General features: G+C 39.9%; 4 protein-coding genes, 5 long non-coding RNA genes, 1 other non-coding gene and 2 pseudogenes across 37 annotated transcripts in view; 8 read left to right on the top strand and 4 right to left on the bottom strand.

Moving 5' to 3' along the window:
- Nucleotides 1-20,387: 20,387 nt before the first annotated feature.
- Nucleotides 20,388-73,886, bottom strand: LOC106145390 (uncharacterized). Of its 5 annotated transcripts, XR_013431173.1 has the most exons (9): nt 72,933-73,886; nt 72,348-72,427; nt 68,541-68,626; nt 65,552-65,619; nt 62,709-62,769; nt 59,353-59,442; nt 52,447-52,531; nt 42,472-42,551; nt 20,388-20,604 (listed from the first exon to the last, which is right to left on the bottom strand). It is a non-coding gene; the product is annotated as an uncharacterized LOC106145390 (long non-coding RNA). The 5 variants fall into 5 exon arrangements; XR_013431174.1 differs by lacking the exon at nt 42,472-42,551; XR_013431176.1 differs by lacking the exon at nt 52,447-52,531.
- LOC120887938 (uncharacterized) lies at nt 23,286-30,441 on the top strand. Its single transcript, XM_021720320.3, is given in 2 exon segments — nt 23,286-23,307; nt 23,310-30,441. Coding segments are annotated over 2 exon segments (2,853 nt in total). The 3' UTR covers nt 26,141-30,441.
- Nucleotides 30,515-36,514, top strand: LOC144371025 (large ribosomal subunit protein eL30 pseudogene; annotated as a pseudogene).
- LOC144371023 (cAMP-regulated phosphoprotein 19 pseudogene) lies at nt 52,077-66,087 on the top strand (annotated as a pseudogene).
- A 426-nt stretch (nt 73,887-74,312) lies between the features above and the next one.
- Nucleotides 74,313-84,688, top strand: LOC120887939 (uncharacterized). 2 transcript variants are annotated; one of them, XR_013431183.1, is made up of 6 exons: nt 74,313-74,448; nt 77,575-77,634; nt 78,175-78,296; nt 78,534-78,569; nt 78,843-81,272; nt 83,277-84,688. It is a non-coding gene; the product is annotated as an uncharacterized LOC120887939 (long non-coding RNA). The 2 variants fall into 2 exon arrangements; XR_013431184.1 differs by lacking the exon at nt 83,277-84,688 and having other exon boundaries at nt 78,843-82,996.
- A 1,512-nt stretch (nt 84,689-86,200) lies between these two features.
- On the top strand, nt 86,201-123,687 carry Znf540 (zinc finger protein 540). Of its 5 annotated transcripts, none has more exons than XM_078033124.1 (7): nt 89,135-89,273; nt 89,879-89,932; nt 97,736-97,860; nt 107,488-107,565; nt 109,509-109,635; nt 111,224-111,319; nt 117,355-123,687. In XM_078033124.1, the coding sequence occupies exons 4-7, from the start codon at nt 107,557-107,559 to the stop codon at nt 119,130-119,132; spliced, it is 2,010 nt and encodes a 669-aa protein (XP_077889250.1). In that variant the 5' UTR covers nt 89,135-89,273; nt 89,879-89,932; nt 97,736-97,860; nt 107,488-107,556; the 3' UTR covers nt 119,133-123,687. The 5 variants fall into 5 exon arrangements, with proteins under 5 accessions (XP_040135377.1, XP_077889250.1, XP_005340538.1 ...); XM_078033125.1 differs by having other exon boundaries at nt 89,136-89,273; nt 89,876-89,932; XM_005340481.5 differs by lacking the exon at nt 97,736-97,860.
- LOC120887942 (uncharacterized) lies at nt 88,378-99,358 on the bottom strand. 3 transcript variants are annotated; one of them, XR_013431182.1, is made up of 4 exons: nt 98,818-99,358; nt 91,822-91,954; nt 90,715-90,847; nt 88,378-89,914 (listed from the first exon to the last, which is right to left on the bottom strand). It is a non-coding gene; the product is annotated as an uncharacterized LOC120887942 (long non-coding RNA). The 3 variants fall into 3 exon arrangements; XR_013431181.1 differs by having other exon boundaries at nt 98,853-99,355; XR_013431180.1 differs by having other exon boundaries at nt 98,849-99,353.
- An 11,659-nt stretch (nt 123,688-135,346) lies between the features above and the next one.
- Zfp30 (ZFP30 zinc finger protein) lies at nt 135,347-153,281 on the bottom strand. Of its 8 annotated transcripts, none has more exons than XM_021720354.3 (5): nt 152,912-153,281; nt 147,463-147,548; nt 145,196-145,322; nt 143,558-143,656; nt 135,347-138,694 (listed from the first exon to the last, which is right to left on the bottom strand). In XM_021720354.3, exons 2-5 carry the CDS (start codon nt 147,469-147,471, stop codon nt 137,328-137,330), a joined length of 1,602 nt encoding a protein of 533 aa, XP_021576029.2. In that variant the 5' UTR covers nt 147,472-147,548; nt 152,912-153,281; the 3' UTR covers nt 135,347-137,327. The 8 variants fall into 8 exon arrangements, with proteins under 8 accessions (XP_021576029.2, XP_077889281.1, XP_021576031.2 ...); XM_078033155.1 differs by having other exon boundaries at nt 143,558-143,653; XM_021720356.3 differs by having other exon boundaries at nt 152,928-153,281.
- Nucleotides 136,931-140,719, top strand: LOC120887951 (uncharacterized). The gene is made up of 2 exons (XR_005731369.2): nt 136,931-137,071; nt 139,948-140,719. It is a non-coding gene; the product is annotated as an uncharacterized LOC120887951 (long non-coding RNA).
- Nucleotides 153,282-161,824: 8,543 nt separating the features above from the next.
- Nucleotides 161,825-208,575, top strand: LOC144371016 (uncharacterized). Of its 10 annotated transcripts, none has more exons than XM_078033203.1 (6): nt 161,825-162,069; nt 196,403-196,618; nt 205,356-205,544; nt 206,894-207,042; nt 207,410-207,539; nt 207,661-208,575. In XM_078033203.1, exons 1-6 carry the CDS (start codon nt 161,976-161,978, stop codon nt 207,675-207,677), a joined length of 795 nt encoding a protein of 264 aa, XP_077889329.1. In that variant the 5' UTR covers nt 161,825-161,975; the 3' UTR covers nt 207,678-208,575. The 10 variants fall into 10 exon arrangements, 8 of the variants coding, with proteins under 8 accessions (XP_077889329.1, XP_077889331.1, XP_077889327.1 ...); XM_078033205.1 differs by lacking the exon at nt 207,410-207,539 and adding an exon at nt 190,290-190,377 and having other exon boundaries at nt 161,830-162,069; XM_078033201.1 differs by lacking the exon at nt 207,410-207,539 and having other exon boundaries at nt 161,831-162,069; nt 205,365-205,544.
- On the bottom strand, nt 194,405-194,511 carry LOC120888172 (U6 spliceosomal RNA). The gene has a single exon (XR_005731678.2). It is a non-coding gene; the product is annotated as a U6 spliceosomal RNA (small nuclear RNA).
- Nucleotides 208,576-243,199: 34,624 nt separating the features above from the next.
- The window catches only part of LOC144371031 (uncharacterized), a 25,482-nt gene continuing 15,479 nt past the window's right edge, over nt 243,200-253,202 (top strand). The window contains exons 1-2 of the long non-coding RNA XR_013431186.1: nt 243,200-243,669; nt 246,343-246,390. This is a non-coding gene — a long non-coding RNA (uncharacterized LOC144371031). The remainder of the gene's footprint in view (nt 243,670-246,342; nt 246,391-253,202) is intronic.

Below are 253,202 nucleotides of genomic sequence, written 5' to 3'. Positions count from 1 at the left end.
TGAACCCAGTTCCTCCCCCATGCTAGGCAAGAGCTCTACCACTGAGCTAGAACCCCATCCCAAGTAGAGATATTAATACCCTACATGTCAGTATAGTATTCAGCTTGGCTTCTTGAGATACTAACAGTGCCTGACTTATTTGTTTGGGTGGAGTTATACTGCATTTACACCTTTAATGAACCTTTTCCAAATATTTTTTATTTCACAACAAAAATTTTTTAAAGAAAGAAAGACTTGATTATTTGGTGAATCTGCAAATACAGAAAGAAATTTATCCTCTGTCCAACAGTTTAGATATAAATCCAAATGTAATGCAGCAAAGGAAGCAGTGAGCAAAGCTGGCATGTATTAACTTAAGCAAAAAGAATAGCATGAACAATGCTTATAAAATAAAAGTTATCACGAACATCAACTTGAAACAACTTAAGGCAATTAGATGATGGGGCTAAGTTAAATATTTGTTTGAGGATGGCAGGGATACTACAGTGAAAGGTTAAGAATGTAAAGGTTAAGTTTTGTTTTCTTGGTTGAAGTTCTGTTTTCCTGAAACCTGAAATTTATGTAGGTGTCAAAACAATTCCCGGAAAAACCGTTAAATGTATGTTGAGAAATGCCTCCTGACCATCTGGTTGCTCTGCATAAACAACCCCTCCCGCATTCCCTGATCTCCGCATGAACTCCCCAGTTCAAACAAGGTATATAAGCTCTGCTTAAGTTGTTCTCGGGCTCTCTGCTCCTCTCAAGTGAGCTCTGAGCCCCAGCATGCTGGACCCCCAATAAACCCTCTGCTGTTGCATGAGACAGTCTCTTGGTGGTCTCTTCCTCTGACGCTTGCCCGACCTTAACAACAGGAAAGGAGTTCTCTAGGATTCTCAGGCAGGGGATCCCCTTGGGGCAATGCACCCATCCCAATAGCCCTCTTTCTTCTTCATCGTGTGCCAGACTCTGGGCTGGTGCGGTAAGGTATTCACACTGCGGGGCCGAGACCGGACGGACTCCGCGCCAAGTGACTCCGTCTTCCAGGACCTTCCAGTCACACCACATTTGTCAGTGACCCACGGATCCGGAGGCGTTTCTGTGGCTTGCCCGGCTCTGGACTACGTTTCCCAGCAGTTAAATCCAATTCTGCTTCCAGGGCGAAGAGGCCTTGCGTAATCGTCCTCGTTCCGGGGCTGGGCGCAGGTTTGCAGAGCAGCGGTGGCACGGAGAGCTCAGTTAAAGCCTTCTAATGGACGTCCGGAACTCTTTGAAGCTCTTACCCAAACACCTAGACGGTGCTGGGCGTCGGTCTTTCCGAGAGAAGGGAAGGGACTCAAAGCCAAGGCCGGCGAACTGAGGCCCTCTCGGGACTACACTTCCTAGCGTGCACCGCGGCCACGCAACCGCCAGTGCACGCTCCGCACCTTTAGGGACCGCAGACGGATCGCATGAGAGTCCGCGCGGAACGTTCCAGGATTCCAGGGGGCTTCGCGTTCGGGTAGGTGAGTCCGACACCCGGAAGCGGAATGACACCGGCGGAGTCCGAGGATTTGGGGAGTGAGGGGCTTTGCCAGCGAGGGCGCCTGGAGGAAACTGGGCTTGTGTGCGCCTGCCCGAGGGAGCACTGCGGGAGGGAGCCTGGGCAGGGGGTGTCAGATTGGTACCGGAGCCAGACGTGGGAGTGACGCCCCCGAGCCATCGGGGAGTGATTCCGTGCCCTCGATGGTGACCGGAACTGTGGGACATTTATGGACAATTTAAATGTGACTGTATGTACAGGGTTCTGAGTTTATGAGGGATCAGGTGTGTAAACGTGGTGGCAGCAGCCTCGGCCGGTTTAGTAAAAGACAGGCATTCCTGAAAGCGTGGACTGCTTTTTCTGTGCTGGAAGGTAACTGGATTGTAGAGGGCTGGCAAAGTAGGAGGAGGCAAGAGGAATCAGAGACAGTATAGACAACATATTCCAGGAGTTTCACTGTATTTAAGAGCAGAGAAATGGAGCAGCAACTGCGGAAGGTGGGAGAACAACTTGTCAGTATGCTTTTGGGAATGAGCCACAAGAGGGAAGTACGGGCCGGCGTGAGCAAACCAGGCTCCTTTGGGGGACCACCCCAAAATTTCAAGAATGTAAAAAAGTCTAAAAGTGTAGCACAAAGTGAACCTTAAGTCCAAAATCTCAGAAAATAAAGGGAAAGAGCCTGTGTTTCATACATGTGAGCCACCGTCAGGTGTGACTAGTTAACATATAATCTCCTGGCGTGAAATTCAAAACTAGAGATTTTGGGAAAGGTGAAAGAAGAAGGGTCCAAAAGTCATAAAGAACAACTAGGCCATCTGCCCCATTTCTAGTTTTGGAGAGGTAATATTGGAGTAGTGAGGGTTGGTTTCTTTAGTATTCCCAACATTGGAAGTCTGAGGATGGAAGCCTTAAGAGTCATTGGGGTAGAATTATGGCCCTGAATATATCCACTTCCTAATCCGTATAAGCTGTGAATGTTACCTCATATAGCAAAAGGAACTTTGTAGAATGGATTAGGTTAAGAACCTTGAGATTATCCTATATTGTCTAATTGATTGCAGTATAATTGCATGTGTCCTTGTGCTTGCTTTTCATCACTGTCAAAATACCTGAGGAGTAAAAACTTAAAGGAGGGAAGATTTGTTTCATGGTTGAGGGTTTCAGTTCACTGTCATCTGGATCCATTGATTCTGGGCCTGTGTGGGATACAGCACATAATAGTGGAGAAGGTGTGGATGAGCAAAGCTGCTTACCTTTTGGCAGCATTAAAGAATGTGACAGAAAAGGAGCCAAGGACAATATACAGTTCCCACGTCCTTTCACTAGATCCCACCTCCTAGTTTCTGTCATCTCCCTATAGTTCATTCAGCTATGAATCCATCACTGGGTTAATCCATTGATGAGGTTGAGAATCTCATGATCCAATCACTTCTCTAAAGCACCAGCTCTGAACACTGCTGCATTTTGGGGACACATTCCAAATCCAAGCCATTATAGCCCTTAAAATTAATGCATCTTTCAAGGTTGAGTTTAGGGACAGAAGGAGATGGTTACCACAGAAGAATGGTCAGAGAGATGTATGTAACTACTGGAGATTTAATTTTGCTCGCCAGAAGGAGGAAGGGGGCCATGATGATGATGATGGCCCCTGGAGGTGGAAAGTCCATTACAAGGAAATAAGTTCACTTGTAGAGTCTCCAGAAAGGAACACAACACTCCCCACTGAACCTTGATTTCATCCTAGAAAGACCCATCTCAGCATTTTTTATTATAATGTAGTGTTTAATTTTAAGGCACCACACTTGTAGTAATTTGTTAGAGTAATAGTAATAACTGATACATTGATGTAGTATCTTAGCCTCAGTACTGGGGAGTCTTGATCCCTGTGACATAAGGTAAGCTCAATCTCTGTTGATAATGTTGAAGACTTCAGGAAAAGGACATGCACAAAATCCTTTTATTTTAGGATAATTTATAAAATTTTTATTTTTAATACATTGAGTTATCTAATAGTGGGATTCATTTTGACATATCCCTAAATACATGTAACATAATTTTCTCAATCTCCAGTACTATCCTCTTCTCTTTCCCCTTCCTATACTCTATTGGTCTTCTCTCTCTCTCTCTCTCTCTCTCTCTCTCTATATATATATATATATATATATATATATATATATAATATAAAATATTTTTCTTTTTCAATTGCAGTTGGGCACAATACCTTTTATTTATTTATTTTTATGTGGTGCTGTGGATTGAACCTAGGGCCTCACACATGTTAGACGACCTCTATATCACTGAGCACCAGCCCCAGTCCTGTTTTTTAATTGGTGAGTTACAATTACATATAAAATTAGAATGAACTGTGATACATTCATGTATACATATAGCATAATTTGGTCAGTATTATTCCCCAGTTCTTCCCCTTTGCCTTCCTTTCTCCCTTACTTGGTCTCCTACTAATTCTCCACTGCTTTCCCTTCTATTCCCCACACGTTTTAAAAATTCCTTTTTTCCCCACTAGCTTCCGCATGAGAGAAAACATTCAACACTTGACTTTCTAAGTCTGACATATGTCACTTAGCATGATATTTTCCAATTCCATTGATTTACTAGCAAAGGACGTAATTTCACTCTTTTATTTAAATTTTTATTTTTTTAGTTGTAGTTGGACACAATACCTTTATTTTATTTATTTTTATTTATTTTTATGTGGTGTTAAGGATCGAACCCAGAGCCTCCCATGTGCTAGGAGAGCGCTCTACTGCTGAGCCACAACCCCAGCCCCCACCTCCCCATTTCACTCTTCTTTATGGCTAAGTAGAATGCCATTGTTTATATAGGCCACATTTTCTTTATCTATTCATCTATTGATGGGCACTTAGGTTGGTTTCATAACTTGTCTATTGTGGATTGTGCTGCTATACACATTGCTTTGTAGGTATCTCTATACCTACAAAGATTTTAGATCTTTTAGATAAATACCAAGGAATGGGGAAGCTGTGTCATATGGTGATTCTATTCCTAGTCATTCCTAGTCAGTTTATTCCTAGTCTATACTGTTTTCCAAATTGGTTGAACTGATTTTAGTCCCACCAACAATGTATAAGTTTAGCTTGTCCCCTACATTCCTGTATGCAATTACTGTTGTTTGTATTCTTGATGATTGCCATTCTGACTAGGGTGAAATGAAATCTCAGTGTAGTTTTGATATACATCTCCTTGATTGCTAAGGATGTTGAACATATTTTCCTATATGTGTTGGCCATTTGTATTTCTGTTGAGTTCTCTTTAGATATATCACCCATTTATCCATTTAGTATTCTTAGTGGTAAGTATTTTGAGTTCTGTATGTATTCTGGTTATTAATCCCATCAGATGACTACCTGACAATGATTTTCCTCCATTCTGTAAGCTCTCTTCACATTCTTAATTGTTTCCTTCATTTTGCAGAAGCTTTTTAATGTAATACTATTCCACTGATAACTTCTTGAGCTTTAGGGATCTGAGGAAGTCAGTGCCTATGCCAGTATGTTGGAATGTTGTTCATATATTTTCTTCCAGGAGTTTCACTGTTTCAGGTTTCTGATCTTCTTTGGGTTGATTTTTCATGATAGAATCTAGTTTCATGCTTCTACATATGGCTATCCAATTTTTACAGTACCATTTGTGAAACAGGCTATCTTTTTCTGCAGTTTATGCTTTTGGCACCTGGCAAGGATCTGCTGACTATGTTTATGTGCATTTGTCTTTATGTCTTCTAGTTTATTATGTTGGTATTCATATATAGTTTTATGTCAATACCATGCTGATTTTATGACTATAGGCATGTAGTACATTTTGAGATCAGGTGTTGTGATACCTGTATCCTCACTTGCTTAAAAAATATTTTTTAGTTGTTGATGTACCTTTATTTTTTATTTATTTATATGGGGTGCTGAGGATCGAACCCAGTGTCTCACACATGCTAGGCAAGTGCTCTGCCATTGAGCCACAACCCTAGATCCTGTATCCTCACTCTTGTTGGTCATAATGGCTTTGGTTTGTCTTGCTCTTTTATTTTTCCATATTATATTTTTAATATAATCAAAATGGCATTATTACCAAAAGCAATTTATGGATTCAATGCAATTTCTATCAAAATACCAATGGTATTTTTCACAAAACTAGTAAAACTAGTAAAAATAGTTTTTCACTAGGTTTTTTTTACTTATTATATTTTTAATATAATCAAAATGGCATTATTACCAAAAGCAATTTATGGATTCATTGCAATTTCTATCAAAATACCAATGGTATTTTTCACAAAACTAGTAAAAAAAAACTAGTAAAAATAGTAAAAATAGTTTTTTACTAGTTTTTTTTTTACTAGTTTTGGGAAAAATACCATTTTGATTATATTAATTCTGCCTGTTTATGAATGGTAGTCTTTCCATACTCTAAGTCTTTTTCAATTTCTATCTTCACTGTTTTATAATTTTCATTCTAGAGGTCTTTACAACCTCAGTTGGATTTATTCCAAAGGTTTTAAAAATTCTGTTGTGAATGGAATAGTTTTCTTTATTTCTTTCTAATTATTGGACTATGGGAGAACTAATTTTTGGGTGTTGATCTTATATCTTGCAACTGTGTTTAAATTGATTATTAGCTCTAGAAGTCTTCTGGGATTTTTTTGGTCTTCTAAATAGTATCAGCAAAGAGGAGTAGTTTGGCTTCTTTTCTTGTTTTTGTCCCTTTTATTTCCTTCTCTTGCCTGGTTGTTCTGGCTAAAGTTTCAAGAAATATTTTGAATAGGAGTGGTGAGAACAGACATCCTCATCGTGGTCCTGATTTTGGAGGAAATGCTGTCAGGATTTTTAAAATATTATTCTTAGTTGTAGATAGATAAAATAAAGTTTTATTTATTTTTATGTGGTGCTGAGGATCGAACCTAGTGCCTCATGCATGCTAGGCAAGCCTTCTACCACTGATCCACAACCCCAATCCTACTTTCAGTTTTTCTCTGTTCAAAATGATGTTTGTTGACTATGGGTTTGTCTGTGTACATAGCCTTTGGGCTGTTTATGTACATTCCTTCTACACCTTGTTTCTTCAGTATTTTTTCTTAAAAATTCAGTGTTTTTTCTGTATTTTTTACTTCTATTATTATTATTATTATTATTTTGGTGGTACTGGGGATTGAACCCAGGGCCTTGTGCATGCAAAGTAAGGTAAGCACTCTACTAACTGAGCTATATCCCCAGTCCCTCTTCAGTGTTTTTAATATGAATGGGTGCTGGACTTTTTCAAAGGCTTTTTATTCATCGATTCAATAATCATAACTTTATTCTTAATTCTATTTGAGTGATGAATTACTTGTATTCATTTACATACATTAAACCTTGAATCCGTGGAACGAAACCAACTTGACCATGGTATATAACCTTCTTAATGTGTTTTTGGACATGCTAATGTTTTATTAAGGACTTTTGCTTCTATGTTCATCAGGGATATTGGTCTTGTTTTTTTTAATGTTTTTTTTTAGTTGTCAATGAACCTTTATTTTATTTATATGCAGTGCTGAGGATTGAACCCAGTACTTCACACATGCTAGTCAAGCACTCTACCACTGATCCACAACCCAGGCCTGTCTTAGTTTTCTTTCTTTATTGTGTCTTTATCTAGTTTTGTTGTTAGGATGTTATTAGCTTCATTGAATGACTTTGGGTCTGTTCACCCACTTTTTATTTCATGGGACAATTTCAAGAGGATTGATATCAGTTCTCCTTAAAAGATCTGGTAGGGGGCTGGGTATGTGGCTCAAGCAGTAGCTCCCCTAGCATGGGTGTGGCACGGGTTCGATCCTCAGCACCATATATAAATAAAGATGTTGTGTCTGCCTAAAACTAAAATGTAAATAAAATATTAAAAAAAAATCTGGTAGAATTCAGGTGAGAATCTTCCTGGTCCTTGACTTTCTTTTGTTGGAAGAATTTTTTTTAATAACTTTAAAAAATATATTTAGTTGTATACAATACCTTTGTTTTTATTTATTTATTTTTTATGTGGTGCTGAGGATCAAACTCAGTGCCTCATACCTGTGAGGCAAGTGCTCTAGCACTAAGACCCAGCCCCAACTGTTTTGGGAGACTTTTTATTACTACTATAATCCTGTTGATTTGATATTGATCTGTGCCGCAGTGCGGCTGCAGCATACTAACCCCAGGGTAACAAACAACTTGTGTACCTTGATACATCAGGAGTAGGAGCCATTTTATTGTAGGACAGGAGCAGTATTTATACATTCCACACAGCTTATCTTAAACTAGATACAACAGTCAACCAATAAGAAATCTCCACACTTAATGGCTCGCTGGCACCACCTCACAAACCACTCCCCCTGGCAAAATACCAGGCGCCATCCAGACTTGTTTACAGACCCTAACATTTGCCAGGCGCCATCCTGACTTGTTTACAGACTCTAACAGATCTGTATAGGTTTTCTATATCCTTGGGTTCACTTTGGTTACATCATAATTTTTATAAATTTATCAATATCTAGATTTTCCAGTTTATTGAAATATGAGCTTTCAAAATAGTTTCTTATGATTTTCTGGATTTCAGCAATATCTGTGGTAATATCTCCTTTTTCATCTCTAATTTTGTTGATTTGGGTCTTCTCTCTTTTGCCTAGTTTGGCTAAGGGCTTGTTAATCTTCTTTTTTTTTAAGAAAGAGAGAATTTTAATATTTATTTTTTAGTTTTTCGGCAGACACAACATGTTTGTTTGTATGTGGTGCTGAGGATTGAACCTGGGCCACATGCATGCTAGGCCAGTACGCTACTGCTTGAGCCATATCCCCAGCCCTGTTAATCTTTATTTTTTCAAAGAACCAACTTTTTTGTTTCATTGATTTCCCCTCCCACTGACAATTTCATTAATTTTAACTCAGATCTTAATTGTTTTCTGTCTTACTACTAGTTTTGGAATTAGTTTTTTCCTGCTTTTCTTAGGGCTTGAGATGTGACATTAGATTATTTGGGAATCTTTCTTTTTAATATAGGCATTTACTACTGTAAGCTTTCCCCTTAGAACTGCCTTCTAGTACCCCAGAGATTTTGGCATGTTGTATCACTATTCTCATTTGGTTCTAGGAATTTTAAAATTTTCCTGAACATTTTTCTATGGTCCATTTCTGATTTAAAAGAGCATTATTCAATCTCTGTGTGTTTATGTGGTTTCTATAATTCTTGTTGTTGATTTCTAATTCATTCCATTATGATCTGTTGAAATGCATTATATCAGTTTGTTTATTGTATCTGCTAAGACTTACATTGTGATCTAGAACATGGTCTATGTTGGAAAAGATCTCATGCTTAGAAGATTGTGAATTCAGCTGTTTTTGGATGAAATATTTTATAGATGTCTGCTAGGCTCATTTTATTTTAGTATTATTTATGTCAGAATTATCTTTATTAATTTTATGTCTGGAGGACCTGTCTATTGGTGAGAGGGGTATGTTGAAATCACTCAGTATTACTGTATCAGGTTCTTTCTGGAATTTAGTGTCAATGAGTGTTTCATGTCATCAGGTGCACCAACATTTGAGGCATAAATATTTACTATCATTATATCTTCTTGTTGGATTGTTCTCTTTCTCAGTATTAATGACCTCCTTTGTCTGTTCTGATTAATTTTTGCTTAAAAATCTGTGTTTTTTTTCAGATATAATAGGTATTCCTGCTTGTTTTCAAACTGTATTTGCATGACATTTCTTTTTTCATTCTTTTACTTTAAGCCTATGGATGTTTTTGCCAATGAGTCTAAACAGCATATAGTTGGATCTTGTTTTTTAATCCATTCCATTTATCTATGTCTTTTAAAAATTGATTTTATTATTTTTAAAAAAATACACAACAACAGTGGAATGCATTACAATACACATATAGAGCACAATTTTTCATATCTGTTTATATATAAGGAATGTTTAATCTATGTATTTTAATTAGAGAGTTGAGAAATTTACATTCAGTGTTGGTGTTATTTTGGTACTAGGGATGGAACCCAAAGGTGCATTATCACTGAACCACATCTGTATTCCTTTTTATTTTTTATTTTGAGGCAGAATCTAAGTTGCTGACGCTGGCCTTGAACTTGTGATTCTCCTATCTCAGCTTCCCACGTCACTGGGATTACAGGAATGTGCCACTTGTGCCCATCTCAATCAGTGTTATTATGGATAAGTGTTTGTTATGTTGTATCATTTTGTTTGTCTTTTATGTTTAATTTGGTCTTAATTTCATTTATTTAATTGCTCTTCTAGAGAACATTCATTTGGGAGCTTTGGGCATGTTTTGAGTTCTTCTGTGTGTAGTATACCTTTAACTACTTTTTTTAGTGCTCTTTTAGTGGTTGTGAATTCTTTTTTTTTTTTTAATTTTTTAGTTAGAGATGGACATGATACCTTAATTTTAAGTGGTGCTGAGGATTGAACCCAGTGTCCCATGCATGTGAGGCAAGTGCTATACCACTGAGCCACACCCCAACCTTCTTTTGGTTTACTTTATCGTGAAAAGTTTTTATTTCTTCTTCACTTTTGAAAGATGGCTTTGCTGGATATAGCAGTCTTTGCTGGCAATTGTTTTCTTTCAGAACTTTGAATATCTCATTCCAAGCCATCCTTTATTTTACAGTCTGAGTTGAGAAGTCAAAAGTAAGCCTTAATAGAAGAAGAGGAATTCATGCCTACAGATGCACAAATTTACCTCTAAATGTGAACTGATGTTTTTTACTTACAGCTTTTAATATTCTTTTCCTATTCTCTGTGTTAGGCATTTTGATTGTGATGTGTCTTGGGGAAGTTCTTTTTTGATCTTGTGTATCCAGGGTTCTATGTAGATGTCCATCTCATTTTTATAGTTTGGAAAAAAAATGTGTTTCACAAAGATTATTTTTTAAAAAAATTTAAATTGTTTTAATTAGTTATACATAATAGTAGAGTGCATTTATGCACTTTGTTATATCATACATAGATGGGATATAATTTCTCATTTTTCTGAGTGTACATGTTGCAGAATCATATTGATCATGTAGTCACATATATACATACAGTAATAATGTTTGTTTCATTCTACTATCTTTCCTATGCCCACATTCCATCACTTCTCTCTGCCTATCTAAGGTAATATTATTCTTCCCTAGTGCCCCCTGCCTTATTGTGAGTTAACATCTGCATAGTAGAGAAAACATTCAGCCTTTGGTTTTGTGGGATTGGCTATTTTCCTTAACATGATATTCTCTAACTCCAACCATTTACTGGAAAATGCCATAATTTTACTCTAGAGAAGATTCTTAATGCCATTAAATAGTATCTTTATCCTCTCTTCTATCCCAATTACATGTATTATCTCTTGATGTTTTTCCCAGAGTTCTTTGTGTATTCTAATAGTGATTTTTATTTTTCTCCTTTATTCAATATCAAGTGTTCAAATTCATATACTGTTTTCAATGTCTGAAGTTCTGTTTTATACATAGTACAGTTTGTTGGTGATACTTTCAAATGAATTTTTTGTTTTATCACTGTGTCTTATTTCCAGGAATTCTGATTGTTTTCTTTTTATTAATTCTGTACCAACCTGGTCTTTCACACCAAAGGGAGATCACTAAGTAGAGGTAAGAAGCAAGGGAAGAGAGGCAGGAAGGGAATGAAGAAATACTGGTGAATGCTACCAGCAAATCATATTTTTACATTGTGTACACATATAATATGTAACAATGAATCCTACCATTATGTACAGTTATAAAATGTACCAATAAAAATATGGAAAAAAGATAAAAAAGGTTTTTCATCTCATTTGCTCTCTTAAATCATTCCTTAGATCTTCTTTTAGCTCATCGAACATTTTAACAATCAATTTTTATAGTGTCTTTTGAATTTCATCTACTTCGTTTCTGCAGGTTCCTTTGTTAGAGGATTTTAAACTTTGGGGGGCATACTTATTTGCCTGTGGTCTTATGTTTTCAGAGGTCTTCAACTTGCTGTAGATAAGAATTCCTGCATCCTTTGATGTGTATTTGTCTTTTTTGGTAATAAGACTTGTGTTTTTGGTATATTTTAACTTCAGCACCTAAGCTTCTTATAATCTGAGTGTTGATTTCAACCTCCAAAGTTGGTCAGTTTGCTGCTGTAGAACCGCTGCAATTCTCTGGGTTCCTCTTAGCTATTATCTTGGGAATTCTGTTTTGTTGTATGAGTAGTTGTCTAGGAGTGGGACTTGAGGTCCCCCTCTAGCTCTTCCTCCATGGGGGCTTGGTCATTAAGTGGGGTTTTTGTCTCCTTTATCTTAAGTGTTAATGTATTATTGGAGCTTAAATGAGGCTATTTCGTACATGGAGTAAGATTCATTGTCACTTGGCTGAGATGTGGGTGTAGCTCAGCAGCAGGGTCTCTACCCTATGAACTTGTAATGTCCCAATTACTTCCAGCCCTCTTAGCACAAAGGGAAGCAAGCAATAGCAGTAACAGAGTAATCGTTATCCAGTTAAAATAAATGTTGGGTGTCTACTATAATATCTCTAAAACTAACTGCCAAACCAAAGGTTATGGTAGAGGTTAGCATTTAGGATTGTCCACAACAGTAAGCAGCCACAACTAGATGTGGCATTAAATAGCAGGTGTGAACTATGCCATCCACAGTATTAATACAACAACACCATGAGGGGTGGGAGGCCGGAATTATATATACTAAATAGTTCTAAAACATAGTAAAATTATGGTTCCTTAAGTGAAAAGAAAATGAAATAGGGAAACAAGAGAAAGTTTGAAATATTTAAAAAAGTGAACAGAGGGTAATTCAGAGAATAGCTGATAGCTAAAACAGAAAAAGAGGAAACAATACAATTTGACTATTAGGGAAGAAAAGGAAAAAGTAACAAGAGAAATAAAAACAAAGGTAGGAACACTTAAAAGCAAATCAAAACAAACCCACTAAAAAAAAACCCCTATCATTCCAAAGTCAAAATAACAATTGAAAAATGATAAAATAAAATTATATGAAAACCAATCAGTACAGCAAGAACACACACAGAATTTTAAAAAAGAAAAAACTGGAATATAATTCTTTTTTGTTTCTTTTTAGTTGTAGATGGACACAATACCTTTATTGAGGATTGAACCCAGTGCCTCACACATGCTAGGCAAGCGCTCTACAACTAAGCTCCTAGCCCAGATATAATTCTTTTTTTTTAAAATTTAATATATTTATTTATTTGTGGTGCTGAGGATGAAACCCAGGGTTTCACCATGCTAGGTGAGTGCTCTACCGCTGAGCCACAATCCCAGCCCCCAGAATATAATTCTTAATGAAAAATGAAGGACTTGTTTCTGCTGTGGTCAAAACTTTGACAAGGACAGATGTTCACTGTGTATGCTGTTGTGCCCTTCTTGCTGTTTCTTTTTGGGGTCTGTAACCCTATTTCAAGGACTGGGTGTTATTAATTCTGACTTGTTGTGTTTCTCACCAAACTTCCAGCTGGTGTAGCCTGGACCAAAGCTGGTTGTAGTAGCTCTCAGCTTCTTGTCTCACAGCATAAGATGGGACAGACTAGGAGTACTGACAATTGGAGTTTTTTCTGGACTGTGTCAGTGTGCTCCCAGAGCAGGGCTAATGCAGATTTCTAAATGAAAAATTCCAGCTGCTGGGATTTAGTTTGGAACATCCTTTGGAACTTTGTAGGGTGGTATTTACTCCAGAGATTAGATCCCACCCCCTGTTACTGGGAAGATGCCAATGTCTGGGTCTCAGGGACCTTCTGAGGTACATAGTGAGGGATCTAAACCCTAATCCACTGTCATGGATGTGAACTTCCCAGGAACAGACCTGGAGGGTAAACATGGCCTGCCTGACCAATTTCTGACCTTACCCCATTCTGAATGAGTGGGAAACACCAGACTCTCTTCCCTCAGTAATCCCAGTCTGGATTCCCCTGGGCACAGTCCTTTCTGTGCCTGTATCAATCACACTGGGCACACTCTGGACTCCATGGCAGACGTTTGCTGGGATAGGCTGGCAACATTATTATGAACTGCCCCCCTGCCGCTGCCAAGAGTTGCCACGAGGTGTCTTCAGAATGACTCACACCTCAGTTCTGCTTGCCAGCCAAGAGATTCAGAGTACTTTTCAATCAGCCTGCATACTGTCTTGGATCAATTAAGATCAGCCTCCCTGTCTGTTCCACAGGAGCTTTCATGCCAGATATATTCAGAGTGCTTTTTTCTTTTTCTGCTGCGTTACCCCTCTTTTCTGCAGTGAATAGACATAGTTGCCAAAGCTAGCACATCTCTAACACTTCATTTTTTTTTTAAATTTTTAATATTTATTTTTTAGTTCTTGGTGGACACAACATCTTTGTTGGTATGTGGTGCTGAGGATCGAACCCGGGCCGCACGCATGCCAGGCGAGCTCGCTACCGCTTGAGCCACATCCCCAGCCCACTAACACTTCATTTTCTGTGTTCAATGATTCTGAATTTCTGAGTTGCTATGATAATTTTACTGTCCACTGTTGAAATCCAGTGAATTCTGTCTATCACCCACCTTGCTGAGAAGCAGTACTCCCAATATTTAAATCTCAAGCCACAGAGAGACTGTAAAGTGCGACCTTCTTCTAATTCACCATCTTCCAAGTACTTCTATGCAATAAATTTGCTGTGTTGTGATTTTTGAAATTTGGCATTTAATGATGTTTCTTGTCGTGATCTAATATATACTCAGTCTGTAATTACTTAATAGTTTTGCACTTGTTTGTAATGGATTGAGATGTGTATTAAAATCCTGTATGATTGACGAAACTTACCTGTAAACTTATGCTTTAGGAAAGTTTGGGTTTTTTTTTTTTTTTTTTGGCTTGCTTGCTTGATTTTGTAACGCTGAGTATCCAGCTTAGGGTGCTGTGCATGGGAGAAAAGCAATCAGCTACAACTTCAGTGTGAAATGTGTAGCTTTGTTAATTGATATATAGACATTATGTTTATTATATATTTTTTGTGAATTGGAGGCTACAGATTTAGCATCTTTAAGATCATATCTCCTGCTTATGCTATATATATATTTCTCCCCCCCCAAATTTTATTAGAGTTTATCATGTGTATAGACAAGTCTATACATGATAATGCAATCAAACAACCAATACAATCACAACTGTATGGCTTAAATGAAGGACCACAAGGGAAAGTACCCAGGTCCAGTAATAAAAACATTACCTGAAACCTAAGCCCCTTTGGAGCTTCTATGCAACCTATAGTTCCCTCAGTGTAACCACCATACATCAGTTGTCTCTGTTTGAACTGGAATCATGAAATATGTGTACCCTGTTGTGTTGGTTCTTTTGCTCAACTTTATGTTTGTGGAACCATCCAGATTACTGTTTGTAGAAACATTTCAGGTTATCCTCATTGCTAAATAGTATTTCAGTACATGAATATATCACTTGTGTGTGTCCATTTTACTATGAGCCTTCTTGAACTTGCTGCTTTGTTTTCATATGGTTGTTTGGTAATATATTAGGGGAGCAGTTGGTGTGACAGAGAATGTGAGTCTACATAAGCAGTTACTGTTGAGTTTTCCACAATGGCTGAAAAAGTTATGAGACTCATTAACAATTTATACAAGTTCCAGCTGCTCCACCGTCTTCTTAATACATGGTGTCGTCAGACAGTAAAATATGGTGGGGTAATGGTAAGGCATTGTGGTTTTCCTGATGACTAGTGAAGTGGAATGTCTTTATTTTGATGTCTGTTGGCCATTTGGACATCTTCCTTTGGGCAAGGCCAGGCCAAATCCTTAGCCCAATTTTGAGAAGTTTGTCTTTTTATTGTTGTTTCTTAGGCTTTTTTAATGTAATCTGAATGTGAGTCCCTTGTCACTTCTGTGTATGCAGATACACTTACCCTGTTCTTACCCTGTTCTCATGAATGGAAACTGCTTTTAAAAATATCATTATTTTTCCCTTCTGGGTGTGATGGCACATCCCTGTGACTTGGGAGGCTGAGGCAGGAGGATCCAAGTTCAAAACCAGCTTCAGCAACTTAGCAAGGCCCTAAGAAACTTAAGGAGATAATGTCTCAAAATAAAGGACTAGGGATAGGGCTCAGTGTAAAGCATATCTGGGTTCAATTCCTGTTTAAGAAAAAAGAAAAAGGAAAGAAATCAATCCTGCTAATATATACTCAGTCTGTAATTACTTAATAGCTTTGTACTTGTTTGTAATGGATTGAGATGTGTATTAAAATCCTGTTTTTTGTGTGTCTTTTTTGTGCCTTTTGTGTGTGTGTTCTGTGCCTGGGAATCAAACTCCCATCTAGGCAAGCACCTTACCACTGAACTATACCCCAGCCCTGCCTTGTATGGTATAACCTAGCCACCTGAACATTATTTTTATTATGATATATCTTACCTATCCTCAACTACTATGTTTAGAGGAAACTCTCATCTATGAATGTGATAAATTTGTCTTCATTTGACTTTCATGATATTATTTGTAGTAGTTATTGTAGATATTGGTAGTATGTTAAAAAAGAATATTAGATATTGCCTCTTAATTTCTTTGTTCCTTTTTAAAAAAAATCTGTGTGTGTGTGTGTGTGTGTGTGTGTGTGTTAGGGATGGAAACCAGGAACCCTCTACCACTGAACTACATCCCCAGACCTTTGTATTTTTTGAATCAGGATCTCACTAAGTTGCCTAGGCTGGCCTCAAACTTATGATTCTCCTACCTCAGCCTTCAGAATAGCTGGGATTATAGGTTTATGCTTGGTACCTTAATTTTGATTTCATCTTTATAGTGTGTCTGCTTATTTATTTGTACATTGGATGTGCTCTGATTTTGCTTTTTTAAAAAAAATTCCTTTTCTTGTTAGATTTTGCTCCATTCACTACCTATATGTCTATGATATTTTTCAACCTTTGAACTCCTTGTAGTGTATTATTTGCAGAAAGGAATGAAAGAAGAATATTTTGCCTATTTTCTCTTTTATTTTTGAATTCACTCTTGCCAGCTGCCCATGCTGACAAGATGATCTGGGTTCAAAAGAGTCTGAGTCAACATTAGTCTAAGAAAATGGCAAAGAGATCACGCAACACATGGACATGAGTTTCTCAGGTCAAGGGTAGGACTGCTCTGTGACCTCAAGGGTCCTCTTCCATGCTGGAAGGCAAGAGAGTGTGCACCGGGAATCTATTTTATAGGGGGGCACACAAAGGAGCTTCAATGGAATGTTCCTCACCAAATAAGGCAGGAGATAGGGTTTCAAATGGGGGATGTCCGATCCCATTGGGTAATGCCCAAGTCCAGGGCTAGAGCAAACTTCTTTGCCAAGTTTAAGTGGAGACCACTTGTTTCGCACAGTGTGTGGCTTGCGATGCCAGATCAAACATCCCCATTACTCAAGGCTGAGAAAGGATGCTTAATCCATGGGTAGGATAGCTCCCACATTCTACTAACTCCCACCTATAGTCTAGCCATGGCTTTGTCACCTTTTCTGGGATTATGTATTTGATTATGTAGTCCAGCTTTAGATCTGTGAGATCATCATTTATTATTTATTCATGTTGGAATGGTGGCTGATAATTTTGATCTACTGTTTTTTGTGAGAATGTTAACACATTTTCATACTTTTGAATATCTTTAGAAACAGTACTTCTAATTGTATATAATTGTTATTTTTTTTAATGTAAAAATTTTTCCTGTAGCCAGGCACGGTGGCACACACCTGAAATCCCAGCAGCTCAGGAGGCTGAGACAGAAAGATCATGAATTCAGTGAGGCATTAAGCAACAAAGTGAGTCTGTCTTCATAAAATACAAAATAGGGCTGGGGATGTGGCTTAGTAGTCCAATACCTCTGAGTTCAATTCCCAGTATGAAAAAAATATGTATCTTGCAATAATGTTACTAATACATTCTCTGAAAGAGTGAACTGGGCAATGATAGATTTTTTTTTTTTTTTAGGTTTTTCTGCCCAAATTTAGAAGACAGTTTCATTGTAGTCTGGCCCTTTAAAATTGCCAGCTCTTATTTGCCATTCAGAACCTAAGTGGATTCAGGAGGACTTCTGCTACTGCCTCTGAGTTCATCTAGTATCTTCTCTGTTGTTATTGAAGAATATAGTCAAGCTCCCTGCTTATTTTAGGGGCCAGTACTACCTAAATATCAAAATGAGTCAAAGTATAACTCTTAAGAATAAGGGTGCAGAAGTCTTTAAATGTACTAGCAAACCAAATCCAGTAACAAAATGAATTATACAACATGACATTGTCAGATATATCCCAGGAATGGAAGGTTGGTTTAACCTCAAATCAATTAATGTAATGCATCTTATTAATATAATAATAATAATAAAATCACACAAACTTAATAGACAGAAAAAATGCATTTAACAAAAGCCAATACCCTTTCATAATAAAAACATTCTATAAACTAGGAATAAAAGGGAATTTCCTGAACATGACACAAAACATCTAGGTATATGCTTGACATCATAATGCTGCAAGCCTAGTGTTTTCCCCCTAAGATCAGGGAGACAAGGCAAGGATATCCACTTTTGCTACTTCTATTCAACATTATGGAGGTTTCAGCCAGAGCATGTAGACAAGAAAAAGAAAGAAAGGAATCAAGGTTGGAATACACATAAAAATCATCTCCATTTCCAGATGACATTACATAGAAAATCCTAAAAAATCAAGACACATATACAAGAGAAAAAAAATAGGGGCTGGGGTTGTGGCTCAGAGGTAGAGTGCTTGCCTAGCACATGCAAGGTTCTGGGTTCAATCCTCAGCATCACATAAAAATAAATAAAATAAAGGTATAAAAATATTATTTAAAATAAATAGAACTGAGTTTCAGCTAAGCTTGAGGATATAGGATTAATTGTGTCTTTGTACATGTGCAGCAAACAATCCACAAATGAAATTGACCCAGTAATATACTCCAAAAAAGTACTTTAGAATAAATTTAACAAAAGAACTTAATTTACATTGTGAAAATTCCAAAATAGGTACACAGTGATTTGTCTATGAAAGCGCATAGCCACATTTTTCATAATAGTCAAAGGTTAGAAATGGCTCAAATGTCCATTACTGGAGCAATGGGTAAACAATATGGTCTATCTGTGCAGGAATATTATTAGTAGAAAGTTATATTTAGATGTGCTACAACTTGGATGAACCTTGAAAACATGATAAATCAAAGAAACCACTCATGGGGCTGGGGATGTGGCTCAAGCAGTAGCATGCTCGCCTGGCATGCATGCAGCCCGGGTTTGATCCTCAGCACCACATACAAAAAAAAAAGATGTTGTGTCCGCTGAAAACTAAAAAATAAATATTAAAAAATTCTCTCTCTCTCTCTCTAAAAAAGAAAAGAAAAGAAAGAAACCACTCATGAGTCCATTGTATTGATTCCATTTGTGTTAAAAGCTATGGGGTGGTTATCAATAGAGAAAAAAAGCTAGATAATTCATTATTTAAGTTTAGGTGGGTAACAGGAGGAATAATAGCTAAAAAAGGTATAGGTTTTCTTTTTGCATTGATGACAATATTCTGAAATTGACTTAAGATGGTTGCACATATATAAAAATACACTAAGAACCATTGAATTGTTCACTCTAAATTGGCTAATTATGTAGTATGGAATTGTAACCCAATAAAGCTGTTAAAAATATAGTAGCCAGCTGTTTTACTAGCTGAATTGCCGTTATTTCTATATGTCTCCTTTTAGTACCTCTTTTTTATATCAGTTTTGCTCACAGAAACTTCCATTCAGGGTCTGGCCTTCTCCTCATGGCAATGAATATTTCTTGATTTTCTTTATAGTATGACTGTGGCATCTAAAACGTTCTCCTTGTTTTTTTCCACACTCTTTCCAGGAGGACTGGCAGAAACAGAATTAGTTACTCCTTTAAAGTATATCATACGTCTCTCATATCCCATCTGCTTTCCTTTGATGAGTCTGAGGGAACAGACATGGAGACTTGTAAAGCTATTCTATTTAATTTTATATAGGTTCGATTATTCCATATTTTTAAGTAAACACATATATACACATACACACACAAATTGCCCAAACATAATATTGTTTATTTGGTATTTTTTTTGTTTTCATTTTAGAGTGGGAATGAATATCAGAATCATGTTCTCATTTTCTCTAAGACATATGTTGTCTTAAAAGGTTGCAAGGATGTGGGCAGAAAGCAGAGAAAGAAGAGAGTGTAAGGACTTGGAGGTTAATGAGAATTGACAGTCCAGTTGAGCCAAGACTTGTACACATGTCTGTTTGTGCCCCAGGAAAGACTACTTGGGCTGTGCATATCAGTCATGTCTCTAAATGTCATTCATCCTGGTAAAGTTTATTGTGGCCTATCTTACCTTTAGATTTATGGCCCCTCTTGGATGCTTTGGATGAAAATCAGTTGGTAGGTGCAATAAACTTCGTTGGACATGGAGGAAATAAAAGTTACTGTCATGGAAGTATGTAGGACTGCTGTGGGCAGGTACAGTGCACTCCCAATTGGAAAATTCCATTGCCCTTGAGATGATCTTGGGTTTGTATAATTGTAGAGAACACTTGCAAAAAATTAAAATGATGTTATCTCATACCTAGATTCATGTAATGATTTTGACAATTTTAATTAGACTGAAACTCCATAGTGCTTAAGTAAAATCTCTCTAGTTGGAATAGGGCCAAGATTTTCCCAGACTTCCTCTAACCTTCCTGCAAGGAAGAAAATGGCCTTTCTTATTTCTCCATTCTTTTCCTCTAGCTCTGTTCTCATGGCTGCTTTACCAAGAGAATAATCCAGAGGAGGACTGGTCAACTCTTGGAATTTGAAGTCATAACCCATTTGACTCAAATTGTTTCCAAAATGTAATCATTTATTTCAAAGCATATGAATATTTTTATCACATGTCCTTAAACTAATTACCTGATTCATTCCAAGGTGGTAAATGATGGTTGTCAGACAGTCCCATGCCTTCCCTAGATGTCCCTCTTTTTTTTTTCCAACCAGTATTCCCAAATTGCCTGACAGGGCATTCAGTATCTCCTGGATCCTAATTTTCTGACAGAGCACTGAAAGAGAAGAAATTAATTTTTTAAAAGAGAATAGAAGACACCTTTATCATAAAACTGCAGCTTTACAAGGAGGAACCAAGTGGTTACAGTGAAGGCACATGAAATTTTTAATTTACTCCATAAATGGGATATTTCAATTAGTTAAAATGGAATTCAGCATTAGTTGGTATTCATTTCAACATATGGCTTTTAGTCAGAAGTATGACAAGACAGAGAATTCGTAGAGATCTGGGATCTTGCCAGGAAATCTGAGAGAGACTAGCAGTATTAACAAAACCTGTGCCGATTGTTAGCTATTTAGCAAAGAGCCTGAGACCTTACACATTGTCCAAAGGAAATAGTATTCTGTTAGGAAGCATACCTGTAAAGCGTTCTTCCTATTTAAACCAATGGAATTCAACTAAAAGTAGTTTACATAAAACACAAGGAAAATGAACAGCCCACAAAACCCCCAGCTTTCTTCATATTAAAAATCTGGAGGTAGTGATTGCAGCCTGATGCAGTCTCTCAGTGACATCACAAAGAACTCCTATGACATATAATACTCTAGGCTACCATCCTAGTGCCTTGTATTATATGAAGGTCACTGGATGTTGTGACTGAGCAATAGGAGTTTTGACAGCATGAAAGCTCTTGGCTTCAGTCACACTAATATATAATTTTCTCCCATACCACAGGCTGCTAACTCTACTTTTTTGTTCCTTGTATGTCCAGTTCCCTACAGTGCACTTTTCTACCTTTTCCCTTTCCATCAAAAATATTTCATCAGATTTCACCATTAATATTTTTGTTTGTGCTTTTAGCAGTTGTGATGTTCAGGAATGTGGCTGTGGATTTCTCTTAGGGTAATGGATGGGCCTGAAAAACAGGGATATTTACAGACATGTGATGTTGGAGAACTAGAGCCACCTCATCTCACTGGGGAAGATTCAGAATTTGAACTTAGAAATTCTTGCTATCGGGCTGGGGAAACAGCTCAGTTGGTAGAGTGGTTGCTTTGCATGTACAAGGCCCTGGGTTTAATACACAGCACCAAAAATTTTTAAAAAGAAAGAAGAAAGAAAAAAAGATATTCCTGCTATTACTGTGGATTGTTTTTAAATATTTACAGGGCTTTTTTGACCTTTTTTCTTGGGAAATGGTTTGTTTTGTAAAGCAAGCAGTTGCCAAGGTTCAGAAATCCTCTATCATTTTTGTTAGAATTGTGATTAACCAAAGTACCAGCTGGAGATTTGGAACTTTTAGCTATGTGGTCTTTTTTTTTTTTTTTTTTTTTTTTAAATTGCTGGTTTGGACTGTGCTTTATCAGCCAGACATGTTATATTTACTCAGGAAAGAACAAGAACTCAGGATTGTTTGAGGAATAAATTAAGAGGGTCTTAACCAGGTGAGTGTGGGTAAGCATCATCAGGCAGCCATCATAGATAATAGCTCAGCTACTTAATGAGGCACCAGCACCCCTAGAATATCCAGCTTGAGTATTATGTCCTGACAGAATATCTCTGATAAAAACTTGAAATCCATACACAAACCCTTTTTCAAGAGAACTTTCTCTTTACTTCAGATACCTCTCCATTTCTATACTTTTGTTTTCCCCTATTATTACAGAAAGGTTAGATGGTTGCTATACTTTTCCTCCAGTGATGTCATATTGTGGATTATTGGGATCAAGTTCCTTCCTATCTTTTTAAAAATTTATTTACAAATTTCTTTGCCCTTTAGTTTTGTGGCCTTAGTTCTAATTTTACCTACTATCTCTTGAATTTTTCTTATTTTATGTTCTTTACTTGCTTGTACATTTTCTTCATCAATTAATTTATTCTTTGAACTAACATTCATTGATTTTCTAATTTTATTATTTTAGGTTTAGAAGAATTAACAGGGTATATAATACATTGGCCCATTGTCCCAGATGTTGCACATGCATACAAACCTAAAATATAGTATATAATATTTAATGCAGTTACATAATATTTAATAAAATTATCCTGTCTGTGTTTCCTGGCCCCTAGATTTTTTAATACCTTTCATCTATCCTAACTGTGCTGTTTTTCTTGTAAGTTTATTTGTTCCACAATTTTTAATGCCTAATGGTTCCTAAAGTTTGATTATATCACACTGAATTAACCACAATTTTAAATCTTTAACTTATTTTTCTGTTATTGATGTGGTAGCTGGACATTGTTTTTTCATTTTTTTGGGACGGTTGAGGAGGTACTAAGGATTGAATTACCACAGAGCTACATTCTAAGACCTTTAATTTTTTTTTTAAATTTTCGCATTAAGTTGCTGAGAGCCTCACTAAATTGCTGGGAGGGTAGCCTCAAACTTGTAATCCTTATGACTTAGCCTCCTGAGTCACTGAGATTACAGACATGTGCCACCATACCCAGCTGTATGATCATTTTTTATTGAACTCCTCAGATGAATATAAACAAAACTTCCTGTCTCATCAAATGCTTCCAGTTTTATTTCTTCTTTTACATTTTATTATTTACCTTTTTTCAGATGGTTCAAAATTTGGGAATTCTTTGTGCTTTAATTTCAGTTTTTATTTCTATGTCTACTTTGGAATATTAATCTCTTTTGTAGAGTAAAACTATTTACCTTCTTATCTTGCAGACATACATTCCAGGAATCAAACCAAGAAGTTAATTTAAAAAAAAAAAACAATGGAAATGTGTTGATCTGCAACCTTGGATGATTATGTTATAGTTGTGATACGGAAGGCAAAAGTCAGTTTCAAACAAAACAGAAAAATCAGGAGGAAAAAATGCTTACTGTGAACCCACACATGGCTTTTACTCGACATCAGAGACTCAATACAGGAGAGAGACTGAATGAACTTAAAGGATGTGAGAAAGCCTTCATTTCTGCCTCAGACCACACTCAACATCAGACGGTTCACATTGATGAGAAATTCTGTGAAGATAAGGATCTTGGGAAGACATTTATTCCTGATTCAGAATTTCAGACAGTTCATACTGGTAAGAAAACATATGAATGTGAAGAATGTGGCCAGGCTTTTAGTTTGCAATCAAGCCTTACTGGTCATAAGAGAATTCATACTGGGGAAAAAACTTTTAAATGTAAAGAATGTGAAAAGGCATTTAGATGTCATTCACATCTTAGTTTTCATAAGCGAATTCATACTGGTGAAAAGTCTTATGGATGTAAGGAATGTGGGAAGGCATTTAGTTGTGGCTCAGGACTTATTCGACATCAGAGAATTCATACTGGTGAAAAGCCCTATGAATGTAATGATTGTAGTAAGGCCTTTACTTGTGGCTCAGACCTCACTCGACATCAGAGGATTCATACTGGTGAAAAACCCTACAAATGTAATGAGTGCAGAAAGGCCTTTAGCCAGCCATCCCATCTTATTAAACATCATAGAATTCACACTGGCGAAAAACCTTATGAATGTAAGGAATGTGGGAAAACTTTTACTTGTGGCTCACACCTAAGTCAACATCAGAAAGTTCATACTGGTGAGAAATCACTTCAGTGTAAGGAATGTGGGAAATCCTTTAGTTCTCGCTCAAATCATCGTCAACATCAGTTAATTCACACTAGTGAGAAACTATGTGAGGACAAGGAATGTGGGAAGTTCTCGCTTTCTGTTTCAGCTGTTACTCAATATCAGACTATTCACAATGATAAGAAAAAATATGAATGTAAAGAATGTGGCAAAACTTTTAGTTTACGTTCCAGTCTCAGTGGTCACAAGAGAATTCATAGTGGGGAGAAGCCATTAAAATGTAAGGAATGTGGGAAGGCCTTTAGGTTTCACTCACAACTTAGTATCCATAAACGAATTCATACTGGTGAGAAATCATATAAATGTAAAGAATGTGGGAAGGCCTTTAGTTGTGGCTCAGACCTTACTCGACACTGGAGAATTCATACTGGTGAAAAGCCCTATGAATGTCATGAATGCAGAAAGGCTTTTAATCAGCGATCGCATCTTATTAGCCATCAGATAATTCACATGAGTGGAAAACCTTTTGAATGTAAAGAATGTGGGAAAAATTTTGCTCGTATTTCACACTTAATTCAACATCAGAACATTCATAAATGTGAGAAATCCCATGAATGTAAAGACTTTCATAAAAAAGCCATTAGTTCTGATACAAAACATAGTCAACATCAGTTAATTCACACTGGTGAGAAATTCTGTGATGATAAGGAATCTCAGAAGATGTTTGTTCCTGACTTGGAACTTACTCAATCTCAGATACATCATGATAGGAAAACGTATACATGTAAAGAATGTGGCAAGTGTTTTAGGTCATGTGCAAGTCTTAGTAGTCACAACAAAATTCATACTGTGGAGAAAGATTTAAAGTGTAAGGATTGTGGGAAGGCCTTTGGTTATATGTCAGACCTTACTAGACATCAGAGGATTCATACTGGTGAAAAACCTTATGAGTGTAAAGACTGTAGAAAGGCCTTCACGTGTGGCTCAGACCTTACTCGCCATCAAAGAATTCATACTGGTGAAAAGCCCTATCAATGTAAAGAATGCAGAAAGTCCTTTAGTCAGCATTCACATCTTATTAACCATCAGAGAATTCACACTGGTGAAAAACCTTATGAATGTAAGGAGTGTGGGAAAGACTTTACTCGTCGTGCATACCTAACTCGACATCAGAAAATTCATACTAATGAGAAATTGTGTCAATGGAAGGAATGTAGAAAGGTCTTCAGTTCTGCCTCAGACCATAATCAGCATCAGGTCGTTCACAGTGGTAAAATGTTACATGAAGAAAACGAATGCAGGAAAACCTTTCTTCCTGACTTGGAACTTACTCAATGTCAAACTTTCCACACTGGTAAGAAAACATATGAGTGTAAAGAATGTGGCAAGACTTTTAGTTTGAGATCAGGTCTGTCTTGTCACAGGAGAATTCATAGTGGGGAGAAACCATTAAAATGTAAGGAATGTGGCAAAGCCTTTAGATTTCATTCACAACTTAGTGTCCACAAGCGAGTTCATACTGGTGAGAAATCCTATGAATGTAAAGAATGTGGGAAGGCCTTTAGCTCTGGCTCAGATCTTATTCGTCATCACAGAATTCATACAGGTGAAAAGCCCTATGAATGTACTCACTGTGGAAAAGCCTTTAGTCAAAGATCACATCTCATTAAACATCAAAGAATTCACAATGGTGCAAAACCATATGAATGTAAGGACTGTAGGAAAGCATTTACTCTTGAGTCACACCTAACTCAACATCAGAAAATTCATATTGGTGCTTTGTGGCACCTCTACTCTAGGGACATTCCCTCAGCTGATGAGAGAACTATGTGGCTCAACCTCTGTCAGTCTATTTCCTCCACTACCTGGAGGAACTGTAGAGAGGAGGCTGAGGGACCCTGGAATCCAGATATGAAATCAGTTACCTTTGAGGATGTCGCTCTGAGCTTTTCTGTAGAGGAGTGGGCTTTGCTGGATCCTTTCCAAAAGAAGCTCTACAGAGATGTAATGTGGGAAACCTTCAGGAACCTGGCCTCTATAGAAATCAAATGAAACACAGACTCTGAACATAAATAGGTAATCAAAACGTAGAAAAATATTCAGTAGTACTATAGATCCTATGGTAAACAAGAAAACTTCCTTGAGTAAAAAGCTGGTCAAAGTAATTTGTTTGGAGAAGTCCTCATTGGTCATTCACGTGTTAATGTTCCTTTCAGAGCTCATACCAGATACAAATGATATGAATGTCAGGAATATGGAGAGCAGCTATACAAAGGCAAGGAATATGGAGAGCAGCTATACAAAGGCAAGGAATATGGGAGTCCCTTAGTTGTTACCAGATAACATTCAGAGGAATGAAAGGACACTTTAGAATAAACATCAAGAATGGATACAAGGTGATAAAATGCTCAGATATTCCATTTTTAATGAAATTACTTACTACAGAAGACCCCTACATATGTGATCAATGTGGGAAAGACATCTGAGATCACAGTTCCGTCACAAAACACAGACAACACAAACTCTCAGTGTAGAGTATTCCTACATAAGTAAACAATGTAGGAAAGCCTTCAGTCATTGCAATACCTTTCACAAGTATGAAAAAATTCACACTAGACAACAACTCAAAATATAGAATGTGTAAATGCTTCATTACCACACAAAGTTTCTAGAAAATTTGAGATTGAATGGTGGAAAAAACTCATGTCAATGAAAGATGTGTGGAATGTCTCTAGTCATCTTGGTTTTGTTCATATATGTGAAAGAACAAAATATAGTCAGGGACCATGACTAGAAAAAGGTGCAAAACTCCTGATTTGGCCCATATATAACAATGCACAAAGCCCTGTAAATGTGAAAAACACAAGAAAGTTTTCAGGTTTTACAGATTCCAAGCCCTGTAAAAATTCCCCATGTAGGGGAAATATATGTAAATACTATTAAAAGCTTGATTCAATTGAAGTGGTGTAGAATACTGCAAAAAATGCAAAACCTAAAAAGAATGTAAAAAAGTTAAATATATATTGTGTGTATCAGTGACTTAATAAAAATTTTTACTCTTGGGAATAAATACTGAAGTTGGCTGTGTAGGTGTGTGCCTGTAATATCAGTGACTTGGGAGGCTAAAGCAAGAGGACCCTAAGTTAGAGAACAGCCTCAGCAACTTAGTGAGACCCTTTCTTAAAATACATAAGATGCAGATGTGCAGATGTATCTTAGTGGTTAAGAAAGCAACACCCACACAAAAATTCAATACCTGCTACCAAAACAAACAACAACAACCAAAAAAAAAAAAAGGAAAAGAAACTAAAGTTTGAGGTGATACAATTCTATAAGTTGTGTTTAAACAGTAGTGTATGGTTTTAATCAGTATGGACTGTTTAAGTTGAATCAGGGTTTTAAGTTACATACAGAGTTTGTTTTTTTTCTCCTTTCATTTTGAACTATATTGAATCCTTGGGAGAAATGAAATGTGTTCTTCATATGCCAGCTTGAGAGACAGGCCATTAAAAATGAGTTTAGGTTAGGCCTGCACAGTGGTGCATGGCTATAATCCCAGGGGCTCAGGAGACCAAAGCAGGATAATGAATTCAAAGCCAGTCTCAGCAACTTAGTGAGGCACTTAACAACTCAGCAAGACCCTGTCTCTAATAAAATATAGAAAGAGGGCTGGGGATGTGGTTAAGTACTCCTGGGTTCAACCCCCAGCTCCCTGCCCCAATGAGTTTATGTTAATAGTTGGAATTTTCCTACTGACTTTGTATGCAAGTTTGTTACATTTTATATGACTATAATCCACCTGTCATTTCTCTGAACTAAGGATACTGTTTATGTAAATTTTATATTTTTTATACTTTTTGACGTGATTCAAACAAGATTTCTATGACATCTTAGAGTATACTGTTTCCAAACAACTTGTATAGATTTAGCAAATGTTACAATTTTAATTTCTGAGCAGACATGCACATATCCCAACATAATCATAAATTAGATAAAGTATGCTTTTCCATTGAATTTCATAGTACTTATCATGAGCATAACTTTACATGTTTTTTTCTCTCATGAATTTTTCCTTCTCATTCTTATATTCTCTTCCTTAACAATACCGAAATATGCTGGTGTGAGTGCCCTCTGCAAGAGATCATCAGTACAATAACTTTTCCCACATAGGATACATTGACTTGTAACCCATCTAGGCACAACACATTTTTGGGGGGTAGTATCAGAGATTGAACTCAAGCGCAATCAAACACTGAGCCACATGCCCAGCCCTATTTTGTATTTTATTTAGAGACAGGGTCTCACTGAGTTGCTTACAGTCTTGCTCTTGCTGAGGCTGGCTTTGAACTCATCCTCCTGCCTCAGGCTCCTGAGTTGATGGGATTACAGACATGCACCACCATGCCCAGCTGGGAAGATTTTTATTTGGGCTTTGTATTTTGCTCAACATGAGAAAATTTAAGAAAATTTACTCCATAAATGTAAGGAATGTAGAAAGACCTTTTTTTTATGGCTCAAATTTTCATCATCACCAAGAAACTCATACTGGTAAGAAAATCTATGAATGCAAGGAATGTGAAAAGAGCTTTTTTTTCATGACTCAGAACTTAATTAACATCATTTCCTATACCAGAAAGAGACCCACATGAATGTGAAGAGTATGGGAAATCTGTATCTAGGACTCCACCATTTCTGTGACAGAAAAAATCCATACTGATGCATAACCCTATGAAGAGAAGAAAAGTAACCACATCTTTAGTTACACTTCATATTTTACTAAGCAGAAAATTCACCATGGTGAGAACCACTATGAATGGACACTTTGGGAACACCTTTAATCATGACTCAATGTTTGCTCAACAGCATAATATTTACACTATTGAAAAGTATAATGAATATGAAGATTTAGAGAATGTTTTCTTTAATTTTATCTATTATCATACAAAAACTTAGGAATAGTTTTATTTATAACAATATAACATTAATTATTAATTCATTAATTATTAATTCATTAATTCATCCTTTTGAGAATCACCAAAGTATAATATGGAAGGCATTCTGATATGGTATAGAATTCACCTATCTACAGAAAATTCACAATGCAATCTATATTTATTTAGGAAAGGATTTACTGATTCATCATCATTATGGAATATCAGGGTTAAGTTTTTTTAAAAACTTTTAATAAGCTGTTTCATCTTGCTCATAAGGAAAATGCAAGACATCCCCAAAATGCAAGAAATAAAACTAAGAATCAATAAAAAGGATGTCATCAAACCAAAACGCTTTTGCACAGCAAAGGAAATGATTAAAAGCATGAAGAGAGAGCCTACAGAATGGGAGAAAATCTTGACCAGCTACATCCAATAGGGGATAAATATCCAGAATATTTGAGAAATAACTCAAAAAGCTTAAAATCAAAAAACAAAAACCTATAACCCAATCAATAAGTGGGCAAGAGAACTAAACAAACTTCTCAAAAGAAGAAACACAAATAGATAACAAATATATGAAAAAATGGTCAATATATCTAGCAATTAGAGACATGTAGATCAAAACTACACTAAGATTTCATTTCCCTCTAGTATGAGCGGCCATGATTAAGAATACGAATAATAATAAATGCTGGCAAGGTCATAGGGGAAAGGTATATTTGTACTTTATTTGTGGGGCTGCAGATTAGTACAACCACTCTTGAAAGCAGTATGGAGATTGCTCATAAAACTAGGAATGGAACCATTATTTGACTCAGCTGTCCCACTCCCTTGAATTTTCCCAAAAGATCTAAAATCAGCATAATAAATCCACATCAGTGCTTACAGCAGTGCAGTTCACAATAGCTAAATTATGTAATCAACCCAGATGCCCATCAATAAATGAACAGATTAAGAAATTGTTGTATATGTGTATACAATGGAGTTCTACTCAGGCATGAAAAAGAATGAAATCATGTCATTTACCAGTAAGTTAGAAATGGACGATATCATGATAAGTGGAATTAGTCAAACTCAAAGACTCAAAGGTTGATTGTTTTCTCTCATAAGCTAGAGTGAAATAAAGAAAAGGGGAAGGGAAGGCTAGATAACATAAAGAACCAAATACAGAAGTTCACTGAATTAGATAAAGGGAAATGAAGGGAGGGAGGGGGAATGGGAATAGGAAAGACTGGAATGAGTCGGACATAATTTTCATATGTACATGTATGAACACATGACCAGTGTAAGTAACTTCCCATCATGTACAATCACAAGAATGGTTAGTTATACTCCATGAAAGTATAATATGTCACAATACACTCTACTGTCATGTATAACTAAAAAGAACAAATTAAAAAAAAATTAAAAAGAACCAAATATAGCTTTCCAGCTCTCCAGCTATCTTGACAGCTACTCTTGGTTGGGGGTAGTCCACATCTAAGGTAGGAAGATGGTGGCCCCAAAGAAGACAAAACATGTCTCTGGAGTTAATAAAGCTCCAACTTGTTTTGGAAAGTGGAAAGTATGTGCTGGGTTACAGCAGACTCCAAAGATGATCACATAGGGCAAAGTGAAATTGCCCTCCTTGCCAATAACTATCCAGCTTTGAGGAAATCTGAAATAGAGTACTGTGCCATATTGGCCAAAACTGGTGACCATCACTACAGTGGCTATAATGTTGAATTGGGCACAACATGCGGAAAATACTACAGAGTGTGCATGCTGTCTATCATTGGTCCACATGAGTCTGATATCATTAGAAGCATGCCAGAACAGACTGGTGAAAGGTAAAACATGCAAAATTTTTCTTTAATAAAACTTGGCAGAGCTTGTTTAAAAAAAAGAACCAAATATACATTAATAGACTAGTGAAAAGAAATCTAATAGAGTAGAGGAATGGGAGAGGGATAGAAGACAGGAGGGAAAAAGAGAAGATCATGAACTAAAATTGATTTCCATGCATGTCTAAAGTTGTTAGGATGAACCTAACTACTGTGTAAAATTATAAAGCTATACTTTGAAAAAAAAAAAAAGCAAAACTACACTGAGATACCACTTCATACCAGTCAAATGGGCTAACATCCAAAAATGTATTAAAGTACTCCATAGTAGGAGCAAAGAAAAGATTCACACATATTCCCTATATTAAGCTAGCATCTCAAAATTATTTTCCCTCCTCCTCCTCTTTGTTAAAGGATTTATTATGAAATTTTAGTGAGACAAACTGAAAGAATATTACAGTGAACAACCATATGCCTCCTACCTACTCTACCACTGATATTTCATGGTACTTTCAGCTGGAATATTTACCAGTTAGGTTTGCATAAACTTGCATTACCAAAGAGTCTGAATTATTCACTTTGCCACTCTGAGGTGCTGTATGCATCCATTAATGTTTATTAGTGGACATGGAAATGGCAGAAGCATCCCAAAGTATGCCTGTATGTTCCTAACATATTCCTGCTTCCTTTTTGAGAATTAAGTTGACATTCTGTAGGTGTCACACATACTTGACATCTTTCCTTTGCCTGAAGGACAGATTCTATAACAAGATCATTGGAATCATCCTATCCCTTAGTGGAAGAAACTAAGATGTCAAAAATAGCAAAGTTCAAATGTATGGGAATGAAAAGCAAACATTACTGGCTGGCAAAGAGGACCTGCCTGATGAGATGTAACAATAAGACCTATTCCCTCCTTTGTTTCTCAAACCCACCTATTTTTGAAGAAACAACAGCATACTATACTGTAGTTTAAACCATCTGTTTTCTTTTTTTTTTAAGAGAGAATTTTTTAATATTTATTTTTTAGTTTTCGGCGGACACAACATCTTTGTGTGTGGTGTTGAGTATGGAACTCGGGCCACACGCATGCCAGGCGAGTGCGCTACCACTTGAGCCACATCCCCAGCCCAAAACCATCTGTTTTCTGATGGCACTATAAGTCTACAATTAAACTAGCTATTTTTGGTTACTGGAATGCATGGTGAGATAAGTACATGTTATTGAAATGGATCCATTCTTGTGTTTATGTTGCTTTAAAATAATTTCCATAGGGGCTGGCATTGTGGCTCGGCAATAGAGTGCTTGCCTAGCACGGGCAGGACCCAGATTCGATCCTCACACCACATAAAAATAAAGGCATTGTGTTGTGTCCATCTACACCTAAAAAAAAATAAATATTAAAAAAAATAATTTCCATAGAAACACCAATGTGGTGATGCACACCTGTAATCCCAGTGGCTCTGGAGGCTGAGGCAGGAGGATTACAAGTTCAAAGCCAGCCTCAGCCAAAGTAAGGTGCTAAGTGTGGGCAGCCAGTCTGAATGATTTCGCATTCTCCTTCCCTGAGTGGAAAGGCTCTGACCGTCACTACATCTCATAGTAACCTGGACATTGCCTCGGTCTCCGAAGTTTGAGGACATGTCTTCAGATACAGGCGTGTCATCCCTTGGATTGAGTATCCTCACCTGTTCCTTTGTGATATTACCCCTTTGCCCTGTTTGGGATAAAATGTTCCATGGAATTGCCCTTTGTGAATCCCCTGCTCTTGCTTTGCCTTTGTGCATGGCCTTCCTAGATGTCAGTCAACCTTCTGACAGCAGACATAACGAAGTTAGACTCAACCTCCTGAAACTTGATCCCTTGCTTCATTTGGGTGGCTTCTCAATAAAAGGGTTCAGCACGCTCACTCTCTTTCTGTAGACCCTTAAGGTCAAAGGAATCATCACAGGACCCCAAGGAAAAAGGTGTCTTTGTCTCATGTATGATTATTTCATGCAATCCAGTTTCTTGGAGTGACCCTGAGTGTTTTTGTTGCAAGATTGCAACAGCTAAGCAATTCAGTGAGACCCTGTCTCTGATTAAAAATACAAAAATGGGGCTGGGGATGTGTGGCTCAAGCGGTAGCGCACTCGCCTGGCGTGCGGCCTGGGTTTGATCCTCAGCACCACATACAACAAAGATATTGTGTCCGCCAAAAACTAAAAAATAAATATTAAAAAATTCTCTCTCTTTAAAAAAAAAAAATAGAGTTGGGGATATGGCTCAGTGTTAGTGTGCCACTGAGTTCAATCCCTGGTATCTCCCTCCTTGAAAAAGTTCAAATTGATCAGCAACTAATTGAGGGCCTAAGCAATTTAGGAAGACCCTTTCTCAAAAAGGGGGGGGCAGGGATGTAACTCAGTGGTAAAGGGCCCCTGGGCTTAATCCCCAGTACCAAAAGAAAAAAAAAAAAAAAGAGAAAAAACAATGACTAAGACCAGGCACAGGGATGCTGCATGCCATAATTCCAAGAACTTGGGAGGCTGAGGCAGGAGGATTACAACTCAAGAGACCAGTCTTGGCAACTTAGCTACAACTTGTCTCAAAATGAAAAGGGTTGTGGACGTAGATCAGTGGTGAAGCACCCTGGCTCAATCCCCAGTACTGAAAAACGTTAAAAGGCAGAAAAAAAAAAGGGGGGGGGGTGGACAGCCAGTAAGTTCCTCAATGATGGATAGTAATGGCAACATCACTAACATCACTCTTCTGTTTAGCTTTTGCTGGTTGGGCATTCAGCAGCAGTAGTATCCACATTAGCTTGTTTGAAGGAAATTCATGTTAGTCCTAGAAATAACATCCATGTCTACCATTCTTTTGAACTGGAAGCTGAAACAGAGGTGTGCTCAGTAGGCCCACACCCATAGGAGGGTATGACAGAAGGACTGCTTGACCCAGGAGTTCAGGGATACCCTGAACAACATATCAAGATGGAGGAGGGGCAAGTGGGGAGATAGAATATTTATTCACAGGCTGAGTGTGGCTCAGTAATAGAGTGCTTACCTAGCACAATAAAGGTCCTGGGCTACCCTCACAATGCATCCATTAAATAATAAATATGAAAATTAAAGACACTTAAGAGAACTAAGAAAAGAAACAAATTCAGAGAGGGATACTTTATTCAGAAATATCTCTGCACTATGTACAGCCAGAAGTTTTAGAAGTTGTGCTCCATGGTAAATACAGAAATGATAAATACACATCAACACAAATTACCCATTCTAGATGTGAAAAATAAATTGAAAAAAAATTTAAATGAAGCCTTTGCACTTTAGGACAATTACAAGCTCTAACATCCATATCAGAGTCCCAGAAGGTCTGAGAAAAAAAAATAGTTGAAAATATATTTGAAGAAAGAATGTTGCTTACCTCAAATATAAATTTCCTAATGTGAAACTGGGACATTTGGTTGGAACCCAGAAGAAACGGACACTATTGAAAACCCTAGACACTGAGGCTTCCCTTGGCTTGCAGAGGGGCACTTTCTTTCTGCATGCTCATACAGTCTTTCCTCTGAATGTGAGTATCCCTGGTGAATTTCTGTGTGTCCAAATTTCCTCTTATAAGGGTACCAGTCAGGCTGGATAAAGGTTCACACCAATGGCCTCATTTTAACATCACCATCTCTTTAACATAACCACCCTGTTTTCCAAATACAGTCACACTCTGAAGTACTGGGGTTTAATCCTTCAACATATGAATTTTGGGAGACACAATTCTCCCCATAACACACACCAAAATAAAGGTTTGGGAGCATAGTAATATTGCTTTTTGTGTAGTTTCAACTTTTAAGAACCATGTTAATGATTTACGAACTTACGCCATCAAATGAATAATAATGAAGGAATAAAAATAGTCAAACGTAAACTAATATTATAACTTCCTTGGGAAAAAATTATCGAAGTAAATTCACATGTATCTTAGCTAGGCACCTTGTCTAAAAATAGAGAAGCATAAATAAATAGTGAGATTTACTCAGTATTTTGGGTTTTACTATAGTACAGATTAGCACTCTAAAACTACATTCTTGTATATTATAGAATTGAACAAATTGGTAAAGATAATGATAACAGGAGCCAGGTTTTTTATCTACTGGTGAAGGAAGATATAAAGATGGAACAGGTAAAGATTAAAATGAAAGCTATAGTGCTATTAGCCATATCTTGGTTTCTAAATATACTTCATTATAAGGAAACTGCTTTCTAGGGACACAGATTATTCCAAGTTAGAGCAAAGAGATTAGTACTTTGAACTGAACATATTGGCATGCTAGGAGGTAAGGCTGTTCAAATAATAGAAATTAAAGGACACAGGAGCCTTAATAGGCTCTCACTTGCCAAATCTAGGGATATCAGAGTATGAAAATAAAAATAATAGATTATAACCCAGTGAATAAGAATCTGTGAATTCATACTGATATTAGTAAATGAACAAATAAATAGGGAAGAAGGGAAAGCTCTTCTTTGTATTATAACGCCAACTAGTTAATATTGACAATATAATGGAGGTTTAAAAAAAAAAGAAACTTCTACTTTGAAAACATCATACTAATGTAGATCTTTCAATATAAATGGATGTCAAAACTAGTGGATGAAAGTTTAGTGAGAAATTATTTCTATTTTCAAACCATCTCCTCACAAAATATCTATCAATTACATAGAATTACTAATTTTATAGTGATGAAATATGACAGACATCACCTTAATCAATTATGAAAGTTAACATCTCCAAATAATGGGACAAAGTCAATGTCATGTCTCTTCTGATGGAAAGCACTGAGGACACACTATCACTTTTGTAGTAGTCCTGCCACAGAATTCATAACCTGAAAGTAAGCATAGGAATCAAAAAACAAATCCAAATGAAGAGACATTTTACAAAATGTCAGTTTATCCTCTTCAAAAATGTAAAAGTGATCAAAGATAAGAAAAGAGAGATGCCTTCAGTGTCTTCTATTTTATTGAAGAGCCTACATCCTGGGAGCTAATTTTTATCCCTCACACATCAGATAGAGCACTAATCTCTAGGATATAAAGAACTAAAAAAGCTAAGCACCAAAAAAACCCAAATAACCCAATCAATAAATGGGCCAGGGACCTGAACAGACACTTCTCAGAAAAGGATATACAATCAACCAACAAATATATGAAAAAATGTTCATCATCTCTAGCAATTAGAGAAATGCAAATCAAAACTAAGATATCATCTCACTCCAGTCAGAATGGCAGCTATTATGAAGACAAACAACAATAAGTGTTGACGAGGATGTGGGGGAAAACATACACTCATACATTGCTGGTAGGACTGCAAACTGGTGTAGCTATTATAGAAAGCAGTATGGAGATTCCTTGGAAATCTGGGAATGGAACCACCATTTGACCCAGTCTATACCCAAAGGAGTTAAAATCAGGATACAGCTACATCAATGTTTATAGCAGTACAATTCACAACAGCTACACTGTGGAGCCAACCTAGATACCATTCAGTAGGTAAATGGATTAAAAAAAATGTGGCATATATACACAATGGAATTTTACACAGCAATAAAAAAGAATAAAATCATGGCATTTCCAGGTAAATGGATGGTGATGGAGAAGATAATGCTAAGTGAAGTTAACCAATCCCCCCCCCCCAAAAAAAAACAAATGCCAAATGTTTTCTTTGTTAAAGTTTCTTATATTAATAACCTACCATGGTCACGTGTACACTTATTCTTAGAAAATAACACACTGAGGTGGTAAAGGGGACAAAATATATACATAAAAAGAAAAAGAAGAGATGCAGGCAGCAGTGATAAGGCCATTTGGTGAAAATACAACAATGGATAATATGAGTAAGAGGTATACTGTTAAGTATTCTTAACAGTCTACTTAAAACTCATGCAAGTTTAAAGTTAAAAATGTTAAGTATCCAAAATAAAACATTGTTGGCATGACTACAGCCATCTTCCTTTCCCCACCCCAACTTTATGAATACTATTGTTATTCTCCTTGAAAGATAAAGACTTGCCCATCTCTGTTCCCAAGAAATAGAAACTTGCCTTCTGTGAAGTCAGGTGATGCTTGCTATGCCAGTCACAAGGACTAAACCCAGTCATGATCCTGGCCTATAAAAAGTAATGCTCAAGGGGACTGCTGCTGCTCTTTCCAGCTGGCTGCTCTCTCTGGGCAGACCAGCCTGTCGGGTGCCTGACAATACATCTGCTTTCTGCCTCAGTCCTTGGTGTGCCTGTGTGATCAGTTCTATGCCAGTTTTTTTCAAACATATTTCTAAATGATTCTCACATTAAATATAAAATATAAAAGAAATGCAAATCACCCAGAAATGGAGTAAAAAGAAACCAACATATCAAAGACTGAACCTAGGGAAACTGCCAAATAAAAAAATAATTAACAGAATTAAATGCCTAAAAAGGAGAAAAAGAAAACCCACTTAAACTCAGTTTCTCAATAAAAGAATATCAAATAAAAATTCAGATTAAAAAAATGCAAGGTTTACAAAGCCCAAAGATAGTTTTGAAAAGAAAAAAAAAGACTGATTAAATATGGTGTGTATGTACCATATCCTTTAGTTTTCTTTCTTCCAAAGCCACTAAAATGATATTTTCATAATGTTAATTGCTAGCAAGAACACAAGTGTGTCAGATATTGTTGATTACCTCTCCCAAACTACACCTTTTGTTACTTCCTTGTTACAAAACTATTGATTTTCTTTCACAGCTATTATGTTCAGCTCAAGAAAACGAATCATGATTTGTCTAAGCCAGTGATTTTCATTCCTGATTGCACATTAGAATCAATAGCCTTTAAAACTCTAAATGTTGAAACCATGCCAAACCTTAATGTTTCTCTTATCACCTCACATAAGCTCAAGTCATTAGTTCTCACACATAACAGCATATTAGAATCATATGGTGACTCATCTCTAATATATAGGGTTATAAAGGACTATTGGTTTTTCCTTATATTTCTCTATGTTTTCCAAAATATTTATAATAGAGATATTTTGTTGGGCTGGGGATGTGGCTCAAGCGGTAGCGTGCTTGCCTGGCATGTGTGCGGCCCGGGTTCAATCCTCAGCACCACATACAAACAAAGATGTTGTGTCCGCGGAAAACTAAAAAATAAATAAATAAACAAACAAACAAAAAGAGATATTTTGTTATAATGAAAGAAACAAAGACTACAGCACTCTTCAGAAAAGAAGTGCCATTTGATCTGTTATTGAAAGAGTTTAAAAACAAAACACCTAAACATAGTATTAGGTAGAAGCAACAAGACATAAATCAAAGAACTGCAAAAAATTCAAATGTTTAATGCAAATTATTTTAATGATATATCATGTAGAAGGCAGTGCCAAGTAAGGGAAAAGAAAATAAGTCATTTTGAGTATATTATATTAGAATCATAGTAGGTAAATGAGAATTAGATTCCTAGTAAATAGGAAAACTTTGTAAATGGATTGTAAAACTATGTATAATATAACTGAAAGACATCATCCTGGTTTTACTGTAAGATACTTTAGGGAAAACAAAATGCATCTAGTTAAATGCTATATACTTTAAGTGCTATAGCAGTCTCACAAAGAGGCAGTAATGAAGAAAGGGAGATAGTAGTTATCAAATACCTGGTATGCATCAAGTGTTCTATACACACATGTTATTTCAATATCAGCAACACTGAGAAAAAAGTATTATCTCATTCACAGGTTAAAAAGTTCTCAGGTGTATAGGTGAGATCAGAAGAAACTTTTTTCTGATAATAGAGCCCAAGGTCTTTATACCATATTTCAAACTATTTAAACTACAATGATTAAATAATCTGATTTGTATATTTTTACAGTGAATTCAAAATTTGAATTAAAATGTTATTAGGAATACATGGCAAATCTGTATAGGCAGAAAGTAATAGAACATGGTGGGGGTAAGGGGTGGAAGGGGAGAAAAGAGTATAAAAAAAGTGTAATAAGGGAGAATGGGAAAAGATACCACACAGAATGGACTAGACCAGATGTTATTAAAACAAAAAATATCAGACAACAAATATCTACATCTGTATCTAAATCTATAATAATTTGTTCACATCTTCCACTTTCCAAAGTGTATTTGAGGAGTCTAAGAACATGAGAAAATTTTCAAAATCATACATAAAGATGTGGAAAAGATAGAAGTAGAAGGAGGCAATATTCAAAGAACTATTCACCCACATTTTTGTGTTTACCCAGGTATTTTCACCAGCAACCTGTTGCCTCAAAAGTCCAACACTTAGGACTGAACTGAGAAAAACTGTATGCTACGTTTCTGCTCAATTCCAAACGGAACTTCAGCATTCTGGGGAAAGAACATGGTGCATGAAAATGAAACTCACACTTTGTGAGGACATCAGCAGGTGAATTTTCAAGACTTTTTTCTTACAACTTTGCTGAGTTCAAGTTAACATAGTCATTTTAGTTTATTAAGTCTGCTTTTCTTGAAGGAGGAAAAAGAGGAAGAGAAGGAGCAAAAGAAGGGAAAATTAGCATAGTTATTTATTATCAAATACTCAGGTTAAAATTATGATGTTAACTGATAACTATCTGAAGGAAAACAAAATAGCTAAGACATTGTTGAGGAACAAGAGGTAAAAAGAGCTGGGCTTGGGGGGCACATGCCTGTAATCCCAGCAGTTTGGGAGGCTGAGGTAGGAGGACTGCAAGTTCAAAGCCAGCCTCAGCAACCTAGCAAGGCCCTAAACAACTCAGTGGAACCTTGTTGCTAAATAAAATACAAAAAATGGCTGGGGATGTGGTTCAGTGGTTGAGTGTAATCCCTGGTTAAAAACAAACAAACAACAACATCAAAAAAAAAAAAAAAGGTGAAAGAACTTTCTCCAAATATAAATTGACAGTGAAAAAGATAGTATGCTTTACTACTGAAGGAGAGATAAATAATGAATGGCACAGAATATAAAATTGAAAACAAACTTTGAAACAATGATCACTTGATTCTTTGCTAAAGTGGTAATGCATACAAGTGAAGAAAAGATATACTTTCTGATAAATGATGCTGAAACAACTGAATTGCCATGTGAGGAAAAGAATAAAACAGAATCCTCCCCTAAAAAAATTAATTCAGATAGTATAATGACCTAAATATTAATAACTAGAAGACTTTTAGAAGAGAATACAGAAGAAAATCTCAGTATCTCAAGGTACAAGGACATTTCTTAAGAATTAATCATAGGAAAAGACTTTATTACATCCAAATCCAGAATTTCAACAAAATGATATAAAGAATAAAAACTGAGCTGAGTGCAGTGGCACATACCTGAAAAATCCCAGCTACATGGAAAATCCCACGTTCAAGTACTGTGTGGACAATGTAAGAAGACCCTGTCGTCTCAATATAAAATAACAAAAATAGAACTGGAGATATAGCTCATGGTAGTAATAAACATGCAGTAGGCCTTGGGTTCAATGGGAAGGAAGGAAGGAAGGAAGGAAGGGAGGGAGGGAGGGAGGAAGGAAGGAAGGAAGGGAGGGAGGGAGGGAGGGAGGGAGGGAGGGAGGAAGGAAGGAAGGAAGGAAGGAAGGAAGGAAGGAAGGAAGGAAGGAACAAAAAGTGAAAAACTGAGCCAGAGCGGGAAAATATTTGTCATATATATAACTATCAAATGACTAATATACAGAAGTTATACACGTATATATGTATCTACATATATGTATATTAACTACTGCATATTAGAGAAAAACAACCCACCTAAAATCTGGCAAAATATTTCCACAAGCATTTTAGAAAAGAGGACTTTCTAATATCCAAGAACTGGTATTCAACTGCACTAATAATAAAGGAAATTTAAGTTAAATATGAAGATACTAGACACAAAATTGGCAAAAAATAGAAAAGTATAACAAGGCCAAGAACTAGCATATATATGGAGCAAAAGGACTCCCTGTAAACTGTTGATACAAGTAGAAACTTACACAATATTTTAAGAGAAGTGTTTAGCATTGCCTGGTAAAATCAAAGGCCTACAAACCCTATCAATAATTTAATCCTAGTTATATCCTAAGTATGTAAATGTACACACTGGTGTATCCAAATATGTGCCAAAAGGTTCATAATCACATGACTTGTTAATAGCTAAAAAGGGGAAGTCACATATTCAGTAAAAGGAGAAAAGAAAAGTAAATTACACTATAGTTTATTTTAAATATATAGGATAGCACATATAAGGCAATGGAAAAAATGAAGTATAATTTTAATGTGTTATAAACAAAGACACAAAGAATATATACTTGTACAATAGACATGTCTACTTGTAGAATAGACGAAAAATAAATCTGTATGGTTTGGGGCTTCATGTATTGATAAGTACCAAAGCTCTAATAAAAGGCTAAGAAACTAGATGTGATGCAGTTCTGTTATCCCAGAGACTCAGAAGGCTATGGCAGGAAGATTACAAGTTTGGGGCCAGCCTTAACAACTTAGCAAAATCCTAAGCAACTTAGTGAGACCCTGTCTCAAAATTTTTAAATACATTAAATAAAAAAGACTACAGATGTGGCTCAGAGGTTAAGTGCCCTGGGTTCAATCCCTGGTAACCAAAAAAAAAAAAAAAAGAAAAAAGAAAAAAGAAAAAAAAGAAAAAAACCAAAGAAATGGTCATATGATTATCATTAATTTAACCTTATTGTTTGTGGTTCTGTAGGAGAGTAAATTAGGGGCATTTTCAGCTCTATTTCTTGAACACTATAGCCCTTACATGTGTGTTTTATAATTATTTGTTAAACTATATACACCAATGGTTGTTTTAAGCCATTTCTAGATCTAATTTTGAAGAAAATAAACCAAAGGTATCCAAATAAATATTATGCCTCTCTAAAAGTATTTCTGAAATTAGGCTAAGTGGAAAAATAATTGAATATGATTCTATGTGAAAAGGTAGAATGTGCTACATGTAAAATGCTATATGAATTCAAGTTTTAAAAATTATATATTAGAACTGGTGTTTAGCTTAGCATTAAAGCACTTGCCAAGCATGAATGAAAATATGGGCTTCGTATCAAGCCTCCCAAAAGAAAAAGATTAAAATATTATAATTTATGTATGCACATAAAATATACTGGGAAGGAAATGTCAAAAAATTAGCACTGGTCTCAATAGGGAATTCAGGTTATCTTCACTGGGGATGTGTGTACTTTTGAAATTACTTAGTCATATTAATTTTAATTTTTTAACAAGACAGAAAATACTTTTTAAATAAAAAGACAGCTCAAAGAAAAATTAAAACTAGCTGATAGGGCTGGGGTTGTAGCTCAATGGTAAAGAACTTGACTAGTACATAAGAAGCCCTGGGTTCGATCCTCAGCACCACATAAAGATAAATAAATAAAATATTGTGCCCATCTACAACTAATTTATAAAACTAGTTGAGAAATTAATAAGGGAAAATCAAGTGGTGGGAATCAAGGATTGGGGTCTGTTGCCATCATAGTTTCTCAAAAAGGAAACTGGAGGAATCAGGTCACTGGATGTGGAACAACTTTCAAGAGAAGGAAAGGAAGTCATGTAAGTGACTTCAGGAAACAAGAGGAAATGACAAGCTACCTTGCAGATGCTTTGTGGATATTCAACAGCCATGATTCCTCTCTATCCAAGAAGGAGGCTTCTATCCAAGCAGGGCAGAGCTGCAGAAGGAAACAATAGGTTCTTTTGTGGGGCCACCATACCATTTCAGAGGTCATCCTGGCTCAGTTCCGACAGCCCCGCACAGATAAAAGCAGAGACATTGACAGATTCTGTCCAGAACTCTCCCTGAGCTGACAGATCTATTGCTGGAGTGACCAAGGTGCCCCACTTCTACAGTCAGTTGCAATAAGGACAAAAAGTTAGAAACTCACTCACACAAAGGAGACACAAACATTGCAGGCACCCCAAACCTAAACACAACAGGACACACACACATAACCTCACAACCAGTCACAACTGCAGAGTCCACAGGCACCTCTCATTAAGCCTCCTATGACCGAATCAGCTCCACTCCATTCAGCCCAAACGAGTCAAACCTGGTCTCACAAAGTCCTGAAGTTGTTCCCCAATTTCTTTGGAAAAGACCATCCAGTCCTCAGAAGAGGCTCAAGGAGGGGGAATTGGGCCTAGAGGCCTCTGAGAAGTAGAGTCCAGTAAGTACAGCCTGACCACAGTCCAATGGTACAGACAACTGACCAAACCAAAACTGCTTCAGTGAAACTGCTCATCAGAGCTTTCCATGATTCTCAATTGACAAGGACTCCCTAAACCAAACTCTAATCAGGCTCCTCTGAGCCTTCTTTATTAGCTAGGTTTCTTCCTTAGCCTGTCAACTTCACTTCAATAAGAATCTTACTAAGCCACTTTAGCAAGAATCTTCTCCATCCATGAAAAACATAAGGTTACCTGACTCCTTACTCTACCTATTGGCTATAACAGCTCCCCAAACCCAAAGACTATTGTACTGAAATAGACAGTTGCTGTACTCCTTAACCTTGCCCTTCTTGCCTTTTTAACATGTCTGGTGCAAGTTTTCTGTGATGAGCCCAGCCTCAGAGCTGGCAGAATTATGGCCCTGCCAAAGATGTCCCCTTTTTAATTCCTAATATGTTACCTCATATAGCAAAAGGACTTTGCAGATGGAATAGGAGCCTTGAATGGGGAAATATCCTAGATTATCAAATTGGGCCCAATATGATTGTATAGGTCAATGAATCTTTCCTGGATGACTTTATAATCAGAGGAAGGTATGACCACAGAAAAATAGTCATAGAGATGTAACTCTGCTGGCTTCACAGAGGAACTGGGCCATAGACCTCCAAAAAGTTGGCAAACATAAGGAAACAAATTCTTCCTAGAGCATTGAGGAACATGGTCCTGCCAAGACCACCTTGCTTTTAGCCTAAGGCACCACCACATTTATCGACACCTGTTGCAGTAGCAGTTGAAAACTAATATACTGGTATAGTACCTTTGCCTCAGTACTGGAAAGGAGTCTTGACCCTGTGACAGGAGGGGAACTCAATGACCACTTCAGATAAAGGACGCAGGCAACATGATTCTGCCGCACTGTGACATTTTTTTACTTTTGGAATTGACTTTTTCGTTGTGATATAATATAAAGCCAGTCTGTAGTTACTTATTATTTTGTACCTGATTTATATTAGATTGTTTAATTAAAATTCTCTGATTAATGAAATTGTTTCTTTTTATGTAGGGGACAGTACTGGAGATTGAATCCAAGGGCACTCTACTGCTGAGCTACATTGTTAGTACTTAGGAGTTCTTTGGGAGTTTTCTGTTTTATGAGGCAGGGTCTTGCTTGCTAAGTTGCCCAAGCTAGCACCAAACTTAAAATCCTCCTGTCTCATCCTCCAGAATCGCTGGGGATATAAGTGTGCTATATTTTTTGCCTATTTTTTTCTCTGATTCTCGAATTCTATTTTTTTTCTCTGATTCTCCCATCTATAGTCTATCACTTTCTTCCATTTCTGCTCCAGCCTGAAAATTTTATTTCTTATATAACCTGCAATTTTTGCTTTAGGAGAAGTGCAGCTTTTTAAATTTGTATTTGTTGTTCTTTGTTTTTGTGGTGTTGATGTCTCTATCTACCTTAGGGCCTTGTGCAAGCCAGGCAAGGTATCTACCACTGAACTACAGCCTCGGAGGGAAAGTTGTAGCTTTGTTAATAGGCATATACTTATAATTGCTATATGTTATTGTGAACTGTAGGCTATGGTATTTAGCATCTTCAAGATTATAACCCCTGCTTACCTTTGTTTATTTTCCTATTATATATTTCTTCCCAAGTAAATTTTATTAGAGTTTACCTTGTTTATAGGCAAGTCTGTACATGATAATGCAATCAAACAACCACTAGAATTAGAACTGTATGACTTAAGTGAAAGAACACAAAGGGAACAGCAATATAAGTACCCAGGTCCAGTAATACCTGCAACCTAGAAGTCCCTTTGGAGTTTTTGTTCAACCAGTAGCTCCACCAAAGTAACCACCATACATCAGCTTTGTCTCTTTTTGAACTGATCTGTATAAGGAATCATACACTGTGAGTACCCTACTGGGTTGGTTCTTTTGTTCAATATCATGTTTTTAAGAGCCATCCATATTGTTGTATGCAGAAAGTTCATTTGTATTAAATAGTGTTCCAGTGCATGAATACACCACTTGTATGTGTCCATTTTACTTTTTTCGGTGGGGGGCGGGTGGTATACCAGGGACACTTGACTACTAACCAAATCCCCAAGCCTATTTTATATTTTATTTAGAGACAGAGTCTCACTGAGTTGCTTAGCAACTTGCTTTTGCTGAGGCTGGCTTTGAACTCAAGATCCTCCTGCCTCAACCTCTCAAGCGGCTGGGAGTACAAGTGTGCACCACTGTGCCTGGTCATTTTACTCTGATAGACATTGTTTCCTTCTCTAGGCTCTCATAAATAGTGATGTTACAAGGCTTCTTGCATTTCTGCTGGGTATATTCTTAGGAGAGCAACTGATGGGTCATACAGTATATGAATCTTCATAAGCAGTTACTGTTAGTTTTCCACAAAGGCTGAGCCAGTTAATAAGACTACCTACATACCAGAACTTTATGTGATGCTGAGGATAAGCACACAATGACTCAGTTCTATAATTTTCCTGTAAGTATATCTTGTAAGAATAAGGGTGCAAAAATTCTCAACAAAATACTCAAGCAAACCAAACCCCATAACATATGAAATGACTTATCCAACATGATACAGTGTCAGATATATCCCAGGAACACAAGTTTGCCTCAACATCCTCAAATCAATTAATGTAATGAATCATGTAAATAAAATAAAAAGGAGAAATCAGGGCTGTGGTTGTGGCTCAGTGGTAGAGCGCTTGCCTAGCATGCATGAAATTGACTTGAATGTTTGCATATTTTTATAAATACACTGATAATCATTGGATTGTTCACTATTTCTTTAATCACCTTGACTTGCCCTCATGTCTCCATGTCTCCTTTTACTACCTATTTTTTAAAATATTTTTTTTAGTTGTTGATAGCACCACATATAAATAAATAAAATAAAGGTCTAAGAGTCAAACCCAGTACCTCACACATGCCAGGCAAGTGCGCTACTGCTGAGCCCCAGCCCCAGCCCTTACTACCTCTTTTTATACCATTCCTCTTTACAGAAATGACAACTCTTTATGGCAATAAATATTTCTTGTTTTCTCTGTAACCTTACTATGGCATCCACACAGGTTCTTTCTCAAGTCCTCTCTGCTTCTGAAATACAAGTATATTTCGGACCAGTTTGTTGTCCAGCTCCTCGCTTTTCTTGCAAAGTACATGAAGTTCTATTATGACACTGAAATTTTCCTTGGCCCAGCTCATACTACATGCTTTACAAATGAAATTTTGACAAACCCCTCAAACTGAGTATAGTTTTTCCTCTTACACCAATTTTATCTCTTTGGAAACATTATTAACCTGACTTTAAAAATGCAGAATGATTTCTCATTACTTCTGAGAAGAAGCCCAAACTTGAGAGCCTATTTTTGTGACTTTTCATTATCTGATCCCTGTTTAATATATCCACCATCTATTTTTCTCCCACTTTATATTCCTTAAATATACAGAGCTATATTTATTATTATTATCACCATCATCATCATAAACATTAACTCATTATAATGGTTCAAATTAATAGGTTTCCGTGACATTTCTATGCACATATATATTGTGTTTTCATTGGATATACCCTCCACACTACCTTCTCTTGTGTTTATTCGTTCCCCTGTGCTAATAGTCCCCCTTCTATTTTCAGTTCATGTTTTTTTTTAATCTTTTAGTTACCACATATGAAAGAAAACATGATACACTTCATTTCTACATCTGACATTTTGCTTACTTGATTACCTTCAGTTCTATAGTTTTCCTGTAAATATATGTGTATATATATGTTGTGTGTATATATGCATGTATGCATGTATGTGTGGGTGTATATATGCATGTATGCATGTATGTGTGGGTGTGTATATATATATATATACACACACATATACATATACATACACACACCATAATTTCTTTATTCATTCATCTGTAAACAGGCACCTAAGCTGATTCCATAACTTGGCTACTGTGAATATTGCCACAGTAAAAACAGGTATGCAGGTATCTCTTTTGTAGGCTGACTTTATTTCCTTTAAGTTTATACCTAATTCTGTTGGTTCATGATCATGGGACTTTTCCATCTTCTAGTGTCTTTGATTTTTTCTTCAGTGTTTTATCAGTTTTTTAAAAGTTTTTTTAGTTGTAGATGGGCACAGCACCTTATTTATTTTTATGTGATGCTGAGGATAAGCACACAATGACTCACACATGCTAGGCAAGTGCTCTACCACTGAGCCACAACCCCAACCCCAACCCCACATTATCTAAAGCATTGGATGGCATTCATTTCAGTATAAGACACTTTCTGATACTTTTAGTTAGAGAATTCAAAGAAATCTGACATGTTGCCAGGAAATCAGAGAGACATAAATATCAAGAAAACATGTACCGATTGTTAGCTGTTTAACCACCAAAGTCCCTACACATTTTCCATAGAAAAGAGCAGTGAAGGAGCATACCTATAAAGCATTCTTTCAATTTAAAAGGATGGAAAATTCAACTAAAAGCTTACACAGCACAAGGAAATGAACAGCCCACAAAAGCCCCAACTTTCTTCATGTTATAAATCTGGAGGTAATGATTGCAGCCACGCTGCAGCCTCTCAGTGACATCAAAGGGACTCCTATGATGCATGTGTGCTACTCTGGGCTGCCATTCTAGTGCCTTGTGTTTTACATGAAGGTCACAGGAACTTGTGACTGACCAATAGGAGTTTTGAGAGCCTGAAAGCACTCTGCTGCAGTCACACTAATATATCATTTCCTCCCATACCACAGGCTGTCAACTCCACTTTTTTGTTCCTAGTATGTCCAGTTGCCTGGAGTGCCCTTTTCCACTTTCCATCTAAAATATTTCATCAGATTTCGCCATTACTATGTCTGTTTGTGCTTTTAGCATTTGATGATATTCAAGAATGTGAATGAATTTTTTTCAGGAGTGGGAGTGCCTAGTGTCTAGGACAGAGGGATTTGTATAGACATGTAACATTGGAGAACTATGCCACCTCATCTCACTGGGTAAGATTCAGAATTTGAACCTAGAAATTCCTGCTTTCAATTACTCTCATTTTTTTTGATTATATTTAAATATCTAGGGGCACTTCTGACTTCTGTTTCTGGGAATATGGTTTTTTTAAAAAATATTTTTAGTTATTGAAGGAATTTTATTTATTTATATGTAGTGCTGAGAATCAAACCCAGTGCCTCACATCATGTATGCTAGGCAAGCGCTCTACCACTGAGCCACAAGCCCAGCTCTGGTTTGTATTTTATTAGCAGTCCTCATCATTCTTGGTGACCCATCTTCCTCATCCTTCGTGCCTTTTTTCTTGTCCTGTCATTATCTTTCTTTTGTAATAACCAAGGTTCCAGATGGAAATTTTATTCATGTGGTCATTTTTTAATATTTTATCTTCTGGGCAGGACTATACATTTATCAGCCAGATGTGTTCTTATTAGGAAAAGGCCAAGATTCCTGGATGTTTTTGAAGAATGAAGTAAGAGGACCTTGCCCAGGTGAGTGTGGGCTGAAGAGGCATCAGACAGCCATCACTGTAGATAACAGCTCAGCTGCTTGGTGAGGCAGCAACACCTCTGAAATATCCAGCTTGAATATCACTTCACTGGCCAAAAATCTCTGATAAAGGCCTGAAATCTACACACAAAGCCTTTTGCAAGAGAATTTTCTCTTTACTCCAGATACCTCTCTATTTCTGTGCTCTAGATTTTCCCTTGTGTTACAAAAAGGTAAATGTTCCTCTTTTTTCTAGTGGTAATTATTTTATGAATGGTTTGGGTCAAGTTTCTCTTTTTCATTTATATTTTTGTTAATTTCTTCATTCTCAAACAAATTGTGGTTTTGTTTTTATTGTATCTACTACCTCTTGAAGTTTTCCTATATTACCTACTTTTTCCTTCCTATGTATTTCCTGCATTCATTAATTCATGCTTTTAGCTGACATTCTTCTAGCTGATTTTTAAATTTCATTTTAGTTTAGAAGGGTTAACAAAGAGTATATAATATTAAGAAAATTTTATTCTTTCCTATGACAAGTGCATGGCCACAAATCTGCATAATAGGTTCTACAGTAAGAAAAGACCCAATAGACTGCATGGTTGAAATCAGAATAATAGGTGTTAACAATTTCTGGCCAGTAAGGAGGAAGGAAGAGGCAGAAGAGAGGTTAAAGCTAACAGAAGACAACCAGGGTGATGCAGCCTCAGAAGAGACAAGCTCTGGTTTTTCCAGTTCCCTAGATTCTCCATTTACTTCTCTAATGATGATGATGATTGCTTATTAGCTGTTCAGTGCAGTGACCCAGCCATGAATTACTTGAGGGTCTTCTCTTGGTATGGAGCCATGGAGACTTAGGTTTATCCTTGGTAACTATCTGATGGCCCAAGGCACATGACCTATATCGCGGGTCTTCTGGGAAGACCCTTCTTGTAGCTCCAGAGTTGGGCATAACCCATTGGGAACTGGACAGCCCACCTCCTACTTTATTAGGCAAAGATCATTCCATGGAAAACCTTTGGTATTCCCTGTTATAAATCAAGTGCGGGCTCCATTTTGCTCTTTTTAGTTTGGAAGCTCGATTCCTAAGATCAGCTAGCCTGTCCCATTCTTGCTTTTTACTTTCTGCTACTCTTTCTTAGCTTTTCCCCTGCAGCCAGCCCATTACACCAAGAGGAACTCCATTCCCACCTCACACATGGGATGTGGGTTAGAGTCAGCACTTATTCTGTCCCAGGTGCTTCATAGAAATAGTGTATTATTCCCAATTTCCTCAACAAACCTCTGATAATCATATAGAAAATAAACAAAAGGGGCCAGAGTTGTGGCTCAGTGGTAGAGTGCTTGTCTAGCATGCATGAGGCACTGGGTTCAATCCCCAGCACGACATAAAAATAAACAAAGGTATTACAACTAAAAAATTATTTTTAAAAAATAAGAAAATAAACAAAAGTTCTGTCAAGGTCACTAATTTCCCCATCACCAAAAGGTGACATCAGTAAACTAAAATAGTCTCTCTGCTGTGGTTAATTTATACTGCTCATATCTTGTGACTGAACTGCCTTTTAACTCATCTGGTTTTTGCTTGAATCCTTGCTCAGTTCCTAAGAAATTCTGTTTCCAGGAAAAATTCCCAAGTTCTGAAGAAAAAAATTATAGCACAACCAAATGATGCTTTTACTGAATCCTAAATACATAATCCTCAAAATAGTAAGACTTCTACTTAATTTCTAGCTCCTGCCAGATTCATACTGCTTTGGCAGATTTCTCAAGTTATTTTCCTATCTGAAATATCACCCAAAACCAACTCAATCAATGTAAATATAACCTACCCCGTGTGTCATGGAGTTCCTGGTAGAGTGGTGATTCTGGACTATATGCTTTCCGTATATTAAACCAATGATGTTATTTCCCAACCTTCCCATTTTTAAACTTAGAATTATATAAAATGTTCATCATAGTGTCTCACACATTACTTGTGTATTTGTAGCTATTTTCTGAAATACTTTCCTTGGCCTTGACTAGAAGGGAAATAGAAGATCTCAGAAGAGGGTTGAAAGCATAAAACAACCAAAGCTACTATAAAACGGATAAGTAATACCATGGTATAAAGAATAAATAAAGCACTTTGGTTGGGATTATATGACAAAAAATGATTTGGCTATACAGAGTAGAAGAAATGAGCAAGGTTAAATATTTACATGTAGAATGGCAAATGGAGAATAAGAAGATCTAATCACATTCCTTCCTTCATATCTTTCTTTGACTGCTTAAGTACCTGGAAATGCTATTATCTTGTGGAAGCACTATGCATAATAATTTACATAGGGATGAAGGGATTAAACTGTAAGATAGATCATATGATTAGATTATTCCATTTGTGCTACTTTGTCCCTAGCATCCCCTACTCCATCCTATGTACCATTCATTCTCTTTTTGTTTTATAATGTGTTTATTCTATAATTATTTTCCAACAACTAACATATGCTAAGAATTCATTATACCATACTAAAAGTCTTTAGTTTGTTATTCTGTTATTGAAGAGGTATGCAGATAATCATTTTTTTAAAAAAAATTTAATATTTATTTTTTAGTTGTTAATACATTATTTATTTATTTATTTATTTATTTATATGTGGTGCTCAGCTCTACTCCTGAGCCATAATCTCAGCCCCAGAGAATCATTTATCAAACTCCTCAGATGAACATGGCCCAAACAAAACTTTGTCTCTCATCACCTGACTAAACTTTTTTTAAAACTTTTATTAGCACTTTAAAAGTTTGACTTATTTCTTGCCTTTTTTTTTTTTCATATTGCACAGAATCTGTGAACTTTAAAATCATTTTCTTCTTGTGAAACTTAGGATTTACTTTCTATATTTATACTGGACATCTAATTTTCTTTTGGACAGTAAAATAGTGTGTGTTTACCTTCTTGTCTTCCAGCCACACAGACCAGGTGTCAGACCAAGAAGTTATTATCAAAAACTAACTTTTTTGAAAGAGAATTATCCCATGGGAGATAATGCAGATTTATAGAAACCACAGCATTGAAGGTTTGTGTTCTAGGTGATGGGAAGGCAACGGTCAATTTCAAATACAAAAGGAAAATCAGGAAGAGTATTTCCAGCAGGTGATACTGACTTATGAAAAAATGCCAACTATGAACCAGCACACAGGTTTTACTTAACACCAGAGACTCAATATAGGAGAGAATGAATTTAAAGACTGTGAAAAAAACCTTCCGTTCTGCCTCTCACCATGCTCAACATCAGTTAATTTATACTGGTAAAAAATTCTGTGAAGAGGAGATAAGCTGGTTTTCTGGGATGGCGGCTGTGGTGAAAGGACCATGCCCTCAACCTTCATCTGTGACAACCATTTTCATTTCAACATTAACTTGGAATCTCTTACAGAAACGGGATTCCTTTTTTTTAATTTTAATTTATATATGACAGTGGGATTCCTTTTACTTACAGTACAGTGTTCAGTGGCCAGAGTATTTCATCGTTGCAGAGGCACCTGGTGGAGAATTAATGGGTTACATTATGGGTAAAGCAGAAGGCTCAGTAGCCAGGGCAGAATGGCATGGGCATGTCACAGCTCTGTCTGATGCCCCTGAATTTTAACACCTTGATTTGGCTGCTAAACTTAGAGTTATTAGAGGATATTTCAGAAAGAAGAAGTGGATTTTTTTTTGGTTGATCTCTTTGTAAGAGTATAACCAAGTTGCAGTCAACATGTACAAGCAGTTGGCCTACAGTGTGTACAGGACAGTTGTTAGAGTACTATTCAGCCAGCAATGGGGAGCCCGATGAGGATGCTTATGATATGAGTAAGGCACTTTCCAGGGATACCAAACAGAAATCCCATTACCTCATTCTGTGAGGCCTGAAGACAGTAGGTTCTTAGGCAGTTGTTCCAAATAGTTTGTGGACAATATTATTTTCACTGAATGATCCTAGTTTAGGAGAAAAGTAATCATTTATATCTTAAAGACTTTAAGAAAATACAGGTTATAAACATTTTCAATCTCATTGTTTCCATTTAGCAGTATCACATGTCTTAAAGCTGTTTGCTCTAATAAAATTCAATCAAGAAAGCAGCTAGATCAGAAGAAAACTATCCACTATCATGGTTAATGTCCATTATATGCCAGGAAAAGACTTGCTCCAATATCCTAAGTTCTGTGCCTGAAAACCACTGAACTGTTAAGTGAAGCTTTAAAAGCATATATGAAATGTATAAAACTAAGATGTACAATAAAATCCTTTTGTGTGTGTGTGTGTGTGTGTGTGTGTGTGTGTGGTGCTGGGGATTGAATCCTGGGCCTTGTGCGTGTGAGGCAAGCACTCTACCAACTGAGCTACATCCCTATCCCCTGGGAAGACACTTCTTTCTGATTCAGAACTTAACAGCAGATACTACACACTGGTGAGAAAATGAATGTACTCAAATTTTACTGGTCATAACAGAATTCATACTGGGGAGAGATCTTTTAAATGTAAAGAATGTGGGAAGGCCTTCAGTTGTGGTTCAGACTTTACCCGACATCACAGAATTCATATAGGTGAAAAGCCCTATGAATGTACTCACTGCAGAAAGACAATTAGTCAAAGATCACATCTCATTAAACATCCCAGGATTCACACTGGTGAAAAACTTTATGAATGTAGGGAGTACAGGAAACCTTTTACTTGTGGCTCACACCTAACTCAACATCAGACAATTCATACTGATGAGAAATTACATAAATGTAAAGAATGGGAAAAGCCTTTATTCATAGTGCAAATCTAGCCCAACACCAGTATGTGCATGTTGGGAGGAAGCCCTACATTTGGAGCTCACACCTTCCTCAATATCAGTGAATTCATACTGGTAGGAAACCTTATGAATGTAAGCGACATGGGAAGACTTTTATTTGGGCTACACATCTTGCTCACCATGAGAAAAGTCATGTTGAGAAGAAACTCCATGAATGTTAAGAATGTGAAAGACCTTTCTTCATGGCTCAAGTTTAATGGACATCAGAAAACATACAGGTAAGAGAAATTATGAATGCAAGGAATGTAAAAAGACCTTTTTTTCATGACTCAGAACTGACATCAGAAAATCCTTACTGGAAAGAGACCATATGAATGTGAAGAATGTGAGAAAGCCTTTCTCGGGCTCACAACTTATTCAACATCAGAGAATGCATCCTGGTGAGAAACCTTATAAAAGTGAAAAATGTGGGAAATCCTTTTGTCTGGGGCTCACAGCTCACTCAACATAGGAAAATACATACTAATGCAGAACCTTATGAATGTAAGAAAACTGACCAGGCCTTTGGTCACCATTCATTCTTTATAGAGCTGAAAATTCACAATTGTGAGAATCATTGTAAATGGACAGACTATTAAATTTTGCTCTACACCAGAATATTTACACCTTTAAGAAATCCTATGAATATGAAGATTTAGAGACAAGATTTTCCCAGATTAAAACATAAAAAAGACTTTATTCATAAAAAATTAATTCAGTCTGTTAGTTCCTTCTTTAGAGATAAACGCTAGAAGTATAATATTGACCTTTTGACAGGTTACACAGTGCACCCATCAAAGAATACACCATGCAATCTATGATAATTTAGAAAAAAAATCTGCTCATCATCAATTATGGAACATCATGGTTAAATGCTATGAATGACATCAGAGTATGGATTCCTTTTTTTCCCTTTTTTGTTGTACTGGGGATTGAATAGGGGTACTTTGCCATTGAGCTATCTTTAGTCCTTTTTTTTTTTTTAATTTTGAGATAGGATTTTACTAAGTTGCTAAGACTTACTTCAAACTTGCCTTCTGCCTCAGCCTCCTGAATCACTGGGAGAGAATTGATTTTGATCATTTTCTTTTTTTAAAGTATTTTTTAGTTTTACACAATACCTTTATTTTGTTTATTTTTATGTGGTGCTGAGGATCAAACCCAGGGCCTCGAACATGCTAGAAGAGCACTCTATGGCTGAGCCACAACCCTGATTTTGGATCATTTTCTAAAGAGATAATTTTATATCTTTTATAAAGAACTTATGTTTAATTCATGTGGGAAATATTCCATCACTACCAGAATCTTATTGCATTTCCAAAAATCTCATACAGAGGCTGTTTATATAATCAGTTTGGAAAAGCCTTAAACTATGTCATTTAACTTACTTTGCATGTCTTGGTTTCAATACATCCTGCCTCTATATTTGTTGGAAAGTAACTTCAATTGATCTGTTTATTTAGTCATTAGATTACAAGGGTTGGATGATTTTGAGACTTGATAACTTAATGACCATCCTTAGTGTTAGAATTGCCATTTCTACCGAGTGCAGGACTATAAGGGCATAATGATGACAAATACGCTATCTGTATGTCTTATCATAATGTTAATTCTGAATGGAAACCAGTAGATTATAATGAAAGTTAGAAAGCCTTGACCACTGTTAATTTCATATGCTGTTTCAAAGGATCTGGACTATAAAAAAAAATTCTTACCTACTGGTTTAAGTGTGTGTGGAATTGTTGAGTGTTCCATAGTTGTTTTAAAAAGCACTTGGGCCAGGCGTGGTGGTGTGTGCCTATAATCCCAGCGACTTGGGAGGCCAAAGCAGGACTGTGAATTGAAAGCCAGCCCCAGCAACTCGGCAATGCGCTTTGCAACTCAGTTAAGACCCTGTCTCTAAATACAATACAAAAAAAGGGTTGGAGATGTGGCCCCGTGGTTAACTACCACTGGGTTCAATCCCAGTACTGCCCCCGCCAAAAAAAAAGCATTTGGTAGCCAGGTTTGTTGGCACACACGTGTAATCCCAGTGACTCAAAAGGCTGATTATAAATTCAAGGGCACCTCAGCAAATTAGTGAGACCCCTGAGCAACTTAGTGAGAACCTGTCTCAAAACAAAATAAAAAAATAAAAAAGGGCTGGGGATGTAGCTCAGTGGTAAAGTTCCCCTGACTTCAATCCTCAGTACCAAAGGTGGAGTAACAAAGGCATTTGGATGTAATTTGTCCCAATAGTTTCTAAAACCAAATGTCATATCATTTTTTTCATCATAGTTAAATTCAGCAAATGGATAGCCAAATGAATTCTGACCTCTTGGAAATTTAGTATTACTTATATAAACAATTCTTAGATTAAAGAACAAAATGTGAAATTGCTGACTATTTAAATGTGAATGTTAATTAGACCTCTGTATTTCAATTTTTATGAATGAGACCAAAACAGTTCTTAGTAGAAATTGTTCCGTGTAAGCAACCAGGAAGACAGATGGCAGTCTGTGTCTTGTCACCACTCTTGCAGTTTCAATAATGCCTACAATATTGTAAGATCTCAAAGGATTTGTTGAATAATGATTACTCAGCAAGCTTGAAGAAGAAAAAAGTATCTGTGCTGGAGATGTTACTCAGTGACAGAGCACAGGCTTACCATGTGTAAAGTTTGGGAATGAATTCCCAGCACCACAAATCAAATGCCCCAAATGAGTGGATGAATATGGTTTTTTTAAAAAAAATAAAGACCAAATCATGGAATGAGGAACAATAAAGGTTTATCCAAAGCATTTCTCTGAAGGCTGGGATATAGCTGGGTAGGATGCTTACCTAGCATGCACAAAGTCCTAGGTTGAATCGCCAGTACCAGGTTAAACAAAAAACAAACACACAAAAAAACCTGTTTCTCTGAAGAAAACTATTACCAGATTTGGTAATGCCTCTGTCTTTATCATTATGATAAAGAAAGGGATGTACCTATACTCTTAAGGGTATTTTTAAAATATATAAAGTGTGATTTTTGTAGGAAGAGGACTTATTTTCTAGGAAATATTATTAAATGATTTTTTTTAAAACAGCCCCCAAAGGCAAAAAACAAAAACAAAAACAAGGACCTTTGAAGGAAAGAGGAAGTGTTCGGTTGTCACGGAGCCAGAGGAGCGCAGCTGGGCAGAGGGAGCACTATGTCCACCGAAGTCCCAGAGGTGACCCCGGCGGAGGAGCAGAAGGAAATGGAAGAAGATAAAGTGACTAATCCAGATAAAGCTGAAGAAGCAAAATTTAAAAGCAAGGTATCCTCACCTGGGACAAAAGCCTGAACGTTTAGATTTTTTAAGGAAACGATTGCAGAAAGGGCAAAAATATTTTGATTCTGGGGATTGCAACATGCAAAAGCAAAGACGAACAACAAGCAACTTCCCCTGCAGGCCCGGATAAGAAAGAGGTCACTGGTGACCATATTCCCACTCCCTAGGACCTTCCTCAACGGAAACCATCCCTTGTTGCTAGCAAGCTGGCTGGCTGATTAAAAGAGCTGACCTGCATGAATTTTCTAATTCCCATTATTTCTCCTCATATGTTACTTATCCACCTTTTATTCCTTTCATTCACTAAGCCATTTAAATGAGACTGGCGGCTTTGCAGGTAGCCATAGTATGTGCTGGAATATACATGTGTAGAGGTTTTGATTAGTTTTAACAGTGCATTGATGAAAAGGACACGTTAGAGCAACATAAGTAATCTACTTGAAAGTATTTGTATATATTACTTAACTCTAATAAAGGTTCCCACAAGTAATAAGCAAATTTTACAATTTTAATGTTTTGCCTTCCTCGATTATCTTAATTATAGCTGTGTATGTTACTCTTATTTAATGTAACCTCTGTATTGATTTCTTCTGTATTTTCCTTCTGGATTTTGTCAAACAGAAGTTTAAGACCACAAGTTTGAAGAAAGATCACAAATTCAAATGAAAAAATAAGAGGGGCTTTGAAAGATTTGTATTAACTGTGCTTGAACTTGAATGGCCTTAAACCTGTTTCAGCTTTAACAATAGAATTTTATTTGGGCAATATTTGCCCATTCTGGTGTAACTTACGTGACTCCAGTGCTTAACAGCTGCCATTGAAGCTAGTATTCTTATTTAGTTTTGTAGTGTTAAATACCTTTCATTGTTGAAGATGTGAATGAAGTATGCATGTGCATTGACTGTTGAATTCTCTTTTGTGCCATTTTTATAAATACAGTAGTTTTGCACAACCTTTCAACACAAAACAAGAACCTCAAAAAAATATAATTAAAAATCATGTGAGACTAGATAATTGTATAGTTACACCCTCAAGGAACAAAAAAATTCTACAGCAAATTTGCCAGTTTATGTTGATGTAATTCTTATAATTAGATGACAATAGCTTCTGAACAACAAATTCAAAAATTTCATTCAGGAAGATACATGAATAAAACAATAGCTGAACCCAGTAGTTAATGAAAAAATAATATATGATTAAAATATATTATGCTTATAATATGCTTACAAATCTTTTATCTGGATGGATGAGAATCCTGAATGAAAATGTACTTTTAGTTTTTACTTACTCAGTTTCTTCTAAGTGCAGATTTTTTAAAAATATTTTTGGTTGTATATGGACACAATACCTTTATTTTATTCATTTTATTTTTATATGGTGCTGAGAGGATTGAACTCAGTGCCTCACACATGCTGTAGAGCTCTACCACTGAGTCACAGCCCCAGTCCCTAAGTGCAGTTCTTCTCCCTTTTAGAATTACCATCCTCATTCTGCCCTAACCACCTTTCTTTGCAAGAGTCACTGTTCTAGAAAAAGAAGGAACTAAATAACCTTTGGGGGAAAAAAAGTAAAATAATTTATTTATTTTTATGTGGTGCTGAGGGTTGAACCCAGGACCTCGCATATGCTAGGCAATCGCTCAGTGCACACGTTTAGTACTTTAATAACTCCTATCTTTAACAGGTGGAATTTTACAACTGTCGGGAAAGTAATTTATTGTTATATAACTTTATTATGATAAACTGGCCATTTTCATTAATGCTGTGTGCTTGTCATTCTGGGGATTGAACCCAGGAGCATTTTACCTCTGAGATACATCTTCATTTCTTTTTTCAATTTTATTTTGAGGTAGGATCTTGCTTAGTGCCCAGTTCAAGTTGGTCTTGAACTTGTGATTCTTCTGCCTCAGCGTCTCAACTGAAATTACAGGTGTATGTCTTCATGCCTGGCTACATTTCTTTTCTTTTTTTTTTTCCCAATAATTTTTTAATTGTAACACAGACACAATAACTTTATTTTATTTTTTATTTTTTTAAATATTTTTTTTAGTTGTAGATGGACATAATATCTTCATTTTTATTTATTTTTATGTGGTGCTCAGGATTAAATCCAGTGCCTCACACATTTAAGAAAAGTGCCCTATTTCTGAGCTGCAACCCCAGCCCCTAGATTTCTTTTCCAAAGTGATATGTACACTGAGAAAAATATCATTTAGAGGTTATCTGATGAATCGATGACCCCATCACTGGTTTGGGTCACACATTTATAGAAAAGTATAATTCATTCCTTTTTCCTTAGGCCCAAACTGCCTTCTCAAGTTTAGGGTAATTGTTAATTACCAGTGTTTAATTCTCACAGTGAATTTCTGGATACCCTTTAACGCATCATTTGGGCTTCTCCATTATCCTCTATGTATTCTGAACACTGATAATTTTCTAGTATACCTCACAGATGACAAACTACCCTCATTCTGCCCTAACCACCTTTCTTTGCAAGAGTCACTGTATTGGAACCATTTTGAAAAAGAAGGACTAAATAACCTTTGGGGGGAGAAAAAGTAAAATTAAATTTATTCCTGGTAGTGTAAATCAGACTAAATTTCTGACAAATCAAGAGACTTAATATAACAATAAAAATACAAAAAAGAAACTTCACAAGTATGACAAGAAAACATGGCTGGTACCTTTTATAACCGTAGAATGGGGATACCAATAACTATTGACTTGAAGATAGGCAGGGTGGTGCACACCTGTAATCCCAGCAACTGGAAAGGCTGAGGAAGAAAGATTGTAAGTTAAAGGTCATCCTGGGCAACTTGGAGACATCTTGTCTCAAATTTTCAAAAAACAAACAAACCAACAACAACAAATGAAAAAAAAAAAAAAAAGGAAGAGGAATGAAACGGAAGAGGGAATAGGAAAGAAAGAGGGTTGGGGATGGAGTTCATTTATATAGCATTTGCCTAGCATGGACAAAGCACTGAGTTCAATCTCCAGTATCACAAAAACAAAAATAACTATGACTCAGAAAACCCTGCAGAAACAAGGAAGTCAAATTTTTGTAGGTCTTAAACAATATAAAATGGGAAAATGATAAATTGAGATATGAAAGACCCCTAGTATGATATAGAATTAGGCAAAAAGCATAAATAGATATTTCATAGGAAAAGAAAGAAATGGCCAGGTGTGGTAGTACATGTCTGAAATCCCAACAACTGGAAAAAGAAGGGTCTTTCCTTAATGTTCAGGTAAGTAGTCACCAATACATGCACATGGAGAAACCATCCTAAGCCAGGGGAAATCACTACCTTACTTATCTTTTTGGAATGTTCTTCTTCCATATATCTGTATTTCTTTTTTTAAAAATCTTTATTTGCTTATTCATTTTTTTAATCAAATGGGGTATAATTTCTTATTTTTCTGATTGTACAGGTTGCAGAATCACATTGGTCATACAGTCACCCATATACGTACAGCAATAATAATGTCTATTTTATTCTGCTGCCCTTTCTATCCCCCCTTCCCCCTCCCCTCCTCTCCCATCATGCTTATTCATTTTTTTTTTAAAGATAGAGAGAGGATAGAGAGAGAGAGAGAATTTTTAATATTTATTTTTTAGTTCTTGGCGGACACAACATCTTTGTTGGTATGTGGTGCTGAGGATCGAACCCGGGACGCACGTATGCCAGGCGAGCGCGCTACCGCTTGAGCCACATCCCCAGCCCGCTTATTCATTTTTATATGTTGCTGAGGATCAAACCCAGTGCCTCACCTGTCTGTACAAGGCAAGTGCTCTTCAATAAAGCTACAACCTCAACCCCCAAATATCTATATTTCTTTTTTTAATATTTCTTTTTTTTTGTACACAATACATTTATTTTGTTTATTTATTTTTATGTGGTGCTGAGGGTTGAACCCAGGACCTCACACATGCTAGGCGATCACTCTACCGCTGAGCCACAACCCAGTCCCTATCTATATTTGTTATCCCCTCATTTCAGTTGTCTGCTCAAAAGTCACGTTATGAAAATGTCCAATACGTAATTGCAGCTCTACTGTATTTTCCACTAATAGACTATTTTTAAAGTTGGTCTACTGTCTTTTCTCTCCAATGCTTAATTAAAGCAAGGACTTTGGTTCATCCATTGCTTTGTCTCTAGTGCTTAGTACCATTTTTTTGAATGTTGTTGATATTTAATACTTATTAACAACTGAAAAATGCAAATGTACCTGTATTCATTAATCTCCTCAGATGCTTCTGATATAAAACAAAATTTGAGAGTACTACTCATAATGTTTCAAATGATTTATACATTAACTTAGAATAAAATCCAAACTCCTATTCAAGTCTTAAAGGTTGGGGCTGGGGTTGTGGCTCAGTAGTAGAGCACTTGTCTAGCATGTGTGAAGCTCTGGGTTCAATCCTCAACACCATATAAAGATAAATACATAAAATAAAGGTATAAAAAATAAAGGTATTACAAAATTAAGGTATTATGTCTACCTATAACTACAAATATATACTTTTTAAAAGTCTTAAAGGTTGCTGCATGATCCAGTTCTTGAATACATTTTACTTCATTCTGAGCCACTACTGTATTCAAGAATAATGCTCTATCCTTTTGGCCTGATGTAAGATCCTGGAATATATCAAATTCTTTCTTCTTTCCCAGCTAGAATTTCCACATGCTACTCCAGCTGCCATGAATGCCTTCTTTCCTTCTCTTTTTATTTTTTTGTACTGGGGATTGAACCCAGGGGCACTTAGACACTGAGACAATCCCTAGACCTTTTTATTTTGAGACAAGGTCTAGCTAAGTTGCTTAGGACCTTGCTAAATTGCTGAGGCTGGACTTGAACTTGCAATCCTCCTGCCTCGGCCTCTCAAGTCACTGGGATTACAGGTGTGCATCACTATGCCCAGTTATTCTATATTCTTTTAAAGCAATACTAATCCCATCCGGAAATAATTATCAGGGTATAATGATTCCTAACAATTATCTTAACAATTTTATTATTATTATTATTATTATCAGTAAATAATAATTTCCTGACGTGGAAACTAAACAGAACAATTAAATGCAGGGTTTTATTTTCTGTTCTCTATATTGACTGGCTTTAAAGAAAAAAAAACCCTTGTTTTTATTTATTTATTTTTATGTTGTGCTGAAGATGGAACCCAGTGCCTCACATGTGCTAGGCAAGTGAGCTACCACTGAGTCATAACCCCAGCCCTTGACTGGCCGCCCACTCCTGCACTGCTCCAGGCCTCCCCCTGCGCCTAAGGGGCTTTCTGGCCGAAGCGGAGCAGGGCGCGGGCTCATCAATATTATTTTATCTTGCAAATTCAAACTATGAATAAATCTACAGCCAAACTATACTATTAGCTTGAAGACTAGATGTTATTTCCTTTAATAGCAAAGCAAGTATTGGAAAGCCTAACTAACTTATCCTTACTACCAACTATTTACCTAAGTGGAGAATTATAGTATTATTTTCATGATTTAACTTTTATTTTTTTGGGTGGTCTAATACAGATTGAAGGAAGGGCCGTGCACATGCTAGGCAAGTGTTCTGCCACTGAGCTACACCTCCAGCACTTATGTTCTAATTTTACCACTATTCTAAGAGGACTTAATATACAATTATAGCCCTGAATTCCTTGTATATATGAGCCACAACACAATGAGGATTTCACAAGTCACAGTAATAATAACAAACATCATTCACACAAGAAAATGCTCTTGTATTTCTACATCTCCTGCCACTATTACATCTATCACTTAACCCCAAAATTATTCTAGAACCTATATACTGTAAATAGAGTTTAAATAAAACACTAGAAATGTGAATTTAGGGATGGGGTGTAATTCAGTGGTTACTCAGTGGTGTAATTCACACATGCCTGGCAAGTGTGAGGCCCTGGGTTCAAACCTCAGCACCGCAATTAAATAGATAGATTTTAAAAAAAAAGTAAAATAAAGGTCCTTTGACAACTAAAAATATATTTAAAACAACAACAACAAAAAGCTCTACTTACCAAGAAAGTATGCAAGAACTGCCATATCATTCCTTCACATAGAACAACACGGCTTTCTCACCTTTCAAAAGATAAAAGTAATCAATTGGCTTTAGAAGTGAAAAGCATGATGCAACTCCAAATAAAAGTAATAAATTTATTCTTTCCCCCATCATAATTTCATTTGCCACCTTATTTTAACCAATTACCCTAACAATCACTAACATTTATAAAAACACCTCTTCCCCATACCATGTGAAGACTTCTATTTCACATGCTTTTGCCACAAGCTTTACTCTAACCCTAATGTTTATTCATTTCAAACTGACACTGAATGTCTATTCAAACTTTATAATTGAGGGCTGGGGTTGTGGCTCAGTGGTAGAGCATTTGCCTAGCATGTGTGAGGCACTAGGTTCAATCCACATAAAAATAAATAAAGGTATTGTGCCTGTCTACAACTAAAAAATAAATACATAATAAATACTTTATGATTGACGCTCAATTCAAGTTAGACTGCTTCTCAATAACATCCATACTAGTACCACTTTTTGTCACATGATCTACTATGGAAGTTTCAATATGATATATATTTGAACATAGATATTAATCTTTGGGTGTGTTACTGGGGATCGAACCCAGGGGTGCCCTACCACTGAACTACACCCCAAGTCCTTTTTATTTTTTGAGACACTCTGGTTGAGTTGCCAAGGCTGGCCTTGACCTTGTGATCCTCCTGCCTCAGCCTCCTGATTAACCTGGATTATAGGTGTGTGCCACCATATCTGGCAATTCTAAAACATTTTTAAACTCTATTTGTATCTTTGAGAGCACCTCAATAACTCCTTAACACTGCCTAGTGAGCTAATTCACTGTCCCAGTGTTGGCTCATTTCTTCTCTCTTTTTAATCCTCTATAACCAGGTTTTTGTTCCTCTCATTTCCAAACCTACTTGTGAGGCTCACCAATATCCTTTTGTCTTGCCAAATCCAATAGCTAATTCTTAGCCTTCATCTTACTTGACCAATGGGCAGAATCTCTCATTAACCAAATTCCCCACCCCCTTTTTTCTGTACCAGAGACTAAACCCTGGGTACTTAATCACAGCCACATCTCTAGCCTTTTTCTTTTTTTGAGACAGGGCCTCACTAAGTTGCTGAGGCTGGTCTCAAACTTGCAATCCTCCTGCCTTAGCCTTCTGAATCCATGAGATTACAGGAATGCACCACCACACCCAACTCAAATCCCTCCTTTTGTTTGTCACTGGTTCCTGGTACACTACATTCCTTGATAACAAGCTATTCAGTCTCCTTTGCTAGACTAGTCTCCTTTTCTTGACTGAATGCCGAAATGCCTATGGTTTATCCTTGCACTTTGCCTTGCCTTCTGTCTAAATCAAGTCCTCCATACTCACATCCCGTTCCATGATACAAGACTAATCCCGTATTTCTTATTGGTCCTGACTATCCCCACCACCTGAAGGCTTCCAAATGCTTATCTAACTTCTCCACATGGATATCTAATGAGCATCTCAAATACATAACTTGACTTTCTTCTGCCAGGTTCTTAACCCTGATGACTCTATTTCCAACCTTCAAAGTACTTGACTTCAAAAGTATTTATTCTATTTTTAAAATATCACCAATTCTCATCTATTAAACCCCATTCCAAGCCACTACCGCCAACGTGAAATTCTGAACTAGTCCTCTAATGGTCTTCTTGCTATTATTATTATTATTTAGTTTTTTAGATGGATACAATACTTTTATTTATCTCTTTATTTTTATGTGGTGCTGAGGATCAAACCCAGTGCCTCACACATGCGAGGCAAGCGCCCTGACACTGAGCCACAATCCCAGTCCTGCTTTCATTATTTTTTTAAAATATATATTTTTAGTTGTAGATGGACACAATACCTTTGTTTATTTCATGTAGTGCAAGGCAGGCACTCCACCACTGAGCTACAAACCCAGCCACCCGCCCCCCCACCCCTGCTTCCATTTAAAAAAAAAAATTTTTAGTAGTAGATGAACATAATACCTTTATTTTTTATTTATTTTTATATGGTGCTGAGGATTGAATCCAGTGCCTCACATGTGCTAGGCAAGTGCTCTATCACTAAGCTACAACCCCAGTACCTCAGGACTTTTAAACAAAGATCCCTTATTCATCTGCACAAAACCAGTCAGGAGCTGGTTTCCATATACAGAATAAAATTTCATTACTTGCAGTGGCCTAAAAGGTCCTATAAGATCAAATCTATTTTGGTTACCTCACCTCTCCTTTCTATTCTCACTGTCTCTGCTCTAATTGCCCTGTCTTTCTTACTAATCCTCAAATAAGTAAAGCTCAATATATCTCTAGGACTTTGTACTTCTGCTTCCTCTGCCGAATCTATTTCCTTGATTTTTTTTCAGGGCTAACTTTATTTTGGTTTCAGTTCAAAGATTACCTCCCCTGACAGATTATCCTGACTATCCTAATCTAAGAACACAGGAATTCTCAACAGACATTTCCTAGTTGGAGATACTTGTCCAAGTTTAAATATAAAAGAATATCTAGGAGAAAAAATAATTCAAAAAATAAATAGAATGATTTCCCCTGAGAGAGATCAAAGGTAGTTTTCCTTTTTAAAACAAAAGGGGAAATAGGAGAGAAGAGTGTTATACATACCCACACTGATATAATGCACCTGCTCTCCCCAGGTGTCAGGCCTTCTTTCCTTGGGCCTTTCATGAGAGTTTCACACAAACATCTCAAAGAGCTGCTACTTCACAGACCAACCATAAAACTACCAGCAACAGATGCTTTGCGGTGACCAACCCTCATTTCCCTGATCACTGTCTTCCTGTTTTGGTTCTTACCACCATTTAAGGCTCCTTTCCTTGCTCCAATAAGGAAGGCACATTTGGCTTAGGGATGATACATCCAGCTTAAAAGAAAAGAAATGGAACATGGTGATTCTTCAGGAGTTCTAGAATCAAATCACATTCAGTGGCCGACAATGAAGAGACAGTGACAGAGGAAGGTATCATGATCCAAAGGATGATAAACACAGAAGTACACAATGAAGTACTCCATTTCTAGCTCTACAAACTGAAACCTTTCCTTGGGAATGGAAATTAGAAATTCACAATGAAGGAGGCAGAAATTATATGGGGACAAATTCTGATTATTATATAAGAAGAGCTTACTGAGTGAGGTTAGATTGCTATAGTTCTCTAATGTCCTATCCCTATCCCTGTGGGCAAGGTCCAGGCATCCCCATTCCTCCCCAGAGAAGTTGACAGACATATTACTGAAAGTCACTGGCCACTAGAACAAAAAATTCATTTTTTATTTGTGAAAATATGGTAACAATTTTGAGGTGAAATGAGAAAGGATGGAAGAGGTCATGAAAGGAGGTGGTAAGACATAATAGACAATAGGCTATGGCTGATAATATTAATATTATTGGTCATTGAAGGAATATGTGTGCCTAAACTGTAGTAGCAACATGATTCTCAAGTACTTGTATTGCTACAGACAAACCTGTGTATAATAGGACAATTCAATTAATCAGAAAGGTCTGGAAGTAAAAAAGGGGAAATGAGAACATGAAATACTGAATGCAATCAGAACATTAAACTGTCTAATTCTAATAAACAATAATAAAATCTTTTTTGTTTTAATTATAGATGGACACAATACTTTTATTTTATTTATTTACTTTTATATAGTAATGAAGATTGAACCCAGTGCTTTACACGTGCTAGGCAAGTGCTCTAGCACTGAGCCACAACTGCAGCCCAACAATTAATTCTTATGAAAATAAGTCTTCCCTTCTCTTCTCCTTTTAAACAAAAAGATAAACAAGATTGATAGACTCTTTCCAAACAATTTTTGCCAGGTCTCCAGACTAATAGAATTTGAAAATAACTTAAGAAATTCTGGTCCATGAAGAGCAAGCTTTAGAAAACATTCTAATATTTCATGCATGTAATTTTAACATCTGAAAATAGGTTTTTGTATATTTATGGTGGGAAGTATTTAGTAACTTTCAACAAAGTGGGATGTTAATTTTTGTACAGTCTATGGGCATTTACATATATTTTTAATGTATTAAGATTTGGTAATTATTTGCACATGAAATTAATAAAATAGTTACTTCCTGTTATGATTTGTGAATTCCTTAAGACCTTGGTTTTTTAAAATAACTCTATATGAGAAATAATACTACATCTTTATATTTTAAAAATTGTATTGCTGCTCAAGAAAGGTACCCTGTTGCCAAAAAGACATACATTCATAATTGTACATTCAGCATTGTAAATAACCTTATGAAATCCTTTTTTTAATTGAAGCTATTCAAAATAAAAATTTAAATTTAAAAGCTCTGGACTGGCACATTCTGGCCATCTCCAAGGCAAACCTCACTGAAAACCATCTTCACTCATTGGTTCCTGGGTGAGATTGATATGATGATAAATAGAATAATACCCCCCACCCCTGCAATGTCCATATCCTGTTCCCTTGAACCTGTAACTACATTACCTTACATGACAAAAGGGACTTGTCAGGTGTGATTAAGGATCCAGAGATATGGGAAATTATCCTAGATTACTTGGCTGGGCCTAATGTAATCACAAGGGTATTTAAAATTATTGAAAAAACAGGGAAGTCAGAGGAGGAGACCTTATTATAAACATACAAGTCAAAATGATATGATTCTTGACTTTGAGAATGCAAGGAAGCCACAAGCCAAAGACTGTGGGCATTCTCTAGATCCTAGAAAACATAAGGAAACAGATTCACCTCTAGAATATCCAGAAAGAACACAGCTTGGCTGATACCCTGATTGAAGCCCTATCCGACCCATGACAGACTTCTGACCTCCAGAAGTATAAGAATAAACTTCTTGTTTTTCTTTTTTTGGTACTGGGGATTGAACCCAGGGGTGCTTTACCACTGAGCTATATCCCTAGCTCTTTTTATTTTTCTGAATCCGGATCTTACTGAGTTATAGAGGATGGTCTTGAACTTGTGATCCTCCTGCCTCTAGAGTAGCTTGAATTATAGGTGTGAGCCACTGGGTCCAGTAATTTCTTTCTTTCTTTTTTTTTTTTAGACAAATTTATTTCTGTTACAGTAACAACATGAATACAAGGGTCAAGATCTCTTTCCTCACAGGACTCCGTCCCACCCAATTTTAAAAGTTTCACAGAAAATCTTGTCACACACTGAGAGAACATCCAAAGAGAAATGCTGTCATTTCCAACTAGAAAAACTATGTAGAGAAGATCAAGGTTTACTACATGTCCCTATTAACAATTCATCTCTAACTCATCAAACCATGGTACTAAGACTGCTCTTAAGAGGAGGTATTTCAGCCGGGCTTGGTGACACACACCTATAATCCCAGCAACTTGGGAGGCTGAGACAGCCTCAGCAACGGGGGTGATGCACTAAGTAACTCAGAGAGACCCTGGCTCTAATAAAAAATACAAAAATTGGGCTGGGGATGTGACTCAGTAGTTGAGCCCCCTGAGTTCAATCCCTGTCCACCACCCCGTTAAAAAAAAAAAAAAAAAGAGGACTTATTTCTGCTCCCTCAGGGCTCCTAGTAAGGGACTATGCATGTGAAAAATGTAAAAGGATCCCATGAATGAACATCTAAACAATGGACAGAGGGAAAATGTTTAGAGAAGTCAGTGTTTTTTTCCTAGTATCACTTATTGGAATAGGAAATGTTTGGGACCAGTTCTCTTAGGGAACCAAAAAAAGGCAGAAAATTTTGGGATACAAAAGTCGAATATTCACATCACACAATGAAATGATTGTCCTTCAAGAAGGAAAGAAGGAATAATGACTCACATGTGGCATAGTTTTTAAAATTGACAGTACACATCTTTTCTCCGAGGTTCTCTCCTGGAAATGTGCAGAATCCAAAGATGCCAATGCTGGAGAAATAAAAGAAGCCATGAGATCAGACTTGCCTCAGAGCTCACAAAATGAGTGACTCTGAACTACTTAAACTTTCCCTCTTTGAGGGAATTTGGAAAAATCTTAGCCCTCCCACAAATCCAATGAAAACCAGCTAGAGCAGAAGAGATTCAGGATAGAATTTTCCTTAATTCCATGATGTCAAACAGGACGCTAAAGGTGCTACTTTCCTAGGGTACCTTCACTCTACAGTAGCATAGGAAAGAACATGCCCAGGAAATTCCACATCCAGAGTCTTGTGCATAATAGGCAAATACCCTACCACTGATTGACATCCCCAAACACAGAGCTTAGTTTTATAGATAAGGGATGTAAAAAGTGGAAACAAAGCACGTCAAACAGATTTGTCATTTCAAAGTCCTTGTAAAGTGGGAACAGGAAGAAAGAACAATAGAAAAGTTACTGATTAACATCAGATTACTTCAGGCCACTTTTTTTTTAATTGTAGATGGACATAATAGCATTATTTATTTGTATGTGGTATTGGGAATTGAACCCAGTGTGCCTCACACATGTAAGGCAAGCACTCTACCACTGAGTTACAACTCCAGCCCACTTTAGGTTACTTTTTTACAAGGATTAAATGATTTAAGGATTAAAGTAGAGGAAAATCCGTTATTATACCAACTGAACCTGGCCTGTTTCAGAAACTGGGTTGTCTCTCCTGATTTCTCTGAAGATTAGATGACAACTTGTTTTTGATTTGGTGGCAAGGAACCTCAGCATGATTGATTCCATTTTGATAATATATGCTAAGGTCTAGTGAAGGAGGCTAGTCCAATATTACGGCCTCCTACAATTTTATTTAGCATCAGGAAGGTACTTTACTTATGTTTACCTGCAACTCAGGAACTACCAAATGGAAAAGATGCATAAGCAAGGTATGAGGTGGAAGTATTTTACCCAGCTTTCATGCCCTTCCCAGAAAAGCAACCCTCTTAGGACCTCAATGTTTTCTTCAGCCCCTCAGCATGGTAATAACCCCCTGAACAGCGACTCAAGCCCAAATGACTGCCGACAACATCTCCAACTCCACTGTCTACACCCTTCCCACTGCCTATATCAGTTCTTTTTTGCCTGTTTGCTCTTTCTCATAAAAGAAAATTTCTTCTGCCTGAACCTTGAGATGGTTGCACATCTTATGGTTGTAGTATGCTCCCAATTATACCAGTTTCCTTCCCTTATAACAATGATCCTTTGCATAAAGTCTTTCCTTTCAGAATTTTTTATTCAACAGGTTGAATAACTTTTATGAAATAATAAAACTATTTTTATTTACTTCTCCAAGCTCAGGTTACAAAAGCAATGAGGGTTAATTCACAAGATAGTGAAAGTACATACAGCAGGCCACCTTTAGAAGTTTGACTTCGAGGGCTGAGGATATAGGTCAGTTGGTAGAGTGCTAACCTTGTATGCACAAAGCTCTGGGTTCAATCCCCAGCACCATACACACACAAAAAAAAATTAATTGAAAAAAACAGAAGTATGAATTCAAGAGTGAACAAGTGGGCTGGGGCTGTAGCTCAGTGGCAGAGCATTTGCCCAGCATGTGTGAGGGTTTGATCCTTGCACTGCCTAAAAATAAGCAAATGATATAAAGACATATTGTCCATCTACAACTACCAAGAAACAACAAAAAAATACTGAACAAGTGAAAATCCTCAAATTATAGTCACCTTTTTTTGCCATAGTTTTGTAGGACTGATTTTTTTTTTAAATATTGATCTTGCATTTGCATCTTTCTTGAATTCAATGTTGCTTGAGTGATACCCAAGAAAAGCTAATGAGAAAGTAAATAATAAGGAACAAGATTTTCTTGGGTAGAATGTAGTTTGAAGAGTGAGAAGCCATTATAGTAAGATTTTGACTCCCATGACCAATTTTCACCCATTGGAGGTAATAACATCCTCACTGAGAATACATGGGCTAAAATTAATATAAAGATATAAATTCCCTACAAGTGGATAAGATATTTGATATATGATAGAGATGCAAATAAAGCATCAAAAAGTATGGACCCAGAAACATTAAATTTAAATTCAATGAGCAAGAAAATTTAAAAAGTAAGAATAGCCAGAAAATACCTGGAAAAAAAAATGAGAACAGAGATTTTTAAAAAAATTATAAAATCCATGTCATTGAAATGCTAGATCTTGGCATATAAATAGATATACAGGATAATGGAATATAATAAAAATCTCTTATCTCTGCGCAAGATGGACTATTTAATAAATGTTAGTAAAAAAGGTAAAATCAGATCTATGTTTTATACCACATACTAAGATTAGCTGCAAATAAATAAGAGCTCTAAATACTATAAAACAAAATCATAAAAGTGCTAGAAGGAAAAACTTGCTGTGTTCTTCTTAACTCCAGAAGGGAAAAAAACCTTTCTATGACTTAAAATTATATGGATAAATTTTACTACATTTAAAAATTGCATGAGATACAAAAACATACAGACACATGACAAATTGGGGGGGATTCGAAACTTATATTGAAAAGGGTAACTTTCAAGATCAAATGAGCTTCATTTTACAAATCAAAAGAAAAAAGTTGAGGAAAAGATGAAAATCATGATTTAAAATGTACATAAGAGGGCTGGGGATACAGCTCAGTTGGTAGAGTGCTTGCCTCAAATGTACAAAGCCCTGGGTTCAATCCCCAGCACCACCAAAAAACCAAAACAAATATATAGAAGACCTGAGTGTGGTGGTGCAAATCTCTTAATTCCAGCTACTCCTGGAGGCTCATGTAGGACAACTTAACCAGGCCCTTCATGGGCAATACTCACTTTTTTCTTCCTTTGAGAATGCATGTTTTAGGAGAAAGAGGAGAGGGAATTTTATAATAGGGAACATTATACAGATAACATGTAAACACTAATGGGTATAACATCACCACAAGTGGGACACCACACTTTTCAGAACCTCATGATGTGATGCAACAGGTACCAACCATGAACTATTTTTGCCTAAAAAGGTGATTTAGGTAAAATCTTATCTGAATCTAGATCTAGCTACACTTTTGCAGAAATATAGGGGATGTCGTTACAAATTTATACACTACAAGGAAACTATTATCCAAAAGTAAGATGTGGAATAGTCTACAGGTCAAATGATACAGGTTTTATACAAATCAGTAGCACCAATTATATGAAGACAAAAGAAAAAAAATAGGAAACTGACATGGATTAAACAAGGTTTAAAGTTTGGCACCAAAATGCAATGTGTGTAATTTACCTGGATCAACTGTAAAAATCTATCTATGAAACTAGGGGAATTTGAATATGGACTGGTTATATGATAGTATTTTCATACTATCATAGGAAGAAAATGGGTAAAGATTGATAGAAGATATGTTCTTAATTATAGCTATACTGTATAGCTATACTGTTAGAAACATTAAGATTTATACTTTCTATTCTGCTTGAAATTTTAATAAAGTTAAAATTAAAAGGTCTTCAAAGTTCCTTCCAGAAGTGTAATTATTTTTATCAAACTCTTGGCTCAGAAAGGATTGATATGTAACTGGGTAGAAAGGAGAAGTCTAGTGTAGCTAGAAAGCATAACTATAGTATCACTGGCTGGCTGGTTCCTCCTCAGGAAGATGTTGTAGGACACAGAAAATGCCTTGAAAAGAATGAAATCTGAGGGAAGAAAGAAAATGTTAACTTACTTTATGCAAGACTTTCAGGGCTGGGGTTGCAGCTCAATGGTAGAGCACTTGTCAAGCACATGTGAGGAAATGGTTTAGATCTTCAGCACCATATAAAAATAAATAAAAATAAAGGTATTATGTCTATCTACAACTAAACAATATTTTTAAAAAGATTTTTAAAAATAACGGCTTTCAAATGTGGAAGTCCTCCCTGTGTACCTCTCTTAGAAAAAGCAGAAGAAAAAACAACCAAAGGACACTAAATCTTCCTCAAAGTCCACAAAATTATTTGGGACCACCTCTACCCAACCTCAGGCAAGAAAGCCGTCCTCCCCACCCCAAAGGGCTCTCAAGGTGGAATGGGACATCTACTAATGTTATAGTTAAAGCTTCATCCTAGGGTTTCATAAACTGACTTCCAGACGTCTCGTCCTGCCCCCAGACAGATGAGGCCTCTCAGGGAGGCCTCCAGTGGGCCCCAGATACAGACAGATGAGGTCACACAGGGAGATCTCTAGGGAGACAATGACAACGTCCAGTCCCGGGAAGGTGTAAGCGACTGCGTCCAATCTGACCATTTCCCCCACAGAAGAGTCAACTCACCAGAACTGACAGGCTGGCAGGAGGCTTTTCAGAGCCTCCTAGGACAGACTGGAGTCGTCCTCAGAGTGAGGCTGAGGAATGTCTCTCAGGAGCTCCCCTCTACTCCTGGCGGAGGTCCAAAGGCCCGTCACTGGAGGCAAATTTGGGGTGAGGGTAGGGAAGAAACGGATCCCCGAGCCCCCAGATGTTATAGTTAAAGCTTCCTCCCAGGGTTTCATAAACTGACTTCCAGACCACTCACGTATAATCTAATCAAGCCTTTATTGAAGCACACCGGTGGCGGCTGACCAGAACATAAAGCTGTTCCCCTGGATCAGCCCCGAACAATTACAAGGGCGCTCCTTATAAGCCTGAAAACCGCAAAAGAGAGGTTAAGTTACAGGAGCGGGACAGTACAGCCAAGCGGAGGGAAGCCTAACCAGTCACAGTTAGCCCAATCACCCCAGTTACAGAAACAGAGCCCCGTTACCCTAGTTACAGAAACAATGCCCCATTAGGTAGTTCCATGTTCTTAAAAGTTTCTTTAGCAGAAGGAAAAGAACATCTTGCCCCAGTCATGACTCTTCTACTTGGCATGGTTGTTTTTTATAGGATGAAGTCATAAAACAAAATGGAGTCACATTTGCTCCTACTACCACACTAGCATCTTCCTTTGATGCTTTCAGGGGTTAAATCCACATTAAAAGACATTCTTCAAAAGAGCCTCGTTGTCTGTAAAGTGAAAGAACGGTGGCAGCTGTAATGAAGCAATTCTCAGCTAGCAGAACTCCTCCCTTTTACACAAAGGAACATTAGAGAGGTGGAGAGGAAACCAGCGGCCACGAACATTAGCCTCCCATGCGGTCCTACAAGCGCGCGCACACATGCATCCAGAGTTAAAACACTACAAGTTATACCCTTCCCTCCTCGGACTGACTCCCGTTTGCCAAGATAACGGTGCGGATCGTGCCCGAGGACTCTCCAGCGGCCACACCCATCAATTTCGAGCGGTGGAACACACCTAGTACCAAGAGGCCCTCGCTGATCTCGGAACTAAAGTGACGGTGTCTGTTTCCTGGCGGAGGGAGACACCACTATCCCACCCCGGCAAAGCCGACTTCCTGGAAATAGTCTGGAGCACTCAGATCTAGAAGAAATGTCCTCCAGAGCCAGCGCTCTCCCTTTTACTGTCAGCATGGAGCCCCTGATAGGACTCCGCTTCCCCCCCCCCCCTGCATTCTACGGGAGCTGTCTCGAGCTCCAACCCTAAAACAGGGGGCGGGTCTTAGGGAGGGTTCCGGTTCCCAAGACCGCGGCACACCGGATCTTTGCGTCAAGACGAAAGGGCATTTGTGTATGGAATGTCGCAGCGACGCAAAGGCCTTCGGGAAACGTGGTCTACAGCGGGATACAAGCAGGGTCAGAGTGATTCCAGGCCTGATGGTGAGGTCCAGAATGGACACCGGGCTGGAATCCCATCTGAGCGGTCTTACTCAGCTGGCTCCCCAGAACTTCTAGAAAATCTCACGCAAAAAAGGTTACATCTTATTACAATGCCTTCAAGGAAATGTAGTCCATAACTGGAAAAACTGCAAAAGGCTGCGAGGCAGGGTCTGGATTTCTTTTCAGATAGATCTACGACTAGGATGCGGTCGCCACAGTAACCAGGTTGCTGAACGCTTCCTGGGCCGGGGCGGGGGATGATACCTGCTTCACAGCCGTGTGTGTGTGTGTGTGTGTGTGTGTGTGTGTGTGTGTGTGTGTGTGTCTGCCTATCTGTCCCAATGTCCCCTGTGGGGGGGAAAAAGTGGGGAAAGGCTGTGGCTGTCCTTGTGAATGTAGTGCATATTAGCTTGAGTTTGAGACTGAGGTGGGATATTGGTCCATTTGGGATTGTGCATGAGAGGGTCTTTGGGAAGGACAGATGAGGCTGGGGAATTTTCAGGAAGTAGGCTTATTTAAGCTGCAGCGGTCCAGAGGGGCTAATGCCTAAAAATCTTTGGACTCCGAGTCTGGAAATTCTTTTAGATTTATACTTAGTGGGGATTGGGGGTTCACATAACAGTTACTCTCTGTCCTGTATTCTTAGGCTAGACCATAATTTCACATGTTTTGTCTGCAAACCTGGCATTACAAGAAAGAGAAAGCTTCAGACCACACTGAGCTTTCTGCAGTACTCATGTGAAATCCTGTTGACACTCCAAAAATCTTTCTGACCAGAAGAGAATCTTAATTATGGCAAGGGTCTTTGGGGTGAGGGTACCTGGTCTACTTCTGTATGACTAGCTTTGAGGATGTTATCAGACTTAGAAAGAAAGACAATGATATTTGGGTTCTTACAGAATTTTATAAATTACGTTGAGAATTGACCTTTGGTAGTGATTGTGGGAAAAGAAGTATGTGAACACAGTATTGTGAGAATGAGAGAAATTGTTAAGAGTTATCATTAAAACTCTAAGCATCTATTTCCTCACCTTTAAAATAAGAACAACAGTCGTGTGAGGCTTTAGAACATTGCTGTCCAGTAGAACAAAACTGGATCCCATTTTTTAATATCAGTACTATTCAGTACTGTAGCTACTAGTGATATCTGGCTATTGAGAACCTGAAATGTGGCTAGTTTGACTAAGGAACTGGACTTTTAATTTCATTTAATTCTATTTATTTATTTTTATTTTTTTTTTTTTTTTAATATTTATTTTTTAGTTCTCGGCGGACACAACATCTTTGTTGGTATGTGGTGCTGAGGATCGAACCCAGGCTGCACGCATGCCAGGCGAGCGCGCTACCGCTGAGCCACATCCCCAGCCCTCATTTAATTCTAATAAACCTAGGGTTAAACAGCTATATGTGACTTGCATTGTTACTATTGGACAGTGCAACCTGAAACATCAATTTGCCTTAAAAATTTGAAGGAGGTGAAAGTTAAAGTAATTCATGTATCAAATATTTGAAAATTGAAATGGGAAAGAGATGAAAGGAAATTCAAACTGAGCTTTAGTCTTTCTTTTTTTTTAAATTGAGGAATTGAGGAATAATTTATATAAAATCCATAAATATTGCATATTCACCTCAATGATCCTTTACATACACAGGCAATTGCCACACACTGATCAAGAATGTTTCTTTGTGCTGGATATGATCGTATATGTCTATAATACTAGCTGATCAGGAGGCCGAGGCAGGAGGATCACAAGTTCAAATCCAGCCTTAGCAACTTATCAAGATCCTAAGCAACTTAGTGAGACCCTGTCTCTAAATACCAAAAAAAAAAAAAAAAAAATCTTCCTTTTGCCCCAGATTCCACCCAGAAATGACCAATATTTGGACTTCTAAAACCGTAGGTTAGTGTTGGGGTATTCTTTTTCTTTCGCTCTGTTTTGTTTTTTCTGTGGTACTGGGTATTGAATCTGGGGTACTCTGTCTCTGAGCTGTACCCCCAGCCATTTTGATTTTTTATTTTGATACAGGATCTTTCTGAGTTGCGTAGGCTAGCCTTGCGGTCCTCTTGCCTCAATCTTCCAAGTAGCTGAGATTATAGGCATGCACCAGAGAGCCCAGCAGTTTGGGGGTATTCTTGAACTTCATGTGAATGCAGTCAGATAAATGATATGTCTGTCTTGTTGCCATCCACAATGACTCTGAATTGTCTTTTTTTATTGGGTGTGGCAATAATTCCTTTAACCAGCTAGTAAATATTTTAGGTTTGGTAGATCTAATGGTCTCTGTAACATCTGTTCAACCCCTTTAAGTGGCATGAAAGCAGTCACAGATGACATATAAACATGACTGTGTTCACAAAACATTATGGGGAGCTATTGGTTGCACACATCTGTAATTCTAGTTACTTGGGAGGCTGAAGCAAGAGGATCAAAAGTTTGAGACCAGCATTGATGACTAAGCAAGGCCTTATCTCAAATAAAATTTTTAAAAGAACTGAGGATGTAGTTCAGTGGTAAAGTACCTCTCTAGCATGCATGATGTACTGGGTTTAATGCCTGGTACTGAAGAAAAAATAAAACAAAAAACTTGATGGACATGGAAATTTGAATTTCACATAATTTTGATATATCAGAAAATGCTATTTTTTAACCACTTAAAACTATTGTTAGGTTAATAACCATGCAAAACTCCAATGATGGGCTGGCTTTAGTCTACAGACTGTAGTTTTTCAATCCTTATCATAATTTAATCTATTTTGTATTGGTAGACACTTGTGTGTCTTCTGGTATTTTTGCTATTATGACATTTAACATTCTTGAAATATCTTTTGGTAGACTTAGCGTTCATTTCTGTGGGGAATCTAATAGTGTAATAGCTGGGTCATAAGTAGGCATATATTCTCTAATATGTGTGTATATACATATTTGTAGATACTGCCAAAGTATCTATATACCTTCACGTACCTTTCCAAAGTGGTTGTGCCAGTTTACACCTCTATCAACAAAGTAAAAGATTTCAGCTGCTCTTCTTGGCCTTCTTAAATTTTGTAATATTAATAGGTGAGTAGTGGTAACTCAGTGTGATTTTAATTTGTGTTTCTCTGATGAACGTTCAGGTTAGCCATTTGATGGCCATTTGAATATCCTCTATGTCAAACTGCTTCTTCAGCTCTTGACCATTTTACTAAAATCAATTTGTTCTTTTTTCTGTTTATTTATAGGTACTTGCATATCCTGGAAATGAGGCCCTTGTAGGATATATGTATTGATACATGTTACAGGTATTTTCCCCCAGGTTATCAATTGCCTTTTCACTCTGATAATGAAATCTTTTTGAAGAACATATGCTCTTCATTTGAATGAAATCAGTTTATTAGTCTTTTATTTGTAGTTCATGGCTCATTCTGTTTAAAACTTTTCCCTACCATTGCAGACAAAGTGCTATGTTTGGCAGTTTTTGTCCTCTTCAAAATTCATGTTGAAACTTAATCCCTAAGTTTGGGGAGGTGGGACCTAATTGGAGGTATTTAAATTATCAGGGCCCAGACCTCATGAACAGATTAATGATACTATATAAAGGGCTTTGGGGGCACACCCATAATCCCAGCGGCTGGAGAGGCTGAGACAGTAGGATCACAAGTTCAAAGCCTCAGCAAAAACAAGGTGCTAAGCATCAAGACCCTATCTCTAAATAAAAACCAAAACAGGGCTAGGGATGTGTCTCAGTAGCCGAGTATCCCTGAGTTCACTCTCCGGTACTAAGAAAAAAGGGCTTGCTGTACTGGATTTTCATTCTCTCTTTTGCTCTTCTGCCATATGAGGACACAACATTTGTCTCCACCTGCCCTTCCTTCTGCCTTCCCCTGTAGCAGGAAGGCCCTCACCAGAAACAGGATGCCAGTGCCTTGATCTTGGACTTCCCATCCTCCGGAACTGTAAGGAAGTAAATATCTGTTCTTTATAAAATACTCAGTCTCAGGTACTCTGTTATACTAGCACAAAATAGACCAAAAATAAGGGTATTCTATTTTCCTCCTAGAAACATTATTGTTTTACCTTTCATATTTAGGGCTGTAATCCATCTCAAATTAAGTTTTTTATTTGTTTTTATGTAGAGGTCAAGATATATTTTTTCTCACATATATATAAGTTGTTGCTGACACTGTTTATTGAATTTCAGTACTGCCTCTTTAACAGATCATGTGACCTTATGTGTGTGAGTATATTTCTATATTCTACTTTGTTTTATTGCTATATGTACATAATTTTTATAAGATTAAGTATTGAAATTTTATGCTATAAATTGTAAACTGTAATTTTTTTATATTATGCTTACATCTTTTTAAATACCTTTATTTTATTTTATTTATTTTTATGTGATGCTGAGGATTGAACCCAGGGCCTTGCACGTGCTAAGCGAGTGCTCTACCGCTGAGCCATAGCCCCAACCCCTAAACTGTAATCTTCTTGATTTTTTTTTTTTTTTTAGTTGTACATGGACACAAACCTTTATTTCATTTATTTAAATCTACATGGGGCTGAGGATCCAACCCAGTGCTCACACATGCCAGGTGAGCACTCTGCCACTGAGCCACAACCCCAGCCCCATGTAATTTTTTTTTCATTGTAGATGGACACAATACCTTTTATTTATTTTGACGTGGTGCTAAGGATCAAATCTTGTGCCTCACAAGTGCTAGGCAAGGGCTCTACCACTAAGCTACAACCCCAGCCCTCAAATGTATTCTTTTATTTTTTTTCCTCTTAATTTTAAAATTTATTTTTAGCTGTAGATGGACATAATACCTTTATTTTATCTGTTTATTTTTATATGATGCCAGGGATCAAACCCAGTGCCTCAAGCATGGTAGGCAAGCAGTCTACCACTGAGCCACAGCCCCATCCCCTAAACTATATTCCTTAGCAACCTTAACATGGCAACTCTTGGTCCTGGGCATTTCCATATGTATTTCAAGAACCAATTGGTTGATTTACCCAAATAAAACTGAATTTCCCTGGATTTTCTTTGAGTCTATAAATATAGGGTGAATTAACAAATACCAGACTTATAAAAAACTGCTATAACTCAACAATTAAAAAATAAATAAATAAATAAATAATGGGCAAAAGATTCAAATAGCCATTTTTCCAGATAGAAAAATGACTGATAAGCCTATGAAAAGATGATCAATTATATTAGTCAGTAGGCAAATGTGATATTACTTCATATCTACTAGAATGGCTAGAATCAAAAAGACAAATAATAACAAGTATTGTTGAAGATATGAAGAAATTAGAACCCTCAAACATTGCTGGTAGAATTTAAAATGTTTAACCACTATAGAAAACAGTTTGGCTGTCTTCAAAAAGCTAAGCATGGAGTTACCACATGAGTTAACAATTCTACTCCTAGGTATGTAAGAGAATTGAAAACTTGTGTTCACATAGGAAATTCTATAGAGATAGATGATTAATAATTGCTTGGGTGTGGAGGGTGTGAGATAAGAATTGGGAAAGATTGCTAATGGGTTTAGAGTTTCTTTTTTAGGTGATTAAAATGTTCTAAAATTAGATTATAGGAACGTTTGCACACCTGTGAATATTTTAAAAACTAGTGAATATTTTAAATGGGAGCATTTTACATTAATTATATTTCTGTAAAACTTTTTTGACACGGTAAAAAGCCTTTCCAATAAAATTTACATAACAGTAGTGAGAGTAACTTAATAAAGACCTAAAGAAATGCAGAGACATGGGTCTGGAGTTGTGGCTCAGTGATAGAGTGCTTGCCTCACCCATGGGTTCAATCCTCAGTACCACATAAAAATATATAAATAAAATAAAGGTATTGTGGCCATCTACAGCTAAAATTATTTAAAAAAAAAAAAAAGAAAGTAGAAGCAATGCAGGGAGGTGCATGTGTTTGTAAATTGGAAATCTTGGTATAAGATGTCCTTTATATTTTCATACGAATTTTAGGATCAGTTCATCTATCTCTGCCAGAAAGCTAGCTTGAATTTTCATTGGGATGATGTTCAATCTGCAGATCAATTTTTGGGAGAATCACTATCTTTTTTTACTTAATATTTTCTTAGTTGTCAGTGGACTTTATTTATTTTTAAGTGGTACTGAGAATCGAACCCAGTGCCTCACACATGCTAGGCAAGTGCTCTACCACTGAGCCACAACTCCAACCCCGAGAATCACTATCCTGAGTCTGTTTTCTGTTGGTATAAGAGAATAACATTAGGTCTTAAGGCCTGAGCCCTCATGAGTGCAATTAGCACCCTTACCAAAGAAACCCAAGAGAAACCCTTCACGCCTCCACTACTCTAGGACACACCAAGAAGGCATCACCTGTGAGGAAGCAGGCCCTCATCAGACATGAATCTGCCAACACCTTGATTTTGGACCTTCCAGTCTCCAGAACTGTGAGAAATGAATTACTGTTGTTCATACCCCAAAGAGTTTGTAGTATTTTGTTACAATAGCCCAAACGGACTAAGACAATGCCCTTTATTAGGTTGAGGACCTTCTTCTTCATTCCAACTTTGTTGAGTATTTTTATCATGAAGAGGATGTTGGATATTGTTAAATGTGTGTTCTGTCTTTGAGTTAATCAAATTGATTTTCTCTTTATTCTGTTCATGTGGTGTGTTACATTGATTTTTGCATATTAATCCAAATTTGCATTCTTGGGTCTCCACTTATTATTCATCGTATATAGTCTGTTTTGTGTTGCTATAAGAAATACTAGAGGCTAGGGACTTTTATATAAAGAGGTTTATCTGAGTTTGGTAAATCTGGTGGCTGGAGTGTCTAAACAGTATGGTGCTGGCATCCTGGCAAGGGCCTTCTGGCTGTCTCATACAGTGGTGGAGAAACAGCAAGAAATGGAAGGAAGTGATGACACTATGAGGTAGGAAACTAGAGGGATTCAGGGATCAGGCTTGCTGTTTTTAAAACAATGTATTTTCCTCTTGGGTCCCTTGAGAACTACATTAATCTCTTCTGACTTTAGCACCCCCAGTGACCTAACCACCTTCCACAGGTCCTAGCTCTCCCAACTCAACCACCACATTAGGGACCAAGCTTCCCAGCACATGAAAATGACACAAACTATGTCCAAATCATAATACATAGTATATAAACTTTATTTGTTGTTTGATTCAGTTTTGTGAGGATTTTGTGCCTCTTATTTTTTGTGTTTTTCTTGCTATAAGTACTTTTATTTTAAATTTTTACTCTTTTCCTTTCATTTATCAGAGATTGAACCCAGGGGTGCTTAAACACTAAGCCACATCCCCAGCTCTTTTTTATGTTTTTATTTAGAGACAGGGTCTTGCTTAAGTTGTTTAGGGTCTCAGTAAGTTGCTGAGGGCTGGCTTTGATCTTCAATCCTCCTGCCTCAGTCAGGGATTACAGGCATTACAGGCATGCGCCACTGCACTCAGCTTAAATTTTACTTTTTAATTACTTGCTATTAATACATAGAAATATAATTTATATTTTATATTTGCATCCAGTGATCATGCTAAATTTATTCAAATAATTTTAGAATTCTTTTGGTTTTTCTGCATATACAAACCATGTCATCTGCAAATATTTCTATACATCATCTTTTTCAACCTCTGCATTTTTCCTTTCTCCTGCACTGGTTTGGGCCTCCAGTATGATCTCGAGTATAAGTAGTTATTAGAAGATACCCTTGTTTCATTCCCTTGAGTAACCCATCAAGTATGTTACCTGAAGGTTATTTTAAAATGCTCTTTATTAGGTTGAGTCAGTTTGCTTCTACACTACTTTTATTGAGAGTTTTTATAAATACTGGATTTTTCAAATGTACTGCTGTCAAGTACGACATGATCATACTTTCCTCCTTTATTTTGTTAAAGTGGTAAATTACATTGGTTTTTGAATATTAAACAATTTTATATTCCTGGAATAAAATCCACTTGGTCAGCACTTATTTTATTACTTGCTGAATTTGGTTAGCTCTATTGTTTAAGATTTTACATCTATGAGAGATATTAGCCTGAAATGTCCAAGGTTAGTTTAAAGACATTTTTGGCATCATAAAGTTGGTATTTCTGTTTGTAAAAAATTGTATTTGGTATTTTTAATTCCCTCAAACATTTGGAAGAATTAATGAATGAAAATATGTAGGCCTGCTTGAATCAGGTTAATTTTTTAATTTTTTTAAAATTTTTTTTAGAGGTTAATTTTTTTAAAGTAATTTTCTTTGTAGTAAAGTGATATGCTGTGTGTGTGTGTGTGTGTGTGTGTGTGTGTGTGTTGCTAGAGATCAAACCTAAGGATCTTGCACATGCTGGGTAAGTGCTCTGCCACTGGGCCTCATTTCCAGCCCTGGTCGTCTGTTTTTAAGCCTATCTTACTTTCCTGCAGTCACATTCTTTATGTGTGTTGGAGGGTAGGGACGGGCAGCCTGGAGATTTAACCCAGAGGCACTTCACCACTGAGCTACATCCTCAGCACTTTTTATTTTTTCATTTGAGACAGGGTGTCACTATGTTGTTTATGACCTATCTGAGTTACTGAAGCTGGCCTTGAACTTGTCACCCTCCTGTCTCAGCCTCCCAGGCTGTGGGGATTACACATGTGTGCCACTCTGCTAGCTCGAAATCACCTTCTGCTCAGAGAGATGAGAAATGAACTCACCTTTCTATGCCTCCTTAATAACAAAGTTGTATTAAGTAACATTGTCACTGATCATCCTTCCAGAAGTTGTTTTAAACCTTGCTTCTATCCAGTGATCTCTACCCTCAGTTTAAGTAATATGGATTTAAAAATAATACTAAAGTTTGTTCTCATTCATACATATAAGTAAATAAATTTTCAATTAATTTCCTACAAGAGATTAAAGAGACATATCTTAGCCCATATCTTTGTGCTCCTTTAACAGAATACCACAGACTGGATAATTTGTCAAGATTAGAAACTTACTGGCTAACTGTTCAAGAGTCCGGGAAGACTACTGTCAAGACGCTGGCAGGTTTGGTAATTCTGATTCCAAGAGAGAGCCTGTATTATGTACTGAGATGGCCTCAGATAAAATTGCAAAGAGACAAAAAAGGGGGGGGGCTAAATTCACTCTTTTATGAAAGCGTTAATCCTACCTGTGAGGGCAGAGCCTTTAAGGCCTAATCATCTCTCAAATGTCTGACTTATAAATACTGTTAAAATGGCAATTAAATTTGAATTTGAGTTTTAGTGGGGACAGACATTGAAATGGTAGCAAGAAAGAAAGCCTGGCAGAAGTTAAAATGATTTTCTAGTACTATTTTATTTGAATCTCTGCAGAATTTTATGGTAGGAAGATAGGAAGATAGAGTTATGATGGGAATGGGTCTTTCCCCAATGTAATTATTGCTCACTTTCCAGACAGAGCACAGCCCACTATTTCCTCTACAACCTGTAGCCCAATATCAGAGCCACCAATGCCCTCTGCTTCCATCTAAAAACTGCAAAAATATTGGCTCAGAGAGAAAAGCACACTATTTTTAGAGTGGAAATCTGAATCCCTTCAGCTGCAGGGCAGAGCAGAAGGCTAGCTGGGGCACAAAGCCAGGAAACTAGACTGACTGGTCTGTCCCAGAGGAAGCTTACATCACATTCATTTAGAAGTTGCTTTGCTTTGCTTTTCCAACCTGTACTGTCCCCATGGTTTCATTTTCATTTTTTCCAGCTATGTTCATATACCATGAAATTACTGTGAAATTTATATGTGACATTTAAAAAAGTAAATTATTAGTAATAGTCTGTATATGAATATATGGATTTTAATACTTGGACTGTGGATTTTAATTGAATTGTTAATGTAAGTGTATTTATAGAAATTTTATATATAGAAGCTGGCACTGCAGATATTGGAAAATCAATTTATTATGAATATCTATAAACTTTCAGTAATGTTATCAGAATATCATAAAGTTAACATAATGTTCAGATAATTTGTTATCATATGGGAAATACAATAGATTCTTCACATTATTTGAAAAAAATTTAATATGGCTTAAGTACAGTAATATAAAAGAAAATTATTAAACTCTTTGTAACAGAGTATCTTTACAACCTTATACTAAGGAAGAGTTTCTTAAACAGAATTTCTGATATTTAAAGGAATGATAAATAGTCCTATTGGTCAAAAAGACACCATAAAGAAGGTAAAAACCAAGTCATGAACTAGAATACCACTGCAAAACTACAAGCCAAATGTACATATCCAGAAGAGAGCAGAGACTCCAAAAGTAAATCCTACTTGTAGGAATTATACTCTAGAGTTATCTTAACACATATAAACCTTTTTTCAAAATATTTTTTTAGTTGTCAATGGACCTTTATTTTATTTATTTATATGCAGTGCTGAGAATCAATTCCAGTTCCTCACACATGCTAGGGCAAGTGCTCTGCCACTGAAGCACAACCCCAGCCCATACATATACACTTTTAAAGCACACAGAACTGTTCAAAGCAGCACCATTAGTATGGAGAGTGGGGAGGGGGTATCTGTCAAGAGTAGAATATTAAATAAAAATTAGCATGTGCACACAACCAGTAGAATACCACCCAGCAGCAAGAAAATGATCTAAACAGATTTATGAAAAAATATCCAAAATATAATCTTGGGTTTAAAAAATAGTGATAGACTGGGTTCAGTTGTGTACAACTGTAATCCCAGTGATTTAAGAGGCCAAGGCAGGAGGATCATAAGTTCAAGGCCAGCCTTAGCAAATTAGGAAGGCCCTGTCTCAAAATTTAAAAAAAAAAAAAAAAAGTGCTGGGCACAGTGATCCATGCCTGTGATCCCAGCAGCTCAGGTGGCTGAGGTAGGAGGATCACAAGTCCAAAGCCAGCCTTAGCAACATAGCCAGGCCCTTAGCATGTGAGCGAGACCCTGTCTCAAAATAAAATATAAAAAGGGCTGGGGATGTGGCTCAGTGGTTCAATGACCCTGAGTTCAATCCCAGGTACCAAAAATAAAAAGGGTTAGGTATACAGCTCAGTAGTGAAGTGCCCTTGGGTTCAATCCCCAGTACCAAAAAAAAATGAAATAAAACAGAAGTGACAGAATACACAGAATGTCACTTCACAAAATTTCAAACACATGTAAATGTAAACTATTTGGAGAGCTATGGGAAGGTAAGTATAAGTATAAAATCAGAATGAGTATCACTAAGTTCAAATTATAGTTATCTTTGTGAAAAAAAGAATAGGACTGATTGGGAAAGAACATAAACAGGCTTCAATGGAATTGAATTTCTTAACCTGGTTATCAACCAGGTACAGATCTGTACAGTATAATAATTTTATCCACTAAACTCCACTTATGATTATATGTATATTTGTGTGTAGAATTTTAAGGTACTGTGTTCAAAATGAAATGGGGAGAAAATAATGTCAGAGCTGAAGAATTATTTTAGTGAGTTCAAGCCAAAAAATACTGTTAAAACACAAGAGTTACAAGAGTACAGAAGAATAAGAAACCCATAGAATACATTTAAAAGAACTTGAAGATAAAACTAGAAAATAATTAAACAAAATTTAAAAGGACAAATAAGACACACAACCAGTTATAAATAAGTGACCATTCTTGTCATAGAAAATACTAAAAGAAAACTTGTGTTTACAGAGTAAGTGAAGCACACATTTATTTCTCATTACACTACAAAAGGTGAAAAAACAGCAATGAGAACAAAAGCAAATGAGACAGAGATACTACAATGATTTTGAAAATTTGAGGCAACTCAGGAGCCTGAGACAGGAGGATCCCAATTTCAAAGCCAGCCTCATCAAGGCCCTCAGGAACTGAGATCCAGTCTCAAAACTAAAAAAAAAAAAAAAAAAAAAAAAAGGAATGGGGGTGTGGCTGAGTGGTAAAGCACTCCTGGGTTAAAATCCCAGTATCAAAAAAACAAAAAAACCCAAGACCCAGAATCCACAGAAAGGGCAGTTGGTGACATGTGCCTCTGGTTGAAAGTATATACACGAACTTGTACTCCAGCCTTTCCCAATTTATTTTGCCTGCTTGTTTTGATCTCTGGATAAACTGATCTTAACAGGATATGGAGAATACACAAAGAAGGGCCAATTAAGGCACAGTTAGACAACAAACCACACTAGAAGCCTTCTGGGGCTTCTTTCCCCAGATACCAGCAACTCAAAACTTAGCCCACACAGGTGGAAGTCCTCTAAAGAAAAATTAAATGGCAAAGGGATTTGACCTCAGTGGATCTTGCAAAGAAAAGGCTAGAGCAGGACTCTTGTCAATTGACAAGCACTAACCAATGATTAGAAGGAAAGACTACCTTGTATTTGAGAAAAAATCCAATATGAAAGGAACAGAGTAAGTCAAATAGGGACACGGAATTTGGTCATAAGAGAGAATACATGGAGCCATGAGAACTCCAAATAAATAATAATGAATGTAATTACAAATCAGTAATTCATATGGTTATGAATCAGACAGTAAACATACTACATAATATTTTAAAATACATAATTATATAAGGGAAAATACTGTATCCAAACAGAACAGATTGCTATGAAGATGAAAAAAAAAAAACAGGAAAGAGTTCTAGGAAATTAACAATATAAATAATTTAAAATTTAAATACTATTGGAAGATAAAGTTAACAAAATTTCAAAAAAAAAAATTCTTGAGTTAAAAAAAAGAGATAAAAGAGAAAATAGGAGAGGGGCTGGGGTTGTGGCTCAGTGGTAGAGTGCTGCCAAGGCATGCATGAGGCACTAGTTTCAATCCTCATCACCACATTAAAAAAAACCAAAATAATGTGTCCACCTAAAACTAAAGATACATAAATAAATAAATATTTTTTAAAAAGAGAGAAGATAGGAGAAAAACATTTAAAGGCTCAACCCACGAAAAATTTCTATCAAATAATATACATTTCAGCAAGAAAGAGGAAGGAAGGAGGAAGGAAAATTCACAGAAAATTTAACAGCTCATAAATACAATAGTTTCTAGACTAAAAGTGCTTGCCTGGTATTCACATGAAAAACTTGAAAAACATCCACACTCAGACACAAAATTATGAAATTTCAGTACACTGGGAATATAATTTAACATTTCCAGTAGGGTTGGGAACACAAGATTACACACAAATAGGGAACAGATGACAAATCTTTTTATAAACATCAGCGACAAGATTATGAAGTAATAACTTTAAATTCTGATTTGTAGAATTCTCACTCCAGCAAAAACTACCAGTGCAATAAAGATATTTTCAGACAACTTTCAACTTAAAATATTTACATCAAATCCCTGCATTTTAGGAGAGCTGTTGTAGAGAGGCAGTCAGTAGTAATGAGAAATATGTCAAATTAGCAAGTTAGGACACAGAAATCCAAATCAGGGAAAGGGACGAATGAAGCCTTAAAGCAATTCTACAATCCAGATAGGCTATGATAAGGACTGTGAAAGAGATTCTGCAAGAACAAAAAAGTTATGGGATAAGATTTGAGCTTTCAGAAAAATTATCGCTGAGTCTTACATATTTGTTGTAATACCTGGAAAGGGACAGTAAGAGGAACACACACACACACAAAACCCACCATATACATACAAGCCAATTAAATCCAGGTCAAGCGAAAATTTGTGAAAATATAATTGGCCCTGAGGCCAAAAAAATATGTACTCCGTTTATAAACATAAACTATTGCTTTAACCAAACCACTGTAACATAGCTGTATTTCAAAGTGGGTCTGGCAAAGAGGAGAAAGTTCAAATTTCTTGTTTTAAATGAAGCTTGAAGTTTTCTCATCATTAAACATGACGTCTTTGATTTTAACCACCAAAATGACTTATCTTAACTAAGGAGTTAAGATTTCTTATTATCTACTAGTGACTTAGGAACTTGTCGGATTCATCTAAGATTTCATATTTAAGGAAAAAACAGTAAAACACTTGTTTCTACAGAATCCTGCTTATTTCAACATTTTGGTATCCTAACACCTTGACAGTGATGACAGACCTTACTTCCTCCTTTCCAATTTTGCTTCAAATTATTTTCTTTCTCTAACTGCCAGAGTCCTGAAGGCAACCTAACCAACATGGAGTTCATCAGAACGCCACACCCAGCTTCTTATAGTTACACAGTAATCCACAAGCACAGTCCCCCTGGAAAACAACCAAAAGTGCAGGCTATCAAAACCATCCCCAGGCATTCACAGATAAATATAGCCTCAGGTATGCGTCAAACTAAGCCATAACCGCAGACTCTACATCTGCGTCAGAATTGAGCTTAACTGCGCAACATTCTCTGCGCAGTCATTGCAGTGCATCATTCAAACAATCGTACGCAAGAAGAGCCCCACGCACGCGGGGGCGGGGGAGGGGGGACACGGACGGACACACACAAAAAAGCTACGCAGTCCAGTCTATGCATTCGGTTTGGTACACTATTTAACACCCTGTCTCACTAAATAATCTTGGCACCCCACAACCCTGGGGTTGGCCTCACCACGAGGATTGAGGCAGAGAACCCTCAGTCCCTGGGGAAGCGTGGGAGGCGCGGGAAGGGCGAGCATTCGCTATTGCGCGTGTGCGGTCCACGTTGCACCAACATTCCCGGCAGCCTCTGCGGCACGGCCCTGGAGAACCTGGATGCGGAGCCTATGACTGAAGAATAGCCTTGGTCTATGACTTTTCTCGGCCTTGAACTACATTTCCCAGAGGCTTCGGGCCCCTATTATATTCTGCAGCATCAGTCACGAGTTGATCTTGCAGGTCTGAGTCAGCCTGCCTGCGTCTTCGGTCGTCAGCCGCCCTCTCGCTGCGCTGAGGAGGCTCTGAAAAGGCTTCGGTCTTGGACCTGAACTGAGACTCGCACGTTGCGGACCTCCGGAACCGCTATCCTGGAGTCCTCCACTGTTTACCATGGTGAGCCCCGCATCTCTGCGGCCGTGGATTTTCTGAGAGGAATGAGTGCGGGCAGGGGCAGGTCGAGTCTGTTGACTGGGAACGAGGAGGGGAGGGCTCTGGGCTTGGCTTGGCTTGTGTGGATGGAGCCTGTGGCCACTTTACGTTTCTATTGGTTTCTAACGGATTGGCGCGGATTGGCGCGGGTTGGCGCGGGTTGGCGCTGGGTTGAGCTCCTGTGGCAGTAATTTGATGCAAGGGCCCTTTTGTGGCGCAGCTCACATCCAAATGCGAGATTGATTCCTATCCTTTGCTCTGAAATCAGCTGCAGAAAAAATTCCTAAAGGGAAAGTTGAAGGTGGAACCCCAGAATGAAGGTCCTCAACGAAATGTTGGGGCTTGGACTCAGGGCGGGCGGCTGGGGCACGTAGGGACAGTTCCATGGAAAAGGTTAAGGGCGGTTTTCAGCATGGCTAACCTCCGGAAAAGCAAACAGGCTAGTGTTCCTCTGCGCATGCGTGTGGGAGTCGTGACGGGATGGCGGCAGAGACTGGGTTCAAAAAAGGTCAGATAGCTCACGCATCCATTTTTTCCCCACCCGCTGGGCCTGCCATTTTCAAAAGAAGGCTGGTGAGGAGGAGAGGAGAATCATTGCTGCGTATCTGAAAATTAAATTCAAGGTGAGGTTTTGGTTACTTTTTGTTCCATTAAATCGCTTTTTGTTTTTCAGAACATGGAAACGTCTGGAATCCTTCTGAAATGTAATATATCCCTTAATCCTAAGTTTTCCTTCCACAGTGAAATCAGACGTTGGAGGGGTAGATCCCGCTCTTTCTTGGAACCACCATGACTTTCAGATTAATTGTGTACATATCCATTTTGCAAATCTTTCAGTTTTTCCTGTTAACTCTGTTATTAAGCATTCATATGTTATAGAAATACAACTCTAGAAAATAATATTAGACCATTATTTTAGACGGTGATTCATTAAAGAAGAAAAAATACTCTTAAATATATTCTTAATTTTCTGCACAGGCTTGAATTAGAAAGCAATGTAAGGGGAAGATTTGATAAATTTTAACAGTGACAAAGACTTTGCTTTTGAGACTTTTTGATTTAAGAATTTGGTGGTTTGGGCAGAGGTCTGTTTAAACAAAGGTAGACATCCAACCTACTCTAGCAGCAATCCATAGTGAGGTTTTTGGTTTTTTTTTTTTTTCTTTTCTTTTCTTTTTTTTTACTACTACTAATCAGGCAGTACGAGTTTGTTTTAGAATACACTTATGTGTGGTATATGTAAGCATCAGTATGGTATAATGGCTAAGAGTATGGATGGAATACTTTGGGTAACTCCTGGGCAAGAATGCTGGCTAGATAGGTGAGCTTGAGTGGTAGTTTATTCAACCTTTCTTTGCTATAGTTTCTTAACTGTGAAAATGCTAATAATAATAATCGCACCTACCTCATAGAATTATGAGGGTTAGATGAGTTAATAGTGGAAAGTCCTTCAGACTATGTCCGATACATTCTGAATCCTCAGAAAACACTACCTGTTATTCTGATGTAATGATTCTGGGTCTTTCACCCTCAGCTTTCTGTACATCAAGGAAAAAAAAAACAATGTGAAATTATTTTTGTTGGCACTCTTGGGTAAGAAAATGAAGCAAATGTTGAAGTCCTGTAGAAGAGCATTTTTTTAAATTTATGTTTCTAGAAAACAACAACCCCTTGAAATTGTACAGATTGTTGAATGTATCTGTTGTGTGTGTGTGTGTATATATATATATATTTTATCTGTAAAATTTGTTCTTAATATGGAAAATGTTAAGTTAATCAAAGTGTTATACAATAGTATGCAGCTAATAAAAATTTTTAAAGATACAGTAATAGGAAAAGATTTGTATATAATGTTAAACCATATTAATAATATGAACTGTTTCTCAGGAAATTGTTAAATTACATGAGTCACATTATTCATATTGTAATTTGAAGGATTTTTTTCAAGAATTATAACTAAGCTGGTTGTTTAATGGAGAAAAGATAAAGTAAAGCCATTTTGATTGATTTGGTACCAAACACATTAATGTTTGTTTTGCATACATTCACTTAACTGTGACTGAAATTTTTGCCTACCTAAATTTTGAACATTCACAGATAATATTGATACAAGAAGTGTCTCATTACATTAATGTGATATAGCAAAAATGTTCAAGAACAGTGAGATGCTTATTTCAGTTCCTTGATTTCCTGGTTATTTGCACCCATATTGTGGACCTGTTTACTCTAGTTGTCTTAATGAGCAAAAAGCATATAGAAAGAATCACATTAATTAATTCAAAGGAGACAGAGGACTGCAAGTTAGTTGTAAGTTTTATTTTACCTTTGTGCATATGAAAAGGAAACACCAATAATCCTAATTTGATTTGAAAAGTCTTCCAAATATCTAAAACCTTTTTAGATGTTAGAGATGTCAATGCCAAGATAGCAATTAATAGAATGGCCTTTCAAAATTACTTCATGTTTTTGAGATTTCCAATTATTCTCACAAGTTAAGTGTGGTGGCACACACCTGTAATTCCAGTGACTTGGCTGAGGCAGGAGGATCACAAATTCAAGGCCAACCTGGACAGCTTATGAGACCCTGTCTCAAAATAAAAGGACTGCAGATGTAGCTCAGTGATAAAGCACTCCAGGTTCAGTCCCTAGGATAAAAGAAAAAAACAAATACTCTCAGATTTTAGCAATATAATCTCTGAAATCCAAGTATCTTACAAAAACTCTCTAATAAAAACAACTCAAAAGGGCTTGGGGTTGTGGCTTAGAGATATAGAACACTCACCTAGCATAATAAAGATAATAGTGTCCACTTTTGACTAAAAAATAAATTTGTTTGTTTTAGAGAGAGAGAGAATTTTAATATTTATTTTTTAGTTTTCGGCAGACACATCATCTTTGTTTGTGGTGCTGAGGATTGAACCCAGACCGCATGAATGCCAGGCAAGCACGCTACCACTTGAGCCACATCCCTGACCCAATAAGTATTTCTTTAAAAAGACAATTCAAATAACAGAGTTTTAATAATAGAAATAAAAAGAATAAGGAGCTGGGGTTGTGACTCAGTGGCAGAGCACTTGCTTTGCACATGTGAGGCCCTGGGTTCGATCCTCAGCACTACATAAAAATAAACAAAATAAAGATATCAAAAAATATTTTAAAAAAGAATAAGATAGTAATAGCTATAATTATTCACATACCCTGTTTCAGACAGGGTAATAAGATTAAGCCTTTATGTTGGGCACTGTGGTACCCCTGGACAAGGAGACTGAGACAGAAGGATTGCAAGCCTTCATTAACTCCTTCTGTGCCATTTTATCACATCAGAATTTTTTTTTCCCTGATGCTTGTCTTGCTATGTTGCCCAGGCTGGCCTTGAACTCCTAACCTCAAGCATACCTCCTGCCTTAGCCTCCTAAGTAGCTGAAACTACAAGAACTCACCACCATGTTGGGAATCACATCAGAATTTTTTTTTTTTTCCTGGTACCAGGAATTGAACTCAGAGATATTCAACCACTGAGCCACATCCCCAGCCCTATTTTGTATTTTACTTAGAGACAGGGTCTCACTGAGTTGCTTAGCGCCTTGCTTTTGCTGAGGCTGGCTCTGAACTCACAATCCTTCTGTCTTAGCCTCTAAGTTATCTTTTTTCCTAAGAGAACTACATTCTCAGGTTGGATTTGTGGCTCAGAGGTATAGCACTTGCCTAGCACATTTGAGGGTTTGATCCTCAGCACCACATAAAAAAATAAAATAAAACTATTGTATCCAACTAAAAAATAAATATAAAAAAGAACTATATTTTTCCAAACTTAGCTCTAAAATTCATATATTAGTATTATTAGTCATGATTGTAAATATAGAAAACCTCAAGTACCAAAAGAACTCTTAGGATTAATAAGTGGGTTTAGCAGGAGCACAGGCTACAAGCTCATATATAAAGGTTATCATTTTTCTATATACCAGTAATGAACATTTAAAAGTTATTTTTTAAATGTACCATTTTCAGCCGGGCACCATGGCCCGTGCTTATAATCCCAGCAGCTTGGGAGGCTGAGGCAGGAGAAATGTGAGTTCAAAGCCAGCCTCAGCAACTTAGTGAGGCCCTAAGCAACTCAGCAAGACCTTAACTTTACATAAAAAATAATAATAATAATAAAAAAAAGGATGGGGCTGAGGTTGTGGCTCACAGAGTGCTTGCCTAGAAAGTATGGGGCACTGGGTTCAATTCTCAGCACACATAAGTGAGAAAATAAGTAAAATAAAAGCCATCAAAAACTAAAAAAAAAAAAAAAAAATTTTTTTTTTTGGTTTGTTTTTTTTGTTTTTAAGGGCTGGGGATGTGGCTCAGTTGTTAAGTGCCCTGTGTTCAATCCCTGGTACCAAAAAAAAAAAAGGTACCATTTTTATTAACAATCCAAAAAGTGAAGTATTCAGAGATAAATCTAACAAAATTAGAAAACGACAAACACTGATGAAAGAAATAAATGTACTCATGTATCCATACATAGATTTTTGTACATGAATTAGAAAATTAATACTAATACAATATCTATTTGATCTATACATTCAGGTCAGTCCCATCCAAAATGACAGCTTTTTCATAGATATCGACAAGCTGATTCTAAAATTTTATGGAAAGGAAAAAGAACCAAAATAGCTAATTTAATTCTAAAAGGATTCTGGGGGCTTCACTTTACTCTATAACAAGACAATATAAAACCACAATAATCAAGTGCTGTAGTTTTGATCTGGTTTGTCCCTCAAGGGCCCCTGTGTTAAAGGCTAGGCCAAAGCTTGTCACTATTGGGAAATAGTGGAAACTTAAAAGGTGGGGCCTAATGGGAGGTTTTATGTCATTGGGACTGTGTCCTCAAAGGGGACTGCTGAATCCCCAAACCCTTCCTCCTCTTTTTGCATCCTCCTCATGAGGGAGCAGCTTTGCTCTACCACATGCCCCACCATAATATGCCTCACCAGAGGCCCCCAAACAATGAGCCCAACTGACCATGGACTGAAACCTCCCAAACTTCGAGCCAAAATAAGCATTTTATAAGTCAATTATCTCAGGTATTTGTTATCATAACAGAAAGCTAAAACATCAACGCAGTGTAGTACAGGTGAGAGAATAATTCCAGATTAAAAGAATAGGCTGGAGCCAGGTGCAGTGGCACATGCCTGTCATCTCAGCAGCTGGGGAAGCTGAGCAGGAGGATGGTAACTTCTAAGCCAGCCTCAGCTCCGCAAAAGCAAAGTACTAAGCAACTCAGTGAGACCCTGTCTCTAAATAAAATACAAAAATAAAGCTGGGGATGTGGCTCAGTGTTTGGGTACCCCTGAGTTCAATCCCCAATCCCAGGTACCAAAAAAAAAAAAAAAGGTCTGGAGAACCCAGAAATAGACTCACATGTAATTTTTAACACTGATAAAAAGGTAATTCAGTGGGAAAAGGACAGTCTTTTCAACAAACAGTGCTACAATAATCGAACATCCATATGCAAAAAGAAAACAAAAATCTTGGCATACTCTTCACCCTTTATCAAAATAATAATAGCAACAATAATAATCTCAAAATGGATTATAGACTTTAATGTTAAAACATAAAACTCTGAAACTTCTAGAAGACAGAAAAAAATTATGTATAAATTTTATTTGGCATTGTCAGGTATTTTGTACAATATTCATTAGTTTAGATTTATCTAATATTTTCTCATGCCTAGATGCCCTGCCTGTACCAATTATTACTGGGATGCATTCATCATGATTTTCTATCTTCCTCATTCCTTCTGCATACATCAATTGGAATTCATCTGAAAGGAACTTTTGTTTGTTCCTTCTCCCCCAATTCTTGCTTTATTCAATCATATCTTTAAAAAAGAATTTAAAAGGTATGATGATTAAAAGGAAAAATTTACTAGAGGGTCTCAACAGAAGATTTAAATTTGTAGAGGAAAAAAACCAATAAACTTGAGAATGGACCAATACAGCCTACACTCGAGCCTATAAAAAAAAAAAAAAGACTCTTAAGAAGTCTCAGAGAAATGTATATGTGGAATGCTATTAAGTGTGTGTGTGTGTATACATATATATATAAAATGACCATACCATAAAGAGAGGAGAGAGGAAAAAGGCTGAAAAAAAATGAATAATGGCTAAAAACATAATTTTGATGAAAAACTCATCCCCTGTCAGAGAAGCAGTGAAATTAAACCTGTCCTCCTTTTTGAATCAGGATCTTGCTGCATTGCCCAGACTGCCTCTGGCTCCAGAGTAGCTCAGATTATACATGTTTTCCCTTCACCTGGCTAAGGAAGGCAGTGGGATGACCTGTTAAAAGTGCTAAAGAGAAAACTCAATAAGGAGTTTTTAAAGGAAAACCATCTTTCAAAACTTTTTGGAGATGGACAAAGGCTGAGTGAATTACTAGCAGAACTGCCTAACAAGAAATTCTAAAGGAAGTTCTTCAGACTTAAAGGAAGTTAAAACAAGACGGATGAAAAAAATACCTTACCCCAAGGAATGTCTACTCTTGGAACATGTGAATGTTTATCTTAAGTGATAAACAGGTTGTGGAAAGAAAAAGACACAGTAAGGTAGTAAGAACAAAAGAGAAAGGCAAACAGATGATACTAGAAGCAGAGGAGAACTGAAGTTGTGATGTGAGACCATTAGCCAAGGAATGAGATGGTATCTAGAAGCCAAAAAAGGTGGTGAAACAATATCACCTGGTGAGACCCATCTAAGAGCAGGTCTGTATGAGAGTATATTTCTGTTATTTTAATTTGTTATTATTAGCAATAGGAAATCAGTACAAAGTAATTACAGGAATACAGACAAGATATGCCTGTAAAGATAATTATGTCGATAAATATAAAAAATACTTTTTACTCTTTTCCTTCAACTGAGGTTGTTTTTATCTGGGGTCGAGGAAGCAGGTACTGGGATTGAACTCAGGGGCACTCAACCACTTAGCCACATCCCCAGCCCTATTTTTTTTTTTTTTTTTTTTTGAGACACGGTCTCATTGAGTTTCTTAGTGCCTCCCTTTTGCTGAGGCTGGCTTTGAATTCCTGCCTTGGCCTCCCCAGGCACTGGATTATGGGTGTGCACCACAGTGTCCTGCTTCAACTGAGTTTTTAAAAGTATATTGCACCAAACAATTACAAAATTATATTTTGGTGCTTATAACACAAAGATATAATAACACGAACACTAGCACAAAGAGCAAAATAAAGTGGAAACAAATGATTGAAGCAAAAGTGACACAAAGAGTAGAAGAAAACCAATTAAAGCAAAACTTAAGTTTCTTGAATAATCAACAGAATGGACAAATGTTTAGCTCAACATAACTTCCTAAAAATGTTGAGGATTTTTGTGTCTATATTTATAAGGGATATTAGGATATTAGCTAGACTGACCAAGAAAAACAAGCAAAGTACTAAAGACAGGAATAAAAAAGGGAACATTTCTCATCTCTAAATATCTTATAAAATAAAAAGTATAGATTATAATGGTATATTATAATGACTGCAACTAGGCACTGGGGTATAGCTTAGTGGTAGAACATTTGCCTTGCATGTATGAGACACTGGGTTCCATCCTAAGCACCACATAAAAATAAATAAAATAAAATAAAGTATTTTGTCCATGTACAACTATTATAAAATAAAATACTTAAAAATAAGTATGCAAATCATACAAGAAATAAATGAGTGCAAATAGATTAGAGAACTATTAGATGATGCAAGTAAATTTCTAGAAGGATACAAATTACCAAAAAGAAGAAGAAATTATTAAAAAAATACAAAATCTGAATGGACTTTTTTAAGAAATGGATTTTTAATTTAAAACTTTCTTGCTAAGTTAACTTCAGACTTATATAGCTGCACTGTGGAATCTTACCAAACATTTAAGAAATAATTCTCATCTTTCACAGACTTTTATACAAAATAGGGGAGTAAATACTTCCAAACCATCTGTGAATCCATTATTACACAGCTACAAAAGCCTGATAAAGACAGTAGAAGAAAAGAATACCATAGACCAATATCCCTTGTGAATATAAGACAAACATCCTCCATATTTTTAGGAAGTTACATTGAGCGGCACAAAAAAAAAAAAATGACCAATGGGATTTATCCCTGCAATATAGGATTGGTTTAACACCCTAAAAATCAATTCTGTCAACAGAAAAAGCAAAACCACATTATCATCTCAGTAACTACCAAAAAAGTGGGTGTGTGTCACAGTGTCCGGCTTCAACTGAGTTTTATTTCTTTGTTATTTCTTGTCTGATTTGCATCTTCTTTTTAAAAATATCTTATTTTATAAAAAAGTATTTGGCGTAAGGTTAACATTTATTCATGGGGGGAAAATCTCAGGTCTGAATAAAAGGGAATTTCCTTTAACATTATGCTTTACCTTTAGGTTCAGGAATGAGAATGTTTGCTCCTACCAAGTTTCTTCAGACTTTTGGGGGAAAAAAAAAATTAAATCATCCAGACTGGGAAGAAAGAACTGAAATTGTCTATATTATATGGACTCATAATCATGTATGTAGAAAATATTTAACTAATATAAGACATACTAGAAGAAGTCAAAAAGGTCACATACAAGATCTATATATAAATACTAATTGTATTTCTGTGTATTAGCAAGGAACAATGTAAAAATGAAATTAAAATAATTTTCATGTGCATATCTAAAGGAAAAAATTAAATGCAAGATATATAAACCAAACTACCATAAAAAATTTCTAGAATTAAATTAAAGAGCTAAATAAATGTTTAGACATCCCCCATTCTCTATTGAAAGAGTGAATAACAATATCATTAAGATGGCAGTACTTGAATTCTTAGTGGCTTGGGAGGCTAAGGCAGGAGGATCGCAAGTTCAAAGCCAGCCGCAGCAAAAGCAAGGTACTAAGCAACTAAGTGAGACCCTGTCTCTAAATAAAATACAAAATACAGGGGCTGGGGTTGTGGCTCAGGGGTAGAGCGCTTGCCTAGCTTGCGCGAAGCCCTGGGTTGGATCCTGACACCACATAAAAATAAATAAACAAAATAAAGGTATTGTGTGCAACTAAAAAACTAAACATTAAAAAATAATAATAATACAAAATAGAGCTGGGGATGTGGTTCTGTGGTAGAATTCCCCGGTCAATCCCCAGGCCCTCGCCATATATATATATATATGTGTGTGTGTGTGTGTGTGTGTGTAATATATATATATATGTATTTTTTTTTAAAGATGGCTATACTATCTAAAATGATTTCAGGATTAAGCGCCATCCCATCAAACTCCCAGTTTTTTTTTCCTTCAGAAAACAGTAAACTAACCCTAAAATCATATGGTTATGCAAAAGACCGAGAGTAGGCAAAGCTGTTTTTTTAAAAAAGAGGAAGAGAGCTGCCTAGCATGCAAGGGGCCCTGAATTTGATTCCCAGCACCCCACGCACCCACCCATCCACACACCCACACACACACACAGAACAAAAGAGGAGTCATACCTCGATTTCAAAGCTTAATAGACTTAAATACCTACGACGTTCCGGCCTAAGGCAGCTCCCGCGGCGCACAGGGTCCTGCGGCAATTCGCGTGGCCATGGTTGCTGAAGCTAAGAAGGAGCTGCCCACGGAGTCCTCCTACCCAGCACATGTAGAAAATTACCTTTTAAGACAGTTTAGGGTGACAATAGATGCTATCTCTAAGGATCTCGGCATAGGGAATGTGGCTAGTGGGAGACACGCAGATTTAAAGGATTCTGCTACGTAGAATTCGATGTCGCGAGTCCGTGTCCTCACGTACCGCAGCGCACTGGTGGGTGCTCCGTCACTTCATGTGGGCAATGCAGAAAGCAGAAACAAGGTAAAGATGGCTTTGGATTTAGGAAAGGTGGATCAGATGGCAGAGGAATGGGTGGCTCTCCGTAATCTGGAGATGGCTGGGATTCCCGGGATGACATCAATTCCGGTTTCAGGGATGACGTGAAGGCCCGTGTGACCCGTGAGCGGGCCCTCCAATGGGGAGCCGCTTCAGAGATGACCCTCTTCAAATTCCAACGTGGATTTCAGAGAACCAACGGAAGAGGAAAGCTCGCAGATACCGCGATACTCCTCAATCTAAGCGTCCAGTCCCAACTCCGCCATCCTCAGGGTAGCCAAGCCCAGAGAGGGAGGTGGTCAGGAGGAAAGGGGGCTGTGGGGGTGGTTAGAGTAGGACCACAGCCTGGTGGCCTGGACCGGCCACCCCGCAGTCACCATTCCCGCACCTGAGGTGGTGGTTCTTAAAACGGAAACCTGGAGCTGGTGACGCCTATGGGCTGTGAACATCTTGGCTTCGCTCTCTCTGGTGTCTGTTAGGTGCCCCTCCCCACCCCATTCTTACCATCCCCCTCCTGGCCTTTCTCCCTGCGCCTTGTTTTCATTGGTTTTATATATATATATGTTACATTTCTTTAGTTGTAGATGGACCTAATGCCTTTATTTTGTTTATTAGGTTTTGTTTTTTTTTTTACTATGGTGCTGGGGATCGAACCCAGTGCTTCACGCGTGCTAGCCAAGTGCTCTACCACTGAGCCCCAGCCCGCCTGGTTTTCCTCCCAGCACACGGGGATCTGCAGGAGGACGGCCGCGCCATGTTGGAGTGTCCACCAAGCGGCCGGTTCACAGTTTTCCTTCGCTTCTTCTTTTTACTTTAGACACACTGGCCAGACTCCGGGCACTCCCTTTGATTTGTCTCGGTGATACTCTTCCGACCTGCGCGCTGAGTTCCGTGTTGCCTCAGTGCTTCTCTTCCGACCTGCGCGCTGAGTTCCGTGTTGCTATGGCTTCCGGAATAGAGCGGAAGTAGTTGGCAGATTTACCAGCATCCAAAACAAAAATTGGCACCTTGTTTTAAAACAAGGGAAAAAAATTGCTGAACCCTGCAGATTCCTTCCTGTTCCTATTTAAAAGTCTCACCATCACCCTTCCCAGATGGACTGTCCAGTCCAAAGAGGCTCATCACAGCGGAAGCCCAAAGAGGAGTAGTGGGAAGGCTGGTGGGCGCCGAGGTGATAGCGCTCTGTGTGTTCACGCAGTTTTGCTACCGCTCCTTCAAGACCATGGCAGAGTAGTCCTTCCTGGCCCTGGTGGAGCTGGCAGCCAACTAACACGTTTCCTCCAGGTGGAGGCACTAAGCTGAGCTAGTGTCACAATGTGCTGACTTTTCCCCGCCTCCGCGTGGTGTTTCCCCTTCTGCTATGTGTCCATCTGTTCCCTAGTAGAAATAACATGTTGAGGGGCTCTGCTTCCCACCTTCCTGTGAATTCAGAGTGAAAATGGGCCTAGAATCCAGTACTTCATTTGCATAACTGTCAAAACCTGTAATAACTGTAGGTAATTATAAATGTCTAGGTTTGCTGTTGAGTCTTTGGGACAGTATTGTTCCATGTTCAATGTTTAGCACTCTCCTGGGGGTAAGGTGTTAGACAACAGCATTTGAGATTGAACATCGGCGTATGAACAGAGGGAATATTTTTTAGCTTCTCTGGGGAGGAGAGAGGCCAGGAAGGCTGGGGCCCGAGGGCTGCCTGGCCTTCACTGTAGCATTGTTAGGTGGTGGTTCCCAGATAGTTGTAGTCCTGGGTTACCTCAGCAATATACTGAACTCTCTCTCCTTCCTTCTGCCTGTTATTTTCTCTGCTTCTGAGATAGCATTTTTGTCACACTAATACTTAAACCCTAAATATGAAAAGGTAAAGAATAAAACAGATTCATTAAATATAAGAAAAGAATGGAATTCAGAACACTTAACACATTCAGCTATATGACAAAAAGTAAATGGATATGGTATTTTGTGAATGATCTTTTAAATAAAGAAAACCTTACATAATGAAAAACAATACAGGGCTGGGGATGTGGCTCAAGCGGAAACGCGCTCGCTTGGCATGCTCGGGTCGCTGGGTTCGGTCCTCAGCACCATATAAAAATAAAAGAAATAAAGATGTTGTGTCCACCGAAAACTAAAAAAGTATTTTAAAAATTCCCTCTCTAAAAAGGAAAACAATATAAAGTCTCAGTAATCTAAAAATATACTATTAACATAAGGAAAAACATAGACTAATGGAACAGAATTGAGAGTTCAGAAATAAACTTTGCAATTATGGTAATAATTTATTTTCATAATAATTTCCTTTTTTAGAGGGGGTGTGGGCAATTGATTTTCAACAAATGTGCCAGGACAATTCAATAGGAAGGGGATAATCCTTTTTAAGTGATTAACTGGTCATAAAGATTAAAATATTTGAAAAAAATCATATATAATATATAGTTTGTGTCTAGAACATAGAAAGAAGACTTATAACTCAATAGGAAGATTGGTAACTCAGTTTTAAAATGTGTAAATACTTTTTAAATTTTTCTTTATTTATTTAGTGTATCAGGGACAGAGTCTCACGCCTCACTGTTTGTTGCTGAGGCTGGCTTTGAACTTGTGATCCTCCTGTCTTAGCCTCCAGAGCTACTGGAATTCTAGGTGTATGCCACCCCACTGGACAATGATTTATTTAAAAATATATATTTTTTTTACTTGTAGATGGACACACTCCTTTTTTTGGGGGGGGGGGTACTTAACCACTGAGTCACATCCCGAGACTTTTGAAAAATATTTTACTTAGAGACAGGGTCTTACTGAATTGCCTAGGGCCTCACTAAGTGCTGGGGCTGGCCTTGAACTTGAAATCTTCCTGCCCTAGCCTCCCAAGCCACTGGAATTATGGAATGTGCCACCTTGCCCAACACAATACCTTTATTTTACTTATTTTTATATAGTGCTGAGGATCAAACCCAGTGCCTCACATGTGCAAGGCAAGCACTCCACCACTGAGCTACAATCCCAGCCTATAAAGTGTGTAAATGATTTAAATAGACATTTCACAAGAATGAAGTACTAATACATGCAACAGCATCAACAGACCTCAAAACCATTACACCAAGTAACAGATTAAAGACACAAGGCTATATATTGTACAGTTGTATTTATATGGACTATCCAGAAGAAACTAAGATAGAAAGTAAATTGGTAATTGCTAGAAAGTGGAATTGGAAACAGGAAGTAACTACAAATGTTATGAGGTTTATTTTGTGGTAGTGAAATGTTTTTATAATTTTATTATTTTAGTTGTTGATAGACCTTTATTTTATTTATGTGTTGTGCTGAGAATTGAACCCAGAGCCTCACACATGGCAGGCAAGTGTCTGACCTCCAGCCTCAATGAAATGTTTTAAAGTCAGATCATGATAATGATTGTTTGACTCTGAAAATTTACTAGAAATCATTAATAGAGCATTTAAGTGGGTATTATATAAGTCATATCTCCAATAAAGCTTATTGTTGTTGTTGTTTTGGGGGGTACCAGGGATTGAACTCAGAGGCACTCAACCACTAAGCCACATCCCTGGCCCTGTTTTGTATTTTATCTAGAGACTGGGTCTCACTGAGTTGCTTAGTGCCTCACTTTTTGATGAGGCTGGCTTTGAACTCACAATCCTCCTGCTTCAGCCTCCAGAGCTGCTGGGATTCAGGCGTGTGCTACCATGCCTGGCAAAGCTGTATTTTAAAAGACTTTTTTAGAAATAAACCCATATACCAGGAAGATACAAAAAGGAACCTGCAGGGAGACTTTTATCAAGTGTACGGTGTCTTTTGGAAATTTTGGCCATGTCTAGGTATGAAAAATATGCCTAGAAAATCAAATGGAGGAATAATAGAATTGGTTTACATTTTGGGAGCTAAAGGAAAGTATGAAAAGCAATTCATTTAAAATACAAGCATGAGGGGCTGGGGATGTGGCTCAAACGGTAGCGCGCTCGCCTAGTATGCGTGCAACCCGGGTTCGATCCTCAGCACCACATACCAACAAAGATGTTGTGTCCGCCGAGAACTGAAAAATAAATATTAAAAATTCTCTGTCTCTCTCTCTCTCTCTCTCTCTCTCTCTCTCTCTCTCTCTCTCTCTCTTCTCTCACTCTCTCTCTTCTCTCACTCTCGCTTTAAAAAAAAAAAAAAACGTGGGCTGGGGATGTGGCTCAAGCGGTAGCGCGCTCGCCTAGCATGCGTGCGGCCCGGGTTCGATCCTCAGCAGCACCACATACCAACAAAGATGTTGTGTCCACCGAGAACTAAGAAAAAATAAATAAATGTTAAAATTCTCTCTCTCTCTCTCTCTCTCTCTGTCCCCCCCTCTCTCTCACTCTCTCTTTAAAAAAAAAAAAAACAAAACAAAAAAAACGTCAGGACAGGGGTTACCTATGAAGAGGTAAGAGAAATTTAAAAAAAAAATACAAGCATGAAACAGGGTGAGATGGCACATGCATGTAATCCCAAACACTTGGAAAGCTAAATCAGAAAGATCAAAATTTCAAGGCCAGCCTTAGTAATTTAGCCTAAGCAACTTAGTGAGACTCTGTCTCAAAAAATAAAAGAGTTGGGAATATGGCTCAGTGGTAGAGCACAAGGCTCTTTGTTCAGTCCCCAGTATTGAAACACACACACACACCCCTACACACACCTACAGGCATGGTAATGGATGAGTGCATAACTTTCTATTCATTTTGCTACCTATTGATGTCTCTTTGACTATTTTATTGTGTGTCATGTTTTATAAACTGATTTTATCCCTGACAGTATATACTATTATTTTTCAAACCAGTTCTGCAATTTAGCATTTAATAACTATGATCCATTATGTGGATTTATTATAATATATTTAACTAGCCAGCCATTCTTAGTCCTGTGAAGCTGAATTACTCCCAATTTCTATACCGGGAATTTGTTTTTTTCTCTTTCAAAGTAGGAGCACTTAGGAATGTGGCATTAACTTCTACCAAGTAAAATACAAGTAACTATACCCGCCCAATTTTGATATTAGAAGTAGCTAATTTTTAAACCAGTTAGCTGGATTTTACTGATAAGAGAATATTTCCCATACCATAATTCACAGTCTGCCCTCTGGGACACAGTATTTTCTTTACCGTGGTTCTGTAAAGTGCTCAGCCAGGTTTCTAAAGGATTGATTTGATATTTGGAAGTATGAAAATGGACAAAAAGAACAAAGAGTCAATATATGCTACAACTTAGAAGAACCTCATAAATATGTGAAGGCCAGACACAAAAGGACATTGAATATTATTGAGTTTACAGATGTGTGCTACCACACCTGGCTGCATAATCCATTTTATAAAACATATACAGTAGACAAATTTATAGATACCAAGAGTAGATTACCAGAAAATGGGGGAGGGAGGAATGGATAGTAATTATTTCATGGACAGTATTTATTTTTAGGGGGCAATGATAAAGTTTGGAAACTAGAGAGAGGTTGTAATTATACAATGTTGTGAACACACCACTTAATTCTACACTTTAAAATAATTTATTCTAAGTTACATGAATTTCACATTAGTTAAAAAGGGCAATGATATTGTCATAAGAATAGATAGGTAGATCATTGTAGTAGAATTGGGAGTCCAGAAATTAGCCCGTACTATTCAATTTGGGAAGAATCATCCTTTCAATAAGTAGTGCTGGGAAAACTGGATAGTTAACATGCAAAATAATAAAGTTGGTCCCCTGCCTTATACCCTATGTAAAAGTTAGGTGGATGTGGTGGTGCTTGGCTATAATTCCTAGCTATTCAGGAGACTGGGACAGGAGGATTACGAATTCAAGGCCAATCTCAGTAATTTAGCAAGACCATGTCTCAAATAAAAAGTGTTAGGCGTGTGGCTTAGTGGTTGACTGCCACACTGTGCCATTTGAAAAAAAAAAAAACTAAATGTAAGAACTAAAATTATAAAACCTTTAAAAGAAAATAAAAGGATAAGTCTTTGTTTAGCAAGGAATTCTTAAATATTGTATCAATGGCTCAGGCAACAACAACAAAAACAGGCAATTTTTTTTTTTTTTTTAGTTTTAGAGGGACACAGTATTTTTTATTTATTTTTATGTGTGCTGAGGATCGAACCCAGTGCCTCATGCATGCTAGGTGTGCACTCTACCACTGAGCCACATCCCTACCCCCCAAAAATAGACAAATTGGACTTCATCAGAATTAAACATTTTGAGTAACTCAAAAAGCCCAAAATATCTTTTGAAATTTTTAAACTTATTTTTAATTATAAATGAACATAATACCTTTATTTTATTTTTTGAGATTTTTAAATATTTATTCCTTAGTTTTCTATGGACACAACATCTTTATTTTATTTTTATGTGGTCCTAAGGATCAAACCCACTGCCACACGCATGCCAGGCGAGTGCACTACCACTTGAGCCACATCCCCAGCCCTATTTGTTTGTTTTATGTAGTGCTGAGGATCGAACCCAGTGTCTCACACATGCTAGGGAAGCACTCTATCACTGAGCCACAACCCAAGCCCCAAATATTTGTTATCTCATCCTTTGCAGGAATGTTTGCTTACCCCCAATCTATATCATTTTTGTGACTTATTGTTTTCTGGTATGTGTATTCAATAGAATTTATTTAACCTATTCTTTATTGAAGACTATTATTTCCCAGTCTTTTCCTTTTTAAAATTACTTTATTTGCCCATGTTTGCATATATCTTTTTGCCCACATATAAATTATTTTCTCTAGGGAACTAGAAATAGGATTGTTAAACACCAGGCTTGTATTGGTTTTTGTAGTTTTGTTTTGTTTTGGAACCAGGGAATAAACCCAGGAATGCTTAACCACTGAGCCACATACCCAGCCTTTTTTTTTGTGTGTGTGTGTGTGTGTGTGTGTGTGTGGTGCATAGGCATGTGCCACCATGCTCAGCTTGTAGAGAAATTCTTGTAACTGAAAAAAATAAATTACTACTAGTTCCGGAATATTTGTTTTATTTTACCAATACCTGAGATCCTCCCCTGTTTGTTTTTATATCACATCAACATGAATTAGAAAATTTACCCTCTTGTGATACCATTGTATGACATTGTGTGTCTATTTTCTTCCAACCTTGCTAACATGTAATCAGTCTTTTAAATCCATCTGTGAACTAAACATAAAATGTTACTTGTCCCTTTAACATATCTTCTTAATTAGCAACATTTAATACTTCCTGGTAAGTTAATTCTATTATTATTCATGCTCAGGTTTCCCAAGGTGTCATAAGAAATTCTGCATATCCATAGCAAGAGCAGAGTTGAAAACAAACTGGCTTTGTAGTTGGACAATTCTGGAATCAGAACTCATATGTGCCATTAATTAACTAGATTTAGGTTTCTGTTTCTAGTGTTTGAAATGGAGATAACAACAGTGTTTTAGGGCTATTCTGAGATTTATATGATTGATACATGCCATATAAGTTGACTTTCTTTTTTAACCGATGTAGGGATGATAAAGTCACTTTTCACAAAGTTTGGGTATGAAGAAAGAGTAAGAAGGATGTCAAGCAGAAAAATCCTGTGGATGATTCTGACTGGGGGAAATGGGGAGCTGCAAGCCCTGAGAATTCTGGTAGTTCTAGTTCAGGTGAGGGTAGGAATCCCAGTAGGCAGGTACAGTTTTGCAGTGATAAAGGCTGTCATGCATTGTCCATGCTGGAGGTCAGCAAATGTCACATCAATAAAGGAACAAATACTAAGTATTTTAGGCTTTATAGGCCATATAACTCTGTTAAATGGCTATTGGAATTTTCTGAAAGTAGCCATAGACAAGAATAAACTGATGGTCCAGATTTAGTTCATGGGCCATAGTTTGCAGACTCTCAGTCTGTTATGCCTTTTGTCTTCAAGTCCAGGGAGGCCAGGAAAGGCTTAAAGCAAGGAAAACTGCCGTCTGTTTTAGTTGTGTGGCCACTTTTTAGAATTGAGAATCAAGAAGGAGAATCTAGTCAGGGTGGTTCTGAACATCCCAGCCTTGGGCCAAGATCAGCATCTTCATAGTGGGGATTGCCCAGAACTCCCCTGCTGAAGATACTGATCATGTGTTCTAATACAGGTGAGCCTCTGCTCTTTACAGTAGCCCAGCTTCCTTGACAGGGAGAATATGAGGGAGGAGCATGTGAGGGAAGTATAGGTGCCAGTGTTTACAAGCAAGAATACAGAAGAAAAGATTATTTGCATCCTTTTGTTACTTTTGAAACAGCCTCTTGTCATTGGTTCATTTTTTTTTTTTTCTCATCCAATTCAGGTTTCTCAGAACTTTGCTTCTCTAGAAGAACCCTGAGGAAGACTGGCCAGTTCTTGTAAACCTAAAACCATGGCTCACGTAAGCAGCTGTCTCTTTCTTTCTTGAGATTCCCCAACTCCCTTTTAGGGTCACGTGAAAGAATTTTCATTCTTTATACTGAACCTTCTTATTTAACTGAAGTTTTCTTTCATCTCTAATTGTCCCAGTGGCTCTTATATGCCCCTGTTTTCTTTAACAAATGTTCATCTGAACCTGACTAAACCATGCAGCATCTGCTGTACATGCATTCTCTGTCTGCAGCACAAATGGGGCAAAAACGAAGTCTCCGGAGGGAAGTATTTTACCTCATCAGAGCTGAAGTGTAATCAAACAAAGGATGAGCTTATCTGATGACACACAGGAAAACTAAAGTTTTCCAGGGAATTGTGTCTGTAGGCAAAATGCAGTTTAGTGTTGATTGGCTTCATTCTCACTATATGGTTGGGTTCTGTGTATGGAGCAATCGAGATCTTTTCTGGGAATCTCCAAGAGGTAAAAATCCACAATAGGAGCCATTTTGAGTTTGAATGGAATAAGCTGGTCTTGACATCTGTGTGATTTGGCTTATTCTACATCAAGATTCTTTGTTCCAGGAACAAAGAAAGTGTACAGTATTTATAAGAAAATCACCCAGAGGCATAAATATTAGATCTTTGTATTCTCCCATGATTAGAGAAACCTTAAGAGAGATTATCTAACATAAATGTCTTACTTTCTGGATTCTATAATTAAGTTTGGTATATCCATAAGATTGTATTATTATTATTATTAATTATTATTATCATTATTACTATTATTATTATTTTGCAGAGCTAGAGATGGAATCCAGGGTCTTGTGCTGCAGGCTAGGCAAGTGCTCTATCACTGAGCTACACTCCTAGCCTGCTTGACTATTACTTAGCTGATTAAAATAATTTATATCCCAGCAGCTCAGAGACTGAGATATAGATATAGGATCAAGAGTTCAAAGCCAGCCTCAGCAAAAGTGAGGTGTTTAAGCAACTCAGTGAGATCCCGTCTCCAAATAAAATACAAAATAGGGCTGGGGATGTGGCTCAGTGGTCAAGTGCCCCTGAGTTCAATCCCTGGTAATAGTAGTGGTAGTAATAATAATAATAATAATAATTATTATTATTATTATATTTATTTTTTGTAGTTGTAGTTGGACACAATAACTTTATTTATTTTTATGTGGTGCTGAGAATCAAACCCAGGGCCTTGCACATGCAAGGCAAGCTCTTTACCGCTGATCCATAATCCCATCCCCTATTATTATTATTATTATTATTTATAAGATGGGCTAATCCCAGCTGCTCAGAAGACATAGGTGATTAGAATCACCTGAAGCCACGAAGTTCAGATGAGCCTAGACTCTTGTTTCACATGAATAAATGAATAACATTTATAATAGAATTGCCCAAATAAGGAAAAATTAAGACATAATGACATAAAGATTAAGCTGAATATTTTAAAAATTCTTTAATTTTATACAAACCCATTATTCTAGGAGAGATTTTATATAGTATTTTTTTTAATCTTTATTTATTTTTATGTGGTGCTGAGGCTCAAGCCCAGGGCCTTGCAAGTGCTAAGCAAGTGCTCTTCTGCTGAGCCCCAGCCCTTATATAGTATTTTTTTTTAAATCTGTATGATTTTAAGTAAAGGAAAAGATGAATTTGCTTATATCCACTGTTTAATTTAATTGAGCAACATTTAATTTATTCTCAGAAATGTTTGAGTAATCAAAGAATCCCATAATATATAGGAAATTTTGCATGTAGCAACTAGATTCTTCAAGAAAATAAGGCCATTCTATTCAAACACCAGTGTCATTCCTGTCTCTTACCTTTGTGATAAGCTTTCAGCCCTAGCCTTTGTTTTGTATAGTCTCCCACTTGTTGCAATGAAATATTTTATCTCTTATTTTTCCTTAAGTATGCATTTTATAATTTCATCAGTAATGTGTTTGTTTCTCATTTCAGAAACTAGTGAAGTTCAGTGATGTGTCTGTAGTCTTCTCTCAAAGGGAATGGAAGTGCCTGAACCCTGTTCAGAGGGAATTGTACAGAGATGTGATGCTGGAGAATTATAGCAACTTGGTCTCACTGGGTAAGGTCATTTACCTCAAATAATTTAAACACTGCTCTCTGAAATAATAGCTTTTTCTTACATGAATTCAGAACATTTGTTTATTTTGTGGTACTGGGGATTAAAACTGAAGGCCTCATCCTGCTAAACACATCATTTACCACTAGCCCTTTAGGACTGTTTTTTAAGAAAGTAACTGAACTTCTTCCCTGTTACTCAAGGAATTAATTGAACTTCACTGGTATGTAAATACCATTTCACCACACTATAGTGATCTTCATGAACCATTTCCTTAATCCATTGCTATAGTTGCATCTTTTTTGATGACTAAGGGACTAGATTTGAATTATGGGATATTTATTCCAAAGTCAATTTCAAAGAAATAACGTTTCACATTGAAGTTGAGCTTATAATTGCTTATGGGGGGCTGGGGATGTGGCTCAAGTGGTAGCGTGCTCACCTGGCATGCGTGTGGCCCGAGTTCAATCCTCAGCACCACATATAAACAAAGATGTTGTGTCCACCGAAAACCAAAAAATAAATATTAAAAAAAATTCTCTCTCTCTCTCTCTTTAAAAAATAAAATAAAATATATAGAATTGCTTATGGTTGTTCTATTTGGCAGAATAACAGTCCTACCCAGTGTCACGACTTATGTCATAATTTAAATTAGTAATGTATTTAAAAATAAAATGAATGCATTCTGTTTCTCACAACAAACACCTTGTGATTGAAAATTAAAATCCATTAACTTAGCTCTTGCTTCAAACTAGAGCTGGGGTTGTGGACTCATAAAGGTGTATTAAAAAAAAAATCTCAGGCTGGGGTTGTGGCTCAATGGTAGAACGCTTGCCTAGCATGTGTGAGGCACTGGGTTTGATTCTCAGCACCATATATAAATGAACAAAATAAAGGTCCAAATAAAATAACACCAACTTTGTTTAAAAAAAAAACTCAAAAAGAGAGAACTTTGGGGCTGGGATTGTGGCTCAGTAGTAGAGCGCTCACCTAGCACAGGTGGGACCCGGGTTCGATCCTCAGCACCACATAAAAATAAAAGCATTGTGTTGTTTCCATCTACACCTAAAAAAAAAGAAAAAGAAGAAGAAGAACAACAAAAACAACTTCAAACTATCTTAGGAAGCTTCTTTTGCTCCAAATAAATTAGTATCAATAAAATACTAATAGCTAATAGAGTGCTTACCATATACCAAGAATTGTTCTAAATATTAGCCATGAAATAGGTATTACTTTTATTTTCATTCTACAAGTGAGAAAACTAAGGCCCAGAGAATTTAAGTGGTTTGCTTACAATCATTGGTATGTAGATGGAAGAGCAGAATCTGAACCCTTATAGTCTGGCTCCAGAGTCGGTGCTCTCAGTTACTACTGTCTCTCAACAGAGTGAGTCTGCAGGAGTTTTAATTATAAAATGGGACCTTTTCCCTGCATATCAAGTTTCTTTATGCTCTAGGATTGTGCGGTTACCCTAATTTGAGTATTCTTTAATCTTAATTTTCTCTGAAGTATATATCAAGTCTTAAAATGTTTTTGAACTTGGCATATCATATCACTTTTATATCTTGTTGTATTTCTTTCTTGTAATCAGGATATTCTGCCTCAAAGCCAGAAGTGATTACCTTATTGGAGCAAGGCAAAGAGCCGTTCATTGTGATTGGAGATGTGCAAGGAAGACGGTGTGCAGGTAAGTGAGGGCTCACCAGGTAAATGCCAACAAAGGCCAGATGGTCAAGGTGGGGGTCACAGGTTTGCATGTTGTTATGGCCTAAGAGAGGGAAGAAAACAGATTTTTCTTAGTGTAAAGTACCAAAAGAACTTTTATGTGCTTTCTCAGTTATCACTGTCTGTTTTTTCTCCTTCTCATATTACCCTCTAATTTCAATTAGAGATTGTCAGGAGGGAAGAAGGGAGGGAAAGAGGAAGATCTGGGAACTGAAATGGAGCAAACGCTTACATGAATTTATGAATATGTCAAAATGAACCCAAATATTAAATATAACTATAATGCACTAATTTAAAAAATTCAAAAGAAAATGCTCTCTTTCCCAGTGCAACCAATTGATTTCTATATTTTTTTCCTGCAGTGATTCTTAAGCTTGTCTCCAATTCCTGAAAGTTCATTCATTTACCTATTCAGCATATATTTACTTACTGATTGCCTTCTCTGAGCCAGGCAGTGTGCCAACTATAACATATATTTTGGCAAATAGGCAAATGGGAGACACTAAGTAAACTGTAAACCAATGAGTAGATAATATAATATGAAATCATGATGCATGCTATAAAGGAAAAGTATGAATGGTGAGGAGGTGGAGTTGGGCTCGATGCTCAGCAAAGCCTTTTGTAAGGAGGGCATATTTGTGCAGAGACAGGAAATATGGGCTTATATCCTGTGAATAACTGGAAAGAAATCATCTCATGAAGAGGGCAATGAGATTTGTATGTTTGCAGAACAGCAAAAAGCTCAGAGTATATTTAGAGGGGGGGAAGAATACTAAATAAGAGTTAAAGTTGAGCAGGAGCCAAATCTTAGTTTTTTTTCCCACAGTGGGAAATTTGGATTTTTCTTTTCAAAGAAAGATTGAAAGCCATAATCTCATATGTTTTTAAATGATCATAATTTATACTATGTGGAGAATATACTAAATGGGAGCAAGATTGGAAGTAGAAAGGTCAGTGAACAAACTACTTCAGAGGTCTATACTAGTCATAGCAATGATAGTAACTTGGATTAGGATGGTAGTGAAAGGGTGGTGTATTCATCTTGTGCTTTGGAAGCAGAGCTAATAGACCTGCTATGAGGTATAGGTGAAAGAGATGAATAGAATCCAGCTGATCTAGGCAGACGTGAAAGATGGCTTGGGGAATGGAAATAGAGTCCTGTTTTAGGTATCCAGTTTTCCCTTGGTATCCATGGAGGATTGGTTCTGGGGTTTCCAACTGATCTCAAAATCTGTTCAAGTCCCTTAAAGTCATCTCTGAATTCCTTATAATACCTAAGACACTGTAAAATGCTACATACATAGTTCCTACATTATATTTTTTAGGGAATAATGACAAGAAAAAAGATGTATGTGTTCTGTATGTGTTCAGTACAGATACAATTTATTTTCACATATTTTAGTCTGCATTTGATTGAATCCATGGATACAGAACCTGCAGATATATTACAGTTAAGATGCCAGTGCCAATGGTATCTGAGGATGAAAACTTGCTAGCTTTGGCTCAGAAAAGGAGGTGAGGCACTGGTGATGGTGATATAGAAAATTGTAGGTTGGGAATGTGTTTCAGTGGTAGAGCTCTTGCCTAGTATGTGTAAAGCCCTGGATTCAATCTCTGATAACATGTGCATGCACATACACACACACAGACACATGCAGATACATACATACACAAAATGGCTATTTGTCATCAAGGATGAGACATTAAGCTGGCATCTGAAAAAAGCAAGTTTAGCATTCAGGGAGAGGTTAGGACTAGTTATATAAATTTGGGTGTCCAACCAAGGGACTAGATGAGATATTTAGGACTGCTATAACCTACCACCTATTTTTAGAAATAAAGTATTATTGGATCGTAGCCATAGCTATTTAGTTATATATTATCTGTGGAAGATGAGTAGTTGAGGCCCACAGAACCTAAAATTTTTTTTTAAAAAGAGAGAGAGAGAGAGAGAATTTTAATATTTATTTTTTTTTAGTTCTTGGCGGACACAACATTTTTGTTTGAATGTGGTGCTGAGGATCGAACCCGGGCCTCACGCATGCCAAGCGAGCGCGCTACCGCTTGAGCCACATCCCCAGCCCAAACCTAAAATTTTTGTTGTTTGGCCCTTTACAGAAAAAAATGTATTGGCCCCTCCCCTAGGGAATGGGTATTAAAGGAGGCCAGAAGAGACAGAGATGATGGAGGCCCTTTATTTAGAGAAGGAAGAAGAGGCAGCATGTAGATTTTGGTTACACAGACCTAGAGCGAATGGTGCTATGAAACAAATGAGGAAAATGTTTCAGGAAGGAACAGTAGATACAGGTGGACTGAACTGAGCTTTACCCACAGGATATGGCAGGAAGGAAATTCTTGGTGACCTTGTGTCAAGGGGATAAGGTGTCAATGGTATTGAGGATGAAACTTGTTAAGTATGGCTCAGAACAGGAGGTGAGCCACTGGTGATGGTGAGATAACAAGAGATTTTGTTAAGAAATGAACTAGAGATGGGTTTAGAAGCTAGAAGGGTGTGTGGGGTATGATGAGTCAATTTTAAGATGAGAATGATGTGGCTCAGAGGTAGAGCATGCAACTAGCATGCATGAGGCATTGAGTTCAATCCACAGCACCACATAAAGTAAAATACATTGTGTCCACCTATAACTAAAAAGTAAATATTAAAAAAAAAGATGAGAATGAGTCCATAGAAAGAAAAAATATTGAGGTAGAAAAAAGGATTATTGTGGAAATTGGGGAGGAGTAGGATTCAGTTCATAAGGAAGAAAGAATTAAGAGAATTATAAATACGATATGGATACAGGTGAGTTGATGCGACAAAGGAATGGTTATTTCTTTTTTAAAATATTTTTTTAGTTGTAGATGGACACAATAACTTTATTTTTATTTTTATGTGATGCTGAGGATCAAACCCAGTGCCTTCCACATGCAAGGTGAGCACTCTATCACTATGCCACAGCCCCAACTCCTCCTTCTTTTTTTTTAATGGATATAATACCTTTATTTTTATTTATTTTTTTTGTGGTGCTGAGGATTGAACCAAGTGCCTCACTTGTGCTAAGCAAATGCTCTACCACTGAGCTACTACACCCCAGCCCTCTGTTTTTATTAGAGGAGTAAGAGAAATCATCAGCTAAGAATTGGAAGGGTGTTTGAATTGGAAGAATTGGAAAGTGTGTTTGAAGTAAAAAGGTGTTAAATATATTTTTAATATTTGAAAGAACAATCAAGGCTCGTAGTCAGAGAAAATGCAGGTTTATTGAGGAACAGCTCTGCATATTTATAGAGCCGGGAGTGGTTTGACAGTTTAATGGTTGAAGGGTTTGACAGTTGGCTTGGGGAGCTTTCTGATTGGTGGGTAAGGATCATGTGAGCCAGCAGGGCTCACCATTGGACAGCTCTTCTTGGGGGATGGGGAAGTTAGTCTTTGGAGCTGGGTTGATCCCAACAATATTGGTATTCAGTTTACCCACACTTCAATGGCTTGTGTACCTTTTGTGTTCTGAGGACCAACAATGAAAAGTAATAATAGTTAACAGAGCACTTAATCTACATAGCTCAGGCAGTCCTCATAAAGGCTATAAGAAAAATACTATGAACTAAGTAGGGTTGTTACCCACTATAATTCCAGAGATTACAGGAACGGTGACACAGGCTAGCAATTCCAATTAATTGAGAGGTTAAGGCAAAAGGATCACAAGTTTGAGGCCAGCCTTGGCAACTTATTAAGACCCTGTCTCAGAATAAAAAATTTTGTAGTAGGGTAGCTCAGTGGTAGTACTCCTGTGTTCAATCCCCATCACACACACACAAAAAAAGTATTATTATATTGTTATTTTATAGAATAAAGAAACAGGAACACATAGAAGTGATATACCTTACATAAGGTAAAGTAATAGAGATGGAATTCAGACTCAGTATGCCTCAAGAATCTTTACTCTTTCTTTTTGCTCGGGGGATTGAATCCAGAGGCACTTAACCACTGAGCAACATCCCCAGCCCTTTTTTATTTTTTCGTTTCACTGAGTTTCTTAGGGCCTCACTAAGTTGCTGAGGCTGCCTCCTGAATTGCTGGAATTACATTGTGCCCCATTGTACCTGGGAAGAATCTTTACTCTTAACAAATGAGTATGCCTTCAACACATGTTTATTTAATGGCTCCTTTTTGGCCAGTACATATGGATTTTTTTAAAGGAAGAAGAGTTTAAACTTTTAAATCAAGATTTCAGTCAAAAATGGGAATCTGGGGGCTGAGGTTGTGGCTTAGCGGTAGAGCGCTCGCCTAGCGTGTACGAGGCCCTGGGTTCGATCCTCAGCATCACATAAAATAAATAAATAAAATAAAAGTATTGTGTCCAACTACAACTAAAAATATATAATTATTAAAAAATGGGAATCAGAACATGTAACCTTTATGAATAATTGAAAGAGTGACTGATCATATACTTAAATGAAAGTCAGGATGGTAATATGGACACTGGATGCTCTTGGGAAAAATCTGAAAGAGGTACAGTGACAAAAGTGATGAAGGAGAGAAGGAGAGAAAGAAAAGTAAAATCAGGAATACAGGGTCTTGGGGGCCAAAGTCCAGAAGAGGATCTTACTCCATTTAGCAAACTGGCAATTAGATGCAGTTCAATGGGCAGAGGTCATATTGTTAGGAGCATGCATTTTTTTCTTTATCAAAAATAAAGGAAATAGAAATTTTATTTCTTTTTAATGGGTTTTAAGGAATCAAAGAAACACATATAAGAGTGTGTATAGTTTTACATCATTTCACTCCATAATGTAGTCTACATTTATAATTTTTTAGTTTTAAGTCTGTACAGTGAGGGCTGGGATGTGGCTCAGTAGTGGAGCACTCACCTGGCAGGCATGGGGCACTGGGTTCGATCCTCAGCACCACATAAAGGTAAAATAAAGAGATTGTGTCCACCTCAAACTAAAAAATAAATTTTAAAAATATGTATGGTGAGATTTGGTTGATATTTGACTTTTTTCTTTTATTAGAAATGCTCCTGTGATGCACTTAAACGGACAGCTCCTGTTTGATTAGAAGTTATTAAGTGTAGTTTTTGTAGATTTTCAACATTATCATGATGCTGGAATTGAGAGTAAAGGATGTGACTTACAACCAGTAGGGTCAGCCTTTCTGAGATGTTTGACCTAAGATTGAAAAATAGGGAGGAGTCAGCCTTTCATAGAGCCCAGGATGGATTTTTAGGAGATGAAATAGCTTGTGGAAAGCTGCATGAAATAAGAAAAGATTGTAGCGTGATCTGGGAGCACAGTCCTATATGGGAGTTGAAGAGGATGTTATCTTTGAAAGGCCTTATTATATTCAATGGTAAAATGTTTGGAATTTATTCTGAGAGAAAGAGAAAACTATTAAAATTGTTAAATGGAGATTCTCAAACTTTTATTTATATCAGAATCATCTAGTAGAGTTTTAAAAATTCAGATAGCTGAGCATGGTAGCACATGCCTGTAATCCCAGCAATTTGGGAAACTGAGGCATAAGAATCCTCTAAGTTCAAAGCCAGTCTTGGTAACTTAGTGAGGCCCTTTCTTGAAATAAAAAATAAAAATGTCTGAAGGGATAGCTCAGTGGTAAAGTGCCCAAGGGTTCAGTCCCCAGTACTAAGCAAACAAACAAAAAAAAATTCAAAATCTTGTATAGATTTGATTTACAGCTTGGAGTGATACCAGAATAACAGGATTTGTAATAAGTTTCTCAGATGATTCTGATCCACACAAAAATTACAGAACCATTATATAAACTATTTGCCACATCACCACAATTGTATATTATCTTTCATTCTTCAAACTCATATGGTCTGCTTTCAAATTACAGAACTCTATTGTAAAGTTTTCAAGCCATTTACTTCTAATGAGAATTATTTTCACTTTTGTCTACTATTTTGAAGATGGAAACTTTTATGTTTTTCTGACTACAAGAAAAATAGTTTTTGTGTACTTTTTTTGTTTTTCTTTTAGGATTGTTCTCCAGATACAAGACCAAGAAATTACCTTCAGGAAAGGATGCTGATGAAGCTAGTTCGTCCAAATCGGAGACAACAGAAAGAAGAAAAACTGTTGGACTTAAGGGAACCACTTCAAGAAATGAGTCGCAGAACAAAAGTGAGTCTAAGGGTCAACAGGGACCTCAAGAAAAGAATTTCAGGCAAGTGAAAAGCACTTATAAGAAAAGGCCAACAGAGAGAAAGCAGACATCTTCGAATCAGAGAACATCTAGTGGTGGGAACGCTAGTGAAGGTAGGGAACGTGGGAAAAACCTTAGTTCTGCCTCTAAGTCGGGTCAAAGTGAAAAAAATACTCCTGAGGAAAAGCATGATTGTCCAGAATGTGGGGAAACTTTGAGTAGTATCTCCCAACTTAATCTACATAAGAAAACTCATAGTGGTGAAAAAGTCTATAAATGTAAACAGTGTGGGATGTACTTTGGTCATCACTATCAGCTTATTTTGCATCAGAAATTTCATAGTGGTGAGAAACCCTATGAATGTCAAGAATGTGGTGAGACCTTTACTCTTTTCTCACAATTCAGTCGACATCAGAAATATCATACTGGTGAAAAACCCTATAGATGTAAGAAATGCAAGAAAAGATTTAGTAGTAGTTCAGAGCTTTCTGAGCATGAGAAAGAGCATACTGGTAAGAGGTGTTTTGAATGTAAGGATTGTGGAAAGTTTTTCAGACTTAATTTCTACCTTACAGAACATCAGAAAACCCACACTGGGGGGAAATCCTATAAATGTAAGGAATGTGGGAAAGCTTTTACTGTAATTGGACAGCTTACCCGCCATCAGAAAATTCATATGCGTGCAAAACCCTATGAATGTAAGGAATGTGGGAAGTCTTTTAGACTCAGTTTATATCTCACTGAACACAAAAAAATACATAGAGGCAAGAAACCTCACGAATGTAAGCATTGTGGGAAAAGCTTTAATGTCCGTGGACAGCTTACTCGGCATGAGACAATTCACAGTGGTGTAAAACCCTTTGAATGTGAGGTGTGTGGGAAGGCTTTTGGTTATAATGGTGACCTTCGAGTGCACCACAGAATTCATACTGGTGAGAAACCACATAAATGTAAGGACTGCGGGAAGGCCTTTATGCTTCGTTCAGCCCTTACTGAACATCAGAGAATTCATTCTGGCGTAAAGCCCTACGAATGTAAGGAATGTGGGAAGACATTTAGAGGGCGCTCCCAAGTGAGCCTGCATAAGAAATTTCATACTGACCTGAAACCCTACAAATGTGCAAAATGCGGGAAGACCTTTAGATTTGGTTTCTACCTGAGTGAACATGAGAGAATTCATACTGGGGAAAAGCCCTATAAATGTAAAGAATGTGGAAAGGATTTTATTCGTAGAGGAAATCTTAAAGAACATCTGAAAACTCATTCAGGTGTAAAGCCCTACGAATGTAAAGAATGTGGAAAGTCCTTCAGTTGGCGTGGTCAGTACACTCAACACCTGAAAATTCACTCAGGTGAAAAACCCTTCAAATGTAAGGAATGTGACAAGGCCTTTAGTCGCATGGGAGACCTTAGAATCCATCAAAGGATTCATACTGGTGAGAAACCTTATGGGTGTAAAGAATGTGGAAAGTCTTTTAGACTTAATTCACACCTTATTGAACATCAGCGAATTCATACTGGTGAGAAACCCTATGAGTGTAAGGTGTGTAAGAAGGCCTTTAGACAGCGATCACATCTTTATCAGCATCAGAAAACCCATAATGTAACTTAATATAATACTGCCTTTCCATTTGCATGCTCTGGTTATTAGAATATCAAAAACAGACAGAAACTCTGTCAGTGTGCCAATCTTTCTTTAGATGTGTTAACTTAATAATTGTGTAAGAACCTTTTAATGCCTCTCAGTCCTTGTTGAATTTAAAGGAATTCATACTAGAAAATAAATCTGTCGATGTAAAAATTGTGGAAAAGTGATGTTAGCAATGATATACTATCATCATTGCCTTTCCACTACTCTGATACCTGTGTGATATCAAGCAAAACATGTAGGTCTTGTTGCCTCAGTTGTAAAATGATACCTACCTAAAAGTGTGGCTAGTGGTGTATACATCATCAATAATGGTTATACAGTATACTGTAACGTGTGATACTGTGAAAACTGTCTGGCCCCAAACTGTTTTTGAATTATTATTGGATATTATTGTTTTCATTATTATCAGCATTACTATTAGTGAATTTAAAATAGAAAGATAAAAGTGGAGGAAATAACATAGAAAGACCATTCAACACTTGCTATGTTTTGGGCAGATCATCTTTGATAAAAATCTATTATGGACTAAATGTTTAGAATCCATATAGGATATGCAATCCCAACCAGATGGTGTTTGGAGGAGGGGCCTCTGTGGTTATTAGGTCATGAGGGTACAGTCTTCACAAATAGGAGTATTTCCATGATAAGAACATCCTCCAAACCTAGATAGTTCTCTTTCATCTTCTTTCAACCACAGGAAGATGCAAGTGAGGAATCAGCAACACAGAAGAGGGCCCTCACCAAAATCCAAACATGCTGGCACTCTAAGCTTATACTTTCAGCATCCAAAACTTATTTATAAGACACTAAGTCCATGGTATTTCATTATAGCAGCCCAAACTAACTGGGAAAATCTATTAGAACACAGAACATGAGACAAGTTTGAATTCAAACCATAGTAAGTTCTACCAGAAAATTAAAGCTCAAAGAGAACTAAGGATTCATAACTGCTGAAATATCAAGGAGAGATGTGATATAATTTACCTATAATAATGTAGAACTTATAACTATTCCCCAATTCTATTATGAAAATTTTCAGACAGAAGAAAAATATATTCTGATACCCATTTAGCCTTCTGGCTAGATCTGAAAATCTGTACTTTGCCTATTTGCTATTTTTTTCAGAAATACACATATACATCTGTATACACACACACACACACACACACATAAACATTTTATGTATTTATTATTTACTTGCATGCTCTGGTTATTAGAATATCAAAAACAGACAGAAACTCTGTCAGTGTGCCAATCTTGAACCCAGGGGCACTTTACCCCTGAGCTATATCCCTAATCCTTTTTATTTTTTTTTTAATTTTGAGATAGAGTCTCACTAAATTGCTTGGGACTATCTGTGAAATTGTGTGATGAGATATAGCACATCTCTACAACAGAATTAACAAGTGATTACACAAATTATTCAAACAGTCATATTGAAATAAAAACTTAAAGGGATTTTTATAGCTGGAAAGATGGAGTAGATGTCCTTTTGTTCCCCCTCTTCCTCCCACTACATTCATCTCAAACCCCTAGGTAGTATACATTAAACAAACACAAAATTGGAAATATTGAGAGAAGAAAAAACAAACTTGCTAGGGGACACAAAACCCAAGGGATGACATGGTGGCATTCCATGGGATTTATACCCCAGTCTTGGAACTAAAGACTGACAGCAATACTGAAATGCCAATAGGCAGAGATAGGGTAGGGAGAGCCTCAGGAAAAGTCTACTTTCTAGCCGAATAAACAGGAAGGGACAGTGGAGCAAGAGTGGAAGCATTGAGACAATAACCCCTCCAGCCAAAAAAAATTCTGCAGCTTGGTTTTTGTATATATCAGTTGTTTGCTCCTTGTCATCTGAAGAGTATTCTGTTGTATGAATGTGACATGGTTCATCCATTTACTCACTGAATAACATCAGAGCTGTTTCCAATTTGGGGCTATTACAAATAAAGCTACTATAAAATATTCATATGCAGATTTCTATGTAAACATAGTTTTCATATCTCTAGGAAGGATGCCCAGTGATGTAATTTCTTGATATTATGGTATCTGCATGTTTATGTTTTTAAGAAACTACCAGTTTTCCAGATTGGTAGTGCCAATTGGTCATCCTCACCAGCAACATGTGATAGTTTGTCCATCCTCCTTCCTTGGCTTTGTCACTGTGTTTTTGTTGTGGTCATCTGGATAAGTCTGTAGTAATATTTCATTGTCATTTTAATTTGCATTTGCCTAATAACTAATGATGTTTAATATCTTCTTGTGCTTCTTTGCCATCTATATATCCTCTTTAAAAAATCTCGTGATATCTTACATTTCCTGTCTTTTTCCTAAGTGTATGAATTGATTGTTTACTTTTTTTTTAGAACTTATTTACATATTCTAGAAATTAGTCCCTTAGTTAGATGTGTGTTTTGCAAATATACATATATATATTTCCCAATCTGTAGTTGTAGCTTCATTCTCTTCACAATATTCTTAAAAGAGTTATTTTTTTTAAAAAAAATTTGTGGATCTACCACCACTCCTGACATGGAAATCCAAATGAAGAGCCTAGATTTCTACATTTGCAATCTATAATAGAGTATCCAAATGTCCCGCCAGATAGGAAGAAAAAAAAAAAGCCTGTTGTGAATCCAGGGCCTTTCATCTCCATCAGGCAGTGAACAGTCCTCTTTGCCCCAGAAAGGATAAAGAGGAAGATACTTTGGGGAATAAGAACTTTTAAAAGCTCCCAAATATTCCTAGGAATTTAAAAGGCCACATGAATAAGCAGGACTGAGCATATATTTAGGAAAAAAATTGGGGTGGCCATAAGCTCTTACCTTTCTGTCAGACCTTCAGGTTCTGTACAAGCAGAAAGTAAAGGCTAAGTCAGAATTGTAAACTGGTTGAGGATTGAAGATGTGCCCTAACACACAGCCTATCTGCAAAGACTGGGAGTTTTTGTTTTATTCCAGGCACTTAAGTTAGCCCTAGCTTGGGAGTTTTTGTTTTATTCCAGGCACTTAAGTTAGCCCTAGCTGGGCACAGAATTAATGGAACAGAGACTTCAGTGTTCACACACGACAAAAAATACAGACTGTAAAAATTAATTCAGAAAAGTCACTTAAAGTACAACCAGCAACACCAACAAAACTTACAGGATGGCAGACTCTTAATTTCTAGGGTTGCCACATGATAATATTCAATGTCCAATTTTAAGTGCATGCGTGCACACAAACACACACATACACAAGTTAGCAGGCAAGCAAACCAGAAGCATATGTGAAAATCAATAGGAACTGAGAAAACAGTAATTAGACAAAAGGTCTTTAAATTTTTTTTTAGTTATACATGAACACAATACTGTATTTTTATTTATTTTTTATGTGGTGCTGAGGATCAAACCTAGTGCCTCACATGTGCTAGGGAAGTGCTTTACCACTAAGCTACAATCCTAGCCTCTAGACATAAGTTTAAAATCAGCTGTATTAAATATGTTCAGTGAGCTCAAAGAAACCACATATGAAAAACTAAAGAAGATTGAGATCAATGACTCTGCAAATAGAGAATATTGATAAAGAAATGGAAAATTTTAAAAGGAACTGAATAGTTTAGACTTGAAAAGTATAATAACCAAAATGAAAAATTCTCTGGAGGGATTCAACAGCAGATCCGAGCAGAAAGAAGAAAAAAAATTAGCAAATTGAAGATAGGGCAACTGAAATTATCTAGTCTTAGAAGCATGAAAAAAAGTAAAAGAAAAAAAAAACAGATCTTCAGAGACTTATTGAATATCATCAAACCTAAGAATGGACACAAACATATGCATTTGTTTTATGGATAGATAAAGGGTATCCAGAAGTTTCTCAGACAGAAAAAGGGACAGAAAGAATATCTGAAGAACTAATGATTGAAAAGTTCCAAAAATTTGATGAAAAACAAGACATATAGGTTGCCCAAGCAGCTTAACAGATCCCAAATAGGATAAGTTCAGGGGATCTAAACTGAGACACACAATTCAGCTCTTGGAAAAGAATCTTTAAGTTTGTTTGTTTTGATGCTGGGCATTGAACTCAAGGCCTCATACATGGTAAACATGTGCTGTACCACTGAGCTACATCCCTGGCTTCAACAGCTTAGCAAGGCCCTAAGCAACTCAGTACAATCCTTTTTCAAAGTAAAAAATGAAAAGGTCTGGGATGTGGCTTAGTGTTAAGCACTGCTGGGTTCAATCCCCAGTACCAAGAAAGAAAAAAAAAAAGAAAAGAAAAATATACATCTAACCTAATAAGGACACAATAATGGAGGAATTATGGAACAAAAACAGTAAGGCATGGAAAACAAATAGCAAAAGGAGGGCTGGGGATGTGGCTCAAGCGGTAGCGCGCTCGCCTGGCAAGCGTGCGGCCCAGGCTCGACCCTCAGCACCACATACAAACAAAGATGTTGTGTCCGCCAAAAGCTAAAAAATAAATATTAAAATATTCTCTCTCTGTCTCACTCTCTCTTAAAAAAAATAGCAAAAGGATAGAAATATGTTCTTCATCAGAAATTACATTAAATGGGAATGGATTAAGCTTTCTAATTAAAAGGAAGAAAGCAGAATGGATTTTAAAACAAGTTTTTAAAATGATCGAACTCTATGCCATCTACAAGAAACTCTCTTTAAATCCAAAGATACAAATTGAAAACAAAAGGATATGAAAAGATATTTTATAAAAGAGTAGCTAAAAGAGAGTTGGGGTAGCTATGCTAATATCAAACAAAATAGACCTTCAGTCAATCATTATTTCTAGAGACAAAGAACATTACTTAAGGATCAAAGGGTCAACCCATGGAGTACAAATAACAGTTATAAACCTATACACTTAGCAATGGAGTCTCAAAGTACATGAAACAAATACTAGCAGAATTGAAGGCAAAATAGACAGCCCAACAGTAACAGGAATCTTCAATACTCCACTTTTACCAATGGATAGAACGACTAGACAGAAACCCAGTAAGGAAATAGAGAACTTGAACAATACTACAAACCAGACCTAACAGACATCTGTGGAATGTTCCACCCAACAACAATAGAATGTACTTTCTTCTCAAGTACACATGGAATGTTCTCCAAGGATAGATGATGTTAGGTCACAAAACAAGTCTCAATAAAAAAACTATAAGTCATATAAACATTTGGATACTACCCAGCATTAAACAGAAATGTCCTGTTGATACACACAGCAACTACTTAAATCTCAAGACCATATGTTGAAAGACAATTTCAGAAGATCACACACTGGCCAATTCCACTTATGTAACATTCCTGAAATGGCAAAACTATAGAGAGGTGGAACACATTAGTGGTTACCAGGGATTGGGAAAGAGAACAGATGTGATCATGAAGAGGTACAGTGAGAGAGAGCTTTGTGTTGATGGAATAGTTTTGGATCTGGATTGGCAGTGGTGGTTGCATGAATGTACATATGTAATCAAGTGGCATATAACTATCTACACACATTGTATCAATGTCAAATGCTGTGTTTTGATATTGTACTGTAATAATGTGAGATGTAGCCATTGGCAAAAACTGTGTATACAGGACTTCTGTGAACTATCTTTACAACTTCCTGTGTATCTGTGTATCACGTAAAAATAAAGTTTACTTTAAAAAAAAAAAGCTTCAATACAGATGGACTGAAAATCAAAATGCACACAGCAGAAATATGGATTAGGAAGCCAGAAGGTTAACAATCCAGAAGGAACCAGATGAAATAAAAAGATTCATAAAACAACTTGACATGAAAGACAGAAATAGAAATTCCCACATCCATTGAACAGCATCCTAAGAAGACAATAGAATTGAGAGGTAATGCTTGAAGTAATCACCAAGGAAAATTACCTCAGAATAAAGTATGTTAAGAAGCCCTCTTTCAAATTACTTATCAAGTTAGTAAAATTTGAAATATTAATTCTATCACATATTTTCCATCTTAGCATCTATGAAATTGGAATGCGTCTTATATCTGTGAAATGCCATTTTTTAATTGACACTACTTTCATTGGTAAATAAAATAATTTATGGCTTTTAAAAAGTTAAATATTATGCATATTTAGCAAAATTTCCAAAAAAATAAAGGCATGAACATATAAAATCTTCAAGAAAGATTTTAAAATTGGCCTACAAAGGAATTAGGAACAGATTAACATTAGTCTTTTACAAGTATACTCTTGTAAGAAGACAATGGAGCAGATCTTCAAAACTAGAACAGTTTTGTACCTACCTGCACTGCCAGACCATGCCAAACTCTTGTTTAAATTACCCATCTCAGAAAACTTCTTTTAATATATTCCTGGAGGCTATTGGAAAATAAAGATAAGTAAACGATATAAATGAAGTGACAAGAGAAAAAGTTGGCAAACAAATTGGTTTTTAAAATAAACTTGAATACAAAAACTCAAGACCAGTGTTTCAAAATAAAGTTCCACGTGGTATCAAAATAGAATATATGGATAAGGAAAGGGGACTCCAAATGGAAACAGAAACAGTGTGGTGGCTCTTATTCAACAAAAGGCCAGATAGGAGTTACATAGTGTGTGTGTGTGTGTGTGTGTGTGTGTGTGTGTGTGTGTGTGTGTACACCAGGGATTAAACTCAGGGGCTCTTAACCACTGAGCCACAACCCCAGCCCTCAGTGTGTGGATCTGCTGTGATTATAGGCATGTGCCACTGTGCCCAGCAAAATTTCTTTTTTACTTTTTCCCTTTTGTGTGTGTGTGGGGGGGTGGGGGATACCAGGGATTGAACTCAGGGGCATTCAGCCATTGAGCCACATCCCCAGCCCTAATTTGTATTTTATTTAGAGACAGGGTCTCACTGAACTGCTTAGTGCCTCGTTTTTGCTGAGGCTGGCTTTGAATTTTCGATCCTCCTGCCTCAGCCTCCTGGCCGCTAGGATTATACAGGTATGTGCCATTACGCCCAGCCATAATTTCTTACTTAAGGATTTCTGTTTTAATTTAAGCATAAACCTATAAAAAACATCTCATTTAATGAAGAGCATAGTAACATTCCCATTCATCAGGAACCAAGGCAAGAGGTGGAAATAAGATAACTGATTAGAGGTACACAGCACACACCTCCACAACAAAGGACCAAAACGGTGGGGAATCAACACCTGTTTCTCTGTAGTGTTTGAAGCATATCATCAGATTGCAGTGGGGATGTGGTAGAAATGTTGCTGAGCATGGAGATACATGGTGGCCTTATAAAAAGGGAACTAAACACGGCACCTACTGCTCCCTGCCTCCAGAGATCAACCCTGTACTAAGAGGGACCTGGCTCAGCAGGGAAGGGTTAAGCAGGAAGCCCCTGGCAGTCCCCACTTGTGTGTGTGACACCTGAAGGATGTAGAGCTGGAGGGCTTTCACAGGCTCTGAGCCCACTTTGGGGAGCCACATTGAGTTACCACGCCTTCCAATCCTGATGTACCACAGAGATCTAAAGATCACTCTAGTCTGGCATGGTAGTGCCATGACTGAGTCTTTTCCCCAACTCGGATAGCAAGGCCAGTCTTCTGAGTACACATATCCCTGGGGTTGAGCTACACTCACCTATTCTTTTGAAATCTTATCCCTTTGCCCTGTTTGGGATAGAATGTTCCATCGAAACTCCCTTTGTGTGTCCCCTGTCCCCTTCTCCTGCTCTGCCTTTGGGTGTGGCCTTCCAAGATGTCAGTCAACTACTGACAGCAGACATCACAGAGCGAGACTCAACCCCTCCCCCAAATCTGACCCCTTGCCTCATTTGAATGGCTCCTCCTCAATAAAAGTGTCAGCATGTGCTCGCTCGCTCGCTCTCTTTCTTTCTAAAGACCCCTAAGGTCAGATGAGCCATCACAGGACCCAAAGCAAAAGGTATCTCTGTCTCTTATATGATTATTTCATGCAGCCCAGTTCACCTGGAGTGACTCTGAATGTTAAGTTGTGGAATGGAATAGGGGTGCTGCTAGACTACCACACTGCTATACTGTGGGAGAAAGAGGCCAGCCCACATTGTGTCTTCCCCCACTCATCTTGAGACCCCAAGAGATCCCCAAGAGATCCTCAAGAAGCACCTGGGACCTCCTTGAGTGACTTGGCCTGAAGAAGACCCCAGAAAACAGACAGACTCACCCATGCACCCTAAGCAGCAAGCAGCCTTGCCCATTCACCTGTGCCGGGTAAGTAGATGAACAGACCTTTCTGGGTGGCTTAGCACCTGGTAGGCCCACTGAGGCCCTGAAGAACAGATGCTAGACCTCCCCAGGGGGCCCAGGAAGCATCTAGGCAGATCTCCCTGAGCAGGTCAGCTGTGAAGTTCCCTGCAAAGCCACCTATGCAGCCTTCAGATACTAACAGGTTCTCTATCATGGTCACTGCTGCTACAAACTTTCTGGTGCAATACTCAGTCCCTAATGGGTACCCCCTGCTGCTTCTGGGTGTGTTGTGTGGCAACTACCTGGATCAAGTGCTGTGGCCCCACCTTTACACTGTCACCCTAAGAGGTCCAAGGAGTCACTGGAGGGGGGCCTCAAATTAGGATGGGTGAGGTTCTTGACAAACATTGCATAAATGACTTTAAGGATGTATCCATTAGAGGCACAGATTTATTTAGGAAAGCATTCAAAATAAATTAGTTAAGACTAAACCTGAGCCCAGTGCGGTGGCTCATATCTGTAATCCCAATAACTTAGGAGGCCGAGGCAGGAGAATCACAAGTTCAAAGCCAGCCTCAGCAACGGTGAGGCACTAAACAACTCAGTGAGACCCTGTCTCTAAATAAAATACAAAATAGGGCTGGGGATGTGGCTCAGTGGTCGAGTGCCCCTGAGTTCAATCCCCAGTAACAAGAACAAACAAACAACAACAAAAAAGCACAATAATGTACAAGGAAATTTTCATAAGTGGGTGAATTCCAATAACTTTATAAATATAGATTTCCCAGAAATTTAGTAGTAACAGGCCTTGGAGAGAGAACTGGCCCGGGGAGGAAATGTGTGCTGAACTTTAACATAAGCCTTTTAGGTTATTTATAATTCCCTTGTCCTTTCTTCCCTTTTTTTTCCCTCCTTTTTTTTTTTTTTGTAGTTGTAGATGGGCAGCATGCCTTTATTTTATTTGTTTATTTTTATGTGGTCCTAAGGATCAAACCCGGTGCCCCACTCGTGCTAGGCAAGTACTCTGCCACTGAGCTACAACCCCAGCCCTTGTCCTTCCTTTTGACTCCTTTGTACTTATTTTTTTATTTTCTTCTACCTCAACATGACCCACAGAAACTGGTGGACACCCCACAGCTGGGAGCACTACACCAGAGCTGACAGTAGACCTGTCCATTGAAAGGAGCTACATCCCAGTTGGGGCAATCTCACAACACCTAAGAAATCCCTTCCAATCCTAGCCACACCTAATGTAAACCGATGGACCCTTAGCAGAGTTTGTCCTGCATCAAAACAGAGGTCTGAGCACTTCAGCAGGATTTCCAGACAGTTCCCCATTCTGGGACCCCCCAGAGGTACTTGTGACAAGCCTGTTCCAATCTGTCTTTCCAGTTCAAAGCCAGCCTCAGCAACTTAGCAAGGCCCTAAGCAACTTAGTGAGACCCTGTCCCTAAATAAAATATTAAAAGGGTGGGTGGGGGAGTCTCAGTGACTAGGCACCCCTGGTGTCAAAAACTGGTACAAAAAAAAAAGGAAGGAAGGGAGGGAGGGAGGGAGGAAATCGGCCTTTCCAGGGCATAGGGGAGGTCATTTCACCCATACAGAACCTCTTTCAGGGCTCCTGGAACCTGCTTGACCTTCCACATCTGAAATGATAAAACTGCACAGGCCATGATCAGCAGGCAACTACACTTACCCAAGTGGAGCCCTCCTAGCCAGGTTCACAACTCTCAGAGGCCTTGGGGCTCAACGCTCCATATTCCCAGTTCCTGGCATTCCCCATCTTCTCTTTTTTGGGGGAGGGCAGAGATTGGAGATTGGAGATTGAACCAGGGGTACCGAATCACTGAGCCACATCCTCTGTTCTTTTTATTTTTAGTGTGAGGGTCTCACTAAATTGCTGAGGCTAACCTCAAACTTGCCTACCTCTGGCTTCAGCCTCCCAAATTGCTGTGATTATAGGCATGCACCACTCAGTACCCAGAATAAAGACGTTGAAGTTATGCCACTAGATCTAGACCTTTTTTTTTTTCTCTTTTTCTCTTTTTGGTGGTTAAAAACTTAACTTATCAAACCTAGTATGAGATTAAGAACTGCCAATCAGCAGACCTTGTTGAAGGGCCATGCGCCCAGGACACATCCACATCAAGCTATATATATTTAAGGGAGCCATCAAGAGGCTGCCACTAACACTAGTGGAATGACTCTGAACCATGTACAGCTGGAGGAATGAGAAGTTGTGCTCCATTTGTGTACAATATGCCAAAATGCATTCTACTGTAAAATAAATAAATAAATTTTTAAAAGGCTACCATTAACTCTTCTAGGCTTTTCCCCCTTGACTTTAAAAATTAAGGTAGAACACAAATACAAAAATGTTCATAAGGTTCACTAAATACAGAGTTTGATGATTTTTTATTTTTTTTTTCTTTACAAATTGGAACTTTGTGGTGACCACTACCCAGATCAAGATGTAGATCATTTCTTAACACTCCATAAAATTTACTTGTGACCCTCATCCACTCTCCTCCACACACCAACACATCACTAGTAGTCTAAAAGGAAGATTTCAAGTTCAAGACCAGCTCGGGCAATTTAGTGAGACCCTGCCTCAAAATAAAAAGTGCAGAGGCCATAGCTTAGTGCTTGCCTAGCATGTGCAAGGTGTTGGGTTCCATCTCCAGTACTGCAAAAAAGAAAGGTAGAAAGGAAAAGGAAGAAAGAATGGAAACGAAGGAAAGAAAAAGATTTATATGAATGAATAAAGGAGGAGATAGGTGGAAATCAGATGCTCAGTCTCACCACAAATTGCAGTTCTTCTTTTTAAATTTTTTCTTCCGTTGTCAATGGACCCCAATGTCTCACACATGCTAGGCAAGCACTTGCCACAGAGCCACAATCCTAGCCCATAGTTCTTTTTATCACTATAACTTTGATTTCTGCTACTTTAGAGATCTTAATGCCTTTTTAAATGCATTTTTGTAGTTGTAGATGGACAGTATGTCTTTATTTTATTTGCCTCATTTTTATGTGGTGCTAAGAATTGAACCCAGCACTTCACACATGCTAGGCAATTGCTCTACTACTGAGCTACAGCCCCAGCCCCCAGATCTTAATTTTTTTGTTTGATTGATAAATTGAAAATCTCAGTCTCATTTTGCTATAAGTTTGGATATGGTTTGAGTATGTCCCCCAGGGATTCCTGTGTTGGAGTTTGGTCCTCAATGTGGCCAATGGTGAGAGGTGGTGGAATTTTTAAGAAGTGAGGCTTTGTGCAAAGTAATCCAGTCATTGGGACACTTGCCCTCAGAAGAGATCAACATAGTTTTCACGGGATCCTTGTTAGTTCCCTTAGGAGTAGGTTGTTATAAGAGACAGGTCCCTCCTCACTCTCTGGCTTCCTGTCTCGCCCTGTCATCTCTCCCTCTTGCATGTGCTTCTGACCTGACGCCACTCACTGTGTCATGACAGCCATAGTAGGCCTCACCAGAGCCCAGCAGAAGCTGGAGCCATGCTCTTAAATATCCAAAACTGAGCTAAATAAGCTCTTTTTCTTTATAAAATATCTAGCTGTTGTGGTTTAGGTATGAGGTGTCCCCCAAAAACTCATGTAGTGAGATAATGCAAGAATTTTTTAGGAGTAAAGTTAGGTTATGAGAGGTATAACCTAATAGGCAGATTAATCCACTGATATGGATCAACTAGCTGGGTGGTAACTTTAGGCAGGTGGGGTATGGCTATAGGTCAATGGGCATGTGCTTTTGGAGTTTATATTTTGTCACTGATGAGCAGAGCTGTCTGCTTCCTGGTTGCTATGTCCTGAACAGCTTCCCTCTGTCTTGCCCTCCACCATGATATTAGCCCAGAGCTATGGAATTGATGGATCATGGGCTGAACCTCTGAAACCCTGAGTCAAAATCAACATTTTTTCCCTCTATGTATTTTTTTTTGAGCCACAGAACCTATAAGCATAATAAAATGGTCAGTTGCCTTATGGTACTCAATTTTGGGTGATGTGTTATAAAACAATAGGCAGAATAGGTAAGTCTTCCTTAAGAAAACTGAAATTTTTTTTTAAAGAGAGAGAGAATTTTTTAATATTTATTTTTTAGTTATCGGCAGATACAACATCTTTGTTTGTATGTGGTGCTGAGGATCGAACCTGGGCCGCATGTATGCCAGGAGAGCGCGCTACCACTTGAGCCACATCCCCAGCCCAAGAAAACTGAAATTAAAACAAAGTGATAACAGGCTTTTTAAAGGGGAATTGATGAAATGGGTTGTATGGGATACAGATTAATGCAAAATTTCTCCAAATATACTTTGTTTTATGATTTTAACTTTAAAGTCATGGAAGTATTTTACATTTTAAAAACATTAACTTGGATATATAAACAGCAGTCCTGGGGCTTGGGTTATCGCTCATTGGTAGAGCACTTGTCTAGTATGTGTGAGGCACTGGGTTCAATTCTCAGCACCATATATATAAATAAAATGAAGGTCTATCAACAACTAAAAAAAAATATTTTTAAAAACAGCAGTCCTTGGGGCTGAAGTTGTGGCTCAGCGGTAAAGTGCTCACCTGGCATGCGTGAGGCACTGGGTTCGATCCTCAGCACCACAGAAAAAAATAAAAATAAGGGTATTGTGTTCACCTACAACTAAAAAATAAATGTTTAAAAAAATATCAGTCCTTAAACAATGAAAATAAAAGAAACACTGAATTTGTGAATCAAACTAGCTAAAACAACTATTTTAAAAATTTTTTGGTTGTAGATGGACACAATACCGTTATTTTATTTATTTATTTTTGTGTGGTGCTAGGATTGAACCCAGTGCCTCATACATGCTAAGCTAGACAAGTACTTTACCACTGAGCCACAACCCCAGCCCCTACTATTTTGACTCTACTTTCTTAGTGAATATTTCAAGGACAGGTAGTGATGTATAGCTTTAATTTCACTCAGTATTTATTATTAGTATTAGCATGGTATTAAGTTGCTGTAGCGATTTTGTGCCTCTTATAGAACATAGCAATGACTGCATTGTTGAAAATCAAGTTTTTCAGTGTAAAAGAAAAAGCTACAACAGCTGAGCGCATGCCTGTAATCCAAGCGCCTTGAGAAGCTGAGACAGGAGGATCATGAGTTCAAAGCCAGCCTCAGCAAAAAGAGAGGCACTAAGGAACACAGTGAGATCTTGTCTCTAAACATTAAATACAAAATAGGGCTGGGAATGTGGTTAGTGGTCAAGTACTCCTGAGTTCAATCCCTGGTACCAAAAAAAAAAAAAAAAAGCTACAACAAAGATTAAAAATCATGATATTAATCTGAATTGAAAGTATTAATATGAACTGTTGGTTTTCCTTCCCATAACTTAAAAATGAAGCTGTTACATAAGTGTGTATAAATAGATGTATAGTTGGATGAATTTTCAAAAACTGAATACATTAGTTAAATCAGCACCCAACTCAAGTGACAAAACATTACTCACATTCTCAGAAAAACCCCACGCTGTTTCCATAACAACTCCTTGAATGCCACACACCACCTCCCCAACACTATCCTGGCTTCTGTGTAGAATTTTTGTATTTTATATAACTAGAACATACATCAAGTTCTCTTTTTCTGCCTATCTTCTTTTGCCCAATATTGTGCTTTTGAGATTCATCTGTATTGTTGCATAGTCAGGTTGTTCTCACTGCAGTGTTGGGTTGACTTTTGACCTTCATTTCTAAAGAAAATCATCAATCCAATCTTCAGAAATAAATGATGATAAGACATGTTGTTACATCCAGGGAAACATACCTTATACCACCCTCTAACATAGCTAACCACTTGACAAAAAGTCTAAATTTTCCTGTCTCCCCAATCACCTATTTTGCTTATAGCAATATCTGCTTACTTGGATTCATATTCCAAAGAAACCTTCATGTAGATATTGAGAGTCAAAGTGGACATGGTAAAGTGCTCTCGAGGTTAAGTCAAGTCAAATGAATTCTCATACTTTGGATAAATTTACAGCTTTATTTCTAAAAAATGAATTGATTTTTAATATACAGAACATACTTTTAAGTTCTTTTTCTGGAAAATATCTTCAAATACAATCAAGTTTCATACTCCATTTGAGAAATGTTGGATTAATTGTCATATCTTGAAGACCTAAATAGGTCAATATGCTAGATGTAAGTAAAAAACACTTAAAATTTTGTTCTGTAGTATGTTTGAAGAGAAGCTGAGAGATCAATATGGTAACATTACAATACGCTGAATTTCACTACCTCCTAGTCATAGCAAGAGCAATGCAGTTCAGTGAATGGCTACAGTGCAGTCACTCTAGTCTTAGTCTTTGGGTGGGGCTGTGGCTCTGTGGTAGTGCACTTGCCTAGCATATGTGAGGCACTAGGGTTTGATCCTCAGTACCACATTAAAAAAGATAAAAGTATTTTTTAAAATTGTCTTCATTATTTTGACAAAGGAATTTAAAAGCATTTGGTTGTAAATTTGCAAACACAGAATTCATTCTATTCTTCATACAGACAGCTAGAAAATCCCCCAAAGAATTAAGGTACTAGGGCTGGATTTTTTACTGTAATAAAAGTAAAGGTAGAATTCTACTGAAGGTAGAATGCCTGCAATGTATAATTAAGGTAGGATGAATCAGGCCCAAGATATTCCACACATAATTTACTATTCTATATTTAGTTAAATAAACCACTATCCAGTGGTTTATTTACTAGAAGTTTTAATTACTAGATTTATCTTCATAAGGAAAGTCTACATTTTGTTTTTGTGGGCCCCCTCATCTAGTTTATAATCAGTTTTAGGTTAGTCTTGTAGAATGTTAGAAAAGATGTAGTTAAGTTTTTTTCTCATAAAAAAATCAGATTCTAAATGTAAGTTTTTAGAAGGGATTTCTTTTAACTGTCTTAATTTTTCCTTCATTTATTGTTTACTTAAGTTTTCTTCAGCATGTTGAGACAATTTTGAAATTTTTTTCCAGAAAATAATTATAACTTTTTGATATTTAAAAATACAATACAGTGTATAAATATATACTCTATATAAGAATACACACTTTTGAATACTTATAGAGTAAAACAACCTTTTTAAATTTTTAGTTGTAGATGAACACAAAGCCTTTATTTATTTATGTGGTGCTGAGGATCAAGTCCCGTGCCTTATAAGTGCTAGGCAAGTACTCTTTTTTTTTTTTTTTGAGAGAGAGAGAGAATTTTTTAATATTTATTTTTTAGTTTTTGGCAGACACAACATCTTTATTTTATTTGTATGTGGTGCTGAGGATCAAACCCAAAGCCGCACGGATGCCAGGCGAGCGCGCTACCCATCCCCAGCCCTAAGTACTCTACTCTTGAGCTACAACCCCAGCCCCAGAACCACCTTTTTATTTTGTACTATGGATTGAACCCAGCAGTACTTAACCACTGAACCACATACCTAGCCCTTTTTATTTTTGAGACAGGGTCTCCTGAAGCTGCTTAGGGCCTCACTAAACTGCTGGGGCTGCCTTTTTGTTGGGGGGGGGTGGATGGGTAGGGATACCAGGGATTGAACTCAGGGGACTCAACCACTGAGCCACATTCCCAACATCCCCCCCTTTTTTTTTGTATTTTATTTAGAGACAGGGCTTCACTGAATTGCTCAGCACCTCCCTGTTGCTGAGGCTGGCAACTTGCGATCCTTCTGCCTCTGAGTGTTCAACAACTAAGCCACTGGGGTTATAGGCATGCACTACCACACCTGGCTGAGGCTGGCTTTGAACTTGCAATCCTCTTCCCTCAGCCTCCTAAGCTGCTGGTATTACAGGGATGTGCAGATCCAGCAAAGACAATTTATAATTTAAAAAATCCATCACTGTCATTTCCCCATTCGTATAGCTTTAATTTTTTGCCTTTTTTTTTTTTGCCTTTTTTTTTTTTTTTGGTGCAAACTACCAAGTTCTTGATGTATTGATGCCATTTTAAAAGAAAACGCCATTGGCTAAAGTCTATATTTTTATTTTTTATACCAATGCTGACAATAGACAAGTACAAACCACATAATTTAAAATTCTCCAATAGTCACATTAAAAAGCAACAAGTAATGAAATTAATTTGAATGTATTTTAAAATTCATTATACTATATCATTAAAATGTATCATGTATTGAGCCATATATCTAATATATTATCATTTCAATAAGAAAAACTGTTTTTTTAGAACTTAATCTTCACCATCTTGTTTGTATTTTACATTTAACACCATTTTAATTTGGACTGGTCACATTTCAAGTGTTCAACACTCAATTTCAAGTGATCCCACATGTTGCTAGTGACTACAATATTAGTGCGGGTCAAATTCACATTTCCACATTTAGTTATAGTCACTGCTTTTCTTCACTTATATTTTGTACATATGAAATGCCTACTGTGTGACAGGTACTGTAATAGATACAGAGACAGGATGTGAATAAGCAAAATTTGAAATCTTTGTCACAACTTTCTCAATACATTATAGTGTATTTAATATGCCAATGTGTAGACCTTTGGCAACATCCAAAAATTTTAATATTAGGCATTTAAAAATTATCCTTTTCAAACTGGCTATAATTTCATCATTAATTTTCTTTAGAAGAACATTTTAGAAATTTTCAAATACATAAGAACTCAGAATTACAAAAACAAAACAAATAGAAACCATGCACCCAACATCTAGTTGGCTATCTTTTTACCCAACTTACATTATCCCCCTCACTTTGTTTTCTGTTTTGTTTTGTTTTTTTAATTTGGTATGGGGGATTGAACCCAAGGGCACTTAACCACTGAGCCACATCCCTAGCCCTTTTTATTTTGAGACAGGGTCTCACTAAGTTGCTGAGGCTAGCCTTGTGATCCTTCTGCCTCAGCCCCTCGAGCTGCTGGCATTACAAGCGTGTCCTCCCATGCCTGGCCCTCACTTCTTTTGAATGAACATTTAAAGAACATTCAAGGTATCACAACATCTTGTATATATAAATTTCAGAATTTATCCCTAATGAACAGACTTTTTTTATATAACCAAAATGCTATTCTCCACACCCAATAAAAACATGGTTTCTTAATTTACTACTAGAAACATTCTTATTTTCTCAGTTGCTGTGAAAATGTCATGACCTGAAAAAGAACCATTCATTCATTGCATTTGATTGATATGTCTCTAAAGTTTTTTCAATATCTTAGGAGTTCTATCTCCTTTTTTCAATGTTCTTTTATTGGTCGAGAAGCCGGGTCACTCCTCTTGTAGAACACCCACATTTACATTTGCTTTTTGTTGTGTCATGGAATTTGTTCTTCCATTCCCTACTTTTTCTAAACTTGGAGTTGGATTTTCAGGCTTAAATTCACATTCAACATTTTTGGTGAGATGTTTGTATTTCATTGCATCACATTAGGAAGCACAGAACATTTTCTTGTCCTACTTCTGATCAGTGGATTCAGATGTTGACAGCCTGATCCATCACCATAACATTCAAGTCAACCTTTCACTTACTGGCTTTGACCTCTATGAAGAATTAGTTCTACATCATCAACTACTTCGTCAACTTCTGGTTTTCCTGAAATACAGTTTACATAGGAAATACAGGCTAAATGACTTTTCTTTCTTTTTATTTATCTATTTTCAGAATGAGATGGTGCCCTGTCAACTTTCATAGGTACACTACACAGATAGAAGAATAGGGATGATAAAAGGTAAGGACAAAAGCTTTTTCACCCTCCTTTAACAAAGTTCCTTTCTAGAGTGAATTTCCTATAGTTTAACATGGCTTGAATGTGAAAAAAGGCTTCTACATAGTCATTAAATTAACATGTTTTCTTTAAATACAAACTTTATACTAAGTTGTGAGCATGAAGCAAAAAGGATTCCTACATTGGAAAATTTTCCTCTAGAATTTACTTTCTAATGCTCTTTAATAGTAGGTTGACATTTGAAGGATTCTTATAATTACTAAGTTACATTATGAATTCGCTGATGGTAAGTGAGGTGTGAATGTTGTCTGAAGGCCTTCTTACATTCTGAACATTTGTAGGGTTTCTCACCAGAATGAATTCTCTGATGTTGAATAAGTGATGAATGAAGTCTAAAGGCCTTTCCACATTCCTTACAGTCATAGGGTTTCTCACCAGTGTGAATGCTCTGATGTTGAGTAAGCTGTGAGAGCAGTCGGAAAGTCTTCTCACATTCCTTACATTTATAGGGTTTCTCACCAAAATGAATGCTCTGGTGTTGAGTAAGTTGTGAGAACAGCCTAAAGGCCTTCCCACATTCCTTACAGTCATAAGGTTTCTCTCCAATATGAATACCTTGATGTGAAATAAGTTCTGAGTAACGACGAAAGAACTTCTGACATTCCTTGCATTCGTAAGGTTTCTCACCTGTATGAATTCTCTGATGAAGAGTCAGGTGATAGCCGCGACTAAAGGTCTTCCCACACTCCTTACAATCATAGGGCTTCTCACCTGTGTGAATCCTCTGATGTAGTGTAAGTTGTTGGCGTACCCTAAAGGCCTTTCCGCACTCCTTGCAATCATAGGGTTTTTCACCTGTATGGAGTTTGTGGTGGATTCGAAGGCCGGTACTGCACAGAAAAGCCTGACCGCATTCCTTACACTCATAGCACTTCTCACCAATGTTAAGTCTCTGGTGTCGAGTAAGGTGTGCATACTGTCTGAAGGTCTTCCCACATTCCTTACACTCATAGGGTTTCTCACCAGTGTGAATGCGCTGATGGAGAGTAAGCTGTCCCCGCACTCTGAAGGCTTTCCCACATTCCTTACATTCATAGGGTTTCTCACCAATATGAATTCTCTGATGTACTCGAAGGTCTGAGCTACATGTAAAGATCTTCCCACACTTTTTACATTCATAGAGTTTGTCAGATGTATGAATTCTCTGATGTCTACTCAGGTGGGCACATTGTCTAAAGGCCTTTCCACATTCTTTGCATTCATAGGGTTTCTCACCGGTATGGATTCTCTGATGGAAAGTAAGTTGTTGGCGTACTCTAAAAGCCTTCCCACATTCCCCACATTCATAGGGCTTTTCTCTATTATGACTTTTCTGATATAGAGCAAGAGATGTGAGTTTTCTGTAAGTGGGTATTTTTTCAGGGGTGTTTTTTGTCACTTGCCTGAAATTGACTTTGTGAGGACCCTCTTGTTCCTCAAACTTTTTATATTCACCGTCTTTTCCAAAAATAGAATAATCAAGGCCACGACTTTTAATTCTTTCCATTATTTCCCACTGAGATAAATTTATTTCATAAATATCCTTTTCTTGAAATAACTTTTTAGTGTCATATTTGGATTCCAAATCTGAAAGGAAATAAGATAAACACAATATTTTTCTATCCTTGATGAAATAAATAAGCAAATAAAAATTTTACCATAGAAAACAAAAACACCACAGAAAATTAATATCAGTTGAAGCAAATGGGCTAAATAAACCTAAAATAATCATATAATTGGAAAAAAAGGCAAAAAGGAATAGAGAAATGGTGAGTTAAGACTTGATTATTTGGATGAAGACTAAAGTTTGAGAATCCCTACTTTAATTTTTTAAAAATATTTTTTAGATCTATGAACCTTATTTTATTCATTTATTTATATGTGGTGCTGAGAATCGAACCCAGTGCCTCACACATGCTAGGCAAGCACTCTACCACTGAGCCACAGCCTCAGCCCCCCTACTTTAATTTTTAATTTTAATCCCTACTTATTTTTTTATCTTCTGAAAGATAAAAAAATAAGTAGTTTTTATCTTCTTGAAAATAAAAAAGAAAGTATAAAAAAAAAAGTGTAAACACTTCCCCGTGAATAGCTGGGCTTCAGCTCACCATCATGCATCAGCTTCACCCCGTGTCCCCTTTGCTGCCTCTCTTACTGTCACACTTGCCTCCTTCTCAGTTCCTAGAACATGTGACAATCTTCATTTCTTACAGCTTTTCATCAGCTGTTGAATCTTTTGGGAATCCCAACTTGGGTTTACAGGGCTGGATTCCTTTCACTAGTCATGTATCATCTGAAAATTCAGAAAACTAGCCCCGCTAACTTCTATTTTATGTTCTTTATTTTCTATCCTAGTTACTAGCTTAATATTTTCTCAATTTTTTTTTTTACTCATGTATATCCCTGCTGATTATTCTTGTTATTTTCTTACAGAAACAAATATTCACTCACCACTGATTAACAGACTAATAGTACATAGTAACTACTAATTATTAAATTCCCATAAGTAGTTAACAATAAATATGCAGCCCAATCTCCAAACCTATGCCTTGATTAAACACACTTTTTCCTTTGAATACTAAGGATTGAGCCCAGGGCAGTGCACATGTTAAGTAAGTGCACTACCATTAAGCTCCACCCCCAGTTCTTCTAATTTTTATTTTTGGAGACAGAGTCTTGTTAAGCTGCCTGAACTGGCCTCAGATTTGGCAATCTTCCTGCCTCAACCTCCTAAGTATCTGAGATTATAGGAGTGTGCCACCGTACCTAGCTTATTTAAGTATTCTTTTATTATTTCCACCTGACAACCCTTTTGACAGCCTCTCTACTTACACTTGCAGATATCTCCACTGCAGCTGAAGTCCTACTTGGCATGGTGAGGAGAGAACTTGTCTCCTTTATAACCAGGTAATGAGAAGTTCTACTTATTTATCTTCATTTGAGTTATTTAATGATGCACATCTATGTTTTAAATACTCAACCTATATACTCCATACCCTTCTCCATACTGTCCCTGAAGTCCTCATAGCCAAATCCATTGGGGGTACTTCTTAGTGTATCTTAATAATTTTTCATGCTTAACAACAGGTTTATTCCATAGTAAAAGGTGAATAAATTCTGAGTAAAAAGATGTGTATTTTCTTAGCATTTTTGTGATAAAAATTTAATGCTTTCTAAAAAGAAAGCATTTTTAAAATATATATATATACCAATATTATCTGTAAAATGCCCAAACTGGAAAGAATCTCAGTGTTCATCAACAGATGAATGGCTAAGAAATGATGGCACATCAGCACAGCACCAGAGTGTACAGCAGAAATGAAGAACACTCTACAATCATGCAACAGTGAGGACAAATCCAGACACCCTGGTGAGTAAACAAAGTCAGACATAATACAAAATATACTGTATGATTTCATTTTTATAAAGTAAAAAGTAAGCAAACTAATCTATGGTGTTGTTAAAGTCCAAAGAGTAGTTAACTGTAGAGTGTAGGAATGACTGCAAGGAGTGAGGGGAGGCTGTAGGATTCCAGGAAAGTTCTATTTCTGAGTCTGTTGACAAGATGGGTGTAATTACATTCTTAAAATTCAATAAACTGTTCACTAATGATCTGTGTAGTTTTCTTATTTTAAATTTTTTCTATTTTTAAAAATTCACTTTTGGCCGGGCACAGTAGCACACACCTGTAATCCCAGTGGCTCGGGAGGCTGAGGCAGGAGGACGGCAAGTTCAAAGCCAGCCCCAGTAACTTTGCGAGGCACTAAGCAACTCAGGGAGAACCTGTCTCTAAATAAAATACAAAATAGGGCTGGGGATGTGGCTCAGTGGTTGAATGCTCCTGAGTTCAATCCCTGGTACCAAAAAAAAAAAAAATTCACTTTTGGTCTGGGGTTGTAGCTCAGTCATAGAGCGCTTGCCTGGCACATGTAAAGCACTGGGTTCAATCCTCAGAACCACATAAAAATAAATAAAATAAAGATATTGTGTACAACTACAACTAAAAATTAAATATTTTTTTAAAAAGTATATACAGTAGCTAGAAAGAAAAAGGAATAAAGGTTGGGGTGGATCTCCTAAAAACCAAAGAGAGATCAATAAAGGAGAGAGATACAAGGGGTGGGAGGTAGGGAGAGAGGCAGAAAGTACTGGGGAGTGATATTGGCCAAATTATATTGTTATATATTGTGTGTGTGTGTGTGTGTGTGTGTACACAAATATGTAACAACAGATCCTATCAATATGTACAAATATAATGCACCAATTAAAAAAATGTGGGGAAAAAAGGGCTAGGGATATAGCTCTGTGATAGCATGCATGAGGTACTGGGTTCAAGCCCTAGTACAGAAAAAAAGAAAAAGAAAAGAAAAAGGACATACTAAAAAGACTAAAAGGGCTATAAAAATTTCAGTAGTATGGGTAAAATATGAGTGAAGAAAGGTAAATGAACGGTGCACAAAATACTATTAAGAAAACTATACGTCTGTTTCTCTATTTCCCTACTTAAGAAAACAAAAAAAAATGCAACTTTGTAGAATTTTGCGGAGAAAGTCAATTTAGGGTCTCAATAAGACAAGACATAAATGATAGATAGATGACCATGACTGGCTATATAATAGTAGTAAATGAGTAGGCAGTTAACAAGGCATGAAAAAGGGAAAAGGGGAAGGGAGGAGAAAAGGGTAAGAGGAAACACTAGGGGCTAAAATGGAGTAGATTAAATTGCATGCATGTATGATCATGTCAAAATGAACCCAGCTATCATGCACCAGTAAAAGCAAAAAGGTATGATAAACCTAAGATGCTAATTGTGGGACTTACTTGCAAGTTAAATGAGCAATATAAAAAGGAAAGTCATAATCCAAATCAAAATAAAGTGCTAAAACATTCGTAAGAAAAGCAAGCAAATGTTAATGTTTGCAGGGACCCATGGGTAAACTGAGTGATGCTTAAGCCATTAGTAAAGGAAACTCAGTTGTAAAAACTCCCAGGCAGAACCCCCTGGTTTGAGAATGCCTACTTCAGGTTGGCACCCTGTTTTAGCTTACCACTCAAGTTCTAGCTCAGCTTGGGAGATGGAATGACCTTGTGGAGGACCACAATCCCCCAGAGATGGGTGTGGCTTGCCAAAATGCCAATCAATCTGTTTACTACAAGACCCCTGCCATACTAAGAAGCAAGCACCAAACTAAACTAAGACTCCTCCCGCAGAACCTTACCCCTGAATTTGATGTACTCCCCCTTAAATAAAGAATTGGGGCCTTTTTTTCAGTTGTTCATTTCTAGCTCTTAATAGGACTGGAAGACTCATCAGGCGCTTCTCTTTAAATCTAATTTTTGCTTCTATCTTTATGTTTTACCGATTGTATTTCAGATTTTTTATTTCCCAGGCACCTCACACTTCCTGAGCAGGAACCTACTGTGTCTGGGTACAGGCCACCCTAGTATAAATGTTCACATCACAAAAGCCCCTACAAATTGACATAAGAAACATTAAAGAATGAAAAAGAATAAATAAAGTGAAGAGACAATGCACAAAATAAATATAAGCATAAACAAATTTGGTAACATTCTATCATTCCTTTTTCATTTAGTCACTGAATAATTTTATTAAGAGGATAAATGCTTCTTTTCCTTTGAGTTTCTGTTTTTAAAAAACAACACTTGAGTATGTTCCAATGGTCAATAATTTGCTATTAATATTCATTAGGAGTTTATGGAGAGGGTTGGAGATTCAGCTCAGTGCTTGCGTAGTATGCTTGAGGCCCTGGTTTAGATCCCCAGCACCACAGACACACACAAAATTATGGAACTGAGTATATTCTATCATTATTGTTATTAAGAGTGTTAATGCTCAAATGATCCCATCTTTAGTCAATTGAAGCTTCCTCAAATTGATTCCTGTTCCCTGAACACTCTACCTAAAAATCACTCATTCTAATTTTCCATATCATTACCTTATTCACTTATCTTTATAGTACTTAATCATTGCAGGATATTTGGTAAACCTCTTATTTGTTGTCCTGTTTTGCAGTGCTGTCCATCAAACTCAGGGCCTCCCATATGATAGGCAAGTACTCTACACCCCCAGTGTTTACTTGTTGTTTGTAGACTACCCCACTACAGTGTAAACTAAATAATAGAGTAATGAATATAAAATATAAAAGTTAAAATACAAAAGGTGAGCTAGAAGAAGTCAGATCCAAAATACAGGTAAAATGGTTATTATTAGGGAAGAAAGTTTTCCCCTACTGTGAGAGAGAAGAAACAAGGGGTAAGTTGAGTGGGGATGAAGTTTCTTTGATGACACACTGAGAAGATCTAAGTTTCCTTCCCAAGTTTTTGGTCTCTTCTTCACAGTCAAGATCTATGGGGTATGTTTTCTTCTAACAAATCTTCCCAGCAGGTCTGTGCCATGCTGTCTATAATACCCAAATAGCACTCACTCACCTAGGCTCCATCTTCTTTTCTCATCCCTCACAATCATCCAGGGATCCTTCCCTTGTTCCAACAGGGTAATCACGTCTGGCTTAGAAATGGAACATCCTGCTTGACAGAAGAGAATAGATCATATTACAGAAAGAATTTATTTGATCAACCTTTCAGAACAAAAAAAGGTTATCAGGATTAAAAACACTCAAATTAGAATTACTTCAGGATCACAAAGAAAAACAAGAACTGAGAAGTAGCGACATGGTCTTATTTTAATTTAAACTCATCTAGGCTGTCTTTTGAGAGAAAATTATAGTTAAGAACACTGGTTTCAAATCCTGCCTCTGACAGGTGGGTCACCAAAGCAAATAATATGATCTCTCTGTGCCTCAATTTGCTCAGTTGTAAAAAGGAGACAATGGTATTGTGTATACATGGGATTGTTGTGAGGTTTGACTTAGTGTCTGTTAAGATAACTCCCTAGTATCTTATAACCATATGCTTATTAGGTATTTTTTGATATTATTTTGCTGAGAGAAAAATAACAAGCTTTTTTCCAGAGTATTTACCTAATGTTAAATGCAAAGTTTATTTATTTTAGAAGTTGTAAAATAATATGTCAGCTGGTCATGGTGGTGCACATCTGTAATCCCAATAACTTGGAAGGCTGAGGCAAGAGGATCACAAGTTCGAGGCCAGCCTCAGCAACTTAGCAAGAGTCTGTCTTAAAATAAAAAATAAAAAGGAGGTTTGGGGATGTAGCTCAGTGATAGAGTGCAGCTAGTTTCATCCCCACCACTGCAAAAAAATTAATATGTCTATTTCAGGAAACTGAATATGTCCAATCGAGGTTTGTTTGTTTGTTTTTTGTTTTGTTTTTTTTTTTTGGTACTGGGGATTGAACCCAGGCGCACTTAACTACTGAGCCATCTTCCAAGCCCTATTTTATTTTGAAACAGGGTCTTAATAAGTTGCTGAGGCTAGTTTTGAACTCTTGATCCTCCTGCCTCAGCCTCCTGAGCCACTGGGATTACAGGTGTGTGCCACAATGCCTGGCAACCACTTGGGTTTTGACAAACTGTTTATTCAACTCATCACCATGTACATGTAAAGACTTTTTAATAGTTGGGCAGAGGCAGAATCTCTATCTTCCTATTCTCATTACAAGTGAGTCCACAAATAACATGGACTAGTAGTATGGAATTTTATTTCTTTGACAATACTTTTGTTGTGTTTAAGAATTTATATCCAGATGCCATTAAAGAGCAGTAATAACAGTTGGGCATAGTAATACACACCTGTAATCCTAGCAGCTCCAGAGGCTGAGGCAGGAGGATTGAAAATTCAAAGCCAGCCTCAGCCACTTAGTGAGGCCCTAAGCCACTTAGTGAGACCTTGTCTCAAAATAAAAAATAAAAAAAGGGCTGAGGATGTGGCTCAGTGATAAAGCGCCCCTGGATCCAAACCCCAGTACAAAAAAAAAAAAAAAAAAAAAAAGCAGTAGTAATAGACAAAGGAAGATGTAAGGGTCACTGAATTTTGGGAGAAGATAAAAGTGCTTCTTTTTATCAAAGAGATATTCAGCTACTTTTTACAAAGAGAGCCTGAAAATTCAGTCTTGTTAATTTCTAAATTATTTGACCCAGATAAACTTACCAAGTGACAACAAGTTGCTGTAATTCTCCAAAATCACATCTCTGTATAAATTCCTCTGATAGGAGTTCAGGCATTCCCACTCCTCCTGAGAAAAGTCTACAGTCACATCTCTGAACATCACCAAATCCTGAAATGACAAACCCATGTATTGTTGGTAAGATAAAAGAATGTTTTCAAGGGGCTGGGGTTGTGGCTCAGCAGTAGAGCGCTCCCCTAGCACGTGCGAGGCCCTGGGCTTGATCCTCAGCACTGCATAAAAATAAAATAAAGGTACTGTGTCCAACTACAACTAAAACAAAATGTTTTCAAGGTGGTGGAAGGGTCTTGACTATATGTTCATTTTATATGTTAAGTGAATAGGCTGGAGCTGGATGCCCATGATGTGGGTAAGTGGGAATAAGAAATAAGTCTGACGGAAACAGAATAGCTACATATTCTTGAAGATTTCTTCCTCTCTCTCTTTCTGGTACCAGGGTCGAACTCAGGGCTTTGCATATGCTAAGTAAGTACTCTACCAGTGAGCTACATTCCCAGGCCTCTTGAAGATTTCTTAATGTGTATGAGGGGTTGGCAGACATTTTCCATAAGAGGTCAATATTGTAGGCTCTGCATACCACATCCACATTGCATATTCTTTTTTAAAAACCAGTTCTTTCAAAATACCATCTGCTTGCAAGCTGTATAAATACAGTTCTCAGGCCAAATTTGATTACAACTTCAAATGTAGTTTGCCCACAATTGCTACAGCTAAAAATTCCTTATAAAATGGAATACCTAATTAATTTCCGACATGTTCAGGTAATTATCAGAATTTCCCTATTAACTGAAATAGGTTCATAAGAACCTATTATCTTTTCCTTTAAGAATCAGAAAAAAACAATTGATGAAAAATGTCCCCTAGGGGCTGGGGATGTGGCTCAAGCGGTAGCGGCATGCGTGCGGCCCAGATTCGTCTTCCCCTAAATGAACTATAAAATCTCTATTTTTAAAAAAAGTAGTGTTTACATGAACTTAAAGAATTTCTTCCAGGAGCTGGGGTTGTGGCTCAGTGGTAGAGTATTTGCCTAGCGTGTGTGAGGCACTGCGTTTGATCCTCAGCACTGCATAAAAATAAATAAATAAAGGTGTTATGTTCATCTAAAACTAAAAATAAAATAAAGGTATTGTGTTCAACTACAACTAAAACAAAATACTAAAAAAAAAAAAAAAAAAAAAGAATTTCTTTCAGACCAAACTTTATTGTTAAATTGTATCATTTGCATTTTTTCTTATTACAACAAATCATTTATTGAACTTAAAATTTAGCATACAGTAGTCAATTTTTTGATGTTAGGCTTAATAATAGTTGTATTTAGATATTTCTATACTTTTAAATATATTAAATGATATTTTGAATTTACATTATACAAAATTCTAAAGTTGCAATATCAAACATCCTAGCTTAGAAATGTGGTTGCTGAGCAATTAAATTATGAGTAGTCCAAATTCAGGTGTGCTGTATATGCAAAATACATACCACATAGTAATGACTTTAGAAAGAAAAAAAAGAATGTAAAATATCTCAATTTTTATATTAATTATACTTTGAAATGATAATATTTTGGCTATCCTGGGTAAATAAAATATTAAAATTAACTGCACCTGTTTTTTAATATAAATACTAAGATATTTAAATTATATACCTGCCTTTTATATCATTCTTTATGTTTAGAATGTGACTACTAGAAAATTTCAACTTATGGTCTGGGGTTGTGGCTCAGTGGTAGAGTGCTCACCTAGCATGTGTGAAGCCCTGGGTTCAGTCCTCAGCACCACATAAAAATAAATTAATAAAATAAAAGTACTGTGTCCAACTACAACTAAAAAATAAATATTTTTTAAAAAAGATTTTTAAAAAAGAGAAAATTTAAACTTACATATATAGCTCACATTATAATTCTTTTGGGCAGTGTTCTTAGGATCAGTGTTCTCTGACCCTAAAAGCCTCAGATCAAATACCACCCCCCAACCCAGGGAATTCACTTCTGCTTCACCTGCTCTAGACAGAGACCAAGTACAAAGGAGATGCTGAATGATTTGGTCAATGCACAGGTGGACAAGGTGGAAAAGAGAGGAGTATACAGGAGGTACCTGAGATGTTGGGCTCCATCCCTCACTAGGGAGCAGTTATTGGATGGGGCTGTTTAAGAAGTTTCAGAATAACAATAAAAATGTTCACATACCCTGGAAAAATAAAGATGGAATTTCAAATAGAAAAACCAACTTACATGAGCCATGATTTTAGAATTGCAAGAAATGGTCAGTTTTCCTCAAGGTTCATTTATTGAAGAAGCAGAGTCCACAGAGGCCGGAGCTATAGGAACAATGTAAGGTCATAAGAACAGTTTCCAAAATTTAAAAATCATATATACCATTTTCCCATCCCTACATACAACTGTGGCTCCCAACACACAGACAGGTCATGAAAGTAAGAGGTAATTAAGAACTCTTCCCAAAACTATAGGGAAATATGCTGTACAAGGAATAGACACAGAGCAGACTCTTCTGAATCAAAGCACATGCTCAGACACTTCAACAGGAGGGCTACCAGGTAGTCTCTATGCCACACCCAGGGATGAGGACCTGACAATGCACTGCACAGAGTCTTGAGCAGATCCTCCTCCCTCCATTCTCGCTTTCTTAGTTAAATGCAGTCTACACTTTCTAATCCAGAACTTCCTTCTTGGATTTAGAAATCTGTTTGACCTCCACAAACTTAGAGATAGAAAATAACATAGACAAAAATTTCCCAAGCATTTCTGTAAATTGGATAACCTGGAGATCTTTAAAATATACTGACTCCCATCTGAAACATTCTGATTAAATCAGTATAGTACATGACCTGGAAATCAGGATTTTAAAATACCTCCACAGGTTTTTATAAAATCCCCTTTGAAGGTTATAATGGGCAGCAAAATTTGGCAACCAAACTTAAGTGCATATCAGAATCAACTAGAGGACTTGTTAAAGAGACTGCTGAGTATGGAGATTCCTCAGAAAACTAGGAATGCAACCAACATTTGACCTGGTTATACCACTCCTTGGTATATATCCAAAGGACTTAAAATCAGCATACTACAGTGTTGTAGCCACATTAATGTTTATAGTATCTCAACTCACAATAGCTAAGCAATGGAACCACCCTAGTACCCTTCAATAGATGAATGGATGAAGAAAATGTGGTTATATCTACACAATGGAATATTACTTAGCCATAAAAAGAATGACTTTATGACCTTTGCTAATAAATAGAAGGATCTGAAGACTATCCACTAAGTGAAATAAGCCAATTCCAAAAAAAGCAAAGGTCAAATGTTCTTTCTTATTTGTGGATGCTAACACTTAGGTGGGGGGAGAATAGAAGTTCAATGGATTAGACAAAGGGGAATGAAGTATTAGACAAAGGGAGACAGGAATAAGAAATACAATGGAATAAACTAGACATAATTTTCATATGTGAATACGTGACCAGGGAAATTCCACATCAAGTTCAACCTCAAGAATGGGATCCTAATTAGAGTAAGTTACACTCCATGTATGTATACTATATTCAAAATACACTCTATTGTCATATATATCTAAATTGAACAAATTTTTTTTAAAAAAAAAAGACTTGTTGAACTTTACTCTCAGAGTTTGGTATTCAGGAGATTTGGGATTGCCCTTCTGAATATGCATTTCTAAAAAGTTTTCAGGTGATGCTGATGCTGCTGGTCCAGATGCCACATTTCAAGAACCACCTGTGCAGACCATGTGGAGAGCCTTTATCACGACAAAACTGCAGCTGTCCACTGGTCCCTTTCCCTAGGCTTAACTAACCCAGAATCCTCAGAGTTCACTGCTCACTATTTTCCTATTGGGGATCATCAATAATGCCTGCATGATCTCAATTATTATCCAGTTTTCCTTGGTACCCAGAACAGGATACAAGTAAATCTGTGAACACTGAGCATGAATTATTTTTTAGGAAGTAAAAAATAAACTCATCTATATATTAGTTAAAACCTACTAATAAGTAAGGAGACACATATTAAATGAAATGATTTAACAAATCTGAAAAATAGATGGTACTTCTTGGTCTGACACAAAGAATGAAATGGTGTACAGAGAGAAATTGTTTATAATGAGACCAAAAAGCTAAATGTTTTTCAAGAATGTTAAATTATTATGTATTCTCTCAGTGGAAATGAAATACCCATTAATCATGAAGGTAATTTTTTTTTTTTTGTACTGGGGATTGAACTCAACTACTGAGCTACATCCCCAGTCCTATTTTGTGTTTTATTTAGAGACAGGGTCTCACTGAGTTGCTTAGCACCTCACCATTGCTGAGTTTGGCGTTGAACTCTGCCTCAGCCTCCCAAGCTGCTGAGATTACAGGCGTGAGCCACCACACCTGGCAAATTCTTTCTTAATGTCACAGGAAAATGATCACTACATACTTCTCAGGGAAGATGGCAGATTTGAAAATAGTATTGTAGGGCTGGGGATGTGGCTCAAGCGGTGGTGCACTCGCCTGGCATGCGTGCAGCCCAGGTTAGATCCACAGCACCACATACAAACAAAGATATTGTGTCCCCCGAAAACTAAAAAAAAGATAAATTAATATTGAAAATTCTTTCCCTCCCTCCCTCTCCCCCCCTCTCTCTTAAAAAAAAGAAAAAAGAAAAGAAAATAGTATTGTAGTGTGACTGTATTTTGGCAAGACTCCATACACTTGCATGCATGTCTATGAGTATGCATAAAATAACCTAGGAACTGTAATAAAATTTCAATGTATTTTATAAAATTTCTACCACTATGAGATGGGTTCCCAGGTAATCTTTTTTTTAATATAACTTTATTTTTATTTTTTTATGTGGTGCTGAGGATCAAACCCAGTGCCCCACCCACACTAGGCAAGGGCTCTACCACTGAGCCACAACTCCAGCCCCCAGGTAATCTTTACTTTGTTCTTTGCCGGAGTTTCTGAATTTTTTAATTAAAAACTTACAAGTCTGGGTCACTTAAACCTGGGCATAATTCAAAATAGCTGTAAAAGAAATATTATAAAAAGTTCTAAAAGTTCTATTCCTGATATCCTGACCCTCATCTTCCAAATGTAAAGATAACCGTCTTTACCTCTTTTAGTTTGCTTCTTTTGGTATTTAAAATCTGTACATCTTTCTTTTCATGGAGATGTTATGGGGGACAGGACTGAAGGCTTTGCACATGCTAAGCAAGCACTCTACTACTGAGCTATAACCCCAGCCCATTATATTTTGTACATTTAAATAACATACTAATAATGCTTATTGTGAATTTTTGGCTTTAATCATTACTTATTCACTTCCTATTGTGAAAGGTATAGTTTAAACTATCTTTTATCACCTACCTCAACCCCACATATGCCCAGCTGAAGTCCCCTTATCCTTCCAATATGGTTTTAATTCCTTTTCAGGGTAAATGAATATTTAGTTTATTTTATTGTGGTTATGTCACCATTATAGACTGAGTTATACTCAGACAGTTCTGCCATCCTTACACAGTCTTTTCCTTCTCTAAATCAAAATAATTTTTTTGTTTTGTTTTTGTTTTTTTGGGTACTGGAGATTGGACTCAGGGGCACTCAACCACTGAGCCACATCCCAAGCCCTATTTTTTTTTTTTTTTGGTATTTTATTTAGAGACAGGGTTTCACTGAGTTGCTTAGCATCTTGCTTTTGCTGAAGCTGGTTTTAACTCATGATCCTCCTGTCTCAGCCTCCTGAGCAGCTGGATTACAGGCATGCGCTACTGTACCTGGCTAATTTCGTTTTTGTAAGCTTGGAAAATAATTGTTAACTTCCCAAATGCTTGATAAAGACAATGACTCACCATCACCATTTAATGGGAAGAGATATTATTAATTTGAGATTAAGTGACAGATATGAGTTATACAGATATTAATTCATGTAATCTTAAACACTGTCCTTTCAAGGATGGAGTTGTGGCTTAGTGGTACAGCATTTGCCTCACATGTGTAAGGCACTGGGTTCGATTCTTAGCACCGCATATAAATAAAAAAAAAAAACTAAAAAATACCTTTAAAAAAACTGCCCTTTGAAGTATATACTATTACAATTTTGACTTTACACATGAAGAATCTGGCATGAAACAACCCAAAGTCACTCAAATTTGGGTCACAGTCAGGATTCAAATGCTCCCCGGACCCCTCAACTTTAGAATTATTTAAACATAAATGTACAACAGGTTCTTAACTTTACACACACATTTAAATTTTTTTTAAAGAAAAATGTTATGTCTTATCACATCAAGATTCTGGCTAATAGCTTTCCAAAACTCCGAGAAAAATCTTACAAAAAAACAGTTTTATATGTCTCATCTGGAATTTACAAATTCAACATTATCAAAGAAGGCATTCAAATCCTCTTAATCTGGGTGCAACATTCTTAGCCACTATCATTCAATACCTTTCTGGGTCCATCCAAGATACACCAAACCTCAAACCACACCTGTCTAGTGCTGAAATTTCATTTTCTTTTTCTTTTTAAAAATAATTTCCTTAGTTGTAGATGGACAATACCCTTATTTTATTTATTTTTATGTGGTATTGAGGATCGAACCCAGTGCCTCACAGGTGCCAGGTGAGCGCTCTAGCACTGAGCCACAAACCCCAGCCCTGATACTGAAATTTCATTCATGAATTTCCTGGATTAAAAAAAAAAAGTCTCAAAACCTAAAAAAAAAAAAAAAAAAAAAACCAAACAAACAAACAAAAAACTCTACTCTTACTCCGGAATCACTGAGATATATAAACCCTACATACTACTTAACAAATCACAGCCCAAAACAAAGCATGAACATTAACCTTCACGCAGGCGTATTTCCTGATCTTCATAATCCTTCGAAAATCAGTGCTCAAAAAGTAATCTCTTAATTAGGTCCCTTGCCATTGACTATGTAGGGAAATCCTAAGGCTCATGAACAGATCACTCTTAGGTCCTTTCAAGGAAAGGTAATCAAATAATCCTGTGTTCTGAAAATGAAATGCATTGCATAGAAACAAAGAAGCCACACAAAAACATGAAATCTGGCTCTTCGAGGAACAACAGCGATGCGCTTCACCTTTCCAAGGCTCTTTTCTAGAGACTGGCAGGACAAGGGAAGCAGAGAGGGTTCATGACACTCAGGGTTTTTCTGGACTCAGAACCCACCCTCCATGCTCCAATGGCTCTGGATAACCCCCACCTGCATGCATGCATGAATACAAACGAGGAGATGGGAGAAGGCTCGCAGTCACCCCTATCTGGGTTCACATCTGTAAATAAGATGTAGCTGGACACCTGAGCCATCTCCCACCGCGGTGGGCCGCCACGATATTCTGTTCAGAACTGTCGAGCGGGTCCTCCTAGTCCCCAGAGGCCTGACCGGAATTTAGTTCCCGGGGTTTTGCTGGGGACTTCCACTGTGGCCCTCTAGCTCTGACCAGAGACCCTCTAGGGCCTTCTTTACCGCCAGGCCTAGGTGGTGCGCGGGGTCTCTGGTTCTCATATTGCAGAATAGGCCGCACCCACAAAACGGGACGGGCCACCGCCACTGCCACTCGGGCCCCAGGGGCTCAGGATCCGCAGAGCCTGGGCGGTCCCGCGCTCCTTTCCCCCAGAAACACGGCTGCCACACCCGATCCTGGCTCACCGCACTCAGTCCTCACCGGACCCGACAGCTGCCCAGCCCCGAATTCCGCGACGCGGGGATGCGGGAGCGTTCGGTCCTCAGTGCGCAGGCGCGGGGACGGGGGCGCGTCCCGGGCTCCTCTGGGCTGGAAGACGATGAGGCTGAGCAGGGAAGCAGCGCCCGGAGGAGCCCGCGTCCTGTGGTGGCCCTGTGAATGCCCCGTGCTACTGCTAATAATCCAGGCCTGCTCCCTTGTGGGTGCTCTAGCTCCAAACCAGAAGGCCGTATGCTCTGGCTCTTTCACTCGGTCCAAGGCTTCGCGCCGCTTCTAAACGACGGGACCCGGAGGATCCTGGACTTTCGTTTCTTTTCGGACTGCGCAGGCGCGCGGGGAAACCGGCGCAAATCCGCTCCGGCTGGGGAACGAGGGAGGGTAGGGGGGCTCCACTTGCTCAATGGGAGAGAGAAGGTTGGCGTCAGGAGGCCAGAGTGAGCAGCAGTGGCCAAATACTTAGGACCCTAGCTGAGGTCGGGACCAGCAAACCCCGGTAGCCGCGAGCGTGGTCCAGCGCAAGACGCTCGGCCTGTGGCGTTTGCTGAGTGACCGCCGGGGTCCTCCTCGTGTGCCAGGCCCAGCAGGGGACCGCGGGGTTGTGTCTCCGTGCTTGGGGCTGTTTCTCAGCGCGTGCCATTCTTTGGGTGGGGGACTGGGATATGGTGGACCTTAGAAAATGTCATAATTCTGCCCGATTCTGGCGCCGGTGTTGGGGTCTCGGTCTGTGAAGTTTCCGAGAGTTTGTGAACTTGGCTCAATCTCATCCTGTGCTATTTTGGGGATGGTCTGCCAGGCCAGCGGCTTCTGGTCCTTGTTTTCCATGAGTTCTGTTTGCGGGTGTGGCGATGAGCAAAAGGGCGACAGAGGGGCGAGAGAGAATGTCCACGCGTTTCTGCCCTTTTCAATGTTTTATTCACTCAAATCACCTAATACATAAATCTATAGGTTCTTAATCAAGAAAATGACAATCCTAATGCTGCGTATATCAATAAACAATACAAAGCAAACAATTCTATGTTAACTTCTAAGCACTGCAAACACACATAATCATGACGGACCTATTACAGACATTTCCTCTGCATGCTAAGCTGAAGTGCTAGAATTCAAACTCTTAAGTCTTTGGTCTTAATTCCAGCAGATGCACACTCACTCAGACCCCAGCGATCAGATCAGTAACCAATAAAGGCTTCCTCTTGGGGTGATGTTGACGCCTTGCTGAGGAGATGGTTGTAAGGAGACTTCCTTTTCTCACCAGAGACAAGAAGCTGCTGTAGAGTTTGAGAGCTGTGAGGACAAAGAAGAGGTTCAGGCAGAAGTGAAGGGTTGCAATGTCAGTCCAGGTCCTCATCAGGCTCTCAGGCTTTGTGTGCATCAGTGTCGGCTGGCTTGAATGTCTGTTCATTTGATTAATATAAATATAAAATTAGATTATTTAACTTAATATTTATATTAAATTTGGGGAGCTTCTGCTCATCCTTTGGGTCCCTATCAACTGTTACCAGCTTTCTTAGTGACATCTTTCATTCTTAGAGTTAGGACATGTGGTTTGGTGATTTCCTCCCTGATGTCACACTTCTGACTCTTATCAGGGTTATAACAGATGACATGTGACTTCGCCCTAACTCCTACCTGACTTGTGGAAATTGACTTGCTTTTATCAGGCTATGCCTGATTGTCACATTGGAGGGCTCTGTGACTTGCCTGGTGAGATTGCAGGTTTGTTTTAAGATGTAACTGCTTAGGCCTAAAGCCATCCTTATAGGGGATCACTGTGAGAGGAGTGCTGGGATTTGGATATTCCAAATCTGGCCATTAAGTATGCCCTCAGACTGTGATGCTGTGATTGATAGGCAAATAATTACTGACTTAAAAAAAATGTTGGAAAGGAAAAGGTCTCATTTTAGTAGTTTGAAATACCTTTAGAAATAAAATTATTCACTATACTAAACAATAGACTTCTTTTAAAACAAAACAAAAACCTCTGTTCTCTTCTTTCTCTTTTGACCACCTCTAAATATGGTTATATCTCAATTGTTGGTTAAGTCAGTATGGAGTACATTAAATTTTTGTTTATCAAAAGTTTTATTTTTTTGTACCTGTTGCTATTTTCCAGAAATATTTGAAACACATAATAAATGTTCACGGATGATTTTTTTTCAATTGTTCAAACATTCAGGTAGTATTTCAATCCTTCATTCTGTGGCTCCAATTGTATTGTAACTTGAAATTTAGCTAGTTTTTTTTTAAGTTCTTTTTCCAGTAAATTTCTTAAGATGCATGTGCTATACAAATAAGTTTTTATGTTTCGTTCATAGCAAACGTCTTTATTCTACTATCCTACTTTGCCTGGATTTGAAATTTGGAGACATCACTTCATAGTTTTCCAGTAGTAGTGCAGTTAAGTCTAATGCTGTCTATACAGGTTCCAGCTCTGAGAGTTTTTTACTTTTTTATTCTTTCTTCCTCTTCCTCCCCTCTTTGTTTTCTTTTTCACAATCTTCTCTACTTTTGATTTTTTTTCTCTTAAGAGAATTTTTATTTAATGGGAGGACATTTTGTGAGTTTTGCCTCTAAATTTTTTTCTTCCTATTTTTTTTTTTAATTTTATTTTTTAGCTTTAAGTAGACACAATATCTTTATTTTTATTTTCTATGTGGTGCTGAGGATCATACCCAGTGCCTCACACATGCCAGGTGAGCGTGCTACTACTTGAGCCATATCCCCAGCCTCCCTGTTTTCTTTATACCTTTGCTCTAAGAATTTTGACTTTGTAAAAAAATGTTTTTACTATATTCTAGCTTCATTATTTGATCATTTCTAATTTCCAAAAGTATTTCCATGTTCATTTCTCTTTTCTGCCCAAATCAAATTAAGAGAACAAAGTTAGCATCACTGACTTCCTAATGTGATGAACTAAAAAGGAAAAGAGAAGGAAAAAAAAAGCTTATTCTCTACCTCTCTTTTTTTAATGAATCTGTCTTTTTTTTAAGAGAGAGAGAATTTTTTAATATTTATTTTTTAGTTATTGGCGGACACAACATTTATGTTTGTATGTGGTGCTGAGGATCGAACCTGGGCTGCACGCATGCCAGGCGAGCGCGCTACCGTTTGAGCCACATCCCCAGCCCTTATTCTCTTCCTTTTATATTGGAGATATATATATATTTTAAGCTGCTTAGGGCTTCACTAAGTTTCTGAGGCTGGCTTTAAACTTACAATCCTCCTGCCTCAGCCTCCCAAGCCTCTGGGATTATAGGCATGTGCCATTGCACCCATACCCTTATATATTTTTAATGAATCACACAAGAGTAGGTCACATCACTTTTGTCTTTCATGACATTGACATTATTGAAAAATACTGGCCATTTATTTTGTAAAATATCCTTAAATTGTGTTCATCTAATATTTCCTAATAGTAAGATGCATGTTGTGGTGCTTTGGCAAGTATATTATGTGCATAATGCTTTTTCCTTTTTAGTTCATCACATTAGGAAGTCAGTGATGCTAACTCCATTCTCTTAATTAAGGTGTTCTTGCAGCTTATCCACTGTTCAATTATCAAATTCCCCTTTATAGTAGTTCAGTGTTTTGTGGGAAAGTATTTTAAAATTATGTAAATATCCTTCCTCTTCAAACTCTTACCCACTAATTTAGCATCCCTGATGATGAGCCATTTAATGTCTACAATGGTTGTGTTGTGATTTTCTAATTACTTTTCTTATTATAGTTAATAGTTGACATTTTACTATAAGGAAGATCTTTCCTTTCTCAGCCATCATTTTATGTTATTCAATTAATTATAACCTGTCTACTTCATTTTGAAGCTTGGATTACCTAATAATTGGCCACTGGGAGCCTCTAAAGGTGGCTATTGTATCCTTTTGATAACCCCCTGATACTTTTTACTATTTCCATACATTGTGGAAAAAAAAAAGTTTCAGGCTCACCTTGGACTTTTACTTACCTAGCCTAAAGTGTGGAAAGTAAGACAGGGCATTAAAATAAAGTTAAAGAAATAGAAAGGAGCCATATTTCATCTACAGATCAGATGAAGGATTTTACAGTTAAGTGATATTAAACTGTCATTTTAAAAATCAAAATTGTTTATTAAAATGTATATTTTTTTAAACTCAAAATTAAGAAATTTAATATGTTTACAATTTTATGCACTTAAGCATAAATGAGTCATGTATTGTTGATATTTCAATGGAAGCAGAAGAAAACTATTTCATAAAGTGAAAGCATAAGTTAGAGGTAAAAACTGGGTAAATAAATGGAAAAAAAATTTTGACAATGGAGACTGTGGGCTACAAGAAAGAAAGATGTTTTGTTATGGACACTGAGATAATAAAGAAATAATAGAATACAGCATATTTACTGTGGTACTTTGAGATAACTACTAAAAATTGCCTACGTAAACTAACAATATAGATGAAGGTAAGGTGTATCAAGCAAATTCCTACTGAGGCAAATGAGTCAGATTTTTTTTTTTTTTTGATGGTGCTGGGGTTCGAACACAGGGACTTGTACATGCCAGGCAAGAACTCTACCAACTGAGCTATATCCCCAACCCGAGTCAGAATTTTTGAATAAAAAAGATTAGGATTCATCTTAGCATTATGTGAACCAAAATTGCCAATATCTTGGCAGGGCACAAGAATCACGAGCCACTCACACCTTGTAGATTCAAACAGCAATTCTTTATTCCCGAACTCACACCAGCCTCTACACACATTCTGGGGAAATCTCAGTTCTGCTGCCCAATTCACGTCCCAAATGATTTCTGAATTCCACGAGAACTCAACAGGAACTCAGGCAGCAGGAACGCCCTATTCCCAGCAGCAATAACCTTAAACCTGGAACTTCCCTAAACCCAGATTATCTTAAACCAGGAACGCCTTAAACCCAAATTATCCTAAACCGAGATACTTCCTAAAACCTGCAGGATACACCCTAAACCTGGATCCACCCTCGTCCTTGAGCAGGGTCACCTTTCTCAAACACACATGCAATGTCACAGCAAATTTCCAAGGCAAGTCCATTTAACATGGGGTACGCTGGCAAGGAAATTTCGATGCGTCATTCCTACTTGCAATGGCCCTCAGCACAAAATTTAAAAAATAATAACCAACTTCTTCTTTCCTCAGCCATCTATTTTCTCTCCTTAGAGAACAACACTGATTTAGATTTTTACATATCCAAAGATTTAATATTGACTATCAAAATCATTTTATGTGTTTCCATCCATATGGTCCTTCTAGAAACACTGATACAAGTCTACTTTAAAACACTGTGCTATAATAATATATAAAATAGTTTTATATATTATTAAAATATATATATTATTAAAATAATTATATTTTCAGGGCAGACATAAAATTATTTTTGTAATTTAGAAACATAGTTAAATAAAAAGAGTTGAAGTTGATAGATGGGACAATGACACTTTTTTTTTTAACCTGTTCCAAATATATCTGGAGTTGACTTGATTCTTGTTTCTTAAGAACTTTCAAGCTGGGCATAGTGATGCACCCTTGTAATACTAGTGACTTGGGAGGCTGAGGCAGGCGGATTGAAGTTTGAAACCATCCTAGGCAATTTAAGCATTAATCAACTTACTGAATTACAAAAAAAAAAAAAAAGTACTGGGAATGTGCCTCAGTGGTTCAACCCCCAATAGGAAAAAAAAAACAAACACCTAAAAAACTCTTTCATGTTCAGGTCTGGTGAGATCAGGGCTATTTATTTGACAAGTGCTGTTTTTTTTTTCCACTATTTTCAACACTTTACTTCTCATATTTTATAATATATGTCTTACATTCCAGGTAGTTTAATTTTTCTTTTTCTTTCTTTCTTTCTTTTTTTTTTTTTTGAGCTGGGGATTGAACCCACGCTTCCTGCATGCAAGGAAAGTGCTTCATTACTGAGCACTTCATCCCAGACGTCAGTTTTTCTTTAGGTATGTCTAATCTGGTCTCACATCCATCTCTACAATTCTTTGCTTCATATTTTGAATGCTTGGGATATTTGTCTGGGAAATCCTTCTGGTTCTGGTTTTTATTTATTTATTTATTTATAAGTCATAAAGGGTTCTCATTTCCTGTTCCATTCCCTGACATGCCCCTTCCCTATGTCTCTTCACCTGGCTGTTTTCATATTCAGGTCTGGTGAGATCAGGACTATTTGACAGGTGCTGTTTTTTTTTTGTTTTTGTTTTTGTTTTTGTTTTAACTTCCAGGAAATACTAATATCAAGACTGAACTTTATGTCCCAGGAGAAGCAATATTGATCCTTGTCAAGACAGATGACTGCAGAAGATTTACCAAGTGAACATAGCAGTGTCAGGTGGGAAAGGGATAGGCATAGAGCAGGGTGTTTCTACCAGGAACCCCAAACTATAAGCTTCAGTATTCACCTGGCAGCAAAGATCCAATAGCTCCTCTAGACAATGCTAGTGTGCAGGGAGGAAGCATATGTCAGCATGATGGAGAATGTCCTTGTGATATCAGAAAGCACCTGAAGTGTGTTTTAGCACCTAATTGGTTGTTCTTTCACGTGCAGGTTGCCTGGTGCTTTGTTCCCTTAGCCACCTCAAACCGACCTAACAGCATCTATGGCTCTAGATCATCCCCAACCTAGAGTATTGCCACCTCCACAGGGTCTGCTTCCTTTGTCCTCTGCCTTTGTCAAGGATTGCACTGGTCACAGGATCACTGAAGTTTTGGTTGACACTGCCACTCCAGGATTTGAGCTCTTTTTTTTTTTTTTTTTTTTTTAGAGAGAATTTTTAATATTTATTTTTTAGTTTTCGGCAGACACAACATCTTTGTTTGTATGTGGTGCTGAGGATCGAACCTGGGCCGCCTGCATGCCAGGCGAGCACGCTACCACTTGAGCCACATCCCCAGCCCCCGGATTTGAGCTCTTTATCTTGCCTTCTTAATGGATTTTGTTTCTGTCCCCATCTGATCCCATTCCCAGCTATCCCAGGCTGTACTTGGATCCACAGAGGTATACAGAGTGCCTGTGTCACAGTGTATGTGGTCAAAAAAGTGGTGTGGTGGCTGAGGTGACCCAGAAGTATAGTGACTTTAGCACCAAGTAGAGAAAGTCAGCCTTGCCTGCCCCCTACCCCAGCTTCCTGGAGTTTTCAGGGCCCTACTTGATGTGATTGGCCATTGCCTGAGCTTGTATCACAATGACCACCAGGGTTGCTAAGCAACTGTCCCCAAGGATTTGAAGAACAAGAGCTTTCCTGCCAGTGTGAGCAGGACATAGCTCTTGCTCCTTTGTGAAGAACTAGTCCTGAGAACTCCTGATGTTACAGTGGATGGCTGCAGATCCTGGAAGTACATGGGGCCACCCAGTAAGGCTCAGGGAAATCTCACTGTGGTGCCTCAACACAGGCCTGGTACTGTAAGGGTCCGGCGAAACGTCAGAGTAAGAGACCACAAGAGACTGTCTTATGCAAAAGCAGAAGGGTGGGTTTATTTGGAGACCAGCATGCTGGGGCCCGAGCTCTCTCTAGCAAAGAGAGATAGAGCCCTGAGAACAGCTTGAGCAGAGCTTATATACTTTCCCTGGAGAGGGCAGCGAGAGAAGTTACATTTTGTAGTTTGGCAGTTGGGGACAGCTCATTCTGGGAACAAGATTAGCAGACAGTCCACAGTTAGGGACAGCACATTCTGGGAACAAGATTAGCAAACAGTTCTTAAGATTTCAACAGTGTTTTGTTAAGCATATAGAGAAATGGAGTGACAAGTACCTATTTTATTAACCTTTCATTTTTCATTTCTTCTTCTGGCTACTTTTAATCATAAAAGTGATCATTGGGGGGTGTTACATTCCGTGTCTGCTAGTGGGGTATATTGTTGTCTGATTACCATAAGTTTGATTTGTCCAATTTGGGCCTGGAGAAAGGAAACTACACGGTTGAGCAAACAGGGTCCTAATGTTAGCAACAATATAAGAATTATTAGAGGACCGGCCAGGGCTGATAAAAGCGTAGTTAACCAGGGGGATTGTGTGAACCAAGACTCATACCACCCTTTTTGGGTCTCTCTCTTTCTTTGACTCTCTTCAAGGGGTCTTCTTAGTTTACTCATAGATTCTTTTACAACTCCAGTATGGTCGGCATAAAAATAACATTCTTCCCTTAATGCAGCATAAAGGCCCTCTTCTCTCATGAAGAGGAGGTTCAACCCTCGCCTGTTCTGTAAAACAACTTCAGAGAGAGAGAGGTTAAAGATTCCTGCAAAGCTGTGATGGAGGTTTCTAATATCTTTAAGTTTTGGTCCATTGCTGTTTTTAATTGGGACATTTATTGTGTCCCACGGACCAGGACAGTGGTTCTTGTGTTCATTCCTGCAGCAATTCCCATTCCTAATAAGATGGCTAGAGTGAGGGCTACAGGTTCTCGGTGGAACCAGGTTGTATGTCCCCTTATTTGATCTTTAAATGAACCTGCGTCATGATAGAGCACTCTGGGAAACATCTGCACCATTACATAATTAATTACATTTGTTGACCATTTTATGAAAACATAAATAATGTTTAAGTATATAGAATTATACTGTTGTAGGGACGGACAAGGCAAGGCACCTAAGATAGCACTGAAGACAGGGAAACAGTCCTATTTGGTTGCAACCAAATTTAGAGGGCATTGCTTCTGTTGTAGTCAATTAATCCCTTGAATCCCAAGTTTAGGTAGTTTTAGAATTTTGTACTTAACATGTAAGGGAAGTTCACAGTCTGCAAAAGTTCACAAAAAGCAGGGTTTTTTTTCTCTCTGTTCTGGGCAAGTTAACTTTTCAAGGACACCTGGGAGGGGGAGAATTTTTTCTTTTTCCTTGCCAGCTGTTACCATGGAGCCCAATTGAAAACTTTTTATCTTAGAAATGTAGCCATCTCTGTGAAGCCCCAGCTCAAGGCCAGAGGCCTTGTTTACATATTTTGTGAAAAACTAGTAAGGGGGTGTCTAGCTTAGGAGTGCTGATTTTTCCAGCCAGTGGCCAAGTAGAACAGAGCAACATGAAAAGAGGAAGTTTATCTATACTGCACTCTTTTATAGGGACTCTTTTGCAGAAAGTCCTAAAGTCAGCCATAGTGAAGACTTCTGGAGAAGGTCAGTTAAGACTTTCCTGTGGGCCTGGTATAGAGGGGGAGGACGGGGAAGGCGGTGCTGAGAGCAGCTCCGTGGATCTGAGAATGAGGAAGGAGAGATGTAAAACAATAATGGGAAAGGGGCTTGGGATTTTCCTAGCAACAAAAACTTGAGTAGTAGAACAGGTAGAGCAGAGGGGAAGACTGGAGTGAGTATCCCAAAAAGCCTGTGAGGGACTTTAAATTTTCAGTAACCTGTTTTTAGTAATGATAAAGCAACTTTAAAGGCCATTTTCATTACATCTTGGATAGTCCTGGTGGGACCCGGTGTGGGCACTGACAGAAGAGAGGAGTGAATGGGTGGAAAGATACCTCAGTACTTGTTACTTCAGCAAGGGGGCAATGGTCTGAGAACTGGCGGAGGTTTGGGTTCCATCAGGTAGCCCCTGTATGTTCACATCCTTATGACTTACAGAAGAAGTTGGTTTTTCCCCCACATAGCCATGACTGTTTGTGGCTTACCGGGAAAACATAGTAGTCTAGGTTAACCAACCTGCATCTGGCTCGCGTGTCCCTACATCCATAATGTTTGTTTCTATTATCTATGGTACGGAAGGAATTTAATGGAATTTTAGTGGGATCCTCTTCATCAGGGATACCCAATAGGAAAGACCTATAGCCAACTGACGAATGTCTGGGTGGAGAGATGGCCATCAGGTCCCTAAGAGGGCTGTATGTGAGATAGATCATACTTTCTGTCCAGTAGGATTTATGATCAACCATCGCTGCTGAATGGGCTGATGAGGGTTAGGACTTCTGGTGGTCAGGGGGAGAATCCATAGCCTTATCCACACGGCGAATACGAAATTTGAGAGGGTTACCAGTTTTTTTCCAATTTCCAGCCAGAGTCTGGACAGGGCGCAGGCTTGAGATGAGAGGCATGGATCCAGGAAGTGATTCTGTCTACCTTTACCGCTGTAGGTGTTATAAGTAGCACCTGGTATGGTCCTTTCCAGCAGGGTTCTAGGGATGACACCTGATGTCGTCTTACATAGATGAAGTTTCCCACTTGATATCGGTGTGGAGTTCCTTCATCCCCAGGTTGGTAGGCAGTGGCCAGCTGTTTCCACAGGTATCACTGAGTTTTTTCAAAAGTTTTAAGTTTGTCAAGCAAGGGGGTGTGAAAGGAATCCTTAGGTCTTAGAGTTGGGGTCAGGTCCCTTATTGGAGGAGGGGCATCATAGAGAATTTCATAGGGGGTGAGGTTACACAAAGAAACAGAGGGAGTATTTCTTGCACGAAAGAGTGCATAAGGCAGGAGCATAGTCCAATCTTTTATGCCGGTCTCCAAGCTTAATTTCATCAAGGTCTCTTTAATGGTTCTATTCATTCTTTCTACCTGTTCTGAGCTCTGGGGTCTATAAGCGCAATGTAACCTCCAATTAATCCCCAGGGTCCTGGTTAACCCCTGACTTACCTGGGCCACGAACGCCGGTCCATTATCAGACCCTATTACCTTAGGCAGATCGTATCTTGGAAAAATATCTTTCAGGATCTTTTTGACCATCATTTGTGCTGTTTCTTTTCTTTTTTTTTGTGGGGAAGGCTTCAATCCATCCTGAAAATGTATCTACAAAGATTAGGAGATATTTAAGTCCATACCTTGCTGGCTTAATTTCAGTAAAGTCCACTTCCCAAAATTGTCCTGGTCTGGTCCCTCGAAGGCATCTTCCTACAGGGAGCTTGGAAAGGTAAGCATTAACCATTTGATAGACCCGACAGGCTTTTGTTACCTATTCAGCTATTTCCTTTCGTTGTGAGCCGGTTAGTGGAAAACTCTGTTCTTGATCCTTAAGGAATGTCTGCAGTTTCTTTGAACCAAGATGAGTGAGTTGATGTACATTCTTAATGTAGTGTAGGGCTTTCTGAAATTGCAAGTTGGGTTCAGTATTGTCAAGGAGTTTAGTGTCAGTGTCCTCAGCTATTAAGTTGTCGGGGTGCTCTGATGTAGTTAAATCTCTTGACTCATATTTTCCCCGTATGGAAAGTGTTAACATGGTTACTCTGTTTAGGGCTGCCTCTTCATTTGCCCTCTTGTTAGATGGGGGTGGTATCTGCACAACGGTTTGTTTTCTGGGCTCAGTGAGCCATCGTTATCGCCCCTAAGGGAATAGTTCAGGAAGATTACTTCTTGCTGGCAAATTTGGGCCTTTTTGGCAGAAGCTCAGATAATAGTGCTTGGGTCCCAGACTCACAGTTTTCCTTGGTGTCTGCTGCCAGTAGCAGGTCATCCACATATTGAAGCAGGGTGACTTCAGGGTGCATGGTTCTGAAGTTATTGAGATCTCTATGGAGGGCTTCATCAAAGAGAGTAGGGGAGTTTTTGAACCCCTGTGGGAGTCTGGTCCAAGTTAGTTGATCAGTTGTTCCAGTTTCTGGGATTACCCACTCGAAAGCAAACAGCAATTGACTATCTTTATGCAGAGGCAAGCAAAAGAAAGCATCTTTTAAGTCCAGGACAGTATACCATTTTCGTTCAGGGTTCAGGGTGCTAAGCAGATTGTATGGATTAGGTACTGTGGGGTGAATGTCCTGCACTCTGTTGTTGATCTTTTTTAGGTCTTGAATGGGGCGATAGTCCCCAGTTCCTGGCTTTTTTACTGGTAGCAGGGGAGTGTTCCAGGCCGATTGACAGGACCTTAGGACCCCTAAGGCCAGATATTTCTGAATATGGGGCCTCATCCCATCTTTAGCTTCTTTGCTCAGAGGATATTGTTTAATATTAATTGGGGAGGCTGAGGTTTTTAACTCCACCATTATTGGAGGTTGTTTTACGGCGAGGCTTAACCCAGCAATTTCTGCCCAGGCATCTGGGTAATCTGTTATCCATTTCTGGGGTAGCTTGCCTGTTTGGTCAGTCTTGGGGGGTGGGAAGAGTTGATGTTCATCTTCTACTGACATAGTTAAAGCCATGACTATAGGAGTTTTTACTGAAGGATTTAGAAATTCCATTTGGGGGCCTTCAGGGTTAAAAGTTATTTTGGCCCGGAGTTTGGTGAGCAGATCTCTGCCCATCAATGGGGCTGGGCATTCTGGGATCACTAGGAAGGAGTGATGGATTTTTCTTTTTCCCAGGTCCATGGTCCTCTTAGTTGTCCAAGCCTGATAGTTACTGCCGTTAGCCCCTTGAATTAGAGACCTTTTAGTTGATAGAGGGCCCAATGGGGCCTTAAGGGCTAAGTATATTGCCCCTGTATCCACTTCAAAGTTTACTGGGGTCCCCTCCACTTCAAAAGTTACCCTGAGCTCGGGGAGGAGATCCGAGCCCCGACTTTCTTAGTCATCCTGGCTGGCGTGGCTGTTTCTTTCTAGGGCACTCTTTGACCCAGTGTCCTTTTTCTCTACAGTAGGCACATTGATCTGAGGCCAGATGTGGCTTTTGGCGTGGGCCCAGGTATCCCTTTCTGTCTCCCTGTCTCCTAACTTCTGGCCTATTTGTTGTTGTGACCAGGACCTTAGTCAATGCCTCAGTCTGTCTTTTGCTTCTTTCATCCTCCCTTTGTTCCTTCTCTTCCTCAGTTTCTCTCTTATAGTATACCTTCTCGGCTTCTCTGCCTAAATCTCTCAAAGTCATATCTTGTAATCCATCTAAGCATTGTAACTTTTTTTTAATATCCAGGGCAGCTTGCCCAATAAAGGCTATCGTGACAGATGCCTTTTGATCCTCTGCCTGAGGATCAAAAGGAGTATATCTCCTATATGCTTCCATAATTTTCTCCAGAAACATAGAGGGTGATTCATTAGGCCCCTGAATAATCTCTCTTACCTTGGTCAAATTAGTTGGCCGTCTAGCGGCTGCTCGGAGACCTGCTATTAGAGCCTGGCGGTAAGTGGACAGATGCTTTCTACCTTCAAAGGTGTTGGGGTCCCAGTTAGGTCAGTTCAAGGGGAAGTCAGCTTTGATTATGTTGGGAAGTTGTGCCGGTCGCCCATCTGGTCCGAGGATATTTTTTCTTGCTTCCAGGAGGATTCTCTTTCGTTCCTCTGTTGTGAAGAGAGTGCCTAAGAGTTGTTGGCAGTCATCCCAAGTAGGCTGGTGTGAAAACATCAATGACTCGATCACACCTGTGAGCTGGGTGGGGTCCTCAGAAAAAGGGGGATTGTTATTTTTCCAGTTATATAGATCTGAAGAGGAGAAAGGCCAATACTGGTAGACTTGCATTTCTCCATTATGGCCATCCTCTATCATTGGCCCATGAGGATGGAGGGGAAGTATCATGGGGGCTTCAGGGTTTTTAATCATTCGCTGCCGGCGAGTTCCTTTAGCTGGGACAGCTTCCTCCAGGGGAGGAGGGGCTATGTGTGCCTCGGGAAAGTCATCTGAAGGGCGCTGGGCTTGCTTAACCTCCTTCAATGGTAAAGAAGCTGAGTCAGCAGCAGGGGAATCACTTAGAGGGTGTTGGGGGTTGGGGAACGGAGGCAGGGGATAAGGAAAGGGAGGAGAGTCCAGCAGAGTCAAATCTTGAGACTCAGGGAGAACAAAGGGTGGAGGAGGAGGTTTGAGAGATAGAATCGCAGGGGAAGGGGTAGGAGCAGGAACAGGGACAAGAAAAGCCTTCACCCAAGGAGGAGGAGATTCACAAAGGTCCTGCCAAGTTAAGATATACGGCTGTTGCTCTGGATGGCTATGTGGCCCCGGCTGAAAGACAAAGATAATATTTCTGACTTTTCAAATTAGTGGGGAGTAGAAAGATCCTTCTGGAGGCCATCCAATTCCAAAGGCGGGTCATTCTGTGGCATAGAGAGTCTGCCAGGTCTGGCGTTTTACTGAAAAAGAAAGATTCTGAGCCCTTAAGCGGACTTCAGTCCAGTGAATGACTCTGTCCCATAACGAAAGTTACTTGAATAAAGACAGGGACAATACAAACGTGACACAAACATGGACACACAGTTAACAGTAAACGTGTAACACAAGTTCAGAGGCAAAGATTAAAAACAGACAGTGAATTCAACCTGAGAGAAAGAATAGTTGCCGGCAAGACCAGACGGGTTGGCAGCAGAATACTGATGAGGGCACCTTGTCCCTCCCAGATGGGGGCATTTCCGTCCCCCCCAGAGTCCCCCAAAGTGTCCCTTGAGGAGACGTGGTCTGTGGCTTCAGGGACACATCTATCCATCACCGCCAGGGGGAGCTTACGCTCTCCACTGACAATCACACTCTGCCAACCCAAAACCAGAAAACCAGAAAAACCAGAAGGCTCTGAGAGCTCACGCTCTCCAGCCCAAAACCAGACTCTGAGCGATCGCAAAGGAGAAGAAGAAGAAGATAAGACGTTTTATTTATCCCCCTAAAGGAGTCTTGTTGAGCGATGTGTAGTTCCCGGCCAATGCACCAAATGTAAGGGTCCGGCGAAACGTCAGAGTAAGAGACCACAAGAGACTGTCTTATGCAAAAGCAGAAGGGTGGGTTTATTTGGAGACCAGCATGCTGGGGCCCGAGCTCTCTATAGCAAAGAGAGATAGATCCCTGAGAACAGCTTGAGCAGAGCTTATATACTTTTCCTGGAGAGGGCAGCGAGAGAAGTTACATTTTGTAGTTTGGCAGTTGGGGACAGCTCATTCTGGGAACAAGATTAGCAAACAGTTCTTAAGATTTCAACAGTGTTTTGTTAAGCATATAGAGAAACGGAGTGACAAGTACCTATTTTATTAACCTTTCATACCCCTTCCTCAGGCCTGAGTGAGGATGTGCCTGTGAATATCCCTAGAGTCTGCCCTGGGCCAAGGGAGAGTGGGACTGCCTGTGAGCCTTGTGGCTGCTGTTTCCAGAGAAGCCCCAGAATGTGGATCAGAGCCTGTAGATGATGGTGCTGCCTCAGTGTGTGTGTGTGTGTGTGTGTGTGTGTGTGTGTGTGTGTATGTGTGTGTGTATGTGTGCATGTGGACACTTGCCTGTGTGTGGATCTTCTGGAGATGGATGGATCCTGTGCCTGAAGCTTGAACTTCTCTGTTGACCATGCTCTTTCTCCTGACCTGATAATACTTTGTGTGCCAGTGTTTAGCTCTGACACCATGTATGTTGCAAAGTCACTGAGGCAGGTCTTGTGTCAGGGTTTTTTAGCCTCCTGTTTCCTCCTGACCTGCGGGAGAGATGGGGAAAACATGCCCTGACCAGGACGACTAGCCGCCCACACCTAGCCCTCCCTTCCCTAGGACAATCGGGTGGGCCAGGGAGAACAGTCAAAGCAGGATCTCCTTTAATGAGAAAACATACACAGCTAATATAATGTACAGGAGCCAATCAGGATAAAGGTCAGCAGGGTGGGGAGAATTTACATCTACACCCATCCTACAGGCAGTAATGTCTGTGAGGGCAGAAGGGTTCTGAGCCTATCCTAGAGGTGGTCTGATTCTTCATCACAACCCAGGGCAATGCCTTCTGGCTAATCGATAGGTGTTCTCTTAGCCACATGTGGCCCCAGGACTGGGAAGCGGGTGCAGCCAGCAAGTTAAGTTTCCTCTTTTCTGATGCAACATGCCCACGTTACATCATGCCCTACAGTCTTGAACTTATGATCCTCCTGCCTTGGCCTCCTGACTCACTGGGATTGCATGTATGTGCCTCTGGCTACAAACTCATTTTGAAGTTACAGAAAGGTATAAAGACAGGTCAAAGGAAGTGGTTCTATCTCTAATCATACCATTCTCTAGTGTTAGCTAATGTCTTAACTCATGATTTTAATGAGACCAAGAAAAAAGTGGCTTGGGCAATATTACTAACCAGAATGCAGACTTTGGGGATCCATATGGCAGGGTAATGCTATCTCCTCAGCTGCTTGTACTCTTACATTTTTTCCTCAGTCCTTCCTCATCTTCCATAAGCTTGGTGGTCTTTCATTTTAGGATACCCTTCAAAAGAAAAAAGGCTGGGGCTGGGGATGTGGCTCAAGCTGTAGCGCGCTCGCCTAGCATGCGTGCGGCCCGGGTTCGATCCTCAGCACCACATACCAACAAAGATGTTGTGTCCGCCGAGAACTAAGAAAAAATAAATAAATGTTAAAAAATTCTCTCTCTCTCTCTCTCTGTCCCCCTCTCTCACTCTTTCTTTAAAAAAAAAAAAAGAAAAAAGGCTTTCCATGGAAAAGGGTGATGTAATTCTTTGGTGTCAGTTCCATCGTTCTCAGCTCAGTAACATCTATTTCTTCTAGGCTGATGCAATCATCCAAGAGTTGTAGCTTGTTATGTTCATTCATATATATATATATATAAAACTTGGGTTTTCATTGCCAGTCATACAGTTGAGTGATGGAAGTATTGTGACATGGATCCAGCACTAGTTGTTCTTTGCCTTCCTTATTTTTTCCCTTTACTTTCATTTTCATTCAAATTCATTGATGTCTAATTCCAATTTAGGTGTCACTTATGGCTTATGAACACTCAACCTTCTCTCTTTCATTGTTTTCATAGAAGAATCAGTCCTTGAGGTCTTTTTTTTTTAAAGAGAGAGTGAGAGAGGAGAGAGAGAGAGAGAGAGAGAGAGAGAGAATTTTTAATATTTATTTTTATTTTTTAGTTCCCGGCAGACACAACATCTTTGTTGGTATGTGGTGCTAAGGATCGAACCCGGGCCGCACGCATGCCAGGCGAGCGCGCTACCGCTTGAGCCACATCCCCAGCCCAGTCCTTGAGGTCTTTAATGTGATGGTTGATCATTAGAAATCCCCATGTTTATTTTAATATACTCTCTTGGCTTGCAAGGCCTTGGGTAGGCCTTCAGTATATACCTGGTCCTAGTTATGGTTTTCTTCTTCAGCCTTCCAGGTTTTTATTTTTGAGGATGAAATTCTTTGTATCCAGCAACATGCTGTTTAAGTAGGCAGCAGCCCTGCTTTCCTGCTCCTAGGACACATATGGTAGAGAAATACACAGAGGTCAAAGAGAGAAGCCTCAGGAGCCTAGAGGCCTTTGGCAGAAGTAACCCGAACAAGCCCGGCCCTGCCCTTTCACTGAGCCCCCATATGCAAAGCAGAGCAGTACCTCCTACTTTTCCTACTTTCCAGTGAAAGATCAGCCTTGCTATTCCCTGGGAATAGACACTCCCAGGAAGCAATCAATCACCTACTGCAGAGAGTGCTGACTCAGGAAGCTTCTGTGTAAGACGTGTACATGCCCCTGTCAAAGAAGTAAGGGTAATACCTGCCAGCTGCTGTGACCTACCTGGAATACTATGCTCACCAAAACCAAGCCAGATACCTGAGTGGATTTTTTTTTTTTATGGAGGAGTGTGGATATCAGGGGTTGAACTCAATGAAACACAACCACTGGGCCACATCCCGAGCCCTGTTTTGTATTTTATTTAGAGACAGGGTCTCACTGAGTTGCTTAGTTCCTTGCAGTTGCTGAGGCTGGCTTTGAACTCATGATCTTTGAACATTTCTAGAGTAGGGAACTTACTTGTCACATCTAAAGGTGGTCTTCATGTCACAGGCAGGAACTTCTACTTGACATACTCACCTCTGTACTCAGGGAACTTCCATCCTTGCCCACCAGATTATATCACTGCCCCATCTGACTTCATCTCCACCCAGGTAGTTCTAGATCCAGATCCACAGAGATATTGTAGGTGACCACAAAGTCTAGCAAACGTGGTGATAACCACAAGTGACCCACAGCTCTGGTAAATAGATCCCTGAGAACTCAGACCTCAGTCTCCCATGTAAGCCTCTGGTAGTTCAAATGTGCCTTGAACCTCTTGTGTGGTTGCATAGATAACAGGAAGCACTTGCATCACAGTGGTCACCTGGGTACTGAGACATGAGTCGCTCGGGGTATGTGTCAAGCTCAAACCTTTGTGGCAGTGTGCAGGTGCAGGTTATAGACATTGCAAAGGCACCTGGCTTTAGAATGTGCATTTTAGTGGGTCAAAGCAGGTGGTTGAGTTCAGGCCACAAAGGTCGGATTGGGAGCCTTGTTGGGTCTGGCTGTGGTTCCTAGCATTTGGACTGCATTGGGGATGTGCATGTGACTCTCTTTTGGGGAGTCTTCTTAATGTCTGCACATGCACTTTGGGGCTGTTTTTCTCCCGAAGAAAAAAAAGTGCTTGGGAAGACCCCAGAGCTGTATGCCTAAGTACTGGGTGGGGCAAGTGCACTTCTTCTGGGCCTCAAACCTGTGGGCCTCTGGACCTTATCTGTTACTTTTTTTGCCTTGCTGTGTGTGTGATATTTTTTGGGGGGGTGGTAATTTTGTTAAAATATGCCTGAGTCAGGTGATTGCTTGAGAACAAGCATGTATTAGAAACTTCAGAAAGGGATTTGTTGGAAGGATTTTTTTTTTTTTTTTTTGGTACCAGGATTGAACCTAGTGGGGCTTAACCTCTGAGCCACATCCCCAGCCCTTTTTATATTTTATTTAGAGACAGGGCCTCACTGAGTTGCTTATGGCCTTGCTAAATTGCTGAGGTTGGCTTTAAACTCATGATCCTCCTGCCTCAGCCTCCCAAGCCGCTGGGATTACAGGCATGTGCCATCATGCCTGACTGTTGGAAGGATTTTTAAATTTTAGATTTTGTAGTACTGAGAATCCAACCCAGTGTGTCACACATGCTAGGCAAGTATTCTACCACCTGTCAGTAGGATTTTGAATCTGTAAGGCCATATCTCATATCATCAGAAACAAAATTCCATTCTCAGATGCACTTTTCAAAATCCAAGGAAACAGAAAACTTTTTTGTTTTTTAAATTGATTTTCAACTTACATAAAAGGGGCAAAAATAGGTCATAAAGTTTGCTTATAACCCATAATCTCTCTTTTCATGATGTCACTATCTTATCTAACCATAGTAAAGTTATCAAGAATAGGGAGGTGGGCTGGGGATGTGGCTCAAGCAGTAGCGCGCTCACCTGGAGTGCGTGTGGCCCGGGGTTCGATCCTCAGCACCACATATAAACAAAGATGTTGTTCCGCCAAAAACTAAAAAATAGATATTAAAAAAATTAAAAAAAAAAGAACAGGGAGGTAATATTGGTACATTATTCTTAAACTATAAACCTCACTAAAAATTTGCCAGTTTTTATTAATGTCACCTTTCTGACCTATGATCCACATTTTTGTTGCCTATAGCAATTTCCTCAATCTTAGCCTGTCTTTCATGACCTTGATAAATTTTACTTTTTCTGTCACTCTTAGCAAGAAAATATTTTCCCCAAACTATAAAAAAATTTATTTGTTAAGAAGGAAATTTTCCCAACTTGTATGTATAGAAATTATATCTCAGCATATACATATATACATACAAATCTGTTTATCAACCCTTTTTTTTTTTTTTTTGTACCAGGGATTGAACTCTGGGCCACTCAACCACTGAGCCACATCCCCAGCCCTATTTTCTATTTTTTTTAGAGACAGGGTCTCATTGAACTCAATGAGTTGCTTAGTGCCTTGGCATTGCTGAGACTGGCTGCCTCAGACTCCTGAGCTGGAGGCATGTACCACCAGGCCTAGCCAACATATATTTCTTAACAAATGGACCCGTAGAATCATATAACAGTCCTTTTTATATGCTTTCAGTGTATAATTTTGCTTCAACAAAAATTACATTACTGTATGATTTAAATATAAGAAGCATCTGCCTATCCCTTCCTTTCCTTTTACTATATCCTGAGTAACATCAGATTCTGGTTTGGCTGCTAGCTATCTCCTATGCACACCTTCTCTTCTGATTTCCTCTCTTGATTGAGGAGGCAGTGCCCAGCATAAGTGGTACCCTGTTGAACCCCCTTCCTTTTTCTCTACAGTCTTCTACAGTTTTGTCTTTGGCCACCACCCATTTACTTCTTTGGGTTCTTTCTCTTTCTCTACCCTTTTTAGGGTTCTAAGTGCCTTTTCTTTTTCTTTTTACTTTCTTTTTTTGGTACTAGAGATTGAACCTAGGGATGCTTAACCACTGAGCCATAACCCCAGCCCTTTTTAATTTTAATTTTGAGATAGAGTCTGGCTAAGTTGCTTGGGCCTCATTAAGTTGCTAAGGCTGAGTCAGCTTTGAACTTGCAATCCTCCTGCCTCAGCCTCTGGAGCTACTGGGATTATAGGTGTGCATCAACACACCTGGCTCTAAGTACTTTTTTAAAAAAATTAAATTTATTTTTATATTGCTAGGTGTTTCTTAAAAATTGGAGTCAGCTCTTCATTCTTTAATCTCTATATATTGCCTCTGAAATGTTCACCATCTCTTATCCTTCTAGGATCCTGGTTCCATGTGCTATAATTCATTACTATATACCTTATGCTTATACTTTCTCTTCACTATTTCTATTAATTTTTTCCTCATAAAATGACTGGATGTAATGTATTCAATTCTAGTAGGTTAATTTATCCTTCAACTTTATTTCATATGTTCTTCAACATGTCTGTTTAATTCATTTATTTTAAATTTATGTATATACCCTTTGTAGCCGCTGCCTTCCTCCCCCTTCTCCTCCTCCTCCTCCTCTTCCTCCTCCTCTTCCTCCTCCTCTTCTTCTAGGGATCAAACCCATGGCCTCACACATGTTAAGCAGTCTACCACTGAGCTAAACCCCAAACCCCTGTATTTATTTTTCATAAGAGTTTCTATTATTTACCAAAAGCATAATGTCTTTTAACATACTTATTTTTTGTACTTATTTTTGAATCCATCTGGTTTCTTTAAATCAGCTTTATTATGGTATATGTCATGATGCACATCACTTTTACACTTTTACACACATAAAGTTTTCATGTGTTTTGACAAAGGGACCTAAACATAGGATACATTCACAATTGCTACCCAAATGTGGAAGCAATGCTTTAGTCCTCAAACCCTTATTGTGAGTTGCCAAGGGTTCATTAGGAAATGATTCATACTGCTTTTTAAATTTAGAGAAGGAAGGGCCAGTGGTATTGGCTAAGGAAAGAGCGTATGTGCAATTTGGATGGAGAGCCCAAGGGCAAATTAGTAAACCTCAGCATAGGACAAGCTCAAGGACTTCTTGGGATTGTTCTAGCTGCAAAGGCAAAATAGTAATAATTAATAATAACAATAACAACAACAATTACAATAAGAGGAAACCAAGAAGGATCCTCCCAACATTATCTCTATAATACATGTAACAAAAACCTGAAGGGAAAGATACATGGATAACACCAGTATTTCTCATTCACTAAATGATCTGAAGGTATCTGATTTGCATCTTACCGCAAGGTTACAATCAAGTCTTTTAGATAGAAGCAAACAGTTAATTGTAGGAGCTCAGTTTAGTGAAACATAACCAGTCTTCACTGTTATCTTCACATTCTACATACTAAGAAAACCACTTATCTGACTTAAGTTTCAACAGCCATTCCATACACCTGTTCCCCCCAACCTCCAAAGTATTCTTTCTCCTCACCCCCCTTTTTGTGTGTGTGTGGGGGGGGAGGCAGTGGTACTGGGGATTGAACCCAGAGCCTTGCGCAAGCTAGGTAAGCATTCTACCATGGAACTAGATCCCAGCCCTTTTTATTTTTTGAGACAGGGTTTGACTGAGTTGCCCACGCTAACCTCAAAAGTGCACTCCTCCTGCCTTAGCCTTCTGAGTAAGTGGGATTACAGGTGTGCCCACCATGCCTGCTTCTACTTTTATTAGAAATTAGAAAATAACTCTTACCAGAATTAATTCTGCTTCGGTGATTTTTTTTACTCTTACCCATTCATCACCTGCCAAGGCTGAATACAGACCAGGTTTACACTTTCTGAGCTAGCATGAGTTTACCAAAGATGAGAAATCCAAGTATTTCCCGTATTGAGCTGTGCTTGGTGTTCTTTGCTGTCATGTCTTTGTCTGCTGTGCCTATGACCTATGAATTGGAAAGTAGATGGCAAGGGATATTTTATTCTGGGGAAGCTATGCATAGAATTCAAGGTAGTTTTTGAACTCTGGAAGAAATTACAGATTTATTTTCATTCAGTTATGAAATTTGACATGCTTTCTTTTATGAATGAGGACAACAAATCAGTTATTAGAAATACTTCATTGCCAAGAAGAATCATGTATCGTCATGTCACATGACAGTGTTAAAGATATCTTAAGATATCATTTATGTTTCATTACCTTAAGATATCATTTATATTTCATTACTTTGAAACTTAGTAGTTAATAGATTTATTGCCATATTTTCTGTATGTTGATAAATACATAAATTGCAAGGCCTCAAATTTTTAAAAAATTTTAGGAAAGATATTTAAATTGTTTAATTTTTAGTCATTTGTACATTACAGCATATATTTAAAAATATTCCTTTCTGGCATAATGGCATGTCTCAGTCCCAACTACTAGGAAGGCTGAGACTGGAGGATCACTTGAGCCCAGGAGTTTGAGGTCAGCCTGGGCAACTTAGCAAGACTCTGTCTCAAAAAAAAAAAAAAAAAAAACAACAACAATAAATTGCTGACTATCACAGGCTTCACCAGAATGGCAAAAAGAGTTCATTGCTGCAACCTGCATGGCCAAACCCTAGAGACAGGCAGAGGCAATGGGGGATTAAGAAAGACACACAAACATTTATACAGAGAAAGCTGGGACCAGGTGGGATACCTTCCTTTGATGGAGGAATAGTGACCCAGAGCTGGCATAGCATGTTTATTATGTAGATTTTATTATCAAAAGGTTATTTATGGGAAAGTTTCTGCAAAGTAGGGAGGCTTGAAGGCTACAGCACTTGCAAGTTATTTTGGTAATCTTGTTATGCTCAGAACTCTGTTCCTGGCAGCTGGTGTCTAGACTCAAAAGTCAAACTGTTATTGTTCCATGCTTTGCATGAAACATGCTGAACTTTTGCACAGAATTTCCTCAGGCAGGTGCTACCATAGCTCCTGGGCAATCTTATCTTGCACCTTTACACAGAATGTTCAGGGCAAAGTATAGCCACAGCTTTGAGGCAGTCAAAGACCATGGTCCAAGTTACTGCTTTCCACAGTTGGTGGAACAAATAAATTGAGATAGTACATGTATGAAAAAATTCTATAATGAATAAGTTGTGCTTAGCCTTGTACTTGGTAAATTTCTTTCTGAGGACTATGAAAATGGTCATGACCTAATGAAAATTAAGAATTTATATGTACTACTTGCTGATACATAATAGAAAAACATGCTGTGAGTTTGAGTGGTATGTTCCTTAGCAGTTTATTTTAAGTGGTAGACTATATTGATAATCTAAGATTTTCCTTTTTTATGGATATAATGAGTTTAGTATAATCTACTTTATGAATATAACTGTTTAATAACATAGGTTGCTTTAGGAGACGATCCTCTACTGCGGAGCAGCCAGCACCCTGCCAAATTTTGTAAGATTTCTCTATCCAAAGGCGTAGCAAGCCTTCCTGATTAGAAGGTGATGAGCCACCTGAGAAAATGAGAGAAAATAAATAAGAGTCAGAGCCAAAAATTAGGTTCAAAGAGGAACTGGAACAGAACAACTAGAAAATGGCTCCAGTACTTTATTTAAGGGAGAGTACATCAAAGGCAGGGATAAGGTTTCAGCTGGAGGAGTCTTGCTTCTAGGTGTGCCAGGGGACTTGCAGCAAACAGATTGATTGGCATCTTGGCAAGCCACACCCATCTGAGAAGCTGTGTGGCTATGTAGCTCTAGCAGGTCCAGCGGATCGCCCCAACTCCAGTGCAGTGCTGAACCTGGCAGAGCTAAGTAGGATATCACATGTACTGGGCAGTGGCAAATCAGCAGAAATACCCCTAGGAGTTCCTAGATCCCAGACTTTCCTAGTCAATGGCTTCCATGTGGATTGGGTTCATGCACATTTCACAGATGGCTCCTGGAAATCCTCAGATACATTTATTGAGGCATATGATAGGAATTCATTTCTTTTTTTTTTCTGTTTATTGAGTTGAAAATTCAGCAAACAGGAATTCATTTCTTTGTAAGATTTCTCTATCCAAAGGCCTAGCAAGCTAACCTACTGGGATTTGTGAGCCTTTGATCCAGGGTCACTTAATTTTGGAATACTGAGTTGTTTAAAATTTAATAATATTTCAGAATAAGAACAAAAATTTTTAAAATAGGGGCTGGGGATGTGGCTCAAGAGGTAGCGCGCTCGCCTGGCATGCGCACGGTGCTGGGTTTGATCCTCAGCACCACATACAAATAAAGATGTTGTGTCTGCCAAAAAATAAAAAATAAATATTAAAAAAAATTAAAATAATAGTTGTTCAGCACTTATTTTATAGAATACATATTAAGCACCTGACATTAATTTATGGTGTTTCCCTTCTTCAATTGTATTGACTACTGCTGCTTAAAAATTAAAACAAGACAGTAGAAAGGCATTGTGGAAGACTGGATAAGAAAAAATAGCCAGGAACATTCTGGAAAATTAAGAGTAATGCATGATGCTGAGTGTGGTGGCTCATGCCTAATCTCAACAGCTCAGGAGGCTGAGGCAAGAGGATCACAAGTTCAAGGTCAGCCTCAGCAACTTAGTGAGGGCCTAAACAACTTAGTGAAACCCTGTCTCTAAATAAAATATAAAAAGGGCTAGGGGGCTGGGGTTGTAGCTCAATGGTAGAGCGCTTGCCTAGCATGTATAAGGCACTGGGTTCGATCTTCAGTGCCACATAAAAATAAACAAATTGAAAAAAAAAAAAAAAGGAAGGGCCACACTGCCACTTAAAAATATATATCTTAAAAAAAAAAAAAAAAAGGTAATGCATGGAGTGGAGCCTAGACCTGCCAGCTATCAAAGCATTTTATAATGCTGGGAGTCCAAAATAAATTTGATTATGATGCAGGAAGAAATTGGTAGATCAATAGGACAAAAGAATAGTCAAGACAGACCCAAACACATACTGGAACTCAGCCTATGATAAAGTCTGCATTTAAAATTGTTAGGACAAAGGTGGACATTTTTGTTTGTGTGAGCTACTGGGGATTGATGCCAGGGCTTTGTGCCTATTAGGCAAATATGAATATGTAAGTAGATAGTGCTGAGACAACAAGGTAGCTATCTATGAAAAATAATATTGTAAATACCTAAAACTCTGATTAATTAATTACATTTTAAAATCTGACCGTAAAAGAGGAAAACATAAGATTTTAAAAAATATATTCAAGTGGAAAAAATGATCTCTAAATATAATACCAAAACAGATGCCATCCAAGTACAAATTGATAAATTTATGTATAATCCCCAATTTCTCAGTTCTAAGAAATCAAAATAAGATAAATAACAGGCCAAAGTCTGGGGGGAAAGTTAATACCCCTCATATTCAGAAGTCCTAAGCAATTAGAAAAATAACCCAACACAAAATGCCACTGACTACAATCCCAGCCCAAATGTATGTTTTTTTTAATCTTTGTTTTAATTATTTTATGTGGTACACCCACATGTGAGGCAAGCATTCAACTTGACAACTCTTAATTTAACTAAGCTCTTAATTTAACTGAATTTTGCTTCCCACTTTATATTTGTGTTTAATCTATTATTTCCTTTTTTGAATTTTAAATTTTTCTATTATCAGATGATAGATGATGGTCTGGGGTTGTGGCTCAGTGGTAGAGTGCTCACTTAGCATGCATGAGGCACTAGGTTCGACCCTTAGCACCACATAAAAATTTAAAAATAAAGATATTGTGACCACCTAAAACACACCAAAAAAAGAAGATGATAGATGATTTCCTCATTGATTTCAGCTTCCTGGAAGCATTTCCTACTAGAGGGTATGATTGCATTCCATAGGTTTTCAAAGGTGAGATTTTTTTTTCATAAAAACTTCATTTCCTTTAGAATGTTTTCTTTAATCAGTGGTTATTCACAAGTATTATTTAAAAGTATATTTCCAGTGTGGGGGATATAGAGCACTTGCCTAGCCCTGGGTTCAATCCTCAGTACTGCCAAAAAAGAAAGTATATTTCCAAACATATGGAGAGACTTCTAGTCATATGTAAGAGATGTTTTGTATAATTTCAGTCATTTGATATTTGTTCAGACTTGCTTTATGGTTCAAGGTACAATAAATAATTTCTCATATATAAGAATAGTTTGAAAGTTTGGGGAGGTCTATAAATATCCACTCTCAAGGTTTTTTAAAATTTTTTTTAGTTGTAGTTGGACACAGTATCTTTATTTTATTTATTGTTATGTGGTGCTGAGGATCGAACTCAGCGCCTCGTACGTGCTAGGCGAGTGCTCTACCACTGAGCCACAACCCCAGCCCCTCAAGTTTTTAAATACTAGTGAATCAAATGCTTATTCTCTAATTTTTCTCCCTTCTTGAAAAAGATATGTTAAAATCAAACTGAAGATTTAGCTTTTTTTCTTTTTAGTTCTATCAACCTTTGCTTTTTATTTTTTTTTATGGAGGCCATGTTAATAGTTATGTACAAATAGAGATTATCCATATTCACATTTTCATCTTTAAGTTTCCAGGATACAGGCCAGGAAGCGGCTGTTCTCCCATAGAGCTTCAGTCTCTATGGGTGGGTGACAGTCTCAGGCCAAGTAAATAAAACTCTCATTGATTTTTAAAAAATACTTATTCTTAAGTTTTAGGTGGACACAATGTCTTTATTTTACATTTATGTGGTGCTCAGGCTTGAACCCAGTGCCTCGTGCATGCTAGGTGAGCACTCTACCACTGAGCCACAAGCAGAGTCCTAGTTGTCATTGATTTGAATTCGGACTTAAGAGTGTTTTCTGAAGCGGTTCCCCATAACAGTATCAGGAACTCCCAGTAGTAACCCCACCAATTTGAGAACGCCTGGTTCATGTGGTATCCTCCCTAGCTCTAGCTCAAGTTCAGCACAGCACCAGACATGGGGTGACCCACTTGAGCCACATAGCCTCTCAGAGATGGGTGTGACTGCCAGTCACCCTGCTTACTGCAAGACCCCTGCCACACCGAGAAGCAAACACCAAACCAACACTGCTCCTGCTAAAACCTTATCCCTGCCTTTGATGTACTCACTCTTAAATAATCAGCCATTTTTCAGTCATTCAGTTCCAGCTCCCATCAGGACTGGAAGACACTCCCCTTTTCATTTCTAATTTCTAGTTCTGTTTTTATTTCTTACTGATTATTTCAGACTTTTTATTTCCTAGGCCGCTCATACCTCCTGAGCAAGAACCTTCTCTCTCGTGGTGCTGGTCACCCAGTCAATCCCTTTCACCCACTTTGCAGAGAAGCAGTACTCCTGCTGCTTTCACCAGAGTCACACAGCAACTAGAAATGCAGCCTTCCTCTAGACCAACATTTGAATTCTCTGCTTTTTCCATTTTAAGTAGTTATCTTTGTCAAAATTTTTCAAAAAAATTTTTAAAGAGATATTGGCTTTATTCAAACTTTTTATTGGCCAGGGAATCAATCAGAAAACTTTACATTTTTTAATTTTTATTTTTTGTAGTTGTAGTTGGACACGATAACTTTATTTTATTTTATTTATTTTTTGTGGTGCTGAGGATCAAACCCAGGGCCTTGCATGTGTGAGGTGAGCAATCTACTGTTGAGCCATAACCCCAGCCTCTTCACATATTCTTATAAAATAGTTTATTCTAGATATTTCAAATTTAATGGTAACTCCAAGGAGTTACAAATTTGCTGCCTGAAATTTTTCTACTTATTCGCATTGTTACATTTCTGTTATTTATTTGTCTTGTTCATACCTGCCAAAATCCAGTCCATATAATAGTTTCTTTGAAACAGCTTTTAGATAAAATTCATTATTTAACTGTTCAGTTTTTCTTTCTTTTCTTTTTTTTTTTCTTTTTTTTTTTTTTTTTGGGTGGCATTTGGAATTTAACCCATGGTTGCTGTACCACTATTCCTCACAGCCCTTCATTCTCCAAGCCAGTTCCCAGGTTGTAACTACCAAATTTGTGGGAAATATACAGATCTTCACTCACATAAATTACCATAATTCACTCTCATGAAAATTACCTTGTGTGCTGTTCAATTAGACTATATAACAGATAGATTAAGGAATGAGGTATTTTTAAAAAACTTATAGCAGGGCTGAGGAATATAGCTCACTTCGTAGATTGCTTGCCTGGCATGTACAAGGCCCTGGGTTCAATCCCCAGCACCACACACACACATAAAAATTATAGCAACTAAAGAGAGGCTGAGGCAGGAAGCTCACAAATTTGAGGCAACTTAGCAAGACCCTGTCCCAAATTAAAAATAAGGGCTGGGGATGCAGTTCAATGGTAGAGCTGGAAACACTGTTCCCCTTGTCTTCACTGACTAAATTTCCTTCCTGGCATTTACCATTTCTTTTTCCATTTGTTTTTGGGGGCGAGTGGCCATGAGCTAGGTATTTAGAATAAAGAGAGGGATATACTGAGTCTCAAAGGAAAAGCCCATGATCATCTGGGATGCAAAAAGTGCCCAAGAACAACTAACTGTAAGGTGCATGTCCTTGACCCGTGTCCATATAGAAAAAAGGAAATGTGCAAGCACAGGGAAAACTGGTGCAAAATTGTGCAGCTCCACCCTGGCTCCACCTCCAGTCCAGCCCCTGGAAACTGCCCCTCTATAAATACTGGAGCTTCAACTCAGGGAGGTGGTGGTGGTGGTGGGGTGCTTCTCACTCTTATGAAATCCCACATTATCCCTTGAATGTGCATCTGCTTCCTAAATGGCTATGCCTTTGACTGGCATGTGCTGAAATTCTTGTTTGTCACGTATATCAGGAACCCCACTGGTCCCCATTTTCTCTGGGACCTCCTTGAACTCTTCTTCAGGGATATCTCTTCAAGTCCCATGACAGCTGCTCTGATTTGTTAGGATTCATCAAGTTGGACTTCTGGCCAAGGACTCCAGTAACAGTTTCATTTTTTTCTAACATTTATTTTTTAGTTTTAGGTGGACACTATATTCTTCCTTTTGTTTTTATGTGGTTTTGATAATCAAACCCAGTGCCTCATGCATGCTAGGTGAGCACTCTACCACTGAGCCACAACCCCAGCCCCTCCAGTAACAGTTTCTATTTGCCAGTAACTCTTCCAAACATCTTTGTCTGAATTAATTCATTTAATCTTCACAGTAAAAGTCAGTTATCTGAAGCACACAGAATTTATATATCTTGGAAATAAAACACAGGTAGCAAACGTTGAAAAAACAAAGAAGCTGGAAATGATTCATATTGTAGGTAAAAGCTTTTCTATATTCATAAGTCCAACATGGTTGTTTCCCATATATATTATTCTCTATAATTATGATGTAATCAAACAACTACATTTTTATTTTTTCATTTTTCTATGTAAATCCTGATACTGAACAAATTGTGAGTTATGAGGCAAAGGAAATTTACATAGTCACCTTTTCTTCTCTTACAAATTGTTCTATAATGGACAGCTGGAAAATTAATAGTTTCCTAAATTAATCATATTATAAATTATATAATGTTGAGTTTGAGAATAGGTCTTTACACACACCTCATTTTAATAATGCTTCTCCCCAGTATACATTCTATTATATAAAAGGAGAGAGAAATTAAGCTTGGTGGTGCACGCCTGTAATCCCACTGGCTCAGGAGGCTGAGGCAGGAGGAAATGAGTTCAAAGCCAGCCTCAGCAACTTAGTGATGCCCTATACAACTCAGTGAGACCTTGTCTCTAAATAAAATACAAAATAGGGCTGGGGATGTGGCTCAGTGGTTAAATGCTCCTAAGTACAATCCTTGGTACCAATAAATAAATAAACAAAAGGATAGCTGGATGCCAGATGAAAGTGTTTCTTACATTTCTGATACTTCTAATATTTCTATCCACAATGTATTTGTTGATGTTAAAAAAGGAGTGTTAAAGACAATATTTGAATACACAGAATATCTTACTGTGTGTGTGCATTCTATGGTACTTTTTCACCTGTGAAAGACTACATTCCTTACATTCATATGGTTTCTCACCCGTGTGAATTCTCTGGTGTTGAGAACCATCAATAAAAGACTTCTTACATTCTTTACATTCATATGGTAACCACCAGTGTGAATTCTTTTATTTTTTTATGCAGTGCTAAGGATCGAACCCAGTGCCTCACTTGTGCTAGGCAAGCACTCTACTACTGAGCCACAACCCCAGCCCCATCTATGTGAATTTTTTGATGTTGTGTAAGATGTGCTCTCTATCTAAAGACCTTCCTATTTTCCTGACATCCATAAGGTCTTTCCTTAGTATAAGTTGTCTGGTGTTGAATAAATGTCAACAGAGAAAAGCCTTCTCACAATATTTACATTCATAGGATTTTTTACCAGTGTGAATTTTCTGATGTTTATTCAAATTTGAAAGCCAAGTAAAAGTCTTTCTACATTCATTAAAAGTCTTTCTACATTCATTACATTCCTAGGGTTTCTCACCACTGTGAATTCTTCAATGTCTATTTAGACGTGCACTCTGCCTAAAGGCCTTTGCATTCCTAACATTCATAGGTCTTCTCATTAGTGTGTGTTCTCTGAGGTTGAAAAAATGTTGAACAAGAGATAAATGCCTTCTGCTCTGCCTGTGTTCATAGGGTTTTTCATCAGTGTGAATTCTATGATGTTGAATAAGAGTTGAGAGATTACAAAAGGCCTTCCCACATTCTTTACATTCATAGGATTTCCCACCAGTGTGTCTTCTCTGATGTCTGTTAAAGTAAAAAACACAAATGAAAGCCTTCCCACATTCTTTGCACCCATATAGTTTCTTATCAGTATATTATGATCAGTAAGGTGGGGATATTTTCTAAAGATTTTTCCACACAGCTAGTATTTATAATTTATTTGATTTTTTAAAATACAGGACAGCAGAATGCATTACAATTCTTATTACACATATAGAGCACAATTTTCATATCTTTGTATATGAAAGTATGTTCACGCCAATTCATGTCTTTATACATGTACTTTTTTGCAGTACAATTCTTATTACACATTTATACCACAAAATTTATTTGATTATTAAGTTGGAAGTTAAACACAGATTCTCCATCATATTCCTTTATGCCAGTAAAACTGTTGTTTCATCTGATTTGTGTAAGATATAAAGGCCTTTTTACACATTTCATCAACTTTGCCACTGATGAATTCTTGCCAGTTGGGTGAGGTTTTCACATTTTTTCTGTGCAGTGTTTCTTTCCAGTGTGAACTGTTTGATTTAGAACAAGAGATGTAGGCTGAATGAATTTGGTTACTACTTTTTCAAATGTGACTCTCACATGCCAGAAATAGTCTTCTTTAGATGCCTGTTTTTGCTCAAAGAATTCCCTACATTTCCAATCATCTCCAAGAAAAAAGTTCCTCAAGGCAAGAACTTCTCTTTCCATTATTTTGTATTTTAACAATTTCTTTTTAAAAATGTATTTTTTACAGATAATACCTTAGTTTCATAACTGGACAGCAAATCTGAAAGAAAATAAATATCCTGTTTTAGGAGAAATTAAATTTTATATTAGAAACAAAGAGAAAATAATGCTCTTAAGAGGTAAATGGATTTAGATAACTTTCAAATATTGACATTTACTTTGGAAAAAAATGGAATGGTTGGGGCTAGGATTGTAGCTCAGCAGTAGAGCACTCGCCTAGCACGGGTGGGACCCGGGTTCAATCCTCAGCACCACATAAAAATAAAGGCATTGTGTTGTGTCCGTCTACACCTAAAAATAAATATTTTTAAAAATGGAATGGTTATATTAATATCAGATAAACCAAACTTTAAGATAATCTATATGATCAAAGATAATCTTATCATAATGATAAATGGTCACTTCATCTGGAAGACTTAGTGATCAGAAATGTATAGGTTCATCATAGCAGAGACTCAAAATATACAAAGCAAAAATTGACATAAATCAAGAAATAGACAATTTCTACAATTCTACAACTCTGGTTGGAGTAATAACTTATAGAACAAACCAACCTCAGCCCCCCAAAAATGTCAGTAAAGAAATATAGAAAACATAAATAACACTGTCTAACAGTTTCAACTAGTAGATATTTATAAAACATAAATCAAAAACTCCAGAAAATGTGCATTCTGTTCAAGTGCACATACGCATTCAAAATAGACCATATGCTGATCCATTAAAGTTTTAATACACTAAAAAGGACCAAAATCATGCAGAATATGTTCTTTGATCACAATGAAGCTAAATTTGAAATAACTAAATATCTAGAAAAAATCTCCCAATATTTCAAAATAAACAATACACTCAGGAAATAGAAGATATTTATAAATGAACCATAAAAATTTAGAGCATATTCAAATGTGTGTAATTTAGCTAAGGTAATACTTAGACATCTATAATTTTAAATGTTTATATTAGAAAAACACAAAACAAATGATTTAAGTTCTGTAAGACAATAGAAAAAGAAAAGCAAAATAAACTCACTGTCAATAGAAGCAAATAAAGACAAGAAGTCAATAAATGAAACTCATAAACAGAAGAGATACCAGAGCCAAAAGCTGGTTCAACTGAAAAGACCAACAAGCTTCATAAATCCCTTAATCAAAGTGATCAAGAATAAAAGAGAAGGGGCTGGGATTGTGGCTCAGTGGTAGAGTGCTGGCCTATAACGATCCAGATCCTGGTTAGATTCTCAGCCTTCCATCTCTGGGCTACAACCCAGTACTTTTTATTTTTTGGGAACAGGGTCTCATTAAGTTGCTGAGTGAGGTTGGCCCTAAACTTGTGATCCTCTCTCTTGTCTCAGCCTCCCAAGTAGTTGACAGGAGTGTACCACTACTCCTGGCCTATAATTGCAAACTTGCTAAAATAATTTTCTTAAGGACCTGTCAACCTATCTTCACATTTTGGCTGAAGCAAAACAGGACATTCTCATAGCAACTTCAAGCTTTCTCAGGCAGGCACTTTATGGGGGCAGGGGTGGGGGGGTGGGGGGGGGTGGAGGGTGGGATGAAGTCATCACAGACAACCTTAAACTACTAGAAAGCCATGCTAAAGTTTGGTGAAGTCTCCTAGTACAGGCATTTGGACAGTCCTTTCTGCCAAGTTTCTGCAATCCTCTTTCCATCATAATATGAAATAGTTAGCAAAGTAATTTTTTAAAATATTTATTTGTTAGTTTTCAGCGGACACAACATCTTTGTATGTGGTGCTGAGGATCGAACCCAGGCCACACGCATGCCAGGCGAGCGTGCTACCGCTTGAGCCACATCCCAGCCCCAAAGTAATTTTTCTTGATAAGGAAAAATACGGCATCAGCCGCTATGTTTCATATCAAGAACCATCTTAAGTTATTTGTTGGGTGAAACTGTCCTGGGATTACAAAACGTTCAGCATCTGGCTCTTAGATAATACATTTTGTTAGCACACAGTCATGTCTCTTTAAATTTTCACCCAGAAATTTTATTTATTTATTTTGTAATATTGGAGATTAAATACAGGAGCAGATGACAACTGAGCTACACCCCCGACCCTTTTAAACTTTGAGACCAGACTTGACTAAGTTGTCCAGGCTGGCCTCAAATTTTTGATCCTCCTGCCTCAGCTTCTCAGATTTCTGAGATTACAGAAGTGTACCACCATGCCCAGCCAGGTGGGCACTCTTTGTTACCCTCCCAGTCTGCCAAGGGTTCTGGTTCTGGCCAAGTAGATGCAAGATGCTGGCCTCTCAGAAAGCTAATGTTATCTCTATCCCTCTTCTTTCTCAGGGTCAAGTCTCTTCCCAGTCCTCCTTAGTATTCCCAACCCAGTTCAAAATGTGGAGGATACTAAATGGGTTTTCAAGCTCAGGGGTTGTAGGAGCGCTAGTGTGCCTGAAGACTCCATAAAGTTGCTCTGCCCATTCACTGCTCCTCCCCTTGTGGATTCTGGTAGCCTGAGAACCTGTACCAGTGAGTGTAGTTGGGTATGGATGGATGAATCCAGAGACTATATCCTGGGCAAATACTTCCATGGGACAGTTTGGTCAAAGTCTGTAATGTATATATGTCAGCATCTCTATTTCCAGAAATGGTATTGCAAAACATTTTTCAGAATATTTTCATTTTCTGCTTTTTAATTTCTATTTCAAATTGTTTTTTCCTCCTGCTTTCAGGGGTTAGCCTGAAAAGCAAAATTAGATAATTTGCTGGTAAATCTACTAAAATTTGGTTAATTAGATTTAATAGGCAATAAAATGTATGTAAGGAGGGGGAAATAATGTAACATATTTATCACCTGTGACTTGGTGACATACATCTAAGTGTATACACTGCCAATTCTTAGATCTGCCAGAGCAAGGAGTTTTCACAACCAAAAAAGGATAAGAATGTGAGGGGATGGATTTAATTAGTTTGATTTAACCACAATGTAAATATCAAAATATATTATACCCCATACGTAGATAATATGTAGAATTGTTATTTGGGTCAATTTTTTAATAGTTACTTTCTTTAAAAATACCTATAGCAAGGCTGGATATACATCATGGGACATAAGTACAGGGTCCACGCTCTCAGGAGCTAAAATCCAGTCCTGGGCGCTCGCCTTCGCGAATCATACCAGTGACCCTTCCAGAGCCTGCTCTTCGCAATCAGGCCAGAAGCTTTGGGAAACTGGGTCCCCCCCAGAAGCTTTGGGAAACTGTGACCTCCTAGGACACATCGGACACGTGCTTTTCTCAAACGTCTGGGCCAGAGCAACACGTCTTTGCATCTGCGTATTGCTAGCATAGAGAACAAAAAACTCAGGGATCCGGCCCACGGTGGTCCTTACAACAGGCGACGAATCCCGGGAGAATTTCGGGCGCGGGCCTACTTTTCCCACAAGCCACCGCGGCCAGCGCTAAGCGGCCTTGAACTACATTTCCCAGCGGGCAATGGGCAATCTATGGCTTGGCTTCCGTTTTTGCTTGGTTCTTGTGCTTCGCAAGGTGAGTTGAATTCATCCCAGGATATTTATAGGCCAAGAGTGCTCTGGGTCAGGAGCCTGGGAAACCGGATTAAATTGGATTCCGGCCTGAACCGGCCGGAGTGGTAGAGGAAGCCCTTAAAGCGTGCAAGTCCGTAACGTGGTCGGCCTGTTGCCGGAGTCTCAGGCCCGCGAGTGCGTGACGGCAAAGCAGCAAGGTTGTCTGTGTGTCTGGATGCGGAATGCGCGAGCGCCTCTCTGTGCGACACGTCCCTCCCGTGTGCGTCTCTAGCTGAGTTCTACGTGTTACTGTGACCCGCCGGAAGTTCTCTTCCGCTTCTTCCGCCCCCTCTCCTCAGAGCTATTTGGGTCTGACACAGAAATGCCTCAGCGAGGGACACTGGATACTGAAGCCTAAGCGAAGTTTTCCAGCAAGGAGGCTTTGACGTGCTCCTGGACTGGGGATGCCCGGGGCGTGCTTTCTTTGGGGTCCCTGAGGGTAGTTAGGGTGAGCAGGCAGGTGTGGGCCTGGCGAGGAGTCACCTAAGTCATTCTGTGCTCCTCAAAGGCCGGATAATCATGACTCCCTTGTCCCTCCCTGGCCCTGCCATTCCCCAAAAGGAGCCTGACGAGGTGTAAAGAATTGTTTCACTTCCAAAAATCAACCTTTAGACTAGTTTTTTTTTTCTTCTTCTTAAAATTATTGGGTTTAGGGTTTGCTTTCCTTATTCAGAAATATGTGGGAGGTATATTAATCTTGATCTATCCCCTGCCCCCAGAGGATATTGGGTGCCATTGAGATAAATATCGCAGACTTGGCATATCATTCAGTTTCTTCCATGTTTTCTTATTGTAAGCAGATCTAAAAAAGACTTAGTCACTTGGTAGCTCAGACCTGTAATCCTAGAGGCTCAGGAGGCTGAGTGGCAGGGGAATCACAAGTTCAAAGCCAGCCTCAGCCATTTAGCAAGGTCTTAAGCAACTTAGTGAGACCCTATCTCAAAATAAAAAGAAGGGATGCTGGGGTTGTGGCTCAGTGGTAGAGCTGCTTGCCTAGCACGTGTGTTGCACTAGGTTCGATCCTCAGCACCACATAAAAATAAAAAAATAAAGATATACACACGCATATAAAGGGCTGGAGATGTGGTTCAGTGCTTAAGCGCCCCTGGATTCAATCCCTGATATCAAGAATGAATGAATGAATGAATAGAAATATAAAGGGTTGGGGATGTAGCTCAGTGGTTAAGCTCTTGGGTTCCAGCCCCGCCAACTGTCCCCCCAAACAAAACAAAAAGGTTTAGACTCTTGTGATTTAGAGTCAAGGACAACAATTTTCTTGTTGTGATTATGCGCAAAATTTGTGCTTAGGATTATTTTAATGATTGATGATAAACCCTTGTGGTTAAATATTATGCAGCTAGTAAATTTTATACAGCATTAGATGTATGAAGGAAAATATATAGTACATAATGTTAAGCAATAGTCAAATTTATAAGTAATAGTACTCAAAAATTAAAATTATATATCAATCCCATTTAATAAGGTGGTTTTGCAAGGATTGAATCCAAATCACATTATTGGATTTAAATATTTTTTTCCAAATAACATTTTAATTATTTTATTAAAGTGGGGGAATGATGTGGCTACATTTTATTACCCAAGTATTTTGTACTTCTGCTTTTCATACATTCTTTGATTCAATCTGAAAAAGCATGTTTAAAAAAATTTCTATACTGTTACCTTAAAATAAATTCCTAGAAGTAGAATTTGAATTAATATAATCAAACCTTTACTAATTGCCAGTCATACAGTCTTAGTATTGGGAGTGATAAAGAGACTAAAATGATGTAGTTGCCCTTCTTTTGCTTCTAGTAAGAAAGGTCACACCTGAATGGGAATAAATGCATTAAAACAATTATAGAGATTCAGGTAAAATGTAGGTTGTTTTAAAAAAATAAACAATCCTTGGAGAGGCCTTAAGGGTTTAGTGGCACTCTGTAGGGCTGGATATGTTGCTTAGTGGTTAAGCACCCCTGGGTTCAATCCTGGTATCTATCAATCAATCAATCAATGAACTTCCCACTTTCTTGGAGCAGCTTTTTCCTTCACACACATTCACCTACATATATATTTTAAGTAAAGGCATGGACACTGCAGGAGCAGACAAAGGAAAAAAAAGATAAGTACTTTCAACTGTATGAGTGTATAACTTTCTAAAGCTTTTTAATCTGATGTCTTGCAGTTTTTCACATAGATGTTACAAATAGTATCATTTGTACATGTAGTTTTGCAACCTCATTTTCCCACTGACAGTATTCCTAGAATATTTCCGTGGTCGTTAATATTTTCCCTGCGTAACACTTCTTACATGAATATTTTATAATTTATTAAACATTTCTTCCAGAAGTAGAATGTGGAACACTGCCTGAACGATTTTGTGTCCTTTCTATTCTGCAACCTTGTTCAACCTCACCTGAAGTCAAGGCCATAAAGTAAGATGTGGTTTGGATGGTGTGGCTCCTTTTCAGCCCTGCAAAGTATGAATGAAAGGAGGAGGACTGGGCTAGGGATGTGGCTCAAGTGGTTGCGTGCTCGCCTGGCATGCGTGCGGCCCTGGTTCGATCCTCAGCAGCACCACATACAAAACAAAGATGTTGTGTCCGCCAATAACTAAAAAATAAATATAAAAATTCCCTCTCTCTCTCTCTCTCTCTCTCTCTCTCTCTCTCTCTCTCTCCCTTTCCCTCTCTCTTAAAAAAAAAAAAAAGAAAGAAAGGAGGAGGATCTGTTCAGGATAAGACTGAGCAGCCTAATCTCAGGCATAAAGCAGCTTCCCGAAAAGGAAGAACTCTAGAAAATTGCCTACTAGTTTTCCTGGGGATTAGGGAACAATTTAGATTTAACTAAAACTCTTCTAATCCTTTCAAATTATGTGTTTATGGTGTGTAGTTGTATTCAAACTGGAATGAACAGCAAAACATTTAATTTTCTAGGTAGTAACACTAAACTGTGTCTATTTTCTTGGTGTCCTCTTTGGTTCACAACTCTGGATGCTGTTTGTTTTCCCACAGAGGAACTTCAGGAGGATTTACTAGTTTCAATGTAAAACCATGGCATGTGTAAGTTGGTGTTTCCTTCTCCATGAAATATGTAAAATCTTTTCATTAATTATTTTGAAAAGTTCTACCTGTACCCATTTAATTATCAATTCACCTGTTCCTCCTTTACCAGTGAACAGTGGATCCAAATAACCTAGGTACCCTTTGTGGCCCACTCTTCTCTAACCGGTGTTTATATATTTGACTGGATTATTCATTATCTCTTATGTACCAAATCATATATTAAGATCAATGATAGAACAGTGAAGAAGTCAAGTCCCAGAAAGAAAAGACTTGAACTTCCCTGTCCTTGGATGGATTGGAAAAGAGGATCCCATTTGGCCAAATAGGGGAAGACTTCAAAATTCTCTACATGTATGAGTTATTCTAGGTACATATGATATAGCCTGGTAATGAATGGTCCTGATCTTAATGTAGGTCAAGATGTATTGCTTTGTGAGGCTTTTAGAATTGTAGAGCACTAAGCATAGGACTTTCAAAATATAGGGAACATGGGCTGGGAGTGTGGCTCAGTGGTCGAGCATGTACTTAGAATGCATGAGGCTCTGGGTTCTGTCCCCAGATCTGTCTATATAAGTATAATGATTCTGTGGCACTTATATACATATACATAGTCACCACATATATATGTTTCTTGATAAGGATCCCTTAATGATGAGTGTCATGGTTATTTTATTTCTGACTAGGATTTACTGACATTAAATAACTCTGATATAATTCTGGATCATCCTACATTATTATCTTCTAACTTAGCAACTAGGAAAGTGTTCAGTGAGAGATTTATGATGACAATGAAAAGTCAATAAAATCATAACTTGAAAGAAACCAAGAATTGAAAAGTGTTGTCAGAACCTAATATATATAAATCTAAATAGCTACAAATTATTAATTCTACCAAAACAGGAAGTTGGAACACTATATAGCCATTAAAAACTATTTTAGAGGAATAAGGTTGATCAAATTATGTTATATGCATGTATACATATGGCATAATGAATTCCATTATTATGTATAATACATTAATAAAAAAATGTTAGAACTTCTTATGGTAACATTTACCGTAAAGACAGAAAATTGATGGCATTTCTTAGTTTTAGTCATACCTTGTATCTTCATGACAACCTCTGCCTTCAGTTCAAGTGTTTAGTATATTTACACTTACTGTAATTTTTTTTTGGTGGGAGGCAGTTGCTGAGAATTGAACCCAAGGGCACTCTGACACTGAACTACACCCCCACCATTTTTATTTTATTTTGAAATGGGATTTTGCTAAATTGCTAAACCTAGCCTTGAACTTTCGATCCTCTAGCCTTGACTTTCTGAGTATTTGGGATTATAGGTGCTTATCCCCCCCATTTTGTCTTTTTTTTTTTTTTAACATCTGTTCATTGTTCCTCTGGTTCTTCTTTTGTTTCTTTTGAATTAAATATTTAAAATTTCACTTTAACTTGCTTTTTGGCTATACTTTTTGCATATTTTTAGTGATCTTTGTGTATTAAAATATATATTAAGGGGCTGGGGATGTGCCTTAAGTGGTAGCGTGATCGCCTGGCATGCGTGCAGCCTGGGTTCGATCCTCAGCACCACATACAAATAAAGATGTTGTGTCTGCCGAAAACTAAAAAATAAATATTAAAAAAAATTCTCTCTCTCTCTTTTTAAAAAAATATATATTAACTATTCACAGTCCACTTAGAATTAATATTGCATATAAAATATAAGAACCTTGCAACTTTGTGAGTCCATTTACATTTGTCAATTATAACTATATATATTTAAAACTATAACACGTTTATGGACATGTAGTATGTTGCACATATTTAAATTAAGTGTAACTTTGACGGTACATTTTGAAATGTTGTGTGCCCATGAAGCCATCACCACAATCAAGACGAACAAATCCATTATTCCTAAAAGACTTTGTTTTTTTCTTTTTTTCTATTATTAGTTGTTCAAAACATTACAAAGCTCTTGACATATCATATTTTTTTTTAAAGAGAGAGTGAGAGAGGAGAGAGAGAGAGAGAGAGAATTTTTTAATATTTATTTTTTAGTTCTCGGCGGACACAACATCTTTGTTGGTATGTGGTGCTGAGGATGGAACCCGGGCCGCACGCTACCGCTTGAGCCACATCCCCAGCCCGACATATCATATTTCATACATTTGACTCAAGCAGATTATGAACTCCCATTTTTACCCCGTATACAGACTGCAGAATCACATCGGTTACACATCCACTTTTTTATATACTGCCATACTAGTGTCTGTTGTATTCTGCTGCCTTTCCTATCCTCTACTATCCCCCCTCCCCTCCCCTCCCCTCTCCTCCCATCTCTCTCTACCCCATCTACTATAATTGATTTCTGTCTCTTGTTTTTTTCCCCTTTCCCCTCACTTTCTCTTATATGTAATTTTGTATAACAATGAGGGTCTCCTTCCTTTACCATGCAATTTCCCTTCTCTCTCTCTTTCCCTCCCCCCTCTTGACCCTGTTTAATGGTGATCTTTTTCTCATGCTCTTCCTCCCTATTCTGTTCTTAGTTGCTCTCCTTATATCAAAGATGACATTTGGCATTTGTTTTTTAGGGATTGGCTAGCTTTACTTAGCATAATCTGCTCTAATGCCATCCATTTCCCTGCAAATTCCATGATTTTGTCATTTTTTAGTGCTGTGTAATACTCCATTGTGTATAAATGCCACATTTTTTTTGTCCATTCATCTATTGAAGGGCATCTGGGTTGGTTCCACAGTTTAGCTATTGTGAATTGTGCTGCTATGAACATCGATGTGGCTGTATCCCTGTAGTATGCTCTTTTAAGGTCTTCAGGGAATAGTCCAAGAAGGGCGATAGCTGGTTCAAATGGTGGTTCCATTCCCAGCTTTCCCAGGAATCTCCATACTGCTTTCCAAATTGACCGCACCAATTTGCAGTCCCACCAGCAATGTACAAGTATACATTGTTAATTTTTATAAGCAGTTATAGTATAAGTGGAAAGTAATTGAATTTTGTAATATTTGGATTATACTGATGAACTTCTAGATCATTGTTGATCAAATGTTCTACTGAGACTTTGGATTGTATTGATGATTTGGTTTCTTTATTTCATGCCATTTTACTAAATGAATATAAAATTAATAACCCTGATTAAGAAATCCTTTATGTGTGTTAAAGTTCATTAGAAAATAGAGGTAAGTATGGAGCTGGGGTTGTGGTTCAGTGGTGGAGCACTTGCCCAGTATGTGTGAGGCACTAGGTTCGATCCTCAGCACCACATAAAAATAAATAAAATAAAAGTATTGTGTCCAACTACAACTAAAAAATATTTTTTAAAAAAAGAAAGAAAATATTTTTAAAAAAGAAAAAAAGAAGTAAAATATTTTTATGATGGTTTATGTATAAAAATACAGAATGCTTCATGAATTTGTGTGTCACCCTTGCGCAGGGGCCATGCTAATCTTTTATGTATCATTCCAATTTTAGTATATGTGTTGCCGAAGTGAGCACAAGTAAAATATTTTTTTAAAAATTAAAATCTCAAATCCCTACAACTTGTACATAGAAATATAGATATTCTTGTTTTTCTTTTGACCAAAGTTTCACTGTTTTCTCAACTATTTTATAATCTGTCTTTGTCACTGATTTTTCTATTTCTCTTTCTAATGTATTTTAATTTTACTGCATCTTCAAAACCCAAACTGTCCTTGCATTACCCCTTTTGGCCCAGTTTAGTTTGTTCAAATCAGCATCCCAATGCAAGATTGTTCATTTCACCTGGTTACTGCAGTGACAAAATTCTCCTTAATCTAATACATTCCCTTTATGACACAGACATTTTGAAGTGACAAAACCACTTATATTTTGACATTTGTTATCTTCTGAATGTATCTGGGTATTGTTGTATGGAATAATTTATGTTTTTCTCTACTCTTTACATTCATGTAAACTGGGAAGTATTTTTATTCTTAGAGGAATTCACATTAAAGTATTTGTTGCTGAGGTACATAATTGGTAATGCATATTCTGTCAAAAGACAAATCAGTGGTACAATCCAGTATATGTTATTAGGATAACAATTGGGTTCCTCCATTGATGTTATCTTTTTCCTGTGATTACTGAAGTCTCCCTGATTTTGTTGGGTGTAACAGTATAATTCAGTTCTGTCGCAGCTATTCTCACTCTTTATACTTTTTTTTTTCTACTTTGTGTTTTTTGGTACCACTGAGCTACATTCCCAGCTCATTCTTTCTTTCTTTTTTTAATATTTATTTATTTATTGTTGTAGTAGGGCACAATACTTTTATTTTACTCATTTATTTATTTATTTATTTTTAGGGGAGAGAAATATGTTTATTATCTTGATTGTGGTGACCTCAGTTGGTAGAGTGCTTGCCTTGCATGCATAAGACCCAGGGTTCAATCCCCAGCACTGCCAAAAAAAAAAAAAAATTTATTCATTTATTTTTATGTGGTATTGAGGATTGAACCCAGGGCCTCGCACAGGCTAGGTGAGCGCTCTACTGCAAGACCCTGCGCTCTTAGCAAGACCGTGTCTCAGAATGAAAAATTCAAAGAGCTGGGGATGTGGCCCAGTGGCAAAGTGTCCCTGGGCTCAGTCCTCAGCACACACATAGAAAAGAAGTCTTGGGGGAAGAAAGAATCTGGACAACTTGCACTACCTCAGACATCCTGTGATGCTAGAGTCATCAAGACAGGGTGATTCTGTGTACGGATTTTAAAAAATCTGGTCTGGTCTGAGAAGATGCTTCAGAAACTTTATGCTCAATTGAATTTTTTTTCTTTTTTTACTTGAGATTTAACCCAGGCACTTAACCACTAAGCCTCATCCCCAGGCCTTTTAATTTCTTATTTTAAGAGAGGCTTTCACTAAGATGCTAAGGCTGGCCTCAAATTTTTGATCCTCCTTCTTCAGCCTCCCAAGTCACTGGGTTGACAATATGGGCCACCCGACCCAGCTTGGCACCTTCTTTTTTTCTGCTTTTGCCAGGACAGGTACCTGTTTTATCCTCCACTGGATTCCCAGTGCCTGGGACAGCCCAGACACATGGTAAAGGCTCAGCCAATGTGAATGGAAGGTATGCAGGCAGCAGGCAGATCCTCTTCAATAAACTCCCTCCTGCCTATTGCATGAAGCTGGTCTCTTGTGGTCTCTTTTTCCAAGGATTCGCCGGATCCTTACAGCTCAAGTGGTAGCACGCTTGCCTGGCATGCGTGCGGCCCGGGTTGGATCCTCAGCACCACATACAGACAAAGATACTGTGTCCGCCAAATACTGAAAAATAAATATTAAAGTTCTCTCTCTCTCTCCCTCTTTCTCACTCTCTCACTCTTTCTTTAAAAAAAAAAAAACCTGGAATGGAACCACCATTTGACCCAGCTATCCCACTCCTGGGTTCATACCCAAAGGACTTAAAAACAGCATACTACAGGGACACAGCCACATCAATGTTTACAGCAGCACAATCCACAATAGCTAAACTGTGGAAGCAACCTAGATGCCCTTCACTAGATGAAAAGATAAAGAAGCTGTGGCACTTATACACAATGGAATATTACTCAGCATTAAAAGAGAATAAAATCATGGCATTTGCAGGTAAGTGGGTGGAGTTGGAGAATATCATACCAACTAAAGTAAGCTAATCCCCCAAAACCAAAGGCCAAATGTTCTCTCTGATAAGTGGATGCTGATCTGTAATGGGGGTGGGGGGAGCATGGGAGGAATGGAGGCACTTTGGAAAGAGCAAAGGGGAGGGAGAGAGCAGCGGGAAGGGGGTAGGAAAGATGGTGGAATGAGATGGACATCCTGACCCCAAGTACACGTATGAAGACACGAATGGTGTGGCTCTACATGTGTACAACCAGACAAGTGAGAATTGGGATCTATGTGTGTACTATGAACTGAACTGCATTCTCCTGTCAGGTATAACAAATTAGAACTAATTAATTGATTAATTTTAAAAATTAAAAAAAAAGAATGGGTTCATCTTCAGACGCAGCTCATTCCCCAGGTGGAAGAGCAGAGAAGGAGGGCGGGAGAGCAGCTGCTCAAGTGGGAACTGAGGCCTGGGAGTACGGAGCACCAGGAGCTCAGGGAACCAGCCCCAGACCTCACAGGTTGGTGTCCTGGGCAGGGACTCAGATGCCCCTTGCTCCAACCTTGGGAAACGTGAAATATCGTTGCCTTGACTTTTAACCAGGTTGCAGAAAACTTAAGAAGGCATTTCAAAAATGATTATAGCTGGCCGCGGCGGTGCACACCTGTCAACCCAGCAGATCAGGAGGCTGAGGCAGGAGATCACAGGTTCAAAGCCAGCCTCAGCAACTTAGCGAGGCTCTAAGCAACTCAGTGAGAACCTGTCTCTAAATAAAATATAACAAAGGGCTGGGGAAGGGGCTTAGTGGTTAAGCTCCTTGGGGTTCCGTCCACAGCGCCAAGAAAAATAGCCAAAGTGACAATTGCAAGCAGTCTATCAACTGTTTTCCTCACCAGGAAAACTAAAATGTCACCTTGAGGTGCTGGAGGTGTAGCTCCACGGTAGGTCACATTTTTAGCAAGCTTGATCCTCAGCACCAAAAAGTAAAAATTCAAGAAAGCTCACAATATGTCCATGTTCTCCCTGGATGGCTAAAAGAAAGACTGAGAATACCATGTGTTGACAGGGACGTGTGGAACAGAACTCTCACACACTGCCGGGCAGTGCACAGGACTCGATTCCTTCACTCTAGATTCCACAGAAACTCCTTTAGCAGTATTTTCAAAGGCTGGATGCCTACTACACCACCCGTGCTTCCATTCCTCAGGACACACTCACAGAAACACACCCCAACCACAAAGATGAGAACAGAAGCTGGGGCTAGGGCTCAGCGGTACATCGCTCGTGTAGCACGTGTGAGGCCCTGGGTTCGATCCTCAGCACCACATCTGAAAAAAAAAATATATATATATATATTTTTTTTTTTTAAGAGAGAGTGAGAGAGGAGGGAGAGAGAGAGAGAATTTTTTAATATTTATTTTCTAGTTCTCGGCGGACACAACATCTTTGTTGGTATGTGGTGCTGAGGATCGAACCCGGGCCGCATGCATGCCAGGCGAGCGCGCTACCACTTGAGCCACATCCCCAGCCCTATATATATATTCTTTCTTTTTAAAAAAAGATGAGAACAATACTGTTCTTTTCCTTGGGATTGAACCCTGTGGCATTCATTCTATCATTGAATTACATACCCACCCTTTTTATTTTGAGGCAGTGTCTCACTAAATTGCTGAGGCTAACCTTGAACTCACAATTGGCCTGCCTCAGCCTCTCAGGTTGCTGGGATTACAGACGTGAGCCACCATGTCTACCTACATGGCGTATTTTTGTTTAATATTTTATTTTTCCATTATAGGTGGACACAGTGTCTTTATTTTACTTTATGTGGTGCTGAGGATCGAACCCAGTGCCTCACGCATGCTAAGCGAATGCTCTACCTCTGAGCCACAACCTAAGCCCCATGGCGTATTTTTTAATGAAAATAAACATGTGTTTTCCAGATGAAGTGGGTTGGTGAGGGGCCTGGCATTGCTCATAGTCTTGCCCACCCCTTCCATGTGGCGCTGGCTCTGTTAATGACCTCTCACACAGCTTCTGGAAAATTCCACTGTGAAGTGGGATGGAATGAAGCCAAAGGGGAATATATCGTTTTAGCATTATCGTTATTTTTTTGTCCTTTTTTGCACTGGAGATTGAACCCAGGGTTGCTTAACCACCAAGCCACATCTCCAGCCTTTTTTTTTTTTTTTTTTTTTTGGAGAGAGGGGGACAGAGAGAGAGAGAGAGAGAGAGAGAGAGAGAATTTTAACATTTATTTATTTTTTCTTAGTTCTCGGCGGACACAACATCTTCGTTTGTATGTGGTGCTAAGGATCGAACCCAGGCCGCACGCACGCTAGGCGAGTGTGCTACCGCTTGAGCCACATCCCCAGCCCATCCCCAGCCTTTTTTATTTTGAGATAAGCGGGTCTCTCTGAAGTGCTTAGGGCCTTTCTAAGTTGCTGAGGCTAGTCTCAAACTTGCAATCCTCATGCCTCAGCCTCCAAATCACTGAGATTACAGGTGTGGGCCACCAGGCCTGCACGTTTCAGCATTATTATGAAACTAGTCTTGGCCTTACATGACCCCTGTGAAAGTCTCAGTGGTTCCCAGGGGACTCTGAGGATGGAGTTTAAGAACTTGGGACTGAAAAAAAAAAAAAAAAAAAAAGAACTTGGGACTGGGGTTGTGGCTCAGCAGTGAAGCAGTCACCTAGCATGTGTGAGGCCCTGGGTTACAACCTCAGCAGCACATAAAAATAAATAAAAGGTATTGTGTCCAACTACAACTAAAAAATAAATAAATATATATATAAAGGAACAGCTGTTTTGCTGGGTGCAGTGGTGCACACATGTAATCCTAGTGGCTTGGGAGGCTGAAGCAGGAGGATCAAGTTCAAAGGCAGCCTCAGCAACAGGGAGGCCCTACACAACTGAGGGAGACCCTGTCTCTAAACAAAACACAAACTAGGGCTGGGGATGGGGCTCAGTGGTCAGGTGCCCCTGAGTTCAATCCCTGGGACTTCCCTTCCCCCCCCCAAAAAAAAAGGCTGTTTTTAAAATGTGGAAGGAAAAAAAGAAGAGGGGTTTTTGCCACGTGAGGAAGAATCCTAACAACCAAGCAACAGACGGCAGATGTATTAGTTTTGAAGTGCATACAGGGGGAAGAGAGGAAGCGAGAGGAGGAAACATGGTCCAATTCCATCCACACCAAGTAAAAGCACCCCCATTCCAGGCCTATGGTGTGGAAGCCTGGACAGTGGGGCGGGGTCAGCCAGTGCCTCGCGGTCCTCCCTGGGTGCTGGAGACTGGGAGTGTGGCTCTGTGGACGGACAGTCGTCAGGAGGTATTTTCTGCATACATATACTGGAAGGGAAGGCAGAAGCTGAAACATGGACATGAGGAAGTGAGGACAGAGCATGACATGCCCTTGGCCCAGTTCTAGGGACATTAACTGTGTTGTGACAGACCCTAGTGAAGTCACATGCAGGGTTCCCATAAGAAGGAGTTCTTGAGGACACAAAGGTGGGAAGGGTAACCAACCAGTTTTGGGGGGCTGTCCTGGTTTTAGCACTCAAGTCCCGGGTCCCAGGGAAACCAGAAAGTTGAACACATTAATTGGGGACAGAGCATGGACCAAACTTGGTAGCATGTCAATGGAACTTTGTGGGTAAGAGGTGCCCTGACCCAGGGGTGGGCGGCAGAGGTGAAGGCCATCAACTCCTGTCTAGGAGGAGGACAAGAGACCCCGCCACTCAGGAAGCCTGGTTTGCTTCTCCAGCTGCCTGAGCTGCCGGGTGCAGTGGCGCAGGCCTGTAACCCCAGGGGCCCAGGAGCCTGAGGCCCAAGGGTCGCGAGTTCAAAGCCAGCCTCTGCAACTTAGTGGGTCCGAAGCAACTTGAGGAGACCCTGTCTCAAAATAAAAATTAAAAGGCTGGGGTGGCTCAGGGGTAGAGCAACACAGAAACCTTCCCTCAATCGCTGCTTTCTATGACCAGAGTCCAAATAAAATTTCCTCTAAAACAAGGGGACTCCACAGCCCTCCCCATTGTTTGTTTCTTTGTGCTTAAACACAAAGCCACATCCCCTGCCCTTTCTGTTGGTTGGTTGGTTGGTTGGTTTTTGAGACAGGGCCTCACCAGGTGGCTTACAGCCATGCTGAGCCTGGCTGCCAACCCTCCTGTTCAGCCTCCCAGAGCCACTGAGGTCTAGGCAGGCCACCAGGACCGCCCCTCCTCCAGGTCCTAAAATGCAGCCAATGAGAAACTAAAGAGCCTTAGTGGACATCAGTTATATCTACCTCTGTTTACCTGTGATCCCAGCTACTCAGGACGCTGAGGCAGGAGGATTGCAAGTTCAAAGCCAGCCTCAGCAACGGAGCAAGATCCCTCTCAAAAATAAATTAAAAAATACAACAAAATAAAAAGAACCAGGGCTGTGGCAGGAGCCCCTGGATTCAGTCTCCAACACCCACATCCAGGGGCAGGGGCACAGCTGGGTGGTTAGTGGTTGCCCAGCATGTGTCCACCCTGTGTTCAACCCCCAGCCCAGAAAGAGAAAGAAATTAAACTGAGGAACTAATTTTTTAAAAATATTTTAAGGGCTGGGGATGTGGCTCTGCTGTAGAGCACTCAGCTCCCACCTGTGAGACCCTGGGTTCGCTCCTCAGCACCTCATAAAAGTAAATAAATAAATAGGCAAAATAAAGAGATCGTGTCCGTGTATAACTATAAATAAATAAATATTTAAAAATGTACTTAAAATGTGGTTTTAGTTCTGTGTTAATTTTCGAGACGGAGGGGTTGAGACACATCCCCAGCCCTTTTCATTTTTTATTTTGAAATATTTTGAAACAGGGTCTCGCTAAATTGCTTAGGGCTTCCCTAAATTGTTGAGGTTGACCTTGAATTTGCAGTCCTCCTGCCACAGCCTCCTTGTTGTGCTCGAATTCGGGACCCCCAAAAGACCACCAGAGACGAAGATCCATGTAAGCAGCAAAGAGGTGTTTATTGCGAGCTAGCTCAGTCCTCCACGCGCACACATAGCAACTGGTGACGCTGAGAAGCCCAAGCCTAGGGTTTGCAGCAGTTTTATACATTTTTTGGAGAAGGCAGGGACTTCACATACATCAGCATCTCTTAGCAAATCATCACACTCCGCGGGAAAATCAAATAACAACTCTAAAACATGATTAGCACATTCACTGGCGGGAACAAGTTGGGTAAGCGTGATTGGTCAGTACAAAAGGGGTATTCATTTGAACTGATTGGCTTAAGCCAAGAGGGGTGTTCTTGCTGAACTACAGGGTTTCTCAACACCATAAACTACTGGGAGGGTCATCTGGCATCCCAGGTATTTCCCTGTCTCATGCTGATTGGTGGCTGCTAGGGGATTGCTATGGGGCCCCACCTAGCCTGACTGAGTCAGGGACACCTGGCACAGCAGATCTCTCCTGTTATTTGTAGATAAACAATTTAGCAGGGTGGGAATGTGCCTAGGAGCGCTCTGTGGGTCTTTCCAAGGACAAAGGTCAGGTCCCTTCCTTGGACAGGCTTTGCTCTGAGATAGAGGCTTGTTTTTCATCCTGAGTCACTGGGATTATAGGCAGGAGGCACTACACCAGCCACTAATGGTTTTGGTGGGTGGGGAAGGGTACCAAGGATTGAACCCAGGTGCACTTACCCACTGGACCACATCCTCAGCCCTTTGTATATTTTATTTGGAGTCGGTCTCACTAAATTGCTGAGACTGGCTCTGAACTTGTGATCCTCCTGCCTCAGCCTCTTGAGTTGCTGGGATTACCAGTGTGTGCCACCGCCCCCTGCCCGCCATGAATTTTGTGTTACTTTGGACAGCCCAAAGCTGCAAGATTCTTCCTGCCACAGGCACATGCCAGGGTTCTGCATAGATTCCTGGTAGTAAACCCCTTCCAGAACGTTCCGGGGAATGCCCGGATCATCTCCTCCAAGGGCTCAGGTCAGACACCCTCTCAATAAACTTTTCCCCAGTTCCAAAAATTAATTGACGTGCTGACACCTTCCTAGCCTTTAAATGCTCCCAAGCCCTGGGACAGTGTTGCTTCCCTGCCACTTCCCTGTCCCCGCTGCCTCCCGCAGGCTCGCTTCCTCTGCCGTCCCCTAGTGGTCGCAGTTCTCCCCAGAGCCAGTTCTCTGACCCTGTCATGGTCCCATTTAGCAAATGCTCCAATCTTCTTAGGCCAGGCCAGCCGGGACAGGGCAAAAGGCCATCTGATTTGCAGGGAGGTAGAGGGGGAGGGAGAGGGGAGGGGAGGGGGGTAGAGGGGAGGAGGAGGGGAGGGGAGGGGAGGAGGAGGGGAGGAGGGGGGGAGGGGAGGGGAGGAGGAGGGGGAGGGGAGGGGAGGAGGAGGGGAGGGGGGAGGGGAGGGGAGGGGGGAGGGGAGGAGAGGGGAGGGGAGGGGAGGGGAGGGGGGAGGGGGGAGGGGGAGGGGAGGGGGGAGGGGGAGGGGAGGGGAGGGGGGAGGGGGAGGGGAGGGGAGGGGAGGGCGAGTGGGAGGGGAAGAGACCAGCTGCAAATGGGAGGGGTGGCTCCCTGGTGCAAGGAAACCTCCTACTGGTCACTGACCCTGAGGGGGGTTGTCCACAGAGAAGTTTGCACAACCTGGCTCCCACCTTGAGGTTGACCTTGTCCCCCGTTCCCCGCCCCCAGGCTCAGCTCTGGGCCACTCCCCCAAGACTGGGACCTCCCAGATTCCAGGAACCTCAAGCTTCCAGAACTTATAGTTAAGGCACCTCAGGGCGAGAGAACAGGCTTCATCAGTCCCTCCAAATACTCAAATAGACAGGAAAACCCGGCGCCATGGAGCACGCCCATAATCCCAGCAGCTTGGGAGGCTGAGGCAGGAGGATTGCAAATTCAGAGCCAGCCTCAACAATTTAGGGGGACCCTAAGCAACTTAGTGAGACCCTGTCTCCAAATAAAATATTGTAAATAGGGCTGGGGATGTGGCTCAGACTTAAAGGTGGAAAGCTGTTCAGAGAACCATCACTGGGTGGGACTTGTGTTCTGAGCAGACCTTGTAGGTCATCTCTGAGCCCCAGGGGGGCCCAGATTAGATCAGAGGCTAAAACCTTTGTGCAGCCCAGCCCCAGCGGCTGGCAGGACAGATGATTTTACCCTCTTGTGCAGTGATTGTGTGATTCTTTTTTTTTGAGAGAGAGAGAGAAAATTTTTTAATATTTATTTTTTAGTTTTCAGCGGACACAACATCTTTGTTTTGTATGTGGTGCTGAGGATTGAACCCCGGCCACAGGCATGCCAGGCGAGCGCGCTACCTCTTGAGCCACATCCCCAGCCCTGTGTGAGTCTTTGAGCACTGCTCACCTTCCTCCTTGACCTTAAGTTCTATGAGGAAGGCGCTGCTGTTTACTCTCTGGTTGGACCTTGCTGAGCCTCTGCTCCTGGGGAAATGCATGGTGGTCAATCATCAACAGAGTGAGCCTGTGACCCTAGCACCTGGGGAGGCTGAGGCAGGAGGATGGCAAACTGGAAGCCAGCCTCAGCCATTTAGCCAGGCCTTGCCTCAGAATTAAAAAGCACTGGGAATATAGCACCCTGGTAGGGGTTCCCTGGGTTCAAGTCCCTGTACCAAAAAAACAAAAGTAAACCAACACATTGCCTGGGTCTCTAAGTTCCTGGGTGAAGAGCCCTCTGTCCTACATCCCTGGGTTCTGTCCTTGGCACTCACAGCCAGCAGCAGTAGCACAGAGCCAGGAAGGAAGGACCCAGACTCCGTCCTCCCAGCACCTCACAGTTTCACACTTGCAAACAGTAGGCGCCACTGTTAAGTGGCATTCAGGACCCCCAAAAGACCACCAGAGACCGAGATCATGGTAAGCAGCAAAGAGGTGTTTATTGTGAGCTGGCTCCGTCCTCCATGCACACACAGCAACTGGTGATTTGAACTGATTGGTTTAAACCACAAGGAGAGTAGTGCTGGGCTGGGGATGTGGCTCAAGCAGTAGAGCGCTCGCCTGGCATGCGTGCGGCCCGGGTTCGATCCTCAGCACCACATACCAACAAAGATGTTGTGTCCGCCAAGAACTAGAAAATAAATATTAAAAATTCTCTCTCTCTCTCCTCTCTCACTCTCTTTAAAAAAAAAAAAAAAAAAAAGGAGAGTAGTACTGAACTACATGGTTTCCCAACATGGTATCAACCACCATGAACTATTGGGAGGGTCATCTGGCATCCCAGGTATTTCTCTGTCTCATTCTGATTGGGGGTTGCTATGGGTCCCCACCCAGCAGCCTGACTAACTCAGGGACACCTGGTGCCACAGATCTCTCCTGTTATTTGTAGATAAACAACTCAGCAGGGTGGGTATGTATGTACCCAGGAGTGCTCTGTGGGTCTTTCCAAGGACAAGGTCATGCTCCTTCCTTGGTCAGGCTTTGCTCTGAGGTAGAGGCTGGTTTTTCAACAACAGGGAGTGAGTGGGGTCCTCCTCAGCAGAGGCAGACATCTACTTAGGAAAGCAAGGAACACACGTTCAGGGGATAATGTGGGCCATCAAGAGAGAGAGAGAGAGAGAGAGACAGCCAGGTACAAGTGGCACACGCCTGTAATTCCAGAAGCTTGGGAGGCTGAGGCAAGAGGATCACAAGTTCGAGGCCACCTCTGCAATTTAGCAATTTAGGGAGGTGGGGCTGGGCCAGCCTGCAGGTGGGCTATTTAAGCCCAGGGTCTTGAGGGTCTGGTCCCACTCCTCTGAACCAAGCCTTCGCAGCCATGGGAGAGACGGAATTAGAGGTCGCTGTCCTGGAGGAGATGGAAAGAGAGATCGCTGCCTGGGATAAGGTAGAAGACACTGCTACCGAGTATCTGTTGGAAATATGGGCTGATGAGTTGAAAGAGATGAAAGAGGTGGAGAAATTGGATACCATCGAAAAAATTCGCGATTGGCTGGGTGAGCTGGTTGGGGGGGCCGCGCGGGGCCTGTGCTGGGAGGGCTGTCACAGGAGAAGGGCTGTCTCTGAAGGGGGGTCCAAGGGGAAGTTCCTGGAGTAGGGGGCTCTGTTTGGGACGAGCGGTTTTCTTGGCAGAAAGAACTCCAACACGCACCATTCAAAGCCCAGGCTTCCTAAATGAGGCTCATTATGGGAGGAACCCTCAGGGAGTTTGAGACAGACTCTAATTACCTTCAAACCAGCTTCACCTGCCTGCAGCCTGCAGCTAACTATTAGAGTAGCAAGTTTTATTGGAGAGAGAGAGAGAGAGAGAGAGAGAGAGAGAGAGAGAGAGAGAGAGAGAGAGAACATACTCCAGGGAGTGGATTTGATTGGGGAACAAAACTCTGGGGAAAATCCCATCCAATGAAGATTAAGGGGGGCAGTGTCCCAAGGTCAGGGGCGAAGATTGGGTCTTTGGGGTACAAGTCCTGAGAAGGGTGGGGAAAGCTCTGGACTCAAGATGTGCCTAAGCGCCTCCCTCCCAGCCAGGGAGGTGACTCAAATCACGCGCCAGGATGGCCTCCCACAAGTAAAGAAGGAAGAATGGCGCCAGTCTCAAGCGGGAGACGCCCTTTGGGGGTTCCCAGCTCTTTTTACAGGAAACTTGGAAGCAGGGTTTGGTGACAGGGGCCTATAATCCCTTTGAGTCCTGGCAAGAGCCTCCTGGTTTCTGAGGCTGAGGGCAGTTTACCAAGCTCTGTGACCTGCCTGGGGAGGGGCGGTCTGGGGCTGAGTGCTGTCAGGCCATGAGTTAAAGCCCAGAGTGCATTTCCCTTTGGTCTCCGTGTCTCAGACCACTTTTTGCTGAGGCTGGCTTTGAACTCGGATCCTCTTGCCTCAGCCTTCAGAGCCCCTGGGACTACAGGCGAGGGCCCCACACCCGGCTCAGATGTGGCCTCTGAGGGGAAGATGTGCATTGGTGCCTGAGCAGAGCTTGGGCCCAGTGGCCCCTGAAAGTGCCTTCAGCCCTGGGATGGGGAGTGCAGAGGCTGGGGAGGGAAGAGCAGGCGGGAGGCCAGGCCCAGTGCTCTAGGGTGAGGGGCCTTCCTGGCCTGTCCCCCTGGGCCGCGGGTCCTGGGAGCACAGCAGCCTTTTCCAGGCCCATTTCAAAGCTGGCGAGGGGCAGGGCTGGGCTGGGAGGCGGAAGCCAGGTCTGACCCTGGGGCTGGTCCAGGTGTCACTTCTTGTCCACTGTGCTGCCGCCCAGCTTGCCAGCTGAGTCCCTGTGGCCCAGTGGAGGGCAGTGTCAATGGCTGGTGGCTGGGGATGGCCTGTGGGGCTTCTCTGATTTTCTTCTTTCTCTCAGGGCCAGAGCAATTGGTTGGAACTGCGCTGATCTTCAAAAGGCAGCAGGTGTGGGAGCTGAAGAAGCACTACTCGATGGACCCCTTTCCATCCCATAGTACCCTGGTGGCCCTGGCCTCCCGGCTTGGCGTAGAGGAGCAACAAGTACAGGTGGGACTCAGGCTCCACACCCTTACCTTGCCCTGGCAGGGGAGGGCCTGCCCTGTGGCTGGGCCACGTCCCACGCTCCCTCTGCAGAAGCCTGGGGCACACAGGGGCCCAAGCTACCCTGGGTCCTCCTGGGCTCTGGCTGGACCCCAAGCTCAGCTTCTGCCTTCTGTGCTGCACAACTTTGATCAGCCCAGACGGCTGCCCGGTGCCCTTCCAGGACCCAGACCCCAGCACCCTCTAAACCCGAGGAGCCCCTGGCAGAGTCCCCCCATCCCTGGGCTCTGGGTCCTCTCCCTCTTGGTTTCTCCCCCTGGCCTTTCACCTCTAGAGCCCAAGGGACTTCTCTGTTTTGGTTCTCTTTTTGCAGAGCTGGGACAGAACCCAGGGCCTTGGCTCCCAGTGTCAGACCAGCTCCCCACCACCAAGCTGGCACCCCGCCCCTTATTGGATGACCCAGGGTGGCCTTGAGCCCACCATCCTGTTTCAGCCGCCCAAAGGTCTGGATTAGAGGCACATGCCCTGGGCCCAGCACCCCCACCCACATGCACCTTCCCACCTGGAGCCCAGGCAGGTGTGAGAAATTCCTCTACATCTTTCCCTGTCTCCTTGTCTCCCCAGGATTGGTTTCTGATTAAGCAGTATTTTAGAAGCCGGCCCCCCGAGTTCTCAGACAACTGCTTTGTACACTCAGGATTGGACAGCCATGAGCCCACCTTGTTTTGCATGTTCTGTACATGTCCATCTCCCAACGGTGACCAGCAGAGTGTCCCGGAAGAAGCCCTTCCCAAGCGCCCCTGGTCCCTGTTGGTATATGGCAAGTAAGCCACCTTGAAGAGCCTTGCACATGACCTTCCAGATGTCCTTCAAGAGGAAGACAAATGAGATCCAAGAGATTTCTGAGTGGGTGGGGGTTCTGCACCTGCCCATCCCACAGGTCCTCCCTCTGGCCACTCTCCATCTCTTGTCACCCCTACCTGTTTGAGTCACCGGGAGTGTGTCTGGGTCTCTGGGAGGGGTGGGGATTGAAGCCAGGGTGTTCTGTCACTAAGCTGCCTCCCCAGCCCTTATGTTTTTGACACGAGTGTCTGCCTGGCTGCTGTGGGGATTTTCCCTCCTGATGCGATGGTTTATGGAGAAGCTCATTCACAATAAGTCAAAGGCCCACTCACGCGTGGGTCAGTGTGGGAAGCCATTCTAACACGTGATTGGGTGACTCCCGTTAAGGGTCTGAGGCACTTTGGCAAAAGTCGAAGTTTTTCCCGGCCCTTTCCTGATGAGAGAGCCCATCCGTGTGGGGGTGTGCCTGACCACTGACCCCGGGGACCCAATCACTGACCCTGACCTTGGAGTGCGGCCCCCCCTCAACCTTCATTGGATGGAATTGTCCCCTGAATCTCTTGTTCCCCAATAAAAGGCTGATCCCCGGCGTGCTCCCTCTCTCTCCTGCTAGCCCTGAGTAATCCCTGCTGCCCTGCTGGGCGGTTGGAGGAGGGAACCAGAGGGGAGCCGTCTAGGACCTAGCAATAGATATAAGGTCTTGTGTTTTTATTTCGATCTCTTCTAACTAACTTTATGCCTAGAACCTCATTAATGAAACCACTGCGCAGGCCGCGTGGTAGAATTGGCGCCCACGAGGGGGGCATTCTAGATTAGTTAGATTGAGTGGGAGCGCGCTATAAAGATAAGAATAAAGATAAAGGAAGAGGTGACGTTTGGGTCACAAAAGTACCTGGAGTTATTGAAGGAAAGAGACGTTAAATTAATTAAAATGGGAAATTCAACTTCTACGGATAAGGAAATGTACCTGGCTATTTTAGACAGTATAATTAATCAGAAAGGGAAACAGATAAAGAAAACTCAGTTATTACAATTTTTAAAGATTGTAGGTGAATATTGTCCTTGGTTTTGCGAACAGGAATCTCCAAATTTACTTACTTGGGAGAAATTAGGAAGGAAGTTACAGAGAGTTTGTATTTCTAATGAATTACCTGGAGGCATTGAAAATATACAGAAAACATGGACAGCTCTAGAAGTTTGTCTTTTTGAATATATGGGCCAGAGTTCGTGGTCCCCTGAGGACCTTTTAAAAGACATTCAACGAGCTGTTAGGTCTATTCAAATGGAGAATCAGCCTGAGGCTAAGTTAATTCCCTTTCCCTTAAGCCGTTTAAAAACAAAGGCACTAGGGGCCAAGCCAAAGGTTAGAAATGTGGACTTAAGCTCGCAGGATCAGGCTAGCCCACAGGCAGATTGTACAGCGCAACATCATAGAGGAGAAACCTCCCAGATCCTAGAAGGCCCTCCGGAAAACATAGATGATCTTGCTAGAGAGGAAAATATGGAAGAGACTCCTAGAGGGACTCAGGGTTCTTCTCAACCACGTGGTGTAGAAACCCAAATTCAAAATAGCGATAGTTCAGACTCGGACCATGGCTCACAGTCTGAAGAGGAAAACTCAGATATTGAAATTCAGAACTTAGAAATTTTAATAGGCTGCGTCTAACACCGCCTGCCCAAGCTATTCAAATTCGGCCGGTACCTGCTAGAAGGACCAAATTTAACAGGTGTGCTAAATTAAAAATGACTCTTCTTACTCCAGTCCAGCGAGGTATTAAGAGGGCTCAAGAAATGGGAGAGGATATTAGTGGTTTTCACCTCTTTCCAGTTTTTGAGCAAACTGATGAACAAGATCAGAGACTAAGAGTTCATACTGTAATCCCATTTAAAACTATTAAAGAATTAAAAAGTGCATGTGAGACGTATGGTCCAAATTCCCCTTTCGTACAAAGTCTGATAGAAAATATTTGTTCATGGGCTGGGGATGTGGCTCAAGCGGTAGTGCGCTCGCCTAGCGTGTGTGCAGCCCGGGTTCGATCCTCAGCACCACATACAAACGAAGATGTTGTGTCCGCCGAGAACTAAGAAAAAATAAATAAATATTAAAAAAAAAAAGAAAATATTTGTTCACAACCCCTTCCTCCTAGCGATTGGATTTTTTTAGCCAGATCTTGTCTGAGTGGGGGGGATTACTTAATCTGGAAGACCTATTGGAGTGATTTCTGTAATGAGCAAGCAGAGAGAAACAGAAGACAGGGCATAGAAACACCAGTAACGATGCTTTTAGGGACTGAAGATTTCGCAGCTTTAGAAAGGCAATTAAATTATGATTTTGCAGTATACGATCAAATAACTGACTGTGCAAAGCGTGCTTGGAAGCAGATCGTCCCAAAAGACCAGTCCAATTTAGTTCTTACCAAAATCAGACAAGGTGCCAATGAAACTTATTCAGATTTCATAGCCCGACTGTATCAGGCTGCGAGCAGATCCATAGGGGACCCAGGAGCAAGTGAATTTATTGTCAGGCAGTTGGCCTATGAGAACGCAAATAAAATTTGTCAAGATGTTCTCCGGCCGCATCGTAAAAAAGGAACAGTTTCTGAGTTTATTCGCCGGTGTTCTGACTTAGATCCCGCCCAATTACAAACAATGGCTTTAGCGGCTACGTTAAGGGAAACCTTAGGACCCGCAAAATTTAGGTCAAAGGTCCCGCGGAAGGTGTTAGGTTTGTGGCAAAATCAATCACTTTGCCCGCGAGTGTCGCATGCGTAATTTTAGGTTCAGAGCTCCATCTACTGGTGATAATAGATATTGCAGAACTCAGCGCCACGCGGTGGGTTCAGATGGCGCGGATGAGCCGGCCTTCTCGCCGCCGACATTTCCTCCTAGCGGGAGATCAAAAAACTTCCGTTTGGCCTCTCCCCGACAGAGCAACAATATGGGGAATTCCAGGGAAGGTCGCAGAGAGTGACGTCACTGGCACCGACCAGGACCGGGACAGCCCGCGATTTTTACCGGGACAGGGACAGAGATCACAGTTTTCTTAGGACCTTCATAGACAGTTGAATTAAATCCTCAAACGGGGCCAGAACAAATTCCTACTGGGATTTTCGGGCCGCTTCCTGATAATACTGTAGGTTTAATTTTGGGACGAAATAATTTAAAGGAAGCCATTGAGGTAATACCTGGTGTGATAGATTCAGGATTTAAGGAACAGTTATATGTTACTGTAAAAGCCAATTATCCCCTAAGACTCACCCCAAAGGATACTTTTGCCCAATTAATATTATTGCCTTGTGTCTCAGAAAGGCACCTGCCGGCAGATTCAGTTTCTAAACCGCCGGACAGAGTATACTGGTCACAGTTAGTAAGACAAGAACGCCCTTTATTAAAACTTAGAATTAATAATAAAAATTTTCTAGGAATAATCGACACAGGAGCGGACATCTCGGTATTGTCCAGTCGATTTTGGCCTAAAAACTGGCCTTTGCATGTGGCACCAGCTAACCTACAGGGAATAGGATGGATTTCACAGCCTGCTCAAAGTGCCAACTATCTCCGTTGGGAAGATTCTGATGGAAACAGTGGAGTATTTAAGCCTTATGTGTTAGAGTCTTTACCAGCTAACCTATGGGGAAGAGATATTTTAGCCAAAATGGGATTATTATTAGTTACTCCAAATTCTATAAGGTCAGTTGAGGAAGTTAATCAGAGGTATTTTCCTGGAGATGATAGGGAGACCTTTCAGGAAGAGTATCTGTTTACAAGCCAGTCTCCACGACAAAGATTAGTAAATGCTCCAAATCAAAATTTTTACTAGGGGCCCTGAGTACTTCCCCAATCCCTAAGACAGCTGAAAAAATCACGTGGCTCACAAAGGAGCCTATATGGATTCCTCAGTGGCCCATCTCAGGGGAAAAGCTTAAAATAATTCATAGATTAGTTGAGGAACAACTTCAGGCTGGTCATATTGAACCAACACTTAGTCCTTGGAACACACCTATTTTTGTTATTAGGAAAAAGTCAGGAAATTGGAGATTACTACAAGATTTAAGGGCAATAAATCATGCAATTCAGCTTATGGGATCATTACAGCCAGGACTTCCCTCCTCAACAGCCATTCCCTTAGATTATAGCTTGATGGTAATAGATTTAAAAGACTGCTTTTTCTCTATAAGGTTACATCCTGAAGATTGTGAAAGATTTGCTTTCACTGTCCCAGCAATTAATTTTAAGGAACTTGTTAAAAGATATTGCTGGAAGGTGCTCCCTCAGGAAATGCATAATAGTCCTACACTGTGTCAAAAATACGTTGATCAGGCAATAAATCCCATTAGAAATAGCTTTCCTGATGCATATATTATTCATTTTATGGATGATATATTATTGGCCCATGCTAATCCAGAGGTACTTTCAGAAATTTTTGCTCAGTTAGAGACTTCGATTACAGCAATGGGTTTATGTATAGCTCCTCAAAAAATTCAAAAGGTGTCTCCTTTCCAATATTTAGGTCAGATAATTCAAGGACGTACAATCCATCCTCAAAATCTTCAGATAAGAGTTAAGGAGTTACGTACCCTTAATGATTTTCAAAAACTATTGGGAGATATTAATTGGCTAAGGCCATCCTTAAAACTAACTACTTCTGAGTTAAGTCCTTTATTTCAGATATTGCAAGGAAATCCTTCTCCAACCTCTCCAGTTCAGCTAACTTTAGAAGCTAAGGCAGCCTTAAGAAAAGTTGAAGTTGCAATTAAAAATGCACAACTTATTAGAATAGATCCTAGAGAAATAGTGTATTTATTAATATTTCCAACTGAGCATACCCCAACAGGAGCCATATGGCAAAGATTAGGTGTTATTGAGTGGATTTATTTATCCCACTCTCCTCAAAAAACATTAATTCCTTTTCATGATTCTATAGCTCAATTAGTAATTAAAGGTAGAACTAGGATTTTGCAGTTAATTGGATCTGAGCCTGATATCATAATTATTCCATTTTCTGTTCAACAGACTAGCTGGCTTTTTCAAACTTCCAATTCATGGCAGATAGCTTTTGCTGATTTTCCTGGACAGATAGATAGCCATTATCCTCGTGATAGAATTGTACAATTTGCATCATTAACATCACTCATTTTTCCAAAAATTGTACGAGCTCATCCAATAGAGGGAGCTTTATCGGTGTTCACGGATGGTTCCAACTCCGGTAAGGCAGGATTTTTCAGTCGTGTTCACACAGAGGTGATACAAACTTCTTATACTTCTGCCCAAAGAGCAGAGCTTCAAGCTCTAATCTGTGCCTTAGATTACTTTTCAAATGAGCCTATTAATATTTATTCTGACAGCTTATATGCAGTCGGAGTTACCAAAAATATTGAAACGTCAATGATTGGGTTTACTTCATCACAGGAGTTATTTAAATTATTTCATAATTTACAAAAGACAGTGCTAATGCAAAAGTACCCATGTTTCATAGGACACATTCGAGCCCATACTAATCTTCCTGGACCTCTAGTTTCAGGTAATGACAAAATTGATAAGTTAGTAGCTTTTTGTCAACAGATGTCTTCATATGACTGTGCAGTAGCTTCCCATTCCTTACATCATCAAAATGCTTCTAGCTTACGTAAAAAATTTAGTATTACCAGAGAACAAGCTCGTCAGATTGTAAGCCAATGCCCTAAGTGTGTTATTCACACTCCATCTCTGCCATCAGGGGTAAATCCCCGTGGATTAAAACCAAATCAGATATGGCAAATGGATGTAACTCATATTCCTCAATTTGGTAAGCAATGTCATAGTGGACACTTATTCTAGACTTATTTTTGCCACAGCATGTACTAAGGAAAATGCTCAACATGTAATTTCTCATTGCTTAGCAGCTTTTTCCGTTTTAGGGTGCCCTATGCAGATTAAAACAGATAATGCTCCAGCTTACGTAAGCTCTTCTTTTCAACAATTTTGCCAAGAGTTTAAAATTAATCATAAAACAGAAATTCCTTATAACCCCCAAGGTCAAGCCATTGTGGAACGAGCTCATTTATCTATTAAGCTTCAATTACAAAAATTAAAAGGGGGGAATAGGATTGTCACTCCCCAAAATAGCCTTAATCATGCCTTGTTTGTTTTAAATTTTTTAAACTGTGACTCAGAAGGTCACACTGCTGCTGAGAGACAGATGTCTCCCTCCGTAACAGGCCCCTTAGGCAGAGTTCTGTGGAAAGATTTACAGACTGGTCAGTGAAAGGGTCCAGATCCAGTAATAATGTGGGGAAAAGGCCATGCTTGTATCTTCCCAGAAGGCTCTCTCCGTCCTATTTGGGTGCCTGAACGTGCTCTCAGACATGGAGGAGATAGAACCCAGATTCAAGTGACTGAGGATCGACCCGGAAGAGCCACTACCCAGAAGGAGGAGATTTCGGAGAAAGATGAAGAAAGACCAGATTGAACCGGTCGAAAAGCTGATTTCGTGGAAAGACGTGAAGAAGCTAACAACCCAGGCTTCCCGAATACTTTGATGCCTAGGAAAGAGCAGGACCCCAGTGATGATGGTAGCGACAGTAATTGCCCTATTGGGCTGTCAGGTAAAAGGGAATCAAGTAGACACTTATTGGACATATTTCCCAGATCCACCCCTGGTACACCCAGCTGTGTGGACTGGAGAATCTATTCCAGTATTTACTAATGACTCATTCATGATGGGAGGATTTACAGATACTCACATTACTCCCAATCATGTGACTAGATTTAATTATTCTGGCTACAGTGCCCAATTACCTTTGTGTTGGTCACATGATAAACATGCTGGCTGTCTGAAAGTATCATTTGAAGAAAAGACAGCGATTGGTAAACCTAGACTGACAAATAATTCTATTTATGGGGACTTAAAACCTAATACTAGATCAGTAATTAAGATGGGACTTTCCCATAACAAGCCAGTCATTTCTGCAAAACCTCCACCGATACCTCACTGTCCAAATAGTTCTATAATTGAGATCAGCACCTTTCCTAAATGGATGGATTGTGTAAATGCCTTTCCTGTACAACATAAGGTATCTAAAGATAGTGGGTATATTTTAGACTGGTCTCCAAAGATTGATAAGAGACAATTACGAAGAAATTCTGCTATGACACCTGCAGGATTTGTTAGTAATATTTTGACTTATAGTGAAGGAGCTATTCAAAAAGATATTTGGCGTTTAATTGCTGCCTCAGAGTATTTACATTTTACAGATAAACCTTTACCAAAATTTGTCGGCAAGAACTGTAAAGAGGGATCTTGCTATGGCTTAAGAGCTTGTGTCCAATCTCCTTATGTTTTAATTATTGGAAATGTAAAAGTTAAATGGATGGGTGACAGATATATTATTACATGTAATAAATGCAACCTAACCAACTGTATTACTAGGTATAATGGAGGAAAAGGAGTGCTGATACTTCATCAGCCCTCTTTCGTTTTATTACCTGCTAATATTTCAGAGCCATGGTATGCTGATGCTGGCTTACAAGTCTTACAACAAATTCATGCCCAGCTAACAAGACCTAAACGTGCTATTGGAGTTATAATTGTTGGTGTGTTAGCACTGGTCTCATTTATTGCCTCAACTGTTTCTGCGTCTCTGACGTTGTCTCAAAATATTCAGCATGCAAAATTTCTTAATAATTTAGCTCAAAATACTTCCAAGGCTCTGCGTAATCAAGTCAATATTGATGAAAGGATTGAGACTAAATTAAATGCCTTAGAGGCGACTGTTATAGACATAGGTAATGAACTTTCAGCCTTCAAATTTAAAGAAAGGCTTAAATGCCATGCTAATTATAAATATGTGTGTGTTACAGCTGCCAAATACAATGCTTCTCTCTGGGATTGGGAGAAGGTTAAAAACCATTTATTAGGTATTTGGCAAAATAGTAATAATAGCTTGGATATTTTGGAACTTCATCACCATATCCAAAATGTTCAAAATAATAGAGCTGATTTTTCAGATCCTTCTTCTTTGGCTAACCAAATATTGAAGGAGTTACATGGATTCAACCCTGGAAATATTCTTAAACACTCCGCTTGGTATATTATTGGATTATTCTCTTTGCTGTTAATTCTCTTTTGTATTGTAACTATAGGATGGCGAGTCTTCCAATCAAGAATCCAGGAACTCCAGAGAATGAACCACCGCCTCATTGTTAAGACAAAAAAAGGGGCGGGTCAGTGTCTAGTTATTGGGCCCATGGTCTCTCTCATTACATCAATATGCTCCCTTTCTGTCTTCACCTCTCCCTTCCCCTTCTGTTCCCATGTGGCCACCCTGGTCCTCAAGTGTCCCCACAGCTGGTTCAATGACCCAGTTCTGGTCCCATTTAGCAAATGCTCCGATCTTTTTAGGCCAGGCCAGCCTCAGCACAACACAGGAGAATTAGTGGGGATCTCCAGGGATGTGACGGGCTGGGGCTGGAAGTGGGGGCAGGGACGTGGTGCCAGGACCCTGACGGGAATGCACAAAATACCGAGACCCCACGAGGACCCTTGAGGGACAGAGGGGAGAACAGGTTCTCAAAACCCGGGTGGGCTTTCCCCTCCAGCCTGTCACCTCCCATGTGACAGTGGGTGTCCCCTGTGCTCTGATGTCTGCAAAAAAAGGTTCTTTGAGGTCCATAGCCTTTAATCCCTTTGCCTGTGGGAGCCTTAGTGTGAGCGCCCTCCACTGGGGACAGGTGGCCCAGCTGGAGAGCCAGCCCCCAGCCCCACCAGCCAGAGTCCTTCAGAGCCCGCGTGCTTCCTGGACTCTGGAGAAGGGCACAGCCGGACAGCCATGAGATTTTAGGTAACAACTGCTCCTTCTCCATGCCTGTGGGGAGCAGGAGAGAAGAGAATAAGACAGGCAGAAATGAAGCAGAAGAGGCGGAGAAGGGAATTAAGACACACGGACACCAGAGTGTAATAGGAAACAGCACAGAGAAAGAGCCAAGCCAGGCAAAGAGAGGAGAGGGAGGCCGCACACGGGGTGACCAGATCACAATTATGTGGCCACATGAGGCGGGGAAGGCAACAGGGAAGGGAACGGAGGGCACTGGGTTAGGACAAGAGCCGCATAAACAACTGCACCCTGGGCCGGGCCCACGCCCAGAGCACTGCAGGAAGCCCTGTGGCTCCTGGAACCCGAACACCTTCCACACCCACGAAGCCATTTCCAGCTGCAATCTGGTGCACAGGCCTCCTGGGAGCTCAAAATGTCAAGCGAACTGTGCTTCTAACAGGCCATGGCATTCCCAAGACGGAGACCCACTGGATCCCGGGTGGGTGACCCAGACAATTGGGCCAGCCACCCAGGTTGGAGTGGCCCCCATCTGAGCCAGGACCTCTCTCCCTGCCCCGCAAAGTGAAGCTCGAATTCCCCTCCCTCCAAAGGCTCAGGGGGCAGTAAATTCATTGAACAGGTATTAAGCTCCTACTGCATGCTAGCATAGAATGAGGTGCCAGGGAGATCCTCTGAGGGGAGGAAATAGGTTCCAAGGCAATCGGGGCTGGCGTGCAGCGCTCCCTGGGCAGGAGCCACTAAGTTCGCCCTCTTGTCACTACCGAAGCGGGAACTGTGGCCGGAGAAGAGTGGGGTTGGCAGCACGGGCACCCACGGGCAGCGGGCGAAGGTGGTCATTTGCGTCTTTTCTAAACCCAGGAAGGTGCAGGAGGCCGTCCTGACCCAGGGGCTGCTCGGGGGCAGGGAATCGGAGTGGAGCCGAGGGGTGGGTCCCGGGAGTGCGCAGATCCACCCGCCCCGCCGCCCAGCCCCTGGGAGTCTGCGGCGGCCACGCGTCTCCGCTGGACCCTTCACAACCCGAGACGTCTGGCTCCTCCCAAACGGGGGTTCAGCGCCCCGCGGCCTCGCCCTCCTGGCCCCACCCAGCCGCTTTTCTCCTCCCGACGCCCCATCCAGGCTCCCAGCGCACGGAAGACGCGGTAGGGAGAGGCCCCTGGCCTTCATGCTTCCCGGGAAACAACTCGGACTTTCAGAGCCAGGACCGCGACCCGGCAACCTCGGCACAGCGGACGCTCCGACCCCACCGAGCTCCGCTGGAGGCGCCACCGCAGTGCTCTCGGGCACCGCGCCCAAAGCTGGTTCTCCGAGCCCCGCGCGCGAACCAATGCCGGGCGCGGCGGGATGCTTAAAAATCTGTGGGAATCCAAAAGGTTTTTAATCACAGTTACTTTTCAAGGAACCTAGGCATCAGAAAGCAAGAACTTTGAACATGGGTTTCTTATACACCTTGTGAATGTCAGAAACTAGGCGCAAGACGTATCTTCTCATTTAATCTTCATTATGCTTCGGTATTACCCCATTTTACACATGAGAAAACTGACTCTTTGAGAGGATAAATAAAGGAGTTGGGATTGAATCTTAGCGTTTTCTTATCTAGGATATTATAACCAAAGGAAACCAACTTAGAAGAGGGGCTAGGGAAAAACACCTTCACAGGCAAATGATGATTCTTTGCTGGTTGTGGTGAATCAGGAGAGCATTTTGTGAGGACCCTGGGGTTTTCAAAGTGTGGTCTCTGGATCTCCTGCACCAGGATTCCTGTCAGAGGGAGCAACATCTTCAATTACAGATTCTTTTTTTAAAAAATATTGGTTTTTAGTTGTAGTTGGACACAATACCTTTATTTTTATTTATTTATTTTTATGTGGTGCTGAAGATCCAACCTAGAGCTTCACATGTGCTGAGCTACAATCCCAGCCCCCAAATACAGACTCTTATCCCAGCAACTTGGGGGGCTGAAGCAGGAGGATTACAATCCTCTGCCAATCTAGGCATCTTAATGAGAACGCTATCTTAAAATAAAATTTAAAAAGGACTGGTGATGTAGCTCAGTGGTAAAGCACCCCTGGATTCAAAAACAAAACCAAGAAAAAGAAAACCCTAATGCAAATTCCTGGGCCCCTTCTGAATCAGAACCATGAGGTAAAATCCAGGAAACTTCATCTGTAAAAGCTCTCTAAATAAAGGAGTTGGGATTGAATCTTAGCGTTCAATTGGCATTCAAGTCTTAACTACTGAAAGAGGAAGTAGAGGTAGGGGACACCTGGAATTAACAGCCCTACATAACAGGCTTCCCCAGGCTTGTGGCAGGAGGGAATACTTTTTTTTCCCTACCCGCCTCTCTTAAGTCAGAAACAGCAATTATTTATTTATAATAATAATAATATTATTAAGTTGTAGTTGGCCACAAACCTTTATTTAATTTTATGTGGTGCCGAGGATCAAACCCAGTGCCTCACATGTGCTAGGTAAGTGCTCTAGCACTGAGCCCCAGCCCCCATTCACGTAATAATTCCTTATAGAAGATAATCTGTTCATTGCCTGCTTCCCTGTTCACTTCTCTTTGGCCATTGTGAGGACAAACTCCTTTTTGTTGTTGTTGTTGTTTTGTGTTTTTTTTATTGTTGTTGTTTTGTGTTTTTTTTAAAAGAGAAAGAGAGAATTTTTAAATATTCATTTATTTATTTTTAAGTTTTCGGCGGACACAACATCTTTGTATGTGGTGCTGAGGATCGAACCCGGGCTGCACGCATGCCAGGCGAGCGTGCTACCGCTTGAGCCACATCCCCAGCCCCAAGGACAAACTTCTATGTTTCATAGTTGGATTGTGAGTAAATCTCACTTCTAACAATGCCTTCTGTCAAGCAGTTTGTCATACTGGTGTGACATGGGTTTGCTTTTTTTCATTAGTGAAATGAAAATGCCAATCTTTAATACTTTGCAGAATGGGTGCAAAGATCAAATAGGATTATTCATGTAAAACCCCTTTAAATATACCCTGATGCAGAACAATGACAATTGCTGGTTTTAGGCTGACCTAGTCCTGAGACAGATGACTACTCATTTCCTTTCCTACTTGGTACTTTTTCAGTTCCTCTGGAAACATAACAGCTGAGTTTATAGTCTGGCCAGCAGAGGGCAATGGAGGTCAACCTTGCCTGCTAGATCAAGAACACATCAGCAGTTCAGAGAAATGATTGCTAAAGTGTGTTCCCTGGCCAGCAGCATCAGTATCACCTGAGTACTTGTTAGAAATACAAATTATTGAGCCAAACTCCAGAACTATTGAATTGAAAACTCTGAGAGTAGGGCCCAACAATCTGGGTTTCAACAAGCTCTGCTGCGGATCTTTTGCACCCTCACATGTGATGTTACTGTTTTTTAGTGTATTAAGAATTCTCAAGCCAATCCCTAAAAAACAAATGCCAAATGTCTTCTCTGATATAAGGAGAGCAACTAAGAACAGAGCAGGGAGGAAGAGCAGGAGGAAAAGATTAACATTAAACAGGGATGAGAGGTGGGAGGGAAAGGAAGAGAGAAGGGAAATTGCATGGAAATGGAAGGAGACCCTCATTGTTATACAAAATTACATAGAAGAGGATGTGAGGGGAAAGGGGAAAAAAACAAGGGAGAGAAATGAATTACAGTAGATGGGGTAGAGAGAGAAGATGGGAGGGGAGGGGAGGGGGGATAGTAGAGGGTAGGAAAGGCAGCAGAATACAACAGGCACTAGTATGGCAATATGTAAAAACGTGGATGTGTAACCGATGTGATTCTGCAATCTGTATACGGGGTAAAAAATGGGAGTTCATAACCCACTTGAATCAAATGTATGAAATATGATATGTCAAGAGCTTTGTAATGTTTTGAACAACCAATAAAAAAAAATTAAAAAAAAGAATTCTCAATCAGTATGGCCTGGGCCTCCCCAAGCAAGGTCACTAGAACCCATCCCCTGGGATGACTTGAGTCTCGGTTTGTGTTGCACAGAGACTAGATGATGGGATTTGGGGGAAAGCAGCAAGCAAACCTTACCATCAGGAGTCGGGGTGTGGCTCAGTGGTAGAGTGCTTGCCTGGCATGTGTAAGGCACTGGGTTCCATTCTTTGCACCCACATAAATAAATAATTAAAATAAAGGTCTATTGACCTTTATTAAAAAAATAAACTACTATCATCATCTTGCATGTGTAGAGTGGTAGAACCCACAAAAAAACTTCATATTTATTACATCATAGTTGTTATTATTTTGGTGGTAGTGGTACTGGAGATTGAACCAGGGCCTTGAGCATGCTAGACAAATGCTCTGCTACTGAGATATATCCCAGCCCTTTTATTTTGAGACATAGTCTTGCTAAATTGCTAAAGCTGGCTTTGAAGCCTCAGCTTCTTGAGTAACTGTGATTATGGGTGTACGCCACCATGCGTGGTTCCTTAGTTGTTTCTTTTTTTTTTTTTTTTTTTGGTACCAGGGAGTGAACCCAGGGATGCTTAATCACTGAGCGCTTTTTTTTTTTTTTTTGCAACACAAAGTTGCTTAGGGTCTTGCTAAGTTGCTGAGGCTGGGTTTGAACTTACAATCCTCCTGCCTCAGACTCCCAAGTTGCCAGGATTACAGGCATGCAATCACTGCACATGGCTTTCATTAGTTGAAGTAATTCTGAGTGGTTGATCTTCTTTTCATTGTACACATGAGCAACATGCAGTTGGATGCATTTGATGCTACACAGGGAAGATTCCAGACTAAGAGCCATTTCACAATTCTGGATTCTATATTAGAAGAGGACGAGGTTCTGCCAGATGATACTAAGGAAGCTCTCTGAACCCCAAATCCACTTACAGTGGGAATTGGGGACTTTAGTGTTCCTTCTTTCTCTTTCCATTCTTCTTTAGAATTCCAAATTCCTACAGCCTGCTCCCCCTTGGGAGCCATTCCCACTCAGCCTCTCCAGCTCCATGGCTGAGCTCACTCAGGAAATACCGGTGCTGGCCGCTAGCCTGGAGCTCTGCAGACTCTGCTGCATCTCTGGGATCCACCTATCCCCCTCCCTGTGCTCGGCCACAGTGAGCTCCGTGCATGCTCTTGTGGGGACATAGCAAACATATTTCCTCCCATTAAAAATATTGAACTAGGGCTGGGGATGTGGCTCAAGCGGTAGTGCGCTCGCCTGGCATGCGTGCGGCCTGGGTTCAATCTTCAGCACCACATACAAAACAAAGATGTTGTGTCTGTCGATAACTAAAAAATAAATAATAAAATTCTCTCTCTCTCTCTCTCTCTCTCTCTCTCTCTCTCTCTCTCTCTCCCCATTCTCTCTTTAAAAAAAATAAAATATAAAAAAATAATAAATAAATAAAAATATTGAACTAAGCTGGGGATATAGCTCAGTTGGTAGAGTGCTTGTTTTGCATGCACAAGGCCCTGGGTTCTAATCACCAGCACCATAAAAAAAATTGAGTTAAGAATCATTTGGCATAAAATCAGTACTTTTATTGGCGACGCAGTACAAGACATGCACAGAGCTTCTCGGTTTTTGCTTTCACTGATCCTAAGTCTTTTTTTTTTTTTTTTAAACTGGGGATTTAAGCCAGGGGCATTTCACCACTGAGCCACACCCCCAGCTTTTTTGTGTGTTTTATTTTGAGACAGGGTCTCGCTAAATTGCTTAGGACCTCCCTAAATTGCGGAGGCTGGCTTTGAACTTACGATCCTCCTGCCTCAGCCTCCCGAGTTGCTGGCATTACTGATGTTTGCCACCACTCCCAGCAGTTTCTGAGGGTCATCTGTACCCACAAAAGAGGCACTGGAAGGCGATCCTAAGGAATTCCTGGATCATTTCCGTGGAGGGAACTCAACTCAGGACAAGTGGGGTCTTGGACTTTCATGAGAGAAAAGAATTTCAGCAGCATCAGTAGAGGCACAGGACTTTATTTAGGAAAGCAAGGAGTACACTGGAGGGCCATCTCAGAGTGGGAGATGTGTTTGGGATTCCCTGGCTCCGCTTTTTCTTTGGGGGTATACCCAGGACTGGACTCAGGGAACTGAGCTCCACCAGCCACTGGGCCACCTGGGCCTTGATCCCGCGCAGCCTGAAGAGCTCCTGGTGCCCGAGCCGGGCAGCCCACAGCGCCGCCTGCTGCACCCTCTGAGGGCGGGGTAAGGTCTCAGGCTCACCACGTGCCCCCCCAGGCCCTCCAAGCCCACCGCCCAGCCTCTCCTGTCGCCTCCATGCCCTCAGTGTCCCTCAAGTCCCTTCCTGTGGCTCCTGTGGTGACAGAGGTCACAGAATGACAGGAGCAGACCCCTGGGGCCTCTCTCAGCTGTGGAGGTGGAGTCTGGAATTTGGTGGCAACAGAAAAGAAGATTTTTCAGGGCCACACAGCATCTCTCCCTTTTTCTGGTGGCACCCAGGAGGGAGGAACAGTGTCATCCTGCCCCACAGGACACCCAATTGGGAATCGAGTGGGTAAATCTGCATAAATATGGGGCAGACGCTTCAGTGGTTTTACTATATTTACTTTGAGCTCCGGTTGGTGCTATGTACTGAATATGGATTGATGCCCCAAACTCAGACAGGAGTCTCATCCTGGAAGTTACACTCAGGGTATTAAGAGGGACAAGGGCAGCTGGCCGTGTACAAAGGCATGACCTTGGGAAGTGATCTGTTTAGGTCACTAGAGTCATGGGTCGTGATGGATCCCTGTGGCTTTTCAATCCCCCCTTCTTCGTTTTCATGGCACTGGGGATTGAACCCAGGGTCACTCTAGCACTGAGCTTCACCCCAGTCCTTTTTATTGAGACAGGGTCTGGCTAAGTTGCTGAGGCTGGCCTCTAACTGGGGATCCTCCTGCCTCGTCCTCCCAGGTAGCTGGGATTACAGACTTGCACCACAGTGCCCAGCCTCTTATGGCTTTGTAAGGAGGGGAAGAGAGAGCACACAGAGATCCAGGAGCACTCTCCTCAGGGGCCCAGGGGCCCCTCACCAGTGCCTGTGCCATGCTCTTGGGTTATGGTACTTCTGGAACTGGGAGCCCACATAAACCCTTTTCATTTTAAAGTAGTCTGCCTTGGGGATTTTGATACAGTCATGAAAAGCTGCCTAATACAACTGGATAAGCAAGAAAGAGGCCTGTGCAGGAGTTCAAGGAAGAGGGGGCAAGGGTGGGGTTGCAGGTGATGGCGTCATCACCCAGCACCACGGATTCCATTTTGTAAGATTCCTGGGGGCCTCTGAAGCCCAATCCAGGCTTTTCTAGACACCAATGGCAGGATCCAATACTCCACTAGTGAGGGGGGGCTCCCTGCTCAGCCCTGAGGTCCATCATGTAGCTTCACTGCCCCCTTCTTCTCAGGGGAGGCTGGGCGAGGCAGAAAGGAGGCCTGAAGCCTTCAGCTGGGGGCCGCGCTGCTCAGACAGCATTTCATGCTGAGGACGGGGGATGGAGGTGTAAGGAGAAGGTCAAGTGTGCAGTGTGTGGCAGGTGACTGCAGTGTGGCAGGCAGGTGAAGCCCAGCGGGGAGGCCACCAGGATCCAGGTGAGGAGCAGCAGGGTGGCTATGGAAGGGATGGCTAGTGGATACTGTTATTTAACAAGGGCGACGAGACACCTGCCACGGGACAAGAGCCGTCCCAATACCTGGGGACCAACCATGAGCTCTGGAGGTGCTGGCGCTGTAGTGTGAGGCTCAGGGATAAGGAACTAAATAGGCGCCTGTTGGTGACAAGGACCAAGGAAGGGAGCAAATAGACAGAAGAGTGGAGCTGGGGGTGGATGTTGCCTTAATAGGAAGGAAGGATCCCTGACTGGTGACACCACAGGGCTCCATCGAGGTTCCGGGACTTGGTTATGAGTTAGATAAGGGAAGGTGGCCAGGAGCATGAGGCAGGGGTGGCCAAGAGACTGACACTGTGTGGTCAGGGTGGAGCTGGGCTTCAGAGGAGGCTGGTTCTGCTGCTTGATCAGGAAGAATCGGAGGCGGCGAGTTCAGGGTGTGGGGAAGATGTGCTCAGGGGTGGACACAGGGGCTTTGGTGCCTGTGGAGTTCCTGGTGGACACACAGCCTTACGTGTCTGTGGCGCCCCCTGGTGGACACACAGCCTTAGGTGCCTGTGGCGCCACCTCGTGGACACACTGGCTTCTATGCCTGTGACGCCCCCTAGTGGACACACAGGCTTAGGTGCCTGCGGAGTTCCTGGTGGACATACGGGCTTAACTGCCTTTGGCGCCCCCTGGTGGACACACGGCCGGAGGTGCCTGTGGCACCCCCCATGAACACACAGGTTTAGGTGCCTGTGGCGCCCCCTGGTGGACACACAGGTTTAGGTGCCTGTGGCGCCCCCTGGTGGACACACAGCCTTAGGTGCCTGTGGCTCCCCCTAGTGGACACACAGGCTTAGGTGCCTGTGGTGCCTCCTGTTGGACACACAGCCTTAGGTGCCTGTGGCGCTCCCTGGTGGCCACATGGGCTTTGGTGCCTGTGGTGCTCCCTAGGGAGCTGTCTTTGGGCTGCGGAAGCTTGCGAGGCCCTCACAGTGGAATGTGGGCTTTTCCCACAGCGTGGAGAGAAACTGCAAAACTGAAAGCACCAAACCTCTGCTCCCAGAGAGCACAGAGCTCCCAAAGCCACTCAGACTTTTTTTTTCTTGATACCAGGGATTGAACCTGGGGTGCCTAATCACTGGGCCACACCCCCAGCCCCGTTTTAATATTTTAAAATTCTGAGACAGTTCTCACCAAGTTAGCCTCACCGAGTTGCTTAGGGCCTGAGTTGGTGAGGCTGGCCTTGAACTTGCAATCCTCCTGCCTCAGCCTCCTGAGCCACTGCCATCACAGGTGTGTGCTACTTCTCCCGGATTACTCAGAAAATTGTGAAGCCGAAAGGAAAAGAGGAGAAAGGGAGCTTTGAAAAGAAACGACTTTTCAAAGAATGGTGGAAGGTCAGGATTTCATTTTTCAGGAAGACAAGGACAAGCTGACTTTCAGAAAGTCCCAAACAGGGAGAGCTGAGACAAGAGCGTGAGCAGAGGGTCAGTGCCGGGAACTCAGCGAGGAGGACAGCCAGGAGGTTCCCCACGGGCAGCGGGAGGGCTGGGCTGTGCTGGTGGGCGGCAGAGCAGGAACCTGGGCAGGTCTGGTTTCGGGGGTGATGGACGGTGCATCCACAGGAGGCGAGATACAGGGCCGCCGGTTGGGGCCAAGGGAGGTCTGAATGGGGACCCTGTGCACCCCAGCTTCTGTGCATGGAGGACACTCCCCATTTCCTTGGATGAACTGTTCAAAGGACTGTTCCAGTGAGTCTGGATTCTTAGCAAAGTTTGTCCTGCTCCAGAAAAAATAGCCAGACACAAGAGCATCTCTGGGATTTCTGATGATATAAATCACCTTAAATGGAAACAGGAGAGAATGAACAGCTAATACCATCATTTCCACCTTTTTTGATCTTTACCTTTATTTATTTATTTGGGTACCAGGGATTGAACTCAGGGATGCTTAACCACGGAGCCACATCCCCAGAACCCCCCTGTTTGGTTTTTATTTAGAGACTGAGTTGCTTAGTGTCTCACTAAGTTGCTGAGGCGGGCTTTGAACTGGCGATCCTCCTACCTCAGCCTCCTGAGCCGCTGGGGTTACAGGTGTGCGCTAACATGCCTAGATTTTACCTTTAATCTTGAGCTTTAAGTTGCATTAAATGTCTCCTAAATATGAATGAAACATTTTCGTGTGTGTCTGGAAATTGAACACAGCGGTGTGCTGAGTGAGGCTACCTGCCATTTTATTTTTATTTTGAGACAGGGTCTCCCTAGATTGCAGAGGCCGCCTTAAACCTGCAGTCTTCCTGCCTCCGTCCTGGGTTGCTGGGCTCACCAGTGTGTGCTCCCGTGCCTGGCTGGTGGGATGGTCTCAGTGACCACAGTCATTAAAGGGACATGCAGGCTAAGGTTCCTAGGAAATATCACGGTGGCAGGATGGACAAAGGCAAGAGGAACCCCTGGTACGTTCCTTCTCACCATGAGAAGTCTGTGTGCTTTAAGGATCACCAACGGGGTGATGGATAAGTCATGGCATATATGTAGACACATACAATATACAGTCGTTTCCCACCCACGACACACATTCCACTGGGCGAATGAATCCAGATACCTAGGTGCTCACAGCCTGAGTCCATGTGCGGGAATAAAGAACAACCAGAACTAGTCCATACCTGGCCGCGGTGTGCATCCCGAAGTCCCTGTGGCTTGGGGGCTTTAGGTAGGAAAATCACAAATTTGAAACCAGTCCCACCAATGTAGCGTGGCCCGAAGCAACTTAGCAAGACCCTGTCTCCAAATAGAAAATAAAAAGGGCTGTGGATGTGGCTCAGTGGTTAAGTGCCCTTGGGTTCAATCTCTTGCAGAAAAACACAGCAAAACAAAACTAATTTACAGCTGTAACTAAGTATGGTATTTGCCTTTGTGGGGGGGGGCACTGACTGAGTGGGCACGAGGGAACTTTCTGGCATGGTAGAACTTTCTGGAACAATGCTCATCTGGAATATGGTTACTTGCTGCAAGAGTAGACTTTCTGGAAAGTAGAAGTGTTCTCATCCTATCAGGAAGATAGTGACCCAGTTGTGTACGTATCATCCAGACAATTATTTTTGTAGATGGACATGGTGCCTTTATTTTTATGTGGTGCTGAGGATGGAACCCAGAGCCTCACATGTTAGGCAAGTGCTCTACCACTGAGCCCCAGCCCCAGACCGGAGATAGTGATTGAGATATTCACACACACACACACACACACATACACACACACACACACCCCACACACTCGGGCAGGATCACTTGGAGTTTGAATATCAGAATTTTGCTTTCCGTTTTGCACCAACTCTCCGGTCATTATTCAAGGCCTTGATTTATTTGCCAGACTCACATAGACACCTGCAGATAGTTGCAAGGGGACAAATTCATTGTTGCTGCACCCACATGACATTTCCAAGAGAGGAGATGACAATGAGGATGATTTTCATGCTGGGGATTTCCCTCAAGAACACCGAGCCACATCCCCTTCCTTTTAATTTTTTTATTTTGAGATGAGTTCTCACTGAGTTTCTTAGGGCCTTGCTAGATCACTGATAGTGGCCTTGAATTTGTGATCCTCCTGCCTCGGCCTCCCAAGCCGCTGAGATTACAGCTGAGAGTCACTGTGCCCAGCCAACAGAGGAGATTCTGAGCTGTGTTTCCAGATGTAGTTTAAGATAGAAATTTTTTAAAAAATCATACAGAAATGAATACCTTCCAGCAAACTGTTTCCAAAAACAGCACGCAGTGGGTGGGACCCTGGCTCTCCCTGGTCTTTCTGATCAGCTCTAAGCCCCAGGGAGGCTCACGGGGCTGGTGGACTCGGGCCCCTGCTCTGTGCAGCAGATGGCCATCCTTAGGGAGAGTGGCCAGGCCTCCAGAGCCACCTGGGCTCCCGCAGCTGATATGACCCAGCTGACTTCACTATCAGGCAGGGGACTTACTATTCCTCTTTTAGGGCAGCAAACGCGGGGCAATCTAGAATACGATGCAGCTGTAAATGTAAGGTTGTACTTAAAATGTCATTTTCGAAGATTCTGTTTTTGTCCTTTTACATCAAGCATTTTTTTTTTTTTGTACCAGGGATTGAACCCAGAGGGACTTAACCCTGAGCCACATCCCCAGCCCTTTTTTTACATTAGATTTAGACACAGGGTCTGGCTGAGTTGCTTAGGCCCTCACTAAATTGCTGAAGCTGGCTTTGAACTCTTGATCCTCCTGCCTCAGCCTCCTGAGCTCTGGGGTCACAGACGTGAGCCACTGCACCTGGCTCCACCTTAACTCAGGCTCCAATAACCTGTGGGCCGTCCAGTCCTTGTCCTCAAGCATGGTTCTAGGTGTGGCAACATGGGGCTCACCGGATGCCCGCCGGTCCCAGTCCCTCTCTTCCTCCCAATGAGAAGGCACCCCCAGCAGGATCTCTGGGGCTCTGGGGGCAGGTTAAAGTCTAAGAGGCATTTGTTAAGCATTTCTACAGCATCAGGCACTGACCTTGCCCTTGGAAGTGAAGAAGGACTTGGGGAAGAGGTGGAAAGGAAGGTGGGAGGCGAAGCAGCGCGGGCCCTCCGCGTCTCCGTCTAACTGCTCAGCGTCCCCTCTCTCTATCCAGGGCGAGCGCTTCCAGAAGGGCACTGATTGAACCCACTTGGGGTCCCCGCGTGAGTGAATCAGGCAGAGAACTTCAATCAACCATAGGGTTCCTGGATAAAGAGGGAAAAGTGACGTTCACTCCTTTCAGTGTGACCTTTGAAGTAAAAATTATGGTAAAATAGATGAGCTTTCTGTGATAACCATTTAACATTTTCTATTGATTTACTTACTTTTTGCAGTATTAGGAATTTCACCCAGAGACCCTATACCGCGGAGCCCCATTCCCAGCCCTCTTTATTTTTTTACTTTGAGACAGGTTCTCGTTGGGTTTGGTGGTGCATGCCTGTAATCCCAGCAGCTCAGGAGGCTGAGGCAGAAGGATGGCAAGTTTAAGGCCAGCCTTAGCAAATCAGAGAATCCCTCAGCAACTTAGCAAGATCCTATCTCAAAATATCCTGGGGATGTAGCTCAGTGGTAAAGTTCCCCTGGATTCAATCCCCAGTATCTAAAAACAAAACAACAAACAAACAACCCCCCAATGAAAAAAAAAAAAAAGCAAACAAGAGAAAGACCCTCCTCTCCCCCCCCCCAAAAAAAAAACCCACAAAAAACCCTGGAGATAGATTCTCACTAAGTTGGCCTTGTTTTTCTTGATTTGTTGGGTTTGGTTTACACTTGGTTTGGGATTCTGTGTGTGTGCCACATGTGTGTGTTTGGGTGCCTTGCTGGGGACAGAATCCAGGATTTCCCGGATGTTAACAAGTGCTCATGAGCCACATCCCCAGTCCCTTTGTATTATTTCATTTTTATTAGGAGACAGTTTTGCTAAATTGCCCCTGGTGACCTTGAACTCCTGACCCTCCTGCCTCTGACTCAAGTAGCTGGTGCTCTCCACCACTGCAGAGGCCAGAGGAGCCATCTATTTTTGGGAGGGGGATACTGAGGATTGAACCCCGGGGTGCTCAACCTCTGGGCCACATCCCCAGCCCTTTTGTGTTTCTTATTTGGAGTTGCAAAGGGTCTGGCAGAGCTGCTGAGGCTGGCTTTGAGCTCACAGTCCTCCAGCCTCAGCCTCCTGAGTTCCAGAGATTACAGGCATGCCACTGCACCCGGCCACAGTGTCCATCTTTCAGGGGCAGGACTTTGTTTTCATGGTCACCACTTTGTTCCCAGCAGGTACATGAAGTGTGGAAAGGGATGAAGCAAGGAGCAGTGGCAGTTTCTGTGCTGGGACTGAAGTGGGGACTCCAGCAGCTAGGCAGACACTCTACCTGGGTGGTGTCTCCAGCCTTGGGTGGGGTGCATCCCAGGCAGGACACTGAGCAGCAGTATTAGGTAAGGAGACAGACCTGTCCTAAGAAACTGTAAACTTTCATGTCATTTTCAACTTGGTTGAGTTATTTTGAGGTCCCTGGTCTGTGACCCCCTCATCAGTCCCCTTCATCCGAGGCCAGGAGGGACAAGGCCCGCCAGCATGGTGATGAACCCAGCCTAATTCCCTCCTAGATTGGGAGCTACCTCGTCACAAAAGTTAATTTCTCTTTTACTATAAATCACTGTGATCTCTGAACTTGCTTGGAATGCCTGCCCGAGCCTGGAACTCACCATGCCTGGCTTCCCCTGACCAGATACCACGCCCTCTGAAACCTCAGCTGTGCCTCAGAAATTCTGACGTTGGATCCCAGTTCACTCCCTCAGTGCTGAACCCTGAGACCACTAACCTACTGCCTGCCTTTGGGTTATGCTTGTCAGAATCCTGTTCTCTGTAAGTTCTCAAGACACCCCCTTTGCGACTTGTAGTGCTGTAAAGCTGTGCTCCTAGAGAGCTGGGGGCTGTTCTCTCACCACAGGTTTCTGGAGAGACAGTCCCGCATGGTTGGAATCACAAGCTTGCTTTAATTTATTTTAAATTGGAGTTGAGGGGTCTTTCCGTGGTGGTTTAAGGATGGCTGGATCAAACCCAGGGGTCCCTTCAGAACCCTGAAGCCCTCTTACTCCACCCCCAGGAGACCTGGGCAGCCCTCCCAGGGCGCACCCCTGAGCCTCCAGCCCCAGGGCAGAGCAGCCCAAGCCAAGGTCACAGCCTAGGCCTGCAGCCTGCAGCTTGGAGAGTGGACTGTGCCCTTGGGGGACCTGGGAGGAGGCTGGGGGCTCCCCAGGCTGGAGCAGCAGTGACTGGAGTGGGCTCAGGTGGGTAGGTGTGGACCAATTCCCTGGCCCTAAACAGTTGGGGCTCTGGCCTGGGCGGGCAGGAGGACACCCCGGGAAGTGGCTGGTGAGGGGCTGAGGCTGTGTGGGTGGGTCCCGTGGTTCCTGCACAGCAAGCCCCAGCCCCTGGGGGAAGTTGGAATCCAGCCAGGAAACCCCTCCCAGGGCGGGGCCCAGGGGGCGGGGAGGTGGGGCTGGGCCGGCCTGCAGGTGGGTATTTAAGCCGGGTCTTGAGGGTCTGGTCCCACTCCTCTGAAGGGAGCCTTCCAAGCCATGGGAGAAACGGAATTAGAGGTCGCTGTCCTGGAAGAGATGGAAAGAGAGATCGCTGCCTGGGATGAGATAGAAGCAGACATTGCTGCCGCGTATGAGTTGGAAATATGGATGGATGCCTGGGATGAGAGGAAAACGGAGATCGATGCCGTGTATGAGATGGAAAAAATTCGCCATATGCAGGGTGAGCTGGTTGGGGGGCCGCGCGGGGCCTGTGCTGGGAGGGCTGTCACAGGAGAAGGGCTGTCTCTGTAGGGGGGTCCAAGGGGGAGTTCCTGGAGTAGGGGCTCTGTTTGGGACGAGCGGTTTTCTTGGCAAAAAGAACTCCAACACGCACCATTCAAAGCCCAGGCTTCCTAAATGAGGCTCATTATGGGAGGAACCTGCAGGGAGTTTGAGACAGACTCTAATTACCTTCAAACCAGCTTCACCTGCCTGCAGCCTGCAGCTAACTATTAGAGTAGCAAGGTTTATTGAAGAGAGAGAGAGAGAGAGAGAGAGAGAGAGAGAGAGAGAGAGAGAGAGAAAGAGAACATATTCCAGGGAGTGGATTTGATTGGGGAAGAAAACTCTGGGGAAAATCCCATCCAATGAAGATTAAGGGGGGCAGTGTCCCAAGGTCAGGGGCGAAGATTGGGTCTTTGGGGTACAAGTCCTGAGAAGGGTGGGGAAAGCTCTGGACTCAAGATGTGCCTCAGCGCCTCCCTCCCAGCCAGGGAGGTGACTCAAATCACGCGCCAGGATGGCCTCCCACAAGTAAAGAAGGAAGAATGGCGCCAGTCTCAAGCGGGAGACGCCCTTTGGGGGTTCCCAGCTCTTTTTACAGGAGACTTGGAAGCAGGGTTTGGTGACTATAATCCCTGACAGGAGCCTCCTGGTTTCTGAGGCTGAGGGCAGTTTACCAAGCTCTGTGACCTGGCTGGGGAGGGGCTGTCTGGGGCTGAGTGCTGTCAGGCCATGAGTTAAAGCCCAGAGTGCATTTCCCTTTGGTCTCCGTGTCTCAGACCACTTTTTGCTGTGGCTGGCTTTGAACTCGGATCCTCTTGCCTCAGCCTCTGGAGCCCCTGGGATTACAGGCGAGGGCCTGCTGTAATCACTTCCTGTGCAAGGTGCTGCTGCCACCTTGCCAGCTGAGTCCCTGTGGCCCAGGGAAGGGCAGTGTCAATGGGAGGCGGCTGGGGATGGTCTCTGGGGCTTCTCTGATTTTCCTCCTTCTCCCAGGTCCATTGGCCAAGGATTGGTCTATTTTGATCCTCAGCAAGAAGCAGAGGGAGGAGCTGGAGGGGCACTTCCCTAAACACCAGTTTCTATCACTGGATCAACTGAAGCCCTCCAGCGACCGCCTAGACCCTCAAAAGGTGGGGGTGAGACTCCACACCCCTACCTTGCCCTGGCTGGGCCGCGTCCCACGCTCCCTCTGCAGAAGCCTGGGGCACACAGGGGCCCAAGCTACCCTGGGTCCTCCTGGGCTCTGGCTGGACCCCAAGCTCAGCTTCTGCCTTCTGTGCTGCACAACTTTGATCAGCCCAGACGGCTGCCCGGTGCCCTTCCAGGACCCAGACCCCAGCACCCTCTAAACCCGAGGAGCCCCTGGCAGAGCCCCCCCATCCCTGGGCTCTGGGTCCTCTCCCTCTGGGATTCTCCCCCTGGCCTTTCACCTCTAGAGCCCAAGGGCCCTCTCTGTTTTGGTTCTCTTTTTGCAGAGCTGGGACAGAACCCAGGGCCTTGGCACCCAGTGTCAGACCAGCTCCCCACCACCAAGCTGGCACCCCGCCCTTTATTGGATGACCCAGGGTGGCCTTGAGCTCACTATCCTGTTTCAGCCGCCCAAAGGTCTGGATTAGAGGCACATGTCCTGGGCCCAGCGCCCCCACCCACATGCACCTTCCCACCTGGGGCCCAGGCAGGTGTGAGAAGTCCCTCTACATCTTTCTGTTTTGCCTTGTCTCCCCAGGATTGGCTTCGGATGATGCAGCAGTGGATTAAATTCCGCCGCTCCTCCCAGCCCTCAGGCTCCTGCCTGGTGCACTCAACCAGGACAAGCATGACCTGGCAACCCCGCTACTGGCCCGACTCATTTTGCACTTGTCCATCCACCGAAGGTGCCGGCTCCTGCAGCCTAAGAATCCCCCGAAGCTCCTGCGTTCAGTGCCAGGCCCGAGAGTGCCCAGGAGAGTGAGCCTGCAGCAAAGCGTCCTAAGAGGCCCTTGCATCCTGGGGGTACTCGGTGACAAACAAGAGGCCACTTGAAGAGACTTGCACATGACCTTCCAGACGACCTTCAAGAGGAAGACAAATGAGATCCAAGAGATTTCTGAGTGGGTGGGGGTTCTTCACCTGCCCCATCCCACAGGTCCTCCCTCTGGCCACTCTCCATCTCTTGTCACCCCTACCTGTTTGAGTCACCGGGAGTGTGTCTGGGTCTCTGGGAGTGGAATGGGTGTTCCTGGGTACACCTTCCCCGCACCCTGCCAGAGGTGAGGCTGTGACCACCTGCTGGCTTGTGTCCTAACCACATTGTCCCTCATGAATAAAGTCCCATAATAAAGGTTTTTCCCATTCGTGTTTGTTTTCATTTGTAGGATCTGGCTTTTGCAGTTACCTGTTGGAACCCTCTTGAGTGCTTTCTACCAGTGAGTTCTCTAGGGATTTACTGGAAATCTCTAGAGGCTGACAGGACTGAGAAGCCTGGTTCTCAAGTGGCCGTGGACAATGTCCGCAGGCTGTTTCCGAGACCACGTGGTCGGCTCACAGTGGCAGTCAGCAGTGGGGCTTTGGGAGATGCTCGGCTTCCTCCTTTGGAAGTGCCCCAGTTTTTCTTTTGGGGTGGGGATTGAAGCCAGGGTGTTCTGTCACTAAGCTGCCTCCCCAGCCCTTATGTTTCTGACAGTGTCCCCAGTGAGGTTCTAAGTTGTGAGGCTGGCCTCAAAAGGTGTTCCCGCCTCAGCCTCCAGAGTGTCTGCCTGGCTGCTGTAGGGATTTTCCCTCCTGATGCGATGGTTTATGGAGAAGCTCATTCACCATAAGTCAAAGGCCCACTCACGCGTGGGTCAGTGTCTAGTTATTGGGCCCATGGTCTCTCTCATTGCATGAATGTGCTCCCTTTCTTCAACTGTCCCTTTCCCTTCTGTCCCCATGTGGCCACCCTGGACCTCCCCATCCCAGGGCTGAAGGCACTTTCAGGGGCCACTGGGCCCAAGCTCTGCTCAGGCACCAATGCACATCTTCCCCTCAGAGTCCACATCTGAGCCGGGTGTGGGGCCCTCGCCTGTAGTCCCAGGGGCTCCAGAGGCTGAGGCAAGAGGATCCGAGTTCAAAGCCAGCCTCAGCAAAAAGTGGTCTGAGACACGGAGACCAAAGGGAAATGCACTCTGGGCTTTAACTCATGGCCTGACAGCACTCAGCCCCAGACAGCCCCTCCCCAGCCAGGTCACAGAGCTTGGTAAACTGCCCTCAGCCTCAGAAACCAGGAGGCTCCTGTCAGGGATTATAGTCACCAAACTCTGCTTCCAAGTTTCCTGTAGAAAGAGCTGGGAACCCCCAAAGGGCGTCTCCCGCTTGAGACTGGCGCCATTCTTCCTTCTTTACTTGTGGGAGGCCATCCTGGCGCGTGATTTGAGTCACCTCCCTGGCTGGGAGGGAGGCGCTTAGGCACATCTTGGTTCCAGAGCTTTCCCCGCCCTTCTCAGGACTTGTACCCCAAAGACCCAATCTTCGCCCCTGACCTTGGGACACTGCCCCCCTTAATCTTCATTGGATGGGATTTTCCCCAGAGTTTTCTTCCCCAATAAAAGTCCACTCCCTGGAGTATGTTCTCTCTCTTCAATGATAAGTCAAAGGCCCACTCACGCGTGGGTCAGCGTCTAGTTATTGGGCCCATGGTCTCTCTCATTGCATCAATGTGCTCCCTTTCTGTCTTCACCTCTCCCTTCCCCTTCTGTCCCCATTGGCCACCCTGGTCCTCAAGTGTCCCCACAGCTGGTTCAATGACCCAGTTCTGGTTCCATTTAGCAAATGCTCCAATCTTCTTAGGCCAGCCTCAGCACAACACAGGAGAATTAGTGCGGATCTGGAGGGACATGACAGGGTGGGGCTGGAAGTGGGGGTGTGGACATGGTGCCAGGACCCTGAGGGGAATGCACAAAATACCAAGACCCCACAAGGAGCCTTGAGGGCATGAGGGACAGAGGGGAGAACAGGTTCTCAAAACCAGGGTTCACTTTCCCCTCCAGCATGTCACCTCCCATGTGACAGTGGTGTCCCCTGTGCTCTGATATCTGTTAAAAAAAAGGTCCTTTGAGGTCCACAGCCTTTAATCCCTTTGCCTGTGGGAGCCTTAGTGTGAGCGCCCTCCACTGGGGACAGGTGGCCCAGCTGGAGAGCCAGCCCCCAGCCCCACCAGCCAGAGTCCTGCAGAGCCCATGTGCTTCCTGGACTCTTTGGAGAAGGACGCAGCCAGACAGCCATGAGATTTTGGGTAACAACTGTTCCTTCTCCATGCCTGTGGGGAGCCTGCTATGTAGGGTCGCAGTGACAGGTGTGAAGGCCAGGACCTCTGGATCCCCTGCCAGCCCTAACTGCTCCTTCCCTGATCTCTTTCCCTCTGGGGTCCCTGGCCTCTCCCTCCTCCACCTGGGCTCCTCCTTAGCAGGTTTCCCTGGCCTTGACCTAGTCCAGCTCACCACCTGTCCCAATCCTCTTAGAAGCAGGCCAGGCAAGCATCTGCAGAATCTCCTCCAGGGCCAGGACACAGGGGCTGCAGCAGGTGCTGTCAGGGTCTCTGGTTTCTCCTACCTCAACCCCAGGGAGGTGGCCTCAGAAAGATCAAGAGCTGCAGGGCCTCCTCTCCCTGATTTATCCTCAAATTGGGTGGCGGGTGAAGCTCATAAGCCTCCTTTGTGTGTTCAAATAAAAACACACTTTGTGTGTGTGTGTGTGTGTGTGTGTGTGTGTGTGTGGTGCTGGGGATTGAACCCAGGGCCTTGTGCATGTGAGGGGAGCACTCTACCAACTGACCATGTCCCCAGCCCCCTCACCTCTCTCTAAACTGCACTCAGCCCTCCAGGTGTACATCCTGAGGACGGGGTGGAAATGAGGACTGATTTATTTGCTTTTGTATATGAGAATTTCTCACCGTACAAGTGCTCTTATTTATTTGTTTGTTTATTTATTTTTATTTAACAGGGCTGGGTATTGAAGCCAGGGAGCTCCGCCACCAAGCTCCATTCCAGCCCTTTTTATTTTTTATTTGAAGACACAATCTCACTAAGATACTGAGCTGGTGTGGAACTTGGCAGTCCCCTGCCTCGGCCTCCTGACAGCTAAGACGACAAGTGTGTGCCACTCCACCCTGGGAAGTACTCTGATCTTTAAAAGGGTTTTATTTTTTCTGGCTGGGCTGGTGGGGGCGCCTATAATCCTAGCAAGGTCAACCTCAGCAACAACTGAGAACCCCCACCCCCTCGGAAAAAATTCAAAAAATTACAAAGGCCTGAGGGGATGTGGGTCAGTGGTTAAGAACCCCTGGATTCAATCCTCAGTGTCAGAAAAAGAAAGGTCTGTTGGGCTGGGGTGTGGCTCTTTTGTGGAGAAGAACTTGCCAGGAGCACACCCAAATCTTGGGGTCAGTCCCCTTGGTTGGCTCCTCTCTCCCTCTCTCTGGCCAGTCACAGCCCTTCCCTGGCCTCCATCTGGGTCTCACCTCCTAGGATCTCTCCTCGTCCTCCTCCCTTCCCTGCTGCACCTCTAGCTCCCACCTTGTGCTGTCTCCGCAGCTGTCTCTGCACCACTGGGGAGCCAAGGCCCTGGCCTGTGCCCTGTGTCCTGTCCTTGTTAAACAAAGAATGTAAAAGTCTCGTGTTCTGGAACTCATCCGCTGGGGCCCCACAGTGGCGTGGCCAACACGTGGACAGCCCAGGCTGATGACCCCGAGCTGTGCCCAACCTCGAGGACGGTGCCCCGGGCCGCATTTCTGCCAACTGCCCCTTTTGCGGCTCACGGGCATTCTTCGTGAACTGACTACAAAGGCTTCCCACTGCAGTACCGGTAAGCACACACCTGTACAAACTGTGCGCACATGTCAGTCAGGTGTGGCATGCCTGTGAGCCCGGCTGCTTAGCAGGTTGAAGCAGGAGGATGGCAACTTTGGACCCACCTTGGAAACCTAGTGAGGACCTGTCTCAAAATAAAAGGACAGGGCTGGTGGCCTGCCTGCCTGCCTAGCATGTGGCAAGGTCTGGGTGTGATCCTCAGTCCTGCATAGAGAAAGGAAAAAGGTCTCTCTTTTTTTTTTTTTTTTTTCGTCCTGGGCATTGAACCCAGGGAGCTTGACCACTGAGCCACATCCCCAGTCCTCTTTATTTTTGGAGAGAACATGTCGCTAAGTTTCTTAGAGCCTTGTTAAATGGCTGAGGCTGGCTTTGAACTTGCCATCCTCCTGCCTCAGGTTCCCCAGCCGCTGGGATTACAGGTGTGCACCACCGCACCGAATATGTCTCTCTTGTTGCAGATACAGTGCTCCCTTGACACAAATATTGACGTAAAAAAAAATGTGAGGAAAATCATGCTAATCAAGGATATCACTTCAATAACATATTTAATATCTCTGAAATTCTATTCTGTGTTAATGCAACCCACATTAATAACCAAGCTTAGTGGGGGATCACGTTAAAATATTACAAACCCAACCTGACGTTGAACCTCCCCACCTAGTGAAGAGTTGTAAAATATTGTGTAAGTGTAAATCAAAATCATTAAAAACATCTATTGAATGTTAATTTGACTTTTCTCATTTTAAAATGATGTGGTCAGAGGGAAAGAGCTTGGTGTGACACTGTTTAGTGTAGCAGGAGCTGGTTTGGGCATTCTAAGCTCAATCGAGCTGGAGAGCCTGGCCCACAGACTGCACACTCCTAAGGAAGAAGCAACTCAAACGTTGACAACACTTAGACATGGGAGGCTGAGGCAGGAGGATCACAAGTTTGAGGCCAGCCTCAGCAACTGAGTGTGACTCTGCCTCAAAATATAAAGGAAGCCAAACTGAGTGGAGCACGCCTGTAATCCCTGCAGCTTGGGAAGCTGAGGCAGGAGGATCAGGAGTTCAAAGCCAGTCTCAGCAATGGTGAGGTGCTAACAACTCAGTGAGACCCTGTCTCTTTTAAATAAAAAATAAAAAGGTCTGGAGATGTGGCTCAGTGGCTGAATGCCCCTGAGTTCAATCCTGGGTACTTAAATAAATGAATAAATAAATAAAAAGGAAAAGAACTTTTAAAAATACTGAAAATAAAGTCAAAAGGGCTGGAGATGTGGCTCAGCAGTTAAGCACCCCTGGGTTCAATCCCTAGTGCCAAAAATAAAACGATGAACTCTCGATGGCTGTCCACCATGGTCCCTCTGCAACCAAATGCCCTGAGGTATGTTAAGCAATTCCTCACCTTGTTCAATAAATCGGCCCTGGTTAATCGGAATATAGATACTAATGTTGGTGCTGCTTAGCCAGACCATCTGCTGTCTGGAAAATGTGCACTTTAATACCCAAAGGAGGTGTGCAGCCATTATTACCACTTTCTTTTTCCCTTTAGGGGGTGGGGTATTGGGATTGGCTATCTGTGTCCTGCTGAGCTGCTTTTTGCCTGGTGTGTGGACCACCTGCAGGTTCTCTAGTGGCTGGGGGATGCTCCTAGCCTTCTGCCTGACCAAACAAGGCCCAGGACCTGCACTTCAAACCTGGGTGTCAGTGTGTCACGTCTCAGTAAAGTGTGGGAGGCCAACCTTACAGGTGACTGAGTTACACTCCCCAGCTGGGTGCTGAGGCGCTCAATCACAGAAATGGGTGTGTCTTGCTACAGCCCCATGGTGAAGCTATGCTCACCTGTTCCTTTGTAATATAACCCCTTGCCCTGTTTAGGAGAGAATCTTCCATGGAAGTGCCTTGTGTGTGTCCCTTCCTCTTACTGTGCCCTTGGGTGTGGCCTACCCAGGTGTCAGTCAACCTGCTGACAGTGGACATCATGAAGATAGACTCAGCCCCCTGAAACCTGACCCCTTGCCTCATTTGAATAGCTTCTTTTCAATAAAAGGGGTCAGCGCGTGCTCTCGCTCTCTCTTTCTGCAGACCCTTAAGGTCAGAGGAGCCGTCACAGCAACCCCCCAAAAAAGGAATTTGTGTCTCTTGTGTGGTTATTTCGTGCAGCCCAGTTTAACTAGAGTGATCCCTGAGCGTTTTAGTCTCCAGAACAGAAACCTGGCAATTAGTGTGATGCTTGTCAGAGTTCTGTTATCTGTAACCCCCCGTTTCTGTAACTTTCTGGGCTATAAAGCTGGGCTGCAGGAAAGCTGCTGCTGCTGTCTTGTTCCCGCCGTTTTGGGAGGGAGAAGCAGCCCGGCCGGTGGAGATAATAAGCTTGCTTTAATCTGATTTTAATTGGAGTCATGGTCTTTTCTTGCATCCTGGTCTTACACCTGGTACCTGAACCTAACCTGAACCAGTCTCAGACCATCAGCCTGTCGTTGCCTTTCCCAAGAGCTGTTTTGCAGACTTTCTAAAAGAGGAATTTGTAGGAAATAAAGCCAAAGATGGTGGAGATAGAAGAGACAAAGAGAAAACTAAACAACGAACAGAAATTCCTACCCCTGTGGAACTGACGTACTGGTAGGGGCATGGACAATAACAGTCATGTAATAATGGAGATAATCCCAGTGACAGTACAGTGAAGGAATGGACGCTGTAGAGATGGTGATGTGTAATGTGAGCTGAAATATTGTCCTGGGGAACACCTGAAGGAAGAGTATTTCAGGATGAAAAATGAGATCCCTTCATCTCCATCTTAGAAGAGAGTCAACCTTAGTTCGCGTTCAAGTGAAAGAAAAACCCAGGTGGAAGCTACTTGGGGCTGCAACTTATCAAAGGTCTCAGATTCTTACTTGGGACCTGATAGGGCTTCTAAGAAGTGTTATTTTTCCCCCTCACAGAATTCCCTTCCAAAGAGTCACACAAGGGAATTCCTATTCCTGGTCACTTTTTCTCTGGTGTCTCCCTTTGTGATATGGGATCTCTTCCAGCTCTAAAATTCTACCCAAGGTCTGCGATGTAGCTCAATGGTAGAGTGTTTGCCTAGTAGCCCTGGGATGGATCTCAAGCACCACAAAACTAAATAAAAAATAAATATTCTAGCCAAGGCCAGAGCTGTGACTCAGGGTTAATCACTATTAGTGATTACTTTCACCCCGTGGGTCAATGATCTTAAGAACTTCTCCCTGCCTCACACCTGATCCCATATTAATCTATCTGCCAACCCTTACCTCACCCCAGAAATTTATTCCACATCCCATGCCCTCTACTCCCATAGAGACAGTAATTGCGTATTATTGTCTATGAAGCGGTGTCTCTGGATTCATCTGCCTCATGAAGATACAGAGAACAGACTTTGATCTCCATAATTTGAGTCCTACACCTCTGGAAACCATAAACTTAAACCAAAAGTTTCAGCTGACACCAGTTAGGTGCAATATAGGGTCATATTTTATTCCTTTTAGCTTTGAAAAAATACAAATGGGCAGCTTATAAATTAAAGAAATTTATTTCTGACAGTTAAGAAGAATGAGAAGTCCAATATCAATGTTCCAACAGATTTAATGTCTGGTAAAGACCCATTTCCAGCCCATAAAGGGAAACTTCAGTGTTCTCAAATGCTGTAAGGAGAAAAAATCTTTCATAAGGGCATTAACCCCATCTAATCACCTCCCAAACCATCACATTGGTGATGAGGTTTCCAACTATGAATTTTCCGGGGCACCCAGGTTCAGAGGGGCACGCTCAGCTGAAGAGAAGCATGGGTATGAGTGGCAGTCCCAAGGTTATGGGAACCTTTCCAGGAACCTTGGATGTGGTCTCCTCTGAAACTCTGAAACCGTTCAGTTCAGGGCTGGCTCTGGTAGTTCCTTCCATTAGTCTTCCAGCGCTGGACTGTATTTCCCAGAGCCCTTCACAGCCTGCGAGCTCTGCTCAGGAACTCGACCACTCTCTGATCTGAGGACCAGATGTGGGAGCCTCCGGGTTCAGGAGTGTGGAGATCACAGCCCCTGCTCTGCAGGGCGGAGGCATGCGAGTGAGAGCAACTGAAGAGGGCAGTGGGAAGATCGTGTGTATCCTCGGCCTTTGAATACACCCCAAACACGCTTCCCTCGCCCCCCGTAACCAGGCACGTTCCATCTTTGGGCTACAACCCAGTACTTTTTATTTTTGAGAACAGGGTCTAATTAAGTTGCTGAGGTTGGCCCTAAACTTGTGATCCTCTCTCTTGTCTCAGCCTTCCAAGTAGTTGACAGGAGTGTACCACTACGCCTGGCCTATAACTGCAAACTTTCTAAAATAATTTTCTTAAGGACCTGTCAACCTATCTTCACATTTTGGCTGAAGCAAACAGGACATTCTCATAGCAACTTCAGCTTTCCCAGGCAGGCACTTTATGGGGGCGGGAGGTGGAGGGTGGGATGAAGTCATCACAGACAACCTTAAACTACTAGAAAGCCATGCTAAAGTTTGGTGAAGTCTCCTAGTACAGGCATTTGGACAGTCCTTTCTGCCAAGTTTTTGCAATCCTCTTTCCATCATAATATGAAATAGTTGGCAAAGTAATTTTTCTTGATAAGGAAAAATACGGCATCAGCTGACATGTTTCATAGCAAGAACCATTTTAAGTTATTTGTTGGGTGAAACTGTCCTGGCATTACAAAATGTTCAGCATCTGGCTCTTAGATAATAAATTTTGTTAGCACACAGTCATGTCTCTTTAAATTTTCACCCAGAATTTTATTTATTTATTTTTTAATATTGGAGATTAAATACAGGAGCAGTTGACAACTGAGCTACACCCCCGACCCTTTTAAACTTTGAGACCAGACCTGGCTAAGTTGTCCAGGCTGGCCTCAAATTTTTGATCCTCCTTCCTCAGCCTCTCAGATTGCTGGGATTACAGAAGTGTACCACCATGCCCAGCCAGGTGGGCACTCTTTGCTACCCTCCCAGTCTGCCAAGGGTTCTGGTTCTGGCCAAGTAGATGCAAGATGCTGGCCTCTCAGAAAGCTAATGTTTTCTCTATCCCTCTTCTTTCTCAGGGTCAAGTCTTTCCCCAGTCCTTCTTGGTATTCCCAACCCAGTTCAAAATGTGGAGGATACTAAATGGGTTTTCAAGCTCAGGGGTTGTAGGAGCGCTAGTGTGCCTGAAGACTCCATAAAGTTGCTCTGCCCATTCACTGCTCCTCCCCTTGTGGATTCTGGTAGCCTGAGAACCTGTACCAGTGAGTGTAGTTGGGTATGGATGGATGAATCCAGAGACTATATCCTGGGCAAATACTTCCATGGGACAGTTTGGCCAAAGTCTGTAATGTATATATGTCAGCATCTCTCTTTCCAGAAATGGTATTGTAAAACATTTTTCAGAATATTTTCATTTTCTGCTTTTTAATTTCTATTTCAAATTGTTTTTTCCTCCTGCTTTCAGGGGTTAGCCTGAAAAGCAAAATTAGATAATTTGCTGGTAAATCTACTAAAATTTGGTTAATTAGATTTAATAGGCAATAAAATGTATGAAAGGAGGGGGAAATAATGTAACATATTTATCACCTGTGACTTGGTGACATACATCTAAGTGTACACATTGCCAATTCTTAGCTCTGCCAGAGCAAGGAGTTTTCACCACCAAAAAGGGATAAGAATGTGAGGTGATGGATTTAATTAGCTTTGGGAAACTGGGTCCCCCGGCATTTTCTGGACCTCCTAGGACACATCGGACACGTGCTTTTCTCAAACGTCTGGGCCAGAGCAACACGTCTTTGCATCTGCGTATTGCTAGCATAGAGAGAACAAAAATCTCAGGGATCCGGCGCACGGTGGTCCAGGCGTCGAATCCCGGGAGAATTTCGGGCGCGGGCCTACTTTTCCCACAAGCCACCGCGGCCAGAGCTAAGCGGCCTTGAACTACATTTCCCAGCGGGCAATGGGCACGCTCAATCTATGGCTTGGCTTCCGTCTTTGCTTGGTTCTTGTGCTTCGCAAGGTGGGTTGAATTCATCCCAGGATATTTATAGGCCCAGAGTGCTCTGGGTCAGGAGCCTGGGAAACCGGATTAAATTGGAGTCCGGCCTGAATCAGCCGGAGTGGCAGAGGAAACCCTTAAAGCGTGCAAGTCCGTAACGTGGTCGGCCTGTTGCCGGAGTCTCAGGCCCGCGAGTGCGTGACGGCAAAGCAGCAAGGTTGTCTGTGTGTCTTGATGCGGAATGCGTGAGCGCCTCTCTGTGTATGTGAGAGAGACTGCCTGCGAGGGAGACGGGACGTGCCACTTAACGGTAAGTATGGCTGAGAGGCCCCGACAGTGCGTGGCTGCGCTTGCGTCACAGGCACGTGAGGGGCACGTCCCTCCCGTGTGCGTCTCTAGCTGAGTTCTACGTGTTACTGTGACCCGCCGGAAGTTCTCTTCGGCTTCCTCCGCCCCCTCTCCTCAGAGCTATTTGGGTCTGACACAGAAATGCCTCAGCGAGGGACATTGGATACTGAAGCCTAAGCGAAGTTTTCCAGCAAGGAGGCTTTGACGTGCTCCTGGACTGGGGATGCCCGGGGCGTGCTTTCTTTGGGGTCTCTGAGGGTAGTTAGGGTGAGCAGGCAGGTGTGGACCTGGCGAGGAGTCACCTAAGTCATTCTGTGCTCCTCTGAGGCCGGATAATCATGACTCCCTTGTCCCTCCCTGGCCCTGCCATTTCCCAAAAGGAGCCTGACGAGGTGTAAAGAATTGTTTCACTTCCAAAAATCAACCTTTAGACTAGTTTTTTTTTTTCCTTCTTCTTCTTAAAATTATTGGGTTTAGGGTATGCTTTCCTTATTCGGAAATATGTGGGAGGTATATTAATCTTGATCTATTCCCCCCCCCAGAGGATATTGGGTGCCATTGAGATAAATATCGCAGACATAAATATCGCAGACTTGGCATATCATTCAGTTCCTTCCATGTTTTCTTATTGTAAGCAGATCTAAAAAAGACTAGTCTCTTGGTAGCTCAGACCTGTAATCCTAGAGGCTCGGGAGGCTGAGAAGCAGGAGAATCACAAGTTCAAAGCCAGCCTCAGCCATTTAGCAAGGTCTTAAGCAACTTAGTGAGACCCTATCTCAAAATAAAAGAAAAAGAGGGGATGCTGGGGTTGTGGCTTAGTGGTAGAGCTGCTTGCCTAGCACGTGTGTTGCACTAGATTCTATCCTCAGCACCACATAAAAATAAATAAATAAAATAAAGATATACACACACTCATATAAAGGGCTGGAGATGTGGTTCAGTGCTTAAGCGCCCCTGGATTCAATCCTTGATATCAAGAATGAATGAATGAATGAATAAATGGAAACATAAAGGGTTGGGGATGTAGCTCAGTGGTTAAGCTCTTGGGTTCCATCCCCGCAACTGTCCCCCCAAACAAAACAAAAAGCTTTAGACTTTTGTGATCCAGAGTCAAGGACAACAATTTTCTTGTTGTGATTATGTGCAAAATTTGTGCTTAGGATTATTTTAATGATTAATGATAAACCCATGTGGTTAAATATTATGCAGCTAGTAAATTTTATACAGCATTAGATGTATGAAGGAAAATATATAGTACATAATGTTAATCAATAGTCAAATTTATAAATAATAGTACTCAAAAATTAAAATTATATATCAATCCCATTTAATAAGGTGGTTTTGCAAGGATTGAATCCAAATCACATTTTTGGATTTAAATTTTTTTTCCAAATAACATTTTCATTGTTTTATTAAAGTAGGGAAGTGATGTGGCTACATTTTATTACCCAATTATTTTGTCCTTCTGCTTTTCATACATTCTTTGATTCAATCTGAAAAAGCATGTTTAAAAAATTTCTATACTACTTCCTTAAAATAAATTCCCAGAAGTAGAATTTGAATTAGTATAATCAAACCTTTACTAATTGCCAGTCATACAGTCTTAGTATTGGGGGTGATAAAGAGACTAAAATGATGTAGTTGCCCTTCTTTTGCTTCTAGTAAGAAAGGTTACACCTGAATGGGAATAAATGCATTAAAGCAATTATAGAGATTCAGGTAAAATGTAGGTTGTTTTAAAAAATAAACAATCCTTGGAGAGGCCTTAAGGGTTTAGTGGCATTCTGTAGGGCTGGATATGTGGCTTAGTGGTTAAGCACCCCTGGGTTCAATCCTGGTATCAATCAGTCAATCAATGAACTTCTCACTTTCTTGGAGCAGCTTTCCCTTCACACACATTCACCTACATATATATTTTAAGTAAAGGCATGGACACTGCATGAGCAGACAAAAAAAAAAGATAAGTACTTTCAACTGTATGAGTATATAACTTTCTAAATCTTTTTAATCTGATGTCTATCAGTTTTTCACATAGATGTTACAAATAGTATCATTTGTACATGTAGTTTTGTAACCTCATTTTCCCACTGACAGTATTCCTAGAATATTTCCATGGTCCTTAATATTTTCCCTGCGTAACACTTCTTACATGAATATTTTATAATTTATTAAGCATTTCTTCCAGAAGTAGAATGTGGAACACTGCCTGAACGATTTTGTGTCCTTTCTATTCTGCAACCTTGTTCAACCTCACCTGAAGTCAAGGCCATAAAGTAAGATGTGGTTTGGATGGTGTGGCTCCTTTTCAGCCCTGCAAAGTATGAATGAAAGGAGGAGGATCTGTTCAGGATAAGACTGAGCAGCCTACTCTCAGGCATAAAACAGGTTTCCCCAAAGGAAGAACTCTAGAAAATTGCCTACTAGTTTTCCTGGGGATCCTGGGGATTAGGGAAGAATTTAGATTTAACTAAAACTCTTCTAATCCTTTCAAATTATGTGTTTATGGTGTGTAGTTGTATTCAAACTGGAATGAACAGCAAAACATTTAATTTTCTAGGTAATAACACTAAACTGTGTCTATTTTCTTGGTGTCCTCTTCTGTTCACAACTCTAGATGCTGTTTGTTTTCTTACAGAGGAACTTCAGGAGGATTTACTAGTTTCAATGTGAAACCATGGCATGTGTAAGTTGGTGTTTCCTTCTCCATGAAATATGTTATGTAAAATCTTTTCATTAATTATTTTGAAAAGTTCTACCTGTACCCATTTAATTATCAATTCACCTGTTCCTCCTTTATCAGTGAACAGTGGATCCAAATAACCTAGGTACCCTTTGTGGCCCACTCTTCTCTAACCGGTGTTTATATATTTGACTGGATTATTCATTATCTCTTATGTACCAAATCATATATTAAGATCAATGGTAGAACAGTGAAGAAGTCAAGTCCCAGAAAGAAAAGACTTGAACTTCCCTGTCCTTGGATGGATTGGAAAAGAGGATCCCATTTGGCCAAATAGGGGAAGACTTCAAAATTCTCTACATGTATGAGTTATTCTAGGTACATATGATAAAACCTGGTAATGAATGGTCCTGATCTTAATGTAGGTCAAGATCTATTGCTTTGTGAGGCTTTTAGAATTGTAGAGCACTAAGCATAGGACTTTCAAAATATAGGGAACATGGGCTGGGAGTGTGGCTCAGTGGTCGAGCATGTACTTAGAATGCATGAGGCTCTGGGTTCTGTCCCCAGATTTGTCTATATAAGTATAATGATTCTGTGGCAATTATATATGTATACATAGTCACCACATCTATATGTTTCTTGGTAAGGATCCCTTAATGATGAGTGTCATTGTTATTTTATTACTGACTAGGTTTTACTGACATTAAATAACTCTGATATAATTCTGGATCATCCTACATTATTATCTTCTAACTTAGCAACTAGGAAAGTGTTCAGTGAGAGATTTATGATGGCAGTGAAAAGTCAATAAAATCATAAGTTGAAAGAAACCAGGAATTGAAAAGTGTTGACAGAACCTATTATATATAAATCTAATTAGCTACAAATTATTAATTCTACCAAAACAGGAAGTTGGAACACTATGTAGCCATTAAAAATTATTTTAGAGGAATAAGGTTGATCAAATTATGTTATATGCATGTATACATATGGCATAATGAATTCCATTATTATGTATAATACATTAATAAAAAAATTTTAGAACTTCTTATGGTAACATTTACCGTAAAGACAGAAGATTGATGGCATTTCTTAGTTTTAGTCATACCTTGTATCTTCATGACAACCTCTGCCTTCAGTTCAAGTGTTTAGTATATTTACACTTACTGTAATTTTTTTTTGGTGGGAGGCAGTTGCTGAGAATTGAACCCAAGGGCACTCTGACACTGAACTACACCCCCACTATTTTTATTTTTATTTTGAAATGGAATTTTGCTAAGTTGCTAAGCCTAGCCTTGAACTTTCGATCCTCTAGCCTTGACTTTCTGAGTATTTGGGATTATAGGTGCTTATCCCCCCCATTTTGTCTTTTTTTGTTAACATCTGTTTATTGTTCCTCTGGTTCTTCTTTTGTTTCTTTTGAATTAAATATTTAAAATGTTACTTTAACTTGCTTTTTGGCTATAGGTTTTGAATATTTTTAGTGATCTTTGTGTATTAAAATATATATTAAGAGGCTGGGGATGTGGCTTAAGCGGCCCGGGTTCGATCCTCAGCACCACATACAAATAAAGATGTTGTGTCTGCCGAAAACTAAAAAAATAAATATTAAAAAAAATTCTCTCTCTCTCTTTAAAAAAATATATATTAACTATTCACAGTCTACTTAGAATTAATATTGCACATAAAATATAAGAACCTTGCAACTTTGTGAGTCCATTTACATTTGTCAATTATAACTATATATATTTAAAAGTATAACACGTTTATGGACATGTAGTATGTTGCACATATTTAAATTAAATGTAACTTTGACGGTACATTTTGAAATGTTGTGTGCCCATGAAGCCATCACCACAATCAAGACGAACAAATCCATTATTCCTAAAAGACTTTGTAATCACTCCTTCATACCCTTTCTCGTTCCTACCCACTCTGCCTCCAGGTAATCCCAATCTGCTTTCTCTTGAAGTAGCTTGTACTATTCTAGAGTTGTATATAAATGGAATCAAACAGCACATACACTTTATGACTGGCTTCTTTCACTCAGCATTATTATTTTATTAATTATTTTGAGATTCATTCATGTTGTTTAATATGTCAATAGTTGATTCCATGGTATTCCTGAGTAGTATTCCATTATGGTGGTACCTCTGTATCCACTAGGGATTGGTTCCAGGAACCCCACCCCATGGATCCTCAAGTTTCTTATATGAAATGGTATGGTATTTGTATGTAACATATGTAAATCTTCTTATATACTTTAAACAATCTCTAGATTACTTAAAATACCTAATATAACATAAACATGAATAATTGTTATACTATATTAAGGAAAAACATTCTATGTTGAATATAGATGCGAGGTCTTTTTAAAAAAATTTTTGGGGTAGTTGTAGATGGACAGAATGCCTTTATTTTATTTGTTCATTATGTGGTGCTGAGTTTTGAACCCAGTGCCTCACACATGTGAGGCAAGCGCTCTGCCACTGAGCCCCAGCCCCAGCCCCAGATGCAAGGTTTTTTCCCCAAATATTTTTGATCTGCAGTTGATTAGCTACAGAGGGCTAACTGTACATGGCTGTATCACAATTTATTTATCCTTTCTCCTATAGACAATTGGGTTGTTCCCATTTGGTACTGTTATGAATAGAGCTGTTGGGAACATTCACATATAAGTTTTGGGGTGCTTATAAGTTTTGATTTCTCTTACACACCTGGGAATGAAATTGCTAGGTAGTATGACAATTGTATGTTTGACTTTGTAATGAATTGCCATATTTCCAATATTTGCAATTATTTTAGCACATGGTAGCACAAGCCTGTAATACCAGCGACTCAGGAGGATGGAAAGTTCAAGGCCAGCCTCAGCAGTCTGAGCAAATTAGTGAGACCCTGTCTCGAAATAAAAAATAAAAAGGACTATGGATTTAACTCAGTCCTAAAGCTCCCCTGGATTCAACTCCCAGTACCAACAATAAATAAATAAATAAATAGAAAATTATTTTAATTATTTTACATTCTCACTAGTACCATTCACTTACTTGTTCCAGTGACTTTATATATTTGCCATTCTTCTTATTTTCAGTGTTTTGAATTTTAGCTAATACCTCTGAATACTTCTTTGCTGGGTTATATAAATATGTATTGTTTTAGCTTAGTGGTAAAAATACCCCTGGGTTTAATCCCCAGTATAAAAAAAACAAAGACAAAACAAAGAAACAAAAAAAATTTTAAAAACAGTCAGTTACAGAAATATCTAAGAAATGATAAGAAATATATACCCAGCCCTTTCTAATTATTTTATATTGAGATGGGGTCTTGCTAAGTGGCTTAGGGCCTTGCTAAACTGCTGGCTGGTCTTGAACTTGTGATCCTCCTGCCTCATCCTCCCAAGTCACTGGGATTATAGGCAAGGGTAATGCTATGCTCAGCTATTGTTACTTTTTATTGTGGTAAGATACATATAAGTTACCACCTTAACCATTTTTAAGAATATAGTCCATTAGCATTAAACACATTCATAATGTCTGCAATCACTACCATATCAGTCATCCTTTAAAACTGAAACTCTGTACTTATTAGGCAATAACTCCACACACTCCTCTCCCTCCTATTGCTGGAAGCCACCATTCTATTTTCTGTTTCTGTGATGTTAACTATTCTAACTATCTTTTTTAAAAAAAAATTTAATATTTATTTTTTAGTTGTACACAATATCTTTATTTTGTTTATTTATTTTTATGTGGGTTGAGGATCAAACCCAGGGCCTCGAGCATTCCAGGTGACCACTCTACCCCTGAGCCACAACCCCAGCCCCCTAACTATCTTATATAAGTAAAATCATATAGTATTTGTCATCTTGTAACTGGTTTATTTCACGTAGCATAATACCCTTAAGGATCATCTACATAACGAGGCAGAATTACTGATATAATAAAGTAATAATTTAAAATAGACATAATAAATATACTTAGAATAAGGAAGGATATTATTGATTTGTATTAGGAATGAGAAATCATTAGGGCTGGGGATGTGATTCAGTGGTGAAACACCCCTGGGTTCAATCCCCAATACAAAAAAAAAAAAGAAAAAAGAAAGAAATCATTAAACATTTAAGTTGATATATCTTAGGGATATAAAATATGTCATAACAGCAGGAAGCAAACAACCAAAGATGGCTTGGTGGTTAAAATATATAGTTGAGGGACTTTCACACAAGACACAGGAAAGAAGAAAAAGACTGAAATTAGAAAACAGAATTGCATAAAGATAGAGAGGGGGAAGTAGCACAAATATGTAGAAAATAGTAACCCCAGAATTAGGAGAAAAAATAAAGATCAAGAAATATTCAAGAAAATTATGAAAATTTCCCTTGAATTAATTAAACACTTAAGTCTACATTAGGAAAGCATATATCAGTAACAGAGTATCTGTTGCATCCAGGTTATGAGTTCCTAGAACAAAATGAGCAGACTTGGAATGCCAAATAAATGTATCTAAATAGGGCCCCGGGTTGTGGCTCAGAGGTAGAGTGCGTGCCTGGCATTCATGAGGCACTGGTCCGATTCTCAGCACCACATAAAAATAAAATAAAGATATTGTGTCCACCTACAACTAAAAAAAATAAATGTTTAAGAAAAAAGAAAAGTGTATTTAAGTAAACCATATTAAAATACAAAGCATGAAAACACCACATCCTAGAAAAATTCTAAAAAGGAGATCCACTTACAAAGAAGAATCAGATCTATCTTGGATTCCTCAAATAACTATTACATGTGCAAAAACACAATGATTAATATAGGTAAATATAAAAAACAACTAAGAGATCTTGAATCTTGTAGCTAGTCAAAATTGTTTTGATATGAAGGCAAATTAAAACTACTTCAAATGTTTTTAAGTTTGCTTATAGAAATTGACTTTATAAATCATCTTAGAGGAGGAAATACTGAACAAACAGAAAATGAATCCAAGAGGATATTGTAAGAAATGTAGGAGTAAGAATATTGTTTACCAAAACAGCATGGTATTGGCACCAAAACAGACTGGTAGACCAATGTTACAGAATAGAGACACAGAAACTAACCCACAAAATTATAATTATCTTATATTAGACAAAGGTGCCAAAAACATGCACTGGAGAAAGGATAGCATTTTCAAAAAATGGTGCTGGGAAACTGGAAATCCATATGCAACAAAATGAAATTAAACCCATATCTCTCACCATGCACAAAACTTAACTCAAAATGGATCAAGGACCTAGGAATTAAACAGAGACTCTGCATCTAATAGAAGAAAAATTTTAGGCCCTAATCTTCATCATGTGGGATTAGGCCCCAGCTTCCTTAATAAAACTCATAGCACAAGAATTAAAACCAAGAATCAATAAATGGGATGGACTCAAACTAAAAAGTTTTTTTCTCAGCAAAAGAAACAATCTGTGAGGTGAACAGAGAGCCTGCATCCTGGGAGCAAATCTTTACCCCTCACACATCAGATAGAGCACTAACTTCTAGGGTATATAAAGAACTCAAAAAGCTAAGCACTAAAAAAATAATAATAATAATAACCCAATAAATAAATGGGCCAAGGACCTGTACAGATACTTCTCAGAAGAGGATATGCAGTCAATCAACAAGTATATGAAAAAATGCTCATCATCTCTAGCAATCAGAGAAATGTAAGTCAAAACTACTCTAAGATTTCATCTCACTCCTGTCAGAATGGCAGCTATCGTGAAGACAAACAACAATGAGTGTTGGCGAGGATGTGGGGGAAAAGGCACACTCATATATGGTGGAACTGCAAATTAGTGTAGCCAATATGGAAAGCAGTATGGAGATTCCTTGGAAAACTGGGAATGGAACCACCATTTGACCCAGCTATCCCTCTCCTCGGACTATACCCAAAGAACTTAAAAACAGCATACTACAGGACACAGCCACATCGATGTTTATAGCAGCACAATTCACAATAGCTAAACTGTGGAGCCAACCTAGATGCCCTTCAGTGGATGAATGGAAAAAAAAAAGTGTGGCATATATACATAATGGAATTTTACTCAGCAATAAAAGCGAATAAAATTACGGCGTTTGCAGGTTAATGGATAGCATTGGAGAAGACAATGCTAAGTTAAGTTAGCCAATCCCAAAAAAACAAATGCCAAATATTTTCTCTGATATAAGGAGGCTGACTCTTAGTGGGGTAAGGAGGGGAAACATGGGGCGAATAGATGAATTCTAGATAGGGAAGAGGGGAGGGAGGGAAAGGGAGGAGGCAGGATATTAGCAAGGATGGTAGAATGTGATGGACATCATTATCCAAAATACATGTATTGTATTTTGCGTGTCAACCTACTTTACATACAAACACAGATATGAAAAATTGTGGTATATATGTGTGAAAGAATTGTAATGCAAAAAAACCCCAACAAGTACATGTATAAAGACATGAATTGGCGTGAAATACTTTATACAAATATATGAAAAACTGTGCTCTATATGTGTAATAAGAATTGTAATACATTCCGCTGCTGTGTATTTATTTTTTTTTTTTTTTTTTTTTTTTTTTTTTTAAATGTTTTACTATTTTATTTATTTATTTTTTTTTTTTTTTTTTTTTTTTTTTTTTTTTATTGGTTGTTCACAACATTACAAAGCTCTTGACATATCATATTTTCATACATTAGATTGAAGTGGGTTATGAACTCCCAATTTTCCCCCAAATGCAGAATCACATCGGTTATACATCCACAGTTTTACATAATGCCCAATTAGTAATTGTTGTATTCTGCTACCTTTCCTATCCCGTAC

This window comes from Ictidomys tridecemlineatus, chromosome 15 (assembly GCF_052094955.1).
Source record: "Ictidomys tridecemlineatus isolate mIctTri1 chromosome 15, mIctTri1.hap1, whole genome shotgun sequence".
NCBI classification, from domain to species: Eukaryota; Metazoa; Chordata; class Mammalia; order Rodentia; family Sciuridae; genus Ictidomys; species Ictidomys tridecemlineatus.
This window is presented reverse-complemented; position numbering and strand designations above follow the sequence as displayed.

Coding starts and splice junctions, on each gene's coding strand:
- Znf540 (XM_040279443.2), top strand. Junction 109,636..111,223: donor TAGCAACTTGGTCTCACTGG/GTAAGGTCATTT, acceptor TCTTGTAATCAG/GATATTCTGCCTCAAAGCCA. Junction 111,320..117,354: donor GCAAGGAAGACGGTGTGCAG/GTAAGTGAGGGC, acceptor TTTTTCTTTTAG/GATTGTTCTCCAGATACAAG.
- Zfp30 (XM_021720352.3), bottom strand. CDS start 145,340: ATGGGTTTGTCATTTCAGGATTTGGTGATGTTCAGAGATGTGACTGTA. Junction 143,657..145,195: donor CAGCAACTTGTTGTCACTTG/GTAAGTTTATCT, acceptor TCTTCTGTCAAG/CAGGATGTTCCATTTCTAAG. Junction 138,695..143,557: donor GAAAAGAAGATGGAGCCTAG/GTGAGTGAGTGC, acceptor ATTTCCTTTCAG/ATTTGGAATCCAAATATGAC.
- LOC144371016 (XM_078033200.1), top strand. CDS start 161,976: ATGAAAAGAGGAAGTTTATCTATACTGCACTCTTTTATAGGGACTCTT. Junction 205,545..206,893: donor AAAAATTCGCGATTGGCTGG/GTGAGCTGGTTG, acceptor TCTTTCTCTCAG/GGCCAGAGCAATTGGTTGGA. Junction 207,043..207,660: donor TAGAGGAGCAACAAGTACAG/GTGGGACTCAGG, acceptor TTGTCTCCCCAG/GATTGGTTTCTGATTAAGCA.